The sequence below is a fragment of the Peromyscus maniculatus genome, chromosome 12, assembly GCF_049852395.1.
Source record: "Peromyscus maniculatus bairdii isolate BWxNUB_F1_BW_parent chromosome 12, HU_Pman_BW_mat_3.1, whole genome shotgun sequence".
Taxonomy (NCBI): domain Eukaryota; kingdom Metazoa; phylum Chordata; class Mammalia; order Rodentia; family Cricetidae; genus Peromyscus; species Peromyscus maniculatus.
Window position 1 is genome coordinate 39,175,104 of NC_134863.1, and position 288,358 is coordinate 39,463,461.

The following is a 288,358-nucleotide window of genomic DNA, read 5'->3' on the forward strand; positions in this document are numbered from 1 at the left end:
AGACTGCTGGGTCTCCGGTTCTTTGCTTCTGCTGAGAGATGAGTGGATCCCCAAATGAACACACCTTGGACTCAAATGGAGGCCTCACCACATATAAAAATAGTTCATTTTTTGCATAATTTTTAACTCTACTTGGCTTAGAATAAAACACACACACACACACACACACACACACACACACACACACACACTCACTCACTTCCTCTTTGATGCAAATAGCTTTTCTTCCAACCCTGATGTAAATGTGAAGTGTAATAAAAAATTGGAAATGAGAGGATGATTATTTTCAGCACATACTTTATTTTCCTTTGAAATATAAATTGTTGTGCCCTTTTCAGCTGGCTGTTTTCTAGCTCATCGTAGGTAGATAAAGGTTACATATGCCAGGAAATATTTGAAGGTGCCAGAAAAACAGCATGAGCCTTTCAGGTACTGCTGGTCATCTACTTCTTTGAGCTGACCACCCCACACCTGCTTTCTAGGCATTAATTAAAAGTAGCAACAAAGTAATGGCTTGCCTTTTTGTTTTGTTGGTTTGTTTATTTCTTTCATTTTTATATCTGAAATACTTTTCTAAAAAAAAAACTTTTAAAATTAGGATGTGAAGTATTAGGTTTCATCAGGGCCCTTCCACACATAATTTGCTTTTGCTCATCCCAGACTTCCAGCATGCTCCTCCACCCTCTGCCTTAGACCCCTTGTACTATTCCAGCCCAGTTGTTTTCTTTCTGTCTTCATGTCACCTGAGATTTGAGTTCTTTCATTTCCTCACAAACTCTTGTTCCTTTCTTGTGTTCCTTTTCAAGGCTCATGGCTTATACCTGCACTCACCCCTACTCCCGTATAATATATCTATATCTATAGATAGATAGATAGATAGATAGATAGATAGATAGATAGATAGATAGATAGATATGCTCATAAATATCGGAGTCTAGGGTCCACATATGTAGTGTGTGCCTTGAGTCTGAGTTTTGTTTTTTGTTTTTTTAACTGAGGAGAAGGAAGAAGCTCCAACTGTTAGTATTCTGAACCGCACCTTGGGGACCTGCCCTGATGTCATCTTATGTAAAGTCCTCTGAACAAAAACTCCTCTCCCTTTGCTCGTTCCCTCTACCCCTTCTCACCAGAGGTAGTGTGCACCTCTTCCCTTTCTCCCTTTAATAATAAAATTTCTACATGGACATGCATCGGCATGTGTGCTAGCTACTTCTCACTGGGCCAACTTGAAGTCGGCCACTGCAACCGGTGATTGGTGATGCATGGCCATCAGAATGCTGGGGGCCAATGAGGAAGAGACAGCATAGCTGAGAGTGTCTCCAGCTGCCAATGGGAAACCAGGAGGGAGTATATAGATTCACCCCATACCTGTAATAAATGAGTCCCCTTCTTGCTTCTCACCTGACTCCTGGTGTCTGTGTTGTTGATGCCACACCTTCTCAGCCCTCCCCCACAGGGTGTCCAGATAGGGTGACCTGCAACGCCTCCCATCAATCTTCTTTGATCCCATTGTACCCCTACACATTGTTATCATAGAGAATGTGAGCTGAAGTACTGTTGGAGATGACTGAATGATCCAAAGAGATGGCTCAGGGGTTTAGAGTACTTGCTCTTGCAGGAGACCTGGGTTTGCTTCCTAGCACTCACAATCATTCATAATTGCACTTTCAGTAGCCCCTTTGGGGGTATCAGGCACGTATATGGTATACATACATGAACACAGACAAAATATTCATACTCATAAAATAAAAGAAATAAATCTTTTAAAAAAGAATTGTCAAATTTGTGGCAAGTATAAGACAAATATTCTCACCATAGACCAAGACAAAAGAACTCCTAAGTTTTTAGGGAGTGTGTTGACCAGGTCCTTTATTTTCTACTTATTGATGGTTTGACATCTAATGTCTTACTGGTTCCCAGAGGGAACACCTTTATTGGGCTTTTATATTTCAAGCTGCTACTCACTGGCCCTGGAACACGTAATTTTAGAATCAGGTACCAGATACCATGGTACATCCTTTATACCTTGTAGAACTGACTAAAGTTATTCAAACTAGCCAATCCCAAGGCTGCTTACCCAGCCTCCCTGACTCCTTCCCCACAGCAACTTCATCAAAGGCTATTGTCTAGAGGTATCCCCCTACCTCTGTCTCTTGTCTGACTTAATGCTTTCTCACACACTCTTCTGCCTTTAGGGAATTATGATCTATAAACTAGCTTTCCAGTGGCAATCACCTTTTAGGCTATTGGCCTTATCATACTTAAGTTGAAACAAAGTTGGTTAATACAGGAAAGGAAAGCATATTATATTGGCTGGTGAACCACGAAGTAAGGGTCAACAGAAGCAGAAAATAAGGACAAAGCCTTCCACAAAGGCTATTATGCAACACAGCTACATCAATTTTGTTGGGATAGAGCTGCCATGTAGGGAGGACTACAAAGTAAGGATGGAAAAAAATTCAGATCACACTTGGTTACAATCCATGGACTAATGAATTTGGACATTGACTGATTCATTTGAGCAAGAGTAAAGCATTAAAGCAATGCTTTCAAATGAATCGTAAGTGGTGGTTTGGAAGCCAGGCATGGTGGTGCTTACCTATAGCCCTAGAGCTTACGTGGTAGGGCAGGAGGGTTGGGAGTTTAATGTCATCCTTGGATTCATACCAAGTTTGGGAACTGCTTGAGATACTCGAGACTTCATCTCCAACAAATGAAGAGTGATTTGAGAGTTTGGAAGATGGTTCAGCCTAAGGACCTGAGTTTGGTTCCCCACAACCAAAGTGATGTGAATGAGAAGTACTCCCTGTCTTAGCCAGTGTTCTATTGCTGTGAGGAGACACTATGACCAGGGCAACTCTTATAAAGAAAAGCATTTAGTTGGGGCTGGCTTACAGTTTCAGAGGTTTAGTACATTATCCTCATGGTGGGGAGCATGCTGCACACAGGCAGACCTGGTGCTGGAGAAGGAGCTGAGAATTCTGCATTCAGATCCTCAGGCAGCAGGAAGAGAGAGACACTAGGACCAGCTTGAGCATTTGAAACTCCAAAGCTCACCTCAGTGGCATACTTCCTCCACCAAGGCCACACCTCCTGATTCCTGTCAAGAAGCACCACTCCCAAATGACCACGCATTTAAATATATGAGCCTGTGGGGACCATTCCTATTCAAACCTGTAGCGAGTCTTTCTCTGTACCACCTGCCAGCTCCCAAATAACCACATGGAGACATCTTATTACTTATGGAAGCTTGGACAATAGCTTAGGTTTGTTCCTAACTAGCTCTTATAACTTAAATTAACCCATTTCTATTAATCTACATGCTGCCACATGGCTCATGGCTTGTTACCTCTTCTCCTGCATGTCTTGCTTGTTCTCCATCTCTTGGCTTATCTCACAACTCCACCTTCTTCTTCCCAGCATTCTTTCCACCTTAAAATTCCTGCCTGGCTACTGGCCATTTAGCTTTTTTTTTTTTTTTTTTTTTAATTTAAACCAATCACAGTGACATGTCTTCACACAGTGTAAAGGAATATTCCACAACACAAACTACCACATGCCCTAGAGGTTCAGGTTTTTGAACATTGTTCTCCAGTTGATGGTGCTGTTTAGGGAGCACCACCATTTAGGGAATAGAGAGATCTGCCGGCATAAGTATTTCGCTGACTATGGGTATTAAAGCCAGGCCCAACCATTTTCTGTTCATATTCTCCCTCCCTCCCTCCCTCCCTCCCTCCCTCCCTCCCTCCCTCCCTCCCTCCCTCCCTCCCTCCCTCCTTTCTCTGTGCTAATGAAATGATAAAAGGCAAGCTCTCTGTTTCCTGACTGCTAGGCCAGCTTCAGGCTTCTATTGCTGTGCCTTCCCCACCATGATGGACTCTATCCATTTTGAACTGTAAACCAAAATAAACCCTTTCTTTCTGAAGTTGCTTTGGTTAGTGTTTTATCTGCCAAAGAGATGAAACCATAGCACAATGCAAAGTTGGACAGCGTTAGATATCGAGTATCTAATCCCAGTGCTTCTGTAGTAAGATGGGAGGAGGAAACAAGAGAATGGCCAGTTGCTCTCAGAGCAGTTAGCTTCTTCTCCACAGCACTGAACAAGAGAATCTGTCTCAAACTAGTAAAAGGCAAGGATAGCTGACACCCAAGGTTGTCTGTGACCTCCACATGCACACATGCACATCAAGGTGTTTGTGTGTGTGTGTGTGTGTGTGTGTGTGTGTGTGTGTGTGTGTGTAGTGCCTACAGACCCTTGTAAGTACATGTGCGTGTGTTCACACATGTGTCATATATATACACAAAGATTGAAAATAATAGTGAGTTGGGTGCTTTAAAAGAATTAGAGAGAGCTGCCTTATGAAATAGTGAGCACCTGTGATTACAGCATGCAGTACAGGTGGGCTGTCACTTGGTTTGAAGTGGCATATTGCAAATAAGCAAACAGCTCAGAGATTCTGGTAAAGCACAGAGTCTGATTTAGCAAGTCTAAGATGAGGCTTGCAGTTCTCTATTTCAAACAAGCTGAATATGCAAGTCTCCAACTGCACTGTGACTTGTAAGGAAATGGATGACCTCTAACGCCACTTACAACCTGTCTGCTTCTTTGATTTTATTGCTATCATGCTGAAAAACAACATGGCAAAAATTTGCATTCAACATCAGCTCAAGCAATTCTGCTTGTCCTTACTTGAGAAACTGAATTCTAGAACGCCATGCCAAACTATGCAAAAAGGGTTGCACGCAGCCTCTTGCCTTGCAGCTACCTCACTACACACTGGATTCATGAGATTCATGAGATCAAGGAGAAAATAAGTGCCATGTTCAAAAAAGGTTAGAACTAGACAGAGTTGAGACAGGGCAAGGAGACACCTTTGGAATCTCTAGAAGAATAGAAAGGGGAGAACTGTAGGCCTTAATAATGGTTTAAGAATATAGTTTGACTTGCTGATAGAATATAAAATTGAATTTCACCACATCATGTAATCCTTATTAAAGTTTTAAGAGAATTTATTAATATTATTGTGTGTACACATGTGTGGAGGTCAGAGGACAGCTTCCAGGAGTCTGTTCTCTTCTTCCACAGTGTGTTCCTGGGATTGAACTCAGGTCATTAGACTTGCAACTAAGCACTGAGACATCTCACTAGTCCTGCATTATGTAGTTCTTTTAAAGCTGCATATAAAACAATTCCTCAAATCATGCTCTTCTGGGTGGCTCCTTTTGGACCTTGAACATATGATCATATCAAAAATACTTCATCAGAAGTATTAAATGATGGGTATTTTTGTATCCCTGGTACTAGATTTCTTTGACGACGCAAGAAGCAGATCAAGCCAAATTAAAAATCCAGGTTTAATGATCCAAGCCCTCTCGGGCGACTCTCAAGAATCTCAGAAGTGAGGCATGGAAGTGAGCAAATACCCTGTAGGGCAGTCTTGACAGCTCCAGGGGAGGCTTTCTGAGAGGGGCAGCGTTTGGAATGTGGGGGGAATGAGGCCAAGGAGAACTTCCAACTGAACATTAAAAACCAAAAACTTTCATTTAAAAGGAGTATTTGTTATGCATTTTTATATGCTCTTTGTTGTTGTTTTGTTTTTCAAGACAGGGTTTCTCTGTGTAGCTTTGCGCCTTTCCTGGAACTCGCTTTGGAGACCAGGATGGCCTCGAACTCACTGAGATCCACCTACCTCTGCCTCCCAAGTGCTGGGATTAAAGGCATGTGCCACCACTGCCCGGCTTTTTATATGCTCTTAGGACTTTGAATCATGACTTTTACAAAATTTGGAAAACATCATTTTGTTTAATTTTCATTTAACCACTCATTCAAGAACTTACATGTTGCCTTTATCTATTAGTATATCTTAATTTTACAAACTAATAGGTCTCCTTGTGACATTTGTGTGTTCAAATACCGATATCTAAGAATGAGACTAGTTTCTGTGATTTGGGTTTACAAAAGTCTCATCTCTCATGGGATAATGGAATTTGAGAATGGAAAAACAGACTCTTGAATTACAAGTTCATTACTTTCATTTTGCAAATGAGTAAACCCAGGCTCAGAACACCTAGGCGATAAGCTGCTGACTGCTTGGGATATCAATGGCCCAGTGAGAAACTCAGATCTCTCTATTCCAGAGGTTCATGTGCGTCATGACCCCTTTCTTCACAGGGGTGGACTAAGACCACCAGAAAACACAGATATTTACATTACAATTCACAACTGTGGCAAATTACTGGTATGAAGTAGCAATGAAAACAATTTTATGGTTGGGGTTTACCACAGCATGAGGAGCTGTAATAAAAGGTTGCAACATTAGGAAGGTTGGGAATCACTTAGTCCTGGGCTATTCAACAACAGCGTATGAGTACATTTTGGATACACAATACTGCCATCACCAAGATTAAATATAGTTCTTTAATATTTTCTATTACTTATCTGGGAAAAGAAATTTTATGAAGAAATAAAGTTTTGGTTTGCTTATAAAAAGTTGGGTAACGAGCTGGAGAGATGGCTAAGTAGATCAGAGAACTTGTTCTTGCAGAAGACCAGAGTTTGATTCCCAGCACAAACGTGGTGGCTCACAACCATCTACAACTCCAGGTCCAAGGATTCTGATGTCCTCTTTTGGCCTGTGTAGCATCAGAAAACATAACACACACACACACCTCACATCTATACAAATACATACATATATAATATGTCTTTTTAAGTTGAGTAACCAACAAAAGAAGTGTTTTAGAATAGAAGGAGCACATCCAGCTAGCCTGATAAAACCACAGCTACCCTGTTCTGGGTAGTGCACGTAGGCATATGTGCTAGCTACTTCCTGCTGAGCCAGCTTAGAGTCTGCTGCTGCACCTGGTGATTGGTGATGCACAACCATCAAATGCTGGGGACCAATGAGAAAGAGATGGCACAGCTCAGAGAGTCTCCGGCTGCCAAAGGGAAATTGGGAGGGGGTGTTGGGGTCCACAGAGGTTTCCTAGTGAGATATGAGCTTACTTTACACAGTAGGGCTGGCTGCATTAGGCAATGGCTTGACCACGTGCATGGACACCAGGTGTCTGCAATGGTCTTCGTTTGGCTGTGTTGGGGGGAGGTTTTTGTGCCACCCCTTGACATTTCTTTTAAAAGCCCTTTGGCAGAAACAGTCAGGGCCCAATGGATTAGAAGGCCCTCCCGAGGCTACCTTGTTTTTTCTGTCTGTCTCTCTCTAGCTGTATTTCTACATAATATTTCCTGCTGCTCCTGCTCGAGTACCCTGGGGAAAAGTGGGGGTGGGATGGCTCCCCACAGGGGGTATATAGGTCCACCCCATATCCACAATAAATGAATCCATTGCTTGCTTCTTACCTGAATCCTGGTGTCTGTGCCATTGACACTGTGCCTTCTTACCCGCTCCCTCAAGGGATGTCCAGATAGGGCGACCCATGACACTTTAGGACCGAAATGTGTTCAATTTAGCTGAAGCATGAAGGTCAAAGTATCTGGGTATAATCTTGGTAACTGAAGGTATAGACTAGCTGGGAGTATTGGGCAATGAAATGGGGTGAGGTGTTGGGTGAGCCTTAAGAAAGCCAGGTAGAGACTTGAACTTGATACCATCAAAGTAGTTAGCCAGAACTCATTGTGTGCTGGAAACCAGCTCAAACCAGGGTTCACTGTTCGTTTCTTGTCCCAACTTGGATTTCAGAAACATGATTTGGATAGCTTGAAATCGGCCATCACTGGAGTATTTATTCTATGCAGTCAGAAAACTCTAGGAAGAAACTATTTTTTTTTTTCCTTCCTGGAGAGCCAATTTTCTGGCATACCCAGATAAAATGAAATTCTATCTTTCTTATATAGCCAAACTAGTGCATACTGGTGGAAAGGAGAAATTGAGGAGAGGATTGGGGCCATGATAACCCCTCTCAGTCAGTCTATTGAGAAGCTGTAGGGGCATAGTTTTCATGAAAGCTGGAGATGGAGTCTTGTCTCCACAATTTTGATTATAGAAACAAGACTCGGCTATAGGCTCTCCCAGTGAAGAATTGTACGGTCTTGAGAAAATGTCACATTCTCTCCTTTCCATTTTCTCCTCTAATGATTGAAGAAGAGAAAGTTGTCTCTATTATGATTTTGTTGAGACTTGAAAATGGTGAAGTAAAGTATTAGTATTTTGTATTCACATACAGCCATTAAGGCAGGAAGACTGTCTCAAGATCAAGGTTGACCTGAGCCATGTAATGATTTCCCAGCCAAGTATCAGCTATATAGCAAATTCTAGGCCAACGTGGGTGAGGTGGTTTGAAAGAAAATGGCCCCCAAAGGGAGTAGTGCTATTAGGAGGTGTGGCCTTGTTGGAGTAGGTGTGGTCTTATCGGAGGAAGTGTGTCACTGTGGAGGCAGGTCTTTGATGTCTCATATATGCTCAAGCCATGCCCAGTGGGACAGTTCACTTCTTTTTGCCTACAGACGAAGATGCAGGATTTTCAGCTCCTTCTCCAGCACCATGTCACCTGCATGCCGCCATGTGCCACCATAATGATAATGGAGTAATCTTCTGAAACTGTAAGCCATTCAATTAAATGTTTTCCTTTAAAAGAATTGCTGTGGTCATGGTGTCCACATAAAAAACCCTAACTAAAATCCTTACAGAGTGACACCATGTCTCAAAATTGTTAAAAAGATGTCAGGCGGTGGTGGCACATGCCTTTAATCCCAGCACTCGGGAGGCAGAGGCAGGCAGATCTCTGTAAGTTTGAGGCCCACCTGGTTTACAGAGCGAGATCCAGGACAGGTACCAAAACTACACAAAGAATCCTGTCTCGAAAAACCAAAAAAAAAAAAAAAAAAGTAAAAAAATTGTTAAAAAGATGTCAATTCTCTTTTCCCTGGGATACTTTTGAGGACAAAATGAGAATTCATAATTCAGTATACCTGAACAACAGGCATCAATTTAGTCATCATGGGGCAAACTGGGAGCAAGCTCACTTTCCTATCAATATTTTCTGAAAAGTAGATGGATACCAGCACTGCTGTAGTTTTACAATTCAGAGCAGTGCTTTTCAAAGTTCTTTTATTATCAGAAAAAAAATCAGACATCACTTAAAAATACTTTTTTATTAGCATAAAAATATTAAGCTTGATTATGGAATTAAAAAATTGTTACTCCTGTTCCCTTATTCTTCTATCCCCCCATTCCTTTGTAGTCTTCCACCTTCCACAGCTTTCTTGCTACGTTCATGTCACCTATGTCCTATTACTCACTTTATGTGACACCTCTTTTTGTCTCTTTTCTAGTTACGCCATCAGTACCCCTATATGCTAACAGTCATTTACATGGAGGCATATAAACTTGAGAAGTCAGAATTCCTGTATGAGAGAGAAAATGAGATGTTTGTCTTTCTGAGTTACCTCATATAGTGCTCTCCAGATCCGTCCATTCCTGCAAATTTTATTTTTCTGTTTGTAGCTTAATAAAATTCTATTGTGTGTGCATCTATCACATTTTTATCATCCATTCATTTGTTGATTGAAATATACCGTTTGCTTCTCTATTGTGACAAGAGCAATAATAAACAGGTATCCTGTGGAAAGATAGAGTCCTTTGCATCTGTCTTAGTTAGAGTGTCTATTGCTGTGAAGAGACATCATGACCACGGCAACTCTTATAAGGAAAACATTACTTGACAGGCTTACTTATAGTTTCAGAGGTTCGGTCCATTATCATCATGAGAAGGATCATGGAGCATGCAGGCAGATGTGGTGCTATAGTAGCTGAGAGGCCTACATCTTGCAAGCAACAGGAAGTTGACTGACTGTCACACTGAGGGAAGCTTGAGCAAAAGAGACCTCAAAGCCTGCTCCCACAGTGATACACCTCCTCCAACAAGGCCACACCTCCTAATAGTGCCACTCACTTTGGGGTCCATTTTCTTTCAAATCACCACAACATATATGCCTAGGAGTGGTATATCTGGGTTATATGTTAGATCTATTTTTAATGTTTTGAGATGCCACCACTTGATTTCCTTAATGGTTGGACTAGTTCTTTCTCCTACCAGCAATGAATAAAGGTTCCTTTCCCTGCCACATCCTTGCCAACATTTGTTATTATCAATTTTCTTCAGGATATCTATTCTGATTGGGGTGAGATAGGATCACAAAGTGTGTAGTAGGACAGGCTCATGGGATAGAGAAAATTGGCTCAAACCAGTTGCCCAGGCATGTATATTACATACTTCCTCATGAGCTAACCTGGAGTCTGCCTGAGGGCCTAGCAACAGGCACTGCCAGAGTTCTTGATCATGCCCAGCCAACGAGGGATGACCACACAATGTCACCAGATTGGGACACAGACTGGGTGCTGGGAGGAGGATATATAAGGCCTTCCCCATTATTTAATAAATGAGTTTGTTGTTTGCCTTCAAGTGTCTGTGCCATTGATGCCACACTTTCTCACTCCCTCCCCGGAGGGAGCCATTGGGATCCAGCAACAGAAATGGTTTTAATCTGCATTTCTCTGGTGGCTATGGGTGTTAAACACTGTTTTAGATACTGTGATAGTTAATTTTGATTCTCAACTTCATGACATTTAGAATCATCATGGAAAGAAATCTCTGGGGATGGCTACAATCTATTTTAGGTTGAGATGGGGAGTCCCTTCTTAACTATGGGTGGCATCATTCTATGGTCTGAGGCTCTGGGATGAATACATGGAAAGAATAAAACAAGTTAAACACAAGTACTCATCACTCTGTCTCCTAAATGTGGACACTAAGTGACCATCCATGTTCTCTTCTACTGAAACATCTTCCCAGTATCCTTATTGGTTATATTCTTGCAGTAGTGAGACAAGTAGCTAATATAGCTACTTACTGGCCGTTTTGTTTCTTCTTTGGGGCACTGTCCATTTCATTAGCTGTTTACTGATTGACAGTATTTTTATTTTTAATTTTTCAGTTCTTTTATATTCTAAATATTATCTCCCTGTCTGAGCACAGCTGACAATGTTTCTCTCCCTTTCTGTAGGCTGTCTGTTCAGTCTACTGATAGTTTCCTTTGCTGTGCAAAAGCTTTTAAATTTCATACAGCCCCATTCACTCATCCTTGGGGCTATTTCCTGTGCTATTAAAGTCTGTGCAGAAAGCTCTCGCTCCTATCTCTATCTTGGGGTCATTTCTTATGTTTTCCTTTAGCAGTTTCAGCATTTTACCTGTAAATTGAGGTATTTGATCCATATTATATTGATTTCTGGGCAGGGTGAGAAATATGGATCTAATTTCATTCTTTCTTCAGATGTTTATCAAGCTTGCCAGCAATACTTGTTGAATAGGCTGCCTGTTTTCTAGTGTGAGTTTTTGATCCTTTTATAGAAAGTTAAGTACCATAGCTGTGTATACAGGCCTATTTTGGGGTCTCAACTCTCCTCCATTGATTTACATGTCCGTGTTCATGCCAGTACCTCCTGTCTTTGTCACTCTGACTTTTAGTAGTATTCAAAGTCAGAATTATAATACCCTCAGTGTGGTTTTTTTGTTTGTTTGTTTTGTTTTTTGCTTAGGATTGCTTGGGCTATGTTTTTTTGTGTTTCTATTTTCAGTTTTTGGATTTTCTTTATAGTTCTGTGTAGAAAGAATGTCATTGGAATTTTGATGGGAGTTACTTTGAATCTGAGATTACTTTTGGTAATATAGCCATTTCATAGTATTAGTTCAGGCAGCTCATGAGCATGCAAAGTCCTATTGTATAGTATCTTCTTCAGTTTCTTTTTTCAGTGAGACATCAAACATTGGAAATTTTAGATTTATAGAAACTGAGCCGATAGTTCACATATGCTTTTAAATCCATACAATACAGTGTCCCCTGTTAATATATTGGACCAGTACAGTGTGTTTATTATAACTAATAAGCCAACATTGATCTATTATCATTAGCCAAAGCCTACAGATTGTAGTAGGGTTCACTGTCTGTGTTGGACAGTTCTGTAGGTGCCTAAGTTCTGCAGCCACCATGACATTAGAAACGATTCACACCAAATCGTTTCCTTCCTTAATCACATCCCCCATGTTGTGTCTCACCTGTTCCTCCCTCTCAGTTCCCAACTCTCTGACATCACAGATCTGGTTAATCTTATACCTTTTAGAATTGTGCCTGATTTCCTAAAATGTTATACCTCTTAAAATTGTTCCTGATTTGCCATATACTTAGAATCATACAACATACAGGCTTTTCCACTGGCTTCTCTAACTTAGCAGGATGCATTTAAAGTTCTTGCATGCTTTCCACAACCTGATTGCTCATTTCTTTTTATTGATGAATAATATCCCACTGTGTGAATGCACCATGGTTTGTTTATTTATGTATTTATTTTACTCATCGAAGGATATCTTGAATGTTTCCCATTCTGGGCAATGATGAAAGACTGCTATAAACACTCACATGCAAGTTTTTATGTCGATCTAAGTTTTCAGCATTACTGGATAAAGACTGAGGAAGGGGGTTGATGGATTTTATAATAAGACCGTTCTTAAGCTTTGTCAAAATCTTGCGAATTGTCCTTCCACGTAGCGGTACTATTTTGTTCTTTCCCCAGCAACCAATAAGCATTTTTGTTGCTCTGCATCCTTGTCAGCATTTGAGATTGGCAGGTTTGGTTTTGTTGTCTTTTTGTCTCTGGAGATTGTTTATACTTCCTGTAGGCCTCGGTGTACAACTAGGTACTTCTCATACTGTGAGTTATTCTGTGTTTGTGTCGTGGTAGCCACGTCACTGCCTCACTGCAAATTCCCTGAAGCGCACCCATTATGGTTAATGAACAGACTGTCTTAAGTACGATCCTGGCTAGTTTTATGTCAACTGGACACCAGCTAAAGTCATCAGAGAGGAGGGATGCTCAGTTAAGAGAATGTGTCCACATGGGTCTGCACCAGGTCGTCTGCATACATGCTGTGGTTCTTTAGTTTGGGGGTTTTGTTGGACTCCTGTCAACGGGAGTGGGGGTGTCTCTGACTCTTTTGACTGCTTATGGGACCTTTTTCTTCCTACTGGGTTGCCTCATCCAGCCTTGATATGAAAATTTGTGCCTAGTTTTATTGTGACGTGTTATGCCACGTTCAGTTGCTATCACTGAGAGGCCTGCTCTTTTCTGAAGGGAAACAGATGAACAGTGGATCTGGAGAAGAGGGGAGGTGAGGGAGATGGGAGGAGGGGTGGGAGGGAGGAAAGGGAGGCTACAGTCAAAATGTACTGTAAGAGAGAAGAATAAAAATAAAATAAAATATGTATCAGGAAAGAAAAAAGAAAGGAAGGAAAGAAGGAAGGAAGGAAGGAAGGAAGGAAGAAAGAAAGAAAGAAAGAAAGAAAGAAAGAAAGAAAGAAAGAAAGAAAGAAAGAAAGAAAGAAAGAAAGAAAAGAAAGAAAATGCATCCATAAGATCAGGGTGCAGGCATGCCTGTAGGGCATTTTTTTAAAATCTTTTTGAGACAGGGTTTCTCTGTATAGTTTTTGGAGCCTTTTCCTGGAACTCACTCTGTAGCACAGGCTGGCCTCAAACTCACAGAGATCCACCTGCCTCTGCCTCCTGGGTGCTAGGATTAAAGGCATGCGCCACCAGCACCTGGTGTATTTTCTTAATTAGTGATTGATAGTGGAGGGTGCAGCTCAATATGGGTGGTGCCATTCCTGAGTTGGTGGTCCTTGGGTCTATGAGAAAGCAGGTGAATAAGCCATGTGGAGAAAGCCAGTAAGCAGCACTCCACTGTGAGCCTCTGCATCAGCTCCTGCCTCCAGATTCCTGCCTGGGTGAGTTCCTGCCCTCACGGCTTTTGATGATGAGCTGTTATATGGAACTGTGAGTGAAATAAACCCTTTCCTTCCCAAGTTACTTTGGTCATGGTGTTTCATTACAGCAACAGTAACCCGAACAAAGACAGGTACCAACTATGAGTCAGGCTGCTGCAGTTGTTTTGGGTAAGACATAGTATTACATATAACAGTACTTATATGAACTATTATTTTGAAATATACTTTCCTTGAAGCTAGAAAGTCAATAGAATTTCATGTCTCATTAAAATATTGTAAAAATTTTCAGTATAGAAATGAGAAAAAATGGATAGGAGAGGCATGTTGTAACTTATGCAGTACTTTGGTTTTGTTTGCATTGTTGTTGCTAAAGTAATACTAGGTAACTGCTTTCCACGTCAAAGTCTTTGATTAGAAAGCAAGTGTGGGGCCTGGAGAGATGGTATGGTGGTTTGAATAAGCTTCGTCCCCATAGGCTCATAGATCTGAATCACTTGGTCACTAGGAAGTGGCACTATTTAAAAGGACTAGGAAGTGTGGCCTTGTTGGAGAAAGTGTGTCACTGAGGGTGGAATTTGAGGGTTCACAAGGCCAAGCCAGATCCCAGTATCTCTCTCTTCCTGCTCCCTGCAGATCTGGGTGTAGAACCCTGAGCTACTTCTCCAACACCACCAAGTCTGTCTGTGAGCCACCATGCTCCCAGTCATGATGACAATGGACTAAACCTCTGAAACAGTAAACCAGCCCCAGTTAAATGCTTTCTTTTGTAACAATTGCCATGGTAATGTTGTCTCTTCACAACAATAGAACACTAAGACAGAAGTTGGTACCAGGGAGCAGGGTAGTGCTGTGACAAGCCTGACCATGCTGCTTATTGGCAGAATATGGACTTTGGATTAAGAAACCAGTTGAATACTTTAAGTGGGGTTTAATGGGTCATATCCTAGTAGGAGTGTAGAAGACAGAGGTGCTGAGAGCAATGTAGATTATGATGGCCTGGCTCAAGAGGTTTCAGAGGAGAATACGAGTAAGAGCCCTAGAGACTGTTCTTGTGATACTTTGGTTAAAAAAAAAAATGTGTCTGCTTTCTGCCTTTGTTCAAAAACAAAAATCTGCCCAAGACTAAATTGAAGAGTTTTGGATCAATGATGTTGGCAGAAGAGATTTCAAGACCACCTAGTATCAACTCTAATCATCTGGTTATTAGTGACTACTCTTATGCAGATCTATGATGAAAAGTACCATGCTGAGCAAAGAAAAATGCAAAATGTACAGTTTGAGGAGAAAAGGAGCACCAGGAAGTGTAATGAAATTATATCAAGTGCTCAAGGAGATAAAAAGTTTAAAGAAAAGTCTGATGCTAAATGGAATAAAGGGAGTAGTAGCTCAGGGCAAGACCCCACCCAGCTAAACTTCCAGCTTGTAGAAAGGAATTAAAGAAAAGCTTAAGCAAAGAAAATAAAGAAACATTTAAAGGAAACTATTGAAAACAGAAAGCTGGTGAAAATGTGCTTGAACAAGGGGGTCATGTTCCAGCCCCAGGAACCAGCAGATCTTGGCAATGTCACCTGCATGGTTCTGGCTTTAGAGTCAAGAGTAGAAGAAAGAGGTTGTGGAATCCCCCTCCACAGCTAAGAAAAGCCACTGAGGCCAGGCGTGTTTCAGGCATGTATCCCTGCTTGGAGGCCTAGAGTGGTCTTTTCATGAAGCTGTGAAGGTGAAGCTTGGTTCCGTTGGAGACTTCAAGTTATTGGAGATGCCAGAGTTATGGGATATTTGCCAAGGAACCAGTCCAAGAGAGAGAAGTATGTTGCAGTCAACAAAGTTGAATGGAGTTGGAGATCTGAAGAGCCATTTGACATCAGACATGGAGATGCAGAGTTTGGAGTTTGCCCTACTGGTGTTTGGTCTTGCTTTGATCCAGTATTTTCTCACTGTGCTCCCTTTTGGAATGGCAATGTATATCTTGTTCCATTATATGTTGGAAGTATGTGATCTTTTTTTTTTTTTTTTTTTTAAATTTTACTGTGTGTTACAGTTAAGAGTCTCAGAAGAGACTTAGAACTTTGAATTTTTAAACAAGATTCAGACTATGGGGACTTTTGAAGTTGAACTAAAAGCTTTTTTTTTATTTTGCATTATGATATGGCTACAAGCCCATGGGGGCCAGAAAGTGGAATGTGATGATTTGATTAATAATGGACCCCATAGGCTCATATATTTGAACATTTAGTCAGCAGGGAGTGACACTATTTAAAAGGATTAGGAGATTAGGAGATGTAGCCTTGTTGGGGAAGTGTGTCACTGGGGGTGGGCTCTGAGGGTTTAAAAGCATAAGCCGGGTCCCAGTATCTCTCGCTTCCTGCTGCCTATGGATCCAAATGCAGAACTCTCAGTTACTTCTCCAGCACCGTGTCTACCTGTGTACCACCATGCTTCCTGATAATGGATTAAACCTATGAACTGTAATCAAGCCCCAAGTAAATGCTTTCTTTTATAAGAGTTGCCATGGTTATGGTATCTTTTCACAGCAATAGAACATTGATCAAGACAAATGGCTTGGTAGTTGTGAGAATTGCGAGTTCAATTCTCACACCCACATCAGACAGCTCACAACTGGTATTTGATGTTTCCAGCTTCTGTGGCACCTACACTCATGTACACATACTCACTCACAGACTCATATGCTCATATAGTTAAAAATGAAAGCAGAATATTTAGAAAAGAAAACAAGTCCACAACTTCCCCAATTTGGCACCTGTTTTTAATTAAAATAATTTTTATTTCATGATAAACATGCAACTTAGAGTCTTCTTAGGATGTTAAGTTAAAGATCTCCTTAAGTCCACCTCCAATCGTGGCCTCTCCCTCTCATCCCACAGACAACTACCAATAAGCTTGGCTTACATCCTTCCAGATCATTTTTCACTGAAGATAATGGTGTGACACGCGCGTGCACACACACACACACACACACACAAAACCATCCAGGCCTGACTCAACCTGCCTCAATTGTCTGAGATGTTTAGATCAATCTGAGAGAAATAAATTGAATGAGTAAAACTAACACATGAAAATAAATACCTTGTATTTTTTTTTTCCGCTTATAAGAGTTTATTAGAAAATACAGGGATAGAGAGTGTACAGGCCTGTGGGAGAGACACGTGTGTGAAGAAGAGGCTGGGAAACATGGCGCTCGACTTTTAAAACCGGCTGGGGGCGTGGCCAGGTCACGTCACTACTCTACGCGTGTGCGTAGATCACATGGTCACGTTGCATGCTTATGTGACCATGCAACGTCACGGACCCTGATCACGTGAGACCCCTTGGCCCGGAACTTGCTAGGCGGAGATATCCGGGCCCACCGGGTATCCTAGCTACGAGAGACGCTTTGATCCGGAAATGGCTAGGCAGAAGTGTCCGCCTGGAAATACCTCGTATTTAATTTGTGCTACATGGACAGTAGCTCCCACCCATTAGTTATTCTATTTAAATTATAAAGAATTGGCTCAGAAGCATGAATATCTCCTGAGACTGGGCCTGCTGTGCAGATACAGCTAAAGACCAGAAATAAGAAAATATGCTTGAGTTCCTATTCATCTCTCTTATGGATTCACTGGACATATGGTGAAAAGTTATCGCATCTTATTTACTTGTCCTGTTAGTAACAAACAGAAGGGTAATAGTAGAATCTTATAAATACTGTTTCTAGATGGACACCTTCTGCATCAGTATCATCAACTCATCAAATACTCACCCCCTGTTTGACACTGTTCTGGATGTTGCTGGAGTTACAAATACAGATTTCAGTTAAATCCTAACTTGAGAAACAATCTACCCTAAGAGTAAAAATATATGCATGTATACTATAAAGGTATAACTCTAAATATGTAAGCACACTGTGAGAATTAAATATACTACAAAAAAAAGCTACATTACAGCAATTGTGTCTGTCATTTTTACGTGTCCTTTAAAACCCCCAATCTTTGGCTTCTTCCTTAGTGAGGTCCTGAGTTCTCCAGCTGAGAAACTGTTTCTCTGAACCAATATTAGTAACTGGAGCTTATTTGATTTTCACTTGTGTAAGCAATTGCATGGTTGTCTGTTTTTACTGAATTCAGGACTCTCTGGAGAAGGGAAACAGCTCAGTCCTTTGGATCTTCACCCTGTCTGTGCCAGACAAAGCTGGCAATGTTGTTTGCTAAATAAGTGAATGAGTCAGAAGTGATGTTTTGTAGAAAGACCATCTTACAGGAGTGGATGAAACAACAGAAAAAGAACCAGAGCCAGGTGTGGTGGCACACGGCTTTAATCATAGCACTTGGGATGCAGAGGCAGGCGGATCTCTGATTTCAAGGCCATCCTAGTCTACAGAGTGAGTTCCAGGATAGCCATGGCTACACAGAGAAAGTCTGTCTTGAAAAAGCAAAATAAAAAAGGAAAAGAATCAGAGAGTATGAAGTGCTGAACAACAGAAGACAAAATTCCACACCATGAACAAGTGAGCAGAACGTAGACTTCCATGTGAGTTTTAGAAAGCTAATAATAGTTGAACGTTCAGTTAAGGCCAGGTACTTTCCTCAATATCTTACTTGTGGCATGTCATTTATTTCCAATAATGAGTCAATTAAATTATTTCTGCTTGACTTAAGCAACCTGAGACACAGAGAGGCAACTGTCCGTGTATGAGATTGTACAGATGGTGCTGGTAAGGTGTGGTTCAAAACTTGACATCCTTAAATAATAGTTGGTAATGTGGCAGGCAAGTAGAGACCAAAAGAGCTATATCAAGATCAATAGATAAAAGACACAAATTGGCAGAGAAAGACCAGAAGCCCCTCCTTAGCCAGGTTCCTTGTAATAAACAGAGCAAGCACAAGAAAAATCCACACGATATGAGTAAGAGAAAGTGTGAGAAAGTACCTGGTCTCTATGTAAATACTCTAGGAAGGGTCACAAGCCTTGTGACCTAGGACAGTTGGGGACTTTACCCTTAGTTTTCTTGCTCATTCCTATTTTCAGAATGCTTTCCATTCCTTCCCCTCCCCTCTCTTCCCTCCTCTCTCCTTCCTTCCTCTCTCATTCCTTTCTTCTTTCTTTTTTTATTTACATATATGAATGCTCTGTCTTAATGCATGCCAGAAGAGGGCATCAGTTCCCACTGTAGATTGTTGTGAATCCCCATCTGTTGTCATGAATTCAACACAGAACCTCTGGAGCAGCAGCCAGTGCTCTTAACTGCTGAACTACCTCTCCAGCCCCCTTCTTACCTTTACCTTTTTAGAATTAAAACACTTATCTCTCCTTCAAGAATTTCATATGTGTATACAATGTATTTTGATCATTATCACCCTCTTACCCCCTCCAATTTCCCCAAGACTCCCTACCTCCACTTCCCAAATTCACATCCTGTACTTTTTTTCTTTATAACCCCTGAGTCCAGTTAAAGCTGCCCCACATGAACATGGATGTTAGGCCATCCACCGGAGCACAGGCAGCCGACCAGAGGCCACAACTCTGAAGAAAACTGATTCTCCTTCTCCAGAAGCCACCAACTGCCAATAGCTCCTCAGGTAGGGTGGGACCTCATGCTCCCCTTCCCATCAATTGTGGGATGTTGGCTGGCTTTATCTTGTATAGGTCTTGTGCAGGCAACCACAGCTGCTGTAAATTCCCGAGCACAGGAGACATTACTTCAGCCTGGCCTTCTCTCACATTCTTTCCACCCTGTCTTCTGAGATGAATCCTGAGTCTTGGAGTTTATGTGTGTGATATAGATGTCCCACTGATGACTGAACACTCCACTCATATTTGTTCTCTGTTCTTGAACCAGTTATGAGTTTCTTCATTAACTCCCACCCACTGCCTCTATTCCTATTTCTAACTATGTGCCTGTGGTTTAATTCATCACTGTGGGATGCAAGAACCTGGATTCTAGTTAATAATCCCAGCATGGATTGGGAAAGGCCTCAGAGGCTCCAATTCTAGCTGAAGAGCTGCTGGCAATTGATGACTTCAGGAAGGGGAGGAATTTTTCTTCTGGAATGTGGACACTGGTATATTGTCCACATTCATGAAAGCAGTACTAATTGGATTTGGTGGGTCATTAAAAATTGCAATAAGACATAAGGGTGAGAGGGGTACATATTGGAGCATGTAGGGGTAGTTGGGGAGAAAGTTGAGTATGGACATGATCAAAATGCATTGTACATATGTATGAAAAAAGAGTCCAGATATTTTTGCAGGTGGCTTGGGAATCAGATCCAATGAATATTATAGCCATACACTGACTATCTAAGTCTTAATTTTTACTTAAGATGCCAGATCATATACATTGGCTGATATAATGTATATGTAGATATATTGGTTGGTATAATATATATCTTCATAAATATTAATTCTTCACTTTTCACCAATCAAAGGCCTTTAAAAAAACAAGTTTTGAGCATGTTATATAGTAACTAACTCAGGAACCATATCACTAATGGGAGACATGGAATCATTCTCTTGGACTTGTTTAACATTGGAACGTCCGATCAGTGACAGTGTGATTCAGCTATACAAACATTCTAGAGGGTAGAAAGTCCAAGACCCAATTAAGGGTCAGCCCAGCCATTGGCCTATTTGTCTACTTGCCCTGTAAAAAATGTGGAGAAACATAGGCAGAATGCTGGGTATATATAATAAAAAGAATCTGGTGTGCCTCAAATTTACACAGAGGCTCTGTGGATTTCGAATTTAGTGGGAACTGTCACAACCAGTCACTGTACCAAAATAGTGGGCTTCTTTAATTATTTGTATGAAGAGGTCAAGTCATCATGACTCCCTGAAGACCGTAGAATGGACACCTTCTACTTCAGAAGAATTCAACGGCTGCAATGCTTACAGTAAGAACAACACAACACGATGCATCGTCATCCCCACCACAGAGGCCACCAAGTAAGAGTCAACAAGTAAGTGACAACCAAGTTCTTAGTCACTGGTGCTCTCTACTTGCCCTCACACAAGTTACACATGGGATTTATAAATTCCTGTCAGAAAACAAACTGAAGGCTCAAAAATGTCACTTATGCCACCTCACATATCACCTTGAAAATAATCCATAAAACCGACTCTGCCAGAGAATGCTTCCTTAAGGTATTCAGTGGCCCGAGCACTGAGTTCTGAGATGTGCTACCCTGTTACTTTTCACGTAGGCACTATAGATGTCATGCCTGGGTGTTTCTCACTAAAAATCTGGACATGCCTCACTTCCTACTTGGCTCTGTTAGGTTGCTAGGACAATTATTTTTCTTAGGTCGGCCTAGATTGCTTTTATTTTGTTTTCCTTATTTGTTTTCTGTTGCCCTCTAAGTTTCCAAGAAATTTCTCACAAAATTACCCTTGGGTAAGAAATCTCGGCATGCCTGTTTGATAGCGATCTAATTACAGAGTTGCTCCTTGGTTCATTTAAGTCCTAGTCAACTTGGAAGCTAACTCGTCCCCTTGGTGATCTGCAGTTCACTCAGCTTTCACCAAACAAAATGAGTAACTTGGAGTCCTTCTCTCTTCCTCCATTACCACAGCTGTATAAGCAAGCATCTTGTATGCAGGCTCTAAATAATGGGTTGCAACAGTTAATTTTACGTATTAACTGGACTGAGTGACAGTGTCTAGATATGAAGGTGAACTATTTTCTCGATATTTTCGTGAGAGGTCCTTGGGGTGATCTTTACTTTGAAATTTAACTAATGCAGACTACCCTCTGTAATGCATCAGGCTCCATCCAATCAGAGTTTGTGAATAGAAAGGACTGATGCTTGCTGGCCTAAAGGGAGCTCTGCTAGCACACACTGTATCCCTGGCTCCTCTCTTCTCCCATATTTACAGCACACTCTGTGCTTTTGGGCTTGCTAGCCTCCATGATTACAGAAGCCAATTGCTTAAAACAAAATAGACAAACAAAATCACACGCACATACACTCTATTGGTTTGGTTTTGCAAGAGAACTTCAATACCCCAGCATTTTATAAATTTTCATTAAACTCATCAAAGAATAGAATTATTATAACACTGAAGATAGGCTCCTGGGTAATTCCAAATTGATTACTTGTAGCAAAACTAACATTTGAGTTCTTTGCTTAGTCTGTCTGCTGTTTTTCTTCTTCTATTTATTTTTCTTTGTGGTGCTGGGAAAGGAGACCCAGGGCTGTGCCTTGCTCTTGATAGGAGAAGATTATACCACACAGCTATGCCTTGAGCTCCACTCTGTTGTGTGCATTGATAAGGTACAGCAGTTGCCATAGTAACTTACAAATCAGCCTCAGGTTTCTCACAGAGGATGCCTGCACTCAGGCCATGGGCAAGTGTGGGTCGCAGTGGGCAGCTGCCAGTGTCCTCCACACCTGGAGAAAATCTTACCTTGTAGCTTCTTGGCATCTGGATGTTCTTAATTTACTTGCCACTCAGCAACTGCTTAGGATGGCAGTTAGACCAGAAGACCAACTATAGTCTTCAGAGGATCAATTGACCTGGAAAGTCCAAAAGAAACTGTCCCAGGAAACAACTGACCTAAGAATATGGGGACAAATTGACTTCTGGTGACAACCATCTTACTTATCTATGATTTGGGGAAGCAATCTCAGCAATTGGCTATAGTGTCTTCTCTAACTGAGGCATTCCAGAGACACATTCGAGGTCATAAGAGAAAAAGCATTCACTTTTCTCCTGAGTCAAATTTTCTGCACCATTGAGAAAGATTAATAACATACTCAGCAAGCATGTTAAAGTGTTATTTCTTACTAAAACAAACATAAATATGTTTGGGAGCAGAGTACAAAATTTTTGCATTTTCCAAGACTTCCATAAATGAGTGGCTTCTAGCAGGTTCCTAACCACTAATGTCAGTCAACATTATATTTGCTACTGCCCTCAGCAGGATGCCTTTGATGGGAAGGAAAAGTTTCAAAAATGTGAACAGATGAATGGGTAAAAAAAAAATGTGGTACAAATACAAAATGGAATTTCATATATCTGCAAAAAATAAAATCATGACATTTACAATAAAATAGAACTGAAAATTATTATGTTAAATGTAACAAACCAGACTAGAAAGACAAAGAATTGGGTGTTTTCTCCTATATGTAGAAACTAGATTTAAAAAGGTGTGTGTGTGTGCGTGTGCGTGTGCGTGTGCATGTGCGTGTGCGTGTGTGTGTGTGTGTGTGTGTGTGTGTGTGTGTGTGACAAAGCTAGAAAGAGATCAGAAGTGTGTAGGAAGAAATCTTGGATGAGAGGTGAAGTAGAGAGGAAAATGGAGTACTGTGACTGGAAGCAGAGCTTTCTGTCCCGTATGCCCGATTATACCTGACAGTTGCTTCCCAAATCACCACTCCAAGGCTTATATTAATTATAAATGCTCAGCTGATGGCTCAGGCTTATTACTAGCTAGCTCTTACATTTAAATTAACCCATATTTTGTATCGATGCTTTGCCATGCGGTTCATGGCTTGTTCATTTTCTATATGTCTTGCTTCCTAGGCAGCTGGCTGGCATCTGCCCTGATTCCTCCCTTCTTCATCTTCATCCTCAGTTTGATTGTACTGCCTGAGCTTATCTTGCCTTTCATTGGCCAAAACTGCTTTATTATCAGCCAGTGAGAGCAACACACATTTACAGCGTACAGAAGGACAACCCATAACAGGGTACATGTGGTAAGAAGGCAGAAAGGGAGACTCACTGGAGGAAGAAAGAGAATCAGGAAGAGAGCAAGAGGGAATACAGGGGTGGAAACAAAGTCTAGGAACACACATGTATGGAGATGTCATGGTTGAAAGCTGAAACGTGTCACCTCGTATGCTAACCTAGAAACAGTAAGATACATAAAAATAGAATGGCTTTAGAAAGTGAAAAGTATTAGGAAAAGGGCAGCAGGTGCCATCTCTGTTTGAGAGGACTACACTTTGAATTAACACATAAAAGTGAATGAACTCCTTCAAAGAAGAGGCAAAAAACCCCAGAGCTGTGAGTAGAATGTTTTATTCTGATTTTGTATCCCATCTCTCAGAAAAGGCCCCCTTTGGGTAAACGCTTTTACTTTAGTCTTCATTTTCATCCTCAAGACTGGCCATTTATGGAGAACTTCCAATTCCAGGTGTCTACAAGGATTTTCATAATTGCTCCTTTCAAAATTTCCATGAGATAGACATAATAATAATGTAGCAAAAGCTACATTAAATCTGCCCCATTTCTCCAAGCCTGTGGTTTGGGCACACTGTCTTGCTGACTCCTAGCATATATATTCTTTGCCTCTTATGATTCAAGCACATTTACTGGGCAGCAGATGTATCAAAGGCCAAAGTGTTCTTGTGGAAATAGCGATGTACACTTGCTTTCAAAACAGTCCACACTTCCCAAGCCTGCAAAGGAAACACACAAGTCAAGAACTCTGAGCATGGGAGATGAGCTGCATTGGTTATTCTCATTACCTAACACTTGTACTCAACTGTTTATTCTAACGCTCAGATGTGTTACAGAATTTCTGGATGACACTGTGAATCAATGTGGCAGTCTTGTTCCATTACAGAATCTGTTTGTTGATTACAGAACTGGTCTGTGGTTCAGGCAGGAGTGCACTTGAAAATTTCCACATGCCATAAAGAAGGCACAGTCTATCAAGTCTATGTAATTATTTCACTTGCCAAATAAACAATGTCTTGTTTTAATAATGGTAAAGGATGCCAGTTGGAGAAAAGCGAGCACAAAACTAGATGCATTATCTGGCTGGTGATTTCTGTTAGCAGCTGCTAAGCAGAAGCAAAGTGATCCTGGTAGACCAGTTAGACCTCACAGTGCAGAGCAAGGCTAGGATTGTAGCTATATGAAAACAAGGACATTCCACTTTTTTATGTTTTTATAATGTTCTTATGCCTGGTGACAGTGACAGCCTGGTACAGAAAGAAAGAAAAAAGAAAGGAAGTAAGGAAGAGAGGGAGGGAGAAAGGGAGAGAGAGAGAGAGAGAGAGAGAGAGAGAGAGAGAGAGAGAGAGAGAGAGAAGGAGGAAGGAGGAAGGAAAGTTTATAATTTGTCATAGACTTATTTTTTGAAGTTGTTAAATTGTAAAAGGGGAATCATGGGTAACAGGCATCCTTGGGTAATTTAGCAGTTTCCCTGGGTTCAGAGTTTCATTGTTTTCTTCTAACAGAAAAGTAAACATGAGATGCATCTGGCTAATGCATCCTGATTCTTATTTCTCTTGGAGTGGGAACAAATGAGTAGGAAAATGTACAAAAGATGAGCAAACAGTGGGCTGGAGAGATGGCTCAGAATTTAAAAGCACCGACTGCTCTTCCAGAGGTCCTGAGTTCAATTCCTAGCACCTACATGGTAACTCACAACCATCTGTAATGAGATCTGGCACCCTCTTCTGTATACATAATAGATAAATAAATCTTAAAAAAAAAAAAGACAAACAAATAAAGGGACATCAAAGGCACAGTGATGATCACAGAGGAAAACTAGTCACTAAACAACTGAGAGTAGACTGCATTTGGCTTCAATCAATCAATCGACCCACTCTCCACCTACCCAAGCCTTCAATAACACATTTAAGCCTTGGCTGTGTAATAGTGATTGTACAGATCCAAAGAATAATTACCTGGATGAGTAAGACATGGGCCTTGCTTTTGTAATTGGGTGAGGTTGGGTATGTGAAACTAATAACCCCCGTGTGATATTTTGAGAACTGTTTCCATATAAACAGTATGCAAAGGGAAGGGAGAAGGAAGCACAAATGTCCCCTTGGAATGAAGAGGAGGCTATCAGAGAGGAAAGGACATTTGAGCTCAATCTTTAAGCAAGGTGTGGCATTTATCAGGTAAAAATCTCTCTATGGGGAGAGAGAGAAATCACGGCTCACAGAAGCTAAGGAGGAAAGCGTGAAGCAAGGCTGGTGGCCTCAGAGTGCCAGCCGTGCGGTGCCAGTTGAAAGAGATGGCGGCAAAGGACCACTTGTATCAATACCAGTACCTCATCAGCCAGTGCAGTTTCCCCCGCATCCGGGTTGTGACCTGGGTCCCAGAGATCTTGCAAGTGCACTACTTGTCTTTTCAGGCGTAGGAACTGGTTTGCTGGGTCCTCCATCAAAAATGGGGCTCCCAAGACTTCTGCAATTAGATCAAGGGCACAGAATCTTTAGGACAATGCATCACCGGTCTGTGTTTCTTCTAAAACAGGCACGGATGCCGGGCGGCGGTGGCGCACGCCTTTAATCCCAGCACTCGGGAGGGAGAGCCAGGCGGATCTCTGTGAGTTTGAGGCCAGCCTGGGCTACAGAGTGAGTTCCAGGATAGGCTCCAAAGCTACAGAGAAACCTTGTCTCGAAAATATAATAATAATGATAATAATAATAATAATAATAATAATAATAATAATAATAATAAACAGGCTTGGCTCTGGTGTTTGGGCAACCAACCAGGTTTCTGAGGTGGGGCATTCTGGGAAATCTATGCCCTGCGGGATATGGCAGGCCCTTCATAACCTCTGTTGTGCCACCACTATAACGTACAGGTGGATGGAAAAGTGTTGCAGGGTTGTGGAACATGTATGGGAGCCTCAACGTCTGCGACACTGCTTTTCTGCAGAAATTACTTAATTATTCTAAGCTCTAGTTTTATTGTCGGGAAAGGACTCTAGTAGTGACACATATTGAGTTGTTATAAGGGCTGCATAAATTAATAGAGGCTCCCTGTCTTAAACCAGCCAGTTTGTATCCTGCTACATAGAGACTTTGAAACCAGCAATCTCTTGTCTCAAAAACTAACACACACACACACACACACACACACACACACACAATCTCCAAGGGGCTAGAGAGATGGTTCAGTGGTTAAGAGCACTGGATAGTCTTCCTACCCACACACATTAACAAAAACCAAAACCAAACTGCTAGAATCTTTCTATTGCTTTTTTCCTTTGAGAACTTCCTACATGTGAATGATATTCACATTATTTTCATTTTTACCTCCCCTTCTTCCCTCTCTGACTCTTCCTGTGCCCCACTAATTCCGTGTGTGTGTGTGTGTGTGTGTGTGTGTGTGTGTGTGTGTGTGTATTTATAATTGACAAGGGATCTGTTAACCAATCTGGGATTCTTCCCTGGAAAAGATTGATATTCTCTCTCTCTCTCTCTCTCTCTCTCTCTCTCTCTCTCTCTCTCTCTCTCTCTCTCTCAGAAGCCATTATATGCCATGTAGTACTTCATCTAAGGGTGAGGCCCTGTGAGTTCTCCATCTTGAAGTCTTTATGTTGACAGTATATTATCTTTTGTTTCAAGTATAACAACCCTGCTCAGGAATGCATCACAACATAGTCAATGTGGAGAAAAGAATAGAACTACTCCCTGCCTCTGTGGCAACAATATAATCTGAGCCTCATTTTTTGATAAACATTTCTTACAAAATGCAATGCTAAGGAATGTTACATTCGGAGCCATCCAGCCTCACAATTAGCAGGGCTAATGACCAATGCTTTGTATGGAGCCAGGTTATGATGAGATAGAGCATTCTTTCCCATGAGGCTTGCTGGTGAGTTGGGGGTCAAAGGTCAATGATATACAGCAGAATGACACAGCACACTGTTCTTGAGGATGGGGCATAAGGCACAAACAGCTGTTTTGATGGTCATTTATGAAGAAAAGATTTGTTGAGGAGGATGGCAGAAGAGACTGGAGTTTTGAGTTTAGATTAAAGGAATGGTGTGTGGAAAAAGAATTTTAATTGGAATTTACAAAGCCTGTGTATGAAAACAATGGTTAGAAATAAGTAGAAAGAAGAGTCAAAACTGTTAGTATTTAATCTCAGAATATTGTAGTGACAGGTGCCAGAGTAATATTGTCTTAAATTAACTAATCTGATTTCATGCAACCCAACTCTTTCCACTATCTGTGGAAACCTCTCCTATGACTCCCTCACCTCTCTGCCTCCTGATGCTCATACCCCTATACATTCCCCTCTTTCCATTCATAGGGCTGTCCTGTGTAGCCCCAGACACTGCTGAAATGATGGCATGTGCTTCTTCTGTGGCTACTGTGTAGCTTCTACAGTGTTCTTTATTGATTCATCTGCTCTAAGAGAAGGTAGATGCTATGATCTCAAGCAGTCCCAAGGAAGAGGCCCACAATTCAAGGAAATAAAGCTTCCCAACATCTGTGCACGGGGCACCTGGGAACCTGATGCTCTAGCCAGGCCTTAAGATGATTATAACACACCTGTTTAATGTATCATTAAAAAAAAAAAACCAAAACACTCAAGCCAGAACCAAGGCCCTAAGGCGTTCACAAACTCCTGACCCTGAAATGGGAATAATAAATGCTTATTGTTTTAAGTTGTTACAGTTTGAGGCAATTAGCTACATCACAGTAGATAACTACAGCAGTAGGCACTTGCTAAGGTCAAGGAGAATTATTGCTCACAAGGGTAGGTCTATAGTCAAGTAAGGGAGGGCCCTAGGCACAGAACACTCAAGAGACATATTCTCAGAGGTATGCAAATTTTGTGCCCTAAGACCTTCACTTCCCTCTCTTTAGTTCCTGTTCTGATAATTGTCATTGCTTGGTAAGATAATCAGAAGATAACCCTGGCCCATAACCTCTGCATGCATGCAAAGATAGAGGAAAAGCCACCTGTACCATGTGAGAATTCATAGTCAAAGTTAATGGATAACTCGGAGAAGACACACTGGGATCAGACCATCTGATCTACTTATGTGTAGTATGTGTAACTACTTATTAGGGATATTTTGTTTTATTTTATTTCATTCAATTTTTAGACAAGGTCTTGAGATGTAACTGTGGCTAGTCCGGTACTGGCTATGTACACAAGGCTGACCACAAATTCCTATCAATCCATCAATCCTTCTACATCAACCCCCTATGTATTGTAAATATAGGCATGTATCATCTTAATCAGCTTTAAGGGTATAATTAATTTGGATACCACCATGGAGACATAACAGAGAACCTGGCATTGTCAGCAGATATATAGGTCTCAATAGCTAGGAAAAGTCAGTGGAAAACGAGAACACATTGTTTTTTGAAGTTGAAAAGAGCTGAGAGGCAAGGAACGAGATATCCAACCAAGACCAGACTCAGTGGCCCCAACTTTGCCAGTGTAGTGGAAAGGAATAGACATGCGTAGACAGTAGATATGTTTTTTAGCAGTGACTCCCAACCCATCTTCTCCTAGTTTCTGGTAACCGCGGTTCTCCTTCCTATCTTACTGAAGATGCATTCCAGGTACCTCGAATAAGTGGACTCATCCAGTATACATGTTTTATTTCACTTAGCAAAATGTATTCATGGTCCACCCATGATGTGAAGGGATGGTCTACCATTCCTTTGTAAGGCTGAACAGCACTGTATCGACATGACGCGTCTTTCCATTCATGGCTCTACTTTGTTGGTGGTGTGGAGGGGCGGTTGGGGACAGGAGAGAGGAAGTCAAAAGACACAAGGCTCTTCTAATTGTCAGGTGAGTAATAATGACAGTGCAGATGGGAAGTCACCACGGATTTGAAGAAACTCAGAAGGGCCCTCACTCATTCAGAGTTTGGACCAACCAGCACTGACATTTCTGCTTAAGAGATGCTCATGGGGGGGGTGTCCCTCAGATGTCTCATTTATTCTTCCTGAAGAAAAGGGGTTAAGTCATGGTGTTACATACCCTGGGCCTTATAATCCTGTTGAAAAAGGTGTTTTTCTAAAGAAATTGAGTTGCAATGCAAAGGAGACCAAATATTACCCGCAAATAATAATATTGCTAAATAATGGGTGCATAGGTTATAATTTCCAGGTAGAAAAAGAAAGTGTCGTGGTTGCTTCACATAGTGTTACTTAGGGCCATCCAGGAGTAAAATGAGTATTCTAAAGCACAATTACCCGGGCACAACCTCTGAGAACAAAGGAGCTATTACATAAGCCTCAGTAGAGAAGTGTGATTTAAAATATATGTCACTGCTATTTTAAGCTTTAATAACCCTATCTTTGGAACTCTGCTCTCTTTTTCTTCATGGAAAATGTTTTACTGATACAACCCTCTCTTTCTTCCTGGGGCAAAGCACCCACCTCAGCATAATGGGCCCAAGAGGCAGCCAATAAATATTAATTGATGGTGATAATAACATCACCCAGGAGCGAGAGGCCGCGAGTGTTATTTATTATCTGGCATTACAAAGGGGAAAATTGACACCAGGGGATGAAGTGACTCACTCAAGGTCACATCAGAAGTCAGTGGCCAGGATGGAAATAAAATCTAAGTAATATAGCGAGGCATGCTATTACCTTCTCTGCTTGAGAAATTTCTCCTCCCTTTTTCATTTTGCCTGGTCAACCTTGAAAGTTAGTGAAAGCAAGACCAGGGTTTTAAGTGTGTGGGTCTATTTAATATTGCTGGACTCTGGAAATTAAACCCCGTGTTTTATTGCTTTGTCGGTTTTAAAGATAGTATTTTGTGTTTTTGTTTTCTGAATGTAGTTAATATCAGCCAGGTTAATACCTTCCTTAAAAAACGTCATAAGCCAAAAAAAAAAATGCTTCTCCCTTTCTAACTCTTTATGGCTCCTTTCCTCACTCTCTATTAGTTAGAATTAATAATTCTAATTCTGTTGCCATTCTAATGAATTGTTCTCAAATACCCTCCAAAAAAGTCTCTGAGGGCAGAGACTTCAGGCTGGATGACTCTTCAGTGTCCCCAGGTGTAAAAGACCCGTGCTTTCCCGTCCCTGCTGTTGACTGCCTACTTCGTGGAGGCCCTGCCTCCATGCCTCCTTTCTGTTGTCAAGGGAGGCAGAGTCGTATGCTCTTTAAGATGTGCTGGAATAAAATAGAAATGGTCCCAAAGAAGTAAGTATAGAAGAGGATGATGTGAAAATGATACACAAATGTATCAATAATGTTAAACATTTTAAATATCTATAAATGTAGGAACAAAGATCAGGTATTCTCTGTTGAGTTTTATTTCCATCTCCCTCTCATTATTTTTTTTCCCTTGAGACAGGATCTTGCTTGGTAGCCCAAGATGGCCTTGATTCACTGCTGTGTTCCTGCCTCAGTGTTCAGTGTTGTAATTACAGGCAAAAGCCACCATGGTTAGCTTCAAGTTCTTTTCTTCCTTCCTTCCTTCCTTCCTTCCTTCCTTCCTTCCTTCCTTCCTTCCTTCCTTCCTTCCTTCCTTCCTTCCTTCCTTCCTTCCTTCTTTCCTTCCTTCCTCCCTTCCCCTCTCTCTCCCTTCCTTCCTTTCTTTTCTTGTTTGTTTGTTTTTTCAAGACAGGGTTTCTCTGTGTAGCCCTGGCTGTCCTGGAACTCACTCTGTTGACCAGGCTGGCCTCAAACTCAGAGATCCTCCTGCCTCTGCTTCCCACATGCTGGGATTAAAGGTGTGCGCCACCGCCGCCCGGCTAAGTTCTTTTCTAAGAGCATACTAAGACCACCTATTTCATTCCTTTCTCACTCTTAACTTTGGTTACAGATTCAAACATGTGTCTTTGGGGGATGGAAGACTTGTATTTAGTACAACAAATCCTCTCACTTTCTGCCAAGTCAGGTGAAAATGGAGCAGGGGTGGTGAGGAGAAGAGACGAATGAATATGAGAGAATAGGGTGATTTGTGTTATGAGAGAAAGTGAAGGAGAGAAAGGAAATTAGAAAGAAATAAGGGGAAGAAACAATCTTGTCAGAGTCACATGTGCCTCTAATCCTGGCACCAGGAAGGCTAGGGCAGGAAGATTAAAAATTTTAGGCTAACCTGGGCTAAATAATGAAAGTTTGTCTCAAAAAAATTAGCAGGAGAGCCTGGTTATGGTGATATATTGTTTGTAATCTAAGAAATAAAAGCTTGCCTGAAGATCAGAGGACAGAGCTAGTCACAGAGTTAGCCATAGAAGTCAGGCAGTGGTGGCACATGCCTTTAATCCTAGCACTTGGGAGGCAGAGGCAGAGATCCGTCTGGATTTCTGTGAGTTCAAGGCCCCCCCTAAACTACACGAGATTAATCCAGACTAAAAGAGTAACAGAGCCAGGCAGTGGTGGCACACACCTTTAATTCCAGCACTTGGGAATCACACACCTTTAATCCCAGCACTAGGAAGATTGAGATAGGAAGTGATATGGCTGGGCAGAGAAAGTAATATAAGGTGTAAAGAGACAGGAGCTCACTCTCTTTCAGGCTGAGGAGTTAGTGAGGTAAGAGGTCGTGGCTGTGGCTTGCTCTGCTTCTCTGATCTTCAAGCTTTCTTTCTCTCTTTCTCTCTTTCTTTCTTTCTTTCTTTCTTTCTTTCTTTCTTTCTTTCTTTCTTTCTTTCTTTCTTCCTTTTCTTTTTCTTTCTTTCTTTCTTTTTTTTTTTTTTTGGTTTTTCGAGACAGGGTTTCTCTGTGTAGCTTTGCGCCTTTCCTAGAACTCACTTGGTAGCCCAGGCTGGCCTCTAACTCACAGAGATCCATCTGCCTCTGCCTCCCAAGTGCTGGGATTAAAGGCGTGTGCCACCACCGCCCGGCAGCTTTCACCCTGATATCTGGCTCTGGGTTTTTGCTATAAGACCATTTAAGATTCATGCAACACCTGGTGGTTGTGGTGTGTGCCTGTCATCACAGCACTTGGAAAATGAAATGGGGGTGGGGTGGGGTGTGTTAACCTGGGATACATGAGACCCACATCAAAAAGGAACAAAAGAGTTTAAAAAAATAGAGAAAGAACAGATCAAAAGGAATCAAGGGGAAGGAGAGAAAACTGAAGAAATGGGAGGCAACAAATAACAGAAGGTCATCAAAGGTGAGAAGCCATGCAGGAAGGAGCATGCCCAGTGGCAGGGGCAGTGGGTGGGTGGGGTAAGGGTGGGAAGAAGTAAGCCAGGAAAACAGAAAGGTAGACTCAATTATAGACTGGATTTCCAATTCCGGTGTGTTGAAATATTTAACAGGAGTCTTCCCATCTGAACTGTCAGCTGAGAAACTTCAGCTTTATTGACCTGAGAATTGTTGATGTAGCCCACAGTGGCCTCCAATTCAATGCTATGCCCCCGTCGCAGCTTACTGAGGGCTGGTGTTATAGGCATATGTGGGGAATTTTGCAAAGCAGCACTCCCTGAGTTTAACTCAAGCCTGTTCCTGCTCTTGGCACACAGAAAGTGACCCTCATCCGCAGGCAGACATACTGCACAGTTTCTTGGATATGTCCTGGGAGTGTCAAAGCTTTCATGAGTTTTAAATCCCATGGGGAGGAAAGTGGAAAACCCATGAGAGGTGGCATTTCATACAATATGACAGTAACCCCTGGGCCACTGCCTGGGTATGTTGATGGAATCCATATTTCCAGGGTGACAACAAATGGTGGCACATGACTAGGAAAACAGTGTCTATACCATCCAAACTACCTCATGAATCTGGTCTTTAGCGTTGACACTTCTTTTTTCTCCAATTAAATTATTTCTTGTCACTGTTATTTATTGTCACTATGTACATCCTTAAGAGTATTAGTCAATCCTACACCAGTGCAGGTCCACACCTGTGCTCCCAGTGTTTAGAAGGCTGAGGCAGGCAGACCTCTTGAGCTTCGCAGAAAATTCCAGGCCACCCTGAGCTACATAAGGCATCGCTGTCCCACTCATTCTTAAATACAATTAAGCAGATAAAATTATATTAATAAAATCTCATGCAATAAAATTGCATCAGGAAATACCAACTCTTCAAAGGATTAGAGCCTTTCAAGGGGTTGCTGCAAAGGGCCACTCCTACGGCCAGGAAGAAGGCTGGCAGAGGGAGAGTACAGGTGCAGACAAGGTCCTGAGAAAGAAGTGTGAGCCAAAAGCTCTTGTCAGAAAACAAAACAAAAAAAAAACCAAAAAAGCCAAAGTGAAAATGGAAAGTCTTTCAAAACAGATCGCCATGGCTTACTAACTGTGGAGTGAGAACTAAGGGCTGGAATGGCCTGAGACAAACAGGCCACAGGCAGTTGATTTTTCTCCCTGTTGACAGCAGACATCCTTGTACTTTATGGACAGATGTGATCACAGGTCAACAACATGGACATGGACCTCCAAGTTGTTTCACATGTGGGTCAACTCCAGTTGCTAAATCAAAACAGAAAGGCGTAAATGCTGAGGGAAAGAAATCTGGGTTTTATTTTAGCAAATAGCAATGAAAACTATCTTCTGAAAAGAAAATCAGAAACAACCAAAATCATCAACCATATACCCTGCAGTTAGTATTTTGTTTCAGACAGGATCTTACCATGTACCCCAGGTTAGCCCCTTCCTCATGATCCTGCTGCCTCAGCCTCACGAGTGCTGGGATGGCAGATATGTGCTATCACTCCCTACTCCATTTAATCTTTAATAATGTTCAAAGAATGTCTTACCAGGGAAATGGATTTCAAATTCATTTATTTTCCATAGAATCCCTTGCAGGCCAGGCTGGCCACCAGTTCATTCTGTAGCCAAGGATGACTTTGAACATCTCTTGATCTTTTTTAAGTGCCAGGATTACAGGCATGCACTACAATATCAGGTTTATATAGTGCTGGAGACTGAACCCAGGGTTTCAGGGCATATTAGACAGACACTCCCCAACCTGAGCTATAGCCCCAATTCCCATATTACTTTCTCCCCACACTGCCTACAGTACCCAGTATTCCCAGGAGGTCTCCCATCCAAGTACTACCCAGGCTTGACCCTACTTAGCTTCCGAGATCAGACAAGATCTGGTGCATTTAGGGTAGTATGGCCATAGACCCCAATGCACTCTTTATATTTGATTTTAATAAATGCCCCATTGAGACGGAGATGCACTGGATTTAGCACTACTCAGAGCAGTGCTAGAGTGAGGAACTGCCTGGAAAAGCTGCTGGCTGGGCCCTGTTACCTTGTCAAATATGGTCACCCAACTTGCTGACTCCTGTTTTTTTGGTGAGGAACCAGTGGTCATCTTAGTGGGTCTAGTTCTCCAGGACGACGCCTCCACTCTGACTGCAGTGCTGCAGTGAACGTAGCATGTAGCAGGAAGAAGAATTTGCCCTCAGCAGTCCCCCACACACGATGTGAATGGGCTGCAGCACCCCACCTGGGATTAGCTGAGCCGTTTGCTCACATCACTTCTCAAAGTTCCCAGTTTCCTTTTGATGAAATGGGGACATGGATCTGATTTTCAGAGAGATCAGGAGACTTGAACTACAATAATATGGAAAGTCCCTGACACATAAAAGGAACTTAGATGGCAGAATTAATATTTGCTGACTTTAATTTAGGAGAAGGCAGTTCTTGACCTAAATGTTCAAAGGAGGTATAATGATTTTTTTAATCAAATGATGGCACTCACACTTGTAATTCCCTATCCAGGGAGTGTCTATGTTACTACTTTGAAAACAGAATTGTAAGATACTTTGGGAACTCTGCTCTTAAGTTTAATGACTTGAGTGAAGCTTGCCATCATTTTTGAAAATAGATAATGAGGCTTTCTCCCTACTCACCTTAAGTCAAGTTCCAGGGGAGAAGCCATTTGTTGCATAGCTAATCTGTTATGAAGAAAACTGTAAATGATAAAAATAAACTTTCAAATAATTCATTTATTTAAGGATAGGAAGGGTCCTGGGAAGTACAGATGTGTAGGCAGAGTTTTCCATCTAGAGCACCAATCAGCTTGTCCTGCCAGCTGCTCCCCAAATAACCACAGAGACTTAATATTAATTATAAATGTTTGGCTGATAGCTTAGGCTTGTTTTTACCTAGCACTTATAGCTTAAACGAACCCATTTCTATTCATCTATGTGCTGCCCCAAGGCTCATGGCTTTTACCTCTCCTGCTTGTCCTGCTTCCTTTCTGTCTGACTAGTGACTTCTCTCACTTCACCTTCCTTCTTCCCAGCATTCTTTCTGTCCCCAAAAATCCTGCCTAGCCATCAGCCAATCAGCTCTTTATTAACAATGAGAGTAATGAATATTTGCAGTATACAGAGATTGTTCCACAGCACAGGTGAAAGGCTTTGTTCTTACATGAACGAGAAAGTGAGGCAGAAGCAGAGGAAGTTGACTCCACACCTGCTTCCCACTACAGAGCTGTCTAGTTTTGAAGATGTTAATTAAACTAACTATTAGTTAGTTACTAGTGCTATGAATGAGCATAATTCTAAAGGTAGTGTCTACAGCCTGTAAATAGAACAGGGTCCTTCCCCGAGGTATGAAGGGCTGACCCAGGACAGCGAATGATTCTCTAGTCTTACTTCCCATTTCTCAGATTGTTTTTCTCTTGAGCTTTAGTTATCCAACTTCATTTTCTTTTTTGTTGAAGCAATGTTAGCCCATTTAATTGTCCTGCAGGTAGTTGTATTAGCATCTGAGAGCTTTGAATTAATGGCTAAATATACATATAGACACACATAGAGTTGCTTCTATCTATGGGAGGAGCTTCATGTAAAAAAATAATTCTTTGTATGTGTCTTAAACTTTTGAAAGAAACAAATTTATTCTGAATTAAGGATCTTTACCAGAAATATGTATAAATCATATAGGCTTAACTGTTAATTTAAGTATTTTCAGGGTTGGTTACAAGGAAGACAAATGACCATTCAGTTCAATTCTGATGTAAGTTTCAAATTTCCTGGGTCAGTTTGGCAGCAAATCACCTGGACTCTCTGGTGCTTTCCTTGATCTGTCTCTAAAACATGGAGCTCAGAGAAGGTCAATGAATCCATGTTTCCAAAGTACTTGGAGGTCTCCTTACACTGCTACTGTGTGAGCATTACAATGTTGAAAAGTTGTTTTTATCTTTCCTTTGTTCAAGGACACCAGGACACTTCTTTGGAAGAAACAATTAAACCAGCATGTTAATACATTAATTCATAATTGGAAATACAGCAATAACACACTCACTACACAAACAGCTTCAAAACCGTAGCACAGCGCATTTCCTCAGCTCCTTCAGTGCCTTTGAGGTCTACAGGGGAGACACATTTGTTCCTATCTTTACAAAGTTAAAAGGCGTTACCACGCTAATAGTTGTAAAAGATGCGGCAGACATGAAAAGTTGTCTCTTACCTATTAGCAAGGTGGAGCACACAGCTGCTTGAAGCAATTTATAGGCCATGATCCTGTTTTAGAAAGAAAAAGATGTGTTTATTTTAGCCTAGCCCAGATAAAGCTTTAGGGTCCGTCAGATACTTTTTCCCAGGCGTATAAAGCATTTACTGTGTACCTGAAGGCCTAGAAGACGTCAGGGAGAGGCCCTTGCTTGACGTAGCACTTTTATACACCACTCGCCTTTTTACCTTTGGACTTTTTGAAGTGACTTTACAGGCTGTACTTACACGAACCATTTATTTACTTGCCAATTTAATCATCCATGCACATTTACATAATATAGAAAAAAAAAAAGATAGGGAGCCAAGATCACTCATCTACTCTTAGTGGAAATATTTTTAAAAGTACAATGATGTCAGAAAACAGTTTGGCAATTCCTTACAAGCCACAGCACATAATAAGCATTCAACCCAACAATTCCACGACTGGACATGGATGTCAGAGATGCAACACTCAGGCCCACAACAGCTTTATTAATAGGAAACCAAGCCATGAAACAAACCAGTTGCTATTCAACATTGAGTGTTAAGTTGTAGTACATGTGTATCATGATTTCTACCGGCAGTAAAAAGCATCATTTGTAGACAGAGCAGCTGAGTGAATTGCAGGGAATTCAGTGGCCGTAAAATGGTTGCATCCTTTATGGTTCATTTATTTAATCTTCTTGAAAAATGACAAAATTATGGATATTCAGGACAGAATAGTGGTTGCGAGAGATTAGGGATAAAGAGAGAGAAGGACGCCAACATAGACTACAAATGGGGAATGTGTTGGTAGATCTCCTCTGTACCTGGACGGTGGTGAGGATGGAAACAAAAATGTGATCAAATTTAAGGGAACTGACTGCTCATCACACACAAACGAGCCCATGCAGAACCAGGAAACCTGTGAGATAACAGATTATATCCATGTTAACACTCCCTCTCTGTGTTAGATTGTACTCTACTTTTGCAAGATGCTCCTATTGGGAAAACCTTGGTAAAGGACACATGGGGTCTCTCTGGGTTATTTCTTACAAGTGTGTGCAAATCTACACATCTCAAAATAAAGCTTAATTATGAACGAAGTGTCTGGCTGCACTGCAATATCTGTTTCCAACAAAAGAATAGAGGAGTAAAACCAGCAGCCTTACTTTCATGTCTCCAACAATTGCTTTTTCCCTGGTGTGATGAACAGTCAGCTGAGTGAATTCATCATCTGAAACAATTGGTTCCGAATGGCAAATCGTACATCTGTTACCCGGTCTCACCAAGAGTTGCAATTTGGAATATGTATAAAGAGGTAATAGTGGTGAAAACAACTCCTCGATGGCCATCTGAATTGGGCAGGGTGAAAGTTAACCGGTGCTGGTGGCAGCGCTGGTTACCGCGTGGAAAGGTCACGGTCACGACAGAACCCAGTGGTAGGTTTAGAGCTTTATTAGGAGGGAAAGGTGGGGGTGGGGAGAAAGAGGGGAGAACCAGTCCTGGTGGGGGAGGGAAGCAGAGCAGAGAGCAGGGAGAGAACACAGAGAGAGTGTGTGGGGGGGTCCGTGTCCAGCTTTTTAAGATGCAGATTGTGTGACCACGTAGTTGCCAGCGCCTGCTGATGGCATAAGACGTAAGATACAAGACCCCCAGCTGCGCATGTACAGGATCCTAACACAGGGTATTTGGAATACCTGGATCTCTAGCTGGGATTGTGTCTTCCTGAGCTTGTAGAACTAGATCTGAAAAGAAGCATAGCGAACTTGGAAGCCCATCCCAGGTGTCCATCTATACCACACTTCCCAGGTGTCCATCTGCAGCACACTTCCCAGGTGTCCATCTACCTCACACTTCCCAGGTGTCCATCTATTCCACACTTCCCAGGTACAGTATCCACCTCTACAACTCCATTGACCTCCTTCGCTTTGACTCTGAGGAGAGGTAAGATTCTTAGTTGTGTGTTGTGTGGTGGTAATCTAATTGTATTGAAATATTATTTTGATTTGTACTGAAATATTAATTTGATTGTATGTTAATAAATAAAGTTGTCTGGGGGTCAGAGCTATTAGAGCCATAGCAAGAGTGTGGCGGTGGTGGCACACGCCTTTAATCCCATAGATATCTGTGTGTTCAGGGTCAGAGCTATTAGAGCCATAGCAAGAGTGTGGCGGTGGTGGCACACGCCTTTAATCCCATAAGATCTCTGTGTGTTCAGGGATACAGCCAGCATTGGAGACATATGCCTTTAAGACCTAGGGGGCTGTACATTCAGACAGTGACGAGGCAGTCATGTGTTTGGGTTTACAACCAATGAGAAGGCAGAACAACATACTTTAAAAATACGAACCGACAGGAAGTAGGTCTCTTTTCGCGAAGCTGGGACAGCAGGAGGAAGGGTGAGATTTTAGCTCTGAGCTCTGACTTCTCGGCTTTCTCTTTTACATTGTTTCTGTGTTTCTTATTTAATAAGACGGTTGGTTACATCAACAGTGTTGTATTCTGGAACCTTAGGAAAATACTTAACATTAAAGTTATAGGATGAAAAAAGAAATGATATCTTACCCTGCCACCACTTTCATAATTTTTCAGTTTATGAACTTAAGAAAAAAACAAGGCTTATGTGGAAGAGGGATGGAGTGGGGTTGCTTTGTGTGTTTTATTATTCTCATGTAACAAGTGGTTATTCATCTCTGTTGGGTGGGATGTAGAAAATCATAATGTATTGTCCTGCTACAGAAGGGTGAATTTGGACTCATAGCTGATTCCTAGCGAGACTCAGGATGAATCTTCACAGAGCAGTCCCAATGATGCTCATGCACACAGGCGGGAGCTGGGCAATGTGTCAAATCAAGTGTTCACAGTCCCAGCGGCAAACGCGGCCTGGCCAACAAACTCAGTTTCATAGAAGTAGCAAAGATATAACGCAGAATCCTTCACGGGCCAGAAAATAGTGTTCTTCCTGTGAGTGAAGCCTTCCTTGAGAATCAAGTGTGACAGGGCTCCTTTTTCTAATATCCGCCTCCCTGTAATACTTGGGCCAGGCGTCCCTACATTGTGATATTCCCAAGTAAATGACAAGCCTTCTGAAGACGATTGCTGCTTCCCTGGGTATCTTCAGAGCTTAGCACGCGCCTGTCATACAACAGTCCTCACTAAGCACTATCAAAGTTAATGGAATCAATTGATTCAAATTTAATTAAACTGCCTTAAATCCAGTCAGGGTTTTCCAGGACAGGTCTGTCAGTTTGCAGCCTTATCCAGCTGGCTCCACAAAATAAGCATCATGTAGCAAGCACTTCTGTTTTTATGTTGAGGCTTCGGGTTTTTAAATACTTTCCTTTAGAGCTTGTCTTCTCTTGTGATCTATGAATGAAAGAAGATAGAATCCACGAGCATTGGCAACCTTAATTCTAAATAAACTGAAATGCTCTTTGAAATGAAATTGAAACATCTATCTTTGAAAAAAAAAAAAGATCAAGTAGCATGGATTAATGAAGCCCACCCCTGGGCTGTTTATAACTGAAGTTTCCTACTTGGAAATAGCTGTTTTTCTATGCTAGGACAGATCCATTAGCTCCCAGAGTCTCTTGCATACCAATGACATGTAAAAGAGAGAAGAGAGGGAAATCACATTTAATATCATCAAAATGATGGGTATTTTTTTTTTTTTTTTTTTGGTTTTTGTTGTTGTTTGTTTGTTTTCGAGACAGGGTTTCTCTGTGTAGCTTTGGTGCCTGTCCTGGATCTCATTCTGTAGACCAGGCTGGACTTGAACTCACAGAGATCCGCCTGGCTCTGCCTCCCAGAGTGCTGGGATTAAAGGCATGTGCCACCACCACCCGGATTGGGTATTTTTGTTGTTGTTTTGTTTTTTTAAAGAAGAAAAATAAAGGAGAGAAAAGTTTCTTCTACCATGGAAGAAGATGAAATTGGTGTAGGTGCTGAGTCATGCTACCAATTCCATCAGACTCCACAGACTACAGAACCAATAATGCCATCAGAAGCCACAGACTGCAGAACTGCCACCAATGCCATCAGACTCCACAGACTGCAGAATCAAATGCCATCAGACTCCACAGACTGCAGAACCACCACCACTGCCATCAGACTCCACAGACAGCAAAGCCTTGGAGAATGCATCCCTCCTTCACAAAGTTCTGAGGTTGAGTGAAGGGCATGGTGCAGCCTGGCTCAATCCAACCGCCTCAGCCTCAGTGAATGGTGAAAGACAGCCCGTGGTCAAGGAGAAGACGGAAACCGTACTGAACATTGCACTGAACTTGGAACTGTAGTTGACCTCTGGAAAAGGAGCTGCTGATGGCGCTTATTTCCATGAAGTTAGCTGGGGTTCTCAGAGCAGGTATAGGAGAAGAGCACTTCCTCACAGCACCCGGGAAAGGGTCATTTGTAAACCAATTTGACAGCAGGTAGAGGCTTACCATAATTCATATTCACCCATTGAGGGTGAAGGGCTCTAGCGTGCCGGATCATGACACACTTGGAGCTGGCTGGCCTTGCCCTTGCCCCTTCCCTCTCCCTTGTAAACCATAGATCACATCCCTAAAGCCAAGGTCTATTCCCTTATTTGGCTCCTTCCTCCCCCTGAGGCTGACCACCAAAGTCTAACTATCAAAGAAATCAAAGTCTGTAGAGACCCACAGAGGTTTCCTAGCGAGAACTTACTTCGGGTCTAAGAATCTGAGCTTGCTTTACCCAGCAGGACTGCATAAGGGGATGATTTGACCACGAGGGTGGTTACCGGCTGTTTGGAAGGGTCTACACTTGGCTGTGCAGTGTGCTTTGATCTAGCAAGGGGGAGGTCTTTTGCCCCACCCTTTGGCATTGTTATAAAGAGCCCTATTAAAGAGGCAGAAGGGGCTGTTGGATTTTGATCCAGCCCTCTCCCACCTCCACGAAACTATCCTGTGTTTCTGTCTTTCTCCTCTTCACTACCTTTCTATCTAAAAGTTTCTTATCCCTCTCTCCCCTTCATAGGAACCCTTTTAAAAGGTGCGAGTTGGCCTCCCACAGAAGTCCAGCAATCAAAAGCCCCCCTTCAGCTACCTTTATTAACATGCCCATTCGAACACAGACCTCCCCTTTATTCCTCTTAAAAATCACACCTGCAGTCTTCTGCTGCTGTCTTCTGCCTCAGTCAGGAATCAACCACTTTACTTTTCTTCCCTGCTTAATACAGGATCTCTCTGTGAAAATAGGTGTTTGGGTGTGGTCTGTGCCTAATCCGGTGTCCAGGAAGAAGGAGCCAGCTGTGTGTGCATCCCCTCAGGGGACATTTCCCACCACACCTGGAGTCACTGGCTGCCATTTAGGCAGAGAAGGACACAGCAACAAATGAATAAGGGTTTCTGTAAAGCCCTGTTCCACGCAGAGCAGCTCTTCAAGGAGGTGCGATGTCAGATTCAGGACCACCTGCTCAATACAGAAATTAATATTGAATCACCATATAGAAGATGCTTTTGTCTTGGAAGGTGGATTTTTTTTTTCATCTTCTGCACACTCTGAATTGTGACGAACGGCAGACACTGTTTCTCTTTAGTCCTTTCCCCCCATTAAAGCACATGATAGTCTCACCACTAACTACACGTCCATCAGGATTTCATTGCTGCTCTCACAATTGCAGGGCACGCTCAACAATCTGCTAAAAATGGGAATTGGATTAATTTGAAGAAATTAGCTGTAATCTTGGAGAGATATATTCTGACCTTGTATTCATTTTTGGTGTGCTTGATACAGATTTAAAAATTTGTTACAGCCTGTGAGGCCTGCGGTTTAACAGCCTTTGGAAATGACTTTAACAACTTGCATAATAAATGTCCCTTAGCAGGTGCAAGTCACTCACTGCCTTTGAAATACTGCACTGATCCTACTTGATCTGAGGAGGAGGAAGGAGCCATCCTTGGGTCTGTGTTGGTCAGGATCTTTCTCCCTGTCTACGTACGAACTTGTTTTTTAAATTTATTTTTTCATTTAATTTTTGGTTTTTAACACAGGGTTCTTCTGTGCAGCCCTAGAGGTCATAGAACTTGCTCTGTAGACCAGACTGACCTCAAACTCACAGAGATTCGTCTGCCTCTGCTTCCCCAGTGCTGGGGTTAAAGGCATGGGACACCACACCCAGTTTTTTGTGCTAACTTGTATGCCCCAAACTGAGTATGAAAGTACAGAAAGTGGGGATCGAATAGTCCGATCCTGCAGTAGTAATTTATGCATCCAACAACTATTTCATGTGTGTTCATTCTTCTATCTATTCTAGAAGTATTTCACATGCATTTGTTTCAAAGACCAGAGTTACACAAGGGTAATAAAGCTGCTCCCAGGGAAGAAGAAAACAGTTTGCTGGAAATTTGAGGGAACTGTGGTTGGTTTAATTTTCCATGAGGACAAAAGGAGTCAGGTGGAAGGCTGGAAGATGATTGCAGGGAAGGAAAGCCCGTTGTAAGCCTATTGGATCAGAGGGACCAAGTGTACCCTACGTATTAGCAGGGCAGGCCCCAGGGTATTCATAACAATATTTGTGATTAGTCTGCTGGTGGAATTTTTAAAAAATCTCCTGTTTTACTCACATACACAACTTAAAAAACAGCAACAAAACTCTTGTTAGCTGAGCATGGTTGTCTATATGTGCAATTCCAGCTCTTTGCAGGTTGAGACAGGAGAATGGTGAATCTGAAGTTAGCTGAAACTACCCAGCAAATATGAGGACAGCCTGTGTTACAAAGTAAAGACACGGTCTTTCAACATTTTAAATTAATTATTATTGCTGTTGTTGTTATTTATTATTTTTATTTGTGAATAAGATTTCTATGTTGAGTGTGTAGGTTTTTTATTCACCCCTGCATTTCAGAGTACCAGTTCAGGAGTTGGTTCTCTCCTGCCGCGGGTTCTGGGTACCAACTCAAGCTTGTTTGTATTGCAAGTACTTTAATCTGCTGAGCAGCTTGCCGACCCATGGCACTGTCTTAAAACAATAAAAACGACATAAAAAGTGGGGGAAAGATTTCCCTATCACTGATGCTTAATAACTTGGTGACTTTCTATCAGTTGTCACTGTGAACAAATTACAGTAATTTCGAGATGTGCCATTAATACAAACGTATACAAGTCTTGCTGTTTAAGGCAAAGTGGCAATCTGTTCTGTGATATGGTGTTGGAATTCTGCAGCGTCTCAATTAAGTTTTGAGGTAATGCTTGCTAAGGCGTTTTCCTCATTACACACTGAATAATTGACAGTTGACAAATGTGACATTTATTGAGCATCAGCAATGTGCTGTATAGTCCACAGAGCACAGAACGATCGACGGTTGCTGTCCCTTTGGCTCACTATCAAATCGCAGCCTATCATTTGCTAAGTCATTCATGCTTCACTAAGCCCAAAGCAAAGAAAACATTGCTGGAGATTCAGGGTAGAAGTGAATAGGACCGGATTTTCTCGGCAGGATCCCCTTGGGCCTTAGAATTAGTTCTGTGGGGAGGCAATTTGCTCCCACGGCTCTGGTAATCTCACAAGATAAACTTGATAATAGGGGAGAGATTTGAAATCAGGGCTGCGCTGTCACTTTATGATGGCCCTTTCCCCCCTGCAATGTGTTGTCGAGCCTCCCACAGCAACAGTGTCACTTAGGCTCAAATAACTAAATGCGCGTGTTTCGGCTTCATACATGTAAGGACAGTGTGTGGGTTCTCTGAGAAGAGGCATAGCTTTAAATGATTTAAAGCGTGGCTTGAATTTCCCCGTGGAATAGATGGGAGACACAAGGTGCAACAGAGGAGTATGGGAGAGCTGTATCACAGTCGGATGCCGCAGCCGGGGAGAAGGGTTGGGGGAAGCAAACTGAGAATTCCCAGCTGGTGGAAAGATACAGGAAGTTAAAGGAATGGCAGTAGCTTGGCTTGGTGACCCATGCCTGGAATTCCCGCACTTTGGGGTGAGGTAGGAGGACCACTAGTTAGAAGCTAGTCTGTGGTATGTAGAAACACACTATTTTATAAGGGGGGGGGACGACATAAAAAAAAGGGGCAGAAATCACTTCCTATTGTTTCCTACTGATGGCTGTTGGGTAGTGATATTCACTTGCCAGGGCTGCCGTAGTGAAATGCCAAAAACTGTGTGGTTTAAAAAACCAAAAATGTATTCCTCACAATGCCCGGAGATCCAAATCTAGGATCATTGTGCCGGTAGGCTTCATCTCCTCTGAAGTCTTCTTGGCCTCTCCTGCTGTCTCTCCATGTGCAGTGTGTAGTTTTCTCTGCACGGGTGTATGCATCCCTGATGTCTGTCTGTGTCCTAATGACCTCTTCCTAAAGGGAACAGGTCAGATTGGATCAGAGCCCATTCTAACAATCTCATTATAAAATAATTACCTCATTAGAAGCTTTCTCATCAAATACAACTACATTCTGGGTATTGGAGTTATGATTTAGGATTCAACCTGTGACATTTTTCTTTTCTTTTCTTTTTGAGATAGGTCTCACTAGGAAACTCTAGCTAACCTGGATCTATGTAGATCAGGCTACCCGCAAACTTTCATGAGCCCCCTGCCTTGGCCTCCTGAGTCCTGGGATAATAGTTCTGTGCCTCAATGCCCTACTTGATGGATGAATTTTGAAGCGACACTTTGAGACCTGGCAATCAAAGCATTTTATGTGCGGGATCAAGGAAACTGTAGGTGTGTTTTGGTGGCTGTGTCTCCTGACAGTTAAAATGCCCCTTTGTAGTTAAACATCCCAGGGGTGCTTAGGTTCCTCACATTATGTAGAAGCAAAGGGGCACTGGGCACTTTCCAAATTGACACACATGCAAATGAACAAGGGTCTGTGTCCTCAAAGGAGCCCAGCTGCGCTGTAATCCCATTTGTACTGTGGTTATGATCACTTCTGACCTTTTCCAAAGTGATCATAAAAGTACCCTAAAAGGGCAATCAGTCCCATGGAGGGGAGCAGAGGTCACCTGACCTCCCAAGACTATGCCACCCACCTCATAAATACTCATAAAAGAGTCTTAGAGTTTCATGGTGCAAATCTCCTTTGGGCCAGCTGGCTCCGGGCTTTGTAGCATCCAGTGCTTTACTTTGCTAAACTCTGTCTTAATTGTTTGTCTTTTGGCTGAATGCCTTCCTTCAGCAGATAAGAACTGAGGTTAAAACTTTCTTCTGGTCACAATTTCTGTGACAGCAGCAAAGAGAAGAGCCTTCAAATGTGGGCAGTTTTACTCCCCCTAGCTGTCATGTCCACAGAAGTGTTCGGAAGACGGCCCAGCTGTGGGATGGCAGGTGCTGCAGCCTGTCTATGATGCAATGGTTTTTCTTGGTGAGGTCGCTGTTTCTTTGTGGTTGGAACAGAGCATTGAGAAAAACAACAAACACTGTTCCCCCATTCCCGTAATCTTTCTAATTCAGTTTCTTCCTTAGAGGTTCCAAGGCGGTTAAATTATCTGTGTCTCCGTCCGCTGTGAACAGGTCAAAGTCAATGTACAATTTTAGTCAGTGTTCCCATCCGGGTTGGCCCATTGGTCTGTTTATTCTTTCTGGTGAGATGAAGATAAAACAGGGCAGGTACAAATGGGCACTGGTGAGCTGGAGATGTAGGCTGGGGTGCTTCTACCCTTAGGAATGCACTCAGGAGTCACAATTTGTGTGTGTGTGTGTGTGTGTGTGTGTGTGTGTGTGTGTGTGTGTGTGTGTGTGTGTTGTACAAACCAGATTGTTTGGTTCATGGAATAAGGATTAAATGCATCATTATAGCCATTTTTCTTTGTTATCATTTGTAACAGAGTTCTCAAACCAGTCAAAAACATATCTTTTAGAGGCAGAAAATCAAATTTAGTGCATATTACATGGCTCTTGAAATTATGATAATCCCCAAATGGAGAATACCTGCAAGGGACATTTAGCACTGTAACTTTTAATGGATTACTGATGGCTCCAGGCCCTTTTGGTGATTCAGTACCCTTTATGTAAGAGGGGTGCCTTCTGCTACCATCGGAGAGTCTACCAAGAAACAACAATCATTTGATTATTGTAGATGAGAATTATGATACTATAAATAAAAAAGTTTTCAGTATGGAATGTTAGTTTTGTAAAAGAAAATGAGAAAAATAAATGACAAACCCAGATACAAGCAACATTACAATTATGGAAAGCCACTGCATGGTCTAGTTAGATACAGGCACACAGGCAACAATATGATAAAGTTGTAGTTGTTTCATGTACCAAGAAAAGGTGAAAGACAGATAGTAGGCTACTTAGAAGATCAACCACATGCTATTTGATCATGTGCCAAGCTCTCTCTCTATCTGCTTTGTTACTATATAGTCTAGATTACTATATAGTTACTATATAGTCTAGATTTTCAGCCTAGTCTAGCCCCCAACTCGTAGGAATCCTTTTTCCCTGGCCTCTTAAGTACTGAAAGGCAACTATCATGTCTAGTTTATCTAGCTTTTTTGAAGAAATTTTTGAACTAAATGGATAAAATTTAATAAATACAGGCAAGTTTAATGAGTCCAATGCAGTGAACTACTTGATATAGCTTGGCATACTAGTTTCTGGGTCAGGAGGATGACTATCAGTAGGACTTAAAATTAATTAGTATTCATAAGGAGAGTTTCATCTGTATGGAATAGGTATTCGCAGAAATGAATGTGGCCTTGGGAGACAGATCAGTAGACAAAGTGCTTGCTGTGCCAGTGTGAAGATGTTGGGGTCCCCAGAACCCACATAGAAAGCTTAGCATCTTGGGGAGGTCATCTGTAATCCCAGCACTCAGTAGACAGAACCAGGGGACCCCTGGAGCAAGCTGGCTAAACAGAGCAGCTGGAATCCAAATTCAGAGATCCCGACTCAATAAATAAAGAGCAATTAAGAAAGACACTGGATGTCACCTTCAGACCTCTAGATGCAAGCACACTCATGCATGCCCACACACCTGTAAAAATTAAAAAGTGAATAACAAACAAGAAAGGAAACGTTACCTTAAGCATGGTGACACCCACACCTACTATCATTGCTATAATAATGGCGGGTCCACAGACAATGGGGTGGTGAGCTTTGGGAAGGAGTGACCGGTCTGAACAGAAGCAAGAAGTCAAGTTACCTAACTGATAGAGCATAAAGGCACTTCTAGGAGTGGGAAAGACAAGCAGGGCCTCAAAGAGATAGGCAACCCCTCAAAGAAGAGAGATGAAGCTAGGCTTTGCAGGGAATGACATGTATGAGGAGATCACTGGGTGAGTAGACTCCAAACAAATGCCTCACTTCCCACCCTCAGCCTTCCTACTCTGCACTAGAACTGGATGATCTGGGGTCTGGAAATCTGGCTCAGCAGTTGAGAGTGCTTACTGCTCTTGTAGAGAACCAGAGTTCATTCCCCAGCCCCTAGATTGGATGACGCACAATTGCCTGTAGCCTCAGTGCCAAAGGTGAATCTATATTTTCTTCTGTCACCTGTGGGCATCCACTAGCACATGTGTGCACATACACACATAGGTAAAAATAAGTCTTTAAAAAAACTGTCTGGTTTGAAAAAAAGGTAGAATTTGGAAGGCCAAGAAATGTTACGGACTCTCAGTCCTTACACACACTCTCCATCTCATGTCCTGTGAGGGTTTTCTGTTTTTGGAAATTTTATGTGCATTGATCTTTTGCCATGGGTGTCAGGTCCCTGGAACTGGAGTTACAGACAGTTGTAAGCTGCTATGTGGGTGCTGGGAATTGAACCCGGGGCCTCAGGAAGAGCCGTCAGTCCTCCTAACTGCTGAGCCATCTCTCCAGTCCCTATGTACTGTTAGTTTTGTTTCTCTCTCTCTCTTTTGTTTTTTGGGGGGGTTCAGTGTTTTCTAACAGTGTTTCATGTTTTTTAGTTGGAAAATTATAAGGACATTCCGTTGTTGACCATAATATTGAGATATGATCTCAGAAGAAGCTTTCTGGACAGGCCTTCAGACTCCATACAAGCTGGGGCTGTCTAGCCAGCCCCTCTGAGTAAGGAGGGCAGAATCAGGTCTGTGATATGATCTCAGAAGAAGCCTTCTGTTCAGGTCTTCAGACTCCTTACAAGCTGGGGTTGTCCCGCCAGCCCCTCTGAGCAAGGGAGGCAGAATCGGGTCCGTATTCCAACTTCAAGCCTTGAAACTAAGCGCAGCCACGTTCAGTCCCTGTGATGACGCTCCTCTGTCACACCCTACTGTTTCTCACGGCTGTAAAATGACAGGTTTTAAGGCTTGTTGAAGAAATTCCAGCCTCCAAATCAAAAGATGCTGGAGCATGAGACTGAAGGTCTAGGACCTCTGATATCACAGAACAGGCTCCTTTTATTTCTGTTTGTTGTATGTTTCTTTTCATTGCTTTGTTACCATGTGATAATTATGGAGGACCAAAGATAATTATATCTCAACAATATAATAAAGCCAACAAAAACTACTCTCAAAGTGGTGTTAGCCTAGGCTCTATATAAACACTGTGTAGGCCCTGCAATTCTTTTTTGGTAACATCTTTTGATCTTATCTCAAATAGTACTTTGATATTGGAGAGAGATGAAAACAATAAAAAAAATTCAGATAGTAAGCAAGTTAATGTTATGAAAGTAGTTTTTTGGATGTCTTACATTCAAAATATATCAGCTTTTTTTTTTTTTTTTTAAGCAGGCAGCTTCTGGATATTGTGACATATGACAGGAAGATAGTCCAATGATGGATAAGTAAGGTCCCTAGACTGAAAATGACCCTTGGAGAGCATACAGGACAATTTGATTCGTTTCAGAGCTCTGCAATTTGCGTTAGAAAAGACATCATAAGAGATGGTAGTTTCTGTCACAGCAGGAAAAAAATCTGCTTACCTCTCCTTTGCAGTTGCCAGTGACTCATCACATGTTGGTAAGGGCTGAGTCCAAAGGCCAAGGTACCAGTCTCTCTTACATGTGTGAGACTTTTCCCCACCTTTGAACTTTTAAAAGGGTTTTCATTACGGAGTGCTCCAAAGTTCAATCCTCTTGTTTTATCCCTTTGCATCCTAATACTGACCCAAAGTTGGCTGCTTGCACTGGTTTTTAAAAGAGTTGGCTGAAATTACTGTGAGTTTGAATAAGATTTGTACCCTCCCCCCAGTTATTTCCAAGGAAAACAATTCCAGGAAATAGAATTATAGAAATCCCTATATTGTCTTTTCAGATCCAGGCTTGTGCCTGATTCGTAGAGACTCATGAAGTTGACATACTGCTTTAATTCAGGATTAGATATTGGCTGGGCGGTGGTGGCACACACCTCTAATCCCAGCACTCGGGAGGCAGAGGCAGGTGGATCTTTGTGAGTTCAAGGCGGTGTCACACACCTTTAATCCCAGCACTCGGGGAGGCAGAGCCAGGTGGATCTTTGTGAGTTCGAGGCCAGCCTGGGCTACAGAGCGAGATCCAGGACAGGCGCAAAACTACACAGAGAAACCCTGTCTCGAAAAACCAAAAAAAAACAAAAAACAAAAAACAAAAAGCAAACAGAATTAGACATTGTATTTAATGAAGGTTCTGCACAAAATTTTGTCTTTTTTATTTCTTTTTTGGCACAATGGATTTTTATTATGATTGTTATTATTATTATTATTTATTAACATTGTTTTATTGATTCTTTGGGAATTTCGCATCACGAACCCCAGTCCCACTCATTTCCCAGACCTTCCATGCTTTTCCTCTACCCTCGTAGCCCTTCCCAGGGGAAAAAGAAAATTAAAAAAAAAAAGAAAAATAATGAAAAAGAAAAAGAAAAAGAAAAACCCCACTTTGCTCCTCCCTCTTTCCCACCTCTCCATCACATATCCATTTGTCACAGTGGCCGTGGGAGCTGTGGCGTGTCATGCAGTCGACCCTTTTTCCCAAACAGCTTTACTTGAAAACGTTCTTTGCAGGGACTTGGTCTGGTTCAAGGCCTCCGACTTCTGGCACGCCATCAAGACTGGACCCTAATCGAAACTTCTCTGGGATAGCCTGCTGTTGACGGGAGTCATGGAGATCCTGCCGCTCTGGTTCTGCAGGACCAGTCCCTCCACGTGCTCCAGCAGGTCTTAGATGGGGGAGATGTTGGGATGGGCCAACTCAAAACCCTGCATGTGGGCCTGGGTGGTAGCTGAGTTGCTCAGTTCGGGACTGTCCTCCTCAGAGAGGGTCAAGGCCAGCTCTTCTGTGCCTGATGGCTCACTCTCTCCAACGGGTGATGAAGGGTGGTGGGTCCAGCTCTCCCAAGATCAGGGCCAGTTCTCCCGTTTCATCAAGGGGGAGGGCAGGTTTTGCAGGGAAGTCGAGGATCTCAGGGACAGCTGTCAGGTCACCACAACACTGGGGCTAGTTCTCCCTGGAGGGGGGCAGCTCTCCTGCTGAGGTTCCAGCAAGAGACGGGACCAGCTTTCTGGTGCCCAGGCCACGACCGCCAGCTCTCCCATAGCTCCCAATGGTAGCATGAGCCACGGTCATCATCACAGAGCCTAGCTGTGATAGGGCCACAGACCCAGACCTGGGCCTTAGCAGCTGCACAGGCTGGGACATCACGTAGCCCCAGGTGGAAGTATAGGCCACCCATGTCAGCCCGCTCCTCACCGCCAGCCATCTCATCTCCTCTCCACGGAGCACAAGCCACTCTGCTTCTCCTTTCCCATCTCTCCACCACATACCTGTTCACTGCAGTGGCGTCTGCTTGCCTTGCAGCTTGGCAGCCACTGGCTGCCTTCTGCCCCCTTTTTTCTTTTCCTCTGTGTGTGTGGGGGGTGGGGTGGGGTGGGGGTGGGACTCAGTGTCTCACATATGCTCAACAAGTACTCTATCACTGAGCTATACCTCCAATGATGAAGACATCCTTGATACACATTTTTTTTGGCAAATCTTGAAATATTAAATTATATCTACCAAATTTCTGTTTCTTTGTCTATCTACCTCCCCCCTCCCCTTGTATAATGAGTTTCCTTCCTTACTATCATTAAGTGATTCTTCAATTTCCTCTGGTTTCCTGGCTTTTGATTTCAGAGGGACTTGGGCTCAACAGCTTCACTAATATTTCCCATAAAACAGAATTATATTTCATTGAAAAAAAATGACAGCATGTAATCTACTTCCATTAAAGACAGAAGAGGCATGTATTTGTTTTCACTGCACCGACAATTTCACTCTATTTGGATGTACTGCTTAATGACAAATTTTACCATGCCCCAAATGAACTCATTCTTTGCTAATCTCTGAACCTGATAATTGTGTGTGTGTGTGTGTGTGTGTGTGTGTGTGTGTGTGTGTGTGTGTGTGTGTGACTTGCCCAATGCTGCTAACAACAAGGCCATATCCAAAGGAGAGAAAACCTAAAACACGGAATGACATTAGCTCGTTTCCTTTTCTATTTCCGCCATACCTGAGAAGAGCGAAGTCAGCCCATGCACATGTCTTTCCCCATTTATTTACTCTGTCTTGTCCTCTTTAAAATCTTGGCTGTCAGCTGAGCATTCCGACCTGCCAGGACCTGCTGGCTGCTCCCTTCCCAAGACCCCTTGACTGTCACACGCTCTCTACCTGTCTTACTGCACACATCGCACTCCGGATATGAAATTCTTACTGAATGGCCAGAAATTTCACTTTTCCTTTTGTCCCCCAAATGACTCCCCTGCCTAAAATGCTCATCCCTATTCTGTTTAACTCATAAGTACATTTTTTTCCCAGTTTTTAGAGACAAGGTTTCTCTATGTCATCCTGGCTGTTCTGGAACTTACTCTGCAGATCAGGCTGGCCTTGAACTCGCAGAGATCTGCCTGCCTCTGCCTCCTGAGTGTTGAGATTAAAAGTATGCACCACCACCACCTGACTAACTTTTTTTTTTTTAAAGTGTAAGCTTATTTTTTTAAAGTGTAAACTTATTTTTCAAGGTGCTGTTCCAATTTAAAAATGTCAAAGCTTGTTTGATTTTTCCCTAATCTGCTTCATGTGTTAGAGACTTGCCTTCTTCCCCAGAGGAGGGTAATACTTTCAGTCCCTGATGGATGCTTAAAAGTCTTTAGTGTCTGGGCTCTTTCCTTCCAATCTTGTTAGAGAGATAGGAAAATGAGAAGGGCTGCTTAGATGCCTTACCAGTTGCTCTTCTCCCGCTGTGAGAAAACAGCATGACCCAAAGCAGAGTAGGAAGCCAAGGGACCATACCTGCAACCACACACAAGTGAGCAGTGAACTCACTGGAAGTGGAACAAGACCGTAAACCCTCAGGACCTGCCTCAAGTGACATACTTTCTCCAGCAATGCTGGACCTCCTAACAGTTCCATCCTCTTCCCAAATAATTTCACTCAAGTGCCTGTGAGCACATGGAGGGACATTTCTCATCCAAACCACCGCAGATGCCTTTGTAGCTAAGCTCAAGATGTGAACGGGGTGGCGGGGGAGGGGGTCACTAATTCTATTTCCACTGGAGCCCGGGTCAGAAATCAAATATTCCTTTTACTCCATGCACCCCTCCCCCGCCCCCGACAATTCCTGAATACTGAACATGGAACTTGAGTGTTGGAAGGCAGCGGCCAACCTTTACGTCCTGATGGGTACCTGGAGACAACTGTTACAACATCTTCCACTCTGCTGCTTTGTAGTCACGAGACGGAATTCACTTGTCCAGTGGTGGCCCTTCGCTTAGACTCCTCTATCCTTCCTATCATTTTTTGACCAATCATTTCCCTACACTGTTTTTCATCCTGTGAGTAAACGGAATGGTTTCTAAGGCCTACAATGATCGCAGCTTGTCTCTCTTGTACCCCTTTGAAAGTACAAACAAAAATGACTTGATTTTTATATTGTTTTAATGAACAAACGCTCCTGAAATAAATGATTTGCATAGTGAGCCCGTAGTGTGTCCAAACTAGGTGTCACACTCCACAGGAGCCTCACCCCACTGCACACACTGTTCTCGGAACGCCCTGCCCTTTCCTGGCAGCCTGATCTGTCTTGTTTGTACTTCACCCTGATGGCAGAGTTGCTGCGTTCTGGCTCCCTCACATCTTGTCTCTGCCATCCTTTTGTGCTGATGGCTGCTCCCGCCTCTAGCACCGGCTGACCCGTCACACACACCCAGCACAAGTAGAAAGGGAAGCCTGAAGTCCCCCTCCCAGAAACGAACACTCGGCTGCTGTTGTCCAGTGACATAAGAGAGTGTGATTCCAGTACCTTCTGAAAGTCACTTAGGATTAGTCTTGGATATGTGTACAGGCAAATTCAATTACTGGGGCTGGAGAAATGGTTAGGAGCGTGTTGGAGCCCATTTAGGGTTCCTCGTGACTTTACCCAGCAGGTCTGCATAAAGAGGATGATTGGACCACGGGCCTGAGTACCAGGTGTCTGGGATGGTCTGCACTTGCTGTGCTGGAGGCAGGTCTTTTGCTCCACCCTTTGGCATTTCTATAAATATCCTAGGGTTGAGAGAGTCAGGGCCCGCTGGATTAGGATGCAGGCCCTCCCGAGGCTGTCCTTTATTTTCTATCTGTTTCTCTCCCCTCTTTACTTCTACCTAATATTTCCTGCTGCTCCTACTCAAGAGTACTCTGGGGAAAAGTGGGGGTGGGATGGCCCCCACAAGAGCATGTACTGGGTGGCTCACAACCACTGTAACTCCAGCTTCAGGGGACCTGATGTGCTCTTCTGGCCTCCACAGGCACCTCTACGCACAACACACACACACACACACACACACACAGAATTACAAATCCAGTTCACTGAGTAAGGGTGGACAGCAGGTTTAGTTTCCTAACAGAACCCTTGAGATGAGTGACTGCTGGCAAGTGTCCAGTGTTTGGGGCAGTTTCATGTCTGTATCTCCGACTTTTCAACCATGGGTACAAAGATACCCAAAGGCCCAGGTGCTATGCTTGGTTTCCTCAAAGAAGAGAGTTGGAGCCGGGCAGTGGTGGCACAGGCCTTTAATCCCAGCACTCGGGAGGCAGAGCCAGGTGGCTCTCTGTGAGTTCGAAGCCAGCCTGGGCTACTGAGTTTGTTCTGGGAAAGGCGCAAAGCTACACAGAGAAACCCAGTCTCAAAAAACAAAACAAAACAAAACAAAAAAAAACCAAACAAACAAAAAAAAACAATAAAAAAAGAAGGGAGTTGGAGCCAGGTTTTTACCAGGAGGGCAAAGGCTATCGCAGAAATCAGTTAGTGCTCTTTCTGCTTCTGTCTCATCCATGGTTGGCCCAGGTGAGCATCTTTAGTGACAAGGTTTTCATCTTTGGGATAGAGGAGTCGAGAATGGCTCCTGGGCTGGCCTACTCACAGCAAGCACTGTGGTTTCAACCCTAGTAGCCTTGCTTTGCTTGGGAAAGCTCTAGGCCTCTTATTTTCCCACATTGCCCAGAGGCGCTTGTCACTGTGTCACGGTTATGATTGCTGGTTACACAGGACACTCAGAGCTGACGTGATGACGTCATCACTGACTGACCTGGGGTAAACCGGGAGAGAAGAAGGCACTGTAAGGAGACTTGGACTTGATGGGATATAAGAAATGTACCAAGAATGCTATCCATTGTTTTCAGAGTCACTGGACTTGTCTCAGCTGAGGGTCATTGGCCCTTTCAGACGTCAGCTTTACAGCAGCCACCTTCTGTGTTTTTTAGAATATGCTAATAGTACTATTTGTAGTTCTTATGATATGGCAGTTTGTCGGGGGGATGGTGGCACACACCTTTAATCCCAGCACTCGGGAGGCAGAGCCAGGTGGATCTCTGTGAGTTCGAGGCCAGCCTGGTCTACAGAGCGAGATCCAGGAAGGCACAAAACTACACAGAGAAACCCTGTCTTGAAAAACCATAAAAAAAAAAAAAGAGAGAGAGAGAGAGAGAGAGAGAGAGAGACTTTTGTGTAGCATGTGTATTTACAAACCCAAAATGTTCAGTTAGGGAGAGCTGAGGTGATTCTCCTTAAAACCAGGATCAAATGACAGCTTCACTCCATCCCCTCTCCGTGCCATTAGGTCAGTGCTTCCGTCACGAAATGATGTTCAAATGAATCTTGCAGCAGGGATGAGGGAAATAAGCCAAACAAGAGATCCCCCATGTAAACCTGGAAGAACAGGACACTCAGTTTATACGGTGCAAGGGTGATGCACAGAGCTGAAATGAGGGAGGAGGAGGAAGGCTTTTGGGGGAGGTGACCTGTGACTCAAGGCTCCTTATTTGGCATAACCTAACAGATCCATGTGCCCACACCACCCCCACCTCACCACACCAACCAGTCCTGCCTGGTGCTTGGGGCTGTCCACTGACAGCAGGAAGGCTCTGCTTAGATTATTAGAAGGACCATTTCTGTGATAATTGTATTCTTTCCTCCAGTAGACATTACAGCCTTTACTAATTACAGGCTGGTGGCCCTGGTGCCCTCCCATCCCCCACCCCCAAGTAAGTTGCTCTGAGACAATTGTAAAAGAAACCCACAAGAGGCTTGTCGAATTTTTCTTTCCCATAAAAAAATGAAAATAAAATATCATTTGTGAAATTCTATTGAAAAATTTGGGAGGATAATTGAGGTTGCTTAGTCAAGAGGATGTGTCTATTGAAACAGTACCGACCACACCAGCCACGGTTAAAACAAAAAAGCAATCAGGAGAAATTACTCGAGATGTTTACATCCACTTTCAGTCTTCAAATTAAAGCAGAGCATCGTGTTCCTTTGGGTTGCAATTCAAATTCTCTCTTCCTCCCCCGATTCCTATAAATGTAGCAGCTGAGGAAGAATTCCTTTCTTCTCAGCAGAATGACTGCTCCACATTTAACATTTTTGTTTCTATTTTCTGAGGGCTTTATTGCCCATATGACACTTTGAAATCACAAAACATCTATTTCAGAGTTTCTGCTCAATAGACCTGCCTTTCTGACTTACAAATAAATATGTGAAATATTTGCTGAGTAGAACTGAACCATGTTCGTCTCCGAGCCAAATAGTCATAGCCTTTGAATCAGTCTGACTACATCACAGAGGTCAGAGGTCAAGTCACCTCCTAGCCTATCAATCCTGTCCCTCCAGAGTCCTTGACAAACGCTGCTTCCTCTTAGGTTTTGGTGACTCAGAATTCAGTGCTCTGTTGAGTATGCTGACAGAATTTGGACACAGGCCAACACATCAAATAGTTGCATGCAGGTGTGACAAATAAAAAATGCTTGCGATTCCTCCAGGTGGCAGAAGCCGTTAGCACAGAGGGCCATGCCTGCGCATTGCAGCCCGGCTGTATTCTGCTCTTCGTCATCTGTTCTTCCCTTTGGGCTTTTCTCTCTTCCCTCTCCAAATGCAGAAAACAAAGTCATACCCAAGATACCCAAGAGCACAAGTGGACCACTCAAGCAAGAAGAAATGATTTGACCTTCCCAGGTCTCATGCCATGTACGCAACCAGATTTAGGGGAGGGGGTAGAGAAGGAAGGAGGGGGGTAAGAACTCTCAATTCTGACCCAGTTCCAATCCCCCCCCCACCTTTTTTTTTGGATGGATAGTGATGGACACTGCCAGGAAGAAGAAAACCTGATGCTAGAGAAACTTTATTTCTGAAAAGAAAGCAAGCTAGATACAGACTAACTGTGATCAAGAACCTCCCAGAAGGGCTAGCCAGCATGGTGGCACCGGCCTTCAATTCCAGCACTTGGAGACAGAGGCAGATGGATCTCTGTGAGTTCGAGGGCAGCCTGGTCTACACAGAGAGAGATCCAGGACAGGCACCAAAACTACACAGAGAAACCCCTGTCTTGAAAAAAACCAAACCAAACCAAACCAAACCCCAAACAAACAAAACAAAAAACACAACAACAACAACAACAACAAAACATAACCAAACCAAACGGAAATAAGAACCTCCTAGAGAGGAGCCACAGCACAAGGTTAGCTTCCGGCAAGGCTAGCTTCGCAATGAGGACTTCAGGAGGCGCATGCGTCGGTCCAGCGCGTGCTCAGGACGTGGGCGTGGGCTCCGACCAGGCGTCAGCGCCTTCTGTGTCCACAGGTCGTGTTTGAGAAAATGGACAAATATGCCCTGCTGCAGAGGGCTAAACTGCATCTGGATTTCATCCACGCCAACTCGTGAGTTTCCAGGAGGGGTTGGAATGGGGTAGTTTTTGCCCACGAGCTATCACCATGTTCAATTGGAAAACAAAAGCCTAAATGAACTTGGTAGGACAGATCCAAGATTGTATTTATGCTGCGTGTGAGTTCCTTATGGGAAAGTAATAACACTCTATCTGGGGACTGAATCATTTTGATGCTCTTTGTTAAAATCAAGTGGAAAACTGGTCCCACATTTATCACTTAATAAATCTATTTAAATGTTGGCCAGCAGATTAGAACTGCTCCCCATTCTTTCTATCTTTATTCTGACGCTGTGGAAGATACTCTAAAAATTCATGTTACTTTACAGAGTAAATTGTGTGTGTAGATTTCAACAGCTGTGGGCAGTAATCTGGTAGTTTTTCTTCTCTGCCAGGGTAAGATGCCCTTGGCACCCTCTTATTAGCTGCTAATTGAAATAATACAGTCTGGCTAGAGAGATGACTCTGCAGTTGGGAGGACCGGAGCTGCTCTTCCAGAGGACCTGGATTCAGTTTGAAGCCTCCACAGGGCAGCTCACAACCCTCTGTAACTCCTAACACCATCTTCTGACCTTCCTGAGCACCAGGCATGCACCGTGGTACTCAGATGTACATGCACCAAAACACTTTTACACACAAAATTAAGAAGAGAAGAGAAATAGTACAGTCCATTCTTAGCCATGACTATTGACAAAGACTCCCCAAGTGCATGTTTAAAATTTGGGGTGATACAGAACTACAGATGAAGATGAAAATCTGTATGTGTTGCTTCAGCTCTTCCTGTGCATATAAGCCTGTCATAAAGTTGGTGAAGGAGACAGAGTAAGAGATGATGAACAAGAACAATGATATAGACCAGCTACCACTGTACACCATGCTGAAGGGGAGCAAAGCAAGGTCATGGTGCAATTTAGGTTGGTAGACCACTTACATTATGGTCAACTTATTTCTGGAACTTTCCAATTAATATTTTTGGAGTTATACAAAGGGCAATTAAACCCCACAGGCAATGAAACCATGGGTAAGGGAAGGCTATTGCAGTCAGATTGCAGAGGCAAGTGCCTGTGGGTTTTTTTGTTTGTTTGTTTTTTTGGGGTGTGTGTGTGTGTGTGTGTGTGTGTGTGTGTGTCATTTGATACTTCAAGTCTGTCATAGTACAGCAGTGAGTGATGTGCAATTCATACAGTGTGTTGGTTCAGGAATTACTTAGTGATTTGTCTTACTGAAAGTACCGGCTGATACGGTGGATGGAACAAGTTTGAACCCCAGGAATGGAGGTGTAAAGAAATCCAGGACAGGGTGGCCATGTGTAGGACAATCTGCGAGATTCTAAGGTAGCAGAGGAGAATAGGTGATGTCATACAGACATTTACCAGCCGTGGAGAATGGTTTCAAAGTGGAAGCATGGGTCCAGTGGCTTAAAGACAAATGAAACAATTTTGAGTGAGTGCAAGGAAAAGTGTGAGCCAGTGCTTGGAGGACTGTGAATTTGGTGGTGGAGAAGCGGCCCATCTTCGTTGTGTATAGTTTTTTGTTTTGTTTTTTTTGTTAAGTCCCAGCTCCATGCTTCCACACCTTGTCCTGTGATACCTGTTAGGGTCCACGAGAAGTCCCATAAAAGACCACCAGACATGTATGCAATCAATAAGAGCACTTAATTCTCGAGAGCAAAAATTCCAGCATGCAAGGGTCAAAGCGTCTGATACAGTGGCAAATGGCGACCCCAAGAGAAGCTCAAAGGCTCCTTTTAAGCAGGATTAGGGGAATTCCAGCTGTGGTTAAGTGTACTTTGAAGTGATTGGATATAGACCCTTACTGTACAGGAATCATTTTATGATTGGCTCATTACATCTGGTCAGCACCTGTGGTTGTGGGGTCAGGGGACTGTCTGCTGTGTCAGGGGTCTGTCTGCTGTGTCAGGGGTCTGTCTGCTGTGTCAGGGGTCTGTCTGCAGTGTCAGGGGTCTGTCTGCAGTGTCAGGGTCTGTTTGAACATCGCAAGAGCAGTTCCAGCTTGTGGCCGGGTAGGACCCTGATTGGCTACCAAACTGGATGTACTTCCTGAGGGTCTGACTGAAGCCAGACATGAGTCAACATAGGATGGTGGGGTAATATAGGGCAGAGGTCTTAGCAAACTGGCCCTGGGGAAAACAACAACAACAACAACAACAACAACAACAACGAAAAACCCAACAAAAACAACTGGCCCTGTTAGAGTCAGTCCTGTCATAGAGAGGACCCCTACTTCCATACCAGTGTCTGCGACTCAGTTTTCAGCTGGTGGTGTAATAACAAAGAGGACAACAGCACGATGCTACCCAAACTCTGAAACAAACTGACATCTTCCCAACTCCCTGGTAGACCTTCATCCACCAAAACAGGAGTCAAACATTTTGCTTGCTTTTTGAAATAGGATTTTGCTGTGAAACCCAGAGTACTCTCAATCTTGAAATCCTCCTGACTCAGCCTCTCAAGTTCTGGGATCACTACACCCAATATTCAGTCTACAAACAGGAGATCCATACCCTGCCATCAAGCACATGGTTTCTCTAAGGCAGTCAACTCTTCTTTTCGTCCTTGCTGCCATTGACTTTGGCCCAAGCCATATCATCTCTCATCTGAACCACCCCCCCACATAGCCTCATAACTGGGTGCTATGGTCCCGACCCCAGCTCCCCTTAGGCCCATGTTTTCTAAAGCTTCCAGGTTAAGTTTTTTGAAGAGTGAACCAGACAGAAAGAACTTTCATCAGAACATACTACAGCATTTTCCACTTGTGTGCAGGCCTGTGTGAAGCCTTTCCCCTGGGGCAGGGATTGCTATATAACCCAGACATACCTTCACTTTAGTCTGTTCTCTGTATGTAGCAAAGGTTAAGTGTGGTCCCCGTCACTCTTTTCTGCTTTGGGATCTTTGCCTGTCTGGAGAGTTTCCATCCTGGCCTCTCAGAGGATAGAGTTCTCATCTTCAGTGGTCAGATGAGGTATCATCTGTCAGGACAGTCTTCGGTGACCACCTATTCCTCTGCGGTCACTCTTTCTTGTTACTGCTAGGAAGGTGGCCCTGCCCAAGATCTGGAAGGTTGTCTTCATCTTCATGTGCTAACTCATGTGTTTTCTGTGTACCCTATGACCTCCGTCTAGAGTGTGACTTGAATTCCAAGAAACAAAAATCCTGTGGGGGAACATGACAAATGCTTATAAAATTCTCTTGAATGAGCTATCACAGGAAATCACATGGCAGAAAATCACTTTGAAGAGCCAGGGACATAGCTTAGTGTTATAATGTTTGCCTAGAATTACTGTGATTTCCTAATGGGTTGGTTATGTATTAAAATTTAACTCAAATATAATGTAAATAGCCGGGCGGTAGTGGCACACGCCTTTAATCCCAGTACTCGGGAGGCAGAGGCAGAGGCAGGTGGATCTCTGAGCTCAAGGCCAGCCTGGTCTACAGATTGAGATCAGGGATGGAGGTCAGAAGAGGGTGTCAGACCCCTCGGAACTAGAATGACTGGCAGTTACATCACCCAGTGTGAGTGTTGGGAACCAAATTCTACACAAAAAGAGAAACTTGCAAGCTGGATTTCCCCTGTTGGTGTGCTAAGGTTCATTTCTGAAATGTCCACATCAGGAAAGGGAAAGCAAGCCCCTGACTCTAAAGGGAGCCTGATTTCACCCACAGATCACCCTTTAGCCCTGCAAGTGTTGGAAGTAAGAACATGGTAGAATTCTGTCATGTTCTACAGAGAACCTGGCATTGGAGCTCAGGAGAGAGGCCATAAGTATATGGGAAGCTTATTTCAAGAGAACCTTCCCAGCATTGGAAAGGCTCCACACAAAATTATAGACAGTAGAGTGAATGGGGCACCTGCTAATGTCTGTATCCACAGGTTTTAATAAATATCCTCCAAAAATGATTTATTCATAAATACTATTATTTAATGAAAACAATTAGAAAAAAACACCATTGAATAAATATTTCTGAAGCAAATTTAGAAGGTCCAAGTGTTCTGTAGCAATAACACATTCCTTGATGTCTTCCTTTTACTACGATATTTTGGTAAAACATGTCTATAGAATAAAATATAATGAATGTATGAAAACCTTGCAACGAAGCCTATTTCTTTGTATGCTAACAAAATATTAACAGTCAAACAAACTAAGGGGCTGGAGAGATGGCCCAGCAGTTAAAAGTACTGACTGCTCTTCCATAGGACCCGGGTTCAATTCCCAGCACCTACATGGTGGCTCACAGCCATCTGTATCTCCATTCCAGGGGATCCTATTGGAGAAATTATTTTGGCCACTCCACGTAGTTAAAAGGATATTTATTAAATGGTGTAACTCACAAATTAAGTAATGGGTAGGTCGCAGGGTCTGGGGAAGGTGTATCGCAATCCAGCGGTGTTCTCTGGAGCTCTGCACAGTCAATCTGCACCGGTCAGCGTTCCAGCACCGAGCGAGCGCCCAGAGCGAGCGCTGGCCCATCCAGCTCTCGGGTCCCCAGGCGCCTCCCCTCGCCCCGCCTTGTAGGCGTGACAGTTGCCAGAGTCTCAATGGGGGTTGGAACTTCCAGAACCAAGCTGGAATGGCTACCCACTACAGGATCCCCTACACTCTTTTGGTCTCTATAGGCACCAGACATTCACATGGTGCACACACTTACATGCAAACAAAACACCCATACACATAAAAGTACAAACAAATAAATCTTGAAAAACAAAAAATAGGTTCTTGCCTTGGCCATGCAACTTGCAAGTTCTACCTCAGAGTCTTGAATGAGCTTAGCAAGTTGTTTTCAAATATTTTTAAACTAAATTTAATTAAAAAAATAATTCATTAACCGTGATACACACTTGTATGTATTATATGTATTTTAGGTAAATGTAATTATCCCTTATGTCTTTTCAAGCATCCTTAGTATCATTTATCCCTCCTCCCTCCCTCTTCTGGGTTGTTTTCCCTCCCTGACCATAATTCAATTCCCCCATCCCCTCCTAATTGATAAGCTGTCTAGAGCTGGAGAACGTGTACCTGTATCTTAAACCTTATTGTGATTACATACCCGCTTCACCTTTTCCTTTTCCTTTTATTTCCTCATTAGCACAACTCACAGTTTTCTCTTTGGAGCGCTGGCTGAGTTGCTGGACAACGCCAGGTAAGAGGTGTCTGTGAGCAGAGATCATGGAGGAAATTTCAGGAAACAAATAGAATCTATTTATGTTTGAAATAAAGCTGTAGTGCTGTTGAATTAAAAAAAAAAGAAAAGAAATAAAAGGAGGACATGACTGCTCCTATGGGGTTGAAGTTTTTTTAAATTATAGGTAGAAGGAAGAGCACGGACAGAAGCAGAGACATCTGGGAGAATCTGGAATGGATACAACTGGCAGACTGAACCCAGCATGTGAGGAGAAGTGGGAGAGGAGAGGGGAGAGCCACGAGCCAAGAGGCCAGGAGACCAAAAGAACAGTGTAGCCAAAATGGCTGGGTTATATGGGGAAGAGCAGCTGGGGGAAAGGGAGCCCAGCCTCTGGGCTGAAGAGTTGAGGGTAGGGTGTGGAGCATGCTAGCCAGGAGGACCCTGTAGCAGGCAGTGACTGAAGGAGGCTGGCAGCCAGAGTTCCCTTTACTATGTCAATGGGCACTTCCTTTAGCCATTTGTACTGGGATTGAGACCTAATGGCTATCATCTCTCATTTGGAATGTACTGTAATTTGCTTTCCTATACAATCACGTTCTATAAGAAAAGAGCAAAGGAGAATTGCTCACCTTGACTTAATTTGTGATGTCATAGTTGAAGCTCTAGGAAGCTGGATGTCTGCTTTTCCCTTAGTAGTTGTGTAAAGCAGAGAGCCATGTGGCTATTTCTGAGGTATGTATGTCTTAGGTTTGTTTTGAAGTCAGCTGTACTTCCGAGTAGCTGTTGCTTGTCTCTTCCTGTATGTCATGTGTTTGTACATACTTTATGTATGTATCTCACCTTGCCCTAGTTGACTTTCTGTTGCTGTGACGAAACACTGACCAAAAGCAACTAGGCGGGGAAAGGGGGTTTAGTTGGCTCCTACTTCCAAGTCACAGTCCATCACTGCAGAAAGCCTAGGCAGGGATCTGGAGACAGGAAGTGAAGCAGAGACCATGGAGAGATGCCGCTGACTGCCTTGCTCTGCTAGGAGCCCAGTTTTTTTTATATGGAGGCCCATCTGCCTAAGGATGTACTACCCACAGTGGGTTGGTCCCTCATATACCGATTAGTCATCAAGAAATGTCTCCCAAAGACATGCCCACAGGCCCGTCCGATACAAGCAGTTCCTCAACTGAGGTTCCCTCTTCCCAGGTATGTTAAGTTGACAACCAAGATTTGCCATTTACATAACTCATGCACCTCTTCAATGTCCCCACTCTGAGGTGGGGACCACTATGCCAGTTTTACATGCATGGGCACGATACACAGATGCTATGTGGTTTATTAAAAGTTTATTAACACCACTGCTGTTTGGCACAATTGCTAAAAGTTACTCATTTGCTGTTAGAATTCAAGTGTAGACCATATAGCTGTAGAGCCCAGCACCACATTTTACTGAGTTTGACCAAAGTATTGAGGCTTAAGTGACCTCTTCAACAGTTAAGGTCCTTCTAGTAATGTATTTGAGGAGACCTGGGAACGTCTCAATTTTGTTTTGTTTCTCCTTGAGACATGGTATCATTATGCAGCCCAGGCTGCCCCAAGCTTCCTGTAGAGTCCAGCTTGGCTTCAAACTCATGATTTTCTCGTCTCATCCTCCCAAGTGTTGGGATTTTGGGAACACACCACCACACCTAGTTCAGACCTCCATTTTCTCAGCTTAAGTGAATACTGACTTGTTTATATTTTTATTTCTCTGTTAAAGAAAAATTGTTTTTACCTTCTCTGTAGCAAAGTTCACCCACAAAACTGCCTGCAGTTGTCAGATGCAGGCTCTTAATGGGGGGGCTAAGTTCTAAGTCACTAGTTGATAACGTATCTGCTTCTTGAGTTTGCCTCTCATTTGGAACCTTGGAAATAAGATGGGCTTTCTGAAAGCACACACAGAGTGTAGTAATTAGCTAGCTTCCTAGGAATTCCTCCCAGCACCAAGGAGGAAAAGCTGCTAGCGATTTTTTTCTTTTTCTTCTGTGTAAGGTACAAAACAAAATAAGAAAACAATAAACTGTTCCCCGGTCAAAGGGCACTGAATTCAAGTCAGGAGCTAAGAGGGCTGGGGCCAGGAGCAAGGCTCACCACGGTTGGCTTCTCTGTAGGTTGTGGTGGCTGATGCTCCTACAAGGATACCCGCATATGCCCAGATTCCAGCTGCTGCCGAATGCTCCATATTCAGGAGCTGCCTATCTCTGACTCTGAGAGCACACCATTGTCTGCTTTCCCAGTGCTCTCTGCTGTGTTTCACGTATTTGTTCGCCTGGGGAGGGTGGTTAAAAGCAGAACGTAGCAGGACAGCAACAGGGAGAACACTTGACATAGCAGAGGATGGTTGGTGTGACCGGGGGTGTGAAAGACTGGCCTGGGTTCAGGAATGAGAGAGGTGATGGAGAAGAGAGTTCTTCGTACTGAGGCAGGACCAATCCCCTCCTCCCTGCACCAAGGCTCTGCAAAGTGTCTCACCATAGACACTAGGCTCCAAAAAGCCGGCTCATGCACTAGGGACAGGTCCCAGTCTCACTGCCTGGGAGCCTCCTAAGCAGTTTGAGCTAAACAACTGTCTCGCTTATCCAGAGGGCCTAGTCCAGTTTCCTGGGGGCTCCTCAGCTGTTGGTCTGCAGTTCATGTGTTTCCACTAGTTCTGCTGACTCAGCATGGGAGACCTTGCCTTGGAGGAGGTGGGAATGGGGAGTGGGTTGGGGGGGATGCCTGGGGGGTTCGGAGGAGGGAGGACAGGGGAATCTGTGGTTGATATGTAAAATGAATAGAAAATCTCTTAATAAAAAAATAACATATTGAAGTATATAGATCTTTAAAAAAAAAGAGTTCTTGGAGAACTCCAAGAACCTCCAACACCTTGGCCACTTGCAGCTGATGTCTGGTTTTGTTTACCTCGAGTGAAAGTTTGTACAGAGTTTAGAAGGAAAAGGAAAATAAGAAGGTTCGAGGAGCAGTAGGCAGGCTGGGGTGCAGGGAGCTTGTTCGGTAAAGGACTTGCCTTGTGAGCATGAGGATTCCAGAGTCCACACAAAAATGCCCGGGCTCCATGGTGCAGTTCTAATTCCAGTGCTCAGGAGGTGGAAACAGCAGGATTCCTGTGCTCACTGGCCAGCCAGTCTCGCCTAGGTGGGGATGAGATTCTTTCTTGAAAGAGATGAATTTTGTTGCTGAAGATGACCTGTGAGGTTTCCTTCAAACTGTACATGCCCGCACACGTGTGAACACACACTTGCACATCCACTTGCACCCACATGAACATTCGAAATTCCTCCCCCTCTATCCTCCCTGCTACCTCCACCCCCCCACCCCTGTGTGTTTCTCAAGGAAGGGAGACCAGATTTTTTTTTTTTTTTTTTAAATCTGGGTTACCTACTTTCCTTGAAGTAATGGGAAAAGTTGCATGCTTTAGACCACATTCCTCTGTGGATCGGGGTTGGAGAAAAGCAAGTGTCAGGTGTCTTCTCAGGGCCGGGCTGTCCCTTCAGCCTCGCTTTATTCCCTGCTGCCCCAGACGGCCCACACTGGTCTTTTTTCTGCCTTTGGCGGACGCTGATGTTTTCCACCCTTGCTTAGATGCTGATATTTATTTCATCAAAAGAAAATGTACTTTTAACATTTATTTAAGATGTTCAGTCAGGCTCCTGAAGCTTTTTTAGTATGCTTCCCTGTTACTCTAATAAATCATTTTACGTTATATTCAAGACTGTGGTGATTTCCTGTGGGTGTGAAGATTGGAATTTGCATATCATAAAAGAATATCGTATAAAGAGGCAGGAAGGGTAGTGACATAGGAAGGGATGGCTGGAGGTGTCCCGGTGCAATAGGATGATCCAGAGAAAACATTTCCTGGGCTGAGGCAGAAACGCTATATACAATATCTAGTGGGCATATTATATAAACAAACTGCTTCTTTAAAGTCTTCAGTTTCTGCTGGGAGTATTTGCTCTCATGTGCCTGGCCCTTTCTTAAATATCCAACACACAAAAAGGCAACAAACAAACAACAAACCCAGCAAACTTTTAACTTCAGTACAGTGGCATTTACTGAGCACCTAATGTGTCCATAGTTCTTAGTGAAAGGCACAGTGGTGTAGTGAAAACATTGATAACTGCATACCGGATTGTCATTAAGGATTAGCGGAGAATTTTCAAAGCTCAATATCCCACTCAGTGTTTGCTGAACAGGTAGAAAATACTTAAGAAATGGCAGGGATTCTTGCAGAATTTCTATATAATGAGAACTTAAGGTATTTTTTGCTCCAGGAAAAAGCAAAAACGACTCACCACCAGGCTAACAGAGTGAATGCAGTATGCCGCTTCTCAGTTTATTTGGTGTGGTTTATGGTTTGAGACCGATGGATATTTCTGGAGACACGTGGGTTTCCTGTCACTAGTTTGTAGCTTAATGTAGCTGGAAGTTTTCCAGTGTCCCACCCGGCCCCACACAGTCCAGACAAATCTCTCTCACCCGCAGTCCTGAAGCCACACAAAATAATCATTCAGAGGCTTTTATTAATTATAACTGCTCAGGCTTATTACTGACTAGCTCTTACACTTAAATTATCCCATAATTCTTTTTTTTTTTTTTTTTTTTTTTTTTTTTTTTTTTGGTTTTTCGAGACAGGGTTTCTCTGTGTAGCTTTGCGCCTTTCCTGGGACTCACTTGGTAGCCCAGGCTGGCCTCGAACTCACAGAGATCCGCCTGGCTCTGCCTCCCGAGTGCTGGGATTAAAGGCGTGCGCCACCACCGCCCGGCAAATTATCCCATAATTCTTATCCATGTTTAGCCACATGGCTTGGTACCTTTGCTCATTTCTGCCTTGTCATCTTGCTTCCTCTGTGTCTGGCTGGTGACTCCTGACTCATCCTTCCTCTTCCAAGAATTCTCTTGGTCTGCTCACCCCGCTTATACTTCCTGCCTGGCTACTGGCCAATCAGTGTTTTATTAAACGAGTGTGCAGAAGCATTATTCCACAGCACTAGTTATACCAGCTACAGTGCTGAGTCTCCTCCTTGACTCTTGTATGTAAACAAGGACATCTGCACAGAGCTAACCCAGCCCCTTCCTTCCTCTCTGACTCTTCTTCCCCCCAGCACATACTCTTCCTCATCAGCTGAGACCTCATCCTCCTTGTCGCTGCCTTCTCTCTCACACCGGATGTGGAAGCCAAGATCTGGGACCCTTCCTCTTTTGCTTTATCATTTTTTACTTTTATAAATCTTGAAATACAAGAAATAACCGTGTCTTAGCAAAACTGAGAAAATAAGGGGGGGGGGAAGAGCAGAAAATCATCTCATCTCATAGAGCAGGAATCAGAATACTTTTCTGTTACACAGAGATACCCTGTCTCAAAACCACCCCCCCCCAAAAAAAAGAGAAGACAGAAAGAAAAAGAAAAAAAGAATGCTTTTCTGTGAAAGATCAATAAATACATTTGTCTCTGAAGGCTGTCCAGCCTCTGCTGAAATGACTCTGTTCTACTGATGTAGGACTAAGAAAACCATAGCCAGTACTTAAATAAACAAGTATGATTGTGTTCTAATAAAGCTTTATTTATAAAACAGTTGGTGAGCGAGACTTGGTCCACGGTCCATAGTTTGCCTATGACTTCCAACCTAGAAAAAAACCTTTATTAACATTTTGAGGGATGGGTAAAATATTTTCCCAGCTCATGTGAGGCCTAGGGCCCCACCTCCACCATTGCGAAGAAACACATTTTATTTGTACATGTATATAATATATGCCTTTAAAAATGGAGTCATATGGTACAAATGGCATAGTAATTTCCCTTTTCAGTTTTTGAACTGGCTTATATCATAAAAATCATCCTGTGGCTTTGTATTGTTCTCCAGGAAGTCTTTAAAAAATAAATACTATATTTATATTCATTTTGAACCTTTAAAAAAAATAACTACCACTAAATTCCATCTCTAGTCTTTTAAGTTACTGAGTCTTAGCTTTTGTAGTAATCCCATACTATGGGTGATGACAGTTCTCTCTATAAATACACAGTGAGCCATCTTAGAAATTGATCTTAAGTGATTTATGATTTTTGTATTGTTTGATATCTGATAATAGGTTACACCTTGCCTAAGCTATTGGGATTAATGACATTTTTAAAGCACAGTTTTTCTGTGAAGTAATGTTATTTTTGTATTGTTTCCAGAGATGCTGGGGCTGCGAGACTTGATGTGTTTTCAGGTGAGCACACATTTCCTTTCTTGTTTTTTCTTCGAAGGAAAAGCCTGTAGCTACTTGGCTTTTCTTTTATTTTATCAAATCATACCATATTCTATAGATTTTTAATGTAATCTAAGTGCTTTGTGAACACAATGACCCTATGGGGAGCCAGATTGAAAAACCTATACTCGGAGGGTCAAATTGCTCACTTACCAGAAGGCCTGTTTACAAAATGATGTCTTCTAGAGTTTTGTGAAAACATCTGAGTGATTTGGGGCCATGAATTTGTTTGCCATGAGAAGCAGTTTTATTTTACAAATCACATTAACATAATAGTTGTTCATAATTAAGCATGCATCATTTCTTTCTTGCCACAGTTTAAAAAAGGCATAAGTGGATATGTGGTACAGATAATTATCTGATTGCTACAAAGCCCAAACCAACTATGTTTTCTTTATTGACTTCATTCGTGGTCCCTCAGTGTTTTGTGCACCGATTAGTTAATCTTGCTAGATGATGATGCTAAGGACACTGGTTTCCGTGATGCACTTAGTGCTGCCTTCTTACAGCAGCACAGCTATAGTGTTGATCACACGAGAGAGGCTCTTGTCCATAGTGTGATTCCATCTCTGTGCAAAAGGTGCCTCATATCACTTCTCTTTTCTGAACAGGTTAAGATGAGCACTTAGGGTTCATATGTAGACATTGAAACCCCAAGATGTAATGAATGATACTCTCTTCAGTCTTCCTGTTCAAATTATGAAAAGTTTGAGAAATAAATGAACAAATGAGTCTCTGTCGCTGAGACATAATATTAGCTGACAGTGTGTAGTCTTTGGAGAGAGTAAATGCTCTCTCGCAGGTTGAATACCAGGGTTAGATGATCACTGTGGGAAAAAATAATAGAAAGAGAATATTCAGGTACTTAATGATATGGAGATATTAAGAAAACTCCTGGGGGTGGGGGAACCTTACGATAACTCATCCAAAAAGAAAGTAGACAACAGCTGGTGGATCAGGCCTGGAACGGGTGTGTTCTATCCATTCACTCTGAGGAGATAGTCAAGATTAATTAGGGGAATGTATTTGTATGGCATTGTGGTCACATGAGGGGATGGCTAAGGTTGGACTTGGAGAGCTAGGGCACGACAGAGAAGCATGGTTCGCTATGTGGCTTGGGCTTTTTTCTTGAGAGCAGTGGGAAGTCAGGGCGGGATTTTAGCAGGAGTGGTGGTGTGAACAGCTCGCCAAACTTGGGCTACACACTGTGACTGGGAGGAAGAAGTTAGGGAGCCGCTGTTGCTATCACCCAGAGAAGAGATGGTGATGGTCTGAGTGAAATCAGTGCATCAGAATAGAGAACTCTGATCCCAGTGAGGAAGAGAGGACCAGAACACCGAGGTGCATGTCCAGGTGGGGGAGGTGTGGAGAACTGATTGTCCTGAAGTTTTGACATGGCCAAAGCCCAGTGCAAACAGGAAACAATTAGAGAAAAGATTAAGTCTTGTGGAAGTGATGATGGCGTTTACTTTGGGAAATACATGATAACAGGTGATAGGAACCTGAGCCCCATAGCTTTCAAAGCTTTTATTTCTATTGTTTTTTAAATTGTGTTTGTATGCATGTCTCTCTCTCTGTGTGGGTTTGTACATGTGTGTGAAGGTGCCTGCAGAATCCAGAAATGAATGTTGGATTTTCCTGGAGCTGGACTTACAATGTGAGCTTCTTGGTGTGGGTGCTGGGAAGCAGACCCAGGCCCTCTGCAGGAACAGTAGGTGCTTTTAACCCCTGAAGCATCTCTCTAGCCCCAGACTGATTGCTTTAAGAGCTAAGGCTGTTTCCCTGTGGGTAGTAGGGATGCCTGGATTTTGAGGTCATATCTGTTCAGCCTTAAGGCCCTGGTGTACATATGACTATATGTCTGTAGTCTGTCTGTCTTGGCAATCTTGGTCTTTCTAAGCTGTTTGTATTGTGTCTTCTAGGTTCTTCCATAAGTTATGATATTTTAAAGTCTTCAAATTTAGCTGTGGCTACTGAGAGTTGCTGAGGCTAAGCCATGTCCCGGGCCAGGTACTTCTTAGTCCTGGATGAACAAAGAATAGTGGGGAACAGCTCTTAGCATGAGTACAAGATCAAATTACTATGAATCTCCCCCAATAAGTTTTATGCTTTGAATGTGATTTGTCCTCTGAACGCTCCTGTCTTAGACACTTAGTCCTTAGTGGATGACATTGAGAGATGGTGGGGCTTTGAAGGACAGGCCTAACAGGGGGTGATTAGAGCATCGGGGATCTCATCCTCCAAAGAGATTAATGTTGTTCTGAGTAGGTTGTCATGAAGTTTGACTCTGGGCTGCTGGAGGTTTGGTCATTCTGTTCATGTTTTTGTATTCAGTCTTCCCACTGGTGTTTGATATACCATCAAGCCCTTACAGAGCTGAACAGAAAATGGCACCATGCTAATCTTAGACCTGCAGAATCATGAGATGAATAAATATCTTCCCCCTCACAAATTATCCAGCCTCACGTATTTTGTTAGAGTAACAAAAATGGGTTACTACAACTAGTGCATCTTTTAGATGTATTTTTCATTGGCTACCTTGAGCATTGTTTCAATTTTAAATGTGAATTCTAATTGAACATTGAATACATAGGTTGATTTAAATATGTTTTAAAGAAACATAATTCATGGTAACAGAACACATGTCAGTGATTGAGTACTAGGTCAGGGCAAACAGGTATGGAGGGAAGGGAGAACAGAAGGTCAGGAGGAAATATTTGGGGTGCTAGATGTGTCTCTGTTTGGATTGTGATGCTTTCATGCATAGGCTAAAATTAATCAAATTATATACGTTAAACATATGTTGTTTATTGTGCATGTAACTCATCAATAGCACTGTTATTTAAAAAGGAAAGGTACTAGTACTCATATCCAGCTGTTGACATTAGTTTCAGAGCCGGTTTACAGACTGCATGCTAACCTCAGTTTCACTGGTTTTAGCTACACCTTTAACATTTTAAACCATAGCTTAGATTATGTAATTTAATGGCAGCATCTCCTCATCATCAAAATTGACTTCAAATGACTCAACCCTTTCCAGAAATCAAAAGCACCATTAAGAAGCAAATATTTGCTGCTACGAAGAAACACTCAATGAAGGCTCTCAGAGGAATTAACTACTTAGAGGGAGCCTGATGAATTTAGTCAGGATGGCCCAGATTTATTTTAGAATTGCTGCATTGTTGGAAGGGCATAGGGATGACCAGGTTGATAGAGACATCCTGGGGGCACCTCTTCGCAGTTACCATTCTCCCCTCCTCCAGGGGAAAATTACCTGAAGTGTAAAGGACCAATCAGGCCCTGAGTAGGGCCTATCCTGCTGCATGCATAATTTACTCACCTGCAGCTGTTGTGTGTTAATTTAAATCGGTTTTGCCACGTGATTGTCTCTTAGGAAGCCATAGCCAAGACTCCATTCTCTATTCCGTACCTGGGGCTCCATCCCTGCCACGGAGGAGGACAGATAATTATGGGAGCAGCATGATTTTCTGATGAACAAATTAAGCCCAATATTTATTAGGAATAACTGCTTTCTCTTACAGTGGATAGTGAAACACTGCAGGGAGGATTCATGTTGTATTTCCTGGATGATGGATGTGGCATGAGCCCTGGTAAGTTAATTATCTAGATACCTAACTGGCTGTGGAAGGAAGCCACGGTCTGCAAACCCACAAGATAAATAAAAATAAATGGAACTATCTATTCCAAACAGAGATATGAAGCAATTAAGGCAACTACATCTCGGAAAGCTTGTTTTGGAAATTTTTTAGGTTTTAAATATTCTAGCAGTCAAAATAAATTCTTTTTAACCATCTAAACCAAGACACAGAATAACTATGTGTACGCTAGTCAAAGCACATGAAAGACAAATCATACTGATTGTGAGACAAAAGCACCTGGGAATGAACGGACTACAAATACAACCGAAGAGACTCTGAGATCTCTCTGGTGCTCCTCTTTTACCTGTCAGTTGCAGGAGCCCTGAGGCAATTTCCAATGCCTGTAGGCTATTATTAATTTTCTGCATAACCTTGAGAGAGAGGTGGTTTCTCCTTGTTTTTAGCAGCTTGTGGGTATTTTTTTTTCCTCCTCTTGTTCAGAGGTTTAGTTGCTTTGACTGAATGTTCCCATCATAGCAAATACATCCATAAGATATCTTAGGATTTATCTCTGCCTCTTTAAGGGTGGCCCCCAGTGGACACATCATGGGCGCACAGTACAGACTCCGGGCAATTGAAATGATGCTTCCCCTGACTCTGGCTGTCTGTTGTTGTGGATCTAAACTGGACTTCTTCTCATGCTTTAGGTTTCTTAAGCTGAGGTGCTGACCACTCTGCTTAGAAAATGGTGATCAAGTCCAAGCAGACTGCTCAGTCACACACGAGAGGAAAGGGTGGCTGTGATGTAGAGAAAGACTGTGAATGTAAGAAACTCAGTTAACTTTCCTTTAGCTGTGATGTCGTCTCTTGCTCCCAGTAGCCAACGGGCAAGTTTAGAAAACGCCCACCTCTCCCACTCAGCTCCTTACTGCTACTTTGTTTGGACAGTTTTTCCTGTTCTCTTTTGATTAAAGTAGTGATTTTTCAGTATTTCGGTATGAGGTGGTAAAGGGGCCGTGGGAAAACACAGTGAAGAGAGGCTCTATGCAAGTCTAGCAAAGTTCTGAAGCAGCCAGAATGCATGTGGTATGGTCTGAGCTCCTACAAGAGAAAGCCCCACTTTCCTAATGGGTCATTTACAGGATGGATAGACCATAAAGAATCGATCTTCAGAAGGAAATCTCACTTCACGTGACACAGATGACACTGCCTGTCTCTGAGAGTTTTTTTTTTTTTTTTTTTTTACACTGTGGTTCAGCAGTGTGTATTTAGAAGGAATTTTGAGTTGTGATCTTTGCTGGGACTGACAGGGTGTTCCAAGCTAGCCTCTTAGCGTACTGGGCATTGCCAGCAGGCCCAAGCTCCTAGTAGACCAGTGATCACAATGTGACTGAAGCATGCCCTTTTGTGGTCTGTGTGGCTAAGCTATGGGTATCAGTGGACAGGCATATCAAACACACATTCTCCTTTCGATATTTCCAGTTTATCCTGGGTTTATTGGGATCTGTATAACTCTCTAATGGGAATCAAGGAGCATTTGTACATAGGAGAAAAAACACAGTATTGTTGAAAGAACAACTCCTTTAAAAAGAATTGTTTTATTTTTATATTTTTAATGATTTAGTAAATATACAGGATAGTGTGTTTCTTAATGACATTTCCATTTATGTACATCATTGTGCAAAGTTATCCTCCTTCCTCCCTCCAGTTGGTCCTTTTTCTCCCTCTATACAGTACCCCACATGCCTCCATGTCATATACATATGTAGATGTATGTGTTTAAATCTGGGTTCTGCATATGAGAGAGAACAGAGAGAGGTGTACATCCTTAGTGTGCCGGTTGGTTTTTGTTAGCTTGACACAAACCTGAACATACCAGGGAAGAGGGAACTTAGCTGAGAGAACACCTCCATAACATTGCCTGCAGGTATTTCTATAGGGTGTTTTCTTGATTAATGCCTGATGTGGGAGTTCCCAGACCACGGGGAGTGGTGCCGCCCATAGACAGGTGGTCTTGGATGGTAGGAGAAAGCAGGGTGAGCACGTCAGTAACAAGCCTTCCCCCAAGGCCTCTGCTACTGCTCCCACCTCCAGGTTCCTGCCTCCAGGTTCCTGCCCTCATTTTCTGTGACGATGGATTGATGTGGAAGTGGAAGCAAAATAAAGGCCCCCATCCCACCCCTTGTTCCTTCTGGTTATGGTGTTTTATCACAGCAATAGAAACTCTAACTAAGACAGTTATATTGGGGGATTTATTAAGGCAACTCCACATAGTTAAGAGGGAGGTTTATTTTGGGGTAACGTACAGCAAGTAAAGGGATTGGTTACAGCATCTGGGAGAGGTGAGGTGCAGTCCAGCGGTGTTCTCTGGAGAACTCTGCTCGGTCTACCATCCAGCATCCAGGATCACCAGAAACCAAAAGAGCCAGCACATTAGGATCTCAGGTCTTAAGGGCTCCCATCTTGGCCCCGCCTCAGGGGCAGGTCATAGGTAGGCGTGACAGTTACAGGAAACCTCACTGGGGGTAGTACTTCCAAGGTCAAAGGTGGAACAGCTAGCTACCCACTACATAGTTGGAAATCAAGTATTACGTTAGAAAGAATTTATCTTAAATGACTGAAAATACAACTTATCTGTGGTCTACACTGAGCTAGATTCCTTGTGACCCAGAAAAGATGACTGTAGTGATTTCCAGGATGTTTCTTCCTTCGTTCTTCCTCAGTCTTCCGTATCAAATGCGTCTGCACCATGTTGCCCGACTCTGTCTTTGGTTTCTTTTTGTTGTTGCTGTTTTTGCCTTTGAGACAGTTTCCCTATTTAGTCCTGACTGGCAGGAACTCACCATTTAGACCAGGTTTATATCTTTCAAGTTAGCACAAGCTAACACAGAATAGATGCTCAGCTCAAATACTGTGCAGTGAAAATGTTATTCCCTGTGGTAAGGACTTGGATGCAGATTTTTTTTTTTTTTATCACTTTCTGGCTGAAGACCTTCAGTGAGTACCCAGTGCTTCAGAGTAAGGCTCAGACTCCCTTCCCTGTCAGGGTCTCACAGGCTTACACACGGCCCTGCCCACCTCCCAGGACTTTTCTTGGAGTCCGCACTTTCTTGGACTCCAGCTGTACCTGGCTGGACCCTCAGCATTTGACTCCTCCTCTCGGGTGTTGACCTCCCTCAATGCCATTCCCTAACTATTCTTACTGAAGGACACACTTCTTTGGTTCTCTGTCACATCACTTGTTTCCCTCACTTAATCCTCTGGGACATGATCTTGTATTGCTTTCACTTTTTCCTCTCACTACACTAATGCAGACCTTAATGTCCTCCTGCAAGTGTATTGTAAAGTAGAGAATGCGTGTGAAGTATAAAACATTCCTAAAACATATGAAACTGTCAGTAAATGCTGGTTAATGTTACCATGGGCGCTTTACCTATGGCTTACTCTCTTATGAGAACATGTGGTCCAGTGTGTTTAGCTTCAGACTAACATCCTGTTAATGGCCTTTAAATATCTCACACCACGTGATGCCGAACTATAGCAAGTCTGTGCCCAGACAGGCACAGGGTACTCTACATAACTTTAAGCTGTACTTGGCCAGCTAATAGGAAGAACATTCATGATTAGAAGATCACATTCTGAAGTCCGGAGGATTCTTTCCCAGGATCCCGAATGCTTTAGAGAGATGAGGACAATGAATCTACAAGTCTGAAGTGATCTCCTTCCTCCCCAGGGAGCGGCCGCAGGGACATGTCTCTATCCTCAGTGTCACATGCACCCCCCCCCCCTTCCCACCACCAGAACCAACCCCAGGAGAAAGTTACTGTCTCACAAACAACTGCAACATTGACATTAACACATATGCTTCAGGAGGTGTGTGAAGCATTTCATAGATCTATCAGCTCATTTAATTCATTTAATTCATTTTCTTTATCTTTATCAAAGCTGAGGAGTTAGCACTTTCCTTGTAGAAACAATGAAGTTAAGGCTTACAGTTTTACCTGAGGTCACACAGTAAGGTCTGTCTGGCCTTCATTACATTACCATGAGGATCTTAGTCTGTGACTCTGGGTCTTGACACCAGTCCTTGGCAGTGATCTGTCTTAAAAACTACGGCTTTGTCCTAATGTCCTGAGGCATGGCTGAAGTTCTGACAACTGGACTCAGTGCTGACATATGTAGACGAAATTCTAAACAGTCTTAGTAAATAAGAAACACAGAGCCAAATGCAGGGGTAACAGCCGAAGAGATCAGAGAATTAGCAAAGAGCCACTGACTACCCTTTAGCTTACCACCAAGCCAGAGTTTCCTACATGAGAGAGCTTTTTCCTGCCTAACCTGCACTTTTTATGGCTTTCCTCTTCTGCCTTCTCATTGGCTCTAGCCCAGCCACATGATTTCCTCATCACTGCCTGTCTATACAGACCTCCAGGTCTTTATGGTTGGTACTGGGATTAAAAGCTCATGTCATCATGCTTGGCTGTGCCCTTGACCACACAGAGACTTTACCTGCCATGTGATTGGATTGAGGGCATGGGCTACCACCACCTGACCTCTGTTCCTGGCTCGCTATGACTTCTGATCTCCAGGCAAACTTTATTTATTTATTTATTTTTTCAAAACTTTTTTTTTTTTTTTTAATAACAGTAAGACCCAAGGTTAGTTTTTGTAGCCGCGGCTAGCCCTTCTGCCTCTGGCACGTTCAAACTTCTGGCCCTTGGAGCGGACATAGGGTTTGGTATGGCTGTGTGGGGTTCCTGGGGCCTTGCCAAAATGCCGGTATACCTCTCGGCCCTTCCGAGGACCAGACAGGAGCACAGTGCCACGGCCCTTGGGAGACTTCAGGGCCAGCTGGTCAAAGGTGAGGATCTTACCCCCAGCCTTGAGGATGCCACTTTGGGCGCGGCTGCTCACCCACAGTGCACACACCTTCAGTTTAGGCACTTTGAGAATCCGCACATCATCTGTGACTGTCCCCACAACCACAGCTATCTTGTTCTCTTGGCCAGGAAGCTTCATCTTTCGGATCATCCGAGACAGGGACAGAGGTGGCCGGTTAGTGCGACTCATAAACAACCTTTTCAGCACAACCTGATTGAAGGTCGAGTTGGTTCGTCTGGCCAGAAAGCTGTACAGATTGACCAGCAGCTGCACGTAGATGTCCTGGCTCTTGGGCTCCTTGTGCCAAACCTTTTGGTCCTTGTTGTGGCGAATGTCAACACCCATGATGGCGCCTCCTGCTCGGCCAGGTCCAGAAAGCGCAAAATTTATTTATTAACATACAAATAAAATCACATTTCAGCACAATGAAAATATCACCACAGACATCAATCTATTCCTAAGTACCTTAAGAACTCTTTGTTGATTATAGATGAAGCTCCAGACATCATTTACTTTGGAACATCCAAGAAACAGTTATCAACCTCGACGTTCATTGGGCAATATGGCAACGGACTTAAGAGGTGAGAATTGTTTGCCTTTAAGATGTGAATCACTTGCTGAGACTGAAAACAGTATTGAAGCAATATTACAAGCTGGCACAGCCAGCTCAAGTTTTATTCTACTGAGCATCTAAACTTGCTTTGGAATCTTTATATTCACAACCAACTCAGGTCTTTACAATGTTAAAAAGCTTCTCATGTAGAATAAGTTGAGTCTCTTACAGGCACCCCCCAAAAGAGTCAAGTGTCATTGCATCTTTATGTTCTATTGTTTCCCAATGCATATTTGAGCATTGCTGTGATATCTGCAGCTTTCTTTACTTTGCCTCAATGTAAGTGAGACATGTGTGGTCTCTTCCAGGGCCCAGTAGTTGTTCTTTTGAGCCTTAGCTGGAACTTCTCTTGGGCGGCTCTATCTCAAGCAAAAGTGTCAGGCTGGATCTGCTCAAATTTATCTGCTGTACTTTGAGAAATAGCACAGTACTTGTGCACTCCTGGGGATGAGTCAAGCAGATGGGTTATTGAAAAGAACAACCTGTTACAGTAAACAGAATCATGCCCCTCGTTTCTTCTTTATTGGTGTCTGCATATAAATCCTTGTGCTCTTCGTTTTTCATATAGTGGGTCCATGAGGATTGGCAAAGACTTCATTCTTTTCACAAAGAAGGAAGAGACCATGACCTGTCTGTTCTTCTCTCAGACTTTCTGTGAAAAAGAAGGTCTCACTGAGGTAAGAGATGGGGCTGTCTTTCCATTTTTCCATGGCAACAGTGCCGTTTTCATTTGCCATCTCTCGAGGTGAAGCCTGCTCTAACTCCTCACAGATTATTACTTAGAAATATGGGCATATGGTTGAGGGATGGACAGAAGGTGTCTGTGCACTCTGGGGTCACTGGAGGGCTTTTTGGAGAACTTAATTTTGTTCTCCTTGTGCCCAAATTTCCCAGAGTAAGAAACTGTCTTTGGCAAAGTGATATTTCTTGGAGAAGCCTCCGGAGACTTTGACACTGTGTCACACACTGTTGATCACTTTTTAAATAAATAGACTGTTGAGGTCAAAGACTTAGAGCACAATCTGTAAAGAACCTGCATGCAAAATAGACTTAAATTGCTAACTCCAGTGACGGCATTCTTTAACTCCCTTAGCTGAACTTCAGACATCTTATTAATTTACAATGTTTTGAGTTCGGTTTTGAATGTCAATTGTAATTCAGGGCCCCATGTGCACATTACAAATACTGTCTGCTCAGCAATGGTTAGATCCTGTGGAAGGAAAAAACAGAAACAAAAACAAACAAAAACCAACAACAGCTGAAAACCCTGTCAGCTTCATCACAAGATAAGTCAGACTCATAGAAATGGGTTAAATAACAAAACTGGAGTGTCGTGAAAGAATCCTGCTCAATGAGTGTGTGTGGCTGTTTTTAGCAAAATGTCAAAAAGCAGCAGCAGGAAGGGAAAGCTTAGAGCCCCTCAAGTGGCCTGTGAAGATTTTATGGAGGCAATACAACTTGCATCTGGGCAGGCTGGTCTGTGGAGGTGGGTGTGGGGTTTGAACAGTGTGGCAGTGTGAGCCTGCTGCAAGGGTTGGGTCTGGGCACAGCAACAGCCTTTAGGCAAAGAGGACCTTACACACACACACACACACACACACAGAGTAATCATTTACCATTTGTACGTTCTCAGAAGCTTTCTCTTCCAAGTGTATGTTTTGTGTTGATATTTCCCTACAGATAATCGAAGATACCTCATTGTATTGCATTCAGGCATTCTCTATGACCCTCCCACTGTACAAGAGGACTTACATAATTTCTTTCTTTCTATTTTTGCACACAGACACAGCTCAAAAGTGCTCCACCGGCCGGGCGTTGGTGGTGCACGCCTTTAATCCCAGCACTCGGGAGGCAGAGGCAGGCAGATGTCTGTGAGTTCGAGGCCAGCCTGGGCTACCAAGTGAGCTCCAGGAAAGGCGCAAAGCTACACAGAGAAACCCTGTCTCAAAAAACCAAAAAAAAAAAAAAAAAAAAAAAAGAACTAAAATAAATAACTCTTGCTGTTTCATATAGTTTTGAGGATTAAAACTCCTGCTATTTATTTTATTTTATTTTTCAGAAAAAAAAAAGTGCTCTACCAAAAATCTGGCTGTTCCTGTGTCAGGCTTTACATTCTCAGGTCACTCCACTCCACCATGGAGTCTGCCATCACCTGTTCCACGCTTGCTTTTCTCTGAAGCACCTTCTGTTTTGTCTAGAATGAACAATTACCTAGTGTTGTGTTTACTCACTGCCATCACGGATGATGTGCTCAGTTTCCCCTGTTGGTATCACTTGGCTAACCCCATCTTCAGACTGCAGCCACAGCTCCATCTTCTCCGGTAGACTCTGCTCTGGAGCTCTCCCCTTGCAGTGACTCATGCCTCTGCCTCCTAAGGTTGGCATTCAGTTGCCATGCTGGGATCTGACCTGCTTTCATCCTGTGTGCCAATCCTCTCCAATCCTCTCCTGTGTCAGCTCTCAGATCCTAAATCTCGTGTGTGTGTGTGTGTGTGTGTGTGTGTGTGTGTGTGTGTGTGTGTGTGTGTAGCATGCTCCCTCTCGGTGCCACACACTCTATACTTGAGTCCTGAGCTGGAGAGCAAGTGAGACTCTATGCACAAACATCTTCCCAACCACTTTCACACTTGGTCATAGTTTGGCTTGATGGCATTCCTAAGCTAGCCTTCATTCTTCAAGATTTGAAAGGCACTGTTCTGTCATCAGGTCTCTAGTATAGTGATTGAAAAATCTGAAGCCATTTGACTTTGTTCTGTGGTCTCAAATGGTATTATTCTTTTTTTTTCTTTCTCCCTCCCACTGAGAGAACCTTCTTTATCCCTAGTTCTGATTTCATTGTTTCCTCTGGATGGTGTATTTGTAACCATTGTGTTGGGCACAGTAGCATCTTTCCATTCTGGAAACGCATATACTTCTGTTCTGGGTGGTTCCCATCAAACTGGTGATTTTTTTTTTCAATTCAGATTTTCTTTTGTCTTCCTTTACAGCTCCTGTTTTCAACACATAGACTTGTAAATTAAAAAAAAAATTCACTAACTTTTCTCTCATGTTTTCTATCTTCGATTTTTGCTTTGTTTTCTGAGAGGTTCTCAATATTTATCTTCTAATTTCTTTATGTCATCCCCCCTGTAATTATATTCTTAATTCCCTAGAAGTGTTTCTTGTTTGTTCATTGTTTCTTTTAAAAAAAGATCCAGTTTTTATTTTGAAGACATAGTATTTTCTTTTATAGCTGAAAATTTTTTTTACTTATGTTATTTGAATTATTTTTGTTATTTTTGTTTTTGTACACACTGGAGAATGAATCCAGGGCCTCAAACATTTTAGGCAAATGCTCTGTAACTGAGATACATCCTCAGCTTATTTTTTCTTAAATTAAATTGATTTATTTATTTTACATTCCAACAACAGTTTCCCCTCCCTCCTCTCCTCTCATTCCTCCCACGCTGCTCCTCCCCCAATCTACTCCTCCTCAGTTTCTGTTCAGAAAGGGGCAGGACTCCCATGGATATCATCAAAGCCTGGCATATCAAGTTTTGATAAGATTAAGTACCTCCCCTTGTACTTAGGCTGGGCAAGGCAACCCTGCATAAATAATAGGTTCCCAAGAGTCAGCCAAAGCATTAGGGACAGCCCCTGCTCCCATTGTTAGGAGTCTGACAAATAGACCAAGCTACACAACTGTCACATACATGCAGAGGGCCTAGGATGGTTCCATGCAGGCTTCCTGGTTGTTGGTTCAGACTCTGTGAGCCCCTGTGAGCCCAAGTTAGTTGATTTTGTGAGTTTTCTTGTGGTGTCCCTGATCCCTTTGGCTCCTACAATCCTTTCTCCCTTTCTTCAGCAGGATTCCCTGAGCTTGGCCGAATGTTTGGCTGTGGGTCCCTGCATCTGTTTCCATCAGTTACTGGATAAAGCTTCTCTGATGAAAATTGGGATAGTCACCAATCTGATCACAGGACATGGCTAGTTCATGCGATGTATCCATTATTGTTAGGAGTCTTAGCTGGTGTCATTCTTATAGACTGGTGGGAGTTTCGCTTGCATCAGGTCTCTACCTGACCCCTTTTCCAGTCATCTCTTTCAGTACTCTCCCCTTCCACCCACCTCTAAACATGATCCCTCATGCTCCCATCCCCACCCACCCCGAGTCCACCCAGGAGATCTCTTCTATTCCCCTTTCCCTTCTATTTTCCCTTCCTGTTACCCAGCCTCTCTGGATCTGTGGATTGTAGCCTGGTTACCCTTTACTTTATAGCTAGTATTCACTTATGAGTGAGTACATACCATGTTTGTCTTTCTGGGTCTGACTTCAGCTTAATTAAAAAAAAATATTTTGTCCCAGGATCTCATTAAGTTGCCAAGATTGGCCTTGAACTCGTGACCCTCTTGCCTCTACTTCCTGAGGTTTACAGGCATTTACCACCAAGACCATCTTACACTGAAGACTTTAACAATTCTTTTTCTTCTTGAAGTTTTTATCTTCCTCAGATGGCCTTTGTTTCCACAGAATTTTTTTTAACCTGGTTTCTCTTTATCATATCAAGAGGCTTAATTTTTTTTAATTTATTCTTTGAGAATTTCCCACAGTATATTTTGATCATATTCATTCCTCTCATCTAAGTTCTTCTCAGCTTCTCCCCCACCTCCCTGTCCACCCAACTTTATTTTCTCTGTCATATCAAAGGGTTTTTATGCCCATCAATCCTGAATACTTCAAAGGTGAACCTATTGAAAGCTCTGAGATTGTGGGAGGGGCTTGGCAGGCAGCTGTGAGTGCTGTAATCTAACTAGTGGTTTTATTGGGGAAACTCCACTGATTTTCATTTATTTGTGTGTGTGTGTGTGTGTGTGTGTGTGTGTGTGTGTGTGTGTGTGTGTGTGTGTATGTATGTGTGTTGGCCTTTTGTGCCATGGCATGTGTGTGGAGGTCAGAGGACAACTTGTGAGAACTGGTTCTTTCCTTTCACCAGCTGTTCCATCCCCGGGATTGAACTCAACACTTGTGACAAATGCTTTTACCCACTCAGCCATTGCAGCAGTCCTGACAATGGAAACTACAAAAACAAAACTCCGAGTATACATATTTATTGTTGGTCTCTTCCTCATAAATCTAAGCTTTAGAAGAAAGATAAACTTTTAACTTTGTGTTTTGTATGGAAGAAGAATAAAATGAGTCGGGATAAAACAGGGCAATGTTTGTGTGTTTCATAATAAGCTGATGGTTTTTTTTTTTTTTTTTAAAACAGGTTGTAGTTCCAATACCTTCATGGTCAACAAGAACAAGAGAGAGTGTCGCAGATGACCCGCAGAAATTCTTCACAGAATTGTCTATTATTTATAAATACTCCCCATTTAAAAACGAAGCTGAATTGATGCAGCAATTTGATATGATCTATGGGAGATGTGGTAAGGTCATCAAAGTAAAATTCTGATGGAAGCATTTATTTTCATATTTTTTGTGTCAATGATCTCAGGTGCAGTTTCACATGGGGGGGGCAGCCATTCATTCTATCCATATGGGTTTTATCTTAAAAGAATCCAGATGTGAGAATTACTGTAAATCCTTGACACAAGGAGAAAGGTTCAGGCTAGTGCTTCTGAATGAGCAATGGATGCCAAAGGCTGTGCCTGTGGGGCTTCTCAGCCCTGAACTTCGTAGCAGAGTTAGCCGTCAGTTGTAGGTTCTCGGTTTATATGATGTTCCATTGTTAAGAGAGTTACCCACGGGTGCAATAACGCCCTCATGTCTATGGGGAGTAAGCAACGCATCATCAACATTTGTCTCCCGGATGGACAGATCTTTCCCTTATTTCTTTCAGCTTCCATTGTCCTCCTAGCATCTAGACCATGCTAGCTAAGGGAGTTTCTTTGTGCCGATCTTTCTCTAGACATTCCCCGTTTTTGTCTCTCGAAACCTAATAAGAAGTCTACTTTAGAGAAAGCGTTGTGTGTTCTGCTCTTAGCAGTGTTTTGATTAATGTATTTGTGGCAAGATTTTGGTAATTTCATTTCCACCTTGGCCTGCTTTATCTCTGAGATACCTTCTATAACCTGTGGTTTTGTATTTTTAAAACATTGTTGATTCTTTCCTTCTGTCATTGAGAAAAATAGTGAAAATTAAGTTAGTATTTATATGTTAATATAAATATTATAATTTTATTGTTTTAGGTTGTACTGTGAGGTAATGTTTTTCATGGTATCTTCAGATGTGTCCTTATACTTCTTATCATTCCTTGCTTTCACGGCCCCCTCCCTGCTCCAGCTGGTCCCTTTCCTTCCCTGAGTTAGTCCCCACTTATGATTTCCTATTATTAGACTCTACTCCACTCTCTACTTTCTCCCCTCCTTTAAGATCTCTTCCTCCCCTGTCACAATTTTCTTAAGCTTGTGAACCCCTCCACCACATGCACACACACACACACACACACACACACACACACACACACACACACACACACACACACAAATATGTAATGTTAAATCTAGGCTCTACATATGAGGGAGAACAACCAGTATTTAATTGTGAAGTGCTCATATAAATATTAGTAAGGTAGTTTTTATTTTTGCTTATTTCATTATGCTTATGAGTTCCATTGGGTAGATTAGAAAAAATGGTGGTTTTGTTTGTTTCATATGTGTATACATGGTATTGTGATCATCTTCATTCCTACATTACCCTCTCTTATTTTCCTCTTACTCTTGTGGGATTCCTTCTTTCCAACTAGTCCCCTTCTATTTTTATGTCTTAGTGTGTGAGTGCAGGTCTTGGGCAGATATAAACACACACACACACACACACACACACACACACACACACACACACACACACACCAGGGGGTTACCTGAGGTTACCACACTGTTCAGTGGTTGATCCAGTATTTACATACAGGCATTTTGACTACAAAGTTCTCATTTTGACTGCATAGGTCTTGTTCTTAGCCCATATGCTGTTCTCCCAACCAAAGGAAGTATAATTAGTTTCCCTTTTTAATTTCTCTGAAAAATCACATTTGTCCTCATATCATACTTGGTTTTGTGAATGGTTTGGACATCTTTAACATAGTTAACTTAGTTAACCATACCTTGGATCAGGAGTCAGCAAGTCATAGCCATAGGCCAAATTTGACATTCTGTATTTATTGTTTGTTGGTTTGTTTATTTATTTTTAAACAAAATAAAATATAGTAAGAATAGTAAGGTAAAACAAAAATCATCCATATCAAAGTTGGATAAGACAAGCCAACAGAAAAATAAAAGGGCCCCAAGGGAAGGCACAAGAATCAGAGATTCACTCATTTAAACATCAGGAGTCCCATAAAAGTATGAAACGGAAAGCTATAGTGTGTATGTGGAGGACCTGATACAGACCCTGTAGGCCCTATGCATGGTCTTCTGTCTCTGTGATTTCATATGAGCTCTGCTCAGTTGTTTTAGAGGGCCTTGTTCTCTGCCTCTTTTGAGGGGTTCCCTGAGCTCTGAGGACAGGGATTTCATGGAGACATCTCATTTAAAGCTGTGTGTTCCAGGGTTTTTGTCCTTGTGTAATGTCTGGCTGTGGGTCTATGCATTGGTTCTCATCTGCTGCAGGAAGAAACCTCTCTTGGGATGACTGAATAAGGTACCAATCTATGAGTGTAGCAGAATATTATTAGGAGTCATTGTATTGGTCTTTTTTTTGTTGTTGTTTGATCAGTAGTATTTGGTTTTACCCTGGGCTATCTAGTCTCTTGTTCTTGGTCACTCAAGCAGTGTTGGGTATTGGTTCCAACTCATGGAGTGGGCCTTAAGTCAAATCACACATTGGTTGGTTACTCCTACAAGGTTTGTGCCACCATTGCCCTAGCATATTTTGCAGGCAGGATAGATTGTAGATCAAAGGTTTTATGGTTGGATTGGTGTTTACTTTTCTCTTTTGGTAGCCTGCAGAGTTCTTTTCCATGTCATAGACACATGAACATTGAGGTGAAGGTTCTATGTAGACAGCAGCTTGACCTCTTCATCTTCAATGTGTTGTGTGGGCATTGCCTTCAGCAATGGGACCTTTTTTGGTTGGGATATTTTTAATGATTGCTTCTATTTCACTAGGGGTTATAGTTTTACTTAAATTGTTTATCTGATTTTGATTTAACTTTGGTGAGTGGTGCTTATGGAGAAAATTATCTATTTCTTTTAGATTTTTTCCAGTTTTTAAAAATTTGTTTATTTATTTATTTGCTTACTTATTCATTCATTCATTTATTTATTATATAGTGTTCTGCCTGCATATATTCCAGGACGCCAGAAGAGGGCACCAGATCTCGTTACAGATTGTTGTGAGCCTCCATGTGGTTGCTGGAAATTGAACTCAGGACCTCTGGAAGAGCTATCAGTGTTCTTAACCTCTGAGCCATCTCTCCAGCCCTCTAGTTTTTTAGTGTATGTCGTTATGATTCGTTGGATTTCCTCAGTGTCTGTGGTTATGTCCTTCTTTTCATTCCTGATTTTGTTAATTTGGATATTCTCTCTCTGCTTTTTGGTTAATTTGGTTGAGGGGCTATCCTGTTGATTTTTATTTTCAAAGAACCAACTCTTTTGTTTCATTGATTCTTTGTATTGTTCTGTTTGTCTCTATTTTATTGATTTCAGCCTCAGTTTGCTTATTTCTTGCTATCTACTCCTTTTGTATGTAATTTCTTCTCTTTGTTCTAGAGCTTTCAGGTATGGTGTTAAGTTGCTAGTAAAAGATCTCTCAAGTTTTTTATGTAGGCACTTAATGCTATGGACTTTTCTCTTAGAACTGCTTTTATTTATGGCCCATAAGTTTGCATATACTGTGTATTCATTTTCATTGTATTGTAGAAAGTTTTTAGTGTCTTTCTCTATATCTGTCTTTCATTCAGTAGAGAGTTGTTCAGTTTCCAGGAGTTTGTAAGATTTCTGTTGTTTCTATTGTTGATATCCAGCTTTAGTCTGTGATGGTCAAATGCACGGAATTATTTCGGTTTTCTTCTTATTTGTTGAGACTTAATTTGTGTCCAAGTATGTGGTCAGTTTTGGAGAAAGCACCACAAGGTACTGAGAAGAAGGTATATTCTTTTATGCTTGAATATAATGTTCTGTAAATATCTATTAGGTCCATTTGGTTCATAGTGTCTGTTAGCTCCATTATTTCTCTAGTTTTTTCTCTAGTTTTTGTCCAGATGACCTGTCTATTATCGAGAGTAGGGTATTGAAATCTTCCAGTATTAGTGCGTAAGGGTTAATATGTGATTTATGTTGTAATACTTTTTCTTTTACAAACATGGTTTCCCTTATGTTTGGAGCATAGATGTTAAGAATTGAAATATCATCTTGGTGGATTTTTTCCTTTGATGAGTATGTAGTGTCCTTCTCTATCTCTTCTGATTAGTTTTGTTTTGAAGTTTATTTTGTTAGATATTAAAATGGCTGCACCAGCTTGTTTCTCAGGTACATTTGCTTTGACTATCTTTTCCCAACCATTTACCCTGAGATGTCTATTTTTGATGTTGAGTTGTCTTTCTTGGATGCAGCAAAAGCAATGGGTCCTTTTTGCACATCCATTCTGTTATTCTGTGTCTTTTTATTTGGGAATTGAGACCATTTCTATTGAGAACTGTCAATGACCAATAATTGTTGATTCTTGTTATTTTGTTGTTGGTGGTGGTGGTAGTGGTGTGTGTGTTTCCTTTCGATTTTGGTGATCTGGGATTATTTCTTTATGGTTGTAGTGAACCTCCTTAGGGAAGAGTTCTCCTCCTAGCACCTTCTGTAGGGCTATAGATAAATATTGCTTAGCTTTGGTTTTATCATGGAATATTTTATTTTCTCCATCTATGGTGATTCAGAGGTTTGTAGGGTATAGCAGTCTGTGGTCTCTTAGAGTCTTCAGCACATCTGTCCAGGCCCTTCTGGCTTTGAGTCTTCATTGAGAAGTTAGATGTAATTCTAATAGGTCTGCCTTTATATGTTACTTGGTCTATTTCCTTTGCAGCTTTTGTTATTCTTTCTTTGCTCTGTACATTTAGTGTTTTGATTATTATGTGGCAAGGGGAATTTCTTTTCTGGTCTAATCTATTAGGTATTCTTTGTGTTTCTCATACCTTTATAGGCATGTCCTTTTTTTTTTTTTAATTTTTTAGTTTTATTTATTTTATTTTACAATACCATTCAGTTCTACATATCAGCCATGGGTTCCCCTATTCTCCCCCCTCCCACCCCCTCCCTTTACCCCCAACCCACCCCCCATCCCCACCTCCTCCAGGGCAAATCCTCCCCCGAGGGCTGCGATCAACCTGGTAGACTCAGTCCAGGCAGGTCCAGTCCCGTCCTCCCAGCCTGAGCCAAGTGTCCCTGCATAAGCTCCAGGTTTCAAACAGCCAACTCAGGCATGTCCTTCTTAAGTTAAGAAAATTTTCTTCTTCCTTTTATTTTTAGATTTGGCCTTTTTATAGTGTCCCAGATTTCCTGGATGTTTTGTCTGAGGAAATTTTTAGATTTTTCTTTGACCAGTGTATCCATTTTTTTTTCTATCATACCTTCAGCACCTGAGATTTTTTCTTCCATCTCTTGTAATCTGTTGGTGAAGCTTGCCTCTGTAGTTCTCTTTGAATTCCCAAGTTTTTCATTTCAAGCATTTCCTCAGTTTGCATTTTCTTCATCGATTTATTCTACTTCCATCTTCAGCTCTTGGACATTTTTATTCATTTCTTTGAACTGTTATATTTTCCTGGATTTCTTCAAGTGATTTATTCACTTCCTCACACTATTCATTTGTGTTCTCCTGGATTTCTTTAAAGATTCATTAAGTTCCTCTTTACAAACCTCTATCATCTTCATGTAGACTGTGTTTAGGTCTTTCTCTTGGGCTTCAGCTGAATAATCAGTGTCTGCTGTGGTAGGATAGCTGGGCTCCAGTGGAGACATCTTGTCCTGGCTGGTACTGATTGTATTTTTACGCTGACATCTAGGCATCTGTGATTGGGATGACTATAGGTCTGGTTATTGACACCTGGCTTTGTCTGTTGAGTGTGTGTTTTGTTCTTGGTTCCTGCTTCGTTCCTGGACTTTAGGAGAGTCTGGTGACCATGTGCTGCCTGGTAGGAAATATCCTCTGGACCTGTTTCCCTGGCCAGATCAGTTGATGTGTTCCCAAGGTTTTCCTGCTAGTGTTGGAGGCTGGGATAATGGGATGACTATTGGGGAGGGAAGGTTTGGGGAGAAGGTCTCTTTGGTCCCTTAGGGATGGGGTCAGGGAGGAAAGGGAGACAGCAGCAGGTTTCCTGCTACAGAGCTGGGGATGAGACTGGGGGATTGCATCTAGAGGAGCGGAAGGAGAGGTGTGGATCTGTTGTCAGCCTACCTGTTGCCCTGGGAGGACTGGCCCTTGGGTTAGCAGGGGGTGCCTGCTGGGCTTGGGTGCTGGGACAAAGCAATGAGTTAGTGGAGGGAGGTTGGAAGAGGAAGATCCATGGGATTCACAGGCGATGGGAATGAGGGGGAGCGGGCAGGGAAGGCTGTAGTTGTCCTGCCATAGAGTTGGGGATGAGACTAGGGTTAGGATCTGGGGGAACAGAGGGAGAAGGGAAAATATGCAGGTAGCTTACCTGGTATTTTCTGCACTCTGTACTTATAAATAAAATTTTATTGGAACTGCATTCATTTCTTAATGCCTTCTCTCTAGATGTTTTCATGGCACAGTGACCAAGTTCAGCTATGAGTAGCTGTGACAGTGGAGATATGATATTTGAAGCCTAAAATATTTACCAGTTAGCTTTTTACAGAATAGTTTGTCAGGGCCTGCTCTGTAAATAAAGAACAATTCTCAGTACTGTGTTTTCAGCTAATTTTTCTCATATGCATTAGATTCAGTTTCACAAATGAGAGCTTCACCTACATTACAACCTTGGCTCAGGCTCTTAGCAATTGTCCTAATGCAAATTATGAAAAGTCTGCCAAAATTTGAAAGACTGATAGTGGATTGAATAGTATTAAGAGCAGCGGATTGTGGAAATGCATCGGCCTCGGACAGAGGGTGTAATTTTCCATAAGGCATAGCCTACATTTTATCCCAGCATATTTTGCTGAATCAGAAAAGGAAATTTGCTTTAGACTGGGCTGAATTCTACAGATGAAGTGATTAGAAATGCCTAGAATTTAGTGCACTTGAAGTACCGACAAGTCAATATTTCTTTTTTTTTTTTTTTCTCCCAGGAACTTTGCTGGTTATTTATAACTTGAAGCTTCTGCTTAGTGGGGAACCAGAGCTGGATGTTAAAACTGACAAAGAAGATATACTGATGGCCGAGGCTTTGGAGGAGTGAGTAATATGTGTGTTTAAAGACCGCCGTTCCCCAATCGTAGTGGGCTGGAGCTGGGGGCAGTGCATCCCAGCTTCAGGCCTGAGGCCACTAGCCTTACCACAGTGACAATTCATTTTATGCCAAGTAAAAATGAAAATTAGGCAAGACAGGTGGTCCCCCAACTATGTTTGAACCTTCCAATGACGTGGGCAGCTTCTCAAGTATATGACTTTAGGCCTTAACAAGACCTTCATATTCAGACTCTCTGGATAGAAAGGCTGGAAAATAATACATTCCAAATGCTTCTCAGACAACATGGAATGCCAGAACATTTGGAGATCATAGGGTAATAAGACTTATGAAGTTCCTTAATACTGCACCCCTGCTTCACACATATCAAAACAAATATCAGAGTTCATTGCTATCAGAAATCAACATGGATGGGTAGGTATTAGTGGGTCTGCAGATAGAGTAGGGAGCAAGGAAGAATATAACCCAAAATGAAAGGAATATGAAGAGAAGGCAGTTAAGAGTTTGTCTGCCCAAGATGACCTTGTATGAACTTGCCTTTACATAAACAAATTAATTAGCATAATGATTCTTGTCCACTGAGGGATCAAGGTAAACAGAATGAGAAGGGACCAAGAGAAGGTACATGTGGAAAAGAAAAGTCTCTAAGAGAGCAAGGTTGCTCTAAAGTCACCTACCGAGGCTTGCTAACTGGGGGATGCAACTTTGCAGTGTCAGACTTGGGACTAGAGAGGATTTTGCAGGCCACTTAAGGGGCTGGAGAGTTGGCTCTGTCTTTGAGAGGGCTTGCTGCTCATCCAGAGAACCTGAGTTTGGTTCCCTGCACCCTAGTGGGGCATCTCACAACTGTGGATAACTCTGGCTCCAGGGGATCCAATGCTTTTCTCTGACTTCTCCAGGCACATGAGCACACACACACACACACACACACACACACACACACACACACACACACACACACACACACAGATTCAGATGCATAGCACATAAATGAAAATAAGTCTTAAAAAAAAACCAAAGTAATTTACTACATTTCAATTTATGTATTATTGTTGCCTAATCTAAACTTAAATTTCTTACTAGCTGTGGTAAGTCAAAAGAAACAACATAAAAACACATTTAGTAGTTCTATTTAATTCACTTTATCTCAAATAACATAATTTTAGTGTTTTCTATCCTTTCTTTCCATACAAAGTCTTTGAGTCCAGAGTGTGTTTTATAGATAGAGCACACAGGAATTCGGGGTGTTGTCCAGTTGCAGTAGTAGCCAGTAGTTACTGTACTCAACAGAATGGTTTTTAGACCCAGGCCTTGTACCTCATATAAACACATCAGCTTAGCCAAGAGCATCTTTTCCTTTGCCTTTGAAGTGAAACTTAGAAAGTCTTCTTTGGCTTAATGTCTGATAACAGACGTTTGGATTGTCTTGTAATTTTTCCATTGTATGTTTTTTTTTTTCTCAGTTTCAAACACGTGGAATTCCAAATAAACACAAAGAGGGAGGATTTTGTTCATTTAGGGAAAAGAATGCATCCAGCCTAATTGCTGTTGTGCTGGGAACCCCAGAGCCAGCATTCGTATGCCGACATCAGGATGGAGGCCAGAGTTGTTACTGGCACCTCCATTACACTCTCCCTGCTTCCTGCTGCCCCTGCCCTTCTGTTGAACAGTTGGTTCCCAAACTGATATTTCATGCTATTTAAACGCTTTGAATACAAATGTTCAAATAGTTATCTGTCAGAGTGCCTTGGCATTTCAACATTAATGTCAGAAAACAATACATTTTATTAGGGGAATAATTTGTCAGCCTAAGTTTAGGGAGAAAGTTCTCGCCATTTCCAGATTGTCTAATGATGCCTGAAGCTTCTCAAGGCATTTATGCGGTTAATTACAAAATAAAGAAAATGAATCAACTTAGGACACCATATGGTTTCATGTTGGGGAATTGACAGAGTTATAAAATTGGTTTTTGAGGTTTATTTATTTGATCAGTGTTTTTCATAGTTCAATGACAAGAAGCCTTTCTAAGATAAGAATGGAATTTTAGGATGAAAGGCTATTGCAAAGAGGAGATATGATTTCTGGACCCAGGATGTGATGCCCCACAGCCTTGGTAGGCGGACCCAAGCGGTGGCACCAAGAAAAGACAAGAGCCCTGGCTGTCCAGCTGTAATGCTGCTGTTTCCTCCTCTAAGATATAGTCGGGCTTTGTGTTGGGTCTACGGTCTCTCTTGCACCCTCAAAATCCTTTCAAATTTAAAGAATACATTGTTTTAAATTATTAAAGATGTCTGCCAGAAAGCTCGAGAGGCAGTGGGATGCTCACTGGGGTCTCACAGTTAACACCAAAGGCCACCCCAAGTGATAATACCACAATCAACAGGCTAGAAAACAGTGAGCAAGGGTCAGATGAACAGCCATGTGGGCCATCACTGATGGCTTCTGAAAAATGTCTTACTAAGTGCAGGTTCCATCCTGCTTTGGAGAACAAGTGGTCTGCAGTCTAACTGTTTACGTTTCTTTCCCTGTGCTTCTGATGCTACTCCACTTGAGCTGCTGGACAGCTTTCTGCGTCTGCCCAAATCAAGTGTCAAGTCGTGGAACTAGGCAACTTTCAGTTTTAGAAATCTGGCTGACTTTGAAAATAATTCCATTTTCTATGTAGAACTGTGAAAATGTAAACTTTTTGACTTATATTAGGCTCAGAGAACAGGCTTCTCCCCATTGTTTACTTTCTTTTGTTTGTTGTTTGTTGGAGACAGACTCTCTTGTAGCCCAGGCTGGTCTTCACCTCGCTGTGTAGTTGATAATGACCTTGAACTCAGAAGCTCCCTCTTCCTACCCGCTTCCAAGTGCTAGGATCTCAAGCATGTCCCACTGGGTCTGGGTTTTCTTTTTTCTTCATTATAAAATCTGTTGTGAAACAGTGTTCTTAACACTTTTAAGAAAACAGGTAAACTTACATATGGTAATTGAGCACTGATCTTTAGTATTGGATTCTAGTGTTTTACAGAGTTATTTTTCATTATTAAATTGACACCCTGTTAATAAACTACATAAGTAAGCTATTATATGGTATTGGTAAGATAGATTTAATAATGGTTTCTCCACTCATAAAGTACATAAGAGTCTATATTGATTTGAGTTGCCACACTGTACATAACTGCACCTAGACCTATACCAGCATGGCATGTTTTTTTTTACAGATAATACCAAAATATTCATGCTGATAGTTTTTTTTGAATTCTTTTTTTTTTTTTTTTTGTATATCCTCTCCTTGAGTATCTTATACTTAGCTTGTCTTGCCTCCCTTTCTTCTGAATTATTTTCTTAAATTGCCTACTCAGGTAGACAATTACTTGGTCAGAGAATCTAAATATTCGAGTTATTTTGTAACTACTTCTCTATGATTTTTGGTGTAGAAATCCCAGTCTTTATCATCCTGCTGTGGGCTGGGTCTGCAACAGTAACAGTGAGGCAGTGGCAGGCAGGTGTGCTGTGATGACAGTAACCTCACAAGATGTCGTTAGCAATGAGGTTGACATGTCCTCTGTGGTGTCCAGTGATTTGGTGATACCGCTGTGAAGATGATTAATTTTCACTTACATTTTTAAATTCTATTTTATTGACATTATAATGTAAGTACATCATTCTACCTTCCCTTTCTTCCTTCCAGTCCTTCCCATGTTCCTCCTCTTGTTCTCTCTTAAATTCATGGCCTTGTTGTGAATGTGTATATGTATGCATGTGTGTGTTTCTAAACATGTAAATACAACCTGCTCAGTGCATATAATGTTACTTGTATGTATATATACATATACATGTACACACATATACAATGTATGTTAGTTTTTAATCTTTAAAAATTATTTTATGTGTTGGGTGTTTTGGCTGCATGTATGTCTATGCAACATGTGTATGACTGTTGCCCAGAGTCTAAAAGAGGGTGTCAGATCTCAAGAAACTGGAGTTATAAACAGTTATTAGGTATCATGTGAGTTCTGGGGATTGAACTGAGATCCTCTGGAAGAGTAGCCTGTATTTTTAACCCCTAAATCTCTCTAGCTCTATTTTTTTTGAGGTAAGATCTCACTGCATGATCCTGATTGACCTTAGAGATCAGTCAGCCTCTGCCTCCTGGGTGCTGAGATTAAAGGCACCCATCACCATACACCAATCACTTAAATTTTTGTTGTTGTTATTGTTTGTTTTTTGAGACATGGACTCTCTACAAAGCTCTGGCTATCCTGGAACTCACTAGGTAGACCAGGTTGGCCTGGAACTCACAGAGATCTACCTGCCTCTGCCTCCAGAGTGCTGGGATTAAATTTTAAAATGCGTGCGTGCGTGCGTGCGTGCGTGCGTGTGTGTGTGTGTGTGTGTGTGTGTATTCCTCAGCAGAGTTTCAGAAGGTGAGTGATGCAGAAATTTGCATTTTATGTACCATACATTAACTTATACTTTATAACTGTGAGTATGGTAAGACAGAAAAGGAACTAAACTCAAGTTCCAAGTTATGAGCAGAAAATGGTCTGTACTTTCATAATAGGAGCTGTGTTAGAGTGTAATCACATTAAACTTAGGCAATGTTTTCTGAAAGAAGGAGGCATGGAAAAACAACTTCATAGGGAAATGGTTTACTCGACAAAGTGCCTGCTGTACATACGTGAAACTTCAGGTCAGATTCTCAGAACCTGTGTAAAAAAACTAGTAGTGGCAGGACATGTCTGTAACCCTAACCCTTGGGGGACAGGAGCAAGTGGATCCCCAGAGGTGGCTGGCCAGTCTGTTATGCCAATTGGCAATTGCCAGGTTTAGTGAGAGACTCTGTCTCAAAAACAAACAAATAAATAAGGTGCAGAGTATATAGAGGGGGGCCTCTGACTTCTACTTTTGACCTACACGTGCGTATACCCACAAGGACATGTGTGCACATATAAAAACATACCACATATACACTATATGTGGACTTGCGTGTGTGCATCTTCACACACACCCACACACAATCTATAAAAATTCAAAAGAAAAAAGTCAAGAGTTAGATAAAGGGAAGATTGTGCCAAGACTATTAAAGAGTAGAAATTAAGGTTATTTTTGCTGGGTTGGACCTTATTCACTAATTAACATTGGGAATTAATTTTGGAAGTCTGGGCCAAGCTCTCTGTCTCAAACCAACTCTGTAGACCCCCCTCACATATCAAGCAGTGCACATGTGATTTTTCATCCTCTGAAATGCTCCATTTGTGCAAAGCAAGTCTTTAGTAAGTCTCATCTCTTTCTCCTTGATATTGTTAGGAACCTTCTGTCTCAGTTACAGAGGTAATGAAAACTTAGTGTCATTTCCAAAGACACTGCACTGGCTGGGGACAGTGGACTAAGTAAATGGAAGATGAGCAGCTAGTGGAGGTGTTTACCTGCATCTGGTGCCCGTTGTGTGGTTAGTGTTGTAGCAGATCTACACTGTGGTTCTGTTTCAGTACCCTTCATGCCAAGTTTTATGTAGCTACCAGATATGGAATTATACCCTCACAGTTCAGATGTTTTCCATTTCACTTAAGGGATACAGAATCCTTTATGTGAGGATGAGTGTGGAATTACAGACTTGTCATTTGCATTTGAAGTCAATGGTAGGCTATGCCTCTGAACCCTGGATGTAAGCATAAGGTTTTTTCATTGTCTGTTCTACCATCTTCTCTTTCTAATCTGGTTATCTATCATCTGTCCCAGGGCCTTTAACCTTGAGGCAGAAGGTGGAACAGGAGTGGAAGGTGTTGTTTCAATTAGTATACAGATATAATTTATTCAAAAATATTCAAATCTGTGTAAATATATAAAGTAATGTAAAAGTGTTTCTCTCTTCTCAAATCAGCTCTCTCAGCTCCCTTTCTACTGTAGAAATTATTCAGCAACTTGAGGTTTTCTTTTTCTTTTTCCTTTTGTTCTCTTGAGACAAAGTCTCACTCTATAGCCTAGGCTGGCTTTGAACACAAGATTACCCTGTTTCAAGCTCCATCATTGTCTTAATGTTTCCATTGCTGTGATAAAATCATGACCAAGAGCCATTTGGGGGAGGAAAGGATTCATTTCAGCTTACATTGCCACATCACAGCCTATTCTAAGACAGTAGGTCAGAAATTCGAGGCAGGCCAGCAACCAGGAGAACAGAGGTGAAGCAGAGGCCATGGAGGGATACTGTGGACTAGCTTGTCCCTCATAGCCTGCTCATCCTGCTTTCATGTGTAACACAGAAAGACCTTTTAGAGTAACACTATCCACAATGGCCTTTGCCCTACCACATCGATCATTAATGAAAAAACTGCCCACAGGTTTGCCTACAGGCCAGTTTTATGGAGGCATTCTCTCAGGGTAGGTTCTAGTTTGTGTCAAGTTGGAAACACACTAGCCAGCACACATGAGTGAGTGCTGGGGTGAGAGGCATATGCTACCATGCCCACCTTTGCAAGTCAAGTCTTGAAATATACCTCCTGTTTTTCAGTATATGTCAGCTTAGATTAGATCTAATTTATCATTTTCACTCCTTAATTTTTCATTTTGAGAGACCTGTCTTATTCCTAGTAATGCAATTTCTGAGATCAGTTAGAACCCTCTATACCGTGTATGGCCAAGTTTAGGATTTATGCCTTCCACAGATGTTTGCTATATATGCCTTTGAGTAATAAGCAATATATGTTTCAGACTTACACAACTTAAGTGAACCTTTTATTAAATTTTAATATCACTACTCACCAGCAGGTGCTTCCACTTGGTTTCAGTTTGTCAGACTTTCGATACCAGCTGTCTTCTGACTGTCCCTTCTTCCTATGCCTTGGACCACAGCCCTTTCCCATCAGTGTTGTTGTTTGTTTGGCTTACCTCTTACAAACAGCGAGTAACTTGACTTGTTTACTGTTTCAGTGTGGTGCCTGCATTCCACGTAATTCACAATTACTGTGCCACGGCTGTGCTTGGCTTCTTTTTCGCCTCTACTGTGCCTCTTTTGTTATTTTTACTATCTTCCTCTATTTTAATTGTTATTTTTGTTCTGCCTTACTTTCCTGCCTTCCCCCTTGTAAAAACATAGTTGTGTTTTTTGTTTCTCCACAGGAGAACGCTCTCATCCTGTCCCAAAGGTTTGCAAACAAGCTGTTCTATTGTATTATTTCAGTGGTTTGCTTTTGACTCTAGTAGACATGCCTAAACTTGACTTTCCGTTATCTGACTGAGGACTTCATTTTTTCACTGATGTCATTTCAGAGGTGTAGAATGCTCTCATGTCCCAGGCTTTTGGAATCGTCTAGGATTGTAGTTGCCCATTTTTACAATGTTTATCATATCATGCAGAAATAATTATTTAGGCTTAATTACATGACTTAATTACGTTTTTCTGCATTCCTCTGTGTCTTCCATGTCATTGTCTCCCTTTCTGGGTTTATTGTTCATTTGCTGAGCTAGGGCCTCAAATGATTGTTTCATAGTCTGTTAGAAGTAAACTTCTGAACATATATTTTTCCTGAGTGTCCTTTTCTTCTCACTACAAAATTTATTTAAATGAAAATGTTGTCTCAAACATTGTGTACCCTAAAAGTTAGCTTTCTTTTAACTTGCTGGGACCAAGTTATTGAGGAATCTCTGACAGATATGATTATTGAGATCTCTCTCTCTGTCTCTCTCTCTCTCTGTCTCTGTCTCTCTTTCTTTTTTAAAGAAGGTATTACTGTGTAGCCTTGGCTGGTCTGGATTCTGCTATATAGACCAGGGTGGTCTTCAACTCAGAGAACCACCTGCCTCTGCCTCCTGAGTGCTGGTATTAAAGAGATATACCACCATTGCCAGTGATTATTAAGCTTTTCATAATCACCATTTCCTCCTCAACCTTAGGTAACTATAAGCCTTTTTTCCCCTGGACCTTTTATAATCCCCACTATATATATAATCTATGTTTGATATCTGTGTCTTATTCTCAGTACTCAGTTAATTCATATTGACTCCACTCTCTAGAAAGATTCACACGCACGCAGTTAATCATGTCCTGGTGCCCCTCATCATGTCTAGCTTGCATTATTTCAAAACACCTCCCATTGTCACCTGGGTCTCTGAACATCTACCCTTCGCCCTTTAAACTGGTCCCATGATGCCTAAATAGCCATTAGACCAATCTTTTTAAACTTTCAAAACAAAACAGAACATCTTCTATGGCTTCCCATCATACTCTGAGGGAAAGCTAGATTGTTCTGTAACGGGCTGCAAAATTTGGATGTGTGGATCTATCACCAGGCAAGCCCCAACCCCTAGGCTCTCAAGCCTCATTAATAGTCTTCTGTGGGTTTCACCAGGAAATTAATATGTATGCTCACTCTGACAACCCGATTTTATGTCTTTCTTTTTCAAAGAAACTATTCCTCGACCTAATGGTCTGGCCTGCCAGAAGAGACATTAGGGTTAATTGGATGTCTAGGAACTGTTGGCTGCCTAATGTTGTATAATTTGTTCTATGTATAGTGATAGACAGGATCAGAAAATGGGGACACTAGATCGTTAAATCCAGGTCTAGTTTCAGAGACTCGAGTTTCTGTGTCCATAGGTGGTTTGGGAGAGCTATTGATCTGGTTACAAGTTGCCTGTAGTTCTAACATCTGTGTTTTTATGTTGAAAACAAGGCTACACAGCATCTAGTTTATATGAGTGTTTTGGAGATAAAATAGACACAGCACCTGCTGTATGGAGAATCTCTGCCTTTTATTTCCATTCTTGCTTTGCACTTTCCCTCACAGCACTTCTTTCTGGCATTTGCTGTAGCGCAGTTAGTTTCTACAATAGGAAATTAAGTCAGTGTCCGGTACATGGCAGGCAACATATGGATTAGATTTAAGTGACTAATGGGAATGCTGTTGTCTGGGTAGATCTCTAAGGACATGGTGGATACTATGGTAGGAAGGCAGGAGTGGTAGCTGCTTCCCATCCCTGAAGATCACTGGGGATCTATATCAGAATGTGGGAGGGACTTTATTACCACGGCAGTCTCTTCCATTTCAAACTCTGAAAGTCTGATCACCTCTAAAGCATCTTTTCCTTGTTTCGATCACATGATTCATGGCAGCTGTTCTGTTTCACATGTAGATTTCTTGTGCAGATATTACCTTCAATGACTTAGTATCTTGTAGACAAGTTAAATGTCCCCCAATAAGTAGGACATTGGGTGAAAGAACTGACCGTAAGAGAAGAAAAAAAGGCTTGTGGAATTGGCTGTCCTTGATAAAGGCCTGCCTCATTCTTAGAACCCACCATGGCTGAGGGACTCAGGCAACTGAAGAATTCCAACCACCAGCTTCCGGACTGGTGACATAATACAGAGAAACAGAGTGGTGACTTTGTCATGTTTTGAAATTAGGTGGCACAAAACTGTCAGCAGTTTTTAAATTGACAATCATTGGGCAGCATTCCATAACGACTCTAGTTTATATCTTTTTTCTTTTCTTTTCTTTTCTTTTCTTTTTTTTTCTTTTTGGTTTTTCGAGACAGGGTTTCTCTGTGTAGCTTTGCGCCTTTTTCCTGGAACTCACTTGGTAGCCCAGGCTGGCCTCGAACTCACAGAGATCCGCCTGGCTCTGCCTCCCGAGTGCTGGGATTAAAGGCGTGCGCCCGGCCTCTAGTTTACATCTTAACCAGGCTGGCTGGAATAGATCTCAGCTCCAGCTCTAACGTGCTGCCCGCCACCCTGTGGCGATCTCAAGAGAAGCGCTTTCATCACCCCATGGAGCTTAGGACTTTTCTTTGAAACTACCTCTTGCCATTGACATTTCTCTTAGGTATAATCTGCCCTACCATTATATTTGGTAAGTCTGTTCAAAGTTCAGAATTTGCACTAGTTAAAAATATTCATGGAGCTTTTTGTGTTCGTGATAATATACACTTTGTTAATGTCAAGTATAACAACTTGTCTGAGACTTTATGGGAACACAGTTTTGGTTGTGATATATAACTATTTTATACATAACAGATGGCAGCTCTGAGGTACTGTAAAAGGACTTAGCTTAGTTCCTGGAATTCAGAGTCCATGTCCCAGCCAGGGACTGTATAAGGTATCTTAGTCTATTTTCTGTTGCCATGACAGAATACATATTGCTGTGTTATTTATTTGGAATAGGTTTACTGAATTTATGGTTCTGGAAGCTGGGGGATCTAAGATTGTGGGCCCATATCTAGTAAAGGTCTTCTTTCTGTTGGGATCCTTCTACTGTGTCCCAAAACATCAGATGATACCACAGTGAGAGAGACAGAGATAAAGGTGTTTTTATAACAGGCCTACTCTACAGAAAACCATTAGCCTATTAAGCCATTCATATATGAACATATGAATGGATTTATGATGACCCAGTCATCTCTTATAGATCCCATGATGTCACACTTCTTAAGGCCACTCAATGAACTTTAAATTTTAGTGTGAATTTTTATGGGGCCATTCATACTGTAGCACAGGGGTAGCTTAGTTGATGCCCTGGATGGGAGTCTTTTGTTTGGTTTCCTTTGTGGCTCTATGTAGGGACTAGCTTTCTCAGCTAACGTTCTATTTCTAAACACCTGTGAGTCCGTTCTCCTCTCTCATGTTCCTCTGCTTTACATATCACCTGCCAGCCAGGTCTACTAGGTAGTGACTTCCAAACTTCATAGAGGGAAGGAATCTGGGGGCAGCCTTAAAGAGCTCACATTCTCAAACTCCAGTCCCAGGGGATCTGAATCAGTAGGTAAAGGTGAGACCTGGCTGTAACCCCTCACTCTCTTATCTGTGCCCTTCTCCTGTTCTTATTACCTTTGGGCAGCTCTGCTGTGCCAGCAGACACAGCAGACCCTAGAAGCCAAATGGTAGACACACTCAAGTCTAAGCAGAGATAAGAACATTGGTTCTAATCTGCCCCTCCCCCACTTCATTCCCCTGACTCCACAACCTTAAAATGGCTTTCTCTTTACTCCTGTTTGTCACATGACTCTGTGTGGGGAGGGTGGGAGATGGAGAGAGCGGCTCTCTTCCGTTTCTTATCAGAGTCAATTAAATAGAAAATGAAAAGGGAAAACACACAGCGATACAGATATGGAGTCCCCTGGCAAAGCATGAGGAGACAGAAAGGAAGGACAGCTATGTAGAAATGAGACAAGAAAAGCCCCTGAAGATAGATGCAAAGTGGGTCCTTACAAATGGAGAGCAACAGAGCAGTCCTTTGTCTTCTGAAGATATCCTGACGACTGGGCATTTGTATGTCAGCCCCTCAAGTGCATAGCCTTATTTATAATCTGATAGCATCACCACTGACAATGGTCTTCCAAGAAAAGACCTCGCCACATAGGGAATGCTCTGCGACTCATTCTGAATTAAGCAAGAGAAGCCATGAGTGGTCATTCATTCATACAGCCAACATTTATTTAAAGGATGAGGTCACTAGCCTCATGGAATTTACAGCCTGGTGGAGAGACACATATACAGGTGGAGACAGTTCTAAGTGTCAGCTGCTGTGACAGGAGGTACAGAAAAAGGGAAGCACAGAGGAGAGGGCCTTACCACTCTGGAGGTGAGCAAGGACTTCAGAGGAAGTGAGATTTCCAGGATGCATCTGGAGAGGTCTAAAGGAGCTAGCCAAGAGTGAACAGGAACAGCACATGCCATGGGCTGGAGATGAGATGGGGTGAGCCGTGTTTGAGAACTGAGAGTAGTTCTAAAGCGCCATCCAAGCTGGGAAGAGGTGAGGCTCCAGGGTGAGCTGGTCCAGAACATGAAAATCTTGGCGTCCTGTAGTTAGCCCTATTTTCTCTATACTGCAGACTTCAAAAATGAGAAGTATCACCACCATTCTGCTCGTCACAAGCAGGAGCTGAAGAAAACACAAGAGTAGAAAAGAGATAAGGCTGCACTGAGCCACAGAAGAGCTGGCTAATAAGGATGGCCCATGGCTGGCTTCTGGTAACTTGCGTTTCCAACACTGAATGAAATGAAACCTTTCATTTAACTGATCACGTTGCCTTGCTGCAGCTAGACTGTGCAAATGATTGGACTTTGCCAGTTAGTTTTAACTGCCAATTTGTCATAAACTAGGATCACCCGGGAAGAGAGTCTTAATTCCCAATTATCTATAACTGGTTGGCCTATGTACGTGTCTGGGGAGGACTGTCTTGATTGATAGTTGATGTAGGAAGACCCCGCTCATTGTGAGCAGCACCATTCCCTAGGCACAGAGTCTTGAAGTACACAAGAGAGGAAAAAGCTAGCAAGCAAGCAAGCAAAGACTCAGGCATTATATTCTCACTCTGATCTTGATAGTGGATGTGAAGCTTGAAGTCCCTACCATGGCCTCCCTGACATAATAAACTAACCTGGAATTATTAGCTGAAAAACTATCTTCCCTAAGTTGCCTTTTGTCAGGATCTGTCTCACAGCAACAGAAATGGAGCTGGGATAATGACTTATTCCAAAACCCACTTTCCTTCTGGCACTCTGGAACTTGGACACACTATAGGTAGCAGGTGCTTATGCTACCAGATCCCTCCAAACCCTGAACTTGTGTGCTGAGTCTTTCAGGAATTTCCCTCAGATGGGACACAGTGCGTACGTGCTGCATTTTCATAGCAGGGGACGATGGTGCTATGCGGACCTTTGTGAAAAGGAAATATTATGCTTCAGACATTGTGTTCCCAAAAGGCTCATGAATGGAATCATTGGTTTCCAGCATGAATTGGTATTTTGGGAGGTTGTGGAAGCTTTATGAATTGAAGCTTTCCTAGTAGAAGTAGATCATTATGAAGGGGTTCTTGGAGGCGTGTTATCTAGGCCTTGTCCCATTGAGCTCTCTGCTACCTGATCAGCCATGAAGTGAAAAGCCACACACTCTTCTGCCTCCATGATGCTCCTCCTAAGTGTTTGGGGTCAAGTGATCATGGAGTGACATTACTGGCATCAGGAGACCAAATAAATCCTTGCTCTTTTAAGTTATTTCTGTCAGATGTCTGATCATAGCAATAAAGAACTCATGTAAATGAAGAAAAATAGTAAGGAAGCCATCAAATGGCTTCCTCCAGACTCCTCTCTTTCCTCTCAGCACCTGTGTGTGTCCTCATTATAGATCTGTGATAAATCTTAATCATGAGTCCTTCCAGTGGGTTGTCTCACAGAGGGAGGTCTTGATGACCCCTGATAGGCATGGTATGGACATTTAGCTATATGTATTGAATTAATAAATGCAGCATCAACAGATAGAAGTGTTAGCTAGGCATAGTGATACATCTGTAATCCCAGTCCTAAGGAGGTTGAGGCAAGAAGATTACAGGACAAAAGTCATCCTAAGGACTGGAATGGTGGTGTATATGTTTAATCCTAGCACCTGGGAGGGCAGGCAGGAGGATCTCTGTGGGATTGAGGACAGCCTGGTCTACAGAGCAAGCACCAGGACTATACAGAGATTTTGTCTAAAAAAAAACAAAGTCATCCAGGAGCTCAAAACAAACAGAAGTATTACTGTTCCTATTGTTCATACATAATTTTTTTTTGTGTGTGTATATAGAAAGTGAACGGTATCTGTGTATACCAGAACTTGTTTAATCACTTTGAATTCTCACCATACTTCTCTAATTCATAAACTCTGTTCTAAATAATGCTGTTGTTTTTGCTATAGTGGGAATTGAACCAAGGACTTTGTGCACACCTAGCAAGCACACTCTACCACTGATTGGAATCTGCAGTCTCTCTGAATTACTCTTGACTTTAACCTTCAGATGACAATGGTGTGTCCATTTTGAGAAGTCTACAATTAAGGAGTTCCCAGCTTCTGGGCAATTGCAAATCACAATTCACAAAAGATTTCAGCAATGACAGGATACATTGAAATGTTTATAGCATTAGAAGAACTACTGTTTTTCTTTTCTTGACTAAGGGAAGAGATACTTAATTGCCTAACCCCTGGGTTACTAAATGAAACTGCATAATCATAGTGCAATACTGTAATGCATATAGCTTCTCTTGTTACATTAAAAGTGCATTAGTGATGACATACATGCATGATAATGCTTTAATAAAGAAACTCATTACTTCATATGCTAACTTAGAAGTAAATTAAAAAGTGCATTGACATTTATGACATTGCAGCCACATACTAGGTACTTTGACATAATTTATGTCAGAAAATTTGAACAATTGAAAGAAACTTCCTATCTTTTATTGAGCTTCAGATGGTGTCCAAAGGAAATTGTATCTTACCAGAAAAGCCTTGGGTTACTTAGGGCTTCACCTCAGTTTCCAGAGTCCCTTGAAGTTCTGCCCTTGGACTGAGAACCTGCTGAGCAGATCCTTCAGATAGACTCATAGCTCCATCTCATCATCTCCATCTGGACCAGGGAGAATGGCTCCCTCTTCTCTCTTTAACCTTGGAGCCTTTTCTGTGGTTTAGAAGCACAGCACGGCACCTCTTAAGCCGGGCTCAGTTTGCTTTTGTGTTTCTTGTCTAATTGGAGAATATTTACAGCTCACAAGTAGACTTTAATATTTAAGGTCTTCTAACAAGCTCAGTGTCTCAGAAGCTTCCCAGCAGCATGCAGTTTACCACAGGAGTTTTCTTCAGGCTGCTGACATTGTTTTTACTCCTGATTTGTTGTCTTGCTATTCTTCATTCTTCTCTTCTTTCACCCATCATGATAGTGTCCCCTTTCAGCTGACTGGAAGTACTTACTTTAATACTTGTTGTATATGGGGAATTCTGTTGTATATGTCCCTTTCATAATTCAGAAAGCTAGTGAGACATTTTTTTTTCATTGTATCTCTCTGTTCACAACTGCTTAGCAGAAATTCCTTTTGTTCGTGTGAGCCTACAATCACTTACGTTTGATCGGGAAGATTACATTGTTTAGTTGCTTGATTTTGTTCTTCTGGGTCACTTGCTGGGTCAGTTAATGTAAATATTTTCTGTGACTGGTATGTCTTCTTAGAATTAGTTAGTTGCCAACAAATTTGAAAAATTTGTTATCTATGTTTGCCTTCTGTTGAGAGACTTAATGCAGTGAGTGTTGTAAGATCTGCTGGTGTGGGCAGCATCCTTAGTTCTAGAAAGAAGTTTCTAGGAGCATCCAGATTTTAGGAGTAAGAACGAACCCCATAGGCTCCTATGTTTGAACATGCCCAGTTGGTAGAGCTGTGTGGGAAGGAGGGGGTGTGGCCTTGTTGGAGGCACTGTGTCACCGGGGCTGTGGACTTTGAGGTTTCAAAAGCCCAGGCCATCCCCTGCTTTTTGTTTGTGGTTTGAGATGTAAGCTCTTAGCTGCTAACTCCAGCCAACATGCCTGCTGCTTGGTGCCCTGCTGCCCTGCTGTGATAGACCTTTATCCCTCTGTCACCTCTTCCTTAGATCAGGTGCCTTGGTCAGAGTGTTTTATCACAACAACAGAGAAATAATGAAGACAACACTTAGTAGTAGAACATTTGATTGTTTTTCCTTCTCAGAGAGAAGTGTTCTCTCTACTCTGTGACCTTTGGCATTCTCTATTTCAGCCTTCCAGAGAGACGGTCTTTCAGAGCCTACACAGCTATTCTGTATTTTGATCCTCGGATGAGAATATTTATTCAAGCCAAAAGAGTTCAGACAAAGCACCTATATTATTCCCTTTACAAACCCAGGTAACATGTTTCCTTTTGATTATTTTCCCGGGGTTTTTACATATACAATTGATATAACTCCTTAAATTCTCAAGATGAAGGCATCAACTGGTGGTAAACATTTCACATTGCTCTCAGGAAAGACTGAACCATGCAGGGAATATGCGAAGTGTGATAAGGACCCTTAATAGGAATTGCTTATTCACTTTAGTGCGTTAGTTGTGATTGTTTCCATGCAGAGAACACAATTGGATGTGTTTTCTGTTTACGTAGTACATTTGAACTATTGAGCCTCATACGGTATTGTTACACATAATGGTGTTCTTCAGGATGAGTTTATATGATAGTGATACCATACGATTTTTACCACTTAATGGTGACAGTAGTGTCTTAGTGTTGTAAGTACACTCTATGGCTGATGACACAGTTCCCAGACTATAATACAGTATCCCTCTCATGAAGCAGTGCCTGACTTACATTTGTATATGGTATACATATAGAATGAGCAGACATAAAATACCTAACTCATTTATAATATATATGTATGGATTAAATGTTTTCTTCTTTTTAGTTATTTTTATTTTATCATTTTATGTGTATAGGTATTTTTCCTGCATGTGTGTCTATGTACCACTTGACTGCAGAACCCATTGGAGTCAGAAGAGGGCAGTGGATCCCTGGAACTAGAATTAGAGACAGTTGTAAGCTGCCATGTGGGTGCTGGGAATTGAACCAGCAACCTCTGGAAGAGCAGTCAGTGCTCTTCACCGCTTAGCCATTTCTCCAGCCCCTTATTTTTATATATTTTAATGTAAAAATTAAGCTTGAATTTTCATGATATGGAGTTGGTCTTGCCCACTTATTCATGCAGTTACAATGTTCCTTTCTTATTTCTGCTGTTTTTTTCTGGGTGGTCATTAATTTGTACAAGAGATTAGCCTAATCTGTGAGTCAGACTGTAGTGTACACAGGAGAGTGATTCTCACTTAAGGAACTTACCATCCACGGGGAGAAACAATGCTTGCGTGCTGGTTAAATATGTGCTGTTTACCTATATTATTTTCTGCAGTGATTCTTTGGGGGTTTGTTTTGTTTTAAATCACCATTATGTTAGAGATGTGCGCAAAAACGCAAATCTTCTGGCTCTGGGCTTTTTTTTTTTTTTTTTTTTTTTTTAAACAATCCAAATTTGGTGCTCTTTCCTCTTATATCACATTAACTTTTGATAAAAGACCTTCACCATCTATTATGTTGTCATGGTGTCATGAAAAATCAGCTTCTAGCCTGGGGCTTTAAAATTCCTCACAGAGATGTAATATTAAAAATACAGATCGTTTTTGATTCCATGCCCTTCCTAAACACCAGTGGATTTCTCACGAGCTTTAATTTTGGTTTCTGTTTATACTGAAGCTCATCTTTTGAAAGGAAAGTGTGCACAGGCTGAGACCATGTCAGGCTGTTCATTCCCTAGTAAATGTCAGACATGTTTCCTCTCCATCAGTCTCCGTCTTGTTGGAGGTACCAAGGAGCTCCCGGATTAATCAGCCCGTCTTTTTCAAATGATTCCTCTTAGTGAGTTGGGTGAAGAAAAAATGTCCAAACCATTAGAAGATGGTTTTGTTTCCATTTACTGAGGAAATTTCAGTAGGCTGAGTTTTAAACCTGAATCACTTTTGGGGAACAATTGCTGTTCCCATCCTGGCATGTTTGCATTCACCTTCCGAAGTGACATTCTTGGCTCCATACTGCCAGGAAGCAGCCGTTATGCACATGTGTGTCCCTGGGTGCCACTAGCCTCTTCTCCTTCATCATACTCTCTTCAGTATTTTCATTAGTAACTTGACTAAAAAAGCCAAGCGTGAATGCTTCTTAATTCATAGTTGACCCTGGCCTAGTGGAGATAGATCGTATAAGCAGTACCAGAAACAGGGTGTGAAGGGTTGGAGTTCAGTAAGCAAATATGAGATAAATAATTGGCAGATCAGCCTCTAGACTTTTAAAACTGTACTTTGTAAACACAGACCTGATAGGGATTTACATGAAAGAGTGGATTGGTGCTGTAATTGACCCAGAAGGCTGGTTTTATTTCGTAGTGTGTCATGGTTGCTAAATGTGGTTATGGAACTTAGCTGTAGAACAAAATAGTCACAGTACTTAATCAACTGTGTCTAGAGGGAGAAGTCCAGAATCAGATCCGTTGGGAGGGATGCATGCTGCTGAGATATATCTCTTTCATGGGGACTAGCTATCTGCCACAGACCATTGAGAGATCTGAGGATTTTCCCATGGAGGGGAGAGCACTCTGCAGAGTGCAGACATGAAAGGCTGCCATGTGATTGGTAAAGTTCTGGGAGGCAGACCTGGGATGGCTGGACAGAAGACAGAGCTAGTCCGGCATGATGCTGTCAGGCTGTTTTCACAATGAAGGGATGGATGCACACCCGACCTTTCCCCAATCACTGCTTTGTACTTGGGTATGCAGAGAGTCCTGTCAAGGAGCCCTTCCAGCTGCCTTGACTTCACCTTGCCCTTGAGGTGTAGGCAGAAGTGGATAATGTGAGAAAAACCCTAGCCACTGAGATAAGAGGCCTGAGCCAGGGCCTCCACCCATCCTGTGGCCTCAGATGGGGGACTAAGAAACTAAGAGCTAGGGGGAGTCCTTTCCCTGTCCTCCAGTGGATGGATGCATTACTCCAACTCTTTTCCTCTGAGATATCATTAGCAGGGAGTCGAGGGATACACAAAGAAGTACCAGCATGGTGGAGGCTTCCATTTCGGGAATGGAGATCTGAACAACCGTTCTTTCGTTTGTGAGCATGGACAGATTTTACCACCTTAAAATTTTAGAAATGTACGCACAGAGTTTGCTTAAATTGTCACAAACAATTCCAAAGTTGAAGTTATAGACCAGTATGCAGATCGTCTGGGATCAGGTTATTTCACTCAGTTTTCAGCCTATTATTTTAAATTAAGCACTAATGCAGAGCGGACACCTCTAGTGGCACCTTTACTTTGTACAAAAAAAAAATGCTTGAATAGTTTAATTCACATTCTTTGAAAAATTGCTTCATTGTTTAAACAATATCCCCTTAATTTCATTTTGATTGTAAAATATAATTTGACCTAAAATGAATGATTCAAACCAGATAAAGTCTATGATTAGAACATGATTTTTAAAAGCAAATCATAATTTCAGGATACGGTCACCAATAATTGTATGCCTTCAAACTTAGATTTGCTGTTCTCTGAGTATAGTAGAGACTAATTTGGACTTCACTGAGGTTATGCTTTGAATGAGCAATATTCAGTGTAAAAGAAAAACCAAGGGAACAGACTGATTATAACGTCACCTTGGATTTTAGAGGTATTTCTTCTCAGTGGTCAATCTTAGCTTCACTCAAAATGGACATGGAAGATAGTAATGAGAGCTACAAAGTTAGATCTTAGAATAAATGCCAGTTGAACCTGCGGTGCAAGAATACAAGATGCCATTTGCTTTTCCTGTTGCGGTGTGTTTTGTTTTTATTGTGCTAGAGCTAGATCCCAGGTCCCTGGGTATTCTAAGTAAGCATTCTCCCACTGGGCCGCACAGCCAGTCTGTCTTAGTTAGGGTTTCTGTTGCTATGCAAAACACCATGACCAAAAGCAAATTGGGGAGGAAAGGGATTGTTTCATTTATAAATCCAGGTAACCGTCCATCACTGGGGGAAGTCAGAACAGGAACTCAAACAGGGCAGGAACCTGGAGGCAGGAGCTGATGCAGAAGCCATGGAAGGGTGCTGTTACTAGCTAGCTCTTCTTGGCTTGCTCAGTCTGCTTTCTTGTAGCACCCAAGATTACCAACCCTAGGGTGGCACTACCCACCATGGGCTGGGCCCTTTCATATCAATCACTAATTAAGCTAATGCCTATAGGCCAGCTTGCCCAATCTGCAGGAGGCATTTTCTCACTGAAGTTTCTTCCTCTCAGATGACTACCTTGTGTCAAGGTGACAAAAAACGGGCAAGCATACAGTCCAAACATTTAGTTACTTTTAAAATATTTTCATTTTCATGTTAGTCACTCATCAAATTTTACAAGTTTTTCACATTAATTATGAGAAGAAAAGCAATTCACTTTCAGTCCCCAATGTATTTCTTCTCTAAAACACAAACTAGAGGGATTAGACATTAACAACCTATACTGTGAACCAATATTGCTTTAAGTTCTTTAATGTGTTAAATTTTACTTCCTCCAACAACCCTGTGAGATTGGTACCATTACTGCCATTCAGCGACAGATGAAATGGAATTGCTGCAAATGTAATTGGTTCAACTTTACTTTCCTAGAAGGGCTACAATATTGGCTTGATCCCAGGCAGAAAGACTCTGGGAAGCCCAGTTGATCATGAAGCTGTTGTGTCTTGTGTACGTCTGTACTGCATCTGTTTAGATAATGGAAGAGAATCATCAATAAACTGTTAACAGACTCTAGCTACCAACCATTTAATTGATGTATGACCTGTTTGTATCAGCAATCAATGAAGAATTTGCATTTTATTGCTTCCATTGTTTAAAGTTAGTGTGTGGGGCTGGAGGGATGACTCAGTGGGTAATAGGTCTTGCTGCTGCTATGCCAGAGGACCTGAGTTCAGCTCCTACCACCCATTAACAGCCTGCTAACTAACTTCAGGAAATCTGATATACTCTATGGGCCTCTGCAGGCACCCGCACACATGTGACATATACATAGGCTCATACCAGTAAAATAAAAATAAAAACAAATCTTAAAAAAACACTTTTAAAAAGTCAGAACATATAAAAGCATTTCTAGATGAGGCCATGATTTAAAGGTTTTTGCCAGTGGATTGCTAGGCTGTTTCTGTAGGAAGCATGTTAGTAAGTACATAGACACATTTGCATATTCTTTTTTCTCCCTTTAATTAAAAAACTCTCAAAAGGTATATTAGACATGAGGCTGTCTTGGAAGAAGCCAGTGGCTCTCAGTCTGGCCCAGGGGCTATAGTTTGACCACCCTGGGGCACACTTAGTGCAAAGCACACTCAGTGTAAAGACAAACAATGATTCTCCTTGCTGGCTTACCCTTTCAAATGGTCCACTCCTCCAGGAACTCGTTCGCAGATACACTCACAAGAAACATTTCACCAGCTCTCTGGGCAGCTTGTAGCCCAGTCATGTTGACACTTAAAACTGGCTGTCCCATGCTGTTGAAGATGAGATGCTGAGTGACTGATTAGCTCCTGAGCCAATAGGAGTGTGAGCACAAAAGCACAGAGTGAGAGTTGTAAGCCTGACATTTTAGAATGTTTCTTTCTATGATGATTTAAGGGCCAGGTTCCAAGGATCCTCTCTAAAATGCCTGTAGCTTTAACCACACCAGGGTGTCCTAGTTCACAAAGAAGCTTTTCTTCTTTGAGTTTTTTATTAACATATATTATTTGTAATGATAATAGATTTCATTATGACACCTTCACACATGAACATGATCTATTTTAACCTTTATTACTTTCTCTTGTCTCTATTAATCTCCTTTCTCTTCCCAAGCAACCCCTCCTACCGTGTGTGTGTGTGTGTGTGTGTGTGTGTGTGTGTGTGTGTGTGTGTGTGTAAATTTCATTAGGCTTGTCTATAGGACCATGAGTGAGAACTTATTATACCACTGATGAAAATGTATTTCTAGTCCTAGTTTTCTCAGCTGTTGCTGTGATAAACACCATGACCATGGGGAAGAAAGGGTTTATTCCATTTTTATACTTCTAGTGCACCATGAAGGGATATCAGTGCAGGAAGTGAAGGCAGGAACCCGGAGGCAGGAACTGAAGCAGGGGCCAGGAAGGAAAGTTGCTTACTGTCTTGCTCAGCCTGCTTTTCTATACTAACCAGGACCACTGCCCAGGGGTGGCACCACCCACAGCGTGCTGGGCCCTCCCACATCAATCACTTATCTGGAATATATACCATGGACATGATCATGGGCCATTCTGAGGGAGGCATTTTCTCAGTTGAAGGTCCCTCCTTCCAGATGACCGCGGCTTGTGTCAGGTTGACAAAACAACTCTCCAGCTCACGCCTCCAGCAGCTGTTATCTGTGTATAAATCCTCAAAGAGCGGTGCATTCCCATTAGCCCCTCCCACTTCCACGGCAGGGTGCTGATGGGTCTGATCTTGTGCAGATCTTAGCATTTACCTGCAGCCGCTGGGCCTTCAGGACTACAGCCGCCATGTCATGCTCAGAAGTTAGCCATGCATCCTTTCCATCCACCCAATTTCTTTGGTGCTTACACTCTTTCTGATTCTTCTGCTCTGCTCCCTGAGTCTTGGAGACAAGGTTATAGATGGGCTGTTTATGACTTGTCATTCCAAGTTATTTATTCTCTGTGCTTTGACAAGAGAGGAGTTTCTGTGGTCTCTGCTGACCACCGCAGAAAAGCTTCTCTGGCCAAAGCAGACAGTAGCACTATTCTGTGAGCATAAACATAGCTATTTAGGAGACAGTTTGACAGGCGCTTTGTGTTCATTTAGCAAAATAACAACACCAGCTTCCCCATTAGGGCCGATGACTGCCCCAAGCTGTAGGCTGTTGGCCAGGTTTTGTGCTACTGGATGTGAATTCTCTCCCATGGAGCAGTCATCAAGTCCAGCATGAAGGCAGTCAGCGACTCCCATAACAGACTGCCACTGTGGCACAAGTGGGGCTCATCTTGCCTGGCTGGAGTCCACAGCTGTGTGACTATTGATGCTAATTCTTCCCTGAAGCCTCCTTAGCACCTTCCAGCACAGTGAAAGCTAGCCAGCAGGGAGGAAGCTTCCAGACAAGTTCCAGCTTGCTTTTTCAATGTCCTGTGACTAAAGCATGTGTCACCTTTAGCAGTAGGGTCTTAGCGGCTTGTTCTTGTGGGCGACCAACAGCAGAAGCAATTGCCTGTATTCTTTTGAGGGCCTCTGGAGCCTCCTTGGTCAACAGCTCTTTGGAAGGTGCCCCGACTCTGATCTTACTCCTGCTTTGTTTTCCTTGAGTTCACAGATACATAGATATATACATACATTTTTTTCCTTGATTATTCTAGAATCTTCTTGCTATGCTGAAACAATTGACCTTAAAAATGGATTCTTCATCAATCCAGCAGAAAGTGGGGCTTTTAGTAGGTCAGATGAATTTTTATGTGTTTTTCTGAGCCTGTCAGGTAGAGATAATTGCTTGGGGGACTGGGAGAAGCCATTTATCCGGTGTCAGTGATGATCTGAGTGAGAGGACTATGTATATTAAAGAGAAACTTTGACAATGGAGCAGTTGGGTGATCTTGTCTTCCCTTGTTGAGAGTTTTCCTGTTTTACATGTGTAAGTGAACACATGTGTGGGAAGAGATTTTTATCTCATTCTTGACTTGTAGTTTCCTGACTGAATTTTCCTGAACTAAAATTATCATGCATTAAAAGAGAAGTGATTTTTTTCATAGGTATAAAGTCTGCTAATGCACCAGCTGGATGGGACTTACTCAATGAATATTTCTTTCTTAACAATTGCCTGTCTCTGGAGAATATAGTCTTATTGAAGAATATTCTCTTATTAATGTACTTTAAAATGATAATCTGACTTGATTATGTTCTTTTCTTCTTTCCAGAAAGTACCAGTATGCTCCATCTTCTTTCAAAGGGAAGTTTAAAACTGAAGTTAAGGAGGCAGAAGAAGCAATAAAAATGGGTATATGGGTTTCTCCATCCAGATCATTATGGTCATCCACTTAGCAAATGTGAATGAGCACTTATTCTCAGGAAAACACTGCTCTAGGCATTGTGGGTACTGTCACTGTCAGTCAGTGTAGCTCCCTTCTCTAGAACTTAAAGTGCACTCTATATCCCTGGTTTAATTATGATAGTATTTAGTACCCTTTTTGCAATTACCTGCCACCGTGTGTGTGTAGGTGTGTGTGTAGATCAGAGAACAACTTTCAGGAGTCATTTCTTTCCTTCTGTGATGCAGGTTCTGGAGATCCAACTCAGATTGTCTAGCTTGATGGTAGGCACCTTTATCGCCTAGCCATATCACTGAACTATAATTTGTATCTTAAGTATGACCCTGTACTAGATAGGGTTACTATTGCTATGATGAAACACCAAAAGCAACTTTGGGAAGAAAGGGTTTATTTCATCCACTTTTCCATATAACACTTCATCATTAAAAGCAGTGAGGGCAGGAACTCAAACAGGAGAAGAAACCTGGAGGCAGGAGCTGACACAGAGGCCATGGTGGGGAGCTGCTTATTGCTTTGCTTCCATGACTTGCTCAGCCTACTTTCATAGAGAACTCAGGACCACCAGGGTGGTACTGCTTACAATGGACTGGGTCCTCCCACATCAGCCACTAATTTAGAAGATGCTCTATAGGCTTTCCTGAAGCCAGATCTTCTGAAGGCATTTTCTCAGTTGAGCGTCCCTTGTCTCAGATAACTATAGCTTGTGCCTTGTTGACATAAAGCTAGCCAGTACAGTCCCTAGCATATTTTCAATTAATTGAGATGTTAGAAACTCCGGATGCCAGGATGCTGTGTTGGCTCATCTTAAAGGTGAAAATTGCCTCTTATTTGGGATATGCATTCACCCTTCCATTTGAACTTGGCTGGCCGGCCAGTGAGCTTTCTGGATCTGCTTGTCTCTACCCCACAGTGTTGGAGTTGTATAAACAGGCAGTCTTTCCTTGCTTCTGATGTTGGTGGTTGGGATTCAAACTCAGCTCCTGATGCTTGCCGAGCAGGCACTGTTACCCACAACAGCATCTTCCACCTGCCTCAGATAGAAGAGTTAAAATGAGTAAGATCTCTGAGAGGAACAGGTGGTTTCAGATTGCGGTCTCTGTGCCATCTGCGGGGGTCACGGCTACAAGCATAGAAAAGACATGCTTAGAAATGGCTTAGAAGAATCTCTCTGTGTTGTGACTGTGATGCCTCTGTTTCCAGCTGAACTCAGGTTTAAAGAACTGCAAGTCAAAGGAAGCCAGCCCAACAGAATTTCTTTGTCTTCCACCGAGGTACGACATGCAAAAAGTCATCCTCAGTGGCAAGGAATGCCACCTGCCTTTCTCCGTTGCCCCATTGTCCCTGATCACGTACTTTCTAAACTCAAATACAGACAAGCTGAAAAGATGAAGGCAGTTTCAGCACAGGGGAACAGATGAGGTGAGTGTAGAGAGAGGAGAGGAAACCCAGAGAGAAGGGGGAAGGGGTGAGGTGAGCAGAGATGATCAGAATCTGGGGTGAATTTGGAGCAGGGAGAAAGAGCTTTATTGCCGGTTTGTTCAAAATGAAAAGGAAAGCAGTACAAGAAAAAGAAAATAATGAAAAGATAGCAGAAAAATATCTAGCCTATGAAGCATCCTCAGAAATATCTACTCAAATTGTAGCTCTCCATGGACCAGATAAATGGGGAATGCAAGAAGGGGGCTAATAAGCAATCCTTCTTCCCAGTGCTAGGAATCATAGACCATAATTATGAATATTAATCACAATGCTTCCAGCTTACAAAGCTCTTTTCTTGTGAGTCGGTCTGCAGAGTTCATAAACAATCTCTGTAATCCATGTAATATGCCCACGAGTAAGGCACAATATAAAGAACTATAATTATTAATTATAGCATACTGCAGCTAACCAAAAAAAAAAAAAAAAAAAAAAAAAGGAAAGAATATCGCTGCAAGATACGCACTGCAAGTCGGCTTTTGCCAAAGCCACGGCATAATGCTTCCACTGTGGTGATGCATGAGGTACTGCAGCTGCTTGCGTTCATGCAGAGAGATGAGCAGGAATGCAGAGAGCAGTCACTGCCTTCTGCTTTCTCTGTCGCCTCTTCTACAGATTAAATAAATCAATCTGTGCAATGATTTGGCCTTAGCTCCACGAGTCAGGGCTCTGTCTAATAAAGTCTCCAGCTGATCTGTCACGCAGAAGGGATGAAGACAGAGACTGGTGTGTGTGGGTGTCCCAAAACAAAGCAAAATCATGGCTTTCTCAAGGTTCTTACATTCTTGCTTTCATTTTTAAGGAAAAAGTAGACCTATATTATTTATATTTATTTATTTATTTATTTATTTATATTTATCTACTTATTTATTTATTTGTAATTTAAGCCCCCCTCCTCCCCCCAAGAGCATCAGTGCCTTTGCCTTCTCTATATGAGAGCTGAGAGAAAGACTTTCTCAGGCCAGGGTCTTTTTTCTGTCTGTCCCTGTGCGGAGTGCTCTGCCTGGAAGAGTGTGCTGTCTTTGACCAGAGCTTTGTAGCCCTGAAGTGTCATGGTCACTTTAGTGCAGAGAAGACAGCAAAGCAGAATGACCCGAACTCTTGACCTCTTCTTCCATGCTTCCAAGCAGCTTTATTTGAAATTCTTTGCACTCTATCCCCACCCCACCCCTGTTTTTAACTTGAAAGGTAGTGAAAGTGGTGTTCTATCAGTGATGCAGCCACCAAAAGAGTGCCACCACCAAGAGATACCACTGGTCATCTGTGGCGAGTGAAGCTCTTTAAATGTCTGTCTGTCTGTTTGTTTGTTTTTCCGAGATAGGATTTCTTGGTGCAGCCCTGGCTGTCCTGAAACTAGCTCTGTAGACCAGGCTGCCTTCAAACTCACGGAGATCTGCCTGACTCTGCCTTCCAATTACAGGAATTAAAGGTGGCAATGTCTATGCTTTTTCAAAAAAAGGTTTAATTAGCATATGTTATACACGATAATGAGTCTCATTATAATATTTGCATACATGCATAGAATGCATTTTGATCACATTCACCCCCTTTGTCACCTACTGATCTCTTTCTCTTCCTGACTAGTCTCCAGAAAAACCTACTCTTATCTATGAGAACAGTAATAATGAACTCTTCCTTTGCAGCCTAAAGTAGAGAGAATGGAAACATGTTAGAGATAAGGATCGGGGGAGTAAGCCAGTGTATATCAGATTAAAAGAGAGACAGGCTGTCGGCTGGCTTTAGAGCACTCTAGAAGAAAAAAGCCTGAGGAACCTATAAAGGGAACATTTGGGAAGTGTTAGTCCAGAATTTGATAAGGAGGAGACATGTCAGGAGGGATACTAACAAAAGTTATTACTACTTTTTCTCCCTGAAATATGCCTAAGTGATCGCAAAATCTAGGATTCCTGTTCCCTCAGACAAAAGTCAGAGCCTAGATGCACTGAATACCTTACTCAGGTTTTCATGTAGTTTGTGTTAAAACCCATCGTCCAGATAGGGACTGAAATGAAGGCAGGGAGAACTCTTAGAATGTGTGCAAAGAAAAACAATAGACTTGGGCTCAGTGTGCATTCTGGAAACATTGGATTATAACCTATTAACTGTGTGTCTGCGGAGTTCCTATCATGTGAACTGCATTAGACAAACTGAGCAGCCACTGCTGCCCCGGAACCTTCAGGTAATAGGGTATCAGCTCAGTTTGCATCAATTCAGTGTCCTTATGTTTCTACTCAACTATATTCTCCTTCTCCAGGATGGATTGCAGAGAGCTCGGGAAGATGTGGAGGCAAAGCATAAGAATCTTCGAGAGAAACAGAGGTAAGGCTTCAGGCTTTCTGTGTGTGAGGACCTTCTCCAGGGCTGTGCCAAGTTCTTATTTCTAAGTGGGCAGATCTGGAGCTATTGTGACAATTCCTCTCTATTAGCATGGGATTATTATGATAGCAAATCTTAATGGGATGAAGCTTCCCCAACCAAGACACACGTTGTAAAACACGGATGAAGCTATTATTGACGGATACATTAGTGTCTATGTAATGTTGAAGACAAGCCAGAAACCCTCAAGAATTTGGCAGTGTAGACTTGATGAAGATGTCTGTTTGAAGACACCCAAGCAGGTAATCACATGACCGCTTCCCTGTCCTTGTCATCTTCCTTTACCCTAGAGCAGTGGTTCTCAGCCTTCCTCATGCTGTGACCCTTTAACACGGTTCCTCATGTGGTGATCCCCAACCATGAAATTATTGCCGTTGCTACTTCATAACTCTAATTTTGCTACTGTTAGGAATCATAATGTAAATATCTGAGTTTTCCTATGATCTTAGGCAACCCCTGTTAAAGGGTCATTCGATCCCCCCAAGTGGGTCGCGACCTGCAGGTTGAGAACCACTGTTTTAGAGAGCTTCATATTTAAGAAACAACACTTGAAGGAATGTATCACATATGTGTATTTAAAATAAAAATGGCAAGACTATCAAAAAAACCAACTATTGATATTTGGAAGTTTGACTTGTAGCATGTTAAACAAAAAGTTACTGCTACACAAACCAAGTCAGACTTTGAAAATGAAGAGCTTTGGGAAACTTCTTCATAGGTAACAGTGATTAGTTTTCAGCATCATTTTGATCATATAATTTATAACTTTAAATATAAGCTTAAAATGTTATTCATGCAGATGTCAAAAGTAAATGTAAGATGTTATGGATTTACCAAAATTATCTAAATTAAATTTCTATAGAAATTTCTATTGAAAACTAAGATTTCTAATCCTCAGAAACAAAAACTTTGTTAATAACTTGTTTCTAGTCATAATGAAATGTATTAAAATTAACCTGTACTGCCAATAATGACTGTTGCCTTGAATGGTTTTATTGGAGAGTACTAATTTTTAAAATAATTTTTAAATTTAGCATACTAAGTAATGACATTATGTCATGAAAATACTGTGTTTTCTCATTTTGTTCCGGAGAGGGTCTCACTATGTAGCCATGGCTGGCATAGAACTCACGATGTGGATTAGGCTGGCCTCAGACTCACAGGGATCCACTAGCCTCTGCTTCTCGAATGCTAGGATTAACGATGTGTACCACCACACCTGTGCTTTTTAACTCTAGACAATCAGCATGTCCCTTACCATGGGACAATGGTGTCATATGTTTTAATGCTCTGTCTTGGGACCCTTTGCACTGTCAGTATTCTAGTTTGTTTCAGAATTGGCATCTCATCATTAAGATTTTTGATGACAGCTTTGATGTGTATATTACCTTAGGTATAAATGCATTTAGCATTATGTAGTAGACTAACTCATGTCAGTAGGTCAACCTGTGAGAGCAGAGGAAAGATCCTATTTGTTGCCATTTGGGGCTGAGAAGGGAAGGTTTGTTATACCTCTAATCATTCCAAATTCATTTCTAAAATCCTCTCTTGGTCTCCACCATATCCCATGGCTAGGCAGACATTTTTCCATGTTGTTTGTGTGACACAGTATTCAAGTAGCTCTTGGTTGCCCAGTCACTGTGAATGTGAGCCAAGTCTGCTTCTTACATCCGGGTGTGTTCCACAGTTCCAGCAGCCTCCTTGTACCATGGCAGTCTATATCACATGCTGCTATTTCTCATTTTTTGTTTTAACACTTAATAGAAAAATCACAAAATATATAATGTAGAGGGATAATTTAAAAAAAAAATCAAGCAAACAAACAAAAACCAGTAGTCCTAGCTTATCTGTTGCCATGTAAATTCACTTTATTAGCTTTTACTTACTTTTTCAGTTTTGGCAAGTGTTAGAGAGAAAGCCAGAGAATACATTTTTGGCACAGTGCAGTCTCCATAGATTATTTGGGAATTTGAGAATACACTGCAAGTGGGAGACTCATACAGTGCCAGGAACTTTTTTTAAAGAACCAAGTTATCATTTTTCAGTAATACTGTTGTGATGACTGTTCTATGTTGTCAACTAGGCTACATCTGGAATTAACTAAAATGTAATTGGCTGGGTACACCTGTAAGGGAAATTTTCTTGATTAAATTACTTGAAATGGGAAGATCTACTTTTAATCCAGATCTTTTGAGGTGGAAAGAGCCACCTTTAGTCTGGGCCACACATTCTGCTGGATTCTGGAGAGAGCACGTTCCTCATTTGGGTGTGTTACTTCACCCCATCCACCAAGTGACTTGGAAAGCTGTTACCTCTGAGTGGGTCTTAGACTAAGAGAAGGTTCTTCAACACGTTCAGGATGCTTTGCAGGCTGTCCTACAACTTGGACCATACAATCCAGTCAACCCACAGTGGTACTTGAGGTGTCAGTGGCAGATAGGGATGATGTTTGGAATCTCTGGCAGGTGAATCCCAGAGGAGACCTTTGGGATTTTGTACTAAGGCTCTACCATCACCTGCAAATGCTATTCTCCTTTTGATGGTCAGCTTTTGGCCTGCTATTGGGTCTTAGTGGAAACTAAAAGTTTGGCAGGGACCACCAAGTTGCCATGTGACCAGAGCTGCCCATCATGAACTGGGTATTATCTGACCCACTGAGCCATAAAGTAGGACATGCACAGCAGTGCTGTGGATATCCCTCTGTATAAATAAACACTGATTGGCCAATTGCCAGACAGAAAGTATAGGTGGGACTAACAGAGAAGAGAATTGAGGAACAGTAATGGAAGGGAGAGATTGCCTGGAGCAGCCGCCAGGACAAGAAAGATGTAAGGTACCGATAAGCCACGAGCCATGTGACAAAGTATAGATTAATAAAAATGGGCTAAATATAAGAGTAAAATCTAGACAATGATAGGCCTGAGCTAATGGCCAAACAGTTTAAATAATGTAAGAGTCTGTGTGTTTATTTTATAAGTGGGCTCCGGGACTGGCGGGACTTGGCAGGAGCTGGAGAGATTATCCAGCTACACAGTAGCAATTGATAACCAAATGGAAATGGTATATATGTGATCTATCCAGAGCAGGTCCTGAAGGCACAAACGGGTTACATGACAAAATTGCCCAAATAGCTATGGTTTCTACTCCTGTTAGAGTACTGTATCCTCCCAAGCATGCAGCTGTTGCCTCATGGGGTGTGTCTTATGATCAATTGACTGAAGAAGAGAAGACTGGGTCCTGTTTGACTCCTGGTTCTACATGTTAATGCAGGTACCACCCAGAAGTAGACAGCTGGAGCATTATAGTCCCTTTCTGGGACAACCCCGAAAGACACTGGTGAAGGGAAATCTTCACAGTGGGCAGAATGTGGGACAGTCACATGGTCATAATTTTGTTCGGAAGCATAAATGGCCAGGTGTGCAACTGTTCACTGATTCACATGTTGCAGTCAATGGGTTAGCTGGATGAACAGGCACTTAATTGGAAAATTGGTGAGAGATATCTGGGAAAGATGTATGTGGATTGATCTCTGCAAATGAGTGAAGGGTGTGAAGATATTTGTGTCTCATTTAAATGCTCATTGAAAGGTGATGTCAGCCAAGGAGGAATTCAGTAATCATGTAGATACAATGACCTGTTCTGTGGTCTGTCAGCCTCTTTCCCTAGTGACCCTTCTCATTAACCAGTGGACCTATGAACCAACTGGCCATGGTGGCAGAGATGGAGGTTATATATTGGCTCAGCAGCATGGAGTTTCACTTACCAAGGCTGACCTTGCTACCGCTGCTGCTGAGTACCAGATCTGCCAACAGCAAAGACAAGCACTGAGCACCAGATATGGCACCATTCTCCGGGGTGACCAGACAGCAGTGTGGTAGCAGGTTGACATTGAAGCACTTCCTTCATGGGAAGTAGAAACTTACTCTGGTCGTGAATTTGCCTTTTCTGCACATAATGCTTCTGCCAAAATGACCATCTGTGAACTTACAGAATGCATTATTCATCATCATGGTATTCCACACAGTATGGCTTTTGACCAAGGAACTCACTTCATAGCCGGAGACATGCAACTGTGAGCTCACAATCATGGAATCTACCTGGTCTTACTGTGTTCCCCATCACCCTAAAACAGCTACCCTGATGGAAAGAGGGAATGGGCATTTGAACCACAGTTACAGTGCCAGTTAGGTGGTAACAGCATGAAAGGATGGGGCAGGGGTCTCCAGAAGGCTGTATATGCTTTGAATCAATGTTCAATATATGGGACAGTTTCTTCCATAGTCAGGATCCACAGGTCCAGGAATCAAGGGGTGGAAGGGAAATAGTTCCACTCACAGTGACCCACTAAGAAAATGTTTGCTTCCTGTTCCTGTGACCTTAAGTTCTGCTGGCCTAGATGTTTTGGTTCCAGAGAGGGGAGTACTTCTGCCTGGAGACACAGCAAACATTCCATTGAACTGGAAGATCAGACGCCCCCTGGGCACTTCGGGATTCTGGCACCCTTAAGCAAACAGGCTAAGACAGGATAACCGTGTGAGGAGGGGTGATTGATGCAGATTACCAAGGGGAAATTGGATTGCTTCTCTACAATGAAGGTACTCCTGTCTGGAGTGCAGGAGATCTTTTAGGGCATCTCTCGGTGCTACCATGTCCTATGGTTAATGTCAGTAGGAAACTACAACTTAACACATGCAGGATTATAAAGAGTATAGACCCATCAGGAAGGAAGATATGAATCAATCTTCCAGGAAAAGAGCCAAGACTTGATGAGCTGCTTGCTGAGGGTGGAGGAAATACAGAATGGATAGGAGAAGAAGGTAACTATCAGCCACATGACCAGTTGCAGAAATGAGGATCATAATTGGCATGGGTATTCCTTTTATATTTTGTTAAGAATACATTTGTGAAGACATTTGTGTTTTCTTTTCTCAATTTCTTTATCATGTAATGTATGACACCAGTTAAGATAATAACAATGGTTATCCTATTTAAGCTTTGAGATACTAAAATAATGTCCCTCAAGGGATATTGCCACCTATTCTAAAATTTATAATGAGATTGTGGTTGTACATGGGATAGTTATGTTAGGAATAATTATGATCTAGTTAAATATAATGCATTTGTGATTGTAGGTGGAATAGGTATATCATAATAGGTGTAATTATTCTGGTTATTGTTTGAATTTGGAAATTAAGCACGACATAAGGAGTTATGATTTGTGTCAAGTTGACAAGGGGTAGATTTGTGATAGCTTTTCTTAGTTGTCAATTTGATTATGTCCATAATTAACTAAAATCCAAAAAGCTGGGTAAACCTTTGAGGGAATTTTTCTTATTAAATCATTTGAATTTGAAAACCCACTTTTAATCCTGATGTTTTGAGGTGGGAAGATACACCTTTAATCCAGATCTTTTGGCATGGGAAGATCCACCTTTGATCTGGGCCACACCTTCTGCTGGTAGCCTATATAAAGAACATGGAAGGAGGAATCTCTGACTGCTTGCTCTTAACTCTTGTGGGCAAATCCATTCCTTCACTGGCATTACAGCCCATTTCTTTGGGATTCTGATGTATACTATAGACCAGCTGAGACATCCAACCTCATGGACTGAATAGCTACTGGATTCATGGACCTTCCGTTGGTAGACAGCCATTGCTGAACTAGCTGGGCCACAGTCTGTAATCAATTCTAATCCTTCTATAAATTCTATTCCTTCAGAGAACCCTGACTACAACAACTACCATACATGTGTCAGACCAGAGAACATAGAAATCTTTCTGGTCCTTTTAGATTTAAACGAGAAGACTTGTATTTGAATGAATGCTTGTGCTTGACCTGTGTAATAATTTTCATATACAGAATACTTGGCTATATGTAGATATCAGCTATATCCACCGGGTTTTGTAAAATATCCACTATGTTATAGGTCATTCTTTTGATATCTATCTTCTGAGTTTAATTACTAGATGCTTTTTATAAATGTCACATTTTGCCTTAATAAAGTACTTTTAATGTGCCTTTCTAAATACAATTCTAGGGCACTAAGGAAAGCAAGAACAATCTCCCTGTTCTTTGGAGTGCACATAGAAGACCAAAGGCAAGCTGGAATGTTCATTTACAGTAATAACCGGTTGATCAAAATGCACGAGAAGGTTGGTCCCCAGCTCAAAATGAAGTCCTTGTAAGTAAGCTTCTTTCTTGAGTCAAAGGCAGTGGAGGGAGGCCACAGGCCATTTCTGTCTGTGGCACTACATGAGTGATTCATCACAACACAAGCAAGTGTCCTCTTTGCCACTTGCCCTTCCTCTCATGCAAGAATTAATCTGCCTAATTTATAATATGAGGCTGTGTGCTGACTCTCAGAAGAAAATCACATTTTGGGAAAAATTCTGTTTCCAATGCATTTATTTAATGTCTTTCAATCCTTTATGTCATCTTTTCAGGTTTCTAATATTTTACTAATTAAAAAAAATGAACTAAAGAAATGTTAACAGAGGGGAAAAAAAACCTAAACTCTAATTTTGTAAGGAACAAACACTATTACAGAATTTGCAGCTCTTGTCAGTTACCTGCATGGATATATATTAGTAAACATCTCCAGTCTGCTTAGATTCTAGAATAATGGATTCTGGTGCTAAAGTATAATGAATTGGTTTGACAGTTATGTGGAATCTTACAAAGACATCATAGAGGAATGGAGAGATGATCCAGCTATTAAAGGCCAGTCTCACAACCAAAAAGACAAAAGACAGAGACATTGTAGAAAGGGACAGAGTCAGACAAGATGTCTAAGAGTGGTGGAATGAGTCGGGGGAGGAGGGGTGGGCTTTGGTCTTCTTGCTGCCTCATGCTCAGGGACCTAGCTCTTCATTCATTGCTCAGGCAAAAGCGGGTTGCTGCAGTATCATGTGCCTGGGTTGCAGTAAGCTCTGCAGTCAGAAAGGTCAAGGGCGACCATCTTTTACTGAGGAGCGTGAGTGCACTTTAAAACTGTGCCCCAACAGTGAGAACAATGTTTCTTTATTATTAGTTTTACGGTTAACATGCAGAGTGACCAGTTTCATCATGGCATCTTCATACACGTGTGTCATATTTTGTTTTCTCCCCCTCCCCCATGCCCTTCACCATGCTTTCTTTCTCTTCCAGCTGATACCCTTTCTGCCCTCCCACCACCCAGTGAGTCTGCCTTTCTACCTTCTTGTCACATGTATTCCAGCCCCTGATCTATTTCACGCTTTTCTTGAGCTCACTTCCTTCCCTCTCATGATCCTTTTTCTAGTTCTATGACCTGTAAATACATTCATAGGTGCACAACCATATATATAAATTTAAATTTAAAAAAATAGTGAATATAGGCTCTGTGTGTCATTCTGAGCATGATTTATTTCTTTTAGCATAATGGTTTCTGGTTGCATGAATTTTCCTTCCAATGTCTTACTTTCATTTTTTTTTTTGCCTTTTTTAAATTTGTTTTTTCTTTATTAAGAATTTTTTTATTCATTTTACATAACAACCACAAATCCCCCTCTCTTTCCTCCTCCTGTCCCCAGCCTTTCTCCCCAACCTACTCCCTATTCCCTCCTCCAAAAAGGTAAGGCCTCCAATGGGGAGTTTGCAGAGCCTGGTGCATTCAGTTGAGGGAGGTCCAAGCCCCTCCCTGCATCAAGGCTGTGTAAGGTGTCCCAGAAGAGGTAATGGGCTCCAAAAAGCCAGCTTATGCACCAGGAATGGATCCTGATTCTACTGTCAAGGGACCTCTTAAGCAGACCAAGCTATACAACTGTCTTGCTTATGCTAAGGGCCTAGTCCAGTCCCATGGAGGCTCCACAGCTGTTGGTCTACAGTTCGTGGGCTTCCCTGAGCTTGGTTTGGTTGTCTCTGTAGGTTTCCTCATGCTCATGATCTTGATGCCTCTTGCTCATGGAATCCCTCTTCTCTCTCTTTGATTGGACTTCTGGGGCTCTACCTGGTGCTTAGCTGTGGATTTCTACATCTGCTTCTATCAGCTACTGGATGAAGGCTCTATGATGATAGTTAGGGTATTCACCAATCTGATTACTGTGGCAATTCAGCTCAGGCACCCTCTCCACTATTGCTAGTAGTCTAAGCTGGGGTCATCCTTGGGGATTCCTAGGAACTTCCCTAGCACCAGGTTTCTCCCTGTCCCCATAATGTCTCCCTCTATCAAAGCATCTCTTCATTTCATATCTGGACCACATTTTCCTTATCCATTCATCTACTGGATGGTAGACAGCTAGGCTGACTCCATTTCCCGTTCTATTGACTAGGATAGTAGTAAACATGGATGCATAAGCATCACTGGGATATGCTGACAGAGACTTTTAGGTAGATGCCCAAGAATGAGAGAGCTGGGTCATGTGATGCTTCTGCTTTCAGGTTTATGAGGAACCTCTGTTCCAAATTCCATTATGACTACACAGGTTTGCATCTCTGCCAGCAGTGAATAAGTTGTCCTTCTTTATCTCAATGATGGCCATTCTGACTGGGGCGAGACAAAATCTCAAAGCAGTTTTAATTCCTATTTCCCTGATGGCTAATGATGGTGAACATCTTTTGAAATATGACTTGGTTATTTGACTTTATTCTTTTCAGAATTATCCTTTTTAGTTCATTCATTCATTCAATTATTGACAGTATGATTTGGTTTCATGGCATTTAATTTTTGCTGTTATGTGTCCTGGATATCAATTCCCTGTCTGATATGTAACTGGCAAATATTTCTTCTGCTATGTAGGTGATCTCATTATACTCTTGTGATTGTTGCTTTTCTGTGCAAAAGCTTTTTAATTTTATAATTCCATTTATAATCTTGGGGTTATTTTTCATGCTGTTGGAACCTTAGTCAGAAAAATATACTCCTGTGCTTATATTTTGAGGTGTTTTTCTCTGTTTTCCTCTAGCAGTTGTAAAGTTTCAGATCTTAAATTATGACCTTTGACCCATTTTTTTTAACTAATTTTGAGGCCAAGGTATGAGATATGGGTCTAGTTTCACTCTTCTGTGTGTGAAAATCCAATTTTCTGAGCACCAGTCTTTTCTACAACATGCGTTTTTGACATCTTTGCCATAAGCAGTGATTTGTGGGCTTGTTTCTGGGTTCTCCATTCTATTCTGTTGGTCCACAGGTCTGTTTTCTCTGGTAGAACCATGCTGTTTTTAAGTATGGCTCTATAGTACTTCAGTATTATGATCCTCTTTCTTTCATCCCCTAATGATTGTTTTAGTTTTAGGGGGAGATATTTATATTATGAATATATGAATTATATGAGTTTTATGATTTTTTTTCTAGTTTGGTGAGGAATGTTATTGGAATTTTGGTGGGGATCACATTGCATCTGTATATTTGGCAATATATCCATTTTCAAAATAATAATTATCCTTATCCATGAACATAGGAGATTTTCTCTAAGTTTCTTTCTTCAGTGTCTGAAAGCCTTCAGTGTAGAAGCCTTTTATTTCCTGGGTTAGGTTTATTCTAATATTTTTTTTTGATACTGTGAATGGGATACCTCCCCCATTCAGCATTTAAAAAAGCTATTAAGTCATTATTATGTATAATTAATATGTGCCAATAAAATACTAAAAGATAAAAAGATACAAACAAAAGCTACTGAATTTTTTTCTAGTGAACTTTGTATCTTAGACTATTGCTGGAGGGATTTCTGAGACCTAACAGTTTTCTGGTGGAATCTTTGGGGTCTTTGAAACATGGGATTGTGTGATCGGCGAGTAGGGATAGTTGAGTTCTTCTTTTTTTATTTGTATAATTATTTTTTTAAAACTCAACTTAGTTGGCTCTTTTGCTTAAACTCTTAGAGCATTTAGCTTAGCAATTGGTATTATTAAGCCTCCTGTCTTTAGATCTGACTATTGGCCTTGCCATGCTGTTCAGGCATGAGTACCAAAGCCCTTCCCTCAATTACCTAAGTAAATGGGCCCTCCTGTCACACCCACTTGTCACTTTTCACATAATTTAGCACCCACTTTATTTCCTTAGAGCCACTTATCACCATGTGAAATGGTCCTGCACATGTATCTACTTACTGACAGAGTTCTTCAGTGAATGAGCAGCAGGGACCTTGTCTTTCTTGCTCTTGTCTGAAAGTTCCTAGTTTCTGGAACAGGTTCAGGAGCTAACTTTGAATGACTGCGTGAATGGATACTTGGATAAATGAATAAAGGAAGGTTGTGTGCAAAAGGCAGAAAACTAAACAAGGTTGTCACAGCAGGCCTTCTGTGTGAGACGCATTTAACCTTCCAGAATGAGGAATGAAGGGAGACAGGGTAGAAGAAGAAAGTTGTGAAACACAAAGCTGGCAGGGGCGTCAGTTTGGGAAAGTGTGATGTGTGCTATGGCAGGAGCAGTGGGGGACCAACCTGTGGTGTTACCCGAAGTCTGGTGATGTCAAGAATCAAAAAATCCCAGGTGGATGTCTATCCTATGGCTCCAGAAAAGCAGAAAAGGGAACCAAGAAATTTTGCACATCAGGTTAACAATCAGATACCTGTCATCACCCTCTTGGCCTGTTAATAATGTTCCCTTACTAGAACTCAGTGAACACCCCAAGGGCTCCTATGATGATGAGATGTGTAGTCTGACAGATGAAATGAGGACAAAGAAAATGGTTCTCTCTGTCAAGTATCAGGCATAAGAGGACCAGGGAAGGTCATTGCAGGAAGACACTGGTGTTACTGGTGTTCTTGCTAAAAATTTGTTCCTTTTTTCCCAACCTGAACTCCCCATATAAGTAACAGGTTTGGAAAGAGTATTGCCAATGGATCAATGACATACTGAGGTGATACTGTAGGATATAACCATATTCACCAGAAATCACCATGGATAATGAAATCTCTTTAAGATAGCCTAATAACTTTGATATGGTCCACAGCAAAGCAATGGATTTATTTGTGGATAATTTGGGTGCAAGTGAGAAGTACATGTTTGCCTTTTCCTTTAGCCAGATTTTATGAAGTTGATATGTGTATTTACTTCCTCAGACTTGGAGCAGGTGTGATTGGAATTGTGAACATACCCTTGGAGATCATGGAACCATCCCATAATAAACAAGAATTCCTCAATGTCCAAGAGTACAGCCATCTACTAAAAGTCATGGGACAGTACTTGGTCCAGTACTGTAAGGACACCGGGATCAGTGAGTATTCCACGGTCATTGTAAGGGATACTTTGAGAGGGCTCAAACTTGTGAATTCAGCTGAAAAGATGATACTGATTTAAGCAACCAGTAACTCAAAGCTAGGAAAAAGGGATTCTGCTTTGCAAAGAGACTGGGGTTGTGGCTTAGTGATGAAACCCTTGTTTGACTATGAATTCCATCCTTGGCATTCCAAAATCCAAATAAGTAGCAGTGAAAAGGGAGTGAGTTTCATAATCTTCCCCAGAGTAATCATATGAAAAACAAAGCATCAGGTGGTCATCATGGCCTACACCTTTAGTCCCAGCACTAGGGAGGCAGAGGCAAGTGGATCTCTTTGAGATCTAGTCCAACCTGGTCTACAAAGGGAGTTGCTGGCCACCCATGGCTACATAGTGAGAACCCCCCCCCCCACATGCACACACACATACAGGTACACACACACATAAAATTAGACTAGAAATTACAAGAGGAGGGCAATCAGCAGTGTCATGTGGTAGCTTATCATGGCACCCAAGAGGTCAAGAACCCTCAGAGAGTTTCCTGAGGCTCCATTTTCTGGGAGCACATAATCCCACATGGACCTGAGAATTTCTTGCCACGTCATACCATGGAATAATACATGTCAACCTGTGTGAATACAGATAAGTAAAATGGCATTCCGAAAATCTAATACTTGCTGAGAATACTAATACTGCAAACATTTCAATTAAAAATGAATGTTTGGAAACTTAAAAGGTACACACGTTATCTGGAAAATTTCACCTGTATCATCTCACTTTCCAGAGATATTGCAACAGTGACTTGCTGTCCTATGTGTTAATTACACAAACACTTGTTAAGTTAGACAGAGCACTTCATTTATGAAAAGGAAACACATTAGCTGCTCTGAATCTGTTCAGTGATTGGCTAGAAGTATGTATACTACAAGGGTATCAAAAATAGTCTTCTACCTTCAGGCCAATTTAAGGAGTAATTATTGCTCTACTTGAAGCAGAGTGTTTTCTACTTTTTAGAGTATTTTCCTTTCTTGTGTACTCACTGTAATAGCACCTGAAAATTCCTCATCAGTGATATAGAGGGAAGAATGCAGGTTATAGGACCACAGAGCAACCTGGTGCTCTACCAAGGGTGTGCTTAGTGTCATAGTCTATCTACATTGTCTTCTATGGACCAGCAGCATCCATACCATATATATCTCCCCCTCAAAGACATATTTGAAGTTATTACTAGGCACAGAGATTACTACACTGATTAACAGGTTTTACTTAAAGCTGTAGAAAGCACAGAAAGACATAAATACAAATGTAATCATAGGCATAAATGGAGTGAAATAGAAGTCAAGCATGTGCTCCTTGGTTTTCAATGTTAACACCACACAGAAAGAAAGCAGTGAGCATTTGAAATTGTGGGGATCCTGTTCTCTTCCTAGCCTCTCAGGAATGCAGACCTTAGCCTCCTAGCCTTGTAATAAGGAGTGAAGTTCTCAGAAAGAGCTAGCATACATTGAGAGGTCATAGAGATATCTCCACCAGCATACTTTGGGTGTCCTGTTCCTGTTGTGTGTGGAGCTCCCTCCACACTTTGGCATGGTGTGTGTGGACTCTCAGCAGTCCTGTTCTCCCATCTTGGCTGTCACTTGCCATCTCTCCTCATCATTATTGTTATTCCCCGTCCCTATCCTGTCTGTCCCCACCCCCTAACTTTCCTTCAAAATTCTCTCAAGTAATGTAATATGGTTCAAAATAATTTATGTTTCTGTTTCTATCAATACTAGTTAGTAACATTGTTTTTCTAATTCTATAACTGCCTATGAATTAATTTAGGGATGGAGGATACTTTTATAAGAGAAAAAAAAGATACCTGGAAGGAAGACAGACCAGAAGCAGGGTGGCAAACATGGGCAGTGGTTCCTGTATTATACAGCCCTTCTCATTCCACTAAGAACTGGAATTCAGTCACCAAGGTCTGACCTGATAGTTTCAGTAACTGATGAGCAACTGACCTTCACTAGAATAGCAGAAGTCATATAATGCTGGACTAATACTCTTAGAGGCAGTACAACAGGGCACACGGTTTTAATGAAAAGTATTTGAGAGGGTTTTTTTCTTTGCCTTATAAATAAAAGATGCAATCTTTGTATTTGCTGTAAATCTGATCTGTTCCTATGGAAAATTGGGCCCTTGTAAAAATTTGAATCAGCAGAAAGAGAAATGCAGAGGGAATGAGTTTGTGTCATTTACCAAATCTGCATTTGCTTTTGGCACAGTGGATCCTGAGGACATCAGAAATAGTTTTCCTCAAGGCTGACCTCACCTCATTGTTGGTTACTGTTTCCTGAAGTCTTCTGTGTCCTAACAATGCTATTGCTATTCATCAGCTCTGAGGAGGAGGGAGAGAAGGAGATAGGGGTCATGGGGTGAGACATCAAATGACATTGGAGGTCGGATGGAACCTCTTATGCAGAACTGTGTTATTAACTCTCTCAAGTGGATCAGAAGGGAACTGAAGGCTAAAAAGTACAATCTATGATGCAATAAACATAATCTCTCCTGATAAAATTCGATACATTCTTAGTCAATAAAGAACCCAAAGATTGCTTCATCTACTGGCCTTCATCCCTACCACCTCACTGTTACTTAACCCTAAGACATGGCCTCCATAGAGGCAAACATGCTACTTCTTCAGGCTGCCTGGGAATCTCACTGTCATAGTATTTGTAAAGGTCTTCATCATTTCTCAGCTTTCTCATGTTTGTTCTCCTTTAATCTGCTATGGTAGGGGTGAGAAATCTAGAGCTGACCAATCAAACATAGTCTACTCTTGTCTAGTAACTTCTAATCTAGTTGCTGTGGTCTGAATATTGGGTCCACCCCACATTAATAAGTTGAAACCCTGACTCCCCAAGAGGATGGGATTGGGAGGAGGCCACTCTGGAAAGCGTTAGGGTCGTGAGAGCAGAGACCCCATGATGGAGATTAATATTATAAAAAAGGAGCAGAGTGTAGAGTGAGAAGGCACCATTCCTGGATTAGGAGTTGAGCCCATAGCTCCAAATCAGTCAACACATTGTTCTTGGACTTGGCAGCCTTCAGCACAGTGAGAAACAATTTTCCAATGCTTAGAAGTCACCCAGTCTACGCAACCCAAATGGACTAAGACAGAGGGCTAACCTGCTCTGACAAACAATTAGACACGGAGTTGTTGCCTAGTAGACATGAATGAGAAGGAAAGCCACAACTAGTGTCTGGCAAGCTCCAGTCTTTAGGCTAGGAAATGCTTCCCCGAGGAAGTGATTAATTCTGAAGGACAAATAAGAGTGGACAGGCTGAATTGACTCTCCTCACATGAGCCGTGGGGGATAGGCTTAAAGTCTCTCCACTTGTCAGCCATTAAGATCCTTGAAGGCAAGTCACATCTTTGTTTAGCCTTGTCTTATCTTTAACAACAGCTCCAAATTCATTGTCATTCTTTGTGTGGACAGAACTCAAGAGTTCTCTCATTCTGGTACTTATACTTTGAAGTATCACCTGGAAGAAAATGTTCTAGAGGAAGCATAGACAGCCTTGACTGAAATAGGATCATCTCTTTCTTTGAAGTAGTTTCTGTGTAGCTTGATAATGCATTAACTATTGGTAAACATGTTCGTGAACCTCAATGCATTTATTGCTAATTAAAAAATTTAACAAAAAATTGAATGTGAGTTCATATTGAACCAGACTTACCTATACTTTTATCTTTCTGGAAGTAAGCATTGTTAGTCCCTAGTGTACAATTGTACATTTACTCCCATTAAATTTTGTCACCCTTCTTGACCCCATTCATTTGAGTTGTCAGGGTTTTATCTGTTGCTGACTTACAGCTGGAGTATTAGCTTACAATATTTGTGTACAGTAAATGTTCTGTATGATTCCATTCAAATCCTTTTGCATAAGATGGAGAAAGACAAGCATTAATGCCTTGACTGATGGTCTCCATTAAGGTAGAAATGGATACGTGGGGCACTGGCTTCAGTTACAAATTTTCCTAATTAGGTTGTTGCCTAAATCATATCAATTTCCAAATTTCTGCTTAATTTTGAAAGTGAAGTTTAATATTCTTAGGGTGAATACTTTCTCAAAAGATAGATAATACTCACTACCTGGGTATAGCTGTCTGTTGTATGGCAAGATTTCATTTCCCTATTGATGTTATTTAGTTTCTAAGATGGTGGAACCTCACTACAAGGAAAATGGACTGCTACACCCTTCTAGGGACATGTGGAGTGAGGAGGCCTGTGTTACCAAAAAGGTGAAAACATGAGACAAGTTTAAGGTCTAAGCCAAGACACAATTCATATCTTTTGAATTTTACTTTATGAAGTTATGAGATTTATATATTTGTTTTGGCTTTATTCTATTACAAATATTGTATTTATGAATATCTTTAGTTTTTATTATACTGTTGTGGATTGAGTTGTGTCCTTCTGAAGTTCATATTTTGAAGCCTTACTCCTAGTACCTGAGGGTGTGACTGTTTTTTGAAGATAGCGCCTTTAAAGAAATACTTAGGTCAAGATGGAAGTGTTAGCATGGACTCAGTTCCAACAGGCCTTGAGTCTTTGTAAGAACAAACCGAGTCACACAAAGAGACTGCAGAGACAGACACAGTGAAGGAGACTGGGGGGGGGTATACCAGAAGGTGGTCATCATCAAGAAAGGCAGAGGCCACAGGGACATGGGCACACAAAAGCCATGGGACAACACATCAAGAACGTGGCCTTTTGCAAGTAAGGCTGGGTACCTCAGGAGGGAATGAGAACATGTGGTTGAGCCAGCCAGTCTGAGTTCCGGCTGCTAGGGGCGGCCGAGGAAAACAAGGAGAATTTAGAATTGGAGTAAGGATGATCACACAGAAGCCCCAGAAACCTCCCATTTAGCCTTGACAATGATCAGCCGGTGGGGAAATTGATTTCAACTCTACTTTCATCTCTTCCACCACTTGGACTGTGAAAGGCAGAATTCAGAAAATTCCGTGATTATAGCCGTGAGCATCTAAGCACGTATTTCTAAAAGTGAGTGCCTTTAAAACCACAGTGCAAACACTGTACCCCGATTTGTCAGTACTTCCACAGGATGACAAAATGTCTAACATCCTATTCATATTTAGAAATTATGTCAGATCTTAATGTAATCCTCAGGACTCATCCCTCTTTGACACCTGTTTCTTCCCCTTTATTTATCCTTGAAGGTTTTTCTTTTTCATGTAGAACTGGTTTCATTGTCTTGTGGTTTCCACAGAGTATAGAATTTGCTCACTGCATTTCTGTTTGATACACTTTTCTATTCTGGTTTTGCTTTGTTTTTGTAAAGTGGCACAGAAGCCCAATCATATGTGATTTAGATGTGTTTTATCTTGTTAAGAGGGTTCTTCTTGTGGCTCAGGCAGAACAGTACCCTAGAACAAAGCCCTGGTTTCAGTCCTGTGCCTTGCATAAACCAGGTATGATGGCTCACACCTGTAATTCTTGCACTTAGAAAGTAAGGGCAAGAAAATCAGGAAGTTCAAGGTCATTTTCAGCCAACCTGGCATACATTAGACCCTGTCTTCTATTGAGAGGCATGAATGTATACTTATTCCTCTTTTAAAGATACTAGTAGTAGATGATTAATCTCAAATCACATAGAATTCCAAGCATTATACATTCTAATTCTAGCATATTTTATATTTTATTATCTCTAATAATTCTACCAAGAAAAGCTTCCTGATTTAAATGGAGTCACTGTCCAGTGGTAAAGACAGTCCTCAATCTTATACTATCAAATAAAATCCTCAGAACCAGGACTGGATTATATCTTGTTGAGTTGTTGACCAAGGGGTCCTCTAGACACCTCAAACATTACAGGTTATATTGCCAATACAAAAAAAAAAAAAAAAAAAAAAAAAAAAAAAAAAAAAAAAAAACAACCCACAACCTAACAGTAAGACTCTATTGTGGTGATAATCTAATTGTACTGAATTATTATTTTGATTGTATGTTAATAAATAAAGTTGTCTGGGAGTCAGAGCTATTAGAGCCATAGCAAGAGTGTGGCGGTGGTGGCACACGCCTTTAATCCCATAGATATCTGTGTGTTCAGGGTCAGAGCTATTAGAGCCATAGCAAGAGTGTGGCGGTGGCGGCACACGCCTTTAATCCCATAAGATCTCTGTGTGTTCAGGGATACAGCCAGCATTGGAGACATATGCCTTTAAGACCTAGGGGGCTGTACATTCAGACAGTGACGAGGCAGTCATGTGTTTGGGTTTACAACCAATGAGAAGGCAGAACAACATACTTTAAAAATACGAACCGACAGGAAGTAGGTCTCTTTTCGCGAAGCTGGGACAGCAGGAGGAAGGGTGAGATTTTAGCTCTGAGCTCTGACTTCTCGGCTTTCTCTTTTACATTGTTTCTGTGTTTCTTATTTAATAAGACGGTTGGTTACATCTACACTCTATTGCTGAAGACGCCCACTTACTTATATCATGGAACATGGAGAAACAGAGCTGGTGCCCTATTAGAAGCTTCACCCATACTGATTAGCATTCATGGTGCTGGAAGGTACTCTGCATACTGGAAAAGAAAAATTAATCATCAATATTACTCATTTACAAACCCTGTAACCTACAACAGCAACCTGTCTGAAAGATATACTTATATAATATTGGCAATAAATGTTACATTAGTAACCAACCACTTTAAAAACTGGATTTAAGGCCCACTCCATGAAATGGAACCCATGCCTGACACTGCTAAACTAGAACCTGAAATTAGATAGGTCATGGCCCTTGGGGAAAACCTATTCCTGTTACCCTACTAGATGAGCATAGTGATAAAATGACTTCTAACTACATATTGCTATACTCACAGATCAGTTTCTTGCTCAGCCCTCCATAAGTGGTGGTTAACACAGAGACCCACAACCAGACAATGTGCAGACAGTGAGAGACCTTGGAGCCTTAAACTTCAAATAGGATGTCTTCATCAAACCCTTCCTTTTGTAGCTCAGAGATCTAAACAGAAGAGGAGGTACAACGATTGTAAGAGCCAGAGGGATGGATGACTCCAAGGTAACAGCATCTTTTAGACTGAACAGGGCTGACACATATATGGACTCACAGAATCTGTGATCGAATACACACACTTGCACAGGTCCAAAGCAGACAAAATTCCAGCACAAAGAGGAAATGGACATAGGGTCCTACCCTACCAAGACTCTATTTGCAATTGGTACCTGTGGGGAAAGGGAAAATCAGTTTTCTCCAATGGAGTCTGGGTATGTCAGTCACACTCCAGGTCACGCACTATGCTCAGGAGTAGTTGGCCAAAACGAACTAGACTCCATATCTTACGTGTGCTTTTTTAGTTGGTTGGTTTGGATTGACTTGCTTGTTTTTAATTATTATTATGTTTGATTTGAGAGAGACATAAAGGAAAGGAACATGAAGTTTGGTGGGTAGTCAGAAGCAGAGGATCTAGGAGAACTTGGGCAAGGGCAAAGAATATGAACAAAATATACTGCATACAAATTTTTAAAGCCAACAAAAAAAAATAAGTAAATAACTTCCTGTCAGGTACACATTAGTTGGTATTTTTTACCATTTGACAGAGAAGCAATAAAACTTTCTCCTGCTAAAAATTGCTGTGAATGAAAGCACAATGTGAGAGGAGTTGGAGATAATTAAAATACAGAGACGGGGAACATTCTGGCTGATGGGCTAAATGGAATGCATACTCTGTTTAGAATTGATAACTTCCCTTCTGCTCCTAGTGAATACCAGAGCAGTCAGGAGTCCACCAGAGTGGTTTCTGCTGGAAACACAAACAAAAAGTTCCAGCTAGCCTACTTAACAAACAAAACTCACACTTTTAGCTCTCACCCGCTGCACAGCTTTTTTGAGGTGACTGGAATTATCATCACCAACCGAATTTGTATTATGATAAATGAATTTATTTTTTATTTCTTCAGTGAAATAAACTACATCTCACAAACTACGTCTGAGGATCTCACTTATTTAAAAACAAAGCACTAAGTTTTGGCTCCTAGTTTTTGGCTTGGAATTTAATACAGTTTGATTTTTTAAGTCTAATTTTTTACTGCCGTGCCCAGATCAAGACCTCAAAACTGTGTTTATCAGCCTGCTAATTAATGTTTACCTTAATGAAGAAGATCAAGTTGTAGTGAAGGACTTTGGACTTAACACAGTCACAGATCTAATGTTTATCAAAGGACTGTAGGGACCAAAATTAAATGGTTTATGCTTTTTTTTGTCATGTCATATGAGTAGATTTCAGCTGTTTTTGCTACAAAATAAAGCTTAAAAAATGCCATGAATGCCAGAGTGTCTATGTGAGATACTGGCTGTTTTCATTTGTTTCACCAAAGGAACCTCTATGCTATTTACATATAGCACAACACATCATATTCGATTATATTTTAAATATATAGCACAGAATCTTTATTTTAAAAAATACTAATTTCTCTAATCAGGTGAAAAAAATAGTTCAGTCAGAATTAAATTTTGTCAACAAAAAATTAAATTAGATTCTCGTATGCATGGTGGCATATCCTATAATACCAGCACTCCAATGGCTGAGGCAGGTAGATTATGAGTTCAAAGCCATCCTGGCTTACACAGTAATGGTATAGTTAATTAAATTTAAGATATTATTATTTCTAATTGGGTAAAGGTTATCAAATCACTTATCAGGTTTCCTGTACTCTGAGTAATGTTAAGAGAGTCCTGATAGAAAAATTACCTCCTAAGTAGAGAGAAGAGAGACAGGTGCAGTTGAGAAGGCCCATGGCAAGACCCATTAGAAGATAGGATGCTAAGATGCCTTAGGATACTATGGCTGTTGTCATGAAAAATGCCCTTATAGGTTCAGGTAATTGGGGAAGCACATCAGTAGGGGTGGGCTTTGAGAGCTTATAGCCTCACCTTACTTCCAGTTCTTCTTCTCTTTGTTTCCTTTGTGTGGTTGAGATGCAGTCTCTCAGCTTCTTGCTCTGGCTGCCTGTTGCCATTATGGATGCTCTGTGGCCACAAACCAAAATAAATTCTTCTATAAGCCACGTTGGGTCATGGTGTTTATCACAGCAACTAAAAGTAACTAATATAATTATCATGTCTAGGACTTTGTGGTTGCTGCCTCTGCTGTTTTGAAGCAGGGCTAATATAGCCCAGGGTGGCCTTGAAGTCGGGATATTCTTGTTTTGGAGGTATGAGCACTGGGATTTATAGGTCTGTGCTATCATGCCTGGCTTAGGTATGTATAGTTTTGATTTTCATATTTTAGAGACAATTAGGGAAGTGAATGTATCCAAAGAAAAGTGGTGATAATACAAAATAGAAATATATCCTTAAAAAGAAGGTAAACATGATTTCTTCCTAAGAGAGGAGAAATATACTTTTTCTCAGTGATGCTTTTGAAGATTTGTTCTAATGAAGTCTCTAGCTCTTTTCCTTCTATCTTCTTTAAACAGAATGGTATCGATGCCAACTGGGGCCAGGATGCCCTGGGGTCCACAAGGAAAGCAGCCATTGGCTGGCTTCAAATGGTCTTATACACAGCATATGTAGGTGGTGCAGATTTTCAAACACATATATGCAGTTTAAGAAATTAAATGCAAAATCACTTAAAAGTTATATTAAAAATGAGGCTGAGGCAACTGGATATCCGTATGTATCAAATGGAACCTTGATCTCTCATTCTGAGCACAGATCAACTCAATGAATCAAAGACCTAAAATCTAATCCTGAAACTATAAAATGACACAAGGGAAACTTGAAGGCGTTGGTATAGATATCAACTTCAAAGCACAGTAAACCAATATTATATAGTTGCAATTATATCTAACTAGTATGTTTATGGAAACAAAGTGTGGGGACACCTAAAGAATGAAAGAAAACATTTGCAAGCGACTCCATGAACAAAGGATTAATGTTCATGTGTTAAAAAATACCTTTGACAACTGATTTATATAATCTTTCATGACTCAGATGTTCTTTTTACTGCACAGTGCCCATCCTTTCTTCTCACTGATATGACATTTTTGGTTCCATTTGTAAATGTTATACTATACCTGTACTTAATGCCGTTTACACATACATGTACACATTATAGGCTAGGAGCAAATTTGTAGAAGAACATGTAGATTTGTTCCTATCTGAGTTGAGGTAACCTCACTTAACAGTACCCTTACATGTCATCTTCCCACAAGTTTCATGTAATCATTTTCCTTTAGAGCTAAACTTTTGTATGTGGACCACATTTTCATCATCCAGTTATCTGTTCATGGACATGTAGGTTGATTCCATTCCCTCCCTTTTATAAATAAAGCACTGATAAACATGAAAAAAAAATACCTTTGAACTTAACAACAACGGCAAAATGATCCAAATGAAATGGACCAATGAGTTGAATAGACAGATCTCAAAAGGAGAAATAAAGTGACCAATGAATACATTAAAAAAAAAAGTTCAGTGTAATGCTATTAGTCATGAGAGAAATGCAACTAAAAACTACAGTAAAGTCATCACACTTACTAGGATGACTGTTATCAAAACAATGGAGTAATGAATGCTGATGAGAATGTGGGGAGGGAAGGGACTCTCATTGGCCAAGGTGATGGAAATTAGATCAGTCATTATGAAGAGCATTGTGGAGAACCTTCAGAAACTAAAAACAGTTCTACCATTTGACCCCGCTGTCCTGTTTCTGGCTATTCATCCCAAGGAAATGAAACCAACATACAAAGAGACACCTCCATGTTGTTCGTGGTACTACTCACTGTAGCTAAGATGAGCAACCTAGGTGCTCTCTGAGTGGACTTTATGAAGCAGTAAGTAAGCACACCTGGATGTTAGTCATCCATAAGGAAGAAAGGAATCCTGTAAGTTTCAGAAAAGAGATAACATTGAAGGAAAGTTTAAGATAAATAGGTCAGATGTAGACAAGTGCATGTTCTCTCTCATGCTGAGATGGTGGTTAAGGAGAGTTGTCATGAATAGAGTCAACTAGTAGGGCAGTAATTTTAGCTGTTGGGAAGAGTGGGGTGGGTAAAGGAAAGCTGGTTTTGATGGTGCTCTTCTCTCCTGGGTCGCTGATGCCCTGGATGCCATTGTGCTTTCTATGAAGCTGATGTCCAGAAGGCCACTGTATTTCTCCTATTTTGGATGTTTTCATTAGCATGTATTAACTATATCTAATAATGGGTTTCATCCTTATGTTTTCATGCATGTGCATACTATGTTTCAATCATATTCATCCCAGTTATGCTTTCTTGTTTCCTTCATTTCTTTTATTTTTATAGACAACATCTAACTGTATGAACTGATCTTTTAGTTACAGAATTTTGACATTTTTTTCAATAAATTATTGCAGTTTTTAAAAGACTCCTGAAAAGCAATAATGTAAGCACTACATTTTTGGCATTTGAAATAGTTCTGGATAATATGTTCTATACATATGTAACAGTAAATTTACTTTTCAGAGTTGTTCTCACAGATCTCTGTTATAGAAAGTGAGACTTCAATTCTGTGAGCATTAATTCTAGATTATCCTATTAATGTAATGAACTTGTTGAATCTTCCAAAAGAAGTTTCCAGTTATATAATCTGTCATAATTCTGAGTGTTGTGAGCTTATGGCCTTTTATTCTTCACAGAAGTAAATGGAAGTTATAAATCCATCTAGTTTAGAGATATTAAAGTAACAATAATTTTGTAGTCACTTGTGGTTCATCTGCACGACTTATTTCATTGGTGGCTGGAAATATTTTAAATGTATTTTGAAAAATGAATTACCTTTTAAGTTCTGAAATTTCACATTTAGCCTCTGAGCTACATGCAAAGGGAGGATTTAACACCTTCATTAAAATACACCAACATAAATATCACTTAGTAAGCTGTGTATTTAAATACTTATTATTGTACGCCGCCCCATTTGTGAAGGCCAACCTAAAACAGTGAAGTATCATTGTCACTGATTTTGTCTCTTGCCAGACTAAGTTAGAGAAAAAATTTTCCAAGTGCAAGCTCTGAGCCTGCTGTCTGCAGGTGCAGTTCAGAAACGTCAGCACCTATGTGCCTTTTAACATCCACCATCATGATTCCTTTGCAATACATGGGTTTTGAAGAGGAAAAAAAAAGTCAGAATAGCTGTATAAATCCCAGTGGGCTGTGTGAGACGTTAAAGAAACTGAAACGGAGATGGTGTGCTTCCTATCCCTACCGTCTTTCTGGCCTTCTTACTTCTGCATACATTTTCTTCCTCATGTCCAGAATCCGGGCCACAGCAAATTTGTTCGGATACCACCATGGGCACAGATGGAGTTGTTCGGTTGGGGTGGCTTTTGTGTAAGGAATGTCATTGAGACTGCACCAGGAGTTCGTAAGAACTGTTTCTAACCCCTCAAACATCCCCTTGATTTCTGTGCCTTTGGTCTCTTCCTTGTGTTTGGACAGGCCAGGCCGGGCCACAGACGAAGGTCAGGGACAGATTTCTGGCATCTGTTCTCACCTTCCACAGTGTGGGCCTCAGGGATCAAGCTCTTTTACTGCTGAGCCATTGCGCTGGCCTGATCCCAGCCTTGGATATTGCCATGTCTTTTATTTGATTGGATCTTCACATGTCTGGGCTACTGAAATTTCCATCTCAGCCTTTAAGAAGTAATTATGTAGCTTGTATTTATGTGATAAGTAAATTTAGTATTATGTAATCCCTAAGGAAATATGTAAGGAAAGTGGATTTCAGGTGTATAATCATATATTCAATAATCTGAATAAATCAGGTAGATATTTTGAAAGGGAAACCATTCAGCTCTGTATTTCAGATGCTGCAGTCATGATACTGCACAGCCAATATCTTCTAAGCTTTCCCCATCCAGCGGGGAACAGAGGCAGCACGTGAAAGAGATGTGAGATGTGAAGTGTTAAATGTTGAAGGGTGGTGTGATCACAGAGCAGGGAGGAGAATATCACCCAGCCTGGAGCATGTGAGCTGTGCTGTTAACTTGGTGCTTTTCCCACTCTTGCAGGGTTTAAGTTGGAGATCACCATGGGCATCCATCTCTCAAGTTAGCTGTGTTGCATCAACTGCCTTACGTTTTCTGGCAGAGACTTTATTTCACCAAAGAGGTTAATAAGGTGTCTTGTCAGGAGTAGTGGTAGTTGCATTGCTGCAGAATTGCTAAGCTGCATGCTGAAGCCGTGCTGCGCTATGAAGCATAGCTTTCCTGTGAGAATGGTGGTTATGGGACAGTGACATTTAGAGAGATGACAGACGCAGTACAGCTGCAACATGTATGTCTGTAAGTCTCTTTCATGTCCCCCCTTTTACTATGGTAAAATGTATATAACAACATTTCCCATCTTTACCTTTTTTATGTACAAGCCAATGTCATTCCGTACATAATACTGTGTCGCTGTCTCTCCCATCATTTCCATTTCCAAAACACTCTTGATATTTTGAAACTGAAAGTCAATTGCCATGAAACAATAACTCATTTCCACCTCATCTATCTACTACTCTCTTTCTGTGAGTTTGGCTCAGTATCCAATGGGAAGGCGATTCTACAGTGTTTGTCCTTTGTGACTTCATTTTAGTTAACTATATCTTCAAGGCCCATGGATGTTGAAGCATGTGTCAGAATGTCTTTCCCTTTTATGACTGACCACTAGTCCGTGTTATGTATGTACTATATTTTGCTTACTCCTTTGTCTGTAGACACTTGGGTTTCTCCAGCTGATTCGTAATGAATGATGCTGCTGTAGACAGTTGTACAGATTCTTTCTCTTAGCGGGTCTCAGGTCTTTTGTTCTTAATGATAGTCACCATGGTGTGCAGTAGATCTCTTGAACCTATTCCTCATGACTGAAGTCTTGTGTCCTTTGGCCAGCGTCTCCCCAACTGCATCCCGAGCCTCTTACAACCATTATTCTACCCTTGGTTCCCATGAACTCAACTTTTGTAGATCTGAATATGCGTGAGACTAGATGATGTCTGTCTTTTTGTGCCCGGTTTATCTGTCTTAACTTAATGCCCTCCATGTGCATCAAAGCTGTTGCAAATACAGGATTTACTTCTTTTTTTTTCCAGTGCCAAATGTGTATATTTACTATGCATTTTAAACTATTCCTTTATCAGTGGACACTTGGATTGATTCCATGTCATACCTATTTTGGGAATAATGATGTAATAAATGTGGGAATGAAAATGACTACTCAACATACTGAATTTATTTCCTTTGGATATATATACACTCTAAAGTGAGATTTAAGATCATATCATAGTTGGGGGCTGGAGAGATGGCTCAATGGTTAAGAGCACTGGCTGCTATTCCAGAGGTCCTGAGTTCAATTCCCAGCAACCACATGGTGGCTCACAACCATCTGTAATGAGATCTGGCATGCAGGTAGAACACTGTATACATAATAAATAAATGAATCTTTTTTAAAAAAGATCATATCATAGTTCTATTTTTAATTTTTTGAGCCAAATCTTTTATTTTCTGTATTGGCTGTATAAGCTTGCATTCCCACCAATAATGTACAAGGTTTCTTTCTTTCTACACTTTCTCATAAATACCTGTCATCTTTCACTTAAAAAAAAAAAGACATTTTCATTATGTAGCCATGACTGGCCTATAACTTACTGTGTAGACGAGGCTGGCTTTCAACTCACTCTGATCTACCTGCCTCTGCCTCATGAATTTAAAAGCATGCACTGGCTATCATTCACTTTCTTGGTAGTATTTATTCTGGCAGATATGAGATATATCGCAGCATTATGATTTTGGCCCACATTACCCTGTATATCCAAAAGTACAATTTCTGGAGAATTTGATAATTCTATTGGGTTTTTAAGAAGACATTTTCCCCCCCATGGTAGCTTGTGATATTTTACTATTTTCCATTCTGACTACAATGCACAGGAGTTCCAATTTCTTTACATCCTCTCTAATACTTACTGATTTTTGGATTTGTTTTGTTTTGCTTGGTTGCCACCCTAATGGGTGAGGTGGAGCTGTAGGCATCTATCTCATGATTTTGATTGTCATTGCCATGATGATCAAGACATTGCATCTCCTTTAATGTGTTTATTGGCCATTGGGATGCCTTTTTAGAAATGTCTAAGTACACCTCTCTCAATTACTATTTGAGACAGGGTCTCACTGAGGAGCTCACATTGGCTTAGAACTCACTATGGAGCCCAGGCTGGCCTGGAACTCACAATGACCCTCTAGCTTTAGCCTCTGTTGTGTCAGTATTACAGAAGTGAGCCACCATACCCTGCTCCTTTGTCTCTTTTAAATTCGGTTTTGTTATGTTGAACTTTGAGTTTTCTATATAATAGGGATTTTAGTCCATCATTGGATACCTGGTTCACAGATACCTTCCTGTATTCTGTTGACTGCCTTTTTAGCTTGTTGACAGTGTTTCTGAGAAACTGGTTTCATGAAGTCCATTTTGTCAATTTTTTATTTTGTTGTTAATAATACCTTTGTGTTATATCTAAGATGTTGTAGCCAAGTCTAATGTTGTGAAGTTTTTTGCTTATAGTTTTATAAACCTAGGGTGCCATCATTTTATACCTTACATTTAGACAGTAAGCCCATTTTGAGTTCATTTTTGTGTATGATGTTCAAAGCCAAGGGTCATTGTATTACATGCGGATATTCAGTTTACTTAGCAACATTTATTCAAATGATTGTCTTCTTCCTGTTGAACGGTCTTGCACTTTTGCCAGAAATAATTTGTTCATGTATGTGAGTGTTTGGACACAGTTATCTTACATGTCTAACCTCATGTCCATGTTACACTGTTTAGAGTTTAGATTACTCAGTGTTAGTAAGGCTTGATGTTAGGAAGTATGAGTTCTCCTGTTTTATTCTTTTTCAGGATTATTTTGACTAGATGGATTTTTCTGTTTAGGAAAAGAAGACATTGGCGTTTCCATAGGGACTGGGTTAAATAATATATAAATCTTTGGGAGAATATTGGAATCAATCCTAAATCTCACAGTATGTAAATATTATCTGTCTCTCTACTTATATCTTATTCAAAATCTTTATAAATGTTTTATAGCTTTCATTTATAAGGTTTTCATATTTCACTGTTAGTTCCTAAATATTTTACTCTTTTTGATGCTATTTATTGTAAATTAAATAGTTTTTTGACTTCCTTTTTGAATTGTCCTCTTTGTCTATAAAATTTTAATCAATTATGAACAATGATTTTTTTCTTCTATTTTGTTCAATTTGTTTGCTCTAACAGGTTTTTTTTTTAGCATGTGCAGTGTATTCTAGATATTAAGCTTATATTAGATGTAGAGACAATTTTACTTTGTCCTTTCCATTTGAATGCCTTTTCTTTTTTTCTTGCCTGATTGTTCTAGCTAGGACATCCAGTATTTGACTTAATAGAAATGTAAAAACCAGTATCTTTGCTATGTTCTTGATCCTAATGAAAACTTGCAGGATTTTTTTTGACATTATTTTGATGTTGTGGTAGATTTTTTTATATGTGACTATTATTACACTGAAGGAAGGCCCACCTAGTTATTTGAGTGGTATTTTGTTGACTTTCCTTAGTTTTGTTTTGTTTTGTTGTTGTTGTTGTTGTTGTTTTTTATCATAAATGGATGCTGGATCTTTCACAGATTGCAACATTGTTTGAAATTTTTGTGTAGTTCATAGCCCCCTCATTATTTTACTATGGTACATTGGCACTGCACATTGACTTATGAATGAATACTGCTTGATCATGACATATATTATTATTATTATTTTTTGTTTGTTTGTTTGTTTTTGTTTTTTCGAGACAGGGTTTCTCTGTGTAGCTTTGCGCCTTTCCTAGAGCTCACTTGGTAGCCCAGGCTGGCCTCGAACTCACAGAGATCCGCCTGCCTCTGCCTCCCGAGTGCTGGGATTAAAGGCGTGCGCCACCAACGCCCGGCGACATATATTATTTTTAATACACTGTTGAATCCAGTTTGCTGGTATTTTATTGAGAATCTTTGCATCTATGCCAGGGGAATGTTGACTTGTAATTCCCCCCTCCCTTTTTTTTGTAGAACATTGTCACAGAATTGGCATTAAAAGTAATTAATACCTCCTTCATAGAATGAGTTACAAAGGAGTGTTTCTACTTCTTCAGGATTTTTGTTGTTGTTTTTTAAAGAAAAGTTTGAGAAGGTTTCATGTTAGTTTTTCTTTGAATAAGTCTGATGTCAGTGTTTATTTTCAACTTGAGAGAATCTAGACACACCTGAGAGATGTGCCTCTGGTCATGCCTATGGGGCGTTATCTTGATTACTTTAATTGATATGGAAGACCTCTGTTAATTGTACATGGGATCTTTCTCTGGGCACCAGAACCTAGACTCCCTAGGGAGAAACAGAATGCTGTGCCAAGGCACGCATTGATTGCTTTAGAATCTTCACTGTGCATGTGATGTGACCAGCTAGTTCAAGCCCCTGCTGCCTTGACATCTGCCCTGGTGGACCTTAAACTGTGGGCTAAAAGAATCCCTTTCTCCCTGAAGTGGCTTTTGTTAAACACCACAGCAACAGGAAAAGAAATCTAGAAGCCAGCACCCATTGCAGGGCGTGCTCTTGATTACAGATTCAGATTCCTTCCTCACCCTACGTCTGTCCGGTATGTTCTGTTTCCTCCTCGTCTTGGTAAGATTTGCCTTTTTTGGAGTTTGACCATTATATGTACGTTTCCAATTCACTGCTGTGTCATTGTCCATAGTAGTATCCCTTTTTTCCCCTGTAGAATTGGTAGTCATGTCCCTTTCTTCATTTATTATTTTAATGACTTGAATCTTTCTCTTTTCTCTCAGTCTGACTAGCAAATGTTTGTCAGTCACAAATTTTTTGACAACAAAGATTTTATTTTATTGATGTTCTTTTTTTTATTATTTAGTTAGTATCTGACCTTTATGTACTTCTTTTTGCCAGCTTTAAGTTTAGTTGACCCTTTGTTTTCCCAGTTTTTATTATTATTATTATAGTTTGGTTTTAGACTTGAGATATTTATGTATTTATGTATTTATGTATGTATGTATGTATGTATTTATTTATTTATTTATTTATTTATTTATTTATTTATTTAATGAGACAGGGTTTCTCAATGTACCCCCTGGTCATCCTGGAACTTTGTAGACCAGGTTGGCTTTGAACTCACAGAACTCCACCTACCTCTACCTCCAGAGTGCTAGGATTAAAGGTGTGTGCCACCACTGCTTGGCAAGATAATTTTTTTATGAGCACTTTTTTGTAGCTATAATTTCTTTCACAACATTGTTTTTGTGATTTTGTCACAAATTTTGATATATTGCATTTGTTGTTTTCATTCATTGATAAGTATTTTTTCTAATTTCTTCATGATTTCTTCTTTGATTCGTTGGGTCCTTCTGTTTGTTTGTTTGGTTTTTTTTTTTTCAACTTCATACAAGTTACAGTCATCTGGGGAGAGAGACCCCGACTTGAGGAACTGCTTCCATCAGACTGGCCTATAGGCAAGTTTGTGAGGCATTTTCCTGATTAGTGGTTGATGGGGAAGGCCCTAACTGACTGTGAGCAGTGCCACCCATAGACAGGTGGTTCTGAAAAGAAAGCAAATAGAGCAAGCTATGGGGAGCAAGCCAGTAAGCAGCATTCCTCAGTGGTTCTGCTTCAGTTCCAGCCTCCAGCTTCCAGCTTGACTTCCTGCCCTGATTGCCCTCAATGATGGACTATGGCATAAAAATGGAAGCCAAATAAATGCTTTCCTCCTAAAGTTACATTTGGTCAGTGTCTTAGTTAGGGTTTCCATCGCTCTGAAGAGACATCATGACCAGAGCAACTCTTATAAAGGAGAACATTGAATTGAGGTGGCAGCTTATATTTTTTAGAGGTTTAGTCCATTGTCATCATGGCAGGAACTATGGCAGCTGGGAGTATGGTAGCATGCAGGCAGACATGGTGCTGAAGAAGTAGCTGAGAATTCTCCATCTTGCAGGCAATATCTTGCCTGTAGACTCTGGGTAGTATCTTGATTATACAAGAGCCCTCAAAACCCACCTCTAAAGTGACACACTTCCTTAAAAGAGGCCACACCTACTCCAACAAAACCACACCTCTTAATAGTGTCACTCCCTTTGGGGGCCATTTTCTTTCAGACCACCACAGCCAGTGTTTTATCATAGCAGAAAGCAAACTAGGACAGTGTTTAATTCTCCAGCTTCTTTTTCTTTCTGTTTCTTTTATTCTTTCTTTCCCTTCACTTTCACACCCCCCTTTTAAATGAAATCACATACCTGCAATCTTTTTTCATGTTAGTTTTGACATTATAATATGATCACATTATTCCTTTCCTTTTCCTCCCTCCAAATCATCACATACATTCCTCCAACTCTCCCAATGCGTGGACAAATCCCACTCTCTCACCTGCTGTTCTCAGGCTCCCAGGCTTGGGGATTCTCTCAGGCTTCTGAGCCCTGGGAACACTAGTTACAGCACCGAGTAAGACTCAGTGGAGCTTGGTTTCTTTTATTTTTTAAATAATATCTAATTTCATCTTATTGTGGTCAGAGAAAATACAATGCATACCACACACGCTTTCTTTTTTCTGTTCTGAGTTTGGAAAGATTCATTGCGTTTAGGATTCAGAAAGTTTCTATAGCTAAAGTGTAGTGGGTCAAGGAAGATGAATGGGATGAATTTAGAATGAAAGATGGAAGGTGAAAGAAACCCTGAAAATCTGATTTACTTACTTATTATTGATATTACTGATGGACTAGTTGACTTATTTGTTTATTTATTTTTGAGACAAAGTCACGCACTTTAATCTAGGTCACCTGAAATTCACTATGTGGTCTAGGCTATCTTTAAACAAATAGCAATCCTCCTGCCTCAGCAGGCAGAGTGTTAGAATTATAGGTGTGAGGCCTCACACCCGGCTCTAGGTCATATTATTTAAACTCTCTTCCTGGGGTGCATGTGAGACAACGGATTGTGGAGCCAAAAGGGAAAACAGAGAATACACTGTGACACCTGGAATTCTTCAGCAGGCGAGGGAACCAAGGGCAGCTGCACATCTGGACTTACGGGGATTGACATAGCCATTGGCTGTGGCTGCCATAAAAACATATTGTAGGTGACATGATGGCGACAGCAGGAAGTTGATTTCCACAGTGTTAGAGACTGGAAAGTCCTCTGGCGAGGTGCAGTGAGGTGGCTTTCCTTTGGAGGTTTCTTCAGGCTTCTAGGTTGCTGCTGCCATCTATGCTGTACGACCTCTGCTCTGCACTCAGACATGTGGACAGGAGGACAAACTCACTGTTGTCTCTTCTAGAGATGTTTTCAGTCCCTCCCTAGCGATTTCTCTTGTCTTTCTATCTAACTTTGTTGCACTAGCAGCGACAACATGGCCGTGGTCACTGGTTCTTGCTGCTGGTACACAACTGTGGCGCGGACATGGCTGCCTACTACTCTGTCTTTAGCTCTTGGAACTTAATTTTCAGATCTGGTTAATTCATCGTAACATATATTTCTGTTTTCTTTCATTCATTTTCCCACCTGCCCTTGATACAGGCAAGCGTTTAGAGTAAGGAAAAAGGGAGAAGGCCCCAAGGAAAGAAAGAATGAAACATTATAACCAGTGCTACAAAACACAAAGCATCATTAGATTATTGTGAACAACTCTACACCAACAAAATGGAAAACCTAGATGAAATGAATGAATTTCTATATACTTACTTCTTTCTAAAACGGAATCATATACATAGCATAAAAAACTGTGTTAAGAGCAAAGCGTTTGTCTCTTTTATAGTAGAGTTTTGCCAGTTTGCTTCCCATTTTGCTTTAGTTTATTGTTGGGTGCATCTGTTTGTAATTGTTTTATCTTCTTGCTCTTTTGAACCTTTTATTAATGTAGAGGATTCTTCATTCTCTCTTGTCACCTGTTTTGCTTTTAAATCTGTTTGGTTGAATGTTTGCAAAGCTGCGCTTATTCTATTCTGGTTGCTTTTTGCAGAAAGTATCTGTTTTTGTACTTTTATTTGTAACCAGTTTCCATCTTCGTATCAAAGGAAATATCCTTCTTCATTGTCTCATTTGCAACTAATTTGCATCTAGGCAGCACTTCTGGAAATCATATTTTTAATTCCTCGTCATCTTTTGAATGGAGACTACATTCTATTTACACCAAAGTAATTGCTGATAAAGAGGGGCTTTGGTCATTGTGCTAATTGTCTTCTGGATGCCTTACAACTTTTTATTTGTTCCTCATTTCTTGTTTTACTTTCTTCCTTTGTGTTTGTCTAATTACTGTAATGAAACATTTAAATTCCTTTCTCGTTCATTTTTTTTTTTTTTCAGACAAGGTCTCATTATGCAGTCCAGGCTGCCCTCAGATTTGTAATGCTGCTGCCTCCACCCTCAGAGTCCTGGGATTATAGGCATGCACTATTGTTCCCGACTTCATTTCCTGATTTCCGTTATGTGTATTCTTTAGCCACTTTCTGTGTGTGCATCATGTTTAGCACACTGAAGTCACAGCATTTTAATCTGACTGCATAGTAGCTTTACTTCAGTTACATTGCTCTTCACTTCAGGTTTTGTAGGAAAGTCTTTCACTGAACCTGGAGCTCACTGATGGGGCTAGCTGGCCAGCCATTGAGACCCCCGATCTTATCTCTGCCTCCCCAGTGCTGATGACAAGCATGGATTGCCACATTCAGCTTTGTAAGTGAATGTGAAGGATCTGAACTCAGATCCTCAGGCTTACACAGCCGTTACTTTACCAATTGAGCCATCTTCCTAACCTCCCCTTTTCTAGAGCTCTGGCGGTATGTATGTTGGTCCACTTGGTGGTGTCATCCTGGTCTCTTAGGCTCTGTTCGTTTTCTTTGGGTCATTTTCCTTTCTGCTCCTCAGAGAAGTATAATTTTCATTATTGTGTCTTCAACTCCCTGGCTCCTTCTTCTTCCTTCTGGAATCTGCACTCAGACATCTCTAGTAAGTGGTGACAGATGGGTTTGCTCCTGAATTCCTTTTTGCCTCTTTTTAAGACTTGGGTTTCTCTGGTACTTTTATTTTTGATTTACATCATTGTCTTGATTTTTCTCTCCCTCTTTTAGAAGTTGCTCTAAAGTCTTTGTAGATGTTTTCCTTTTGCCGTGTATGCCTTATGATGTTGTTCTTGAAAACTGTGTGTTGGAATCTGTGAGCCTTGTAACTCTGGAAATTGATTCTCACCTTTGCTGCCTCTTACGTTTTATTTTGATTTAGCTGTAGAGGGTCTCTGTGCAGAGGATCAGCCTGAGATGTAAACATAAATCTCCTCAGGCATTTCTGATCTTCCATCACCTTCTGGTCACTTAAATTTCTCTTGTACACATTGGTGTTTTTGAGTCTAGCTTGCCAAGCATAGCTCCCAAAAGGAAAGAACATGGAAAAATGAAGGGTTTTGAAGAAAAAAGGTAGTAGTTCCTCAGCTCTCCGGGAAATCATTGTAAACAATGGACACGTGTGACATCAGTGGCCCAACCTCATCCTCTGCCCCTTTAGAGCCTAAGGGGGGATATTGGGAAAGCAGGGATGTTTTGCTTACACTGAGTTTTCAAGGTGTGCACCAGCTGTTCCAAGGACACAAACACAGCTGTCTGTCACAGGGCTAAGGTGTATAGGTTGCCTAAGGACTACCAACTGGGAGCTGAACTGGCTTTGTAATCCTGTGATAGGCTCCAAAGTTTCAAAATAGTTACACTCAAGAGATTCTACCAGTGATGATTCCAACTAGAGGGTAAAATAGGTTTGAGAGCATCCTACTCTCTCTTTTCCCAGAATCCTCTCATTCTGTGTTTTAATGTCTCACATTTCATCTTTATATTAATCCTGTAAAGCAAGTTACTGTAATCATTTACTTTTTATAATTATAGTTTATTATTTTTATTACATTTATTTATTTTATGTCGGGGGACACATATGTAGAAGTCAGAGGACAAATTGTAAGATGTGGTTCTCTCCTTCCATGTTGTATATCCAGGGATCCAACTCATGTTGTTATACTTGGCACCAAGCACCTTTGCCTACTGAGCCATTTTATCTGCCCAACACTCACTTGATGGATAAGAAAACTTACCAGCTTGCCCAAATTTTTGCAAATAATATGTAGCAGAGCCAGAATGTATTGTCTTAGTTAGGGTTTCTATTCGCTGTGAAGAGACACCATGACCATGGTGACTGTTATGAAGAAAAACATTTCTTTGGGCCTGGCTTAGAGTTCAGAAGTTTAGTCCATTGTTATGGCAGCAAGCATGAAGGAAAGCAGGTAGAGAGCACTGGAGAGGTAGCTGAGAGTTCTACATCTGGATCCATAGGCAGCAGGAAGAGACAGTAAAGCCACTAGGCCTGGCTTGAGCTTCTGAAACCTCAAAGCCCACCCCTTGGTGACATGCTTCTTTCCACAGGGCCACACCTACTCCAATAACACTACACCTCCAATAATGAATGCCACTCCCTATGAGTCTATGGGGGCCATTTTCATCCAGACTATCACAATATTCTACATCTTTTAAATCTATGGAACACCCTGAAAATCAGAGAAGCAAACTCTCATAAGCCATGTCAAATTCAAGAGAGTAGTCAGTCCTTCAGGAGCTTGAGAAGTGGAGAATGAGGTAGACGAAGGCCAAACAACAAGGCTGCCAGGGATGCAGCTCAGTGGGTAGAGCACTTGTCTCACATCCCACGACCCTGACTTTAATCCCCAGTACCACAGAAACCAAGCTCAATTATGCATGCACTCAGAGAGGGAGACAATGGGATCAGAAGTTCAAGGTCATTGTCTTGGTCAGTGTTCTATTGCTGTGAAGAGACACCATGGCCATGGCAGCTCTTATAAAAGAAAGCGTTTACTTGAGGGCTTGCTTACAGTTTTAGAGCTTTAGTCCATTATCAGCATGGTGGGAAACATCGAGGCACACAAGCAGACATGGTACTGGAGAGGTAGCTGACAGTTCTTGATCTACATCTGGATCTGCAGGCAGCAGGAAGAGAGAAAGAGAGAGAGACATGTTCGGCCTGGCTTGAGCTTTTGAAATCTCAGAGCCCACCCTCAGTGACACACTTCCTCCAACAAGGCCATATCTCCTAATCATTTCAAATAGGGCCACTCCCTGGTGACCAAGCATTCAAATATGTGAGCCTGTGGGGGCATTCTCATTTATATTACCCCAGTCCTCCTCAGGTAAATGGGGATTTCAAGGAAAAATAATAAGCAAAGGGCAGAAACTGAGTCTGAATCAAAAGCTCACCAGGCAGATGCCTGTTCTTGTTTGTTTTTTACTCTTTTGGGGGGGCCTGACACCCAGCTCCCGAATAAATCAGACATGGAGGCTTCTTCTTAGTTATGAATGCCTGGCCTTAGCTTGGCCTAGTTTCTAGCCAGCTTCCCTTAACTTTAATTTACCCCATCTACCTTTTGCCTCTGGTCATTTCCTGTTCTCTTACTTCTGTAAATCTTAATCTTACTCTGTGGCTTGTTGTGTAGCTAGGTGGCTGGCCCCTGGAGTCCTCCTCCTTTTCTGGCTCCAAGATCTTCCTCCCAGATTTCTCCCTCTATATATCCTCTCTGCTTGCCAGCCCCACCTATCCTTTCTCCTGCCTTGCCATTGGCCGTTCAGTCCTTTATTAGACCATTAGGTGTTTTAGACAGACATAGTAACACAGCTTCACAGAGTTAACCAAATGCAACATAAACGAAAGTAGCATACCTTAAAGTAATGTTCTACAACAGACGACTAAGGAAGGTTTGGAGGAAAGACGTAAGTAGAAATTTGATGAGGAGCCAACATATGAATCTAGGGATCTGTGACATCTTTTTAGTAGCCCGGCCCATGAAGAAAACCTCTTTTGAAGACTGACTTTTTGGCCTCCTGGTCTTAAAATTAAACATGTAAAGCCCGAGGGTTTTTTTTTTTTTTTTTTTTTTTTTAACAAGGACAATAGGTATAAAGAATTATTTATCTGTACTCTATGTGATTACATGATGGCATGTGAAAGTTGCTGGAAGAATGGCCATGTTTCCAGTATCTCTAAGGCTTACACTTCATTACACGTTTTTGGAAATGTGAACATGGGTGACAGTGTTCTCTGTGGATGTATTTCAAAAGTTACATGGCCATACAGCCAGGCAGTGGTTCTCATATTGGGTAAAATAGTAAAACATGGTTCTTACTTTTTTTTAAAATTAAACTCCCTTTTAAAATAGTACATGTACTTGTAAAAATACTAAAAGTGTTCACAAAAAGTAAAGTAAAAGTATCCCCCCTAACTTTCCCCATAACTTCTTTTCTTCTCTACCATTAAAACTTTATTTGGGGTTGGAGAGATGCTTAAAAGCACTTCATGGTCTTGCAGAAGATCCAGGTTTTTTGCCCCCAGGACCCACATAGCATTTCATACCACCTGTAATTCTAGTTCCTGGTGATTTGACATCTTCTTCTGCCTTCTGTGGGCATCAGGCACACATGGCACACAAACATATGTGCAAACAAAACACCCAATAATAAAAAAATAAATAAATCTTGCTGGGCGGCGGCGGCGGCGGTGGTGCATACCTTTAATCCCAGCACTCGAAAAGCAGAGGCAGGCAGATCTCTGTGAGTTTGAGGCCAGCCTGGTCTACAGAGTGAGTTCCAGGATAGGCTTTAAAGCTATACAGAGAAACTCTGTCTCAAAAAACCAATAAATAATAAACAAACAAACAAATCTTTAATTTTTTAAAAAAAATAAAACTTTCTTCTCCATACTTTGAGAAAAGAATGTCCAACCTGATATTATATGTTTACACATTTTATAAGTTACAAAAACTTTAAAATATTATCTGGTGTTGCCTTATATCTCTTTAAAAATAAAAGCTGTGTCTTGCAGAGCTGATAAGACACTACATTTAGCTCTTCCTCCCTCCTCGTCAAGGTGCTCGGGGTTCTTCCACTTTTTGAAAATGGAGTTTATCAGTTCTCCATAGGCTTTTATATGATTTCAAAATTTTGACTCTTCTAATAATGCTGTATGTAATGTTTTCACAGCTGTGCAATTTCTAGATCAAAGGATAAGAACATAGCTTCTCAGTGAAATTCTAATGGTCTCCTGAGATAAGCTATTTCCAAGCAATGAGGGGTATAGAACTTGGGGTTAGGGGGGAACATAAAACAGCCCAAAAAGAAACCAGAACTAGGGATGATATAAGGGTTTAAGCAAACTCTAGCTGTGTGATAGGAGTGATAAATATTTCTGGCAATAATTTTAAAAGTGGCCTTTACAGTTTAATTAGCACAGCTCTTCCTGGGAATATTTAAGAATAATAATTTAAATGTCACTGTGCTTTATTGCAACAATAAAAATGTAACTTTTTATAGCTGCTATTGTCTTTATTTTCATTGTAAAGATGGTGCCCATTTACTGCACGTGATTTGAAAATGTAAAAGCATATAAATCAGTAAACATATTTGAATCTATAAAGACCCAACTTATAAATAACTCATCAATCTCTTATTTATATATTGGCTTCTACACAGTTGAAACCGTATTGTATATGTGCTCACATCTAAACTAATTTTTTTATTAATCACCTTGATGGTGTTAACTTACTTCTTTTGTGTTATATATTGTCTGTTTCCTTTCCTTCAGGTAATAGAAACCTAACACTGTTTTGGGATGAATTCAAATACCAACACAGCAAAGACATGGACAGATCTTTAGAGTCTCTCCAGTGTCGAAGAAGACAAGCCATGGCTATCCCATTCATCCTACAATGTGGTGAGTGCTGAATGCCAACCTAACAGATATTCATGATTTCCTAAATGTTCAAATCATGGTGATAAGAAGATAAAATGGTAAAACACGGTGTTGGCGTCTAAGGAGGTTGCTGTCTAGGCAAGAGCGAAAAGTAAGTACAATAGAGGGCAAATTAGATAAGGGAAGGATAGACGCAGGGTTCTTTGAACATGCAATGAGAAAGAGTGGGGTGGAAAAAGGGAGGTGAGATTTCATGACAGAGGCATGGGATAGTCGTTATGACAGGGTTGAGTAGAGGAAAAGCACAGGGAAAGATGGTTGATCTCAGATATGTACCTCATTTGAAATAGTTGTGATGGAGGCCTAGAAACAGCCACTTTCCTACTTTTATGTCACACTGTGTCTAAGACTAATAGGGATTCTGTAATAAGTGGAGGATGACCAAATGATGAAAGATAAGAGTATTTTCTTGGGTAAATGCCTTTATGAGGTCTTGAACTGCAGGGCTCATTTTTTACTTTGATAAACAGTGGGAGGTATTGGAAAATTCTCAGTGGAAGGAGAGCAACAGAGAGCCACCGAGCACTTGATAGGCTTTCAAGCCACTGTAGAAAGGGCTTGGAATTAAGGACGGTGTACTTTCTGTCACCTGCAATCCACCAGATAAAACAGACGAGTGCCAGGAGAACACCTCCCCAGCCTTTCTTCAGGGAGTGGTCCAGGGGGGAATTGATGAGTCAGATGTAACTTGAAGTAAGGCAACTCCATGGAGGGTGATTTGGTGCAGGACCAGAATGAAGGGAAGGTCAAACCTGGGATGGTAGTCTCTTGGGATAGAAGACCTAAGTGAGAGATGTAAATGCCTGAACTAATGTGTGGCAGTGAGATTTAATAAAAGGAATGTATATGACACATTTAGAAAGTATGACTGAGGTAATTGATGACAGAATGTGACAGCCTGCCAGGTGACAATTAGAGTGGCCAATAATGAGTGTATCTTTGATGCCTGCCAAGTACTTGAAATGCATTCTCCAGTGGTGAAGGGCTGTATGGGATCGGGGCAGTCACTGGATATCTCTGAGAATTAATCTCCTATTTAGGAAATGAGACTAGTGCTTATAGTTATGTCAGAAAGTTGTGAACATATGATCTAATAAGTGTCAGGTTTGCTAAGTGATCAAGAAAGTATTTAGCGGTGTTGATTTTCATCGCCATTAATACTGAGAAGCCATTTTCTCCTCAGCTCCTCTTTATATAAATACTAGTAGAAATCTCATTTTTTACAGATGTTTGTACTGAAACAGAAATTAAGTCATTCTCCTAAGGTCCACAGGTTATATATAGGAGGTGCTTCAGGTGTTGGTTGCCCATGCAAACTGCTTCTGCCTCAGGAGTGCACAAATTATTTACCTCTGTGTCAAGAGGGAATTCAAGATTAAACTTGGGTTTAGTCTAAAGACAGCTGTGTGCCTTGGGCCTAAAAACAAGGAGAGATTGTGAGGGGAAACACACAAAGAAATCAGTGTGGGTTGTGGAATAAGTGTCAGGGGGATGGGTAATGGACGGAGGAGGCAGTGTGTGAATGACTTACAGATCTTCGCTTTCCTTCTTAGTGTGGTTGAACATGGAAAGTGGAGCAGGCAGAAACAGGCTGGAAATAGTGAGAGTCAGGTCACTGGAATTCTTAGGAGAAGGGAGAATGAGATCTAGCAAGTTTCCTTTGCTCAAAAGGAATAGCATCCAACTTGGAGGGAGCTGGAGCAATGACGATGATTGCTCATTTCTTGGCGAACTTCTTACATAGCTCACAGAAGCCTGGAATAGCTATGCCAGCAGGCATGGGGTGTGTGGTGAAGGGGTTGCTGCTTTGAGTATGTCTGAACTGACATCTTTTTTTTTTTTAATGATAAATTTTATTCTTTCATGTTTTTGTCTTTATGGTCAGATCTTTGTCTCAAATGGAGAGTCCTGCCTTCCCCTTCCAATTATGAGGAGGAATTCCCTGACATGTGGATTTGTGCTAATAATCCCAACAACCTGGAAAACAGGTAGTGTTGATCAGTTTTTGAAAAATTCTTTATCAGTGTAGAATTACTAAGGTGTGTCTTATAACCCCTGAACATGTTAGTTGTAAAGAGATTTTAGCTTAGAAGCCTGTTTCTCTTTAAACCCTTCTTTAGCTCCTTGCTCCCTATGAGAATATTATTTTGTTAATGTATTTTTCCATTTTTTAAAAAGAGATCTGCTGTAACAAAGCACAGGTCCTGGGGTGTATGCCACTCCATCCTTCCCTGGCAGGAAGCCTTGGCCTCCTGAGCTCCGCCTTCCCATTCATGTTCACAGGGCATGCTTGATCTTACCAGAGTGTTCTTGAGAGGGCACATGCAGGGGCACTAAACGCTTAGACTATGTGCTTTTTTCCCCTCCCCTATTTAAGTCATATATTGATTTCATTGCTTTTATGCTAGAGGAAGAAGTTCAGCCTAAACCGGAAAAGGGGCTGATTAAATATTGATGGCTGCCAGTGTTCTTACAAGGCTTTTTAGACTAATAGTCCTTCTCCAGGGAAAAAGAGTTAGTATTCCTTTTTAACAGAGGCACCCTCACCCCAGCATTGCTTTTCTGTGCGGGCTCCTCTAAGTCCTTAGGGCTGATAGGTAAGTGGACCACTATTGCTAATAATGACACCAGGGTAATAATTCTTGTCGAAGCATATTTATGCGGCTCTGGAACCAAAGCACAGAGCCCTGGGAAGCCGTCCTTCACAGCTTTCTTTACTTCCAATTATCCAGTGACCCCGAACTGTCATGCTCTTGCCCTCTTCCCTTAGCAACTAGTGATGCCTCACAGAGCACTGCAGAATCTTCAAGACTACATTAATTCTGTCCCTTTTACACATTCAAATCATTCTGCTCGCAAGGGGGAGGTAAGACAAATTTAGTTGTGTTGACAGAAAACTGATGGACCTTGAAAATCTAAACTCCTGAAAGTGCTTCTATTTATAGTCTCCTGAAGCCCCTGAACCTTTAAACACACTGACACAATATTGACCATCTGTATTTCATTTCCACTGAAAAGACTATAATAAAATATGCATAAAACAGCAGCAGGAGGCTTAGCAAGATGGAAAAGCATCTAATTCAGAGCAGGCGCTTCCTGCATGGGGAACACAAGGTCAGTGGTGTAGATGTGACTCCTGGTGGAATCTAGGGATCTGTCCTGTGGTCTCACTTAGTCCTCTGATTCTGCATTGTAGTCTGGACCTGCCTTCCTGAAGAATGGGGCTTGAAATATGCCCTGAGACATTTATGCACTATTAAGTTTAGATAGAAACATATAAAATAAATTCATAGAAGCAAAAATGATGTGGTTGTCTGTTAGGGCATGTCCCGTGAGTATACAAACGGAGTTATTAGATGAGACATGATATTGTCTATACCTAACAAAGAATACAGTTGGAAGTCTAAAGTTGCTTCCTAGCTGCCCCCAAAGTCAGTGCCAATGGGTGACATTTGAATGAACAATGGTTTGTGTAACTAGAACTTGAGACAGAAACACCATGGCTTTCTCTTCTATAGGATTTGCACATTATGCCATTTTGTCTTTACAAAAGCCCTGTGAACTCATCCTATTTCTAAGAGGAGAAAACAGATACTCAGAAGGCTTCAGTGACTTGCCAGAGATTCCCACTTCACACTGAACCTGAAGCCACGAGTCTGACACAAAGCATACTATACATCCTAGGGAACCCAGTCCACTTAGATGCATCTAATGATTAAAACCACCTTAAATACACATGGTAGTATTCACAGCCAGCAGCCAAGACAAGGTAAAAATGGAGTCAGTCTTGTTGAGGCCACTGAAGTCTTGTTTGTTTTCCAGTTTGAGCACAGAGGGAAACTACATTTTTGTCACAGTCCCTGAGAAATAGCTAGCAGAGCATTCCCATTATATTCATGATATGCATTCATCTGTATTGAATGCAGGGATCACCGAACGCCAGCAGGGTAAAAATGATGCCTGTTATTTGGCTGAACCAAAACCCCCTGAATTTTGGAAAGGATGCAGAATGCATACTGTATTGCATATTAAAATTTATGACCAAAAATCTTTGAAGGGAGACAGCTGAATGCACTTCACTTTGATAAAATACTTAGGTTTCTTTGTTCTGAATATAAACCATACATGACTGTAAGGTTCTTTTCTCAAATGACACAGAGCATTGCGTTGGTCCTGCCCCATAGATGTCTTCATATTCATGCTTTTAGTAACTATATATACAGAAGTCATTCTTGAGATTTGTTTATGCGGCACCTTTCTTTGAAAATAACAATAGCAGACACCACATGAAAGTAGGATGAAGTGTTTTTTTCACAGCAGTGCTGGAATTTGATGGTAGTTCTTCACTTTCTCTGTTGGTAGGGGGCAAGAAAAATACATGCTCGCAGCCTTGAAAAACAGAGCTGGTGGTTCCCATTGGCTCTATATTTTCTTCCCTGCTTCCAGTGGCAGGAGACTGTCCCCATTGCCAGCCTCCTCCCTCTCAAATTCCAATACACATACATTTTCTGCACGTTTGACCTCCTTCTTGTCTTTTAATGATGGGATGCAACTCTCCCCTACTTCTTTCTATCAATAACAGAGAACTACTTAACCTAGAAGAGACCCAAATAATTGACATTTCATACTACTACTCCACACCCCAGCTATGCCCCAGAACTGTACTCAGAGTTTAATTCCTTTTCTGCATCAAGTCTTGATACCAAGGCAAACTAAACAAACTATTTCACTTAAAAAATGATGGATTCAGTTCTCTAGAACATAGCTATAGCATTAAAAAAAATTAAAGCAAAATGGCCTCAAGCTTTCCAAAATAAAGGCTTCGTTATTTTTTGTAACCATGATGAGAATTGTTCGTGGTTGTAAAATACACAAGGCTGGGAGATAGGATGATTGCCAAGTACTAGACCATCGAGGACAGCAGGTCATTTGGGAAAGAAGTGCCAGTCAGGGTTGCTCAGAGCCGTCTAGTGACCTATGTGCAAGCCTCCATAACCCCAAAGCTGTCCCTGAATACGGCATGACATTCTCAGTGATTCCAAACAAGATCCATGTGTCTCGGAGATAGAATGGTTTGTTATATTTTGGAGTGATACATAGATTTCTAAACCAGATTTGGGGGCCAGAGTGAGGAAATGTTTGTCAGAATTGAGATGATAACATTTTTTTTTTAAAAAAAGACTTGATTTATGATAATGTAGGATAAGTGGGCCATTAGCAAAATAATTCATGTTCTCCCATCCTCATTAACACATGCGCCACCACATTTTCTCTGTAGCTCTTTCTCATGCCAACTGGACATTGAAGATGAAACATCGCCCCAAAGTTGTATAATCCTTCTTTATATTTGAATTTTGTGTTTATAAAAGAAAAATAACACTTTAGAGAAGTAAATCATCCTTTATACCCAGCATATGCCTTCACACTTCCTTCTGATGCTAATCTCTTCCTTGTGGTTTATGAAGCTGTAATCAGCCTGAACACCTGCCTCCTATCCCACTGGGCACCATGAGCAGAAGACCGCCATCCAAAGATGAGACAGAGAGGCAACTTCAAGAGTCAGTCCAAAGATACCAGAACAGACTGGCGGATATACAGCCACAGGTGAGCTGTCACTCAGTCTTCCAAATTTAGCAATTGCTCTTGAGCTGCTGATATCTTACATGCAAATCAAGCAGTATGCTTTTCTCAAGTAAAATGCACACAGCCTTTTTTAAAAAAAAATTTCTCTTTTGCCACTTCTGCATCTGAGAATTATTCTAAAGGTAAATGGGGAGAAAGGAGAGTGCTATAAAAAAATCTACATATGTACTAAGGCCATCTATCTACACAGGGCATGTGGAGGACAGGGTATTTGTTTCTGCTCTACAGTTGTGTGCTTGTTTAAGGTCAGGTGTTGAAGACAGAGAACCAGGTGTGCATGACTTCAACGATTAGGGTGCACTCCTTTCTCACCCTCTGCACCCCCAGGCTGCTTCCCTGGAAGAAGTGGACATTTTGGATAAAGCGTGTTTTGCCGACAACCCTGGCCTGTTAATACAGAATGTCAAAGGTATTTTTTATTGTTAAGAGAACTCAGTAAAAATAAACATTACTATGGATGAAAAGGTACTTATTAGAATTTCAGGGGAAGAAATGGGACATACAGAAAATCCTATGACCTTTATTTTTATTAGCATATATCAACTGTCCGAAGTAAGGGCATTTCTCATGGCATTTCTGTAATACACATGACATACTTCGATCATTTTCCTCCTTTCTTACTCTTTTAACTTTCTTTCCTTCTCCCTATTTTTTCTCCTCCTCCTCTTCTCTAGTATATTTTTGTCTTCATTTTTCACTTTGATTTGTTTGCTTGCTTGCATGAGGGGCCGGTGCTTGAGTGTATGGATGTCAGAGGACAACCTTGGGTGCCAATCTTCACCTTCTATCTTGTTTGAGGCAGGGTCTCTCTGTCAGTCAAAGCTGCATTTGCCAGGCTAGCGGCCTGAGAACCTCAGGGGATCTCCCATTTTCACTTCCCATCCCATAGGAGCATTAGCGTTATAGATGGGTGTCATCACACCATGAATCTTCACACTCCTGTAGCATGTGGTTTACCCACTGAACCATGCCCCCAGCCCTTATTTTCCTGACCAAGAGTTAAATCTCTGCTTATAGATTCAGCACCCAGATTCAGCATTTTAAACTTTGTATAGCTAGTTTGCTCAAGTAGCATTTGAGAAGGTCAGCAGTAAATACTCAGAATTATTGATTCATCTGTGGATGCCAGAAAACAGAAAGAGAAAACACTCATTAGAATGGAAAATCCTGTGATGGGGTAGGATTCAATCCAAAATTACATCAGTTTTGGTTTCTTGTAATTTAAACATTTTCTCTTCTGACCTTCCCACTTTGCTAGGGATCTCCAGTGTGAGTCAGACACCAGCTGAGGTGGTGATGACTGGTCTTCCCCCTTAGCTTGGCATCTTGGTCAGTTTGGGAATGAGACTGAGGATTACTTAGGAAACACATCCCAAAGCATTCCCCACTGCTAAAACACACCTCACTGTTCTGTTTAATTAATAAAGCCTCTAGTCTTGGGTGTGATAACAGAAACCAGAAATAAAGGCATCAGAGCCTGTGGTTATTTTACCTAACAGGCAAATAGATAAATATAGATGTTTCTGTTCTGAAATATCTCTTGTTTGTAAAGTCATTTCTCAATTTCTCTTCCACTCCTCGATGCTTTGGGAAGACATTCAACATATTGGAGTTGATTTTATCTTTTGGCCATCTCTGAATATATTGTTTTCCTTCCTTAGAGGTCACTATTGTCAATTGGATATTGATAGTGCCATTCATAAAGCCTTAATTAGCTTATTGTTTGTTTAAAGTTGGATCATGTTATTTATCATTGAGGTGGAGAATTTAATGGAAACTGACGAAGTCAACAGATGGGCGTCATCCATTCTGTTTATTCTCTCTTTCTTGATAGATTTTTTTCCCCCACACAAATTTAAATCAGGATTATAGATTCAGCTCATTTAGATTCTAACAGCAATTTAGCACCACTTATGTAGAAATCTTGTTCAAAGAATGTAAGAATCCTCACTGTCCTCTTCCTTTACTGAAAGGAAAGTTTCCACACAAAAATAATCTGTGTGGAAAAAGACTCTTAGAATCATAATATAGTTTCAAGTACTCAGTGCTAGTCAATGGCCAGACTCCAGGCAGCTGGTTAATTTCGAGTGGTCATTGACTTTTGAATGCTTGCTTTTGGGGAATGTCCCAGGCTAGATAGACCATGTAGGAAGTTCATAGTAACTGGAATATTAGAATGTAAGGTTCTTGGAGGCAGGGAAAGTCTCAGCTGTGCCTACAATGACTCGGTATTACCTAAATCAGTGCCTGGTGGGTACTGATCACTCAATAGATCATTGATGGAATGGTAAATAAATTGTGTCTTCAGTTACTGAACTGTCTCTTTGTGGACCAAATCTAATGATGATTTCCAAATTGCCAACCACAATAAGACAGCATTAGTTCAATAGTGCCTGATCACACCTGGAATGGTGTGGAAGTTTATTTCAAGGAAACCTCAAGGGGCACAAGTACCTGTAATAGGGAAAGTGGTCTTTAACTTCTATCTTGAAGTCTACTTAGAGTAAATTGTAGGAATCAGAGCATCTGAGGCAAGAATAGCATAAGACTTGGCAAAGAGCATTGCTCTAATTCCTCATGGGGGAACTTAGATACTTAAAAAAACAAACAGTTTTTCTGTGGTGTAGTTATCTTTTCAACATAGTAAAATTCTTTATAAAATATGGGAATTACTGCATAGAAGGATTTTGAAAGAGCACTTCAATTCTTTAAGAAAAATAATCCATGGAAGTAATATGGATGTTCAATAGCTATCCTTTGGTGATATCTACCCAGAGTCAGAAGCAAGAGTGAACGAAAGCCATGCTGTAGACAGTGCGAAGTTGTCTTCTTAATTGTCCTTGAAACAACGATTCTCAACCTGTGGGTTGAAACCCAATGAGGGTCGAATATTGGATATCCTGCATATCAGATATTTACATTATGATTCATAACAGCAGCAAAATCATAGTTATGAAGTAGCAACAAAATTTTATGGTTTTGGGGGGTCCCCACAACCTGAGGAACTGTGTTAAAGGGTCAGAGCATTAGGAAGGCTGAGAACCACTGCCTTAGAATAACTGTCTTTGGCGTACAACATTTGATAAATGTGGGGATTGGGAAGTCAGAGAAGTAGCATTGCCTTCACTCAGTATCAAAATAAATTGCATTCGGGTGCAGGCAGAATGCCGCTAGGAAATCAAGATTAGGCTAATTTACTACCATGATTCAGCATGTTTCTTGGCTAGCACTCATTTGTCTATGCTCTCGGAGCTAGGCTGTCATAAAGTATAAACCGTATAATTATGCTTGCCCAACGCCTTGCTCTTCCTGATAGCCTCTTACTAACAGTGATCACTTATCCACTGAGAAGACCTGGGGAGCAAAAGCAGCCGTGGTTTACTCCTGCACACTTAACTCTTCACCTCTGCGTTTTAGCATCAGTGGCAGCTGGCAGTCCGAGGTGGAAAATGAAGAAGGTAACTAGGTATCTTGGTTAAGTCTCTGTTGCTGAGATACAATACCATGACCAAAAGCAATGTAAGGAAGAAATGTGTATTTTGGTTCACAGTTCAAGGACACAGTCCATCAGATCAGCGGAGTCAAGGCTCCCCAAAATCCATTGATCTCTGAATTGTGTCTAGTTGCAGTCTCCTGTGGGCGGGGGAGGGGGGATCTCCATTTGCTACAGGAGAGGCTTCTGATGAGGGTTGCTAGCAATGCTTCTCTAGGGATATATAAGGATATGATTTAGAATGTAGTAAAAAAAATATGTTGGTCTAGCAAGACTTTTCTAGATTGATGACCTCACTAGCTATGATAAGAAGGCTAGATTTCCAGCATCAGGCACGATTTCCTTTCTGTGGAATGGGTCTTAACTATGATTAAACAGCTGTTGGCTACCATCATCGGGTGCATACCACTTATTGCACTTTCAGGGAATATCTTGTCATGCTGGTCATTGTTGTGGTTCATGGGTGTTGCATCCAGGTAAGACTATTCATTGCTTCCCTTCCTTGGCAGCTGGTAAAGTATCTTCTGGTAGAAAGCCAGACCATAAGAAGGAGGCTTTCAGGTTAGATCCAGCTGGAATCATCCAAGCCAGGGGCTCACTTTATCTAAGGAATCCATCACTGGAAGCTTGTCTTGTAGGTGATTGCTGATCCTGTTAAGCTGACAGTCGACACTAAGCACCACACTAGATCCAAGATCCAAGGTTTTTCTGGATCTCAAGTTCTGTGATTCTAGGTTGTGTATCACCGACAGCCAGGAGCTTAGAATGTTAATACTCTTCTTGGCTCCTCTCAAAACCCAGCAGCTTTGACTTCTCTCGCACCCTGTACATGCCCTACCCATGTGTAGAGTGACAGTCTGTTACCTTTAGCAGCACCCACACAGGCCAGACACATTTAAGAATACCAAAAGTCAATCAGAAAACTTGTGGGAAATGAGGCATCCTAATTGCATGCCTTGTCCTCTAGGGTGAAAGGCATAGCTTGTCCCAAAGCTGCAAAGCTGCATCCCCACATGTTTACACATACTTCCCACAACACTACTTAGAACCATTAGGATAAAGGAAGAGAGTGAAGTTTTAGTCAAATAATTCATCAAGTCATGAATCTTTAAATGATGACATTAGGGTGTTTCTGTCTAATTTTTGCATCAGTTTTGCTCATGGGGGTGGGGGGGGGACTACAGAAGAAAAGGATGCCCAAACATTTATAGAGCAACAGAGTGGTAGAAACCCCGGAGTTCAGTAAAGCTGAAAAGAAAGGCCAACTCAAGATCTGTCACCCTTGGTGGTATGTTTTTATGGAATAAAGAAATAACGTAATTGATAATCGGTGTTGACCAGCCAAAACCTTGGCTATAAATTGTGTGGCTGGAGCAATCCTTTGCAATCTTTCTTCTGAACAGATGAATTTGTCCCCAACTCTGGTGTAGGATTTGGTCTCTCATTACCTGCTTTCTGTACTGAGTGACAAGCGCCACCTGCTGGCCATGAGAAACATTTTAATAGTAATATGTTGCTTGATTGCTTGGCCGCTGTTTGACAAATTAACTGGATAATTGTTTTTCTATTTTCTAATATACCGAGGCAATACTTTTAATACCGCTGACCTATGAAATCTTTATGTAATTTAGGAGATTCTGATCTTCCAGTTTTCAGCTCTTTTAGTTTTAACTCACAGCTTAAATTTCTATATTCCATTGTATAACAAGGATGACTCTGCACATAGAATTTAGTTTTAGTTACATTTGATTCAGGCTTTTGGGGGACAGCATTAAAATACCCTCAGTCATTAAAAGATGAATCATAGTTTCATATTCTAAACTTACCTACTACGTTTTACTTAAAAATTATCATTTATTTTTATTTTATGTATTTGTGGGGTTTATCTTCATGTATCTGCATAACTTGCATTTGGTGGTCATGGAGGTCAGAAGAAGATATTGGATCCTGCCATGTGGATGCTGGGAATTTGCATGTTTGTACAGTGATGTTGTGTTGCTTAGTTATCTTCTGGGCTTTGTGCCCGATAGTCATTTTTCAGTCCACGGTCAAGGCTCTCTGTAGCCTGACACAGCTTCCTTGCTAACATCTTTTTTCTCACTTTGCCTGATTCTGCTCTGCATTTTTCACGTGCTTCTCGTGTCCACACTGCACTGGGAGCCATTGTTCCCGCCATTCTCCTCTGTAGTGGCCTCTGCCCTTGCTCGAGTCCCTTGTGATCTCAGACTGATGCCAAACCCTGTGTGAAATCTTTGTCCAACCCCGCGCTGTAAAAGCACCTTTTCCCCGTCTGGTCTCCTTGTCCTTGCCATGTCCCTCTTACAGCACACTTTTACCTTCTCCCTGCCATTACAGATCCTTACATATCAGATCCATCTCCTTCATCAGGCTATGAGCTCAAAAAAAAAAAAAAAAAAAAAAAAAAAAAGACCCGTCTCATTTACTCTTGTCCATATTCCCAGCAGCACCCAGGACTGGATCTTTTGAGTGGTAGGTGTTTACCAAATGATGTGGAGGACAGAGTGAATAATTTGATATTTTCATTTGGGAAGACTCAGTGGTCCTACACAGGTGAAACTTTCCAACTTCTGCATCATATATTATCAGACCAAGATTTTCTTACACTTGGTCAAAGTATAGAGTTCACATCTGGATTCCATTTGTCTTGTTTATAGTCTTCCCACCAAATGGACAGTCCTGATGGGATTCATTGCATCCTGAAAAGGAAAGGCAGCAATATCTTTCTGTTGTTTTGCAGAGCTCGTATGGGGACACACACACACACACACACACACACACACACACACACACACACACTGAACTTAAATAATCTGGCAGTTCCCATGTTGGTCGTTGTCGCTGTAAATGTTGAGCAAAGGCGGCTTGAGGAATTTTTAGCTGTGTGTTTGAAGTTAGAATGAAATATCTGAGCAGAACTTTGTAATGGAGAATGTGAACACATTTTCCCATCTAGAATTTAATCTTTTTTAATGTGCCGTTATTGTGTAGGATGCTGATTTCAAATGTGTGTCGCTACGGTGACAGATGCCTTAGAAAGTGTGTTGATTTATCACGAGTACTTTCCAACCCCCTTACATAAACATCCATGTTCTAAAATTTATGGCACCTAAAGACCCTTGTCTTGCAAGAGGCTGTTATACTCATTGTAGTTGAAATATTTTACTTTATTACTCTGGCTACAAAGAAAGATCTCATTTCTCTATGGTGTTGCATTGCTTTTCCAAGATGGAAAACTAATGATACTTTCACATTTGTAGGCCCTGAGTTCATGCATAATAACGAGAGGTTAGAAGAATTGCTTATGATTAGCTTACCCAGAAGCCCCCTGAAGGCAGGTGCAGTGGGCTCCCTTTGTCTTGATGTACTTCTCACTGCCCTGCCTGACACACTGTTGTGCACAATAGATGGTCATGGGAGGGTGGGCCTCTCTTCTCAACTTGAATTGGCCGGTCAAATTAACTTCTTCAAAAGCAGGTGTTAAACCTTCTGTCAGAACACAGTTTGTGTTTGCTTAACATACCCAGAGAGGCTCAGTCGCTAGAGAGAAGCTAGCAGTCTTGTGTGATGGTATGGGATTCACAAAGCCCAGGATATGCACAACTTCTGTATTCATAAATTACCCAACTTTTATTTTTGCAGGAGGCTGGAACTAAGGCACATTACCTATTTTTATCTGCTACTGGGCTTTCCAGAAGGGACCAAATAATGGTTCTGAAGGCCAAGATGACTTTAAATCCAGAGGGGAATATGCCCCTTTTTGGAGGACAGAAATAGCTTTGACAGCTGCATTCAGGCATGCTGCGTTGCATTCCTCTCTTTGCATGCCAGTCAGTCATTCCTAACCACATCAATAAGGACGAGAGGAGAGGTGCGGGTGTGTGGCCTGAAACAATTCAGTAGGAGACAATGCTAATTTGGATTCTAATGCGTCCGTACCTATTTGATCTCTGCCCTGCAAACCCTCCTTAAGCACCTGGACTGTGTGTACCATCAGTTCTCAATTAGTGTGTTGGCTAATCAAGGACTGCCAGAGGCTCCCTGGCATCCTGGATGGATACGGAGTCTGTTCCCTGGCTCAGTTACATAAGATGCCGATATTTGGCCTCCTTCCAAAGCAGGCTCCTCCTTGCTTCTCTCTAGGGGAAGCCCAGGCCTCAAAACCTGCAGCTCTGAGCACAGATTCCTGCATCCTTCCCTGGGAGCTGGGATCCTGTTTCCCATCTTGTTTGGCTTTAATCTATCTTCTTACACAGAACCTGAATTTACATTTTGAATTCAGCTCAAGGATCTGGATTTTATTACTGTTCTAACTTTGAATTTATTTTTACACATAGTACCACCGGCTTGTTAATCCTTGTTGAACCTTCAACTCCTGTATTTTCTTGATCTATCCCAACTCTATAGGTTCAGGAAAACTCAGACTGGATCCCTCTGTGGTTCCGTTTCCACCAGGGGCTTTACCGGCAGGTGCATCCAACCCTCTGGCCCATCCTCCCTGACCAGTCCCAGCTTCCTCCTACACAGGGTGTGGAGAGGGGTTGCTGACACCCAGGGGCCTCCTACACGGGATGTAGAGAGGGGTTGCTGAAACCCAGGGGCCTCACACTGCAGGGATGGATCCAGCTCATGTGCACAGGAGAAATGGGGAAATCCAGCGCTAACAGTGATTTCTGTTTGAGGGCTCTGTCAGTTCTAGGCAGATTCGGAAGGCAAGGTGATCACTTGGGCTTTCTAAGTGGCTTTTTCTAGATATTAAATTTTTTTGCATATAATAATATTTTCCCCTCCCCTAACTCCTCCCATCTGCCTACCCACAGAACTTCATGTTTTTTCTCTCTCTCAAGATAAAACAAAATACAAGAAACAAACATCAAAACAAACAAAAACTACAAGACAAGAGCAACAACAACAACAAAACAAAAACTGCACCCACACAAGCAAACGTGGAGTCTGTCTTGTGTTTGCTAACTTTTCCTGGGGCATGGGGCCTGTCTTGGAGTCCATAGTTAACACCTAGTGACACTCCATGGGAGAAAACGGACTCCTAATGACATACTCCTATACCCCTGCATCAACGCCTTGCTTATCCCTCATCAGAGAAGCTTCTTCTTGAAGTAGATCATAATTAACCCAGAGACCCACAACTGGATAATGCCGAGTGAGAGACTCTGGAGCGCTCAGCCCTAAATGGGATATCTTCATCCAGCCCTTCTTCTCAAGGCTCAGTGATATGGAAGAGGGAGCAGGAAAGATTGTAAGAGCCGGAGGTGGTGGATGACTCCAAGGAAACAGTGTCACTCAGACTCTGATCCACAAGACCTGCTTAGTTGCTTTTTAAGTAGGGAAAAGAAACAGCAAGGTGTGGTGAGCATTTTGGCCTGTCTGGAATACAAGCAAATCTCTCTGAGGGGGAAGCTAAGACCTTAGGAGAGGGAAAGAAAATTAGAAAGACATATGAAAAAAATATTCAATTAGGTTTTGCTGCAAAGACATCCTTTCAAATTCAAACACACTCTCCAGAGATTCCACAGTTTGGGGAGGGAAATTTCTTCAAATGCTTACTAATAATAATCAGGCACAAATGAAATTCCAAGGTGTACTATTCTCTTCCAGATCTCAAGTTCAGTAAATTTAGTCAGAGAGTCATTGTAGAAACATGAAAGCATTTTTCTCTACAGAAACTCTCTCTCTCTCTCTCTCTCTCTCTCTCTCTCTCTCTCTCTCTCTCTCTCTCTCTCTCTCTCTCTCACACACACACACACACACACACACACACACACACACACACACACATACACACACACACACACACACACACACACACAAACACACACGAGGTTGGGGTGTACACCAGGTTCACAAAACAAAAGTCTCTTGTCATTGGAGTCTTGGAACCTTATTTTCAGGCTGTGTCCATCACAAATGTACAAATGTTCACCTCTTTCTTTCTGCCTTGGGGATTCCTCTGTTTTCTGCTTCCACAGATAACCCACCTGAGGCAGCTTGTGCTGATTTCATTGTGGCTTGCAAGACCCTGAATTTGTAAGAGAAATGCAGTTATCTTACTGGTAGAGGTTATGACTACCATTTAAAAATAATTACCCATATTTGTAAGATGTCTATCATTATTTCTTTTTGAAATCTGAGAAGATGAGGAGGAGAAAAAGATGCTGTCATTAGGAAATAGCTATTCATTAGATAACAGAGACAGAATTGGAAGTGGATTAACTATGCCAGCAGAGTTCAGTTTTATAAAAAGTGCAATCAAAGATGGGAAAATGTGTTCTCTAAATTAAAAATGAATATATATGATTTTAAAAGATATTTTAAAATAATAGGGCAACCTGCAGGCTGATGCTGAAAGCCTATGCTGGTTAGTGGAAAATGCTATTCCTAATTAGAACCAAAGGGCAAACTTCACTTAGTGCATTTAGCCTGTGCCGATGTTTGTAGTGCACCAATTCTATGTCTGTATCTGTTTCTATAGAAGATGCTTCAGAAAGAAAGCTGATATCCCCTACTCTGTCCTAATTCTTTAGCAAATTTCCTCCTCTTTTGTTATTTTGCTTTGGCTTTGTCCCTCTAATTCTGTCATTTTGGGTTTTACAAGAAAAATTCTAGATGGGGTCAGGTAGGTTGAAAAGCAGTCAGTGAAATGTAAAGAAATCAAATAAATGTATAGAAAGTTGATAAGGTAGGCTTATGCTTACATAATCACACAATGGTTATGTAAGTGTATATGTGGTAAGTTAGTGGCTGGGGGAGATTTGACAATGTTTCTGAACTATTAAAAGAAAGCCAATGAAATTGAAGGACCTTAGCACACAAGAGGTGTGGCTGATGGAGAAAAAAAAATCCGGGAGACAGAAGGAAGAATGTGAGGACTAGGGAGAGGCTTTAGATCAGAGTTGGAGGAAGTGTGTGTTTTCCTAAGTCAAGGGCAGAGCAGTTAAGGGCCTTCACATACACTAGTAACCTTAATTTTGTCTTCTCTGAAGAGGAATCAGGGCCATCTGATGACAGAGAAGGGCAGGCATTGTGTTCAGACACTCTGAAAAACAGTCTTGTGTGCTTAGGAACGAGAGTCAGTTAGTGACAAGTGAGAGAACTGACCATCCAATGAGAATCACGTGTGCTCTTGTGGTATAGAATCAACAGTCTTAGGGGGCTGGAATTTCTAAACTGTTGAACTATTCTGCTCCTCTGTTTTCAGTAGAGAGAATCAACCCTCACTTGGAAAGGGGAATTAAGAAATTCAGAGTTCATAGTGATCCTAAGGAGAATCACGAGTGCCCTGAGGACCCAGGGCTAAGGACCATTAGGAGGGGTGTGTAGGGCAGAGAATAGCCCAGGGGACAGACTTCACTCTGTAGAGTTAGAGCAGGAAGGACAGTCAAGAGGAGTATGAGAGAAGAGGGGAGAGGTAAAGGGGGAAAGATGTTTTAATTGATAGCCACAGCATTGGAGGGACTCTAATGAGAGCTAGAAATTGTAAGGAAGAGTAAAGAATCTCACAGCTGAGTATTTTTCAGGGAATGAAACTACCAGTACAAAAAGCTTAAGTTAAGCCATCCCTAGCATTAGAAAGTACAGCTATGTGATTAAGATTCAAGAAGGAAGTGAGTAGACCTCAGGTGAATGGGAGGAACGAAGCTCCAAATTCCCAAGGCTGTATCATGCACCTTTACTAAAAGACAGGAAATTATAGCCAACCGTGTTCAAGCCTGCTGAGTACAGAACTGACGGGGGAAGGCATTCCCTTCAGCGGCTCCTCCTCCTTTGTGCTCTGTTGCTGGAGGGCTTCTCTCCAGGTTCCCCAAGCCCCTCAGTCCCACAATCCATTTATAAAATAATCACTCAGACGCTTGTATCACTTATAAACTGTATGGCCGTGGCAGGCTTCTTGCTAACTGTTCTTTTATCTTAAATTAACCCATTTTTATAAATCTATACCTTGCCACGTGGTTGGTGGCTTACCGGCATTTTTTTTTTTTTTTTTTTTTTTTTTTTTGGTTTTTTCGAGACAGGGTTTCTCTGTGTAGCTTTGCGCCTTTCCTGGAACTCACTTGGTAGACCAGGCTGGCCTCGAACTCACGGAGATCCGCCTGCCTCTGCCTCCCGAGTGCTGGGATTAAAGGCGTGCGCCACCACCGCCCGGCAGCTTACCGGCATCTTTACATGTTCTTCTCCTGGCGGTCGCTGCAGTGTCTCTCCCCCCTTCTTCCTGTTTCCCCAATTCTCCTCTCTCTTTGTCCCGCCTATACTTCCTGCCTGGTCACTGGCCATCAGTGTTTTATTTACATAGAGTAATATCCACAGCACTTCCCCTTTTCTTCTTTTTTTTAAAAAGGAAGTTTTTAACTTTAACATAGTAAAATTACATATAACAAAACAATTATCAAGCAAGAATTATAGTTACAATATTAAAGAAGATGTCCTATCTATCTTATATTTGTGAGTTTAAGGTTTTATATCTAACTTATCTTTTGTCATAACTGAGGAAATTACAACTATCTAGTTTTCAACCACATCAAAGACCTGAGAAGGAAGATAATGGTACCTGAGAAATGGTAGATGGATGCAAGCAACTTTCGGGAATCTTGCAAGAGTAGACCAAGACAGCTGGCAGCCTGGGCAGTCACCTAATGTTTCTCAGCATTATTGGTGCATTCAAATTGGCTACAGGCCTAGAGTATCTTACAGACCATTTTCAGAAGCAGGAATTCTGAAAGACCATCTTACCCTGTCTTGGCAGAGTACAGTGGTCTCTTTCCTTGTGTCCCGCTTGTCCAGGAAGGACAGCATTGCATTCGTACTGTCAGCCGTCAAGGCAAGGGCAGTTCTTTGCCCAGTAGGCCATTTTGTGCCAAGAAGACAAACTTCCAAATGGAAATGTCTTAGAAGCCCAACATTCTCTCAGGATCAAATTGGCGCAGCCAGGAGCAATTGTGTCTCATGTCAACAGAATTCTAAGTTATTTAAATGCCATATTCTCTAGGTCTATGAAGTGTTTGAGATTACTTATCTATCTGAAATATATCTATGTATACCTAGAAGACTTAACTAACATGGTTACAAATATGATTATCATAAATGACTAATTATTAATCTATTTTTAATTATTCATTACAATTTTAAATGAGTTACATAAACATAATACCTCAAACAAGAATAGAAATATATATATATATACAGTATAACAAAATTAACTTTAAGTTTGTATCAATAAACTAAAATTTATACCAATGTAAAACATTTTAAACATAAACTAAAATCTATACCAATGTAAAACATTTTAAACAAGTTGTTCTTTAAAAGTAGGTTCATTAATCTACCCTTTTATCTTATCATCTCCATATCCTCCTATATATCTAATCATATCCCCTTTTCTTTTTTAGAAAGAGATCACATTTATAATCAACCTATTTTAAATAAAAATATTGGTTTTTCTCTGTCCCACACCAGAGGGCTCTTCTGATTTGGGACACAAGAATCTCTTAACCATTTTTTTTTAAAGCAATATGTCTGGGTTTAGAAGGGGAGTGAGCCAATTCCACCTCTAAAGCCAGCTTGGTATATTTGGGAATTTGGGTGTAGCATCTCTTACTACTTCCTGCTGGAGGGGGGCGCTGTATCTTATGGGGACGCAAAGAAAATTTTAGGCCTATGGGGTAGTCCTTGAGGCTGTATTGTGGGAGCCAGTTGCCTTGAAACCGTTCTGGATGTTGGATCATCTGGGCCATGGTGTCATCAGATATCTTTCAGGGGGTCTTGGCTGGTCAAACCTGATGTATCTTAATATGGAACAAATCCATAGCCTCTGGCTTTCTGTGGAAACAAAAGCAGAACCTCTTTTCCAAAGCAACATATCCTTAAATCCAAATTTTGAAGTCAAGTTACCTTTAAAATATACATATTGGTTTAATTCAACATCTTTTTTGATCAAATGTTTTTTTGCAGTTAAAAATCCCAAAGACAACACAATCCAGATTGTCTGTGTAGTATTCATCTTTACGTGGCTTTTTACATTAATTTTTTTGTCTCTTTCAAGCCTACGTATATTTTCCACACATTGTAAACGATTTTATCTGAATCAGTCTTTTTGTGAGCCTATTGCTTTAAACTGCATCCTTCTAAGCCTGAAACAGCGCTGTGGCTGCTGGCTCCGCCCACTTCAGCTTCCCAACATGGCAGTGGTACATTTTCCGCCAGCTCTGGGAGTCATCAAGTCTCAGAAATAGTGGGTCTAAGCTTTTATCCCAATGATTCACCTTCATTCTATTCCTTAAAGCCAGTACAATGTCTTCTATTGGCTTTTTGATGGCTTCAAAATGTTCTGTTTGACCATAATTATTAATGTTTATTTTATTCAAAATGCAATTGAAAATTCTGTCTGCTTTTCTGGGTCTCTTGTCCTTTTGTAGAAACAAGTCTGAAGTCAAAACAAAAGAGCAGAATTTATAGGACTCATAAAATGTCTATTTACTCACAATTCTTGTTTAGCGATATGGTTAGTAATTCAGGTCCGATCCCGTTACAATAAAACTGTATAGCAGAGAATAGTTATCTTTAAGTTATTATTAAAAATGTTGTAAACTCAAGTAATATAATTGAGTCATATATTATAGCCAGGCTAGACTGGGTCCGTTTTGCCATATCAGGAATCAGTCTAGTTATAAAGGGTTGCCAACACCGCTGGAAATGAATGTATATGGCACCCTGGAAAGCACTTGCAAGGTGTGATAGTATCCAGCATGGACAACAGAATCTGTCAAGCTGTGAATTCAGAGTAGACCCCTTACAGTGTTTCAACCATGGAAAGATAGGCAGCACACTTTAGGGCCAACAGTTCACCCTATAATGAACAACCCTTTATTGAGCATCTATAACACCCTGAACATCACGCTCTGTGCCCCATATAACAGAAACAAGTGTGAAGTCTAGTCTATTGCAAAGCATCATTGACGTGTAACCGTAAGACAGTGTGATACAACCACGTAGAAAGGTAATATTGTGGGTGTGTAGCTGTAATATATACAACATTTTCACTCTTTTCTGGAAGTCCTAGAGAAATAAGGCACACAGAAGACAAAGCTGTAAACTCCATGCAGCTAGAAGATATCTTCCAGATATTTCTGGGGTCACTTGGAGGAGTCAAGATGAAGCAGGAACTTTAAAGGAAGAAAGAGAAAGCAGTTGACGAGACCCCGGCAAGAGCAAGTCAGAAGGATCAGCATATATATACCTGCGGAGAAGGGCGGATGTGGAGATGGCAAAGCGATGCTAGCCATTGTTTCCAATGGTGGGAGGGCATCTGAGACCCTGCTGGGCAAATGCCAGTTCATGGAAGTAGGATACGTGGGATGCTCGTGAAAGAACTTAAGAAGTTATGATTGACAGAGCAGTAGTTTTCAGAGGTATGAGAGAAGAGGCTTTGCTTGTGAAAAACTTGCTGGATTCTCACCTTCTACTCTACTTTTCCTGTGGAAACACTGGCTGAGAGCAATCTTGGAAAACCTAACTCATAACTATGTTTTTAGAGAACGAACCAATGTAGCTCTTTTTATTTTGTAGCTTTACAACAAGACACATTAAAAAGTAAAAAATCTATTATCCGTAATGTTGTGTGAGCCAAAAAAGCAGCAAATGGTTCTTCCTTAGAGACCTGGATTTAGCAGCTGGGATGGGTGCTTTCAGAACTGAGACTTGAAGGATGAGTGGGGATGTAGCAGAAAGACAAGAGTAGACAGGACCATTCAGACCAAGGGCATGGCTTGTCTAACAGTATGAAAGGCGGCCTGTGTAAATGGGGGGAACATTGAGTGCACAGAGGCACGAGGATGTCCGAGGGATGGGACGTGGTCAAGATCAGGGTAGACATCAGGAAACAAATCATAAGCCATGTGAGTATGCATTTACTCAACCTGAATCGAAAGCCCGTATGCCAGGCCAGGCACCAGAGGCTCAGCAGCTGTGCCACCGTCCAGGTTGGCATTTCTCCACCCCGACTGCATATCAGAACCTCCTGAAGACCACTAAAATTACACTGCTAGTTTCCACCCCTGATAGTTAAGTTAGAATTCCATGTGTAGGGATGTGACATTATTTCCAGAGGCTTGTTTGAGGATTCTAATAACATGTATGCTAATTTGGTTGTCATGCTTTTTCCTCATTCTCCCTCCTCAATTTCACTTGTATTTTAATTTAGTTTTCTTGAGTGTGGATGCCATGGCATGTTTTGGCAGTAGAGGACAACTCTGTGGAATCAATTGTCTCCCTCTAACTCTTACATAGGTTCTGGGATCTAACCCCGGTCATCAGGCTTTCTTGGCAAGCACCTTTATACACCAAGCCATTTAACCAGTATTTTATATTTTATTTCTTATTACATTTATTATTTATTTTATTTAGTTGGAGGAAGAATGCCTTAGTGTGAGTGTGATCGATCGGCTCTCTCCTTCTACTACACGGGTACTGGAGAGCTCGGGTCACAGGTTTGGTGACAAACACCTTCACCTACTAAGCCACCTCACCTCTTCTTTGTTTTAGTGAAAATGGCCTCTAGAGAAGGTGGTGACTTTAACTTAATGCATTTTGAATTTACAAAGGAGTCAAGTGGGGAAATTCACATAGCTTGATCACTAATGGAGAGTAGAGAGAGTGTTTATGAGCCAAGAATGTTCAGAGCCTCTAACCTGAGTGTCTGTGCTGGTGATCCACCAATTAAGAGAGACCCCAGAGGAAGTGCTGTGAGAATATCAGATTCAGATTTGGAAGGGTGGCCTTGAAGGCACCTGCCAAGAGCCATCTGAATTCCAGGACAGTGAGTTCCAGGCCAGGCAGTCAGACCTACATAGTGGGACCACAACCCAGAACAAAACAGCAGCGGCAACAAAAACAGTAGATAAAAACAGAAACAAAAGCATTAGTGTCAAAGGATCTCCCTTCTTAGAGAGAGCACTGGCTCCCTTCTCCATAGCCTGCCCGAGGATACTGGAAGCTTCTGGATGCTGGGCATAAGGCAACATCTCAATGATGAGAGGCATAGTAAAAGGCAGTTAAAACCCTCACCAGTTCACTGAATCTCATCCCAGTGCTCTCAGGATGCCCCTGAGCTCTGTAGGCAGAGAGTAACAGGGTCTCTGGCGAGGAGAGGTGGAAGATTATGGGATGCAAAGGCTGGACCAGTCAGGATTGGAACAAGTGGTATCCTGAAGTTGGTCATGAGACATTCAATCCACAGTGCTTACTAAAACGTTGGATGCTTTGACACTACCCAGGTACCATCAGAAGAACATCCTTGCAGCAGAACTAAGTGTTTATGGGTAAGGAATGTGATCTAGATACTTCATTAGGAAAGGAAGAATACTGAATTTTGTGGTGCTATTGTGTTCCCCAATATATTGTGCACCCTAATAAACTTTATCTGGGATCAGAGAACAGAACAGCCACTAGATGTAGAGGCCAGAAAATGGTGGCACACATACCTTTAATCCTACCATTCCAAAGGCAGAGAGATATCTTTCTGAATCTCCGTGAGTTCAAAGCCACACTGGAAAAAGCCAGGCATGGTGACACGCGCCTTTAGTCCCAGGAAGTGATGGAAGGAAGCAGAAAGATATATAAGGCATGAAAACCAGGAACTAGAGCTGGTTAAGCTTTTAGGCTTTTGAGAAGCAGTTCAGCTGAGATCCATTTGGATGAGGACTCGGAGGCTTCCAGTCTGAGGAAACAGGATCAGCTGAGGAATTGGCAAGGTGAGGTTAGCTGTGGCTTGTTCTGTTTCTCTGATCTTTCAGCGTTCACCCCAATACCTGGTCCTAGGTTTGTTTTATTAATAAGACCTTTTAAGATTCATGCTACAGAATTTCTGTAATATGCCACTGAAGATATTTTTCTTTAGTTATTAAATTTGCTTTAATGCTTTCTTTCCTTAGACGCCTCAGTTTATAGCAGTGAGTAGAATCCCTGAGTTCAAGCCCTCCTGCCTTTCTTCAGAACAGAAGGTGAGTAATTAAAATAGGAGCCAGGAGCCAGAGAGATGGCTCAGCTGTTAAGAGCACTGGCTGCTCTTACAGAGGATCCAGGTTCAATTCCCAACAGCCACATAGTGGCTCATAGCCATCTGTAACTCCAGTCTTGTGGGGGGTCTGACACCACCTTTTGGCCTCTGTGGGCATAGCATGCATGTGGTGCACAACAAACAGTCAGGACATACATACACATAAAATAAAAATAAAAATACATAAAAGTAAATATCCAGCCATTTGTGTTACATTTCTCACATAAGATTCATCAGTCACAGAATGAAGCACTAATGATTTTAGCTGACACTCTTTTCTCACTAAACTGATATGTGTGTGTGTGTGTGTGTGTGTGTGTGTGTGTGTGTGTGTGTGTGCAAATAAAATACAGATATTTAAATCATGCATTACCTTACTGGTTGGATATGATGACAATTCCAATTTTTAAAAATGCATTTCCCATAGTTTCTGTGAGAAAGACAACAGTTTAGTCTATGGACATATATTTACCTAGAAATACACCGTCTACATAATTTTTGAGTATGTATGTGTGTGCACATGGGTGTGTGTTTGTGTAAGTGTACATGTGTGTGCAGGCATGCTTACATGAGAGTGTGCATAGTTGTAGAGACCAGGGGACAGCTCTTGATGTCTCTTGGGTATCCTTCCCCCCCCCTTTTTTTTGCGAAACTGTCCCTCACCTGCTGACTAGGCTAGGCAGACTCATCAGCTAGATGAAGGGACCCACCAGTCTCCACCTCCCTAAAGCTGGGGTTATAAGTGTTGTGCCATTGTACCCAACTCTTTTAAGTGGGCTCATGTCCTGGTGTTTGCATGGGGAGCACTTTCTTGTTTTTTAAGTTTGCTAAATGTCATAGAATGTTTTATTTTTCAATTTTCCAGTATCTCAGATCTAAAATTTAGGGTCCCACATAATAACTAACACCTGTAATATCAACATTAGGGGGACAGAGGCAGGAGGAGTGCCATAAGTTCAAAACTAACCTAGTCTACCAACCTGCAGCCTGCCAGGCAGTGTATGGTGAGGCTTTGGGCATGCCCCCTTTTCATATATGTACTACAACAGCATGAAAGTCAGTGTAAAGGACACGTGAATCATTTGAGCATCTTAAAAAAAATAGTTGTGAGGCCTCAGAACTCCTCAACTATGTTAGATACATAAATATGCGGGAAGCTCCACAGTTTCAATTATTTCTATTTCGTGTGTGTGTGTGTGTTTGTGTGTGTGTGTGTGTGTGTGTGTGTATGGATGCATGTGTGCACCCATGTGTATGTGTAGGTGCCCATGCATGTACACGGGGTCAGAAGTCAACATCATGTGTGTCTTGATAAACTACTCCTACCTTATTGTCTGAGACAGGGCCTCTCGCTCAATTGTGGTTTACTGACTTGGCTAGTTTTCTGGTCAGCAAGCCCGAGGATCTGCCTGTTTCCACCTCCCCAGGGCTTATATGTGTGCAGCACCGCATCTGGCGTTTTATGTGGATGCTGGGGATCCGAACTCAGGCTTTCCTGCTTGCCTTCTCCCTGCCCTTAACCTGCTCCTATGACTTAGTCGACACGAATGTGCACATTTCACGTCTTGGTATTTTTCCACAGTTGCTTCAACATTGAAGCATTTGCATTCAGTGTGCCCCTTTGGTTCATGTTGCTGTTACTTGCATTTTCTGTACTTCATGTAGGAACCCAAGACTTAAGAACTCAGTCATAAGTTGGAGTGCACATGAGGTCATAACCCTGCCCCTTCCTTTCGTAGGAATTTACCCAACTCCCTACATACCTGAAATATAGAATCAGGTGCAGGAGCGAGCGATACGTTCTATTTGTATTAAATTTGGTTCTCCTGGATGGCAGCCTATCAGTCACCTGCAGGAAACTTAGGAATGCTAGAACACCACCCATGTCCTACCTACCCCTAAGTCTTCTAGTTCTTTTTGGCTTCTAGAAAAGAGACCAGACTAGCTCGGAGGAGCACATACTCTATCTAGTACTTTTAGCACACATGTCCTTCACAGGTTAAAAAAGTAGCCAGCAGGGATAGGACACAGGATGTAAGATGTGGGATAGCCTAGGAATGGGGACTTACCTCACCTCACATGTACCAGGGAAGGAAAGGCAAATGCATCAGATCTCTTCATTCAGTCCACCTCTGCAGCTCTTTCTGAATCCACCTTTGAGAGAACTATTATTACTGAAGTAGACATTTGCTGAAGTGGCTGTCCAAAACTTTTGATTTTTGAACTTTTTAATTAGTAGTATGAAGTATGACTGATAATCCCGAACCTCACAAGTGGTCGAAATGCAGAGAAGAGGCTTTGATGAGGTTCTCGGCCCTCAGCTGACATCTCTATCATCCTCTACCCCACAGGCTCAGGGCATATCTTGGAGGAGGTGGTAGAAAGGTTGTAAGAGTGAGCTATGAGGGAGATCCTCTGTGAATCTGTATCTTCTGGACACAGCAGGGCCATTGCACTCATGAACTCACAGGAGCTGTGCTTACCTGCATGACCTGTCCAAGATCAAGTCAGTCAGCATTCTCCCATGGATGAGGGAGGGGCACACACGCCCTAGCCCCCCACTGGGGCACTAGTAGTGACAGATGGCTGTTAAGGGAAGGAAAGTCATTTTTTCCCAAAGGTATGGATGTGCTCTAGTGGATAGTGCCACATCCATGTGCATATAGGCAGCATTGGTTGGGCTCCGTGGATTTAAGGAAAAACAGGACATGGAATTGGAAAAGGGATGTGTCTTAGTTACTTTTCTAATTCTGTGACGAAGCACCATGACCAAGGCAACTTAGAGAAGAAAGCATTTAATTTAGGGATTCACAGTTCCAGAGAGTAGTAGAGTCCATGGCTTTCATCACAGGGAGCTTGGCTGCAGGCTTGGAGGCGTGGCTGGAGCAGCTGAGAACTTATGTCTGACTCACAAGGAGGAGGGAAGGAAGGAGGGAGAGAGAGAAGGAAAGGGAGAGGGGGAGGAGAGAGAGAAGAGAGAGAGCACACACAAGCATGAGAGTATAAAAAAGCATGCTAACAGGGAATGCTGTGGGCTTTTGAGACCTGCAATATATGAGCGTATGTGGCCCATTCTCCTTCAAACCACTACAGCATGTATTGGGGAAATCTGGGGAAAATTGGAGGGCAAAAATAGGGGATGAATATCATCAATGCTATAAAAGTATAATTTAGTGTTAGGAGAAAAAAATGGTAACTCATCATAAATAATCAAACTCCATCTCACAGAAATATATCTTCTTGTTTTTCATTAAGGAAAAATCCACACTTGGGAGACTCAGGCCTTCAGTGGTAGACCGAATTCAAGGCACTCCTCCTTCATCAGTCCAGTTTTCATCCAGCCAGAGAGTCCTAAAGAGAAGCCCAGAGGATGCCGACTCGGACGTGGAGTTTGTCTGCATGACTAAGATTCGGAAGAGGGCTGTGAGGAGGAGTGTGAAACACCAGCAGCAGAGCCATGTGCCTGATCTGTCGGAAAACCTCAAGCTCATGGAGGCATCCCAGGCAGGTGTTTTTTTTTTTCTCTCCCCTTTCTTTTCTCTTACAAAATGTTTAATAATTTCCTTGTTCTGGAAATAGCATCTGGTAAAGGTTTGGCTTCACGTTCACATTTTTAGCTCACTCTAATTATGGGATGTACATTGCGGCCCCTGTTTGCTGGATAGAGTCCCAATTTCTATTTTTTCTCCCCGATTTCTCTGTTTTGGAAGAAAAGTTAGACTGCTAATATCAGCACAGTGTGGAGAATTCAGCCAAGTGATGGTGCCCCAAAGAATACCTGGATGGGAAAAGGCCTTACGTTTTGTGGCACAAAAAAACCACATATTTTAGATCTTAAATATAGAGATCAACTTAAATGTACATGTATGTAAAGCTAACATGAACTGAATGTATTTACCTACTGTTTGTATATCCACAAACACTTCAGTAGCTTTACATAGTGTGTGTGTGTGTGTGTGTGTGTGTGTGTGTTCGTTCCTCTATTCTGTATAATCTTCTTGTGGACCTTTAAGCATATGTACACTTGTGTCTCCTCCCTCATCCAGATTACAATAGAACAGCTTAATATTTTGACAGACAGATGTGAACTGTGACTGTGGCAGCTGCTTGGGTCCCCCCTCCCCCGCTATTGTTTTGAGAGAGTTTTATTATGTTTCCCAGGCTTTTCTTCCTCTTCAGCCTCCAGAGTAGCTGGAACTAGATTGAGATGCTACTCTACCTAGCATGTTGTTTGTAGCATTTTGAAATTTTTATGTTTATTTCTATTTGTGGGCATGTGTATTTGTCTGTGTAGATGTATACCATCTGTGGATGGGTACCCACAGAGTCTAGCAGAGGATGTCAGATGCCCTGGAACTGGTGTTAATGGACAATTGTGAGCCACTGGATTTGTGTGTTAAGAACCAAACTTTGGTGCTGGACGTGAGCAATAGGGATTCCTAACTGCTCAATGTTCTCTGCAACCGACCTTATGGTGGCTGTTTATGACACAAGAACACTAGCACTTACAATGAGGAATTTAACTAAGAATGTAACAAAGATGTCTTTTTAGGGGGGTGTCCCTGTTTTTAGGATTACATTCAATTAAAGTGATAACGAGAAAGGTAGAGCATTTGACCCATCCATGAATACAAAGTATTTTTAAGGGCACAAGCCATGATAACACAGAGGCGTGGAAAAGAGCAGTGTTGGCAGCCATTGAAATAAGGGGTTCAGAGAGCATTTGGCCTGTGGAGAGGAACGTGAGTTCAGCTTAAAATGTGCGACTTCCAAGGAAAGGCGTCCAATGCAGTGACCCTAGATTTAGAGTTGAGCTCTAAACAGGACTCATGAGCTTGTGAAGTGCTGACACCCTGGGTGAAGAGTACGTGAGGAGGAGGGGGGCAGTCAAGGCTGGGGAGGTAACTGCACAGACTGTGGAGGCCTTGCTGGTCCTAGGGGAAGGGAAAGTAGGAATATGTTGCATCTCTAAAGCCAAGTGGGGAATGAGGAGATTAAAAAAAGGAGCTGGGCAAGAGAGCTAAATTCTATAAGTCTGAAGAACGTTCTTTGACTTAACCAAACTTAGAGGCAGTAGGAATGATAGGAGGAAGCCTTGGTGCTGCTGGTGCTGGTGCTGCTGCTGCTGCTGCTGCTGCTGGTGCTGGTGGTGGTGGTGAAGAGGGCAGAAGCCAGATTGGGACCCATTGGCAGATGGAGAATCATCATCAAATGGAGGCAGGATGTACGTCAGCTCTCGAAAACTAAGTTATTTTGGTTTTGGAAGACATTATATTTATGGAAATTAAACATGGGGTAGACATATCAGGAGACCATTAAATTCTTTATAAATATTTAAAATAAAGGTGGTTTTTCTTTTTTTGTAAAATTGTTAGGTATTGTTAGTTGATCTTTACATGTACTTGTTTGAATGATATATTTCTTTCCATTTCTTGCTGCCTTTTTCTTTCATGGTCTATTTATATAGATTTTCCTTGGTTTGTGATCCTCTTGCCTCTGCCTTCTAGGTGCTGGGTTTATAGGTCTCTGTTTCCAGTCCTGGCCAGTCATGTATTTTTTAGGGCAATGATCAGTTGAATTTTCCTTTAATTATCCTGAAGTTAATACAGTCTCTATGAAATAGTTAAAGTGGCTTAATGTATACTGTTGATTGGTTCTAATCCTTGCTTAATTTTTGTTATTATTTTAGGTCTCTTCATGGGAAACAATGAAGAAGCAGAGTGAAAACCTTGTACAGGAATGCAAGGCATCCCCTGAAGTTGAAACTAGCAGCAGAGATCCAGCTGTAATCCTGGTAAGATTAACTTCACTGATGAATGGCACCTTAAGACAGTTTTACATTCATAAAAATGGAAGGGTCCGTTAGATTTGGGTAGATGAAACATACAGTTCAGTCACTTGAAGATGAAGGAACATGTCCTAGAGATGTTAGCTGTTACATGTGGCTGCATTAACCAGTAAACACATAACTAAACTTCAGCCCATGACCCCTTTCATCTTAGTTACCAGACTGAGAGAATTTTGACATATGTGTAAATGTATAAAAATTGTACATATAATTGGAAGAGCATATCAGAGCCCCAAGCCCCAATTAAAATCATAAGCAGTTTTAAATATGGACTCGTCAGAAATTTTAATTCTTTTTTGATGTTTTTGGTCTTTCTTATTTATTTACTGCCTGTCTGTCTGTCTGTCTGTCTGTCTGTCTATTTTGTGGTGCTAGGGACCACTAAGTTACAACATCAGTACCTGAAGTATTATTTTGAATTGACTTAAATGAGGTGGCTACCAAAAACCCCCAGGAGAAATCTCTTCTGGAAACATGGGCACACTTTCCACTCACTCCACTAGATAACACATCATCATTCTGACTGATGGTTGGTATCAAACAGCTATGTATCTTGGCAACTGTGGAATCTCTTTGACTTCACTAAGCCAAGTGTGGCAAACCCTTTTTGTTCATGATTGATTTAAGAACTGGCCAAGCCATTGACTCTTCACCCTGTTAAAGACATTGTCTGTATGTTATATAGCATCCCTTTATATTCTTGAATTGTTTAAATTGTACTTGGTCCAATGGGGAACATATTTCTTCTGACTTTACACCCCTTCATGAGAACATCATTGAAGCAAGGCACACAACAGGGCTATAGGGAGATTTTATTTAGAAAAATAGAGAGCCAGGTGGTGGTGGCACATGCCTTTGATCCCAGTACTCGGAAGGCAGAGCCAGGTGGATCTCTGTGAGTTCAAGGCCAGCCTGGTCTACAGAGTGACAGGACAGGCACCAAAACTACACAGAGAATCCCTGTCTCAAAAAAAAAACCAAAAAAAAAAAAAAAAAAAAAAGGAAAAAGAAGAAGAAATAGATATGGAAAATTTCAAATGAAGTTCCATCAGTTCCCATGTGCCCATTTTCCACCCCCAACTATGATCACCTTGGCCAGTCTGCTTTCTCCTGTTTGTGTCTAGTCCCTGCTACTTCCGGGCATCACACCAAGCACATTGCAATTGTCTTAAGAAGCCCTTAGAAAAAAAAGAAAGAAAACACATTGAAAGGGAATAATTTATGTATAGGAGCAGGGAAAAAAACCAGAACAAACAAAAACCTTTAATATCAATGATAAGACATACCAAAATCCAGGACATCTAGCGAGTAAGCATTAAAGCATTTTCAAAGTTAGAAAAGAGGTCAGCATTTAACCGGAAGCTGGAGAGGATGGGAGAACAGCGTTTTAACCACAGACCTCTGTGACGCACAGTTTGACACAGCTGCACCTGTGACTGTTAGGGGTCACCGCTTGTTTTGCAGAGACATCAACGTCTTCATCTGCTTTTCATGGAGTTGTTACGTTGTCACCTTTCCAAACCGTGCACGAGCTTTTAATAAGTGCTTATTCACACATTAGCTGCGTTGCCTCTGTGTGGTCTGTTTGTCCAGGTCTGCTGCTTTTGTGGGTGTGGGCATGGTAGATGTGACGATGTGATCTTAGCAGGGCATTCGTTTTCACACTCATGTAATTAATTAATGTACATAAGTGTGCCTTAGTGAGATGAACGTTAATTTCTGTTTGGCCATAGTTGGAATAATTCAACTAGGAAATAATTACTTTTAAATGCTTATCTGTCTGTACTTTCTTAAAGTAAAGAAAAAAAGAGATTCTTAACCCCTAAGATCCTTCACAGTTATCTTTTAATTACTGTGCATATGTGTGAATGTGGTATAGTGGATGTGTGTATCTGTGTGGATATGTGTGTACTCGCACGCGCGCGCGCGCACACACACACACACACACACACACATGCGTGTTTAAGTTTGTCTCATCTGGATGCTCTGATTGTTGAATATAAAGGGGGAAAGTAGTCATTGCTACCAGCAGTGGTACAGAAGTTGTTGCCTAAGGAAGAAAAATTAGCTATAACACAAGACGCCCTCCCATGCTACTATTTATTATTTTGGTGAGCTTAATTGGGTGTGGAACCTAGGGCCTTATTCTCTCATATAATAGACTCAGAACTGTGGTGTGTTCAGTTCCCACAGAAAGGCCTTACTTCATGCCTGGCTGTGCTCTGTGGTTCTATTCACGTTGTCTGGGGAACAGTTTCATTAGGATTAGCTTATTTTTCCTTGACTGTGTTAATAGTGGCTACCCACCTGCCTTTAGAGAAGATGAACACGTGCACATATTCACATTAGGGCACTTAATTTTCCTCCTTGCTGACTTTGGGTACCTCACTGGCTCTGTATGGACAGTTCTCCAAGTTCAAGTGAAACCATGATAGCCTCACTTGCCCCTCCCATTCCCATTTGGGTTCACATTGCTTATTATTTCACATTGCTTATTAGTTCATGTTGCTTATGATTTTAGCTATGAAATAATATTTTCTTCCAAATCATGTTGATGCTGTGGCTCATTATCATAACAGTTTCATCTGTTGTCCTAAGTTCTTCCTCTTTCCTGTCACAAAATCTTTTTTTCTTTTCTTTTTTAAATTAAAATGGATTTTTCCCACACAATCCTAATTATGGTTTTCCCTCTCTCTGCTCCTCCAAGTTCCTCCCCACCTCCCCTCCCATATAGATCCACAACTAGATCTACATCTTTCTGTCGCTAGTTAGAAAGCAAATGGGCATCTAAGGAATAATAATAAGACAAAAATAGGATAAAGCAAAAACAAATTGGAATAGGACTAAACAAACAAACAGAAGAAAAAGAGCCAAAGAAAAAGCATGGAACACAGATAGACATAGAGACACACACATTGCACACACAGGAATCCCTCGAAAACACAAAACCAGAAGCCATGATGTATACACAAAGGATCTGTAAGGGTTTTTTGTTTTTGTTTTTGTTTTTTAAAAGCTCTGACACAACATTATGAGACAGAGAACTTACAAAGATGCTGTGGAGCTTGTGTTCTGTTGCCATCTACTGCTGGCCCTGATGGGCCCTGCGCTGAAGAGTGATTTTCAATGTCTTCCTTTCCTTTGTGTCCCATGTCACATACTCCCAAGGTCTTGGGCTCATTTGCCTCATCTGCAGTCGCTTCTGGCTGTGTAGACGGTTGTCACTGGCCCAGCATTTTTTTTAGTGTTGATATTAATTTATGCCTGGTCTTGCAGCCAGTGTAGGCTGTTCATTTCCTGAGACCATGCAAAGTGTTCTTGGTAAGACCTTGCACATTATTCAGCACTGTGGAAGTTCCCAACTGGGACTTAGTAAGCTTAAGGCACTTTCTAGATACTTAAAAAAAACAAAACAAAACAAAACAAAACAAAAAACTCCAGTGAAAATAATGAGGAGTTTTTCAAAAGACATCTTAATCCTCTTCCACAAGTGCTGGTTAGCCTCCCAGTTAGATTAGTGTGGGACCCTCCATCCGAACTTCAGCAAACTTCAATCATTATTCTCCACAATTCTATTAGCCGAGGGATCATCCTCCAACAGGGTAGGGAAACTAGTGTGATCCAAATTTATCATCTCTGTCCCTACACAGCTGAATTGTTCTCATATTCTGGAATGTGTGTGCGTGTGTGTGTACGTGTGTGTGTGTGTGTGTGTGTGTGTGTGTGTGTGTGTGTGTGTGTGTGTGTGTTTGTAGGACAAGACATGTGGGTGGTAGGTCTGAGTGTGGGCACATCTGAGTGTCTTACCTGAGTGAGTTCTCTTCTCTGTGTGGCCAGGATGACATCTGAGGCTTGTTCTTCTCCTGTGTCATTTCATCTACTCTTTTTTTTTTTTTTGGTTTTTTTTTTTTATTATTATTATTATTTTACAACACCATTCAGTTCAACATAATAGCCACAGAATCCCCTGTTCTCCCCCTCTCGCCCACCCCTCCCCCCAGCCCACCCCCCATCCCCACCTCCTCCAGATCAAGGTCTCCCCCGAGGACCGGGGTTGACCTGGTAGACTCAGTCCAGGCAGGTCCATTCCCCCCTCCCAGACCGAGCCAAGTGTCCCTGCATAAGTCCCAGGATTCAAACAGCCAACTCATGCAACGAGCCCAGGACCTGGCACCAATGCACAGCTGCCTCCCAAACAGATCAAGCCAAATGACTGTCTCACCCGTTCAGGTGGCCTGATCCAGTTGGGGGCCCCTCAGCCTTTGGTTCATAGATCCTGTGCTTCCATTCATTTGGTTATTTGTCCCGGTGCTTTATCCAACCTTGGCTTCAACAATTCTCGCTCATATAAACCCTTTTCTTACTCACTAATTAGACTCCCAGTGCTCCACCAGGGGCCCAGCCGTGGGTGTCTGCCTTCAGATTCCTCAGTCCTTGGATGGGGTTTATGGCACCACTATCTGGGTGTCTGGCCATCCCATCACCAGAGTAGGTCGGTTCCTGCCGTCTCGCGACCATTGCCAGCAGTCTTTTGAGGGGGTATCTTTGTGGATCTCCGTGGGCCTCCCTAGCTCTCTGCTTCCTCCCCTTCTCACCTTCTCATGTGGTCTTCATTTACCATGGTCTCCTATTCCTTGTTCTCCCTCTCTTTTCTTGATCCAGCTAGGATCTCCCACTCTTTCCCTCGACTATCGCCCTTCATTGTTCGCACTCATGACCAGGCTATTCATGTAGATCTCGTCCATTTCTCCGTGTCTTTTTTTGGGGTCCCGTTTTCCAGGTAGCCTCACTGGTGATGTGAGTAGCAGTCTAGTCATCCTTGTTCCACATCTAGCATCTTCCTATGAGTGAGTACATACCATATTTGTCTTTCTGAGTCTGGGTTACCTCACTCAGGATGATTTTTTCTAGATCCATCCATTTGCCTGCAAACCGTGTGATGTCATTGTTTTTCTCTGCTGAGTAGTATTCCATTGTGTATATGTGCCACAATTTATTTATCCATTCTTCAGTTGAAGGGCATCTAGGTTGTTTCCAGGTTTTGGCTATTACAAACAATGCTGATATGAACATAGCTGAGCAAGTGCTCTTGTGGTATGATTGAGCATTTCTTGGGTATATGCCCAGGAGTGGTATAGCTGGATCTTGGGGGAGATTGATTCCCAATTTTCTAAGAAAGCGCCATATTGATTTCCAAAGTGGTTGTACAAGCTTGCATTCCCACCAGCAGTGGAGGAGAGTTCCCCTAGTTCCACATCCTCTCCAGCATAAAGTGTCTTCAGTGTTTTTGATCTTAGCCACTCTGACAGGCGTAAGGTGGTATCTCAGAGTTGTCTTGATTTGCATTTCCCTGATGATTAGGGAAGTTGAGCAATTCCTTAAATGTCTTTCAGCCATTTGGGATTCCTCTGTTGAGAATTCTCTGTTTAGTTCTAAAGCCCATTTCTCAATTGGACTGTTGGTCCTTTTGATGTCTAATTTCTTGAGTTCCTTATATATTCTGGATATCAGTCCTCTGTCAGATGTGGGGTTGGTGAAGATCTTTTCCCATTCTGTAGGCTGTCGCTTTGCCTTGTTGACCGTATCCTTTGCTCTACAAAAGCTTCTCAGTTTCAAGAGGTCCCATTGATTGATTGTTTGTCTCAGTGTCTGCGCTACTGGTGTTATATTTAGGAAGTGATCTCCTATGCCAAGGCGTTCAAGACTATTTCCTACTTTCTCTTCTAGCAGGTTCAGAGTAGCTGGATTTATGTTGAGGTCTTTGATCCACTTGGACTTAAGTTTTGTGCACGGTGACAGATATGGATCTATTTGCAGCCTTCTACACGCTGATATCCAGTTATGCCAGCACCATTTGTTGAAGATGCTTTCTTTTTTCCATTGTACACTTTTGGCTTCTTTGTCAAAAATTATATGTCCATAGGTGTGTGGGTTAATGTCAGGGTCTTCAATTCGATTCCATTGGTCCACATGTCGGTTTTTATGCCAATACCAGGCTGTTTTTATTACTGTAGCTCTATAGTAGAGCTTGAAGTCGGGGATTGTGATGCCTCCAGAAGTTGTTTTATTGTACAGGTTTCTTTTAGCTATCCTGGGTTTTTTGTTTTTCCATATGAAGTTGAGTATTGTTCTTTCCAGATCTGTGAAGAATTGTGTTGGTATTTTGATGGGGATTGCATTGAATCTGTAAATTGCTTTTGGTAAGATTGCCATTTTTACTATGTTAACCCTGCCTATCCATGAGCATGGGAGATCTTTCCATTTTCTGAGATCTTCTTCAATTTCTTTTTTCAGGGACTTAAAGTTCTTGTCATATAGGTCCTTCACTTGCTTGGTTAGTGTTACCCCAAGGTATTTTATGTCATTTTTGGCTATTGTAAAGGGTGATGTATCTCTAATTGCCTTCTCAGCTTCTTTGTCCATTGTATATAGGAGGGCTACTGATTTTTTTTGAGTTGATCTTGTATCCTGCTATGTTGCTGAAGGTGTTTATAAGCTTTATCAATTCCTGGGTGGAATCTTTGGGGTCACTCAAGTATACTATCATGTCGTCTGCAAATAGGGAAAGCTTGACTTCTTCCTTTCCAATTTGAATCCCCTTAATCTCCTTATGTTGTCTTATTGCTCTGGCTAGAACTTCAAGTACTATATTGAATAAGTATGGGGAGAGTGGACAGCCTTGTCTCGTTCCTGATTTTAGTGGAATTGCTTTGAGTTTCTCTCCATTTAATTTGATGTTGGCTGTTGGTTTGCTATATATTGCCTTTATTATGTTTAGGTATGTTCCCTGTATTCCTGATCGCTCCAAGACTTTTATCATGAAGGGGTGTTGGATTTTGTCAAATGCCTTTTCTGCATCTAGTGAGATGATCATGTGGTTTTTTTCTTTGAGTTTGTTTATATGGTGTATTACATTGATGGACTTTCGTACGTTGAACCACCCTTGCATCCCTGGGATGAAGCCTACTTGATCATGGTGGATAATTGTTCTGATGTGTTCTTGGAGTCTGTTTGCCAGTATTTTATTGAGTATTTTTGCATCAATGTTCATGAGGGAGATCGGTCTGTAGTTCTCTTTCTTTGTTGCATCCTTGTTTGGTTTAGGAATCAGGGTAATTGTAGCCTCATAGAAGGAGTTTGGTAATGTTCCTTCTGTTTCTATTATGTGGAACAATTTAGAGAGTATTGGTATTAACTCTTCTTTGAAGATCTGGTAGAATTCTGCGCTGAAACCATCTGGTCCTGGGCTTTTTTTGGTTGGGAGACCTTTAATGACTGTTTCTATTTCCTTAGGGGTTATTGGACTATTTAAATAGTTTATCTGGTCTTGATTAAACTTAGGTATGTGGTATCTATCCAGAAAAATGTCCATTTCTTTTAGGTTTTCCAGTTTTGTGGAGTAGAGGTTTTTGAAATATGACCTTATAATTCTCTGGAGTTCCTCAATGTCTGTTGTTATGTCCCCCTTTTCATTTCTGATTTTGTTGATTTGGATTCTCTCTCTCTGTCTTTTGGTTAGTTTGGATAAGGGCTTGTCTATCTTGTTGATTTTCTCAAAGAACCAACTCTTTGTTTCATTAATTTTTTGTATTATTCTCTTAGTTTCTAATTTATTAATTTCACCTCTCACTTTGATAATTTCCTGGCGTCTATTCTTCCTGGGAGACTTTGCTTCTTCTTGTTCTAGAGCTTTCAGATATGCTGTTAATTCACTAGTGTGCGATTTCTCCAACTTCTTTATGTGGGCATTTAGTGCTATGAATTTCCCTCTTAACACTGCTTTCATAGTGTCCCATAAGTTTGGGTATGTGGTGTCTTCATTTTCATTGATCTCTAGGAAGTCTTTAATTTCTTTCTTTATTTCTTCCTTAACCCATTGGTGATTCAGTTGAGCATTATTCAGTTTCCATGAGGTTGTAGGTTTTCTGTAGTTTTTGTTGTTGTTGAAATCTAGCTTTAAACCATGGTGATCTGATAGAACACAGGAGGTTATTCTGATTGTTTTGTATCTGTTGAGATTTGCTTTGTGGCCAAGTATGTGGTCGATTTTAGAGAAAGTTCCATGGGGTGCTGAGAAGAAAGTATATTCTTTCTTGTTATTAGGTCCAATTGGGTCATGACATCGGTTAAGTCCTTTATTTCTCTGTTAAGTTTCGATTTGGGAGATCTGTCCAGTGGTGAAAGTGGGGTGCTGAGATCTCCCACTATTAATGTGTGGGGTTTTATATGTGGTTTAAGCTTTAGTAATGTTTCTTTTACATATGTGGGTGCCCTTGTGTTTGGGGCATATATGTTCAGAATTGAAACTTCATCTTGGTCGATCTTTCCTGTGACGAGGATGTAATGTCCTTCTTGATCTCTTTTGATTGATTTTAGTTTGAAGTCTATTTTGTTGGATATCAGGATGGCTACCCCTGCTTGTTTCTTAAGACCATTTGATTGAAAAGTCTTTTCCCAGCCTTTTATTCTTAGGTAGTGTCTATCTTTGAATTTGAGATGTGTTTCTTGTATGCAGCAGAAAGATGGGTCCTGCTTTCGTATCCATTCTGTAAGTCTATGTCTTTTTATAGGGGAATTAAGTCCGTTGATATTAAGGGATATTAATGACCAGTGATTCTTCATCCCTGTTATTTTTGGTGGTAGTGTGTGTGTACTTCTCTTCTTTGGGGTTTACTGTTGTGGCTTTATCTATTGCCTGTGTTTTCAAGTGTGTATCTGACTTCCCTCGGTTGGAATTTTCCTTCTAGTGCTTTCTGTAGGGCTGGGTTTGTGGATAGGTATTGTTTAAATCTGGCTTTGTCTTCGAATGTCTTGTTCCTTCCGTCTATGATGATTGAAAGTTTTGCTGGGTATATTAGTCTGGGCTGACATCCATGGTCTCTTAGTGTCTGCATTACATCTGTCCAGGTCCTTCTGGCTTTCAAAGTCTCCATTGAGAAATCGGGTGTTATTCTGATGGGTTTACCTTTATAGGTCACTTGGCCTTTTTCCTTGGCTGCTCTTAATATTCTTTCTTTATTCTGTACATTTAGTTGTTTAATTATTATGTGTCGAGGGGACTTTTTTTGGGGGTCTAGTCTGTTTGGTGTTCTATAGGCTTCTTGTATCTTCATAGGCATTTCCTTCTTTAAGTTGGGAAAGTTTTCTTCTATAATTTTGTTGAATATATTTTCTGTGCCTTTGAGTTGGTATTCTTCACCTTCTTCTATCCCTATAATTCGTAGGTTTGGTCTTTTTATGGTGTCCCAGATTTCTTGGACATTTTGGTTCATGACTTTGTTGGCTTTAGTGTTTCCTTCGACTGATGGAACTATTTCTTCTACTGTATCTTCAATGCCAGAAATCCTCTCTTCCATCTCTTGCATTCTGTTGGTTATACTTGCATCCGAAGTTCCTGATCTTTTACTCAGGTTTTCTATTTCCAGCATTCCCTCTGTTTGTGTCTTTTTTATTTTTTTAATTTCCCTTTTCAGTTCTTGGACTGTTTCCTTTGTTTGTTTCATTGCTTTTTCATGATTTTCTTTCAGTGCTTTATTGTTTTCTTCCAGGATTTTAATGTTTTCTTCCAGGACTTTATTGTTTTCTTGGAGGGCTTTATTGTTTTCTTCTAATTTGTTTGCCCTTTCCTCTAGTTGTTTACAGCGTTCTTCCAATTTTCTTGTCTTTTCCTCTACACAAGCCTCTACCTTCTTCATGAAGTTACTCATAAGGCTACTTTCTTCTGCTTCTTCCAATTTTTGGTGTTCAGGTCTAGATGTTGGAGGCGAGCTAGGTTCTGGTGATGCTGTATTGCTCTTCATTTTGCTGTATGTACTTCTGCTTTGACGTCTGCCCATCTCCTTGTGGTTCCTTCTTGGTCTTATCAGTGTACTTGTTTCAAAAGGAGCTGACAGACTCAGGAAGACTCTCTCTCTTGTCCAAAAGGGAGTTCTCTTGTCCAACTCTTTGGTCCAGAAGGGAAGTCAGGGGCAAGCTCTGGTCCAGAATGGCAGTCGGGGACAGGCTGGGAGCTGGGGGCCAGTCTCTAAGTCTCAGGAAGTGGCTGGGGTCTTGGGCAGATGGGCGTGGGGGCAGGGCGCGGAGACTGCAGGGGCTGCCGGGGGCTTGGAAAAGGGGATCCCTCCCGGTGGGGCTAGAAGGGGAGCTGCCCGGTGGCCAGAACCCGGCGCCAAGCTGGGCAGGCCTCTCAGGAGTGGCTGGTGCCCAGGGATGGGGTCCGGGTTGGACCCGGGTACTCACCTCTGGTCCAGAAGGGAAGTCGTCGGGGGCAGGCTGGGCCATTTCATCTACTCTTGGTGGCCTGAGGAGGAGTGTTTTCATCCACACCTCCCACATGAGGAAGAGAAGAGGTCTTCCACAGTCACACTGCTGGAGGTGGTCACACTGAGCCCCAGCTGTCTGACCACAGCTCCTTATTCTTTAAGGGCTCACTGTGGCATTGCCTTTTCTCGGTCATCACTGTAACTATGGTAACTGATCAGTTGTCAATGCAGCCTCTCCCACTTAGACCAGCTGAGACATGCCAACCTTCCTCACTTAAACATGAGAATTCCAAGAAATACCCCTGCAGAATATTGCTTGGCATCTAAGAATTTGGGGATAGATGGCTTCCAAAGTTGTATAGATGAATATTTACTGTAGGCAGAAGTTTCTGTACCTCCTGGTCCCCGGAACCTCTGTCTGTTCAGTCCCAAGTAAACAGACAGAGGTTTATATTAATTACAAGCTGTTTGGTCTGTGGCTCGGGCTTCTTGCTAGCTAGCTCTTTCATCTTAATTTAATCCATTTCTATTAGTGTATACTTTGTCATGTGGCTTCATGGTGTTACCTGTATTTCATTACATCTTGCTCCCCCAACAGTGCTCAGAGTCTTCTCTAATTCTGCCTTCTTATTCTTGTCTCTCTGCTTGCTTGGATTCCCCGCTTGGCTCTATTCTGCCTTGCCAGAGGCCATAGCAGCTTCTTTATTAACCAATGGTAGCAACACATTCACAGTGTACAGAAAGACCATCCCACAGCAATCTACAGGCCAGAGCCTTGAATCAGTTTTAAGAGCCCACACCATTTAAAACTGTACACACACACACACACACACACACACACACACACACACACACACACAGATGGAATCTTGCCATTGGCAGCAACATGCATAGAACTGGAGGATATTAAATGATATGGAACAGGCCCCAAAGACAAACTATACGTGTCCTCACTCATTTCTGGAAGCTGAAAAAGTTGACTTCATAGATGTCAGTACTGGTAGGAAGGGTAGAAGGATAGAAAAGGAGTGAGCGATGGCTACCAAAACACATTTCCAAAAGGAGAAATGATCTTACGTTACATAATGCAAAAGGGAATGATCGTTCACAACAATTACTCATGCTATAATTTAAAATAATTGCACAAGAGTTCAGAAGTTACCAACCTAGAATATTTGAGGAGCTGGAAATGCTAACTGCCATGATGTGCCATTCCACATTGTGTACGTGTATTGAACTTCAGTACTGGGTGGGCCCATAGGGAAGTGCAAGTACTTATATGCCAAATAAAGACTTTTAATGACCAACCCACGGGTCTGGAGAGATGACTCAGCACTTGCTGCTCCTGCAGAGGATGAAAATTTAATTCCCAGCACCCACATCCATTGTGAGCTGCCCACAACTCCAGTTCCAGGGAATCTGACACCCTCTTCTGGCCTCCATGGGCACATGCACACATACAGCATACTCAACCACATAAATAAAAATAAATGTTGAAAATTTAATCCAGCTGGGCGGTGGTGGTGCACGCCTTTAATCCCAATACTTAGGAGGCAGAGCCAGGTAGATCTCTGTGAGTTCAAGGCCAGCCTGGTCTATAGAGTGAGATCCAGGACAGGCACCAAAACTACACAGAGAAACCCTGTCTCAAAAAAAAAAAATTAATCTAGCATTGACTCCTTGCTCAGATTCATATAAATCTCCTTAAGCTTCTCTCTCTTCTTGTCCTCCCCACATCTGACCTGAACAATATACTTGTTTTTGTCTCAGTACTCAGCTCTTCTAGTTAACCTGGACTCGTATTGCAGTCATCTTATAGATAACTGTAAGAGCATGCTCTCTGGGCAGCTCATCTCTGCTCTAAGGAAAACGGAAGTCTTGTTTTGTTTGTTTTGGAATGTGATTGTGGCCACGACCTTACCTTGGGCCTCGAGAAAATCCATTATTTTCTCACATCTGTGGGTGAATGCTTGATATTCTGACTTGTTTTCTGTCTCAAGCATTTCCAGCATTATGTGTAAAGCTCTAATGTGCCCCGCTTTATCCCAGTTGTGAAAGAAGCAGCAGCTCTTTCATCTCATCTCTTATAAGTATGCCAATTTTTGTCAGCAGAATCAGCGTCTGCGGAAACACTGTTGTATTTCCCCTGTTACTGCTCAGAGTCTTACGGCTCTGCCAAGGACTTGGCTAAATTTAAGTAAAAACTCCTGTCCATTGCTGTATGATAAACTGGCAGTCTGACTCCAGACTCCAACCAAAACTTTGGGACTTGGGTTCTATACCCAAGAAGTGGGACTGGACCTGTTTTATCAGTATCCCCATGCCCCACCGCCACACTCAAAAGTGAGGCAGTCTGAGGAGCTATTACGGCATCATGCATGATAGAAGCAATATAAATGAAAGGAAGCAGTGGGAAGAGAATAGCAAGCAGCCTGTCAAAGAGTTAAGAGTTCTTTCAAGTCATGTCACAAGATGAAATATACGAAGCAACTACAGACAGTCCTCCCAAGAGGCTCTTTGGTTAACACCAGCAGCATACCAGGTTGTCAGACCCCAACAGATGGCTACAGAAGCAAATGATAAATTTGAAGGAAGCTCAATTTGAAAAACTCCAAATTTGAGGAATTGGGTGAGAATAATTTTCTGAAACTCAAGTATGTAAGACAGAAGTACAGACTTGGACTATGCATATGCATGCCTTAATTCACCTTTCTGGCCTACACATTTCAAATTCCTGAAGATATTTTCTGATTGTAGTAGGAATCAATGTTTGTTCTTTTCTTGTGTCTGTTTTCATCTGTATTAATCTTCAGTTACTAATCTGAATGTATGTAGTAAATGTAATTTGCTAAAACATGAGCAAATATCTCTATACCATGCTTAGACACAGATAGTTTAGATTTAAAATAATGAGATATCATACATGTTTTAAAAAAATATTGTCCCTTTGTCAGCAGTCTTCACAGCTAATGTGAATTGTGCTGAGATTATTTCTTTAAGATTGATGAATTGGTAGTGTGTGCGTGTGTGCCTTTGTGTTATATATGTATGCATACGTATGCAAGGGTTGGTGGATGTCAGAAAGGGCATCAGATACCCTGTAACTGCAGTCATAGGTGGTTGTAAGCTGTACTGTGCCTGCTATAAAGGCAGTAAATTCCCTTGATGCTAAGTCCTCTCTTCCAGCCCCTCAACAGACCTTTTGATCAGACTGACTTTAACTCTCTTGTCCTCTGTGGATACTTCTCCCTCTGCGGATCAGGTCTTGAAGACAGACCGGCATACAGGTTTATCATCTGTGTTTGAAGTGCGTGTGCTGCCCTCTTTTTTTGATAAGTATTTGATATTCTGACCTGTTTCCTGTCTCAAGCATTTCCAAACTCAGGAGTTCTGCCAACAGAATTCTGTCCCCATCTTCAAAAGCATGATGGCCAGGTCCTTCTGCCAGAAATACTTTAAGAGTCAATGGAGCCTTAGATGTTTGGGGAGACATAACCACCAGTGTACTCAGAACAGAGTTTGACGCAGTTTGGGGCCCAAGAAGGATCTGTGAATAAAGCAACATGTGGATGGAGGCATCGCTGCGTGTCAGAGCCAAGCCAAGCCTCACAGTGACACCTGGTTTGCTCTTTATTTTTAGTCATTCTCTCTGAGGGGCTCCTTTCTGCTCCCTGGAAGCACCAGGGCTGTCTGAACTCCTAGGATCAGTGACAGAGCTCCCATGTAGAAACTGAAGAACGCTGGGTGAGTTGGCAAGCTGTCAATCCAGACTTTGTTTATGGTGGTTAAAATCCAACCCAGAGGACAACCCCAAACAGCTCAACTAAATTTTGAGCACCAGTGTTAGATGATGAAGAGCTTAAAAAGGTGACTGACCCCAAATCAGATAAAGGAAAAAGAGTAGCAAAGAGCCTGCCTAGTGAGTCCCTGACTCTGTTGTATTCACCCTGGTCCTTGTTCTGAATCCTCACAAGTTTTCATAAGAAACTTTGTTGGGATTGCAGTCATATACATGGAATGCTATGATGACAAGATTTTCAAAACATTGAAGTTCAAAAGAAGACCATTTCTTTTTCTTTCTTTCTTTCTTTCTTTCTTTCTTTCTTTCTTTCTTTCTTTCTTTCTTTCTTTCTTTCTTTCTTTCTCTCTCTCTCTCTCTCTCTCTCTCTCTCTCTCTCTCTCTCTCTCTCTCTTTCTTTCTTTCTTTCTTTCTGGTTTTTCGAGACAGGGATTCTCTGTGTAGCTTTGCGCCTTTCCTGGAACTCGCTTGGTAGCCCAGGCTGGCCTCGAACTCACAGAGATCTGCCTGCCTCTGCCTCCGCCTCCCGTGTGCTGGGATTAAAGGTGTGCGCCACCACCGCTCAGCAAGAAGACAATTTCTTAATCCACCTTTCTGGTTGCTTTCCTGTGAGCTAAAAAGGACTAGGGTTGTTTCTAATACTACCAAACCATTCCTTGGGAACACTTTCATGAGATACAGTCCAGAGATACCCAAGGACTTTGAGGAAAATTATCTACAGTCAGCCCCTCCTGAATCATCCATCAGCACACAGCAGACTATGGAGATTGCCACAAGATGAATGGGAAACACACAAAGGAGCATCTCATGGCTGACTTAGACTGCAGCTAAATAGTAGGGACCTGTGAGTGAACTACCAACATGAGTCACATTATCAAGGCGAGTTTACTAAGTAGTGTTATGCCAGAGATCGTGAGAGGCAACAAATAAAGTACATAACTGTAGCCCTAAAGTAATGGGAAAGTTTAAAGACACTCTTACCCATATCGCATGAGGAGCATTGTATTATGGGAAGATGACAGGCTGTAGCCTAAGAGAAGATGATGTTTCAAATTCAGACCTACATGCTGCTTGCCAGTGTTGCCAACTCTTGACGTGCTATGGCTTATTTTTTTGTAAATAAAGTAAGAATAACATCACATACTGGCATGGTTGCTACATAAGTGAATGGGATAATTGGTTGTGCTGAAATGAAAATAATTCTGTGTCAAATGAAAGGTGTCTTTTAAAGCCATTTTCTGTAATTTGGGAGGAGCCAGATTCAGTCTTTATTGGGCAATCCAGGAGAAGAAAGCAGAGAAGGCAAAATTCTGCAGGGAGAAGGTGGTATGAGGCTTGGGGAGGGAGGGACCCCAGAGGCTGTAAATCCTGGAGCTGCAAACCAGGGGACAATGTCAGACAGGATGAAACAGGTGTTAGTGGCACAGCACACTTCCGCTGCAACAGTCGGATGCCTATGAAGTAGATGTCTAATGGCAACTTCAAATTGATTTATAGTTTTGCTAAGTGGAAATATTTTCTTTATTTCTTAATACAATTCTCAATATTTTTTGGTAGACTTAGATCCCCCGCCCCCAGGGAGAAATCAACCAAACTGTGAGTTCTGCTTTGAAGTATCGTGGCAAGAATTGAAAGTAAATGAGTGATAATAAATAATAATAACAACAACAAATCAAGGCTGCTGCATGGTCCAGTGTTTTCCAAGTCATAGTTGCTTGGCTACGAATGACAGTAGCCGTAGTATATCTTCATAGTAGCTGTTGAGAAGAAGGAAGAATGACTGAATGCTGGAGAAGTAGAAAAGGCATTTTGAAAGAGCAAGCCCTATGTTTGTCTTTTAAAATGGATGCAAATTTTAAGAAAGCAAAGTACCGGAAGACTCTCCATATTGGCAGAGCTGTCAAAGCAGGACTTTCTGTGATGCTTCTAGGGAATTCCTGGCTGAACCTTAGGTTATAACAGAAATGTTTTCTACAAGAAAGTGAAATGTGACCCATTAGCTCAGAATCACATTGAAAAGGCTCTGGGAAGTAAGAGACTTTATGCTTGAAGTGGTAAGGAGGCAGATCTTGCAGGAAATTTTCATTGTTTTTGTTAATCATGGAAATTTTGTTTCAAAAACTTTATCTGACAGTGATAATGACTGAATTGGAAATAGAAGGTTTTAAAGAAACAAAACAAATAAAAATACAAGTAGGATCCCACTGCCTGAAATACAAGGAAGATGACATAAAAATGTTTGGAAGAAAAGTTGCACATTGTGGTAAAGAATATGAAAGACTAAATAATAAAATCAGTGTTGAGACAAATGTGTTCCATAAATGAGTGTAGCAGGGTCCTTGCTGTTGTTCCCTTTGGGGGCGGGGGCCAAGTAGGCACAAAGTCAAACCACACAGACTCCGGGAGAATGTCAGAAACAACAAGCTCAGTTTATGTAGGAAGAGGCAAGCCTTATATACCCTCTACCCCACCCTGGGGGGAGGTCTGATGAATATGCATCTGCTGGTATGACATGGCTGCCCCTCATTGGTCCAGGTCATCTCCAGATCATGTTTCAGCTGCTGTTGCTAAGACCATCAGGCAGACCCAGGCTGGCTCTCAGAAATTATCTTTTTTACTGGTTTGAGCTGTCTGGCCCTGAAGCCAGTTAGAAATGAGTCATCCCACCTATGAGAAAGGAACATATCACCAGAGGAATCTACTTGGTGGCCATTGATAGCACTGAGGATTTGAGGTATCAGCAAGATATTTGTATAGAAATGTGGGGTCAGTTGTGTAGGTGAAAAGGCACAGTAAAGAAACTGACAACGTGACTGCTCCATGATAAGGTTATAGTTTTTACTGTAGATGTGAGAGAGAACAGCCAGAGGCATCTGAAAGAGTCTAGAGCAGAGACAGAAGTCAACTGGTCATGGCCAGGGCTAGGGAAGCAGGAGAGAATAACGGAGATAGTGCTGAGAGAGTGAGAAAGAGTAAGTGCCAGGATTGTAGAAGATAGTGGGTTAAAAAGGGGTGAGTCCCTGTGGGGAGAGAAGGGCCAGGAGGCTAGCCTATGGACTCTGAAATTTATAACAAGTACTTGTGAGTAGGAACTAAGGAAGCCTGAGATGGCATGGGCTTTGATGTGCAGCCACAGGTATGTGTCAATGGTGAGCCATAGTCCCTTCTTCCAGAGGTAAGAGAAATGACTTCTTTTGGCAAATGGGAACCAGTTTTATAAGTTCCCAAGGACTGCTGGCTTTTATCTAACCACCAGAAATCTTACAGTCTAGCTTGAGCTCATTTCTGGATATGTGGATTGCCTTTTGGGGTTTGGGGAGTTAGAGTTTCCCTTGGACCTGACAAGTTGGAAATATCTAGAGCAGATGTGAAAGGTGAGCGGTGATGCTGCTGATTAAGCCACTGTTTACGTAAGACACGGTAGCTTATCTCTCTGCAATTTGAATTGGTCCATTGAGAGACTGAGGGTAGAGTAGAATCACGTGCCCAGGAAGAGTTGAGGCATAGAACCTACAGGAATAAAAAGAGAAAAGGATCCAAGAGAATGCTCATGTTCCTTTAATTCCTTAAGGGACACCACCATGCAGCGACAGGTGGAAGATGCCTGGGCTCTTCCTCAGTGTTTAGACCCTGCATGCACCACACAGCCAGCCCTGCTGAGTCAGGCTTTGTGTTGTAGTTGCCATTTTGCTGCCTCCACAGTGACCACTGTGGCCAACATCATCTCTTCTAGAGCAGCTGTGGAAGCCTCATTAGCAGTCTCACTCTTCCTCTGGCATCCACAGTCCAAAGCTCTGAGTGTCCCATTTGAAGTGTAAGTCATGTTAAGCTATTCTCAAAGCTCCTTATTCTTAGACAAAATTCAGTGTCCTTGCTGTGGCCCCAGAGCCCTAGATGACCCACGCTAGCATCTTTAGAGTTCTCAACACCTTTACTCAGTCCCTTCCGTGGCTTCTAACACTCCAAAAAATACTAATTAAACAAAAATATAAGAATGGAACATAATGTCATCTAACATAAGTTCTGTGAAAAAAAAAAAACACATAAAAAAAAATAGTTTAAACCCCAGCTGTCCCTTGTGGATTCTAATTCCTGGACTTCCTTTCACACATTGGCTCTACCACCACAATCACACAGCACACATGGCTTTTCAGTGGTTTGTGTGTTGTTTGTTATTGACCTAGATATCAGGGACCCAGCAGAGAAGACAGTTTTGTGACAATGCTCACTCCTTGTCCTTGTGAAGGTGAAATTCTGGGATGTAAGGGAGGGCACAATAAAGAAACTGTTGAACTACTGACTACTCTGTGGGTGGAAAAGTCTATTCCAAACTGCCAAGGCTTTCTTGGGGCAGCGGGGAGGCAAGACCAGGAAAATCATAAAGAGAATAGAGTGAGTGTCTGGGGAGGAGAGAAGCCTGTGAAGTGAAACAACCTGAGAGTTTAGGGTACAACAGGAGATAAGAAGGGCCAGAATGCTAGTGTGGACTTTGGCGTGCACAACAGATCCATGTGAATAGGGAATCTGTAGGCAAAGGAAATTAAGGGAGTGCCTTTTTTTTTTTTTTTGGAAACAGAAATCTCATTTCACAGGTTCCTGAGTAATTCTGTGGAAGAGCTTTTGCCAGCCATCCTTCCATAGTCCAGCTTGAGCTGAGTTAGGACTGCCATTCTGGGGTTATGCACTGCTTTGGGGGAATTGGGGTTCCCTTTGAACCTGACATGTGGGGGCAGGAATCTGACGGTACATAAGATGGATACGCGAATATGTCGCACAGTAGGTGTTGTTATGTGCTCAGGAGAAAATGGGGCAGGGCAAAGGGATAGGCACATCTTTGTTGCCCATGTCAATGTGAGTTGTAATTTTAGGTAGGGTGCTCAAGGATGGCGGCAGTGAGTGGGTTCTAGAAAAAAAAAAAAAAAGGATGGATGCAGGAGGAACAAACAAGTCCCCAGACACAGCAAGCCAAAGGCCCTTGAGAGCAGAGGGTGGTGGGGAGGTGACCACAAAAGGGAAGTGGAGGGAAGGGGCAGAGAACATGGATCAGCTGGGTCAGATCATGTAGGGTCCTACATTCTCATTTCTCACCTCTTACTTTTCTTCACAGAATGTGTCACCTGATACTGAGTGTTTGTCTCTTTATTTATTAAGGATCTTTCCCATACAGTAGAGAATAGGCTACAAAAGGCAGGACTTTGGACTTCACACCACATCAGGGCATGATCCACATTACGAACACAACTCCAATGGAAAAATGAATATGTGATGGGGAGGAGCCTATAACAACAACAACAACAACAAAAGTTAACTGTGAAGAGGAAAAATGGCCTGTTGAATTTGGCAGAAGGGCATTTACTTGTCCGGTGCCTTTTTGAAGTCCTTGACAATTCTGTGTACCCAGTGGGGGCAAAGGCGTAAACGAAGAGAAGGAAAGAAACCAGACAAAACGATGCCATCCAGTTCCCGAGTTTCCTAGCAACAGGCACTGCACCGCCTGTGATATCCCCCCATTCCACTCTGAGTCCAGACTTGTTGTCTTTTTACATAGAGACTTTACAAAGCGAGCAGTTGATACTGTCACCGGCCTGCCTGGCAGGAATAAATACATTCTGGAGAGACTCATGCTTCCCTCTAGACCATCAGAAAGAATGGACTCCCGAAAATTTGAATTTCCCTAGAAATCTCTTCCTGCAAAAGAAAGGAGCTAAAGTCCGGGTGAATCCCCTGGGGGAACTGGTCTCCTTGAGAAAGATTTAAAAATGTGTCAGATGCCTTTGAAGGAGAGATTGGGAGCTGAGACAGTGCTAGGCAGGGACTTGCTAGACTGTTATACATATTTCCGGCTTTCTGTTTTAAAGCCTACCCTTATGTCAGGACCCCAGAGATGGACTTGGCGTGTGACGAGATCTCTTTGTTCCCCTTTATAATGTGGCCACATTGAATAAATCTCCTTTTTCTACTTTCTATTTTTTAACTATTAATTTGGCTTTTCGTTCTTTTAGATTTTTTTCCTCCCCTCCCCCCACCTCTGCCAAGGAGAGTGCTGGGAAGGCGTGCTCCACCACTCTTAGCCTGATTTGACTCTTCAAGGTGGCATATTGAGGAGGCAAAGTGGCCAATCCTATAACAAGTTGGCCCCAAATGGAGAGGAAAGATGGCCGTTCTCAGCAGCTGCTGGAGTCTGTTTACTCCAGGGACATTTTCCTATCCTTCCACTCAGTCCACGTCTACTGCTTTTCCCCTCTACTTGTCGGAGCAGAACCAAACACAAAAAACGTTCAGACTTTCTTTTGGAGTCTCAAATAAGTCTAGCCCTAGGTAAATTTCTCCTTTATCAGTATGCTGCAGACTTTCCTTGTCTGTTTGCTTTTGGGTTCTTTTAAGCAGTTTCAGGTTCTTTTCAACTACTTGGGGTGACTGCCATTTGATGACCGGCTTTATCATTTGGAGTTCAGTTGTGTAGGGGCTATTATTGTCCAATAGAGAAGCACAAATCTCGGTTGCATTGGGGATCTGTGCCTGAAATATTAACACCAAAGATTCATAGAGAAAGATTACTGACTCAAATCATCATGGCCAAATTAATTAAAGCAAGCTTTTTTATTCATGTACATGGGCTGCCTCTGCTTAAAGTGGGTTTTGAGAGGTTAGCAGTGGATGTAGGAAAATAAGCCAGGCATGGCGGCATATGCCTGTAGTTCTAGCACTCAGGGTCTTTGAGTTCAAGGCCAGCCTGAACCATACAGAGCAAGTTCCACAGAAAAACTCTGTCTCAAGAAACCAAAATAAATAAACAAACAAATAAATAAAATGGATGTCTGCGGGCATATGGCTTTCTAATGGAGACAGCCCTAACAATGCCCCGCTCCTAGGAGAATGAATAACAGAATGAAAAAAAATCATTTTATGAGTCTGTGTCAAGAGCATTAACAGGAAGTGTTCTCTGCTGGGAATAGTGACAGTTTTGTTCAGATTGGATGCTTCTTTTCGATAAGGTCTTTTCAATCAATATACATGAACAGGATCATCCCACATTAGAACGAAGCATTGGTAACTAATGGCATACAAAATTCTCCATGCTTGCCTTACAGTCACTGTTAACTGCTGTGGAACATGCTTTGTGCTACTTGTAACCTGCTCAAGAGCCATCTGGTCCAAACATAGAGACACTCAATATCACGTAGTTTTTCTTTATCCTTCAGAGAAAAACCATTACCTTTCTGTGATGTCAGGAATATAGAAAGGCATACATCTGAAAGTCACTTTCAAGATTTTCACAAAATGAACTTCAGAAATGTGCATTTTCTTTTTCTTTTTTCTTTCCCCCCTGTGGGGAATTCAGATAGTTATACAGTGTAAGTATAGATGTACTTTAAGTGAACCACGGTAGCTGAAAAGCAACTGTTTGCCCCTCCCTGAGAGGCTCTTCTTTCTGTTGGAATGAAATGGGAAAGGGCAGTGATAGACAGCTGCAGGTACTAGTTGCTAGGCTACAGGTATGCCCATCTAACCTGCTTCCAGACAGTGCAGTTTCCAAAGTGTTGTGCACTAATCCACCTTTGTTTCCAGGAAGAGAGGAGAAGGCAGCCTGACAGCCTGTCCTTGCCATGTTTGGTTAGCTGGCGTGTGTGGGTGAGGTACACAAAGGAAGCTCTCACTATGAAGAACTTTCAGGAGACAATCTCTCCCTGTGCCTCACACCAAGTGTCACGGTGTGCATCCAAACAGGAGGCAGAGAGGGACTTTGCTTTATTTCTCCTTCCTCATTTTTCTAAAAGTCATTAATTTTTTTTTAAGATTTATTTATTACATACACAGTGTTGTGCCTGCATGTATCCCTGCAGGCCAGATGAGGGCACCAGATGTCATTACAGATGGTTGTGAGCCACCATGTGGTTGCTGGGAATTGAACTCAGGACCTCTGGAAGAGCAACCAGTACTCTTAACCCCTGAGCCATCTCTCGAGCCCCAAGTCATTAATTTTTTTAACTGCATAATTTTTTACTTTGATAAGATTTACAACATACCTATGGGCATCGTTCTGACTTTTTTTTCCCTTTAAGGCCATACTCATATCCATCTCTTCCTTCCCCATACCCTTCATCTCATCTATGGAATTGTCTTCTGGAAGTGAAATGGAAATTTGATTTCACGGAGCCCTGTAAAAGCGATCCTGGAGAATTCCCAGTGTGGTGATGGGCACGGTTTGCAAATTTAAGACTGTTTCCAGCCTCCTCCCACCTCACATGTGTCCTGCATGGAGATCTGCCTGCCTCTGCCTCTGTCGTACTAGAACTAAAGGTGGGCCCCACCCCACCAAGCAGCCTCCCCCAGTTCTTCTTGCAATGATGTTGAGCTCCTACTCCATCTCAGTTGTGTGTGATGAGGTCACACACACCTTGGCCCAACTACACGGGCTTCCCATTTATTCCCGGTAAATCAAAATGCTTGACTCGTTTGCTGGAGACGTTGTTACAGCCCATGCACAAGATCCATTTTGGAGATAAACAGGACTTTTAGAAAACACCCTATAGAAATAACAGGAGTGTGAGTGTACCGTTGCAAAGGCAATAGTCATTCTGGAAGGGCACACCAGCGTAGCTGTCTCCAGTGACCATTCACTACCTTGGAAGCTCTCGTGTAGTTCGGTGCTGGTATTCTCATGGTCCCCCTCTCCTGACATGGGCCCTGCCTTTCAAGTCTTTGCTGGACTCTGTCCTATGTCCTGTTGTGTTTGCATAGTTTTAAATGAAGAACTTTTTTTTTTCAGGTTTGGGATGAAACAAGCACCGAGGTCTCATTGAAACAAGAACGAATGGAAGTGCCTCTCCCAAAGACAGGTAAGAGGAAGCAGATGGCTGGAGGGGTGATGCTGTTATTGGTATGATCATCTTTGATGGCCTGGACAGAGACCAGAAGGTTTTCAGCAGTTTGGACTTCAAAATAAACTTCTTGTTCTAGAAAAAAGAGGAAAGGATGGAAAGAGAATTTGCTTTTGACAGAGCAGAGAGACACCTCCTGGCTGGGGACAGTGTGCCCTGCACTGCCACACTGTCTTCAACTTCCACAGGCCACACTGAGCCAGGGCACACTGATGTCTTTGGAATTTTGCCAAAGAGATTGACATAAGGTCTATCATTTTCAAAATCTGTTTTAAAATTATAATGGCTTCCCCAGTTTCAGTCTTCTCTTCTCCTTCCTGCATTCAAGATTTCTCCGAGACCCCTCCCAAAACTATCTCAATAAATCTATTCATTGTTTATTTCATATGCATGGGATGTCATTGGTGCATTTCAGGTAAGGTTCGAAGTCACTTACAGCAGAAAGTTGTCATGTTCAAGCCAGCAGTAGTCTCCATGGATAGTTTTCCTGGGGGAAAACTTCATATTTCTTGGTAGCCATTCATCATTACAGTGCTTTTTTGGTTGTTATTATATAAAGCTGTTGTTCTGCACCCTCTATTTTAATAGTCCATCATTGGATCTAAACTACACACACACACACACACACACACACACACACACACACACACACACACACACACTACTTTCACTGCCATAGTCATTGTTCTGATTTTTGTTGTTTTGTTTTGATGGAGACAGAGTCCCCTGGCTGGCCTGGAATGAGCTGTGAATCCAGGCTAGCCTCAGATTTCCAGAGCTCTATCTGCCTCTGCCTCCTGAGGGATGGGACTAAAGGTGTACACCGCCACATCCAGCAACTGTCCGCATTCTAAACTAAATGTCAAAGTTTTTCCTAGTCTCCTTGGTGACCCTCAGTTTATGTACTTGACTTTGTCATTCCCAGCGCTTTTTTTTTTTGTCCATCTACACCATCATTTTGTGGTCAGTGTCCTCAGTAACCTCTTCTTCCCCTACCCCCCAATCCTTTGTTGCTTAGGTAAGCTAATCAGCTATTTATTTACATCCTCACCTTTGAACTCATCAGTGAGGCCCTAAGAAATCACAGTTTTTCTTTCTCATCTTAATTTAGATGATTCTTAATTGTACAATCAGGGCTTTTTGGGTGACAATCTCTTAATTTTAAAACCAACGTTTTAATTTTAATACCAGTTTTTCATAGATGTTTCCAACTACTCCTTTGCAATGAAGTAGGGTTCCAATTTGCAATGGAAAACTTGCTGATATAATTTTGATCTTAAAATTCATATTTAACTTCAAATAGTCATTCTAGGTTTGGCAAGAATGCACTGTGAAATGTTTCCAATGGTTATAATTACGGACCAGGTGACTGTTGCTACCTTGTTTTGCTCTGAATACAAGTCAGCAAGCCATGCTAGTGCTGCCAATCATGTACTTAGAGGACCTGTCCATCAATCCATTGTTTCCTTTTAAGTTTTCCTTGCCGGACCTTGGTGGGTACTCAGCAGTGCCCCACCAGGTAAACCATCCCCTGTTGCTCTCCTGTTCTGTATGGCCTTTGGTAGCAATCAAAATGTCAGTGGTTAATTCTGTGAAACACAAGTATCAGGAGAGTCACAACCAAGAATTGTGGAGCTAGATGGAAAAAGCACGCTCAGCTAGTCCACGGGCTTCGATCCCACACAGAAATTGTGGGCTCCAAACGAGCCACTGACCGCTCTCAAACTAGAATTCTGGGGTTTCCTGAGAGAGCAGATCTTCTAGAAACTGCAGGCTTCTTCCTGCCTTAGCGTTCAGCTCTCTCCTGGAGATTCGATCTTCATCCAGACTCAGCAGAACTCGTTGAATGGGAATCCCAGGGAGAGAGTGGAATGTGAGAGGGAAGACAGGAGGTCATCTTAGGGGAAGGAGGAGTGAGCATGGAGCTTGAGCAGACTGTGTCATGTATCCAGACACTTGTAACAAGCATAGTAAAAAAAATTACAGAAAAGAGGCTGCAGATGCTGTTAGATCATTATATACACTTACATATACTCCATTAACGTGATTATAAATTACTTTCAGAATATGTTATAAATTGCCTTAAAATGGGCATAATTTACAAATGAATGTTTAATACCTATCCAAATTTTACACAGGTAGTTAATGAGCTAGCATTTTGATGGAGGGGATACAGTTTATTGTGTGCTCATCAGAATGATTTTGCCTATGTTCTTTTGAAGAAAAACAAGAGCTGTGTGATGATACTCTGGTGATGAAAAGAAACCCTTCAGCCCTTAACTGGAAAAGGTGTGTATACTATTATCATACAGATTCCAAGGGAGTATAATTACACCGCTGAAAAAGTAATTATCAGTGTGTAGCTAGAAGAAGAAAGAAAATAATAGCAACAAAGGCAATTAAGAATGACAGCAAATTTTACAATGGAGAGCCGAAAGGATAAGAAATCCTCCTTTTCTGCAAACCTTTTCATTTCTTTTGTGAGGATTTGGGGATAATGAAAGGGAGCAAGCTTCACTTCCTGCTCACAATAGATAACCAACTCAAATTACTGTACTGTCACCAGAGAAGTGAGAGGCACACGCATGTACCAGGTAAGAGTGTGAAATCAGGACCAATTTTTTTTTTTTCTGGGTAGCTCATTAACTTATCGCCAAACATACTTGCAATTATAATCCTTACATCCTGGAATTTCCTTGACATGAGAATTCTGCCATTCGGAAAATCAACTAGATTAGATATGTATGGTGGCATGAAAGGCTGTTTTCAAGAAATCAGACACTCAGGCTTGCCGCACTCACCTCAGCTCCCTTGAGGCATCCGAGGGGTTTTGCTGATTCCACATCCTGTGCCCTGTGTGCTGCAGTCCTTGGAATTAGAGGCCAGGGAGACCAGTAGAGCTTTCTTTTTCTGACGTCACTCCAGTGTGCATGTCCAGCTCTGCCTGACTGCTCAGAAGCCTTCCAGAGCCCTGTCGCTTTGAAGGTGAAGTTGAAATTTCTCCATGGTACAAATTGCCTTTACACTCTTCCTTTTAGCCTCCCCTTCGTTTCCCAGGGGTTCTACATGACTTATAATTTAGACAGATTTCCCCCTCTGTCCACACAACTTCCTATACTATCCTGTACTTGGATACCTGGATGTCCTCTGCCAGTCTGTGTACCATCTACCCTGCCCTCCCATTACAGCTGGGTCTCGGGTCAATGTTCTCTTCCTTGGGGCCTCCCTAGACAGATGTGGGTGTCCGCTGCTCCTGCTGCAGTGATCAGGTGATATGACAGTCTCTTCAGCTGGTTATTTGCTAACATTTTACCATTTCTGTTCCAGCTTGTCTGTTTCCTCTATTTTCCATAGAAATAAATGCTATTCCATGAAAATACAGTCTACCTTTTCATCCCTATGTCTTCAGAAAGATGCCTGTCTATAGTGGGCAATTTATTTATTTGAATAAATGATATAATTTTCCACTGGTGCTCTTTCCAGACCTTTTCATGAATGACTTTAATATAGAATTATCTGTTAAAATATGAGTTAAACCTTAAGATAGATCCAGATACTAGAATATATGTGGGTGTTTGTTCTTGAAGTTCATTTTTAACACTGTTGATCCAGGCTGGGTAGTGGTCAACTCTCAGGAGGCAGAGGCAGGTGGATCTCTTGAATTCAAGGCCAGCCTGGTCTACAGAGCCAGTTCCAGGATAGCCAGGGCTTCACAGACAAACTTCTTATCCCAAAACAGACACAAATCCTAACCAAACCAAACCAATCAACCAAGCAACAAAACAAATAAACCACTGTTGACTTAGTATAAAATGAATGTTAGAACTATAATTAAAACAACCTTAATGGGAAAAATTGATCAAATCTAGTACTGACAGTACCGATGACAAAGATAATCATAATAACAATAATTATTAGGTACTGTTTGCTGAGCACTTAATACTTAGTACTGAACTAAACTAGTTATGCATTTCATTTAATCCCCAATATACTCATGTGAGATAGGCCCGGTTATTAGTTGTTTCCCATAATGCCTATGGATACTAGGCAGGTGCTGTACCACTGAGCAATGTCTCCATCCCTGTGAACATTTGACAGAAGAAAAACTCTCCTGGACTCCGGCCTAAAATATTTTACCCTCACTCCCAACACCAGAGAGAATTTCCAGCAGTTTTAAAATGCTTTTAAAAAGTCCTTGATAAAATTTCCATATAAAGGGGGTTATAATTAATGAACATTCAGGCATTGTGTACATATTCTTTAACAGATGATTAAGCATTAGTTTATATAATGTTCTTCATCTTAAAATGGACAGCTGAAGTAAGACAGTATAATTAATGCCAAAGAACAGTTAACAGTAGAGGCACATTCCTCATTATATAAACTATTACCCATTTTTTAAAGGCCTTCCCAATATAATCACATAAAACTCTCCAAAGCCAGGGTTTGAATGTATAGATGTCATTGCAAAAGGATTAACATATGTTTCTTGCTACTTGAAAATAAAGCTGTCTCATCTGCCCTCTCTACCCACCTCACCTCTGTCCATCTTCACTTCCTCATCTGCCTTCTCCATCCACCTCACCTCTGTCCATCTTCACCTCCTCATCTGCCCTCTCTACCCACCTCACCTCTGTCCATCTTCACCTCCTCATCTGCCCTCTCTACCCACCTCACCTCTGTCCATCTTCACCCCCTCATCCACCCTCTCTACCCACCTCACCTCTGTCCATCTTCACTCCCTCATCTGCCCTCTCTACCCACCTCACCTCTGCCCATCTTCACCTCCTCATCTGCCTTCTCCATCCACCTCACCTCTGTCCATCTTCACCTCCTCATCTGCCTTCTCCACCCACCTCACCTCTGCCCATCTTCACCTCCTCATCTGCCTTCTCCATCCACCTCACCTCTGTCCTTCTTCACCTCCTCATCTGCCCTCTCCACCCACCTCACCTCTGTCCATCTTCACCTCCTCATCTGCCCTCTCCATCCACCTCACCTCTGTCCATCTTCACCTCCTCATCTGCCTTCTCTACCCACCTCACCTCTGCCCATCTTCACCTCCTCATCCACCCTCTCTACCCATCTCACCTCTCTCCATCTTCACCTCCTCATCTGCCCTCTCTACCCACCTCACCTCTGCCCATCTTCACCTCCCTCATTCTACCACCTTTGGTGTCTTGTACTGTTGTGTTCTAACCACACCGAAAGCTTTGGTCTTCTGTCATACTGCACCCTTTTATACACTTTCCCACTGACTGATAGATACACCAGGATCATTACCCTTCCCCTAGAACATTCTTCACCCAGATCTTCACTAGGTATTTCTTTTACCACCTTTGACTCTTCTATATTTTGTTCTTGTACATCTTTGCAAGTGTTAAAATAGAACTTATATCTCTTCCTGCAGAGAAGAGATGAGTGGTATATGACTGTCTTTAAGAATAAACTATCATTGACCAAGGGGGTATAGGTGTGATAGTATACACCTATAATCCCAAGTCCTTGGGAAGTGGGCAAGAAGATCAAGAGTTCAAGGCTACCTTGGCTATATCGTGAGTCCAAGGCCAACCTGGGCTACATAAGACACTATCTCAGAACAGTCCTAAATAATTAATGAATTATCACCAATTTTGTTAATCGATACTATCCTAAAACCTTGAGGCAGTGTATGAGAATAAATGACCATTACCACAAGACGTGTGTATAATTACGCACATGGAAACTGCGTGTGACACGAATGTCTGTGGCTTCCTTTGTCATGTGTTAACATTTATGTGCTGCCTGTGAATGTTTCTGAATTGGATATAAGCTAATGTGTTCTTCTTGACATCAGGGGGCCAGTGGAAGATTTAAGTCCACACTTTGGACACAAAGTCAGCTCCGTGAATGGCAATTGCCAGCTGTCTTCTCTGATGCCTTCTCAAAGCATATCTACCAAGGAAACAGCAAGAAAACTAATGGCTAATTTAAGGTAAAAATAATGGCTAGTTTTCCCACATGCTTTGCTGAATGTTTGAAGTAACCAGCGACAAACCCTGCTTTGTTTTATTTTGATTTTCTTTCTATTGGGGATGCTTTTGAATACATTCAGTGGAATAATTTTATGACCTTTTCCCCTAACCATATTTAGCTAAATACATCACAGGTTAATAGTCCTTTGAAAGATACTCGGGGTCACTAACTGCCTATTTTTATGTGGCCCAGAAATATGATGGATGTACATACGTATGATATTCTTCCTTTGAATGTAATAAAGAAGTTTTATTGAATTTCGTGGGGTTTTTTTTCCTACTCATAAAGACATGTGTGGCATTCCCATGGCCTTTAAAAAGTCTATTTTTGAGGTTTTTGATAAGGAACTTACAGAAGGAAACAGTTTCACTTTTTAGTCAGTTGAGTGTTAGTTTGCAGACATGGTCACTTGAGGAATTTAGATGTCTTAAGCTCAGCTCCTCAAGGAGAGACTGGGAAGGAGTGATCTTTCCGGGTTTTTCTGAACAGGGACTGATACAGGAGAGGGTTTTACCATCAATACCATAGAAGACTGTGTTCAGGCATGTGCTCTCAGATAGCTATCATAGGGAAGGGCAGGGCTGGGAACAGGAGTCCCATTCACTCAGTGGCACCATTGATTTTGCTGGGTTTGTTGATTGAGGTGAGGGGCTTTGAGCCAGGAAGAACACAAAACCTCCCCTGCCTGGAGTGATATGTCCCTCAGGGCCTTAATTGTCTTAGAGAATGAGTGGCTCCCCTTGAAGAGGAGAGTTCTCAAAGAATAGAAAGAAAGGAGGAAGGAAAGAGAAGAAAAGACAGCCGCAGCCCCTACTAAGACTCAGGCGCTGTCCTGTGTGGGAAAGGAGGCAGAGAGTCACTCTGGACACAGTCCTGTGTGGGAAAGGAGGCAGAGAGTCACTCTGGACACAGACTCAGTTATGCAGCTGTATGGAGCTCCTGTGGCAGCACTGGGGTCTGAAGGGCTGTATCTTCTTGGATGTGGAGACTGCACAAGCTGTCTTCTGCAGTCCTGCCTAACAGCAGTTCTGCCCCAGGGGATCGAAGGGCACTTGATTGCATGTAGCGGGGCAAATAGTAGACGGGGCAGTAGAACCCTAGTTCTGCCTTAACCATTAGCTCATGCTAAGCACCTACTGTGCCTGAGTTGCAAACCTACAGTCATCTGGAAAGGAGACAGAAATGGGGCATACTCAACTGTGTACAGATGTTATAAGATAGTAAAGGCCACTAGTTGAGTGACTTGGATGGATGAATGGATGGGTGGGTGCATGGATGGATGGATGGATGGATGGATGGATGGATGGGTGGGTGGATGGATGGATGGATGGATGGATGGATGGATGGATGGATGTGTGGATGGATGGATGGATGGATGGATGGATGGATGGATGGATGGATGGATGGATGGGTGGATGGATGGGTGGACGGACGGATGGACAGATGGATGGATGGATGTCAGTATCACATTGTCATGCCTGTCAACAGAATGTGTGAAGAATAGGATTCTCCAATAGTTCTTTACCCTTTGCCAGCATTTTCCAGAGTATCATTTATCTTTTATCCTCTGCCTTGCAGTTAGGTAGCCATAGATTTAGCCTGGTTTATTTTCTGATATTAAGATTCAGGCATATCAACTTGTTACTGAGACTTTTTAGTATGCAATCAATTACAGCCATATATATATATACATATATATATGTATTGATATTGATATATGTGTATGCACCTCTACATATCTGAATACATATGTGAAGATCATTTAAAATGTATGGATAGGATCAGACTTTCCTGATAATAATAGCTATCATTTTTGCCTTTATATTTTAGATATTTACCCAAGAATTATTATGAATTAAAACCATAGATAGGTGGATATCTTTTATCAGCACTCCAATTGGAACTAGAAGAGACTGGCCTGAGTGTGCTGTAGCAGAGTTTGGATGCATTGTTACTTACCTTTCTTTTCCAGCTGCCTGAACATTCTTTTCAAATTCAACATCTTTCTTATTTTTCACTTGGCTAGTCTTTTTTTTCTTCATGAAAGTATAACACTGGTACTATTAATTTTAATGAGTTACATGTGACCAAAAAGGGGCAATTTGATTGAGTGTCCCAAGACTTTAAAGTGCATCCACTTCTATTGTTAGGCACCAAGGGAATATTAAGCATTCCCAAAAGTCATCTCCATCAAGAACACGTAGACTCATCATTGCTCAGAATCATCCTAATGAGCACTGATTCCTAGAGTGTTTCCAGGTTCACCTCTTTTAGGGGTCCCTTGTGGATTATAGCTGGTTGTATCTGCAGTAAAGAAACCCTGAGAGAGGTTATGATAGACCCTTGGAACAAAAAGCATCCTTAATACCATAGTAGAAGAAACCCATGCCAAGAACTGCAGAAAGTTTTAAGAACAGGTAAATAGTTATAATTAGACCTTACATGTAGGAATCTTTGTTACTTTTCCCCTTTTTAGTGTTTGACTTTTGGGGGTTGAGTTAATTCTCAGAAAAAATGAGACCTGGGCGTCCATGTTTGGAGACTGAAGCTCGCAGCGTCGTCTGTCTGTCATTCCCTTGAGTCAGTTTTTGCGGTACAGAATTCCCAAGGGAGGAGCTATTTAGCAGGCAGCTTGCTTTAGAAGGGCACAAAAGATTGAACATAGGGAGCATCTCAGAAAGAAAACACTTCTCAGATGCTGGCCCTGCATGTCTAGATTCCATGTTCTCCTAGGAATGAAATGCATATCATGAGTACAATTAATCCCAGAAATCTCAACGCCTTCTGGCAAAATGAAGTGCCTTCAGACAGGGGAGCCCCACTGTCTGGGAAGACTAACATCCATATGTGATTTCTTTTTTGTTGTTCTTTGAGACATGGTCTCATTATGCAGCTCAAGATGGTCTTGAACTCAATCTCCCTGCCTCAGTTTCCCAAGGATTAGGATTAAAGGCCGTGCCACCACGTTAGGTCCATCTGCAGGTGCTAATGAAGGGAACTGCTTTGGGTAGTTAAGCACCTTTGTTCTTGGTCGGAGGTGCATAGAGTCAGTAGGCCAGGAAGGTTTTAATACTGAATTCTCTGTAGAAAAGAACACTCATACAGGTGCAGGCTTTCCTGGACTGGTTGGTTGCAGATTTCTAGGTGTTGTGAATCTTTTTATCTTTTAAAGTATTTCTCTTCTTCCTGTCTCTGTCTTTCCTCCTTCCCTCCCCCATCTGCTCTCAGCAGGGATGTATCTGTAGTATGTGTGCCTTTATGAATGTGTGTTTGCATGTCAGAGTGTGTGTGTGTGTGTGTGTGTGTGTGTGTGTGTGTGTGTGTGTGTGTGTGTGTACAGGAGCATTGGCTGTTATGTGGGTGCATGGGATCCAAACACCAGTTCCCACACTCCTCTTTTGCCCACTAAACACTCTACCCAGCCCCTTCTCTCTCTTTCTTTTTTCTTTTTTCCCCATCTTTTCTGTTACTTCTCCCCCCTTCCTAGTCTCTTTTCCCCCCCTCCTTTGGTTTTCCTTTCTCTTTGTTCTTTTAATAAACTTTTAATTTTGCAATAAATGATATAATAAAATGTAGGGTTTAAAGATAATATATAAATAAAAGTGTGTCCTTTACTTGATTTATCTTAATGGCACTATCTTTACAAGCTACGGAACAGAACTACAATCAAGGTGTTGACGCAGTCATCACGACTCAGAGCATTTTCCTCACTGGGAAGCTCTCTACTATTGCTCTTGTGTGACCACACCCAAGTCCCAAACCCTGGTCTGTGTCCTGAACAGTGCTTTGATGTCAAAGAAGAAAACAAAATATTTGATGGGAACTAACATCAGTCTTTGCCAGGAAGTTAAATACGTAGGAGACAAACCCTGTTCTGATGGGCAGGTGCTACCTCTCTGCTCTGGGTACACTTCTGTTTCTGTTTTGATTGTCTTCCTAGGGAGATTCTTCTCTATTTCATTCCTGAGTTTCATCTGTCATCAGAATTTGAGTGCACATCTATGGAAGAACTCCTAACAAATCCCGAGGTAAGCTGCCTATTTTGGAACTGAGTAAATGACAGAATAGCCTGTTTCAATCTTTAGTGAAGAAAGGCCTAGAGTCTCACGCTGAAGAGAACTTAGGAAGGCTTACAGTGGGTGGAGACAGAGGTCTCATACCAGGTATGTGAGAAGTCACAATGATGACAGGCAAAGCAAGGCAGAAAAGATCTTACAGACTGAGACTGTTGCTTGGAAAAACTGCCCTCTTGTCTTAGTTACTTTTCTATTTCTGTGATAAGACATCATGACCAAACAACTCATAGAAGAGAGAGTTTATTTGGGGGTTACAGTTGAAGGGGTGAGTCCATGAGCATCATGGTGGAGATCATGGCAGCAGGCAGGAGAGTATAATGTTAGAGCAGTAACTGACAGCTCCCATTCTGATCCACAAACACAAAGCAGAGACCGCTAACGGAGACTGGCAGGAGTTTTGTAAAATCTCAAAAGTCCACCCCCAGTGGCTCATCTCCACCGACAAGAATACACCTCCTAATCCTTCCCAAATAGTTCCACCAAGGACCACACGTGAGCCTGTGGAAGCCATTCTCATTCAACCCCTCTCCCACCAAACACAGTTTCTGATCTCATCTTCCTGTACTGAGATGCTGAGCTGAGGATCTGCCTAGATCAGCACTATTAGGTGCTCAGAGTCCTACTCTTTCTGAACATCATGGGGAAATGACAAAGACAATGCATTCACCAAAGCTCTTCTTGGTGACAGTGCCTTGTGAGATGGGAAAGAAAGCACTGGTCGGCTACCTCAGATACAGAGGGTGAGTCTCACACAGGCCCTGGTCCAAATCCAGTGGAGCTCGTTATCTCGCCTGTGAAGGTAATAGTGAGTGAGGAGTCCAGGTACCAGGCTGGAGGATGAGTCTGAGAGGCCCTTATCTACCACTGTGGTCAGTACTGATTGTAGATTGGCATATGGACGAGGAAAGGCTCTCTAGGGTAAAGATGCCGTGTACCCAGTTGATCCTGAGTGACATCTTTAATGTCCTAACGTGTAATCATTGCTTCTGTTCCTTCCCCTTCTTTTCTCAGCTCAGCCTCTCTCATGGACTTCCACCGAATTACTTAATTGAGTTCCTTCCTGTCTGGATCACCTCACCAGTAGTCTTTGGGCTGACAAATGCAGTGGTTGTTTTCTTGCCTGCCTTCCCAGGGGCCTTCAACCCAGTTTTCTACTTCCTCCATGAAGCACTTCCTTAGTATGGCCTCCATGGCCACACATTTCTCACTTCCTGGCTTTCTTCTCCCCTACCCCATCATCTTTACACAGCAACTATTTTCTGTTGGAATTCTGGATGTTGCCATCTCTGAGGGCTTCTTCTTGGTCCCTGTTGCTTTCTCTGCTCACTGCCATTTCGAGGTGACATCATCTAACCCCTTAACTTTCATCCTCCCCAATGCGCCAGTAACTCCCAGTCTGTTTCCATCCAAAACACCAAATTGCCTTTTGTCATTTTGTTTTCCTTAACCTTGATTTGTTTTATCTGTAGATTACTAAACAATGCTGTTTATTATTTATGTAGACTGCCTTAGTTTTTGTTGTTTTTTTTTTTTTAGTTCATTTTTTTGAGACAGGGTTTCTCTGTGTAGTTTTGCACTTTTCCTGCATCTCGCTCTGTAGACCAGGCTGGCCTCGAACTCACAAAGATCCTCCTGCCTCTCCCTCCTGAGTGCTGGGATTAAAGGCATGTGCCACCACCACCCAGCAAATTCCCTTAAAGACAATAGTAAAGTCACATTGGTCTCGTTCAGTTAATCAACTTAATTAGGCCACACTTGAAACATCCCTGGTACCAATGTTGGCTGTTTCTAAGCTTGGATGCTTTTCTGTACTAGAAACATCAATGTTCTAACCCTGTTCCAGACAGATCACCATGTAAAGTTAATGTCCTTTTCTGTTATTGCTTATGAAAACAGCTGGAGCAATGCCCAGAGAGTATGAATGAAAAACTAAAAGTATGTTTCAACAAGGTAAGCTTTCTTTCCACGCTGCCATTTATATCCTGAAATCTAAATGACCCAGTGCTCCAAAGAGGAAATAATAGATGTTTTCAAATGTTAGGTTCAAAGGGAAATCAAATTTTCCTGTCCTTATCAAGACTTAGATTAATGTGTGGCACATCAGATGTCACAAAGCAACTTCCTTTTGAATTTGAAAAGGCAAATGTTCCCACAACTAGAGCCTCTGAGGCACCAGAGGAGGACTTTAGTTTGAACAAGAACTAGGAAATTCTTAGTTTTTAATAAATATATTCTAGGAAATTCTCAGTTTTTAATAAATATATTCTCTGAATCTTTGAAACACTAGAATAAAACAGAAATTGTCACGGAATCACAGCAAAATGAACAAGCTCCCAGACAGTTTAAGCTCCTGGGAAAAAAAATCTAAGATTGGTTACATAACAATCAACAAGCCTCATAATCCACCTCCTCTTCAGCATGCTACATGAATACACATGTGGCTACTGCTTGCCAGTGTGGAGTGTTCTCGGAGACTCTTCTCAGCTGAGTTTATGAAAAATACAGCTAATCAGAGGGAAAGTTACCAACATAAGCCAAGTCATGTTTGCTGTAGGTCAAGGCTTTAATTTATTGGTTGATTCAAGTAGCTTAGAGTGTACCACGTTTCATATGGAATCTTCATATATTTGGGTTGATTCTCCCCATGCTCTGCCCCACCTCACCTCCCTGCATGTATACCCTTTTACCACAGCATTCTCCACTTCTACTATTCCAATGTCTTCTCCACCTCTTCCCTCACCCCATCCCCTCTTTTTTGCCATTCCCATCACCCCTTTCCTGTTTGTTGACCTTACCAATATTTGCTCCCACCTGGATATTCATATGAGAGAGAACATGTTATATTTGTCTTTCTGAGCCCAGGTCACCTCAGTGTAATGCTTGCTACTTCCCACCCATTTTCCTGTGAATTTCATTTTTCTTTCCAGCTATATAAATACTACTGTGTGTTGGCATATAATTTTATTATCTACTCATCTGTTAATGGACACCTAGGTTGATTCCATTTTCTTGCTGTGGCCAAACATAAAGCTGTTTAATTTAATAGACCCACACCCCCTCTCCACTGCAACACCTGCCTCAGCTGATGGCACAGAGCTCATCCTCACAGAAGATAGAATTCTTGCATAATTGCACTACCTTATGCTGCCAACTAAAGCCTGCTTGAGGGCAAATTCTGTCTTATACATCTTTATCCTAATAATTAAGCTCATGCCTGGGCTTAGGAAGTTAATAGTAATTGTTCATCAAACAGAACTATGGGCAGGTAAGGTTTTGAACGTTTGGCTTTATAGAGGAGAAAGTCACGAGATCATCACGGCTAGCGGGGGCTGTAGATGATGTGGGGGAAATGCTCACATTAGTGCATGTGAGCAGGAGTGGTGAGATGTGAGAGTGTAGGGCTAGACAGTGAAGGAGACTGCCTTACAGTTCCTTGTCACCCAGCCAGTCCTAGAACACAGGATCTTAAGATAGAAACATTTAAATGTTCATCACAATGGGTTTGGCCCTGGGTCTGTTTTCTCAGAATTTCCCATGGTCCTCTTGAAAATGCTAATACAAGTAAGTAATACTATTCTGAAATGGAAGAGGGGCCTGCAGGAGCAGCATGCCATCTTGGAAAATAACCCACACCCTAAAAACCCTTGAGGGGCTTTGGAACCCTTTCAATACTCTTTATATCAGGATTTTTTTTTTTTTTAAGAGCATGAGAGCAGAAATTCTTATCCTGCAGCCTCCATGCTCTCTGGACATCACAGACTAGTTACAGCGCTGCGCCGTCATTAAGACACTCCATACAACTGGCCATCTGTCAGTGCCTATGAGGTACTGGTGTCTGAGATGACTTTGTACCACTGATGAGAGCGCACACTCAGCCTCCACGGGGTTTCTTGATTCCAGAGCCAAGGTCGTTAAACTTACTGTGCTGTGCCTCTCTACTCTTTCTATGATAATTATGTCCACATGCTCTGTTCTCCCCCTTTCTTCTTGAGAGTAAGTTCAAGCATCAGAGTTGATCCTTAGACAGCGTGTGCAGGGGTGGAATGTGAAATTGCCTTGTAATATTATGGGAAAATAATGACGTATTAAAAAGTATTCTAAGAGCGTTCTTTAAAAACATTCTCAGATCCAGAATATCTACATGGTCCAATATGAGAGAAGACTCAAGAGAAAAATGCAGTCCATCATCTATGAGGCAAATAGAAGAGAGATGCTTAATGAAGTCTTTCTGGGGCAGTGTGAACAGAAAAGGAAAAAGACTGAGGATAAACTCAACAACCTTCGTGCAAAACTGTCATCACTGCTGCAGAAACTTCAGCTGGTGAGTGACCGTGTGGGGAGTGGGAATGAGCTCTGTGAAAAGACACCCCCCGCCCCCCGCCCATGTCTGGATTTCTCTCCTAACAGTGTGCTTTGCTTGCCCACCTCAGGCAAACAAACTGCCTAACGCAGTCCTGCCAATTATTCTGCTATATTCTAGAAGGGCTCAGATCTGGTCTCAAGAGGAGTACCATGATAGATTATTGGGAACAGACAGACAGACAACAGGCAACACAATGGTAGGGCTCTGAGGAGAGTTCAGACCCTAACTACTACAGAGGATATATGACACTACTACAGTATGGTGAGTTCTCTGAAGAGAGGAGTCAGGCCCACATAGCTGAGTTGGGATCTCGTCTAGCTCTCTGAGCAAGTGGGGTGGTGCTTCAAAGCATAAGTCTTCAGCCAGGCACAGGGAAGTGGGTGGGGGACAGGACATGTGGCCGCCAATATATGTCCTTTGGTAAAAACTCACTTCTCCCGGCAAGAAATCCTGGAACCTGGCAGTCTGTTAGTTAGTTAGTTCCAGACAATACTTTCAGTAGAGTTCCTGTCCATATCTGTGAGGAGAAGAGCTGCTGCTCCACTGAGGTCTGAGCAGCAATCTGGTCCCGCTAACCAAATGCAACCAGAAGTCAATGAAGGCATAGATTAGAACATTTAAATTCTTCTGTACTTCTTTCTCCAAATAAACTCCAGAATCTTTGCCTGTTAGCTGCTAGTTGTTTCAGTGTCTTTTTCTGTTTGCTGTGATAAAATACTTGGACAAAATGAGCTTAAGAGAGAAGAGTGTATTTTGGTTTACCCTGCAAAGATGCACTGCCTTATGGAAGTCAAGGCATGCAAGTGTAAAGCTGGTCACATTGTGTCCACAGTCAAGAGCAGAAAGCAATGAATACATGTTGCTGCTTAGGGTCCATTATCTACTTACATTCCCAGACTTTCAGTTGGGAGGGTCTGCCCACCTTATTTAACACAGTCAAGGTAATCCTCTTCAGGCATGCCTAGAGACCTGTTTCCTGGGCAATTCTAGATACTGCTAATCAGCTTCTTGATAACGTGTTCCGTAGGGAAAATTTTCCAACTTTTTAGAAAGTGAGATATTTCAATGTAGTTTTATCTTCATATATGAATAAAGATCAATCCTCTTAATCCCAGAGGGAGAAGTTAAAACAAAAGAAAAACCAAGAGACATAAATGTGAATTATTGTCAGTTTTGTTTGTATGCTTCCATGATGGATTGAAGTAATAAGGACTGGTCCATCTCCTTTTATTGGCCTACATTCGTTGTTCATAGTGATTGGTTTCACAAAGTCTATCATGCCCCTTTCCCACATCCCTCCAGGCCCATAAGTGGTCCAGTTTCTGTGTAGCACATAGAAATCTTGGCTGTATCAAAATTTTAAATATGGTATAGAAGGTTGTAAAGGTTTTCTGTGGATTCTAGAAGTACATGGAGAAATCTGAGCCAACATTGAGTTTAAGAGATAAGTTCCTGAGCAGTGCAGTGTGAGAAGGCAGGAACTGAGACCCTGCAGAGAATCTGGAGGACTGGGAATTACTTTGTCCTTGAAGGAACTGGGGAAATTCACCATACAACAGAGTAGGGTGAACATGGCTTTAAATCCAGACTGCGTGGGTTTCTGTCCACATTGTAAACATTTGGAAGTGGGAGGTCATCTTCTCTGATATATTCATCTTCAGCTTTTATCAGGAATTCCTTCTATATCAAGTACAGAATGAGACACAGAAAATACTTCTTATTCATTTTTAGCATACTTCCAGAAGAGAAATTCCTCATAGCTTTTGGTGATCTGGTAAGTGATTAAAAAGCTACATTATGAAAGAGCAAAAAAGGATAATTAATGCTAAATAGTAACACATGATAGTAATTGTATCTGTGCTTCTGTCAACGCCACCACTCCAGCCAATTCTTGAAGGAGGAAAACACTAACTTCCACTGGAGAAGAAAACATTATTCAAATCCTTAACCACTCGTAGGCATAAAATGAGATTAAATGAGAGAAAACATTCGCAAAGGTTAAGAGCATCAATCAGACGCGATGTAGAGCTGTTGCCACATGAATCACCAGGATGACTGCGGGAGGCTGCCGGGATGACAGGGATAAGAGCTGCGCTTCTCCCCCTGGGGTGACTGTGGCTTCTCTCTTCCAGGGTGGTCCAGCGGGGGACCTCGAGCAGATTGATGCTTACTTAGAAGCTTTGCTTAAAGAAGATCATCTTCCGACCACTTTAAATAGAAGGACTCTAGAGTCAGGACAAGCGAAAAATACAGAGCAGTGAAAGGATGTCTCAAAAGTCAGAAAAGGTGTTTCTTCTTAAAACTGTTCATAAGAAAATTGGAGAATTCTTTTAGAAAGCATCCCTTTTTATTGCCATTGTAAAGTTTAGCTTAACTCTTAAGTTTTGTTCGTTTTGAGACAGGGACTGATTTGCCATTCATGGTCTTCCTTGTGTTATTTCCTAACTCTTCTCATGCTACAGAAGTCATTTCTATAGTTCTCATTTCCCTCTGAGCTCTAGAGAAAAAGAAACTGTCACTTAAGCTTAAATTTTGCTTTAATTGGATTTTGATCTGCTCTTTATGCTAATTTCATCATTAGGTAGAGTAAAAGGATAACCCTTGTAAGTATAATGTGCACATGTTGTACATGTGTAAGAATTGCATTTTTACATTTGTTATTTATGTACAGAATCGTTTCACACTTTGCTCACTGATTGCTTAGTTTGATTAGAAATGTCTGCAACTTTGGAAGGCACAAGAAAGCATTAAACATTTGTTTGTGAACTTGTGTTTTGATTTATGTGATGTACCTCCTACAGCATTTGGAACATGTGAGTGGGATATAGTGAGAAGCCTTCGTCTGATTTGTGTCTTAAGCTACTGGTTTTGTCTTCCCAAGAGGCATGCTCCTGCCAATTTTCTTACTAAAATTCTACATTGGTATGTTTTATCAATTATTGGTGAGTCTATTACTCTTCAATATATAGAAACCATACCAATCATTAAATAGCTGAAAATGTGGACGTAATAGTATCTAAAAGATGCTGTTACATTTTCTCACTCCTAATACCTTCCAAGATTATTTTATATCCTATATTATTACATATAATTTATTTTAAAATTACTTTCTTATACTTTTAACAACTTTTAATATATTTTAAAATCTTTGATTTATATAGAATTTATTTTAATGAAAGATATAAGAAATCACTTATCTTTATATGTATTTCCACATATAACTATATGTATGTACTGAGACAGTATGATAGTATTTACTCTTTAATGGTTTATTCAGTTCTACAGAAATACTAAAATTTATTTAGCCATTCCACATCATTGGATGTTTAAGTTTGTTATCGGTGTGGTAGTGGTTTGCCCATTGAGTTCATACATACATAGGAGTCAGTATCCTGAAAAATATATTAATTTCACCCATGTATAGTTGTAGTTGTCCAGTATCAGAAAGTGAACCTCTTGGTTAAAGGAGCTTATGATGTTTAATCCTCACTGTCATCTTGAAAATGTTTGAAACCACCTAGGAGACACACCTCTAAGTATGGCTGAGTGGATGCTGCCAGAGATGTCTAAATGAAGAAAGACCCACTTAAATGCAGGTGGGACCATCCTAGAGCAGGGTCCCAAGTTGACTAAACCAGAAGAGAGAAAGCCAGCTGAGCAAGAGCACTCATGTGTCTCTGCTTCCTGACTGCAGAGGCTGGGAAGATGTTCCTTCCATTCTCCAACATGCGGAACTTTGTCCCTCAAAACTGTGAACCAAAAAAGACCCATCATTTCTTAAGTTAATTGTTTTATCAAATATTTTGTCAGGGAAATGACAAAAGTAATCAACAGATGCCAACTAATAGCATTCTGAAAAATGTATTAGTACACATTCCTCATTCCTCTATAACATATGAGCCCTCCCGTCTTCACACTTCACCTGCATTATTAGCTTGTGTCTTGCTGATCAGATAAAAAGTTGTATATCCTTATACATTTAAGGTCCATCTGCTGTGTTACTAGTTGGACATCATTTTATGCTTTACTGACACTCAATTTTTAAAGTTCGACCTTTGTACGTTTTTCTCCTGGATGAAATATATTTCTGATTTATATGAACAATTTTCATATGAAAGAAATTATCTTTTTTTCTTATAATATATGTGAAAATATTCCTATAATTTTTTTTAGTTTTTAAATGTTTTACTGTATTTCAAGGCATCCAGATGAGATTTCAGTTTTTTTGTCTAATATTCATTTGTTAATGCCTTCTGTAGTTGCATTTAGAAGGGACTTTATGATGCTAAAGTTATTTTTAACAATATTTTCTTATGCTTTTAATAACTATTAATGTATTTTTATATATTTGATTCATCTAGAATTTATTTTGTTATAAGATGTAAATTGGAAATCCTTTGTGTGTATATTTCCACATAGCTTACAGCCTGGTCCCATTATTATATATTAATTAATCATTTGCCCACTGGTCTGAAAGAACACCTTTATTGTATATTAAAATTCTTTTCTATATAAATCTTTGAAAAGACATGAAAAGAGGAGGACTAGTTGGGAGGAAGAAAGTCAGCAGGAATGGGATGGGAGGAGAGGTTGTAGAATATTATTTTAAGGTGTGTTACATTTGTTTATGCTGTGGAACATTTGCTTTAATGATGCAAAGATGTGTTGCATTCCTTTATGTTACATTTGTTTAACTCCATGAAGCTGTGTTACTGTGCCTGTTTAAAACACCTGATGGTCTAATAAAGAGCTGAATGGCCAATAGTGAGGCAGGAGAAAGGATAGGTGGGGTTGGCAGGCAGAGAGAATAGATAAATAGGAGAAATCTGGAGGGAAAGGAGAAAGAAAAAGAGAATAAGGAGAGGAGGACACTAGGGGCCAAACACCCTGCCAACTATGGGTAAGAATAAAAGTAAGATTTACAGAAGTAAGAAAAGGAAAAAGTCCAGAGGTAAAAGGTAGATGGAATAATTTAAGAAAAGCTAGCAAGAAACAAGCCAAGCTAAGGCCAGCCATTCATAAGTAAAAAAAAGCCTCCATGAATTTATTTGGCCCCCAAAAGAGCAAAGAGTGAAAAAAAAAAAACAACAACAACAGGGAGATAATCTGTTATCTAAATTTAATGGTGTTTTATTAGTTTGAAAGTATTTGGCCCCCAAAAGCTCATTAGGGAGTGGCACTATCAGGAGGTGTAGCTTTGTTGGAGGAGGCTGGATGACACACACCTTTAATCCAGACCTTGAGGTTAGAGGGCACACCTTCAATCTGGGCCATGACTGTTGGAAGTGTATCACTGTGGGGGCAGTCCTTTTCTCAAGATTCACTAAGTGTGACGTTCAGTTGACTCCCAGTTGCCTCTGAGTCAAGATGTAGCACTCTCAGCTCCAGTACCACATCTGCCTGCATGCCACCATGCTCCCTGCCATGATGGACTGAACCTCTGAAACTGTAAGCGAGACCCCTCAATTAAATGTTTCATTTATAAGAATTGTCATGGTCATAGTGTCTCTTCACAGCAATGAAAACCCAAACTAAGATGGGTAAACAAACAAAAACAGCATACATGTATGAAGTTATAAAAAATTTAAAGCATTACAAAAAGATCTTACATTGAGCTTCCTTCTAAAATTTTATTTTTAAAAATTATTTTGTTTTTTCCCTTTTCTTTAATGTTAAAATTGGTGATTAATGAAAGTGAAAGGTAATAAGAAGTCAATCTTCTGAGCCTCCTCAGACATCTATAGTCTGAAATGGCAGACATTTAGAGTCTGAAGAGGGACATCCCCAGAGCACACTTCCTACTTAACTACATCATTGTCAGTACAAAATCCTCAGGACCTCACAATCCTTTTCAGTCCACCTAAGAAATCTCATCCAATCTAATGGTTTCAAGTAAAACCTTCAAAAGAATGAATTTCAAACACTATAGCCATGTTATAATATGTTATTTAACTCTAATTATGAAATAGAAATGTTTTCCTGAAAGTCTACACTTGATATAAATGAAACAAAATTAATGGTACTTATTTTAACTACCTCCCTTTCTATCATGGCAGTTCTTAAAGCTCTGGTGGATCCAGGTCTTAGGGAACCTTAGATATTAAATAATCAGTCAGTCAGGACTAATGTAGAGCCAGTATAGGAATGGGAAAATGAACAGGGTTGGGTTAGATGAGGGAAACTAGATTTTGTGATCAAAACAATTAGATTTCCATCTGGAGAACTTAGTTCTAAGTATGGTTTACAGGAAGATGTTTGGGACAATAGAAAAGTTGGTTTCTGTCACCAAACTGTAGATATGTACCTAGGTTCATTGTTTCAGTCCCAGGCCCAGTTGGAACTTATCTAGGACAATATTAACTTACGAACTGCAATGAGGTAAGGCTAGCAAACAGAGGACATATGTAGATACAGACTTGAGAAAGGGAAGGGGAAGACCCAAGAGAAAAAAAAAATAGTGTGAGGAAAGCAAGATGATATCCTAGTATGTTCCTGTTATTTCCAGACAAGGTTTAGCTACTACATCTATAATTCAACTTAATACTAATCTGTTTACCTCTAGCTGTTTTCCTTTCTCATGCATAGACTTTCAATTTAACAATATTCTGTGTATAATTTTCCATGTATAAAAACCCATTACTCATCTAAATACATACTTATTCAGGTGTGAACAAGCAGACATTTCTTATTACACAGACAAGGAAATGAGATTTGAGACTCTTTAAGTAATGCTTCTGTGGAGTGAGGAAGTGGTAGAGAAGTTTAGAACTCATGTGTCCACAGTTGCAATCAGGAAGAGTTTATCCTATCACTTACTAGCTTCACTGAAACATTACTTAGATTCTTGTCTCTGTTTCTCCATCTGTAAAATAGAAATAACAGTATTTTCCTTTACTCAGTTGAAATTTTCTCTACTAGGTCCATTTGTGTCACTCAAAAATGTAAACATATGTATGGTACAGCCAATAACACTACAAGGAATTCACTTAGTAAAATATTACCTCTGGCCAGGTGGTGGTAGCTCACGCCTTTAATCCCAGCACTCAGACAACCAAAAAAAACAAACAAACAAACAAACAAAAACAAAAAAAACAAAACAAAAAAACAAAAAGCAAAACAAAAATTGCCTCTGCCTTTCACAGCAAACTACCTCTACATAGCTGTAAGCACAGTATCTTTCATTCGTGGGAAGTGACTTTATTCTTCTTGTTTTGTTTTTTTTTGTTTTTGGTTTTTTGAGACAGGTGACTTTATTCTTAAAACTGTGTAGTATCTCACTAGCTTCCACATCTTATTTCACCTGTATCCAGAAGATATTTAGAGTCACTTTCTGAGAACATAGAGTTTTCATTATTTTTCTATTGTTGTGACAAAGCACCATGACCAAGGCAACTTACAAAAGAAAGCATTTAATTAGGATTACAGTTTCAGAGGATTAGAGTCCATGCTGGTAGAGTAAAATCATGGTGGCAGGAACAGCTTCAGAACTTACATCTTAGTCTGTAAGCAGGAGGCAGAGAGAACACACTGGGAATGGTGACAGTCTCTTGAAACCTCAAAAGGCTACTTCCAGTAGCATACTTCCTCCCCCAAGACCACACCTCCTAATCCTTCTCAAATAGTTCTACCAACTTGGGACCACACATTCAAATACATCACTCCTCAGAGGCCATTCTTACCCAAACAACCATAGCATGTTAGCCTCAGTTTGTAGTGAAGAGTGAGGGATTAAATCAAGAAATAATTTATACAAAGACCAACCTGAGCAAAAGGCTGTGCTCTAAGAATCATGTCGGGGGTCAGCAAATCCATAGCTGGTGATCAGACAGCTCCTGCAAAGAGACCTGTGAGTGACCCAGAACATTTCAGATGGAATACCTGCCCAGCCTGTGAACACTGCATGAATTCAAAGCATTTCGTGTCTGTAAGGTCTGAAGCAAAGATCAATCAACAAAATCAAGTTTATAATGCCTTCACCATGACCCTTTGCTTTTCATTTGGCTATAATTCTTCACTTTTCCTCATTTGCTCCTTACTAACTAACTTTAGGTAAAACATGCATCTGCTGACCAGACCAACCTTCACACAACCCACAGCTTGCAGGTGAGTCAGTCATTTAAATACATTTAGCACTGGTGACATGAAAATAATTGGGAAATCACCTCTCCACCCTTGGAAATGTTCTGCATGTAGAGAGTTATTTTAAACCAAATTAAATCTCGGCATGGAATTCTAATGCTATCGTTTAAACAAATCTAATAAGTGCAAATTGATTTACAAAGACTGTTTGTAAAGTATGTAATGTACTGGTGACATTTTACCAAAAGGCAAATTATAGGAATTTGCTTTTAAGTGTGATTATATCTAGATTGGCAGATAAAATCAATACAAATTAGCCAATGTGTTGTCCAATCTCAAATAAAGCCAGAATACTTTGCATTGCCCCCCTTATTTTACATCTAAACAATTTAGTTTAGCAAAAATAAAACAATTTAATTTTTAATTAACATTCATTTTAGCTTACAAAGATTGCTACTTGGCTAGTGTAATGAGTTACTTGTTTTTGAGAACTGATAAAAAACTTGGATTTCATGAAAAAGAGGAGCAAATCTAAAGAAAAATAATGATACAAAACAAGAAAAATAAGACCAAAACAGTAACAATGTGTAGTCACAGGTTCAAGTTCTGCCTGTTTTCCCTTGTGTGTTATTTTATCTACAGAGATGCATATAATATACAGATGACAAATGGAATCAAAGAAAGATGTGGGTGGGAACGGGGATACCACTAACAGAAAAAATGAGTAAATTTTGAAGGCTATGCAGTAATAAAAGAAAGAGACAAGCAACTGAATAAAATTTGAAGCAATAGTCTGGCATTGGGATGTATGGAATTCAGCACACACCTCTGATCATTTCCCAGAGCTAAGAATCAAGTGACCTAAAGCGAGCTAAGAAAGTCAAGAACTGGGGAAAGCTGAACCCATGTGAAATCAGCATCTGTTTCTGGGAGGACATCCCTATCTTCTGTGTTTCATTATCAAGCTTAGGTTAAGTGCTGTCTACATAGCATCTTGGGGTCTTCCTCATAAACTTGACTTCAAGTAGAAGCAAGCCTGAGCCAGTGGGAAAGGAGGTATGTTCCGCTTTTATCCTTAACCTCAAAGTACTTTCCGGGTATGACCAACCCATTGGCATGTTTCTGTTTCATTTGTGTAGATATATATCTCTCACTTCTCAGTTCCCCCAGCTCCCGCTGTCCCACTGTCCCTGCTATAAGTGACACAATCACAGTGTGGAAGGCTGTTGCTATAGACAGCAGCTTCTGGGCTCTCCCAGAGCCCCTGAGATGCGATGATGAGAGATCATCAAGCTCTATGGTGTTGTCTCAGAGGTGTGGATGTCGTATCCCACGCCAATGAAGTTGTTATCGGTTTAATGAGTTGTGAAAGCACTGTGCATGCTAGTGGTTTCTACGTAAGAGCAGGAACAATGTGTGAAGAAGCAGGATGGGCAGGAGCAAGGATCTGCTGTCAAAATGAAGCCTGTTTTCAAGGAAGCAAGAGTAGATGATGTCTGGGCATGCGTACCACTCATGAGAGTGCTTGCTCAGAGCCGTCACAGGAATGGCTGGGCTCAATTCAAGAGGCTTATAAATTGTGTTGCTATTCATGACTTAACCATGGAGATTTTAGGTTTGCCTTATAAAACAAGTGCTCTCGCACAGTCAGGACACATCATAAACGCCCTGGGGGGATGTCAGTATAAAATTGGGTTATAAAATAAGATGTATAAGGATTTCCCATTATCAAGTGACACTTACAATTGATTTGTGATTTGGCACAGAGAAATAAAAAGGCATATGTTGATTCAGGCAAATCTGTAAAAGATCAGCTCTCCATTATTCCTGGGGACTTAGGATGTCTATGGAGCTACTCTGTGGTGTTCTTAAGTGTCCTGGAGAGGTATCATTAAAAATGCATTTCATGAATCCCTGTCTCTTCAAAGTGCTGGCAAGACTTATTTTTGGTTTGTCAGAGTCATTAATATGAGCATCAGCTGTTACATTTTATGCAATATCACAATCTGCACATGTCTTTTTAAGTTTCTGGGGCCAGGTTTCTGAGTGTTAAAAACCCCGAAAACAAATGCTTTCCTTGATCCGTTTGCTTCTTATTGTTTCTGTGTCTTCAGTTGTCAAACTTTTCATAGCTCTCTGGTTGTATTAATACTAATTTTTTTCTCTCCCTTTCTGGTTTTTTGAGACAGGGTTTTTCTGTGTAACAGCCCTGGCTGTCCTGGAACTCACTCTGTAGACCAGGCTGGCCTTGAACTCACTGAGATCTGCCTGTGTCTGCCTCCCAAGTGCTGGGATTAAAGGTGTGTGCCACCACCCCCCGGCTGTTTTCTCATTATTCCTAAAGTGGCTTTGGCTTGTATTCAAGATAGGCAAGTCTATCAGAACAGTACTCAAAGTAGAAGCAAACACATCTTGAAGTTTAGAGACTAAACTTTAGAACAATTCCGTTAGCTACTTGCACATGCCGTGGGCTTCCCTTTTGTACTTCACATATGTTTTGAATATTGAAGATTTGGAAAAAACAGAACCCATTGTGCAATATTGATGAGAATGTAAATTCATAAAAAATTATGGTAAACAGTATAGCACTCTCTCAAAAAATTGAAAATTGGGTTTTTGAATAATCTAGCCACCTCATTTCTGGGTGTTTACCCCAAAAGCATGAAATCACGATGCTGATGAGACATGTGTTTTGGTGGTATGTTGTTGTACCCTAATAAAATTTGCCTGAAGATCAGAGACAAAGGAACAAGCCACAGCTACTTCTCACCTTGCCAGCTCCACAAATCCTCTGTTTGAATGCCTCTGAGTCTTCAGCCAAAAGGCTTTTCTCAGCCGAAAGGCTTCAGCTGCAAGAAGAGGCTTGGTTCCTGTCTCCACCCAGCCATATTACTTCCTTCCCAGTGCTGGGATTAAAGGCATGTGACTCCCAAGTACTAGGATTAAAGGAGTGTGCCACCACTATCTGGCTCTGTTTCTCTCCTAGACTGAGTCAATCTCGTAGTCTAGGGTGGCTTTGAACTTGCAGTGATCCAGATGGATCTCTGTCTCCTGGGTGCTGGGATTAAAGGTGTATGCCACCACTGCCTGGCTTCTATGTCTAATCTAGTGGCTTGTTCTGTTCTCTGATCTTCAGGCAAATTTTACTAGGGTACAAAATATCACCACAATCTCTGTTGCAGTAGTATCTGGTAGATAAGATATGGAATCAACTTGTGTGTGTGGGGGGGATTAAAGAAATGATGCACACAAGCACAGATGCACACAATCACAAAAGGGACATCCTTCAGCCTTAAAATGAGAAGGAAATCTCAATGTTTGAGACAACATGGATGAACATGGAGAACACTGTTTTGAGTAAAATGAACCAGGCACAAAAATTTCACTACTGAATAATTTCATTTATATGTGAAATTTATGTATTTCTAACATTACTTGAGTTTGTATAGAAGCAGAGAGTGGGATGGCAGTTGCCAGGGTCTAGGATGGAGGTGGAAGAATGGGAAGACATTAGTTAAAGAATGGTAACTGTGATTACTACTCACACATTGTATATTTGAAAATCACCACAAGAGATCAGATAAGTTTGTGAAATGACATGTTACTTTATTTAATCATTTTATGTATGTTCATATATAATACTTTATATTGTAGACTATAATATTATAATTATTTTTTAAAAAGTTTAAAATTACATTTATTCAATGTGTATGTGTGGGTATATGCACACCACAGCATGCCTGTGTAGGTCATATGACAACTTACTGAAGTTGTTTTTTCTCCTCACCTCATGAGTCCCAGAGTTTGAACTCAAGTCAACAGGTTTGATGGCAATGCGCCTTTCCTGACTGAGGCATCTCACTGGCCCTGTCAGTAAATACAATTCTTATTTGTCAATTATACCTTAATAAAACTCCAAACAACTGCTTTTGGAGTACTTGATATATGCTCGACATGTATGTGTAGCGTGATTAAGAAATTCCATCATCACAAGGACTATGGGACCTATTTTACTGCAGTAACCATGACAACCACACTTGAGGTCTGCAGGGGGCATCACTGAGCAGGACCCACAGATGCTTTCCTTCAGAAGGCATCAGTGTTCTTGTGTTGAGTCTATGCTGTCTGTGCTTAGAATGTCGGCAGGGATGGAGTATAACAGACATACTATAGCCATTCCCTACAGACCTCCATCTAGATCAGAATGGCATGCAGGGCTGACAGGTGCCTGAACTTCTCTGACTCCCTTCTTGTTTCCTTTCAGAGGAGCACTTCTCTGAGTGAAATGAAATCACCACCTTTTTAGGATGCACATAATCCCCAACTATACATCTAAACTTCAGGGTGTTAATAGGGGTTACAAGCATCTGTCTGCACTTGTGATTAATAAGCTCCATCTCCTCTCATTTCCTGATTCACTGACAGGTCTGCGAGCCTCTGGGTCAGCTCCTCTTTAGCTTCACTACACTGAGATGGGAAAACTCTTGAGAAAACTCAGTTTGTCTGGAAAGTGCTACAGGAGAACCTGTATTTTTCTACCCCAGCAGTAAACCACAGGCATATCTGCCCTTACAGTTGCCAAATCTGGTGTTTAATGCCCTCCTGATCTTCTCCTGCAACCATCTTAGCCCTCATACAGCAGTACTGTGGGTTACCTGATGTATGTCTGAGGTGTCTGTACATTGATGTATGCCTGACATGTCTGTGCATTTCACAACTAATACGTCCCATCATCACAAGGACTCTGGGACCTGTTTTACTACAGCAACCTTGACAACCCCACCTCAGGCCTACAGTGGGCATCACTAACCAGCACCCATGGATGCTTTTTTTGGAAGACATCAGTGTGCTGATGTTTAGGAGCCTTCTTTTCCTTGTCTTATGCACAGGTTAACACATTAGTGATTAACTCTGAGTTACCAATAACACCTCTGTGTAGATTAAGAAAAAACAAAGTCAAGGCTCTGCCCCTTGGTGTCATTTAACTAAGAATGAGCTTGATTTGAATTCTCTCTTTTGCACTTCCTGTGTCCTATGTCCCGTGTGTCTGTCTGTTGCATGAGTCTGAGTCTGGGATTACCTGAAGGCTATCCTATGAATCTGTCTGTGTCCCTGTATGTTTGACTGCTTGTGCCTACATCCCTTACAAAGGGCTTTGCTCTGTCCTTATTGAATAGCACAGAATGCACAAGGTAAGGACAGAATGAGAGACTTTACAGAAATCTTTAACAGAGTTTTACAAGGGATTAAGTCACTAAGTCCAAGTAATCGAGATAACAAACAGTACTCAAACAGCATTATTTATTAAGCAATATCCAAACATTATGTTGAAAATTTATGGTAGATAGCATTTTCTAAGATTGCTTTCAACCCCTGCTTTGTCTGTTTCCAGCAAATGATTATCAGAACACACAGGCATTGTTCTGGGTCAGGGGCATGGTACATAACTTCAGATCATAGCTATACATTAACTTAGGTTGTAAATGTTGATCACTTGGGAAATCCAAGGTAAGTACAGTTGGTTGTTACATTGTTCTCGTTCTCTCTCTCTCTCTCTCTCTCTCTCTCTCTCTCTCTCTCTCTCTCTCTCTCTCTCTATCTATCTCTATCTCTATCTCTATCTCTATCTCTATCTCTATCTCTATCTCTATCTCTATCTCTATCTCTCTTTTTACTTATAAACTGTATGGCCATGGCAGGCTTCTTGCTATCTGTTCTTATATCTTAAATTAACCCATTTTTATTAATCTATACATTGCCATGTGGCTCATGGCTTACTGGTATCTTACATCATGCTTCTCCTTGTGGCAGCTGGCAGCGTCCCCCCTGCCTCAGCCTTCCACCTCCCAGAATTCTCCTTTTCCCTGTCCCACCTATACTATCCTTCCTGCCTGGCTACTGGCCAATCAGCATTTTATTTATCAACCAATAATAGCAACATATATTTACAGCATACAGGATATCCCACAGCACTTCCCCTTTTCTTTTCTTTTTTTTTTCAAAAGGAAGGTTTTAACTTTCACATAGTAAAATTACATATGACAAAACAATTATCAAGCAAAATTACAGTTACAATATCTAGTCTATTTACAATATCTCGTCTGTTTGTATTTGGCAGAATTAAAGAAGATATCCTATCTATCCTATATTTGTGAGTCTAAGATTTTATATCTAACTTATCTTTTATCATAACTAAGGAAATTATATCTAGTCTTCAACTACATCAAAGATCTCAGAAGGCTATAATATTACCTGAGAAACAGGCGAAGGATGCAAGCAACTTCCGGGAGTCTTGTGAGAGTAGACAGAGACAGCTGGCAGCCTGGACAGTCATCCAAAGTTTTTTGTAAAGTTGGAGGATCTGTCTTCAGCCCACAGGCCTAGAGTCTCTCAGTCACTTCTTTTTGTGTTTTGCAGAATGTCTGACAGTTTCCTCTGTGAAGCAGGAACCTGAAGGACCATTTTGCCAAGCAAAGTTCAGTGGTCACTATGGGTCCTATGGATCTTGCATGTCTAGTCAATCAAGCAGTCCAGGCAGGAACAGTTTCTTGCCCAAATGGCTATTTTTTGCCAAGAAGAAGATGAACTCCATATAGAGTGTCTTTGATGCCCATCCTCCTCTCGGAAGTAAATTGGTGCTGCTCGGAGCAGACATGTCTCACTATCCAGAAATTCTAAATTTTTTTAAAACATTTTAAATGCCATATTCTGTAGGTATTTGAAGTGTTTGAAGATTACCTACCTAACTGAATTATATCTATGTGTACCTAGAAAACTTAACATGACTATTAGTTTGACTATCATAGAAGACTAATTATTAATCTGTATTTCTTAATTATCCATTACATTCTAAATGAGTTACATAAACAGAGTATCTTAAACAAGAGTGTATATATATATATATATATATACATACATACATAAGAACAAAACCAACTCTAAATTTGTATCAATAAACTAAAATTTATACCAATATAAAACATTTTAAACAAGTTGCTCTTTAAAAGTGGGTTCAATAATCTACCCTTTCATCCTATCATTATCTATACTGTTCCCTTTTCTTCTTTAGAAAGAGATTGCATTTATAATCAACCTGTTTTAAATAGAAATATTGGGTTTTTTCTGTCCCACATCAGAGGGCTCTTCTGATATGGGACACAAGAATCTCTCAACCTTTTCTTTTAGGAATATGCTTGGGTTTAGAGAAGGAGTGAGCCAATTTTATCTCCAAAGCCACCTTGGTATATTTGGAAATTTGGGTGTAGTTTCTCATACTACTTCCTACTGGATGAGGGCACTGTATTCTTATGGGGACATAAAGAAAATTTTAGGATTATGGAGTAGTCCGTGAGGGTGTATTGTCTGAGCCAGTTGCCTTGAAACTGTTCTGGATGTTGGATCATCTGGGCCATGGTGTCATCAGAGACCTTTCAGGGGGTCTTGGCTGGTCAAACCTGGTGTATCTTAATATCATACTTCTTTTCGTGGCAGCTGGCAGCATCTCCCTCACATTGTTCTCTTAAAGCCAGGTTAAACATACAGTCTGAGTTCACAGTAGGATAGCAATCTTAAATCTTAAGTGACCTCGAGGTATATTATTAATTCCGGCTTTGAGGTCCAGCAGAAGCCCAGTTTCTTAGAATGTAAGATTATATATAATATATAATATATAATATTAATATATATATTAATCAAAATGAGTTGCCATAGTCATAGTCCATACCTCCCTAGGCAATGGAATCTTTATCTGGTTTGGGAGTAGCCAAGAGAAACCAGGAAATTTGCCTGGATGTACTTACTCTTCTAAATCTTTTTTTGATAACATACTGTGTATCCTCTGAGTTCTAAACCGTATAGACCACCAAATGCAAGAGCTAAAATGGAACTCTTGATTTTCTTCTTTTAAATAATGTCTGTCAATATGGCTAGTCATCTAGCTTCTTCTTCTGCAGGCTGGTCTAGGTTGGAGAGATGGCTGGATGAAGAGTTCAGTTCTACCCAGGTCAGGAAGGACATGGTAGAGAAATCATACCCCATTGAGGAGAGAGAATGGCATTAAATCAGTAGGTAGACATGGTTGTCTGTGCTCTTTAAACAATTTACAATGTGGTTGTGGAGAAAAAGTTATGAAAAAGCAAATAGAGCAATAAAGTTGTAATAAGATAACAGTGGGACTGTGCTGTCCAAGACTCATGATTGGGATCAGAAGAGGCAACACAAGCCAAGTCATGGAGCTTTCTGGAGAAGGTGAGGCAGATCACTGAGGAAAGGGAATAACTAACAGAAGCTAACAATAATTCTATGCCAGTAACTGAATTAGGCATTTTACACTCATTTATTATTTCATAGAATCCTCTTAATCACACAACAGAATGAGCACTATTTTTGTGATTCCTCTTTTACATGTGAGGAACCTGAAGCATAGAGAGACTTAAGTAATGCCTAAAATTACATAGCAGAATTGAAAAGTTAACATTCTGACACTAAGTGCTGTACCTTGAACTGCTACAGTATTGCATCTTTACCAAAAGAGGTAAAGAGAACAGCTCAGGTCAGAGTCCACAGTGTGAGAGAGCATAGATGTGGGAGACTGATACACAGGCAATACTGCTGGAGGGTGACTGGGGACATTCACTGCAATCATCCTCACACAGGCAACTGGGTAACTACTGGCTGAATTTGCATCACACTCGAGTTGCTCAGCATCCTGAGATGCCAGCAGCGAGTGCCTAGGAAGTCTTAGAACAGAGGCTCAGCCTTTGGTCCCTCAGGTTTATGGTATCCTCTGCACATGGGGTTTATCTAGAGTATCATCGTTGGATCTTCAACCGGATAAGAGCCCCTGTGAATTGAGTCAGATGCATGAAGACAGGAGCAAGGCCATTTTTCATGGGCAAACATTGGGGGCTAGAACAGACTGATTACTAGGACTCAGGAATACGGGGGCACAGAAGTGAATCTATAAGAATTTAAAGTCCTTGCCTCATGTAAGCCTTCCGAGGTTTATTCGGTTTTGTTGTTAGTTTATGTGGACGTGCATGTATGCATGTATATATGAGTTTGAGACAAGGTCTCACTCTATAGCTCCAGGCTGGCCTGGAACTTACTCTGTAGCCTGGAATGGCTTTGACCTCATGGCAATGCTCTGGTTTCAGTTCCTGGGTGCTTGGATTGCAGGCATGTACCACCATGACCAGCTTGACCTTCGGAAGTCATAACTGAGATGGATAAATGGCTTTCCTGAGTGTGTGGGTCTGAGATTGAAGTGACAAGCTGCAGTTTAAAGCAGCTTAGTTGCACTAGGGAGTCATGCAAAGGCTAGACAAGCAAATTCCCAGATTGTTTTATATTAGCAGCCATGGGCAAACCCACCCAGTGAATTGGGAGTGAGGTAATGAGTGAACACTTAGAAGTGTGGGTGTGCAAGCTGACACAGAAATAAAACATGAAGGTGGCAAAGTGGCAGGTCATGGGGCTTGGATATGTGGTGTGAAGTCTCAGCAAGCCTCCTGCCTCCGTCTCCAGGGTATTGGGATGACTAGCATGTACCCCACACCTGACTCCTTTCTATTTTAGAATAAATCATGTGATTAATTTCTTCATAAGATAAATTACAGCCTGATAAGGGGAAAATCAAGATCTTGAGAAGAATTAGGATTTCTGGATTCCTCTCCCAGCTCTGACCTTTACTTGCTGTGTGTAATCTTGGACAATGCCATTAACTTCTCTGCATCTCAAATTGTTTATTTCCAAAACTGGGACAACACGACCTATGCCGACTGCATTATCATTGAGCTCGTGTGATGTCATGCCGGTGAGTGATCTTTGAATCAAAAGTGTATGTAGCACAGTCAATAAAGGGATGGCGTGTTTGTCTGCAGAATGCAGATGACCGACCTCAGCATGTCGAGTCTGACTGATGTGCTGAGGACCTTGTGCTGTCATGCTTGAACTGTTTCCCCCCAGGAAAGGATGCTCCTCCAGGTTCAGGGCTTGCTTCCCTACTTTTTCCAGCTTTCACTTATCCCCTTGCTCATTTGTGTTATTTTAGATGACATTTTTCAGTATGGGCTGGTTGCCAGCCACAGAATGAAACTAACAAAATGAGAATCAGCTTCAGAGTTTTTACAGTCACCTTAGTCTAAGCCCAGACGCATGCGTGGGAGTCTCAGCTGTACTTGAAATTCAGAAGTGACCTTTGATGATCTGCTTCCTCAGTGCCCATTGACTAGGAGCTCTGGAAAGGTGAGAATGGGTAGCTTAGCTCTCATCCTGTGTCACAGTGGCTAATTATTCATCAACCCCTGGGTACCTTACCACCTACACCACTGTGTGGGGTGTGTGGTCTATATGGTGACCACAATTACTGTCACTGTTCATAAGATGCAATCACTGGAAACAAATGACCACTGTGATCTCTTCAGGGTGAAGACCAAGGCGCCTCACTTCAGAACCCCTGGCATGGGAACTCTTGACTATCTGCAGGTGTCGATAAAACACCATTATTGGCTTAGAAGCTTACAATTCACAAAGAATTTTCACATATAACATCAATTGTTAGCATTCTGGTGGAGGCTTTCACAGAATTTTACCTATAAAAGGTGTCAGCTTTACTAGACAACATGCACTAAAATGTAAGCCATTTGTAACACACATATTGTAGCAAAATTTTTAAAGCTGTGCTGCTTAATTCTGACCCTGACCATATGTTCTAGGACACACTTTCTACTTTAGAACAACTGACTCAAGAAAAAGCTTTGATTTTTTTTTTTTAACCATCTGGGTGACTTGGATGAACAGGTAGGTATGGGTACCACCATTATCTTACAAATACCAGGCTAAGTGGTAAAAGACTTGGACTAGGCCCATTTCCTACCACTAAAGAGCTGAGGGACATGTAAAGGGATTCTGGCAATGGATGGATGGATGGATGGATGGATGGATGGATGGATGGATGGATGGATGGATGGATGGATGGATGGATACTTAGATGGATGGATACATAGATGGATGGCTAGATACATAGATACAAAGATAAATAGATAGATGGATGATAGATATAAATAAATAAACATCGTCTAGTGCAGAAAGTCATTTTACTTTCAGACTGTCTCAGGTACTTTCCTTGTTGCCATGACAAACTACCCGTCAAAATCAAGGAAAGGACGGTTTATCTTGACTCCTATTTTGAGGGTCATGGAGGCAGAAGCTTGAGATAGCTGGTCACATTACATCTGCAGTCAAGAAGTGCAGAGTGATGAATGCTTCTGCTCACCCAGTTCACTTTCTCCTTTTTCTTCAGTCCAGAACCCCGCTCCCTGGAATGATGCCACCCGTATTTAAGCTTGGTCTTCCCACCTCAATTAACCTAATTTAGATAATCTTTCACACGAGCATGCCCAGAGACTTGTCTCTAGGGTGATTCTAGGCCATGTCAAGTAGACCATATTAATCATCACACAGACCCAGTGAAAACACAGCCTTAAAGCTAGAAAGATAGCCATACCATCCCATCATCTGTTTGCATTTCCTCTGTCCTCCGTTCACCCTTTTTACTCATTAATGGATAAGGATCCAGGATCATTATGTGGGAAATAAAACACTTTAAAGAAACAGACTGACTGAATTAAGGCACAGCTGGATTTTATCTTATCTGCTATGGATTTCAGGAGACAGATGTTTGGAATAGTAAACAGGTTTGATACCAGAGCTAGTTCTGTGTAAAAACCTGCTGTCGTTGTAATCCCCGCTCTTCAGTATTTGGCTCATTCAGAAATGATCAAACATGTACTCTTGTCTCTCCTTCCCCAAGATCACAAGAGACTGACACCAGACATCTGAGCTGGCTGCGTTCTGGTCAAGGCTTCCTGATATCAAGGAAACCTATTAATCATCAAGCGCTTGTCTGGGAAACAGGGAAGCCCTTTGTCTCAGAACCCCTGAACTGTGTACAGTCACGGTCAAGTCAAGAGCAGCCGTGTCTGATCTGCATAAAGATCACATTATGAAATCAATTTCCCAAGTCAACAGTGCGTTCTCATCTTACTGAGGTGACTCTCCTCAGGCATGGCAGCAATCCCGCATCTATTAATACTGGCATCCTTGGGAGAAACTAGGCTATGTCATGACCCTGAGCATAACATCTCTCTTACAGGACTTTTTAATTTCACAGAGGGGATCCGTGTGTATTTGACATGACTAGGGTGGCCCTTGTTTTTGTGTGTGTGTGTGTTTGTTTTATTTTGTTTTGTTTTTTTCCTTCTTTCTCTGACTTTTCTAAATGTAAATTCCATTGTCACTGACAATTGTTGATTAGTCATAGGATGTGCATAAACAAGTCATCTGGGCATCTATACGTTTAAAAAACTTTCAAACAATTTATAGTTAGCATACAAAATAATAGGCTACATTGTGACATTTTCATGCTTGTGTAGTATGGTGCTTTGTTCATAGTCACTCCCTTTGAGTTTCTTCTGGTCATTGGAATAACCACTCTCAGGCAGATGTTTCAGGCCATCTGGTTTGTACTGGCCCATCACAGCTGGCAAAATGCCACTAAGATGTGTCATAAATAAAAGAAAGAAAATGTCTAAATAGCTTCAGGTTAGAGTGAAATTTCAGGACCTTTGCACAGACTCTTAGAAATGAACACAATTTGTGCTGTGGGAGGAAATGGCTTTCACTGGATTGACAGTTTGGTGAATTTGTGTTAGAAGTGGACCTTTTAGCTTCCCAAACTAGAAAGTAAGTAAACTAAACAGGATTTGACATAAGTTGCTGTAACAACAACAAATACATTAATGTTTTTTTTTGTTATTGCTTTATGTGGGGATTTGAAATTGAACCTGATGCTTTGTGCATATTAAGGAATAGTTTTACCCATGGAGCTTTCCTCCCAGCCTCCATGAACGTAATTTTACTAGATTACAAGATGTCATAATTCTTGGTCAATAGACCAAATGATCTCATGTGTGCAAAGCACAGTGCCTAGCCTCGTATGTACTATGAGTACTCTGTAACAGCAGGGATTATCCAGTCACTGTGACAGCTGTGGTACAATTATTACTAATAGCAGTTTAGAGTGTTTGCTATCTGAAAATGAAAAAAATATTTTTAGAATGAAAATTCTGTTCCTTCAATAATATTACTCATTTAAAAAATTTCATGGCTATGGCATCAAATATATTACCATTTTAGAAGTCACTTGGGCAAAGAGACAGACAGAGCCATGGTGGGACCATCATGGACACATCGGGTGACATCTACAGTGGAATTTTACAGCATGCAAAATAGGATTATTTCAGCCTTCCAAGTGAAAGGCCCTGGAGAGGGAAGAGAATGGTGAGCCAAAAGTAAGAACAGACTGTGCAGCAAAAGGTGATTGTGGGGTCCCAGCCAAGAACTGGGGTGAAGACTATGAACCCAACTAATGAGATGACCAACAAAGACATACCAGGTCATAGAGGAGTGGCTGGGAACATTTAACTGAGAAATTCTGGCTGGTGGGTGCTGGAGGCTAAGCCAGTGAGCAGAGGGGTACAAGGCTGAAGATTCTGCAAATAACAAACAAAATGCTCATGAAATACAGGGAGCAAGAGGGGAAGATGAGGATGAACACTTCCTGTGAAGTCAAATGACACCAGGGTGCAGTGTGGGAGAGCTCCCTGGAATCACCACTTTGGTCTTAAAGTCTTCCTGAAGCTAAGTAGCATAGCGGACCCAGTCCAGATTAATGTGTGTGTGTGTGTGTGTGTGTGTGTGTGTGTGTGTGTGTGTGTGTGTGTGTGTGTGTGTGTGTATACTCACATGCCATGGTAAGAAGGTGTTGGCTCTCTTCTCTACTACATAGGTCCTTTGGACTGAACTTAGGTCCTCAGGCTTGGTGGTAAGTGCCTTTAAGCACTGAGCCATCTTGCTGGTCCCCCAGCCTACCTCTCTTTATATAGCCCTATTGTTTCACAAATAGCTCACACCAGAAACTTAGCATAGCACACTGCATCAAACATGTACCATCAAGTCACATTTGTGCCCTCTTCTAAGAAGAGGATTCCAATAGTAGTCAGTTCTGGGGGCAATGCTGGATGCTACAAAGAACAAAGACCTTCAACCAAGGTTGACTGGGCGTAGATGGTCTAGTCACCTACATTCTAGTTCTGTTACTTAGCTCCTTTATTTAACTCCTCAGAAAGCAAATTCTATACTGTAAAATGAGAATAATCAGGTGATCTGTCATAATAAGAGAATTAGAGATAATAAGTGGAATTGACCAGCATACCCTAGAGACATAGGCTTTTTCTTCTTTTCTTTTCCTTTTTTTAAAAAATATATGATGTCTCTTAACTATAGAAATAGATGAAATACTTATTTTCATGTGCATGAAAGCTTTATCATTTACCTTCTGCTTACACTTCAATTGGTCAGATTCTGGAAATAGTTGCCATTATGGCAGGTCACGGACATCCCCTGGAGACCCTATAACGCACCTATGCATTTTCTATTGGGCAAAAGATCTCTAGGACCTTGTTCTCAGTTTTAAATATGATATTATATTTATAAAGTCTTATAATTCTTTATGGCAGAAGAGAAAATATAAACATATATGCGTATACTTTCCTTATAGGTACGAAACAGCATATGTTTATAGCTTCTATACGTTTTAGAGATCATTAAGAAACAAATCCACACACATGTGCTGTGGGATGGTCTGTATGTCAAATTTCTCTGATTGGTCAATAAATAAAACACTGGCCAGTGGCCAGGCAGGAAGTAGGTGGGACAAGGAGAGAGGAGAATTCTGGGAAGCAGAAGGCTGAGGCAGAGACACTGCCAGCCACCGCCATGACCCACAGCATGTGAAGATGCTGGTAAACCACCAGCCACGTGGCAAGGTATAGATTTATGGAAATGGATTAATTTAAGCTATAAGAACAGTTAGCAAGAAGCCTGCCACGGCCATACAGTTTGTATGCAATATAAGTCTCTGTGTTTACTTGGTTGGGTCTGAATGGCTGGGGGACTGGTGGGTGAGAGAGATTTGTCCTGACTGTGGGCAAGGCAGGAAAACTCTAGCTACACACATGTATTTTCCTTTCTTTTTCCAACACTTCTACAAAATGAAGCCTAATCCCCCTGGGAAGCTGTCATGTTTCTATACACCAATCTCTTGTTTAACTTCTCCTAGAACACATGCTATCCTAAAGCCATGATAAATAAATCTATCGATATATTGGGATTAAATTTATTTTTAGTGTGCATGCTCTGAAGATTTCCTTTCCAGAGGTTTCCTAGGATGAGTTCTGGGATAAGAGAATGACGCACTCCCATGTGAGATCTGGTCCGATGGAACTGTGGAAATTGCTGAACACTCAGTGGTGAGGTGCATGTGGAGAAGCGGATGGAAGAAGAAGGAGGTGGCTGTAAAGAAATCCTTGGATTGCTTTACTCCTGTGGTGCTGAGGACTAAGCCAGGCTCTCATGAACTGTACACCAGAGCTACATCTCTAGTTCTGTGAAAGCATGTCAGGTTCAAAAGAAACTCAGGACAAATGGCTAACTGTGGTGCCTATTAGTATACCAAAGTGTCTGTTGGCCTTCGGGTTCACTCAGTACCCATGGTTTCTCCCAGCTCTTTTCACCCTACCCCTTAAACTTCTCCAGCTCCTGTGCTGCCCTTCCTCCAGCTTCTCATTCCTATATAACCTTGACATTTTGGCCCTGCTCTCTTGGTCTTCTCTCCTGGCTTTCTATCCTCTTTGGTTTCTCCCTCCTTCCTCTCCCCCTCTCCTCTCAGTCTCTTACCTGCCCCACCACCACTGCCGCTGCTGCCGCCACCTCTCATGGCCCAGTTCAGTCTTCTGGCCATGTCTGGTGTACTACCTTCTCTCCCTGCTCTTGACTCTTCCAGATGCCTCTGACTGTCCTCTCCCTCATATCTACAATAAAAAACCTTCCCCTCAATCATACTTTGGAGTGGTCATGTCTTTGCTCTATACAAAGCATAGATTACTCACAACTCATATTTGCTCCAGAAATGCAAGTAAAAACCATTCATTATTTTTAAAATAACTTTGGTTAAGCTATCTTCTTATGACTATATCACTATTCTTGGATGGAAACATGAGTTATACCTTTCCTAATTAGGCTTAGTAAAGTTATTCAAATTTTCATCTGAATACATCACAATTAAAAAGCCACTTGAAAATGTAGCAAGATGATAAAAAAAAAAGTGCCTGCAAAGAAAGATACAAGTAAAAAAGCTTCAGTCTATAGTCCCCAAATCTTAGGATCTACATGGCTCAGCTTGGAGGGTGTGTTACAAGGAAGTCTCTTGGGCTGTCTTGAGCACCTTTGATGATGTTTTTTTTTTTTTTTTTTTTAAATGGTAGATATAGAAATTTGTTGTTTTGTTTATTGTTGACCTCTACATGATTCTGATGTAGGGAGTTAGTGAGCCTCACTTAGGCTTAGGGAATAAACCTCAGATGTCTTCATAAAGCTCTGTTCAGCACAGGAGCTCCTGTAGCTCAGCTAAGGAAGCACAGGCTTAATAATCTTTCCTTGGATTGCCCTACAGACAGACCTTTGGCTATTCTATTTTATTCTTCATAGTCCCATCTGCAGGTATACTTCCCAAAGATGCTTATTTTCTTCTCTTGTCCTTCAGGGTCCTGTGGATGGAACAAGGAGCATTGGACTTTTGCTCCCTGCCAGGGTCATGTGTGACAAGGTCAGCAGCAGACTGGGCAGGGCTCTGGGGGTTGGGGAGCTGAGGTCAGGGCATGGAGTTTGACAGCGCTCTGTAAAGCTGTGGTCAGATTTTCCAGACATTGAGATGTGAAATGCTTTGCTTACTATCCCAGCAAGTACCCTGCAAAAGGGAAGCCAGAGCTGCTCGGAGCTCCTCCGAAACCTCTGTCTGGTGAACTCTACTGACACATTTTCTGCTTCCTCATTTGAGGGGGTATAAGGAGCTCTGATACTCATAAGCTTGCTGGCTTGCATGATCAACCCTCACAGCCTCCTGACCCCAGCTTTTGACTCTTTCTTTTATTATCGTAGTTCCTCCTTATTGGAGTCCCAGTGTTAAACTCAGGAAGAACTGCTGGCCCAGTTCAGATTAAGTATTTTTTTCCTTAACTTTTACTGATAAGGTAGAGTCATTTTACAATACTGAGGCCTTATAGGCTGCTAGATTTTAATACTGCTTCTACCTTGTCACAGAGTTACTTCCCAAAGATGTTACCCATAGCCAGATTGGAGAAGTATTTAGGAAATGTGACAATATGGGTTCTTCTAGAGAGCCACAGGGATTTCTCTTTGTGGAGTTGGAAAGAGCAAGCAGCAAAAGCTGTAGAGGGAGGTCTGGGTGCTGATGTCAGGGCAGGGAAGGTGATGAGAAACAGCTGTGAGCATTCAGGCTGAGAATGCTAGGTGCTGGGTGCTGGATGCTGGATGCAGGACGCAGGATGCCTTCTCATCAGGTCAGAAGTGAAAAAGTGACTTGGAAAGATGCTATTTGAGAAGAAGATTTTGAAGTCTCTGTAGACTGGTTCACAAAGCATCTTCTTCTCTCCTTGGAGGGTGAGAGCAGTTATATACTTTTCCTCTCTGAACTTTTACCTTTAACCTTCTATAGTGCTAACATGAGCTACTGAATGACATTCCCGTGTCATGCACATTTCTTTACAAATCCTAATAGATGACCACAGGCAAGAAAATCTGAGTGTGGCTTTAGCATTAAACTGTCTGATTGCAGGACAGAATGCACAGTGTCGGAGGAGGGCTTAACTTCCAGAAGCTCTTACGAGAGGAGGGACTATTTCAACAGAAAGGTCTCCTTACCTCTGTAGCTGGAAAGTTTTTCTGTGTTCCTGCCCAGTGGCCCCTAGTCTCAAAGCTGCTCAGTCCCAAGTAAACACACAGGGGCTTATATTAATTAAAAATGCCCAGCCATTAGCTCAGGCCTACCACTGACTAGCTCTTACACTTAAACTCAGCCCATTTCTGTTCATCTATATGTTGCCACCTATTCTGTGGCTTTAACTGTGTGCCATTACATGCTGCTCCCTGGACAGTGGGCTGGTGCCTCCTGACTCAGCCTTCCTCTTCCCAGAATTCTTCTTGTCTGTTTATCCCACCTATACTTTCTGCCTGGCTACTGGCCAATCAGCATTTTATTTATCAACCAATCGGAGCAACACATTCACAGCATACAGAGTGATATCCACAGCACACCTCAAATCAGCTTTGGGCAAAAATCAACCAGGTTGGTCATATAGAAATCAGCCCATGACCTAGATGCCCTTCAACTGAAGAATGGATAAATAAAATGTGGTACATATACACAATGGAGTACTACTCAGCAGAGAAAAACTATGACATCATGAGGTTTGCAGGCAAATGGATGGATCTAGAAAAAATCATCTTGAGTGAGGTAACCCAGACTCAGAAAGACAAACATGATATGTACTCACTCATAAGTGGATACTAGATGTAAAGCAAAGGATAACTAGACTACAACTCACAATTCCAGGGAGGCTACCTAGTAAAGAGGACCCTAGGAAAGACACAAGGATCACCCAACAACATAGAAATGGATGAGATCTACATGAGCAAACTGGATGTGGTGGGCGTGGGGTAATGAAGAACAAGGGTTGGGGGGAAGAGAGCTTAGGGGAGCAGGAGGTCCCAGCTGGATCAGGAGCAGAGTGGGAGAACAGGGAGAGAGATACCATGATGAATGTAGACCCCAGAGGAATAGGAAGAAGCAGAGTGCTAGAGAGGTCCCCCAAAATTCACAGAGATACCTCCACAATAGACTACTGGCAATGGTCAAGAGAGTTCCTGAGCTGACCTGTTCTGGTGACTGGATGGCCAAACACCCTAGCTGTCATGATAGAACTCTCATTCAGTGTCTGATGGAAGTGGATGCAGAGATCCATGGCCAAGCCCCAGGTAGAGCTCTGGGAGTCCATTCAGCAAGAGAGAGGAGGGTCCAGTTACTATTGGGATACTATCTTACAAGGACTCCAACGTACAGTATGGCTCGATAAGGAAGGGAATGGCTCAGTTGCCTTTAGCCTACTGGCTATGGGTGAGGTAGGACCTCTGTTGGTCTTTTCTGTATCGAACACACAGATTGCAAGCCCAGTGCCACTTTGAGATCTTTAGCAGCAATTAACCATGCAGCTCACACACAATTGAGCCGGTATGATAATGAGTATTCAGAGATGGGTAATGCCTGGGGGGCACTCACCAACCTAAGACAGAGCACCTGTGTGACCTGGGCAGGCGTCTCCATGACGGGTAAGGTGACCTGCTGATGTCCTATGCAACCCAAGTCAGAAGCTCATTTTTTAATAAAAAGGGGACCTACAGGACCCTGTCCCCCGTTTTGGGTAACTGTTGCCTTGCTTGCAGACCTTGACCTTGATATCCTCCCAATGCTAATTCCCTGCCAGGTTCCATCCTCCTGAATGCTTAAGGGAAGTTCCTTGTCTATGTATCCTCAATAATGGGCATTAACAGCTTAGATGCAAGATTGTAAAACATCAGTAGCGAACTTCTGCCCTCCGGGGTCCTCCCATTGTGCTGTAAGCCTGTATTTAAGACCTCCTACCCCCTTCAAGAAATGACATTCAACATTTAAAGTTAAATATGTATATATTTATATATACATATTTATATATAAATATATATATGTATATATATGTATACATATATATACATATATATATTTGAATGAATACTGTGAATATAATCTATAAACACCACAAATGTGATTAATATCATGAATGTAATTTTAAAAATAAATTAATTAATTTAAAAAGAGAGAGAGAGGAGGGACTGTATGAGCAAAAGATGTTGAGGCCATGATTGGAAAAAGCACAGGGACAAATAGCCAAACTAGTGGAAATGCATGAACTGTGAGCCAATGGCTGAGGAGCCCCATGGAACTGGAGCAAGCCCTCTGGATAAGTGAGACAGCTGATTAGCTTGAGTTGTTTGAGAGGCCCCGAGGCAGTGGAGCCAGGACCTGTCCTTGGTGCATGGGCGGGCTTTTTGGAGCCTGGGGCCTATGCTGGCACACTTTGCTCAGCCTTGATGTAGGGAGGAGGAGACTGGACCTGCCTGGCTGAGTCTACCAGGCTGGGCTGACTCCCCAGGGGAGACTTTGCCTTGGAGGAGGTGAGAATGGGGGGTGAATGGGGGGAGGGCTGGGGGGTGGGAGGAAGGAAGATGGGGGAATCCGTGGCTGATATGTGAAATTATAAAATAAAAATATTAAATAAATTAAAAAAAATTAAAAAGGAAAGAAAAAAAGAAAGCAGCCCATGGAAAAATTTACAGTCATCTTCTGGAAGGTCTTGTCTAGCGCCTGGATTGGCATGTGTTAAGATCACCCAGCTATTTTGCTTAATAATAAAATGTTCTAAGGGCAGTATTGCTTAATATAACTGTCACCATGTCATCATGCAGGGGGCATCAGGAGATGTGATCATTAAAGCAGAACTCACAAAGTGAAATGAACCATCATCACATAAAAGATTTATACAGACACTCTGGACGATCAGGTCACTAATACACCAGGTTTGGGTGGGGGCGGGGGAGTTTCTGTGATCCTCTCATAATCTCACTCAATAACTGCCCAGGGCACAGTAGATCAGTCTGAAAGGCCTGGGAGAGGTGTCTAGCAGCTGCTGAACCCCTGCTTAAAGACTGTCTGCCTTGCTTATTCCCCAGAAATCATTAGGCTGACTCCTGAAAGATGGTGGTGAGACATGTTCTGCTAAACTTGAACGTAGGATGTCTCACTTGGTGTTAAGTGGATTTCAACTCTCTTGCGGCACTTTCCCTTTGTCTTAAACATTGCTCTGTGGGAGGTTAACCAGGCGAGGTGGCAGCAAGCAGCAGGGAAAGCAGATGAAGAAAGGTTGTTAAAAAGAAAATACCATGTTTTACACATTGGAACCAGTTCCTTTAGGAGACCCTTGTTAGCCAGGCTCCCTGTCTGTCAGCAGAAATCATTTCTCACATTAAGATTGTTGATTGAATAAAGACACCTACACCATAAAGCATAACAATCACACAAACAGGCTTTCCTCCTCTGAATGGCTGTAGGTTTCTCCGTGGCTTGTCTTGCAGACTTAGAGTTGTTCACAGATGCTTGAGACCCAAAGCAAAGACATGTCATTTTACAGACCAATGCATTTAAAACGCTATGTTTCCAAAGAGGAAGGGCATTTTATGTTTCACCTGCTGGGTAAACAGGTATCGACATGACACATGTTTCATAGAGAACACAGCTGGCAGCTTGTTTGATTGACCTGAATCTACATGAGAAAATAGCGAAGACACAGGTTGCATGTTTCCCAGAGCCAGCTACCTTGCTGATGCTCTCCCTCAGTCGAACAGTTTTTGTGCAAGGTTTGAAGTTTGTGCTGAACAGTAATGAGGTTTCTGTGGTCAGCTGGAATGTTTTATTCCTTTTACACAGGTGAAGGGGAACCACCTAAGCTTTCAGCCCTTCAACAACTTTTCTGAGATTGAATAATAGGACAAAATCTTCATAGACAAAGAGTTTCATACACTTTGACTCATGTTTTAAATTATGTGCTTAAAGGAAACATGCCAAACTTAGAACTATCAGTTCAAAATATCAGGCAGGTTCTGTAAGAGGAATACAGCATTATATACTTTTTTTCTAGGTGGGACAGTAGGTAGTAGAATATTATTTTAAGGTGCATTACTTTTGTTTATGTTGCATTTGTTTAACTCTGTGAAACTGTGTTACTGTGCTTTTCAAAAACACCTGATGGTCCAATAAAGATCTAAATGGCCAATAGCGAGGCAGGAGAAAGGATAGGTGGGACTGGCAGACAGAGTATATATAGAATGAGAAAACTGGGAGGAGGGATTAATTAACCAAAGAAGGAGGAGGACTCCAGGGACCGGCCACCCAGCTACACAACCAGCAATGGAGTAAGAGTAAGAGTTACAGAAGTAAGAGAACAGGAAAAGCCCAAAGCCAATAGGTAGATAGCATAGTTTAAGTTAAGGAAAGCTGGCTAGAAACTAAGCCAAGCTAAGGCTGGGCATTCATAATTAAGAACAAGTCTCTGTATGTGATTTATTTGGGAGCTGGGTGGCACCCCCCCAAAAAGAGCAAAAACAACCTACAACAACATTTTATCCCTGTAATCCCAGAATTTGGTAGGTAGAGGTAGGAGAAGAGATACTCAAGGTTGGCTGCAACTATTCATTATGAGACTCCATCTCAAAACCAACAAAAACAAAAATAATGAAAAATAAGGAGACACTGGACATGTTACCCTACTATTAAAAATAGGTGCCTAGTCTTTCTCTCAGGAAGTACTGTGCAGTATTGATTCAGAAGAACTGATCAGACAATCCCTGAGGAGCTCAGTGGTCAGGACTCAGCCTTGTCATAGCAGCCCAGTGTTTCTTTGGATTAATAAGTAAACATTTTCCTAAAAGACACCTAATCTCAATTTGCTGTAGATTATCTTTTTAAAGCCACAGCAAGCATCTGTTAATGATTTCAGAAAAAAGAGAAGCATTCTCACAGAAATCAGGAGTAAGGCTAGGATGCTCCTCGCTCCTGCTTTTCACCATCACACTGAAGTCACAGTTCGTGCAACTAGACAAGAATGTGAAATAAAAGGCAGACAGATTGAGAAGGAATAACTAATACTGTCTTTGTTTACAAGGGACGTGATTGTGTCTACAGAAAATCCGAAAGTACAGAGGAACAAAAGTCTCCTGGGAATAATCACTCATGAGGGGTTTATGCTAACATTGTAAGATACAAAGTTAGTACACAAAAGCCAGTCATTTTCTCTATACCAGCAATAAATGGATATCTGAAATGAAAAACAGTACCATTTACATTCATATTCTTAAATAAAATATTTAGAAAAACTATAAAACCCAGATGAAAGCTATCAAAGAATTAGAAATAATCCCAGCAATATACATGGATATGATACTATATTTAAACTTTTTTTTTTTTTTTTTTTTGGTTTTTCGAGACAGGGTTTCTCTGCGTAGTTTTGCGCCTTTCCTGGAGCTCACTTGGTAGCCCAGGCTGGCCTCGAACTCACAGAGATCCGCCTGCCTCTGCCTCCTGAGTGCTGGGATTAAAGGCGTGCACCACCAACGCCCGGCTATTTAAACATTTTTTAATGATCTTTGAGAATTGCATACACATATATTTTGATATTTACTACCCACTCCATCCCCTGACTCCTACCAGACCCACTCTTTAATGCCCCACCCCTTCCCAACTCCAAGTCCCCCACCGCACTTGTAACATACCTGGTCTAATGTGTGCTGCCCATAGAGTCAAGGGTGTAGGCCATCCATTGGAATGTGGTTAACTACCAGAGGCCACACTTGTAGTCAGAAGACTTCCTGTGTCCCAGCCTGCTGGCAGTCGGGACAAATCTCTCCCACACATGTCCCCAACTAAACACACAGAGGCTTGTATTAATTATAACTGCATGGCCATGGCTCAAGCCTTTTGCTAGCTAGCTCTTATATCTTAAATTAGCCCATAACTGTTAATCTATGTATCACCACATGTTCCATGGCTTTACCTGTGCCCCATTACATGTTGCTCCTTGGGCAGCTCACTGGCATCTCCTCCCTCCCTCCTCCCCCCCGGCCTTCTTCCTGTCTCTCTCTTTGAATTTCCTGCCTGCCTCTAAGCTGCCTTGCTATAGGCCAGATGGCTTCATTTATCAACCAATCAGAGCAACACATATGTTCAGTGTACATAAAGACATTCCACAGCACACACACTTAAAGAAAACTAACTCTTCCTGCCCTAGTAGGTACCAAGTGTCAATAACTCCACAGGTTTGGGTCTGTGAGAGCCTCCTCCATCCTGGAATGTTGACTGGCTTGATTTTGTACAGGTAACCACAGCTGCTGCAAGAACATGAATGCAGTGGTCCTGTCAAGTCCTGAAGACACTGTTCTCCTGTGCTCCACCCCATCCTCTGACTCTTAAGTCTTTCTGCCCTGCCTTCTACAATGGCTCCTGATCCTGCAGGGAGATGGTGTAGTATAGATGTCCTGTTTTGAGAATATAGTTTGAATGACCAGAAGATGATTGAAGAAACCAGGGAAGATGTTTAAACACTGCTATGAAAGTAGAAGGAGGACTGTGTGGTGGGTGAAACAGGCCGAAATGAGGGGGAGGAAAGGGAAGTGAGGAAGGATGATGGAGGTAAGAAACAAAAGATGGATATCACAGGTTCTTTCTCATTTGTGGAGCCTAGGTGTGTGTGTGTGTGTGTGTGTGTGTGTGTGTGTGTGTGTGTGTGTGTGTGTGTTTGGGTGTACATGCACATGTGTGATATGGAATCAAAGGCAGACTATTTAGGGATAGAATGGAACCCAGCAGGAGGGAAATGGAGAAGTTAGGAGCAATTATAAAAACATTACAAGGATATACATGCATGAAAATGGCATAAAACCCATTATTTTGTAGAAATATTGAGTAAAAAGAAATGAAAAATATTAAATAAATGATGAGATACCCTCTGTTCATTGAAAAAGAATACTCACTATTGCTAAGAAAACAGTTCTTCTCGACTTCATCTATAAAGTCAATGCTAATTAGAATTAAATTTTTGTAAGTTATGCTGTGAATCTTGACAACCTGATTCTAAAGTTTATGTGGAGACACACAAGACTCATAACAGCCAGCATGATCAACATAAGAAGAACAATGTTGGCAAACCGATGTGACCTAACTTCAAGGTTTGTTACAAATTGTAGCGATCAACAGGATGTGGCACTAGAGAGGAGATAAATAGACCCTAACACAGCACAGCACCCAGAAATGGACCCCTATAAGAATATGCAAGTGGCTTAACAAAGGAGTCCAGGCAGTAGAAGGAAAAAAAGGCTTCCTTTTAGTAAGTCATACTGGAACAACAAGATAGCAACATGCAACAACAACAACAACAAAACAAACAAACCCAAGGCAAAGATCCCACAACCATCACAAAGATCCACTCAAAATAGACAGCAGATTTAAATAAAAAGGGAAAAGCCAAACTTATTTATATGACTATATTAGAGAAAAATCTATATGGCCTTCGGTTTGGGGATGACTTTTTAAATAAAAAACAAGAGTAAAGATCTCATTAAAATTAGTCTACTGATCTATAAAGGGTACTGTCAAAAGAGTGAAAAGACCAGCCATGGATGAAGAAAAAAGACATGCCAAAGACATCTTTGATGAAGAACTATTGTCCAAAATACACAAATAATACATGAGATCCAATAGTGAGAAAAAAGAACCCTGACTCTGAAATGAGCCAAAGATATCACCAAAGGAAATGTGCAGACCAAAAAATGAACATAAAAGAAGAATTTCAGCATCATTTATAACTACAGAAAAGCCAAAGGTGACACCACTACACTCCCATTAGAACAGACATGATCTAGAGCACTGTCAATGCCCAGTGCTAGTGAGGATTTGGAGTAACAGGAACTCTGGTTCATCACTGATAGGTGAAAATGGTCAGCCACCTTCAAGAGTTTGGTGGTTTCCTTAAAACTAACCTACTCTTACTATATTGTCCAAGTACCTTATGTTTGCAGCAACTCTATTCATAATTTTCCCATTTGAAGGCAACCAAGATGCCCTTCACTGGGTGTATCCAGACAGTGGAATATCATTCAGTGTCAAAAAGAAATGAGCTGTCCTGAACAGCAAGCAAGCATTCAGCATGGTGAGGAGACAGCTTGAATGATGGGAGAAATCTTTGCCAAGTATATATAACCCATCTGACAGGGCATCCTATCAACAAGTGGACAAATGAACGGAACAGAGATTTTTCAGAAGAAAACTTATGAAGGATATTACGTCACGGAAGGAATTGTCACTATCCCTAACTATCAGAGAAGCACAAAGGAAAACTATATTGAGATGCCATACCACCCCTGTCAGCGTGGCTGCCATCAAGCAAACAAGTGACAACAAATGTCATCAAGGAGGTGGGGAAAGAGGACCACTCACATTGCTGCCTGCATGTAAACCAGCAAAAGCACCATGGAAATCAAGATGGAGCTCCCTCCAAAAGCTGAAAGGAAAACTACCAGGAGACTCTTTTATACCACTCCGCATGGTCCCAGACGGAGTCTAAGTAAGCGTGCCATGTAGACACCTGCTCGTCAGTGCTGACTGCAGCTCTATTCACAAAAGGCGAGATACGGAACCATCCCAGATGCCCGCTAGCAGATGAACGGGTAAAGAAAATGCTGTATAGATACAAAACAGAGTTTTTCCTGAAAGACATCAGGCTATTTGCAGGAAAATGAGCGGAACTGAGAATCATCATGAAATCAGCCAGTTTGAGAAAGACAAACAGCACATTTCTTTAATACATGGACTCTAGACCTTAATGAAGCCTATGTGTGGAGGTCAGAAAGTACAGAGGGGTTGACGTGGGGAAGGAAGGGGCTTGACAGAAGAGCAGGGAACAAGGGAAGGTAGCAGGGGAAATAAATGTCTGTCTCCTTTCAATTGCAGATTCTAGATTTATATAGATACGTGACATTAAAGGTGTGTGTGTGTGTGTGTGTGTGTGTGTGTGTGTGTGTGTGACATTAAAACAAAAAGGAACTATTTGGAGGAGAAAAGAGACCTGAGTTTATCCTCCGCCAGCTCCCATCACCACTTTCCTCAATGAATTTGAGTTATTTTCATGGTTTGTGGTGAAAAGGATCTTAAACTAAATTTAAAAAAAAATATTAATGTTATGTTAAATGAGAAATTGTACCACAACAAAGATAGGAGTATAATAAACATTCTGATTGTGAAACACTGAACTACTAACATGAAATAAAGGACAGTTAAAAACCAAATGTCTTAGAAATGATTTGGCCCAAGTAATAATATGGGAGAGTTGAGTTACAGACAAACATACAGTAGCAAAAATGAATGGAAAGTGTATTTATGGCCAAACATTTAAAAACACGGAAAAACAGACAAACAGGTAAAGTTGAGTCAATATGCATCAAAGTCACCCAACCTAAGGATAGAGGTAAAGGACAGGATTATACCAATATTGTTACCTCTTTGTTCTCACATGAATCATTCACCACCAACAACAAAAGAACATAAGATGTGCTAGAAATAAATCATGTTGTCCTACATGTATGGGATGATGTAAGGAGCCTTGCTGTTTTGCATTCAAACTTAAAAAAAAACTTGAAAAGGTAATTTTGTAGTTGAACTTAATAAACATTAAAATTCAGAGATTCCACATTATCTCACAGATTGCAACAAAAAAGTAGGAATCTAAAATATTCTGTAAATTTTTCTAACCAACAGTTAAATATAAATAAAGCATACAAATCTTAGGGAAATATCACCAACACATTACCCAAAAGAAATTTCATGGAAATTTGATGAGCTACATTAAGAGGCTAAAGCCTGTCTTAATTTCAGAGTCAAGATTACTTCATTTTTGTCATAAGGAATTATCATTAAGAATAAAAATTTCATAATTTGCATATCATAGGATCACTTAAGACAGTAAAAATATCTATTTTAACATTTTTCTTTTATTTTTGAGATTGTAATATAATTACATCATTTCTCCCTTTTCTTTCCTCTCTCTAAACTTTCTCAGGTAATCCCCTTGCTCTTTTTCAAATTTATATACCCCTTTTTACTAATTGTTACTGCATGCCCATATTATATGTATATTGTATTTATGCCTAAATATAACCTGCTCAGTTTATATAGTAAAAAAATATAAAATGAGCTGGAAGAGAAAAATATTTAACTGAGTCAGTGCAGTGGATCGTGTATTTATTTAAAAGTTAGTGGCCTAAGAAGGTTTTTTTTAGACTCATTCATATTATATATGTATGAAGGTTTGCTTGCATGTGTGCCTACGTGCCACATGAATGCCTGGTTCCTGTAGAGGTTAGAAGATGGTGTCAGATCCATTGGAACTAGAGTTGGAGATGGTTATGAGTCACCATGTAGATTCCAGGAACTGTACCTAGTGCAAGTGTCTTTAACTGCTGAGCGATCTCTCCAGCCCCAACCTATGAACAAATTTTATATACAATGACAAGTGACTTAAAAACTTCAGCAGAATAAAGACCAATAGATAAGGTATAATCCAAAATTTTCTGCAGCTACTAAGGTTGCCAAAAATGGAATTCAGCTGAGCCATTAAGAGATTAGCCGGGAGATATTACACTGTATTAGCAAGGAGATTTACAGTGTAGACAGCTTTTACAAAGGAGGCGCTTGCATCCTCATCTCAACTCAAAGTCACAGAATTGTCAAGAGAAGGCATGTTAGCCCTCCATCATTCTGACAGAATACAGAAAGAACTAATTATAAGGAGGAAAGGTTTATAATGGCCCATGACTTCAGAGGGCTTAAGTCCATGGCTGTTGGCTCCTGGGCATGGCACAAGGCAGAACATCGTGATGGGGAGCACACAGTAGGAAAAGCTGCTCACTCACAGCAAGCAGAATGTGAGTAAAGAGAAGAGTCCAACCATCTCCCTCCTGGGTATGCCTCGAATGTCCTAACTTCCTTCAGCCAGACCCATCTCTGAAAGGTTCACCTTCAATTGAACCATAGGCTATGGACCAAGACTAGGACATATGGGCTTTTGGAGGACATTTCAGATTCAAACTATAGCAGAATGTGTGTGTGTGTGTGTGTGTGTGTGTGTGTGTGTGTGTGTGTGTGTGTGTGTGTGAAGGAGGTGCTGTTGTTCTTGTTTGTTTTGAGACAGAGTCTCACTGTGTAGCTCTGGCTGGCGTGGAACCTACCAGATATACCAGGTTGTCCTCAAACTCACCAAGATCCACCTGCTTCAGCCTCTCAAGTGCTGGACTTAAAGGCATGTGCTATCATACCCACCTCAAATGGTTTCTTTCTCCCAAAGTCAGTAATAGTGCTTCTTTTTTCTTTTCTCCCCTTTCCTTTCCTTTTCCTTTCCTTTCCTTTCCTTTCCTTTCCTTTCCTTTCCTTTCCTTTCCTTTCCTTTCCTTTCCTTTCCTTTCCTTTCCTTTTCTTCTCTTCTCTTTCCTTCTGTCCTTCCTTCCTTTTCCTTTCTTTCTTCTTCTTCCTTTCTCTCTTTCTCTTTTTTTTTAATGGAAAGGGATATTTAACAAAGACATTGAGAAATGAATGCATCCTGTAGTTCTAACGAACACTATTCTTGCTGTTTGAGTTGTGCATGAGAAGTCTAAGAAGATAGTCCATGACAGTCAAGCTGAGGTTGGTTGTGACAGGATGCTGGGGTACTTTCCATGGAGCCTGTATTGACGTCTGTTGGGGGAAGATGACATGTTGTCATAGATCTCCAACAAGGCCACTTTTAGGAGTGAGGGATTTCATGATGCAGAAGGGTAAAGGGCCATCAAAGTAAGCTAGCCCTGTACATAATTATCAGTCTTAGAATCAAAGTTAGTTATGGTTGCAGAGCAGCAGAGAGGAGGCTGTGTTTAAATTTGTGACCCCCTAAGTGAAATACATTGCCAGCATTTTTTCCTAAAAATCCCTTCATGTTTAGTCACGGTAGTTATATCTTCATTCCCTGATGACCACTCCTCCTCTGTTCCCCTCTGTATTTCCACTTCAAGTCTAAGCCATTGGGTCTCATCGTCTGAGGGGAGGAACTACATCTTCCTTCCAAAGTGGCCCAAAATGCCACTTGCCCTGGGTCTCTTGACAGTGTTCATGACGAAAAGGTGCTGGCTGACTGTGAGAGAAATATAGTGTCCTTCTATGACATATATCTCTGCCTTGTCAGTCGTCATCTTACAGAACGGCATAATGAATTAGATGCCAGTGCCAACAGTGGAAACCTGAGAGGAAACCTTGGATTTTTGCTCAGCTCCAGTCATACTTTTCCTTTTTTAAACATACATTTATTTATTTGTTTGTTTATGCATTAGTTCATTCTTTCATTTATTTATTTAGTGCAAGCCATACCTTCAGAAGTTTGTTCTCTCCTTCAACCATGTGGGTTCTGGAGATCAATCACAAATCCTCAGGCTGAATAGCAAGCCATTTCTCTGGCCCTCCCCACCATACTCATCCCTAAAAAACAAACAACAATCAACTTGAAATTGAGAACTATGCCTCTTTTCAGGATTCTTATGGTCATGGCAACAATAATATCTTTTCCAAGGGGCTCTTTGTATGTTTTGTTACCTAATAATGTTGAATATATTCTTGGCTCCTATGTGAAACTGATCTCCAGACATGATACAATTAATTTAATTTCAAAGTTTCATTACTAAGAACCACATGAAATGTTTTCTTCTTGTTTTTAACAGCCAGGACAGGTTCAGTAGTAAAACTTACACCAACACAACACCAGTTCCTATCACACTAGGGTAGAAATTCTCCAGAAAGCCTTTGCACCCAGCAAAGCTGAACTCTGATTTCTCTCTGCAGACTGTTTAAGTTCTCAACAGCCAGCAAACTAAGTCCTGAGACATTTGTCAATGTGATGCTTCATAAGACTGACATAACAACAATGGTAAAGGCTCTGCTCTCTGGCTCCCATAGGTAGGGAGTGTCATCTGTGGGAGCCCACAAAGATTCCAACTTGTGGTTTGACTCAAGGTCAGAGAGTCAGTTTACCTTGCTCTCTAAGGCTGCATAATAGAGTGCAAAGGCATGGTTACCAGGTGTCTTATACTTCAAGGCCTAATCATAAGATGCTTTGCTGTGGGGCGTGCTTATCAGGTGTTTTGAAGGGCCTACACTTGGTTGTATGTTGTGCTTTGATCTTGAAAGGGGAAGGTCTTTTGCCTCTCCCCTTGCTAGTGTATAAAAAGCTAATTAGAAATAAACTCGAGGCTCCTGGGTATTGACCCAGGGCCCTCCTGAAGCTATCCTATGTTTCTATCTTTTTTCTTCATCTATATTTCTATCGAGCACTCCTCAATTTCTCACTCCTCCCTTCAAGGGACCCTTCAATAGGTTGGGGCTGAGCCCCAACCTTGGTCCCCCAACAGTCATCTACTTAAAAGAAGGATATTCTAAGGTAACACTGGGTGATACTTAGGTTTCATAAATTGACATTTAATGTGTGTTGTTTGGCCCTTTTACATATATAAAAGGGTGAATAAGGATCCGAGGGACTTGGAAAAATATGGAATGAAGTATCTTCTGCTGCCTACCCTGGGACATGCTCTGCCCATCATTATCTATCTAGTTGAGATTTCCCATTGACTTACAAATAAACTCAAAGTTTTCTCTACTATACAAAACTTTTCTCCAATTCTGCTATCAGAAGTGTTCATTTTTGCCATCTTTCTCTTACTACATAAAACCTTGGATCCTCCTTAGGGATGCATTTCTTGTTCAGAGATGGAATGGAGGGGGAAGGCAGAGACCAAGGGAAGTGAGACTGTTTACACCAAGTGGATTTGATACCAGTAAAAGCTAAGTGGACATTTAACTTCAGACTGAGAAAGCATAACTACCAATGGCCCTTGAAAGTTGGAAAATTTGACATTCTGAAAAACAGACTCTAACAGCATAGGTGAAAGAAAAAGGATAAGAAGCAGGGGAATTCTAGTCATGGTTGTCACCAATCCAGAGGAATTTCTTCCGTAGACTCAACCTGCCCATCATGGGTCACTTCTTCCAGTGGGCACAAGAGGACAGTAGATGACTGTGTTCCTGTGTAGAGTTTGGCAGTTTGTGAGACTCGAGGTAACAGCTCTGTGTGACAGAATGGGGTGGTAAGGAGTCTGAGAGAAGGTTCAAACGAAGTCACCACTGAGAAAGAACAAATCACATGAAAAGCTTTGGTCCCAGAGAAACAATTTGGAGACGCATCAATCTGAGATCTGCCTCTTCCCAACCTAAAGTCAGTCCACAAACACCCTGAGGGAAAAGAATAAAATTGCCGTGTGTGTGTGTGTGTGTGTGTGTGTGTGTGTGTGTGTGTGTGTGTGTATAAAATCCTGCAAGAAGTGGGATCAGCCTCAGCAGACTTGTGGAGGAGACTGAGGGCTGGGAAAGGACTGGGGAAGTGGAGTGTAGAGAATTTGACAGAGCTTTAAAAAATTATTTTTTTCCAGATTGGGCTAGAGGGGTAGCTAAGCAATCAAGAGCATTTGATTTTCTTTCGGAGGACCCAGGTTTGACTCTCAGCACCATATATTGGCTCACACCATTCATAGTTATAGTTCTATTCATAATTACAGTTCCAATTCCCTCTTCTGATCTCCAAAGCATGAGGCATCATTTTGGTGCACAGACACACATGCAGTCCAAGAGCTCATACACATAAAAGAAAATAAACCTGAAAAATAAAAAAATAGATTTTTTGGACAATTTTTTGAAAGATATATACAGTGTGTTGTTATATTTACTCCTGTTACTCTCTCTTGTCTCTCTCCTATTTCTGATGACCCTTCTTCTTCCCAAGTAGTCCCTTTCCTACTTTCCTGTCGTGTGTGTGTGTGTGTGTGTGTGTGTGTGTGTGTGCACTCACACGTGTGCCCAGGTCTTGTACGGGTAGCCACAACTACTGTATGCTCATGACTAAGACAACCATGTCCTGTCCGGAAGACAGAATTTCACAGCACTCCTCTCTACCCTCTAGCTCTTACAATATTTTTATTCCTTTTCCATGTTCTTTGGGCCTTATAGGGCATGATACAGATGCTCCATTGAGGGTTAAGCACTCTACGGTCACTTACTCCCATCACTCTGATGAGTTGTGAGTCCATGTGTTCACCATCACCCACTGAAAGAAGAGGCCTCTCCGTCCAAGTCTGAGAGAAGCACTAGCTGGAGAGTATAAATATATGCTGTGGAATGTCGTTCTGTATGCTGGGAATGTGTGTTGCTCTGATTGGTTGATTAATAAAATGCTGATTGGCCAGTAACCAGGCAGGAAGTATTGGTGGGATAAGCAGACAAGGAGAATTCTGGGAAGAGGAAGGCTGAGTCTGGAGTCACCAGCCAAACATGGAGGAAGCAAGATGACAAGGCAGAACTGAAAGAAGATACCAAGCGACATGGCTAAACATAAAAGAATTGTGGATTGATTTAAGTGTAAGAGCTAGCCAGTAATAAGTCTGAGCTAATGGCCGAGCAGTTATAATTAATATAAGCTTCTGGGTGATTATTTTATTAGCGGGTTGTGGAACTGTGGGGCCTGGAGGGATTGGAGAAACCTTCAGCTACAAATACAGATACTCTGAAGGCAGTCTGACATGTCCTTTCAGCAAAACAAGAGTAGCAGATTCCTCCTCTAAGAATTGTAACCTCCCAGCCACAAGCTTTTACCATGGCTACAATACCAGGCATGAGTTCCTTCCCATGGAGTAGGTCTCAAATTCAACCAGAGAGCAACTGGTTATCACCAAAACAGTTACGGTATTGTCTAACCCGTAGGCATATATTGCCTGGCAGGTTGGTATTGTAGCATGGAGTGTCCCCAGCTGGGTAAGACCACTGATGACTTTTCTGCTTTGACAGCTTGCATATCACACTCTAACATCATAAATGCTAGTCAGCAGGCATGAAGCTTCCAGTTCAGGTCCATCTTGATTTTTCTGTGTCCTATGTCCAAAGTGTGTGATGCCTGTAGAATTAGGTCTTCGTATCTATTTCTGATGGGCATCCAAGTGCAATAGCAATAGCTTGTATCATCTTGGAGCCTTTGGGGCCTCCTGGGCCAACATCAACTCATAGGGAGCGATAGCACAGTGGGCCCTGCAAAGGAAAAGTAGAAAATGGTGTCATCCCATAGGTAAAAAGTCTGTAGGTTTTGTTTTATTTTGTCTATATTTTTGAATCTTAAAGGTATCAGCAATTGGAGCAGAGAGGCCAGAGCATTTCAGAACATTGATGTAGAAGGATAGATATCCTGTGAGGAAATGGGACATGTGCATACTGTAGACAGTCTACACAATGAATCTCAAGAACTCGAGGCAAGATGTTTGATAGCATCTACGGTGCTGCAGGAGAAATGACAGAAAAGTCACTGCCTTGAGCATGCCTTGAGGAAGCAGGGGGTTCTGTCATCCTTTGGGGGAAAACACCGTCATCAGACAAGAGTTTCTGCAGCAATAGCTTGAGGACATAGATAACGTGAACCAGAAAACAAGAAATAGAGGCAGGACTACTTCTTGTTGGCTATCTAGGGTATTTGTGTTTACTCACAGGGTAACTACAAGGAACCAGTAAAATTAGGAGTGTGATTAGAAGGGCCCTCAAAACAGAGAGGTCTGGGTTGAAAAGAGAAGTGACTCAGGGTTGGAAAAAATGACTCAGCAGTTAAAAACACATATTGGTTTTGCAGAGGAACCATATTTGGTTCCCAGGCCCCACATCGGATAGCTCACAACTACTTGTCATGTTAGCACAGGGTAATCTGGCCTCTGTGGGCACCCACAACTCACATGTACATACCCATATACAGACACATAATTAAGATAAAAAATTACAGTGACTGTAGAAGAAAAAATATGTTTGAGCTTGAGCTAAGTTAAAAAATGGGATGTCTGGACTGGAAAAATATGACAAGAATATTACAGTTCCTAAAAATGCTATTGAATTGTGTGTGTTATTTATTTCCTCTAGTTTAGAAAAAATTTACATTTTAAGCAAAAACCAATACACACATAAAATTATGCACGTATACATATAAACATTATGTATGTATTGGAATTGGAATAAACCACTAAATTCTTCATATACAGAATTGAAAGTGATAAAGTTTGCTTTAAATAGGAAATTACTAAGGGGTTTGCATTGCCTTGTGGAAAAGTAAGTGATGCAATACTTCCTGTCTTTGTTGCTATGACAAAATACTCAACATAAGCAACTTAAGGAAGGAAGGCTTTTTTCCGGGAACTATTTATTCCTTTATTTCAAGGAACTATCTCTCCATCGTGGTGAGAAAGCATGGTAGATTTCAGGGTGGCAGCTCCCCCCATCCCCTTAGCCATCTGGGAAACAGGTAATGGGATGAGAAGCAGGACCATGTTACACCTCTCAAAATCTTCCCCACAGTGTCCAGATCTACTGCCAAGCCCCTATATCCCAAAGATGTCATAATCTCACAACACGGTGCTATGACCTGGGGACCAAGTGTTCAAAGATACAAGTTTACGGGATAGGGGACAATTCACATTCCATCTATAAAGGTAGACCATTACAGATGTCAATAAACAATACTAAAATAGTTTTTGTCGGATAGAGACAGCCCAGTGAAACATAGAGTCAAAGCGAGAGAGAAATAGAGATGTAGAAAATCAATATTTAGGTAAGTATAAGATATAAGAGGATTGACTGGGCCAGTGCTGGACAGCAGTGGAATATGCAAAGGGGAAGCTGACATGGAGGAAACAGTCTGGCCACAGTTGTATAAGCTGAAGTATGCAAACCTCAAGTACGGTTTGCTTGGGTTGTTTTTGTTTTGTTGTTTTCAACAGCTCCCTTTTTCTTTTTTCTTTTCTTTTTTTTTTAACACTTACTTATTGAGTGTGTGTGTGTGTGTGTGTGTGTGTGTGTGTGTGTGTGTGTGTGTGTGTCCTCTGGATTTTTCTAGCCTGCACAGTCCCAATCAGCTTTCCTTTAGGCCTCCCATTCTGCCAATGGTCCCTGCCCAACAGATATTCTGTGTTCACATTGGCCTGAAAGCTGTGCTCAGAGTGAGCATCTGAAGGGAAAGGTCAGGAAGAACACTGCACCCCCGCTGTGACTGAGACCCCAAGACACAGTGACCTTGGGGGGGCTGAGAGGGGCAGGGACCAGACTTGCAGCCACTACGGCACTTCCCTGTGGGCTCTGGTTCAAGGGGAGCCTGTACACCAGGGAGAACCTGAGAGCAGTTCTGATTCTAGTGAGGAAGAGAAGGGCCCTCGGGGTTGCTTGACCGCCTCACTCATTCCCTCCCCGTGTGTCATACTAAAACAGTGTCAGTTCAGGGACTGGTGCTCCTGTGGCTTCTGCAGGGGCTCTGTGACACTTCTCAAATTGTTAGATGCACTTCTGTGTTAGTTCCAACTCTATCAATTTTCATGATCAAAGTCAGGATGAACAAGGTGCCTCTAAGAGAATACAGCAAACTTAGGAAAAACTTGCTTATGATTACGGAACATGGAAAAAAAATCAAAGAAGGGAGGAGCAGGCATTAAGGGAAGGGTATATTGATAAGGAAAATAGGAAAGGTTGTAACTGATTCATCCTATGAAGTGCAGGGAATGGAAACGGAGAAGGTTACTATGTATCCTTCATCAGGATCCTGTAAGGGGTGCGTGTGCATGTGCTTGTGCTTGTGCATGTGCGTGTGCGTGTGCGTGTGCGTGTGCGTGTGCGTGTGCGTGTGTGTGTGTGTGTGTGTGTAAGTTACTATGTAACTTTCATCCGGATCCTATAGTTGAGTATGTGGTCAGAGAACAACTTGTGGAAGTCTTTTCTTTCTATCACATGGGTCCTGGAGATCAAACATGTGTCATCAGGCTTGACAAAATCACCTTTACCTTCTGAGCCATCTTGCTGGCCCTCAAATATAGTTTCTAATGATCATTTACTATCATTTTGATGAAAACATGAAAGTCAGTAAAAATTGATGTTCCATTACAGTACTAAAATGCTATACTCATATATACTTTTGAGTTCTCAGAATAAAACAAAAAGTATGTTGTTTGTAATTGTTAGCTTGACTGGATTCAGAAACATGGAGGTCATTCCTGAAACACTGTATTTATGAAGGCATTTCCAGAGACACTGCCTGACTGAAGTGGAAAGATAGACCTTTAATGCAGGCAGCACCAGCCGTGGGCTTGGATCCAGAGTTCTAGCATTCCCACCTCTGCTTCCTGCTCTGCAGAGATGTGAGCCAGCAGCCTCCTGTTGCTGCAGACAGGAGTAGGTTCTGGAGCCTGTGTGCCTTCCCTGCTGCTGATAGGCTCTGTCAAGTCCAGGCGGTCTTCTCCTTTATTGGCCAGGTATTCTCCCACAGTGATGGCAAAGCAACAAATACACAGGCCACTAGTATATGATAAACTAATTAATTCTGAAACCAAACATAAACACTTACTATAGCAAAGATAAATTCTCTCACCCCCACCACAAATTCCTCAAGAACATACACAAAAATTCAACTTGATTGCCAATTGCAAAAAAGTGACTGACGCATGCCTTGCGACAGAGAGCCACCAACGATTATTTAATTTAAGAGAAGCGAGATACAGGGGCAATGGTAGGAAGGCAGACGAAGGGAGGACAATGCCCTGCTCATGCCCTGTTCATGGTACATAGCACATGGCATTCTATAACAGAGATGAATGAGTGATGAGAAAAAAAAAATCATAGTCATAAGCTACTAAGAGAAGGCATATAGAAACAAATACTTACAAAGGTGATGCATGCAGTGAGAAAATACCTAGAAGACTGTTTTAGAAATCACACACACACACACACACACACACACACACACACACACACACACTACCATCTTGGCTTGATTAGCAGGATGTAATTCCATACTGAGTGTTTGACTAGGGATCAGAGAAATTTTGAAAGGAATTCCTCCATTTCACATTTTTGTATTGTTTGGATTCTTTTTTTAAACCACAAGTATATGTTATTATGATAACAAAACAAAACAGTTTTATTTTGATGCTATGAAAAAAAGCAAGAGGAAAGAGAGAATGAAAGATAGAGACGTGGAACTCAACATTCGTATTATTGAATAATGAAACCATAGGAGACAGCAAGGCAAGTCGGGATAACTTAAGCAGACAGGCCTGGGGAGAGAGCCCAGTAGGTAAAGCGCTTGCAGTGGAAGCATGAAGACCTGAGTTTAGATCCCCTAGAACTCAGAAAAAAGAAACCCCATCATAGATCAAACCTGTAATCTCCTTAATGAGGGGATGGAAACAGGTGGGGCCTGGCATCTTGTTGTTCAGGTCCAGTGAATGTTCTTGTCTCAGAAATAAGGTAGAGAGTGATAGAGGAAGGTATCAGACATGGACATCAACCCTACTGTAACTGGAGAGTTTCTCTCCAGCTCCCGCCAAGCCCTGGCAGTCCCGCAGCCCACTTATAAAATAAACACACAGATGCTTATATTATTTAAACTGTTTGGCCTAATGGCTCGGGCTTCTTGCTATCTAGTTCCTAGATCTCAAATTAACCCATATCTATTAGTCTGTAAGTTGCCACATGGCTCGTGGCTTACCAGTACCTTAGATCTCACTTTTCATGGTGGCGGCTGGCAGGTCTCCCCACCTCAGCCTTCTACCTCCCAGTCTTCTCCTCTTCCTTGTCCCACCTACACTATCCTTCCTGCTTGGCTACTGGCCAGTCAGCATTTTATTTATCAATCAATCATAGCAACATATATTTACAGCATACAGGACATTCCACAGCACCCTACACACACACACACACACACACACACACACACACACACACACACACACACACTCACATACACAGTCAGCATTCACAGAAAAATATATGTGCATGTGTGTGCATAGAACACACACACACACACACACACACACACACACACACACACACACATGAAATTAAGGAAGTGATTCGATAGGCTTCACTACCCAGAAGAAAACAGCTCACATTCTGCCATGTCCTGTTTAGGATTCGTCATTGGCATGATTCAGGAAGAGCTGTGCATGTTGACCACAACACCAGATACAGAAAGTCTCTGGACCAGTTTAATAAGAAGCCAAAAGAGCACAGAAAAGAGAGTGACCTCAGAGGTTCATAATACTAAACTGTGAAAGTGAAGAGAAGCCAGGGAGGAAACAAAAGGTGGTGTGGTTTCTAAGCAGATGTTTTACTATTGTTTTAAGTTTGATTTCATGCGCACAGGCATTTTTCCTGCTACATGTCAAGGTAGCACCACTTGAGTGCCTGGTGTGCCCGGAGCTACAGTTCGCTGGGGGTTGCCACGTGGATGGTGGGAATTGAATCTGGCCCCTCTGGAAGAGCAACAGGTGTTAGTAAACTCTGAGCGTTTCTCTCGTCCTGAGTGAGGTACAAGGAAATAAGGACAGAATATAAAGGAGAGCATTTCTTTGGATGCCTAACAAGAAAGACGAGTACTTCAGACAGGAAAATATGTGGGAAACCATCAAGGTCAGAATGAATCAAATCGGGAGGCTGTGAACAGCAGAGAGAAGGAATGAGGTTCCCCGGAGAAGCCCCTGCTGCGATCAGTGTATGGAAGATGCTACTCCGTGCCTAGAGCGCCACCTTGCTGACATGTACGAAACTGAAGTCTTACTTGAATTCTTCACCAGGACCCTCGGTGGAAAACTGATTGATTGCACTCAACATCTCCTGACTCCGGCCCCACCCCATCTTTGCTAATAATCTTTCCCAGCCCCAGCACGTGTTCTCTTAAAGTTCTGATGGAACAAAACAGTAACTGAAAACAAAGTTTGCTTTCTCTGCAAACTCAGGTGACTTCCTAAGAGCCAATGTGATCGTGAGCTTTTGGGAGTGGATGTTTTGTTTTGTCATAAAAGGCTAAGATGCGAATGAGGAAAATGTAGGATCCAAGAATATTAACAAGGCCACCAGACTGCAAAACCGGAACTGAAATCAGGGTATTATGTCCTATTACCCATCATGCAGCTAGACCTAGAAGTCACTTGCAATTCACCAGGATCCAAAAGGAATACGTGGATCCATCACACGGTTCTACAAGGTAGATACCAATTGTCTGCATATGTATATTTCAACATATAAAAATAAACCAATTCTTAAATTATGTCATATATTGAAATGTGCCTTTATGTATAAAATAAATAAGCATTTAATAGCTACTGTGAGTCCTCCTGAGCCCCGTGGTCTCCAGCTCAGATATCTCTTGCCCTTCTTTCTCTCTCCCGTTTCTTCCGTCTTTCCTTTCCTCCTCCTTTTTAAGTTAGTGTCTCGCTTAGTGAGGCTGTTTCAAATTCCCTGCATGCCAAAAATGACCTTGAACTTTTTTTTTTAACTTTTTTTTTATTCTTTTCAGATTTTATGTCATGCATTCCGATCCCGCTCATCTCGTCATCCTCTCCCTGGCCCCCCCGAATCTACCCTCTGCCCTTGCAACCTCCACGCTAAAAACAAAAAACAAAAAACAAAATTTAATTTAAAAGAAAAACCAAAAACCAAACCAAAGGAAACAGAAAACAACCACGCAAACAAAACAAAACAAAAAAGACTCTCCTTGTAAAGCTGTGGTGTGTGGCCCACTGAGTCACACAGTTCACCCTTCAGTCCTTTCGTTTGCGCTTGCCAGTGTTCACTGCTGTGAGTCGTTGGTCTGGTTTGAAGCCTCAGGCTTCTGTTACACCATCTATCACCGGGGCTCCTCTCAGATATCCTGTTGTTGTCCTGTATTGTGGAGATCCTGCAATTTTGGATCTGTAGGTTTATCCCCTTCACATGCTCCAGCACTTCGTAGATGAGGGGGATGTTGGGGTGGGCTAAGGTTCTGGGCCTGGGTGGTAGCTGGGCCGGTCAGCCTGCCAGCTTTCCCTCATGGTCACTACCCAGGTGAGTTCTCCAGCAATGCCTCAGCCAACCCACCCAGTGTAGCCTGCAGCAGGGATCGGGGCCAATTCTCTTGCTCTCAGGCCCTCATGTCCAGCTCACTCACACTCACACCGCCAGGGCCAACTCCACTGCCATGCCCACGTGCTGGGTGGTATTTGGTTGAGACCTGCCTCTGACGGCCTCATAGCATAGTGCCAAGCTGTGGCTGTTGCTGTGTTGTGGCCTGGGGCTAGAGTCCCTGCGCAGTTCTTAATTGAGTCCTGACCCCACCATGGTATGAGCCCCTTGGTATCGCAAGAAGCTGTGGCTGTGTTGGAGCTCTAGAGCGACCGTGAACTTTTGGTTCTCCTGTATCCATCTCCCAAAATGGTGCCATCATGCCTGGTTTATGTGGTACTGGGGACTGAGCCCAGGACTTCATATGTGCTAGGTAAGGACTCACCCGCCCAGCCACATCTCCAGCTCTCTACAGTGGGTGACTCTTTGGAGTGAAGCTTCTGGACTAGCACAGTTGATCCTCTCCAAGGGCCATCTGGAAACCATCCATTTCATTTGTTTGGGACTCAGTTTGCAGACAAATACAGAAAGATGAAAAAGCAAATTCTCTTGGTTAGCTTCAGCTGCCAATGTGACACAGTCCAGAGTTATCTGAAGGAGTCTCAGTTGGAGGATTGCTTTAATCTGATTGAGCTGTAGGCATGTCTGGGGGACATTTATTTTCTTAATTGCTGACTGGTTTAAGAGGGCACACCACGGAGAGATGGCTCAGCAGTTAAGAGCACTGACTGCTCTTCCAGAAGACCTGGGTTCAATTCCCAGCATCCACACAGCAGTTCTCTGTAACTCTAGTTTCAAGGGATCCGACACCCTTACACAGACAGGGGAGATACCAATACACATAAAATAAACATAAACCTTAATAAATAAATAAATTTGGGATGTGGAGTCTCCATGGGACTGGACTAGGCCCTCTGGACATGGAAGACAGTTGTTTGGCTTGAACTGTTTGGGGGGCACCCAGGCAGGGGGATTGGGATCTGTCCCTGGTGCATGGGCAGGCTTCTGGGAATCCGGTGACACCTTGCACAGCCTTTGTGCTGTGGGAAGGGACTTGGACCTGCCTAGACTCAGAGAGCTGGGCTCTGTTGACTCCCCATGGGAGACCTCCATTTGGGGGATGTGGGGATGCAGAGGGGCTTGGGAAAGAGGGCTGGAGGGTGGGAGGAGAGAGGAGGTGGGGTCTGTGGATAGCATGAGGAGTGAGTAGAAAATTTCCTAATGAAGAAAAATAAAATAAAATAAAAAATTAAAAAATTAAAAAATTAAAAAATAAAAAATAAAAAAAATTCATGTCTTGCTTTTGACTCTATTTTTCTTCCAGGAAAAAAAGTATGCTTGGTCTTTTTTGGTTATAACAAAAAGAAGATGCAATTAAATATTTTCTGAAGCTGATGTGGCTATAAATGATACTGCCTGGATTTCGTGAAAGCAACTATGCCCACAACCCACGCTTGGTTTACAATCTTAAAGCTACCCATAGTAAGAGGTGACTGCCTTGGGTAGACAAATGCGGTATTGTAGCCTCAGTTTGGTGGTGTCAGAGCTAGGTCTGAGCACTTTCTGGCAAGTTTATGGATACATTGGCAGTAGACTTAAGCAAAGAATCCCACCCTTCCCATTACAGTATTAGTTTTTAGATGTTGCTCAAAAACTCAGAGAATCATTTTTTCAATATTTTCCAAAGTGAATATTTTCTTTATACTACTTTCGTATTTTTTTGTTTGCTAAGTCATTTTTGACCCACTCATGTCAGAGGTTACACTTCCTTAGTATTTCTGGATCTGTCACCTAAACAACAGCTCCTTCCTATTCACACAGGTGAGGGTTGTGCAGTTTCTTACTAGAAGTTACATCAAGTTTCTCTTTCAAATCATCCCCATGTTACTTTAAGAACATAACACATAAATCTCCAATTTGATCATATCATTGCCCTCTAAAATCCCTTAATGACAGCTATGTTTCCCACACAATAAAATCCAAGCCTCTTCTGATGACATAACACATATTTCATTACCCAACTCTGCCAGTGATTGCGAATTGTACTCCCATGAAGCCTGATTTAGACCCGTACCATACAAAATAAGCACAGAGCGATCCAATCATACCAATTCTTTCTTGTCATTAAAATCTTTTTGGCTCTGTCTTTACTGCTGTTCATCTAATCTGGTATGGTCTGCCATGGTAGCTTGTGCCCCGAATGTCAACCTTCTACTAGTCTAGTAAGTTTCAATGTAAATGTAATTCTTTGTGGGGAAAGTTCATTAATAATTTCTGATGAATTAAAAAAAAAAAAGAGGGCATACCACCACGGCAATACTACCCCTAGCCAGGGAGTCCTGGCTATGTAAGAAAACTAGCTGAGAAGAAGCTAGGGAGTGGGCCAGTAAGCAGCTTGCTCCCCCAGTTCCTGCCTCTGCTACTGCGTGAATTTCTGCTCCAACTTGCCTTGGTGATGGATTGTGATCTGGAAGAAAAAAAAAAAGACTGGCCTCCCCAAGCTGCTTTGGTCATGGTGTTTATTCCAGGCACAGAGAGCAAAGTGGGACGGGAGGTAAATGACCAGCAGACAATGCAAGCCGTTCCCTGTGTCCTCTGAGTGTCTGTGTGGTTACAGCCCTTTGCTGGGCTGCAGCATCACCAGGCAGGGGAGAAACGGCGACTGGACAGAGGGTTAATTCACATTTGATGAATAAATGAAGAAGTGGTGTGCGCTGCCAGAGGGAGAGAGTGAGAAAGACTTCAAAAGACAGCTTAGCAACAGTGACATTAAGTTGCTGTAGATAAAAGTTGGCTATTGCACAATACTTTTTTTTTTTTAATGGAAAATGCTTTCGTGATTTAGTAACATCAAAATGTTAATTTCAGAGATCAGAAGGGCAGTGAGGAAATAGAGACAGCAGCAGTGAAGAATTCCATCTCTTTGCTTCCGTTCTGCCTGTGCTGTTTTCCAGCTGGGGTGATGACTAGCCCATTCCTGTCAGACACAGCATTTGCTGTAGCCAACGCTGATGACGTTTCCTGACCCAGCAGACACAACAGACTCTAGCAGCCCGGTTTCTACTCTCACTTCTCATCTGTTCATGCTGAGTCAATAGAAATCTGAAAGTCTTATGGTTGAGAGTTTACCAGCTGTGATTTCACAATGCAGGGGGTTGGGGGATGCTTTCATTACTTGAGATCCCCTGTCTTGGAAGCATCGATCTCCCCAACTCACAACTTACCACGCCTTTTCATTGGCAGTGTTCCCAACTGCGCTGTGGTTTATTCCACAGTTGAATTTTTCCTGAGATTTGGGGGTTTCATTCCTTGCTGCTGTTGACTGTAGTTTTGCCTAGACCATTATTTGTCATGAGTACTGAATAGCTACAGGGCAGCTTCTGACTTCATTTCCTGCTGGGTTTCTGCTCTGTGCATGGTCACTTGCTGTGGGATGTTCTCTATGCTGAGCATGTGTTGCTTTGATTGACTGATAAATAAAAGTGCTGATTGGCCAGTAGCCAGGCAGGAAGTATAGGCGGGACAAGCAGAGAAGAGAATTCTGGGAACACGAAGGCTGAGGAGGAGACACCAGCCCAATGTCCAGGGAGCAGCATGTAACAGGCACACAGGTAAAGCCACGGAACACATGGTGGCAACATATAGATTAACAGAAATGGACTGAGTTTAAGATGTAAGAGCTAGTCAATAGTTAGCCTGAGCTAATGGCCAAGCATTTTTAATTAATATGAGCTTCTGAGTGATTATTTTATAAATGGGCCGTGGAACTGCGGGGGCCCGAGTGGGACTGGAGAAAACTTCAGCAACAGTCACTAGTGACTGAATGTCTTGACTTGTCTTGGGCTGATCTTGTGCATGGTTACAAACCTCAATGGGTACAGTTTCCTTGAGATTGTGGTCTGTACCTATAAACCTCAATTAGAGCACATTCATAGCTCTATTTCAAGTGATTTGTGTCAACAAGCAATTCCCTCAATTCAAACTGAAAAAGCAGTATTGTGTGGATGAGGGTTGTGGGTAAACATGGAGGATAATCCATATATTAGAAGATGATAGATCACAGAAGTATGATAAAATTTGGGCTCAAAAACAGAAAAGGAAAAGAAAACCCATAAAAAATAATAATATGCACATAGGGGAGATTCCTCAGATGACAAAAATCCTTGCTTTACAAGTATAAAGACCTGAGTTTTATCCTCATCACCCATCAAACAAAAACCCTCCAGGCATGGCAGCATATTCCTGTGCTCCTTAGCATTGGTGAGGTAAAGGTGAGTTCAATTCACAGAACACATATTACAGAGTTGGAGAGAACCAACCCCACAAAGATACCCTCTGACCACTACATATGTATCATAACACATGTCTACATACTTCACACACACACAATAATTTTATTTTAAATCTATAGTCTCATATATCCATGACTTGGTCATATCTTCAGAAATAAAGGGCACATAGCCAGTATTGAGAAGAGATGTAAAGGGATATTTGCCCTATTGCATTGGGCACATCACCCACTGTAGCCAACCAAACATAAATGTATGTCGTGTTCTTTGTCTCTACTCTTCCTGGCATACATTGGATGGTTTTTCATATGAAGATGATCACATATCAATATCTTAGTGTCTGGTGGAGATGAGAGGGTTAAAAATAATCCAACAGAGCTACTGGTGAATATACCATGTGTATCCACAAGCAGAGTGGGTATCTTGTTAACAGCCCATTTGTTACTTTCCAAGAGAATTGGTGTTGGAAGGTTTATCAGCTTCATGGGAAAAGCCCAAGATCTGCCTGAGACTGTTTCTAAGCTCTTCAGTCTCTCCTGTAATGGGAGACAGTCAGACGCCAAGGTCAACTGCTATAAACATCCTAGCCAGGATGGTCTAGACAATGGAACTGAATGAAATAGCTGTGAGACACCTTTCCTGGCTCTTAGTGAGCATGATACAGGCAGTGGAGAAGACATGAGGCCTTCCCCCAAGCCTCAGCTGTTGCCTTTAGTTTTTGTCATAGTTGAAACAGTATTCTGAATGCAGCATTCATAGCTTCCACAAAGATTTTCACCGACGAATCATTGCTTTTATGTTCATGGGTTATGCAATTCTCTGCAGAATATAACATGATCATTAAATTGAAAACATATCTCCATACCTAAAGGTTCACAACAGGGCTTGTATGCATGTTTCCTTGCACACTTAATCTGCATCTTGAAATACAAATGCATTTCCTGAGCGGAGTCTCCAGCGTTCAGTATTCTTGGATTGAACATACTTTTGCCCAATGTGTTTGTTGTCTCCTGGCTCCAGAGGCATCTGTATATTATAAGTGACTGGATTTTGGTCTATATGAGAATTTGTTTTTCTGTCCCGATTCCTCACTCCTTACACTGAATGTTGTCTTGAGTTTGTAGTAATGTTTTGCTTCAAAGAGAAAGCAACTGTGTAGAAAAAAGAGAGAACCTCAGGCTGGGCACTGAGAATGTTTTCATCAGACTGCTTATGAATCTGGGTCCAGTCATGCATGAAAACCTGTGTATCATCTGTAATTATTATACCAGTTGGAGGTTTGAGCAGAAGAGCAGACAGGCAGGCCGTACAATAGCAAGCACTTGACATTTTAAATGCTCCTGATATTATAGCACTGACATTTCATTTTTCATATCCTTTCCCTCCAAAATGAAATGATGAATGAGATTCCTTGACGGGTTAGAACTTCTAAGTTTTGCATCCTCTATTGCAGGCCCATTAGCACGTCTGTCAATGAATGGCTTTCTTATGGAAACACCTCAGAGGCTTCCAAGACCACATGTGAACCATCTTTGTGTCAAAGGCTTCCTGATTATGCTTTCATATTCAAATGAGAGTGAAAGCACCTCACTTGGGAAAACTGAAGAGACTGGACTGGCCTGTCTTTTATACTTACTAATGTCAATGCAGATAGAGATGAGGATGGAGGTTGGAATGAGAGATAAATGACAGTAAAAATGAGCTATAAGGAGTAGAAATATCTTGGGGATTTTTCTTGTAGCTGGAATTTTTCCTGTGTCCTGACCAGTCCTGCAGCCACTCAGACCCAGGTAAACACACAGAGGCTTATATCAATTATGAATTGCATAATATCAATTTTCTTGCTAGCTAGCTCTTATAACTAAACTCAGCCCATTTCTATTAATCTATATGTTGCCACGTGTTCTCTGGCTTTACCTGTGTGCCATTATATGCTGCTCCCTGGATGGTGGGATGGTGTATCCTCTGCCTCTGCCTTTCTTCTGCATGCCTCTCTCCTAGATTACCCACCTGCCTCTAAGCTGCCCTGCCATAGGCCAAACAGCTTTATTTATCAAACAATCAGAGCAACACATATTCACAGCATACAGAAAGACAGCCCACAGCACTTTCCCTTTTCTGTCTAATTAAAAAAGAAGGTTTTAACTTTAACATAATAAAATTACATATAATAAAACAGTTACCAAGCAAGAATTACAGTTACAATATCTAGTCTATTTGTATTTTGCAAAATTAAATAAAATATCCTATCACCTATCCTGTATTTGTGGCATAGTTGGTTGACTATCCAGGCAGCTGGCTATTTCTGTCATAACTCACATTTTTTTGAAAGTCACCTGTTTGCACTTTCTGTTTTACTAGGTAATAGTATTTCCTTCTCGGGTCTCTGAAGGAGTTGAAGATTGGATAGTTATAGTTTTTCTTGCTAAGAAATTCAGAAAAGAAACTCACTAAGGATATGTAAAGTATATAAATTTGAGAGACATCATAAGATAATTTTCAGTTGGTAATCTATGATAGGACAGAAAGTGAATTAGGTGCATTTTGGACTTAACAAAATAGGATAGATAATGTGTGGTGGTATTGTGTTCCCCAAAATATTGTGTACCTTAATAAACTTATCTGGGGTCAGAGAACAGAAAAGCCACTATTTAGGCAGTGATAGCACACGCCTTTAATCCTAGCATTCCAGAGACAGAAATCCCTCTGGATCTCTGTGAGTTCAAGGCCACATTGGAAACAGCCAGGCATGGTGACTCACACCTTTAATCCCAGAGAGTGGTGGTAGAAAGCAGAAAGATATATAAGGCGTGAGGACGAGAAACTAGAAGCATTTGGCTGGTTAAGCATTTGGCTGGTTAAGCTTTCAGGCTTCTAGCAGCAGTTCAGCTGAGAGCCATTGGGATGAGGACACAGAAGCTTCCAGTCTGAGGAAACAGGACCAGCTGAGGAAATGGCAAGGTGAGATAGCTGTGGCCTGTTCTGTCTCTCTGATCTACCAGCATTGACCCCAATAACTGGCCTCGGGTTTGATTTTATTAATAAGAACTTTTAAGATTCCTACTACAATAATGGAATATTTTTGCTGAATTTGTCAAATGCAAATGGACTAGACATTGTTGATATATTTATTGATTGTATTTATTATATATATTATGCTTATTGTATATAATTTTTCTTATGTTAGTTATAAACTTTTTTTTATTTAGGCAGAAAAAGGGAAATGTGGTGATATTTTATCTGTGCCCCCCAATAATGTTTATCTGAGGATCACAAAAAAAAGCCAGCTACTATATTAAACATAGAAGTCAGGCAATGGTAGCACACACCTTTAATCCTAGCATTCAGGAGGCAGAGATCCATCTGGATCTCTGTGAGTTCAAGGCCACACTGGGAACAGAGCCCAGCATGTTGGCATGCCCCTTAAATTCCAACACTAGTTAACTATAAAGGTCTGGAGTTCTATATAGACAGACAGGAAGTGACAGTGCTGGACAAGAAGAGGAAGTGATGTAGCTGTGTAGAGAGAGGAAATGAGTTAGCAGAACAGAAAGGTATATAGGCATGGGTATACAGGAAGTAGGTCTTTTTGGAGACTGAAGTTTGGAAAGGTGAGGTTGGCTTTGGCTTGTCCTAGTCCTCTGATCTCTCAGCATTAACCCCAATATCTGGCTCCAAGTTTTTAGTTTAATAAGACCTTTTAAAATTTGTGTTACAATGATGAGAGACAAAAGACAGTAAAAATGAGCTATAAGGAGTAGAAATATTTTAGAGGTTTTCTCTCCTTAAATATTCTGCAAGGATTCACTGTGATGCCCATACTGTATAATAAAGTATGTCGGCATGAAATGATCACAGGTGAAATAAACTGAGAAAAATTGCTGCAACCATATGATAAAATTCTAATTTTTTTTTGTAAAATGTAGGTTACTCATTGGATTTTGTGCATCCTGGTAGTAGGAGTTAAAAGAGAAACAGAATATCAGTGAGACAAACAATCACAGAAAGTTGCCGTGTTGTCAGATGACTGTCTCAAATTGCCTGGGGTCCAATGAATCCCAGAGATTTACAAATGCAATGTTTTAGGAAATATTAAAATAGATAATTTTATCTGCAGCAAGGAGACAGCAGGCCACAGAGCAAATGGGGCAAAAAAATGGACCCAATCATCCTTGCTGGGCCGGGGCTGCAGCTGAAGCCAGGTGGGCAGGAGCAGGAAGGTCACATCGCTCTGTCTACTGCTGAGAAGTTTCCTTCTAGTACTCCCTGTTTCCATCCCCCAGGGGCCTGAGTGAGACAGGGAATGCCGGGCAAAAGAGAAATGTTGGCCGGTGAGCCCAGGTCAGCTCACAGGGCCAGTGAGGAAAGGAGGGCTATGACTGAGAGCTTGCCTTACAGTGGTGGGGTTGATTAAGTAGGTTCAATAGAGTTCTATGGATATCCGTTCCACCCAGAGCTACAGACTAGCAGTGTCTAAGTCTGGTTCATCCCAAGCCTTCTGTTCACCTTGTGTGCAGACCCCTGGAGCCCCAGTGTTTCCTAGGCTCCAGGGTCCATCCTAGACCCCCCCCCCCTCAGCCCCTCCTCCCTTGGAATCATGACTGGCTCATGAAGTTCACTGAGATTCCTTTCTGGTTTTCCTTCGGTTCCACCTCTTGGATTTCCAAAGTCTATTTAGTGTACAGTACTGAAAGCTCACCCCAGGTCTTCATCTCTAAACTGATTTGAAGCATCTGTGGAGGAAAGGCCCAGGGGTGCTCACTTTCCATCACAAAGAATAGTTTCATGCTGTCCATGAGGAGGGCCCATGCAGTCCACATAGTACTTCTGGGCTAACTTCCTAGGAAACTGCTTTGGTGAGTTAGGACAGAGGGAAGTTCCTAGAAGTTAGTAAAAAACAAAACAGAATAAAACAAAGAAACAAACCCACAAATTACATCTACTTCATAACTTTTCATGAGAGCAGGCCTACGAAGGTAAGTTTGAAATTTATGGATACAAAAATTGAATTAGTTCATGATTAGAGCAAGACTTCATCTCCCTCTACTCCTCACCTCTTATGGATCCACACGCCTATCCCCTCCCCTCCCACCTCCAGACACCACCCCATTCCCTCATGCTCCTACCTCAGCCATGCTGCCCCCAGGCTGCCTGCAGTTTAGCTTCGGGGTACTGGGTCTAAGGAAACACCTCAGATCTCATGTGACTTCATGCTGCTTCATTGATCCAGGATCCCTTAATTATTTTCCTGTTGTGAGCCGATGCTGGGAGGAAGCAGCCAAGGAAGGGAAGGCTTGTACTTTGAGAGGATCCAGACCATCATGGGCAGAGAAAGTATGGAAGAACAGGAGGCTGCTGGTCATCCTGTGACCACAACAGGAATGCAGAGACCAGACAGGAAGTAGGTCCTACTCCTCAGTGACTCATTTCCTCCAGAGAGACTCTACTTCCTTAAGGTTCCACAACTTTCCAAAATGGCACCAACAGCTTTGGACTGAGTGTTCAAACACAAGAGCCTTTAAAAGACTTTTCACTTTCAAAACAGCGCACATGTTTTAAAGTATTTCTTTTCTTCAGATTATAAGCTTTGAGTAGATCCTACTGCCCTAAGGTTTATCCAGTGTTATGGTGCTTAGTCAGAACTCTATAAACTTGCTTCTTTTATGGTTCTTGAGTAACAACTTCACCAAGAGCTTCCATGTATATGAAGAGTTCCCAGTATACAAAGAGTCCAAAGTGACCTTAATACTCTCTGACCTCCATTTATCAAAGAGCAGTGATCTAATCAGAATCACATCACTATTTGATAAAAACTAGATTCTTCAATGTATTTGCCTGTCTTATTCCCATAATTCATTGGTGTCTGTAGGGAAGATTATACTGGAAAAAGAAATATGAAGATGGTGAAACTAAGGGATCTGATGACATTTGTTTTATGAAAATGACACTCTTAGAAAAAGCAATAAATGTTTCCCTGATTTCTATAGAGTTGAAGATACACAGGAAGCAGATAGGTTGGTTCATTGGTCCAACAGGTGGAGAAATAAGGGAAGAAAGATGGTAAGAATGAAGAGGCATCTGGCTTAAGACCGGGACAAGCAAAGTGATGCAATTTCTTCTCCACCCAGGTCAGTGGCTGGTAACCAGCTGTCCCACAGTTAAGGCTTGCATCCTCCCAGCACCAACGAAGAGCATTCCAAACCCAGAGTGGTATCTGCTGTAGGTAGGAGACCGAATGTGGTTTAGGTAGGGCCAATGTTACATTCATTTTTCTTTCCAAAATGAATTGGAATAAAAGTAATTGGGGAAATATATGAGAAAAATATGCTTTGTGTAAAATAGAATTTATGGCTGAAAAACAGTAATTTAAAGAAATACGTAGTACATCAGAGAAATAACATGAGAGCTGGGAGAAGTAGCTTTCCTCTCCCCAAACTTATATTAGAATAACCTTTAAAAGTGAAAATGAAATACAGGAAAGCCCTGACATTTAAAACTGAGCTAAGGTTTCACGCTTGCTGGGGAAATCTAAATCATTAAAACCCAGTTGACAGGGAATAGATTTTTCAGTACTCAGAGTTTGTTTCTGGGGACAGCTGTAACTAGACAAAACTAGATGCTCAAATTAAACCAACAGACAGAAAACTTTCTCAGTGAGATGACTTACAACATCGAGAAATGTACATAGGGCAGTAGAATTGCTCTGGGGAGAGAGAACTAAGCTGAGTCCTGGGTCTGGGTTCTCTGATCTTTGACCCTGAGCCTTGGTCGTCTTCTTTCTAAAGTGAAGTGATCCATCTCTGACATTCCCCTTCCTCTGATTGTCTGATAGCCCAATGATGTTTATGGTGTAAGGGTTAATGTAAATTTAAGAACAATAATTTGCTCATGTTTGAATAAAATTACAAAACCAAGGTATTTGGTTTCAATGACTTGGCTTATTGTTTCTTTTGTTGTTGTTTGTTTGTTTCTAGAACCCTTTAAATTTTAATTAATTAATTAATTCTCACTTTATCTATGTTTTACAAATTTCATGTATTATATTTGTATATTTTTATCATATTCTTTTCCATCCCACAACTCTTCCCAGATCCTTTCCTACTTCTTACCCACCAAACTTCATGTCATTTCTCTTTCTTAGGAAACACAAACACAAAAAAGAAAAAAACTACTAAAAAACATGAAGTCTGATTTGTGTTGGCCAACTACTCCTGAGCACGAGCCAGCTCTGAAGTGCAGTTGACATACCCAATGTCACGCCACTGAGGAAAACTGATTTTTCCCTCTCCTAGCAGATATCATTTGAGACTAGCTTCTTCCTAGGTGTGGGACTTCATGTCTATTTCCCCTCCTCCATACTGGAATTTTGTCTGGATTTAGTTTGTGTAGGTCTCCTGCATGTTGTTGCAGCCTCTATGAGCTCATATGTGTGTCTGCCCTGTTGTGTCTGGGAAATGCTGTCTTTCTGATCCTTCGTTTCTATAGATCCCAGAGACTTCTTTTATTGCTTTAGAATCTTGTGGCCAACGAATCTTTGCTCCTTAAGAGCTCTGTACCTGAAGTTGCTAGCTGCTGTCCCTATACAGAAGTCTTCTTTTCTCTACTGTTATGGAATGCTAAATGAGTGACAGGTTGCCCACAGAGAAGTCACCTGAAAATCTTTTTCCAAATGAAAAGAAAATGTATGGCCCCAAGATGCAATGTGGTTCCAATACTTGACCACCGCATGTTCTTTGTGAGAGCACCATCCTTTGGTTGCCATGGAAATGACCAGAGTATACCCACACTATTTCTTGGCATTGACCATTAAAGCACGTTGAGACCATGGAGTCGTGAATATTGCTTTTGTAAGATACAGAAAAAACTTGCAGATGAACTTGTTTGCATTTGTCCTACATGTATGACTCTAGCTAAGTCATTTTTGCCAAAGTCTGAGTTTCCATGTTAATGAAGTCAGATTAAAATACTTGTGGAATTACTGTAAGGTGACATGAGATAACTTATGTCTCCATCAGCAGGGTCTTGGCAGGCTGTCACTGGGTGCTTAATGAACGCCATATCTATACATTTTAGGATCTTTAAGCTCTGAAGCAGATGAAGCTATGGGTGTTTCCTGGGGAATGCTTCCTCATCTGGGTAGGAGGCCACATGAAGACGTGTCCTGGACACTTTAATCTCTTGTTGTGAGCTATTTTAACTGCCCCTAGTGAGCTCTGAGTAAACAGCAGCCTGATAACTGTTATCTCTGGATAGACAAAACCTTTTAGATGCCAACAGCCCCCAAATTATCACTTGCCCACACATTTAAGCTGTCCCCTGTGCTCTTCAAATGGTAATGGGCCCTCCCTCACTTTTAGGAAAAAGTCTTTGAATAGGATGCCACTCTTGGCTTCTATTCTAGCATGGGTGTCCAGAATTCTTATTATTATCATATGATCTCATGAATAATTCTTATTAATACCATACACCTCTCTCTCTTTCTCTCTCTCTTCCTCCCTCTCTCCCTCCCTCCCTCCCTCCCCCCCCCTCTCTCTCTGTAACCCAGAGGTTGATGTCAAATGTCTTCTTCAACGGTTATCCACCTTGCATTGAGGCTGGATCTCCCTCTGACACCCAGAATTTTCTGACTTGGCTGGTTTGATTAGCCAGCTTATCCTGAGGATCACTGACTCAGTTTCCTGAGGGGCTGGAGTTACAGGCAGGCTGCCAAAGCTGCCCGAATTTGTGTAGGGTCTAGAGATCAGAACTCAGGTCTTCATGCTTGTCCAGCACACACTTTACCTATCTAGCCACTCCTCTGCTCCCATTTTGTGCTTCTCCAGGAGAGATCTAAAATATGTAGTATCAAAAAATACATATCAAAGCTAGTAGTTATTTACTAAGATGCTTGGCATATATGTAAATATTATGTCTGCCATATAATATATGTTTACGAAATTGGTATATATGAGAAAGTTAAGTAAAAGTGTACTCAGAAGTTGATGTCTTCCTCTACCCACATACCTCCTCTACTCCAAGTCTGTTTGGGGATGTATTATCTTCTGTCTGGGCTATTGCAGCAGGATGCTAACTCACGTTCATTCCCAACCTTGTCCTCTCTACTGTCTGTTTCCAATGTGCAGCCAGTGATACAAAGCACAAAGCAGATCTCAGCATACAGAACACTCCAGTGTCCACCTACTCTCAGAGGAATGTTGCAAGTTCCTGGATGGATTCCAGGGCTTTCTATAACCTGCCTCTCTCTTCCTTCCTCATAAATTCACTGCAGATACTAAATCTCTTAGCTTCCTTTGCCCTCATTAACCACATTGGCTGCTTTTCTTTCTATAACACCCTAGGCACAGGCCCTGCCCAGAGACTTGGCTTGTTTATTTATTTATTTTTATGTTTCCATAGGATGTGTTTCTCCAGATGGAAGGACAGCTTTTTCTCTCATCTTCTTGAAGCTTTTGGTCAACTGTCACATTGTTAGTGAGGCTTTGCCTAACCACACATTTGAAAGTGTGCTTTTAATCAACTAGTTTGCATGTATATTTCAAGATGATGATGTGGATTTTGTTCTTCACGCTGTGGGTATAGCATATCTCCTTTCAGGAAAAAAATGTTGACAGTGCTTGGGTTGGGAGAGGGCTTAGCCAGGAAGAATACTTGCTGTGTAAGCCTGACAACCTGAATTTTATCCCCAGAACCCAGAGTGGCTGGAGGAAAAAGTGACTCCTCAAAGTTGTTTGTTGAACTTTGTCTACACCTAAATGGTGTATGCCTGGAACTGGTCACTCAGACACACTAATATGAATAAATAAAATAGTGTTTTAAAATGTTGAGAATTCTGGTGTAGAAGGAATATGCCCCCAGACAGAATGATCTGCAATGAGTCAAAGCTAACATCATGTTGGATGGAGGAAGACAGAAGGTTCTCTAAGATCTAAAACAAGACAAAAGTGCTCATGTTTGCTGCTTCACTCGGTATAATCTGGAGTTGGAGTGGAGCTAGGACAATTAGGTAAGAGAGAGAAACAAGACATTTAAGTTGAAAACGTGGTGATCTCTACTGAGAAAACCCAAACCAAATTCTAGTAGAACTAATAAATGCACCAACTTTGCCAGATACAAAGCCAACATATAAAACCAGTAGTGTTGCCACAGTAAACTAGTCAGTTGTCTGGAACAGAAACCAAGAAAGCAATCCCACTTACAAAACTACAAAGAGAGATAGAATACCTAGGAGAAATTTAACCAGAGGTGAAAGATTGTAAATAGTTATAAAACACTGATGAAAGAAATTGAATAGACAAAAGATGGAGGTAATATAAAGCTTAATGGACTGGTAGACTCACAAAGGGTAAAATGTCAGCACTATTCAAAGAAATCTGCAAAATCTGCAGAGTTGATACAATCTCTCTCAAAGTACCAATGGTATTCATCATAGAACCAAGAAAAGAATTCTCAAGTTTGTTAGAACACCCCTGTCTCTCCACCACCCCCAAACAAAATGCAAATAGCTAATGATATCTTACGTAAAAGAGCAAAGTCAGAGACATAAGCAGGTTGGCACACACCTAAAATTAAATCATCAGGGAGGTTGAGGCTGGAGGACTGACTTAGTTTGAAAACCAATCTTGACTAGTGAGTGAGGCTCTGTCTTAAAATCAAGAAAAAAAAGAAAGAAAGAAAGAAATGAGACACACACAGGGGTGGGAGGGAACTAAAAATATGTTGTCCAATTTCAAATGCATGACAAAGCCATACTTGTTAAAACATCATAATCTTAGGTTCTCTGAAAAGATTAACAAAATTGAAAATTCCTAGCCATGATAACAAAAAGAAGAGAGAGAGAGAGATGGAGGTATGTAGCTAGAGTTCTCCTGGTCCTGCCTGGCCCACGGTCAGGACAAATCTTTCTCACCCGCCAGTTTCACAGCTGCTCAGACTCAACCGAGTAAACATATGGAGACTTATATTACTTACAAACTGTATGGCCATGGCAGGCTTCCTGCTAACTGTTCTTATATCTTAAATCAACCCATTTCTATTAATCTATAAGTTGCCATGTGGTTTACTGGTATCTTAACATCTTCTCATGGCGGTGGCTGGCAGTGTCTCTCCGACTCAGCCTTCCGCTTCTCAGCATTGTCTTCTCTGCTTGTCCCACCTATACTTCCTATCTGGCTACTGGCCAATCAGCATTTTATTTATACAGAGCGATATCCACAGCAGAGGTAGAATGCTATAAATAGGTATGAAATAGTGAATGTATCAATTTTAAAAAGTAATATGATAAACAGAACACCTAAATTAATAAAATTAGAAATGAAAAAAGAATGATACAACAGATTCCAGTGAAATTTAGATCACCAGGGAATATTGTGAAACTTTATATTCCAACATGTTAGAAAATCTAGAAGAAATGGATAGATTCTTAAATGCATATGACTTTCTGAAGGTAGAAATCCAGAAGATAGAAACAATATAAGCAGAGCCACAACAAGCCATGCAATTGAAGAAGCAATTAAGTCTTTCATGAAAAAAGCCCAGTGCTTGATGGATTTACTACAGAATTCTACCAGACTTTAAAAGAAGACGCAATACCTAAAAACAGAAAGAGAAGCAACAGTACCATACTCCTTCTACAAACTCAATATAACCTTGATATACCTTGATATCCAAACTGCATAAAGACGCAACAAAAAATAAAACTGCAGAACAATCTCTCTGATGGACATAAATCATCAATAAAATTAGCAAGTCAAGTTCAAAATCACTCTAAGAAGTTCATACATCTGAGCAAGTTGGTTTTATCCCAGGGATGCAAGGTTATTATAATGTTCACAAATTAATAAATGAATCATGTAAATAGACATAAAGAAATCACTTAGTCATCTCTATAGATGCAGAAAAGGCATTTGACAACGTTCAGATACCTTCATGAGAAAAACCCCAAAGGAATTAGGAATAGAAGGAATATACCATAACATAATAAGGGCAATATAGAGCAAACTTATGGCCAATGCTATATTAAGTGGGGTAAAACTGAAAGCTAATAAAACCATTTAAAGAAGTAAAAGCAGAACTACCATATGCCCCAACTATACCACTTATGAGTGTATTTCCAAAGGACTCAGCATCCTGCCACAGAGGTACTTGCACGTAAATGGTTAATGTTACTCTATCACAACAATAAGGAAGCAGAATCAGCATGTCCATCAACTGGTAAATGGATAAAGAAAATGTAGAACATAAAATACAATGGAATTTTATTCAGCCATAAAGTAAAAGGAAATTGTGCAATTTGCAGGAAACTTAATATTTTATGAAGTGATATAACTCAGGCTTGGAAAGACAAACACCATGTGTTCTCTCCCAAATATGGATCCTAGTTTCTAACTGTTAAATATATGCGCCAACATGGGAGTAATGTTGGTAACCTTACAATGTGGGCAACAGTCAGCCTAGAAAGGAGGCCTAAGACTGGGAAATAGATGGCATAAAGGATGAGGTGGAAACAGACAATAGAAAGGTGAATCCTGGAGCAAAGGATTCCAGCAAGGAAACTGGGGGCTCTGAGATAGGAGAGCTGTCATTAAAAAGACATCAGATAATAGCTGTGGAGGCTGTGGGGGAGAAAAGCAACCTTGGACACCACTGGGAGAAATGGCTACTAAGGAAACAATGTGAAGGTTCCTCAGAAAATTAAAACACAAAGACCATATGGCCCAACAGTTCCATTATAATGTATATGACCAATGTAATTGAAATTACCTGTTCAAAGAATAATGAGCATTATTATGCCCCTTGCAGCACTATTTACCATAACTGAGAAATGGGAGCAACCAAAGTGT

At 41.5% G+C, this 288,358-nt stretch overlaps 2 protein-coding genes and 2 pseudogenes across 2 annotated transcripts; 1 reads left to right on the plus strand and 3 right to left on the minus strand.

The window, feature by feature from the left end:
- Window positions 1–23,985: 23,985 nt before the first annotated feature.
- C12H3orf85 (chromosome 12 C3orf85 homolog) lies at window positions 23,986–37,003 on the minus strand. Its single transcript, XM_076548327.1, has 3 exons — window positions 36,849–37,003; window positions 25,800–25,936; window positions 23,986–24,189 (listed from the first exon to the last, which is right to left on the minus strand). Exons 1-3 carry the CDS (start codon window positions 36,895–36,897, stop codon window positions 24,100–24,102), a joined length of 276 nt encoding a protein of 91 aa, XP_076404442.1. The 5' UTR covers window positions 36,898–37,003; the 3' UTR covers window positions 23,986–24,099.
- LOC121821842 (5S ribosomal RNA) lies at window positions 34,432–34,550 on the minus strand (annotated as a pseudogene).
- Window positions 37,004–57,863: 20,860 nt separating the features above from the next.
- Morc1 (MORC family CW-type zinc finger 1) lies at window positions 57,864–225,132 on the plus strand. Its single transcript, XM_042259390.2, has 28 exons — window positions 57,864–57,925; window positions 63,036–63,089; window positions 69,274–69,308; window positions 72,890–72,958; window positions 78,318–78,408; window positions 79,009–79,117; window positions 83,690–83,849; window positions 90,654–90,759; window positions 106,293–106,418; window positions 114,019–114,098; window positions 115,351–115,421; window positions 117,881–117,945; window positions 124,041–124,184; window positions 129,023–129,177; window positions 155,887–156,015; window positions 157,940–158,042; window positions 161,520–161,658; window positions 179,149–179,217; window positions 182,529–182,777; window positions 184,963–185,067; window positions 207,953–208,022; window positions 210,287–210,357; window positions 211,738–211,750; window positions 213,909–214,038; window positions 218,020–218,107; window positions 220,052–220,105; window positions 222,282–222,476; window positions 224,651–225,132. The coding sequence occupies exons 1-28, from the start codon at window positions 57,864–57,866 to the stop codon at window positions 224,777–224,779; spliced, it is 2,871 nt and encodes a 956-aa protein (XP_042115324.1). The 3' UTR covers window positions 224,780–225,132.
- Window positions 77,584–78,181, minus strand: LOC102902985 (large ribosomal subunit protein eL18 pseudogene; annotated as a pseudogene).
- Window positions 225,133–288,358: the final 63,226 nt, after the last annotated feature.

Coding starts and splice junctions, on each gene's coding strand:
- C12H3orf85 (XM_076548327.1), bottom strand. CDS start 36,897: ATGGCCTATAAATTGCTTCAAGCAGCTGTGTGCTCCACCTTGCTAATA. Junction 25,937..36,848: donor GTGCTCCACCTTGCTAATAG/GTAAGAGACAAC, acceptor ATCTAATTGCAG/AAGTCTTGGGAGCCCCATTT. Junction 24,190..25,799: donor AAACTGCACTGGCTGATGAG/GTACTGGTATTG, acceptor TTTCCTTTGCAG/GCTTGGGAAGTGTGGACTGT.
- Morc1 (XM_042259390.2), top strand. CDS start 57,864: ATGGACAAATATGCCCTGCTGCAGAGGGCTAAACTGCATCTGGATTTC. Junction 78,409..79,008: donor TATGGCAACGGACTTAAGAG/GTGAGAATTGTT, acceptor TTTTTCATATAG/TGGGTCCATGAGGATTGGCA. Junction 222,477..224,650: donor TGCTGCAGAAACTTCAGCTG/GTGAGTGACCGT, acceptor TCTCTCTTCCAG/GGTGGTCCAGCGGGGGACCT.